Source organism: Bombina bombina, chromosome 1 (genome assembly GCF_027579735.1).
Source record: "Bombina bombina isolate aBomBom1 chromosome 1, aBomBom1.pri, whole genome shotgun sequence".
In the NCBI taxonomy this organism is placed as follows: Eukaryota; Metazoa; Chordata; class Amphibia; order Anura; family Bombinatoridae; genus Bombina; species Bombina bombina.
The window spans coordinates 1,195,492,329-1,195,780,686 of NC_069499.1; the positions used below are offsets into that span (position 1 = coordinate 1,195,492,329).

General features: G+C 38.1%; 2 protein-coding genes across 4 annotated transcripts; both read right to left on the reverse strand.

Annotated features, from left to right (window-relative positions):
- Positions 1 to 38,251: 38,251 nt before the first annotated feature.
- On the reverse strand, positions 38,252 to 81,530 carry LOC128641882 (all-trans-retinol 13,14-reductase). Its single transcript, XM_053694450.1, has 11 exons — positions 81,264 to 81,530; positions 78,486 to 78,668; positions 69,941 to 70,170; positions 64,933 to 65,128; positions 58,495 to 58,689; positions 58,111 to 58,230; positions 57,698 to 57,836; positions 56,657 to 56,766; positions 55,139 to 55,305; positions 48,035 to 48,194; positions 38,252 to 38,400 (listed from the first exon to the last, which is right to left on the reverse strand). Exons 1-11 carry the CDS (start codon positions 81,436 to 81,438, stop codon positions 38,267 to 38,269), a joined length of 1,809 nt encoding a protein of 602 aa, XP_053550425.1. The 5' UTR covers positions 81,439 to 81,530; the 3' UTR covers positions 38,252 to 38,266.
- Positions 81,531 to 90,149: 8,619 nt separating this feature from the next.
- On the reverse strand, positions 90,150 to 167,782 carry MPP2 (MAGUK p55 scaffold protein 2). Of its 3 annotated transcripts, none has more exons than XM_053694463.1 (12): positions 167,746 to 167,782; positions 162,969 to 163,060; positions 160,758 to 160,910; positions 151,438 to 151,587; positions 144,774 to 145,001; positions 143,970 to 144,101; positions 143,018 to 143,123; positions 102,732 to 102,800; positions 102,369 to 102,530; positions 101,783 to 101,985; positions 91,861 to 91,989; positions 90,150 to 90,326 (listed from the first exon to the last, which is right to left on the reverse strand). In XM_053694463.1, exons 1-12 carry the CDS (start codon positions 167,780 to 167,782, stop codon positions 90,150 to 90,152), a joined length of 1,638 nt encoding a protein of 545 aa, XP_053550438.1. The 3 variants fall into 3 exon arrangements, with proteins under 3 accessions (XP_053550438.1, XP_053550457.1, XP_053550446.1); XM_053694482.1 differs by lacking the exon at positions 167,746 to 167,782 and adding an exon at positions 124,840 to 124,857 and having other exon boundaries at positions 143,039 to 143,123; positions 162,951 to 163,058; XM_053694471.1 differs by lacking the exon at positions 167,746 to 167,782 and having other exon boundaries at positions 162,951 to 163,058.
- Positions 167,783 to 288,358: the final 120,576 nt, after the last annotated feature.

Below are 288,358 nucleotides of genomic sequence, written 5' to 3' on the forward strand. Positions count from 1 at the left end.
ACCTCAGAATTCCTGTTACTGGGTTAACCGACCTTCTCTTTCCTCACCTAACTGTAAGTACGGTCCCCTGGCACCCAATGTAATTGCATGGACCCTACAACACACTCTGACACTCATTTGTCCTACTATAGTGGCCTTCCTGCTCCGGGAAAATTGTCCTTTAATAGTGAGACCCCAGAGAACATTAGTCCCAGACGTATTCTTCCCTATAACTTACCTATATTATGGCACAGTGCTGTAGCATAGTTTCTTGGAATGTTGGGGGAATTACATCCCCCGCTAAACGAAGCAAAATTTTACACCATTTAAACACAATCCAGACAGACATTGCGCTCCTTCAAGAGACCCACTTAACAGAAGAGGAACACAATAAACTTAAAATAAGGTGGGTTGGGCAGGTCATAAACACACCAACCACAGGCAGAAAGAAGGGAGTTGCGATACTAATCAGAAAAGGACTAGATGTTAGGTTCACCAATACCTCTATAGATGCGAAAGGCCGGTACATTATAACAAACCTGCATATAGCCTCCAAAACTTACCTATTGTGCAACATCTATGGCCCAAATAACCTCTCCCCTCAATTCTGGCAACAGATGCAAACGAACTTAACTAGAAGAAGCGAATTTCCAATAATTATCGGAAGGGATTTCAACATGACACAACTCTCCCCACTTGACAGATTTGCAGAGACTGCACCTTCCTTAGCTACAGGATCTAGCTCCCAGAGACAGAAAAGTGAGACTAATATAACCTCAGGGTTTAGAGAAGGGTTGGGGCTGGTCAACCTATGGAGATTACGCAACCCAGACCTCAGAGATTACACGTGCATGTCCAAGTCACACCACACACTGTCTAGGATTGACTATTTTCTCACGACTCCAGACCTCACTCCTACCATCTCACTGAGTAAAATACATCCCATTACCATCTCAGACCATGCCCCCATCTCACTCCTGCTTGATTTTTTCCCCCCCAGAAGGCTTACAGAGAACATGGAGATTCCCCACACACCTCTACAACAATGTAGATTTTCGCCAGCAGTTGATCTCTTACTGGATAGAGTATAACACAGATAACATACAACATCACAGCAATATAGATCTCTTTAGGCATGCTTCAAAGGCGGTATTGAGAGGGAGGGTCACAGCTTATACATCGCACCACAAAACTCTGGCCAAGAAAGTGACAAATCAATTGTTGGGAGAACTATCGGAGGCATATAACGCTTACCTACACCACCCTACTGACCAGACTAGACAGCGCTATTACGAATTAAAAAAAGAGAGAGACACCCACATTCAAATGGTGGATAATATCCACACCATTCACCGTCAAGGTAAATTCTATAGATTCGGAAACAAAGCCGGGAAAATTATGGCAAATATGGTCAAAATTGTCACCCCCCCGAGCTAACATCCCAGCAATAGCTACCGCAAACGGTCTATACACAGATACCCCTTCAATTATGCGAGAATTTGTAACATACTACACTAAATTATACTCTAAACAGGACATTTCAGAACACCATAAGAATCAGTTCTGGAAGGAAGTTGACATCCCTGCTCTACAGCAGGAGCAATTATCCACCCTTAATGCCCCAATACAAATACAGGAGGTCATGAATGCCATAAAAAATGCCAAATTAGGAAAAGCATCGGGACCTGATGGTCTTCCCGCAGAATACTATAAAATCTTACAAGCAAATATAGCCCCTGTTTTGGCAAAATTATTCTCAGAATACCTAGAGGGGACCTCAATCCCAGACCCCAGATTTACAGACGCCACCATATGTGTTCTTCCAAAGCCAGATAGGGACCCTACCCTACCGGAGTCATATAGGCCGATTTCCCTACTAAATGGGGACTATAAATTGTTCACCAAAATTTTAGCAAACCGGTTGGCAGACGTACTCCCTTCGCTGGTCCATTCGGACCAGACAGGGTTTGTCAAACACCGCTCCTCAGTGGTCAACTTGCGTAAGACACTTGCAGTTATAACACAATACCATCAAGCCCATGCTAACCCCTCCAAACCACCACTGGTAGACGCATGTTTGCTCTCTGTTGATGCGGAGAAAGCATTTGACAGGGTGGAGTGGGATCATCTCTATACCTCCCTGGCTAGGTTTGGCATAACGGGTCAGTTCCTGGATGTTATCCAGCAACTATATCGAATGCCCTCGGCGTCACTTATCATAAACGGCGGTCTGTCCCCCTCTTTTCACTTAGAAAGAGGTACTGGTACGTGTTATATACGCCAACACTGTGCGGGCCTTCAGGTTCATGGGCAATGCCTACATATTTCCCTGTTCGCAGATGACCTCTTGTTATATATTAGCAACCCGGCTCTAAATGTCCCTAGACTATTAGACATCATGGTAAACTTTGGCACCTTCACAGGGTATAAAATAAATTAAACCAAATCTGAAGTGACCTGGCTAAAAAACGAGGAAGGTGCAACCCTTCAAAATACAAACCTTAAAATCACAACAGGCACATTCAAATATTTAGGCATCCATATCCATGTCGATCCGACCCGCATATACCGTCTTAACATCCCAAAGGTCATACTTAATGTGCAAAATATCATACGGGGATGGAGAGGTCTCCCTCTCTCCCTTCATGGTAGAATTCACCTATTGAAAATGATAATCCTACCAAAAATACTGTACTCCTTGCAAATGCTCCCTCTTCTGCTACACAACAAAGACATACAAACCATCTCCTCCACTTTTGCATCATTTGTATGGAATCAAAAGAAACATAGAATCAGCATATCTAAACTGTCTATGCCATTGGGAGCAGGGGGATTCATGTTCCCGAACATCCAATGGTATAACTGGGCAACATTAGCCAAGTTGGTCTTGGGGTGGCTAACTAGATCTGACTACTTTAGCCCTGCGGTAGAGATGGATAGTGCAGCGCCGATGAACCTAGCTTACCTTCCACACTCCACACTTCAGGCCTTACCACGCCATATTTCGCATAATATACTGTTTAGGGATCCGATCAGGGCCTGGCACAAACTGTGTCGCTTTTGGAAAATAGACCATACTGTGACCAAATATTTGCCAATACAGGGGAACCAGTTAATTAATCCTCTTACACTTGAACTCACCCCCTTTCAGACTTTGAGGGAAAATTATGCTATTCCCCTTGACACAAGGTTTGCCTATTTTCAGTGTAGACACTATATTAGGGCTCTTATAACAGAAAAGCAGCTTACGACTACAAGTAACAGCATAGATAGACTATTTTGCATAGCAAACCAGGGATCTCACTCTATTACTCGCATCTACTCTGAGATTACGCAACAATTGGAACAACCTGTCCTACAAACAATACATAATCGATGGCAAGGGATGAGAGACATTGTCGTTACTTCTCAGGAAATAATAGCTAGCTTTCAGAAAGTTAGGATGGCCACTCTTTCAGCATACTCAAGGGAAGCACATACTAAATTAATCCACCAGGCATATGTCCTCCCAAGCCTAAGACTAAGATGGGTCCCGCAGGCAGTTGACAAATGTAATAAATGTTCTTTCCCGTCCCCAGACCTTATTCACATGCTATGGGACTGTCCTAGACTGAGGGGACTGTGGGGAAGGGCTAAACACTGGCTCCAGAAAGTATTGCGACAAGAGATAACCTTAACCCCTTCTAATATTATCTTTCTTCATGACTTGGAAGTTGCACCACAGTCCCAGAAATTTTTACACTCGACAATTTTACTTACTAGGAGACTAGTCATGCAATATTGGGCTGACAGTAAATCCCCCCCTTTTACAAAATTAATACAAGCAATACATACTCAAGCTCTACTGGAGCAAGCGGATGTGCAGGGAGATCTCGACAAAAGAATAAAAGCTTTCATACATAAATGGGAACCATATTTGCTGTATGTCCCCCCACGTATCAGACAAAAATTACTATACCCCTTTCGGAATTAATCGTTTATGCTAGAGGAAAACTTGAAAGGCAAATGGCTCTCCTCGCCTTCCTAATTATTCTCCCCTTGATCTCACACGCGCTGAGTAGATACATCTCCCATTGTGTGCGATGGGGTGCCAGGGTCCCGCCAATCCCTACCCCCCCCTCCCCTCAGGAGTGGAGACGTCCTACTGTGATGTATGAGGTATTTATGTTATGGTTATTGTTGTATATTTTATATTATGTTTTGTTATGTTTCAAAAATAGAAAAACGGAACCAGATTTACTTCCTGCTGTGGAACTACCTCACTTGAAGGGACCTTCCCTACCCTTTTGGATGGGAAGAATGTTGTCACCTTCATAACTGTATCAAACTAATGTGAAAATGTAACTTCTATCAACTGTAACTTCCATGTAGGAATGGATCTGGAATATAAATAAAGTTTTTAAAAAAAAAAAATAATGATTTATTATACCAAAAATATTATGCACAATGCATTATTAATAAAAGTTGGTACAAATAAAATGACACATTAGCAAACAGTGTTTTAAAATAAAAAAGGAGAAAAATAAGACCTAATACTTCACTAGCTTATGAGTCTGCCCCCAGGGAGATGGGCAAGAAAAAAATTGTCACTCACGCTGTAGCAAGCAGCCTCCCATGTAGAATGACATCTCATAGCTGAAAAAGATTCTTATACCTCTTTTCCATAGATCAGGTTGCCTGACCACACCCGCCTGGGCAGGCTAAGAAACCCCCTGTCTTTATGACCTTCAGTAAACTAAGTTTTTTGCCTGAAATTATAGAACCCATTATAATTTCTGATAGGCCACTCTACAGTCAGATATACTGACTGGTACTCTTTTGGTTTCATTGGCAGAATCAATTTAATACCAGATATGACAGATTTCCCTTCACTTAATGTCATAACAGTTTTAAACACACATATACATAATACCAATGTCCTTTTAGTGACCTTATCAGTTTTCTGTGACTGAGGCCCTGTTTTCTATCATGTATTCTCCTGACAGTCTAAGCCATAAAATGATATCCTGTTTACACTGCCAAGCATTTATAATGCTCATGGCACTTCAAAGAAACACAGACCCAGGACACAACTATTTTTCAAAAACAACTGTTCTTAGATTAACCCTTTCTTAGCTGAATCCTGAGGTATTTGTGACACCTCCCCCAATAAGAGACGCAAAAGGGGGTGGCTACGAGCCACTCCCGATGCGTATCAAAGGGAGCTTCCCCTTGCGGTGATAACGCCATTGTGAGACAAATTGCAAATAGCAGTTTTGCCAGCAGGATGCCCTCCTTTTAACAGTGACACACTAGTTGCTCTACCCAACAGATTTAATATATTGCAGGGCCCCTCCCATGCAGCCTGTAGCTGGTTCTGCCTCATAGGTGTTAGTACCAGAACATTTTGCCCCATCTCATATACTCCCTCTCTGGCAGTAAAATCCTGCAACTGTTTTTGTGGGAATATGGCATCTCTGGGTTTTGCAGGTACCTCCCCCAATAAGGCTTGCATCTTATTCCTGAATAACACATCATTCCCTGTTACCGAGGTGCCTGTGAAACCTAGGGTCTTGCTACCTATGGTGTGCTCTCTGAACATATTGTGTGCTGTCAGTTGCTGCTTAACTACAACAGGCTCTTGCCCTCCCACTGGAGTAGAATTCCTGTACTCCTGTTATGGTTGGTAGGGGGTTGACTAACTGTTCCCCTTCTCTCCACTGTGGGTCCTAGCTGCTGAGCCTGCTGGGGACTCTGATGCTGTACACTTTTCAGTGTATTTGCTGAGTGGCACTGTGAGGCTGTGTAAATACACTTCTCTGTACTCATCCCCCTTGTGCCTGCAGTCTGTGTCAGTCTCTGTCCCCTAGTCTGTGCAGTCTGTTTATAGGTCACAGCTGAGGTTACTGGGGTCTCTGTCACCCACAATCTTTCACACTCACTCTGGGTGTCCCTCAAAAAGTATCCTGTACCCTCCTCCTCCCCCACACACTCTGAAATCTGTGGCTCTGCTGCTTCTGTCATAGAGTGGGCTAGCTTTTCCCCCTGCTCTCTCTCACAGTCAGTCTGCCACTTTGCGTCCTCACACAGAATCTGGTATCCTTCTGATACTGGTGCAGACAAGCACACATCTGCCTTCTGCTATTTATCCCATATATTGTGTCTTTTCACAGGGAACTGAATTGGCCCTGGCACACATCATCCAGCGGCCCAGTCACCCAGTCATTCTCTCCCCTGTCAATCTCACCTCCTTCTATAGAATACACTGATTCAATCACAGACAGACACTCACCACTCATCTGCCTCCTCTCACAGACAGTTTCTCCCTGTACAGCTAAACTCAGTTCAGGCACAGACAGACCCACACAATCTATCTGCCTTTCTCCACCATCAGTCTCACACTGTATAGTTGCACATCTCAGCACAGACACCCCCAGTTCAGGCACAGCACTTTGCACACATGCACTCTGTCCTCTCTCCTGGTCATAATGTCTTTGAGCATTTTCACACACAGCCCTTTTCACATAAGGGTCTACAACAGACAGACACTGAACACTCATCTGCCTCCTCTCACAAACAGTTTCTCCCTGTACAGTTAAACTTGGTTCAGGCACAGACAGACCCACACAGTCTATCTGCCTTTCTCCCCCATCAGTCTCTCCTCGTACAGGTTCACATCCCAGCACAGAGACCCCCAGTTCAAGCACAGCACTTTGCACACATACACTCTGTCCTCTGTCCTGGTCATAATGTCTCTGAGCATTTCCACACACAGACCTTTTCACATAAGGGTCTATAACTAATGTCCCTCGTTCACATATTGCATTGCCAGGCACATAAAGAGATAACAATCTACCCAAATCAGTACCCAGTAAAACATCATTAGGAATATTTTCAGATACCCCCACATTTCTTAAACCTCTCCCCGCTCCCTAATCAAGATATACACGTGCCATAGGCACTGCGAGTTTAATTCCCCCAATCCCTTTAACTGCTAGAGTCTTTCCAGGGATAATGTTCTCAGAGTTCACTAGTTTGGACGCACAATAGTCACTTCTGCACCCATGTCCCAGAGCCCCAAGGTTACCTTATCTCCAACAGTCACAGGTTGCAAGTTCTCATGGTTGTTTTCCTCTGGATGAGTAACAAACAAAACAGATGCTGGTACTTCTGAGGGATTACCCCCTGCAGCTGATTGCTCCAAGGAAATCCTCTCTGGGCAAGTGGAGCTGATGTGGCCCACTTTGTTGCAAGCAAAACATTCCCTCTGCCCAGATGCAGCACTCGCCCCTCCTTTCCCAGAGGGAATAGACACAGGAAACAAATGCACAGCAGGTTTTGTGAAGGGGGGTCGTGCAGCAGCTCCTTTCCAGGTGGATCCCCCCTTAGCAAAGGATTTTCTCCCATTCTCTGGTGACCTGTTGGCTGTGTAAAAATCAGCCAGCTCACCAGCTTCCAATGCTGTTATGGGCTTCCGATCCAAAACCCATGCTTGAACTTCTGCTGGTCACAGCTGCATAAATTGCTCCTTCACGATAAAATCTTCCAGCTCCTCCATAGCGGCAACTCTTAATCCTCTGACCCACTGTTTAAAGGCTGTCATCAGGTTTCCAACAGTTGCAGTATAGCTCTCTGACAAATCTTTCTGCAGAGAACGGAATTTCTTCCTGTACACCAAGATTATACCTCCTCTGCAGTGCAGCTTTAATGGAATCATAGTCCTGATCAAACTCTGGGGGTAGTTCAGCAAACGCCTCCAGTGCAGGACCTTTCAGGCCAGGGGTAAGGTACTTGGCCCACTGCTCCCTTGGCAACTGGAACTGTCTGAAAATTTTCTCAAAGCTATGCAGGAATACATCCACATCTCCATCTTTCTCCAGAGTGGGAAAATTCTCTGCACACACTTGGGGAGCAGGTGGGTCTCTAGGTTCACTAACAACAGGTGAGACCATCCCTCTCTCCAACCGTGCAAGCTGTAGCTGATACTCTCTCTCCACCTGTCATTCAGCAGCCTGTCTTTCAGCTGCCAGAGACTCTCTCTCAGCTGCCAGAGACTCTCTCTCAGCTTCCCTAGCCGCCTGTCTCTCAGCCACAGCAGCCTGTCTCTCATAAAATTTTGTAATCAGTTACATGCGCAAACTTGCATCCACTGAGCCCATATGTTTCAGAACAGTTTGCAAATAACAGTCCAATGGATCCCCAGATCCAGATGAATCACTGCCCCCAGCTGCAGACATCTCTCCTGAGACCTCAACTGGTGTGATTTGGCTGTTATCATTTTCAACAAGAGCTTGTATTAGTCCATCTTTGTTCTTTCCATGTGTTGGAATATCACGCTCCTGGCTAAGAGTGCCAGTGTCTCTTTGGTTTGCTGCTCGTATGATTACATAGCAAAAATAAAATAGAAAAGAAAAACAGAGAATAGGGAAGGGGACTGTTTGCAATGTGTGACTATATAATGCACTGAGTTTTAGCCTTTGGAAATTGTAAGAAACAATTTCTTTTAGTACCGGGATTTTCACACTAGCAAATCCACAGACAGAAAAATCTAATAACAAAAATTATCTACACCGCTGCCCACCAATTTGTGATGCACCAAGGTTATCCAACCCTGCGCCAGTCACTTATTTGGCACAGAAAGGGTTATCAGACCCCTTCTACTCATGCAGTTGGTGCCACAAGTTTGGGCACCTGAGTTTTGCCTGCCCCACCAAGGAGCAACTTCCACCTACAATCGGGAGACCGGCAATGGCTTTGTTGGATACCCGCCCCTGCATTTGGTGCCACCAGTTTGGGCACATGAGTCTTGCCTGCCCCACCAAGGAGCAACTTCAACCTATAGTCTAGGGTGGGGATACAGCCAGGAAACCGGCACTGGCTTTGTTTGTGGGTGGGTCAGCCAATACTCAACAGAGTGTCACAGAGGGAGGCAGTGTGGCCATGGAACTTAAGGACACTGGAACTTGTGGGAGAACAACTGTTTGGGAGCCGGCCTTGCAAACTTGTTTGGGATGTTGCATCGTGTGACTGTCCCTGTGCCTAGGGCGCAGGGGATAGACACCAGCAGGAACCCCCCGGAGGCCCCAAGCCCAGGAGAGATGGGATAACCTCTCCCAGCAACCGAGAAGTGGAGGGCCACCATTGGACAGCCCCAGGCCGACCCGTTAAGGGTCTAGCCGGGTCTGCCAAACTGGAGGGGGGGGGGAGATGTCATGGATACCAGACACCTTAGGCTACCCCCCACCCCGCTACTACATGGCTCACTCCCTGTTACTTTAGATTTGGCCATTTCATGGCTTATGGGATCTCCCAGATGCGTGCTATGGGCCTATCTATCAAGCAGTCAACTTTGTTGCATTCGATGGCACCAATACGCTTGCCTAACATCGCTGCCGCAGACCTGAATACGCTCTCCATATTTTTTGTTACAGATAAAAGAGCTGCTTTCTTTGGGGCAATGCCCTGCAAAAGGCCCTTTTAAGGGCCATTGGTAGTTTATTGTAGGCTAGGTTTTTTTATATTTTGGGGGGGCTTTTTTATTTTCATAGGGCTATTAGATTAGGTGTAATACTTTTTTTTATAATAAATATTTTTATTGAGGTTTTTAAATCAGGCATACAAATAATATTCAAAAGCCGATTACAATACTGCATTGAATAAAATAAAACCATAGAACATTCCGCAGTCAAGTATAGAGAGAGTAGTTAACAATGCTTCTAGTACAATGTAATAAAACAAAAATGTAGTTGACAGTACATTTGACAGCAGTAGTATCAGATGCCTGTCTATGGGTAAACCTTCCAAAGAGAACTCAGGAGGCCACTCTTGGGCCCCCAATGTTGAAACATGAATACACATAGGATAAGATTTAGTGAAAGGAAGAGACTGCTCTTGGGTCTTAGCATGAAAACTTAAGGTTTATATTTTGGTGTTCTTATATCACTGTAGATAGCTGCTCTGTATATCTTAGGGGGGCCAAGGAAGAAAAAGAGGGGAAGGGAGAATGGCACTACAAAAATAGAGATGTCCTAATAAATGTGTGATTACAATATTAATGTATGAACATAATAGGATCAGGTGCTGTACACTTAGAGACAAAAGTAGGTGTGACCCTACAAACAAGTGTGTAACTATTAGCACTCTTCTTCTCTATAATAGCCATATCTTTGTGGTATTGAATGTTGGTTTATACCAAGACAGAAATATTTCCCTATAGGAGAAACTGCGGTTAAAAATACAAACTTTATTACGTTTAGGTTAAAATTGGGACATTTACAAAAATTGGAAGCTGTTACTTTCATATGCAAGTCTGGATGATTACAAAATAAGTGGTAATTGATTGGGCCTTGTGAAAGTGTTGTATACTGTCACCTGTTGATCTCACGGTAATCACTATACAATGAAATTAATTAATAAGTGATATCTTGTAGGTTTACATAAAGAATTGATGTCTTAAATTAAAATTGCCTGTATAGGCCTAGAAAATGTCCAAATTATGCTATAATAGCACTTGGCTCTAATGGTCGACAATTTTAATACAACAGAGGTGGTTAGAATTAATAATCCTAGACAGTCCACTTTGTATTGGTATAATTATTACACAATAAAATTAAAGTGAAGTATATGAGTATATAGCCCAAAAACGGTTTATTATTAAGGTCTGCCCTGGATATTATTGTCCGTTTAATCATAGGTTCCTAGCCAGCTGCAACAAACTAGTATTTTAAAAGATATATTACGAGATAATCGTGACTACATATATCACTAAAGATTGTATCATATAGGGTTGTTGCAATATGACTGTAAAAACGTCAGAGTAAAACCGTTGCTAATACCAAATTTGTCTCACTAAAAAGCTTACTGTTTGTGTTCAAAGGGAAATTCCCTGCATGTGTAGCAATTGCATACAAAAAGACGCTACAAATAAATAAACTTCTCCAAGAAGCTTGTTATTAGTTTACCAATTAGTATTGGCATTACATTATATGTAGGTATAATTGTAGCATAATATTAATATAGTTAAATACATTCAGCTCAAATGCATAGTAATTTAGCTTGGCTCTATATGTTATTGTCCGTATAATAGTTCCTGGACTATTGTAATGACCTGATAGTTAAATAAATACAAACTGGAATAGTCTCAATTATCAAAGCTTCTAGAGACTGCTCATGTATAGTAATTACTATATAGTGATTGGTCTGTCTGTATGAAAAATAAAGGCAAGAGCTGAGCTGTTATGCTATACTGTTATAAAGTTAACCACTTAGAAGAGCTAGCTGTCTATACCTGAGGAAAACTTCCTTGCATGGATATCAGTTATATAATGAGTATCATTAGAGCTCAACAGACATTGTTATAAACAGACCGCTCAATGTAACAAATTGTGATCCAGAGAAAAAAACTCTCCCTGCGTATGGTATCTGTTTTGTAGTGAATAATGTTATAAATTACTTGTTCAACAGATGCTGAGAGAAATCACTCCCAGTGTGAGACATCAACTTATATACAGCTAGATTTGGAGTTTGGCGGTAGATGGGTTGTTAACGCTACGCGGGCTTTTTTCTGGCCGCACCATAAAATTAACTCTGGTATTGAGAGTCCAAAAAAATGCTGCGTTAGGCTCCAAAAAAGGAGCGTAGAGCATTTTTACCGCAAATGCAACTCTCGATACCAGAGTTGCTTACGGACGCGGCCAGCCTCAAAAACGTGCTCGTGCACGATTCCCCCATAGGAAACAATGGGGCTGTTTGAGCTGAAAAAAAACCTAACACCTGCAAAAAAGCCGCGTTCAGCTCCTAACGCAGCCCCATTGTTTCCTATGGGGAAACACTTCCTACGTCTGCACCTAACACCCTAACATGTACCCCGAGTCTAAACACTGTTCCCCCCGCTATCGCTGACCCCTGCATTATATTATTAACCCCTAATCTGCATTATATTATTAACCCCTAATCTGCCGCTCCGTAAACCGCCGCAACTTACATTATCCCTATGTACCCCTAATCTGCTGCCCCTAACACCGCCGACCCCTATATTATATTTATTAACCCCTAATCTGCCCCCCACAACGTCGCCTCCACCTGCCTACACTTATTAACCCCTAATCTGCCGAGCGGACCGCACCGCTACTATAATAAATGGATTAACCCCTAAAGCTAAGTCTAACCCTAACACTAACACCCCCCTAACTTAAATATAATTTAAATCTAACGAAATTAATTAACTCTTATTAAATAAATTATTCCTATTTAAAGCTAAATACTTACCTGTAAAATACATCCTAATATAGCTACAATATAAATTATAATTACATTGTAGCTATTTTAGGATTAATATTTATTTTACAGGCAACTTTGTAATTATTTTAACCAGGTACAATAGCTATTAAATAGTTAAGAACTATTTAATAGTTACCTAGTTAAAATAACAAAATTACCTGTAAAATAAATCCTAACCTAAGTTATAATTAAACCTAACACTACCCTATCAATAAATTAAATAAAATACCTACAATTACCTACAATAAAACCTAACACTACACTATCAATAAATAAATTAAATACAATTCCTACAAATAACTACAATTACATAAACTAACTAAAGTACAAAAAATAAAAAAGAACTAAGTTACAAAAAATAAAAAAATATTTACAAACATAAGAAAAATATTACAACAATTTTAAACTAATTACACCTACTCTAAGCCCCCTAATAAAATAACAAAGACCCCCAAAATAAAAAAATGCCCTACCCTATTCTAAATTAATAAAGTTAAAAGCTCTTTTACCTTACCAGCCCTGAACAGGGCCCTTTGCGGGGCATGCCCCAAGAAAATCAGCTCTTTTGCCTGTAAAAAAAAACATACAATACCCCCCCCAACATTACAACCCACCACCCACATACCCCTAATCTAACCCAAACCCCCCTTAAATAAACCTAACACTAAGCCCCTGAAGATCTTCCTACCTTGTCTTCACCTCAACAGGTATCACCGATCCGTCCTGGCATCCGGTGCTGAAGAGGTCCAGAAGAGGCTCCAAAGTCTTCCTCCTATCCGGCAAGAAGAGGACATCCGGACCGGCAAACATCTTCATCCAAGCGGCATATTCGATCTTCTTCCATCCGGTGCGGAGCGGGTCCATCTTGAAGCAGCCGACACGGATCCATCCTCTTCTTCCGGCGTTTCCCGATGAATGACGGTTCCTTTAAGGGACGTCATCCAAGATGGCGTCCCTCGAATTCCGATTGGCTGATAGGATTCTATCAGCCAATCGGAATTAAGGTAGGAATATTCTGATTGGCTGATGGAATCAGCCAATCAGAATAAAGTTCAATCCGATTGGCTGATCCAATCAGCCAATCAGATTGAGCTCGCATTCTATTGGCTGTTCCGATTAGCCAATAGAATGCAAGCTCAATCTGATTGGCTGATTGGATCAGCCAATCGGATTGAACTTGATTCTGATTGGCTGATTCCATCAGCCAATCAGAATATTCCTACCTTAATTCCGATTGGCTGATAGAATCCTATCAGCCAATCGGAATTCGAGGGACGCCATCTTGGATGACGTCCCTTAAAGGAACCGTCATTCGTCGGGAGACGCCGGAAGAAGGGGATGGATCCGCGTCGGCTGCTTCAAGATGGACCCGCTCCGCACCGGATGGAAGAAGATCGAAGATGCCGCTTGGATGAAGATGTTTGCCGGTCCGGATGTCCTCTTCTTGCCGGATAGGAGGAAGACTTTGGAGCCTCTTCTGGACCTCTTCAGCACCGGATGCCAGGACGGATCGGTGATACCTGTTGAGGTGAAGACAAGGTAGGAAGATCTTCAGGGGCTTAGTGTTAGGTTTATTTAAGGGGGGTTTGGGTTAGATTAGGGGTATGTGGGTGGTGGGTTGTAATGTTGGGGGGGGTATTGTATGTTTTTTTTTACAGGCAAAAGAGCTGATTTTCTTGGGGCATGCCCCGCAAAGGGCCCTGTTCAGGGCTGGTAGGGTAAAAGAGCTTTTAACTTTAGTAATTTAGAATAGGGTAGGGCATTTTTTTATTTTGGGGGTCTTTGTTATTTTATTAGGGGGCTTAGAGTAGGTGTAATTAGTTTAAAATTGTTGTAATATTTTTCTTATGTTTGTAAATATTTTTTTATTTTTTGTAACTTAGTTCTTTTTTATTTTTTGTACTTTAGTTAGTTTATGTAATTGTAGTTATTTGTAGGAATTGTATTTAATTTATTTATTGATAGTGTAGTGTTAGGTTTTATTGTAGGTAATTGTAGGTATTTTATTTAATTAATTTATTGATAGGGTAGTGTTAGGTTTAATTATAACTTAGGTTAGGATTTATTTTACAGGTAATTTTGTTATTTTAACTAGGTAACTATTAAATAGTTCTTAACTATTTAATAGCTATTGTACCTGGTTAAAATAATTACAAAGTTGCCTGTAAAATAAATATTAATCCTAAAATAGCTAAAATATAATTATAATTTATATTGTAGCTATATTAGGATGTATTTTACAGGTAAGTATTTAGCTTTAAATAGGAATAATTTATTTAATAAGAGTTAATTAATTTCGTTAGATTTAAATTATATTTAAGTTAGGGGGGTGTTAGTGTTAGGGTTAGACTTAGCTTTAGGGGTTAATCCATTTATTATAGTAGCGGTGCGGTCCGCTCGGCAGATTAGGGGTTAATAAGTGTAGGCAGGTGTCGGCGACGTTGAGGGGGGCAGATTAGGGGTTAATAAATATAATATAGGGGTCGGCGGTGTTAGGGGCAGCAGATTAGGGGTACATAGCTATAATGTAGGTGGCGATTTGCGGTCGGCAGATTAGGGGTTAATTATTGTAAGTAGCTGGCGGCGACGTTGTGGGGGGCAGGTTAGGGGTTAATAAATATAATACAGGGGTCGGCGGTGTTAGGGGCAGCAGATTAGGGGTACATAAGTATAACGTAGGTGGCGGTCGGCAGATTAGGGGTTAAAAAAATTAATCGAGTTGCGGCGATGTGGGGGGACCTCAGTTTAGGGGTACATAGGTAGTTTATGGGTGTTAGTGTACTTTAGGGTACAGTAGTTAAGAGCTTTATGAACCGGCGTTAGCCCAGAAAGCTCTTAACTACTGACTTTTTTTCTGCGGCTGGAGTTTTGTCGTTAGAGCTCTAACGCTCACTTCAGACACGACTCTAAATACCGGAGTTAGGAAGATCCCATTGAAAAGATAGGATACGCAAATGACGTAAGGGGATCTGCGGTATGGAAAAGTTGCGGCTGAAAAGTGAGCGTTAGACCCTATTTTGAGTGACTCCAAATACCGGCGGTAGCCTAAAACCAGCGTTAGGAGCCTGTAACGCTGGTTTTCACGGCTACCGACAAACTCTAAATCTAGGCCATAGTAAATATTGTTGCTAATTACTCGCTCAACAAACACTGTTGAACAACAGACTGCACTATATGAACCGATTGTGACTCGGAGAGAAATCTCTCCCAGCCAGTGACATAATATTATTGATTCTGTCCCTTTGTTCCCACTAAGGTGTGTAAAGGTAATTATTTAGTTCATATGGAGTAAATATCCACCACTTTTACTTTTAAAACTGAGGATCCCAAAATCCTCCAACAAAGCTCCCTAACATGTTTCGCACATAACTGTGCTTTTTCAAAGGCCAATCTGCTCTGTACACAGGTAGTACTGATCATGGTATGGAAAGATTTGCTAAGGTCAGCAAGCCTTATATAGCCTGGCAACAGACATAGTATGAGGGTACAATAGCCGTTGAATTAACTACTATTTCCATGTTGCAATCTGGAAGTTTTCTGCATATTGCTAAAACAACACATATATATATATAAAAGACAGAAAACGCAATTTAAACTGATTTAACGCTCAAGTTTTTGCTAATGTTCAATACCCTTTATGGAGAGCGTAACAAGTTTCGCCATCTTATACTGGCTGCCAAACTTAGGGGCCAGCTTGGAGAGTCCCATATAAATAGTTGGGAAAATAAAGTTCCTTTAAAACTCAATATAACAACCTTCTTGTAGGGCTAACAGAAACACTTAAGTTGGACCTTTAACTCACCGCGGTTCTTTGAAAACGGATTGACTCCATCGTGGTGCATATAATTGCGGGTTAGTTACTTTAGTAAAATTGGGTCTCTTATTGTAGTCCAACTAGCAGAACAGCAGAAGCTCTAGCCTGCCAGGTCTAGATATATTGCAGAAGCTGGAACAGCTCTTATTATGCTGCTGGAGGCTCCGAAACTTGAGTACTTAATCAGCAGAAATGACCCACCATGGTCCCAGTTCCCTTGTGCCGAGGCAGTAGAAATAATCACATAAGTTTGTGTCTGGCTTCATAGTGGGATTAAGTAAGTATGATACTGCAGCTGCACACAATTGAGACTTACTATGGTAAGTATCAGCATTGATTTTTCCCCAGTGTTTTTATTAGAGGCTCCGGTTGATGTTGTAGGGCTGGGCGGCCACCTGTGTCAGCACAGATCGGTTTACCGGAGGCTTCCTTTTTTTAATCTGGCCAAGCTACAAGGTATGTTGTAGTATTCCGGTCATTAACTCCATCAAGCCACAATGAGGTATTCACTTGGGAATGCTCTAGGTCTTTCAGACGTAAAGATCCTTGTCTTAGCGAAGCAGGCATAGGCTCAAGTAGACGGCTCTTCACTTGGGCGGCTATGTCGCTGGTGGAGCCAACCCCGACAATCAGATCCTCCACTCTCTCATGCCGACCATCATCTGCTGTCAGGTAATTGTCAGCCTGTTGAGCAGTGCTTGCTTTTTTCGAAGTCTCCCGTGTGTTTTGCAAGGATCTTTGAGTAGACTTTTTTCCGTAGGGCAAGTTGTGCAAAGTGATCTTCTAGGATTTGTGAGATTTGACTCCCACCTATCCACAGCTTCCATCCTGTGAGCGTTGAATCTCGGATGCTTGGACAAGATCTGCGTACTCAGGGTGCAGCTAGTTATGGGGAAAGAGTTGAGGCTTCAGTTATAGGGGAAGGCCTCAAAATATATTGCCCGGTACTGAGGGCAATAAAGCCACGAAGCACAGTCTAAAACCCGATATCTCAGACTAGGTCGCCAACATACAAGCCTCTCCACTACTATAGGTAGGTTATTACCAAATCTGGGTTGAATAATTGGTATATTGTGAAGATAACTTGAGGAGCTGAAGCTCAGTGCGACCAGTAAGATGGCCGCCGCCCGGAAGTCATAATACTTTTTTTTATTTTTGATACTGTGGTTTTTTATTTTTTGTAACTTAGTGTTTAGGTTAGGTTTTTTTAATATGTAATATAGTTAATTTAATTGGTAGTTTAATGTAATTGATGTATAATAGTTAGGGTAGGTTAATTAATAGTTTAATATAGTTTAATTTAATTCTACAGGTAAGTTTAAATTAATTATAAGATAGGGATGTTGTCATTTTAATGTAAAGTTAGGTTTAGGGGTTAATAGCTTAATTTAGTTTATGGCGATGTGGGGGGCTGGCGGTTTAGGGGTTAATAGGTTTAGTTAGTGGTGGTGATGTGGGAGGCCAGGGGTTTAGGGGTTAATGCTTTTATTTAGTTGCGGTGGTGTCAGTGAGCGGGTGATAGGGTTTAATACATTTATTTAGTTGCGGCGGCGTCGGGCGGCAGATTAGGGGTGTTTACACTCGGGGTTTATGTTAGGTGTAAACTTTACTAGTTTTCTACCTTAGAAATCAATGGGATATCTGGCAGCATCTAACATAAGCTTTCGCTGCTTTCAGACTCCCATTGATTCCTATGGCATCCGCAGCCTCCAGGGTGGGGATTGAAAACCAGGTACGCTGGGCCGGAATAGCGGCGAGTGTACCGGTTAACTATTTGCTAACTTTGAAAAAGTGTCAAATAGAGCCGAATGTGTATTCAGAACATCTGTATTGATGTAAGCATCGATCTGAGTCGGATTGAGACCGGCGGATCGTATGTTACGTCACAGATTTCAACTTTTGCCGGTCTGTAGGCTTTGATAACTAGGTTGAATCAAGCTTGCTACAATTACGCTGCGAAACTCCAGCGTATTTGCGGTTGATGGCTTGATAAATAGGGGCATATGTGTTGTTTTACTGTGTACACTTAGTCATGGAAGAGCTGATCTATGACAGGGAAAAACCCTCCTAGATGGGCCGGGCTCCTGGAACTCCCGGTCAGCCACCTTACAACGGACACCCGCCTAACCCCTCTCAGGCTGGCTGGGCTCCTGGATCTTCCGGTCATCCACAGAACAGCTGAATGCCCTTTTAACCCTTTGAGTGCTAAGCACTTTCACACCTGGGTGCTAAGATTTTTTTAAGGGTATTTTTATATTTTGAACAAATTTTTTTTAACTTCATTAGCACCAGGGTTGGAAACTCTGTGACGGCTCAGAGTTATCATTAGCACTCAAGGGGTTAAGGACAATGCCCATACAAATGCCCCTTTAGGGGTAATGGGTATCTTAGGATTTTTTAGTGTTAGTTTTTTTTATTTTGGGGGATTTGTTGGGTGGGGGGGTTTTACTGTTAGCGGGGGGACTTAGTATTTATTTTTAAGGAAAAGAGATTTGGTTTAATTTTTTTATTTTTGATAATCTTGTTTATTATGTAATGTTACGTTTTCTGTAATTTTAGCTTAATTTAAACTTAGTTTTTATATTTTTAAAGTAATGTTAGTTTTTTTATTTTAATTATAATTTAGGATTATTTTAATTTATGTAATGGGGTTAATTTAGGGGGTGTTAGGTTTGGGGGCTTAGTGATTAGTTAATTGCGATGTGGGTTATTGGCGGTTTAGGGGTTAATAGATTTATTAGGTTAATATCGATGTGGGTTATTGGCGGATTAGGGGTTAATAGTTTAACTACCTAGATTGCGTTGTGGGGGATGGCGGATTAAGGGGTTAATAGTTTAAATAGATACTTTGTGATGTGAGGCATTGCGAATTAGGGGGTTAATACATTAGTTATTGCAGTGGGGGGGGTTGCGGTTGAGAGGTAGATATTGTGCATGCGCTTGGTGTTTGATTTTAACAGCGAGCGACGGGTAAAATATATACTCCGCCGCCGCACTTGTAAGCCGCGCCGTATATGCGATAGAGTTTAGTGTAAGGTCGGGTTACCATAGTAACCTATTAATGTTTTAGAAATCTGGCAAAGGGTGGAAGTGTTAACACAACGCTAATTTACACCTACACGAAAAGAGCGACCACACGCAAAGCGGTAACCTTTTCAATGGAAACCTGGTACAAAATGGAGCCGTAAATTACTTTTAGCTGTCAGCGACTTCGGTAGCTTACGACTCCATTTTTAACGGCTCAATGGAAGCGAGCTCTTAAGCGGTTACGTCTACAAAACTAACTCTGCAAGCGCATGCATCACTGACTCCAAAACATACGAAACTTAAGACAAAAGATAACAGTAATTGTTATGGAAAGTAATTTATTATAACGTTCTTTTCATTTCTGTAGTTTGTTTGTTTTTTCTTTCAGTTTCATATCCCTGTAACATCAGTCCTAAATATACTGTATATGATTCTGTAATCTAAAATGCTACTAATCTGTATACAAACAAATGAATGGCAGTAAAATAGAACATTATTTTCAGTATTGGTTTGTTAGCATGTGAAACAAATCCCATAATGCTAAATTATGTTTTTGTTAGTTGTTTTCATATGTGTGTTGGTAATACAGTGTTTTCGGGCAGAATATTACTTTGTACAGTAAGTGCCAAAAGCATGTGATATGTTGTTTTACAGGAATATCTAGTTGTGCTTGCTTTAACCACTTATCTACCACCATTTGAATAAACTTTATTGTAAAGTTTATACCTGACTACACTGAACTTAAAGAGAAAGTAAAATCTAAAATTTTCTATTATGCATATTAAAGACCCAGTATTTAAACATATTTTTTTTAAATGTAAAGATGTTTATTCCCGATTGCTCACTGCCTGGTAAGATCTAACACAAATCTCGTGGTAACTTTTAAAGGAAGGATTTTTTTAAACAAAAAGGCTTAATATATAAATGTTTCTATTTTCAAAAAATTAATTTAAAATTATCTTTAATGTGTCTCAAATTTCAATTTTGCTTTTTCCACATGTATACTTAGCTATTCCTTTATTACAAGACAGCTGGTATTATCTTTCAATTAACTTCCTTTCACTATGTAAATTAATTGTATACATAATAAATGCCCTGCCCCCAAAATTTGCTAGTTGTAGCTAATAATAATCACCCACTTTATTCAATATTTTGATACCAATGAACCAGCATTTGAATGATGTACAATTCTATTCTGCTACCAAGTTTTCGGCGAGATTATAAGTGGAGCCCAAAATATTGCATTGCACTCATGAGAGTGTGCTTTCTAAGTCCTAGATTTGGAGTTTGGCGGTAGCCGTGAAAACCAGCGTTAGAGGCTCCTAACGCTGGTTTTAGGCTACCGCCGGTATTTGGAGTCATTCAAAAAAGGGTCTAACGCTCACTTTTCAGCCGCGACTTTTCCATACCGCAGATCCCCTTACGTCAATTGCGTATCCTATCTTTTCAATGGGATCTTTCTAACTCCGGTATTTAGAGTCGTGTCTGAAGTGAGCGTTAGAATTCTAACGACAAAACTCCAGCCGCAGAAAAAAGTCAGTAGTTAAGAGCTTTCTGGGCTAACGCCGGTTTATAAAGCTCTTAACTACTGTGCTCTAAAGTACACTAACACCCATAAACTACCTATGTACCCCTAAACCGAGGCCCCCCCACATCGCCGACACTCGATTAATTTTTTTAACCCCTAATCTGCCGACCGACACCTACGTTATACTTATGTACCCCTAATCTGCTGCCCCTAACACCGCCGACCCCTATATTATATTTATTAACCCCTAACCTGCCCCCCACAACGTCGCCGCCAGCTACCTACACTTATTAACCCCTAATCTGCCGACCGCAAAGAGCCGCCACCTACATTATAGCTATGTACCCCTAATCTGCTGCCCCTAACACCACCGACCCCTTTATTATATTTATTAACCCCTAATCTGCCCCCCTCAACGTCCCCTCCACCTGCTTACACTTATTAACCCCTAATCTGCCGACCGGACCGCACCGCTACTATAATAAAGTTATTAACCCCTAATCCGCCTCACTAACCCTATAATAAATAGTATTAACCCCTAATCTGCCCTCCCTAACATCGCCGACACCTAACTTCAATTATTAACCCCTAATCTGCCGACTGGAGCTCACCGCTATTCTAATAAATGTATTAACCCCTAAAGCTAAGTCTAACCCTAACACTAACACCCCCCTAAATTAAATATAATTTTAATCTAACGAAATAAATGAACTCTTATTAAATAAATTATTCCTATTTAAAGCTAAATACTTACCTGTAAAATAAATCCTAATATAGCTACAATATAAATTATATTTATATTATAGCTATTTTAGGATTAATATTTATTTTACAGGTAACTTTGTATTTATTTTAACCAGGTACAATAGCTATTAAATAGTTAAGAACTATTTAATAGCTAAAATAGTTAAAATAATTACAAATTTACCTGTAAAATAAATCCTAACCTAAGTTACAATTAAACCTAACACTACACTATCAATAAATTAATTAAATAAAATACCTATAATTATCTACAATTAAACCTAACACTACACTATAAATAAATAAATTAAATACAATTCCTACAAATAAATACAATGAAATAAACTAACTAAAGTACAAAAAATAAAAAAGAACTAAGTTACAAAAAATAAAAAAATATTTACAAACATTAGAAATATATTACAACAATTTTAAACTAATTACACCTACTCTAAGCCCCCTAATAAAATAACAAAGCTCCCCAAAATAAAAAAAATGCCCTACCCTATTCTAAATTATCAGCCAATCTGATTGAACTTGATTCTGATTGGCTGATTCCATCAGCCAATCAGAATATTCCTACCTTAATTCCGATTGGCTGATAGAATCCTATCAGCCAATCGGAATTCGAGGGACGCCATCTTGGATGACGTCATTTAAAGAAACCGTCATTCGTCGTTCAGTCGTCGGCCAGGATGGATGTTTCGCGTCGGAGGTCTTCAGGATGCTGCCGCTCCGCTCCGGATGGATGACGATAGAAGATGCCTCTTGGATGAAGACTTCAATCGGATGGAAGACCTCTTCTGCCCCGCTTGGATGAAGACTTCTACCGGATGGAGGATCTCTTCTTGCTCCGCTTGGATGAAGAATTTGGCTCGGCTGGGTGAAGACGACTCAAGGTAGGGAGATCTTCAGGGGCTTAGTGTTAGGTTTATTTAAGGGGGGTTTGGGTTAGATTAGGGGTATGTGGGTGGTGGGTTGTAATGTTGGGGGTGGTATTGTATGTTTTTTTTTACATGCAAAAGAGCTGAACTTCTTGGGGCATGCCCCACAAAGGGCCCTGTTCAGGGCTGGTAAGGTAAAAGAGCTTTGAACTTTAGTAATTTAGAATAGGGTAGGGCATTTTTTTTATTTTGGGGGGCTTTGTTATTTTATTAGGGGGCTTAGAGTAGGTGTAATTAGTTTAAAATTGTTGTAATATATTTCTAATGTTTGTAAATATTTTTTTATTTTTTGTAACTTAGTTCTTTTTTATTTTTTGTACTTTAGTTAGTTTATTTCATTGTATTTATTTGTAGGAATTGTATTTTATTTATTTATTGATAGTGTAGTGTTAGGTTTAATTGTAAATTAGGTTAGGATTTATTTTACAGGTAAATTTGTAATTATTTTAACTAGTTTAGCTATTAAATAGTTCTTAACTATTTAATAGCTATTGTACCTGGTTAAAATAAATACAAAGTTACCTGTAAAATAAATATTAATACTAAAATAGCTATAATATAATTATAATTTATATTGTAGCTATATTATTTAGCTTTAAAAAGGAATAATTTATTTAATAAGAGTTAATTAATTTCGTTAGATTAAAATTATATTTAATTTAGGGGGGTGTTAGTGTTAGGGTTAGACTTAGCTTTAGGGGTTAATACATTTATTAGAATAGCGGTGAGCTCCAGTCGGCAGATTAGGAGTTAATAATTGAAGTTAGGTGTCGGCGATGTTAGGGAGGGCAGATTAGGGGTTAATACTATTTATTATAGGGTTAGTGAGGCAGATTAGGGGTTAATAACTTTATAATAATAGCGGTGCGGTCCGCTCGGCAGATTAGGGGTTAATAAGTGTAGGCAGGTGGAGGCGACGTTGTGGGGGGCAGATTAGGGGTTAATAAATATAATATAGGGGTCGGCGGTGTTAGGGGCAGCAGATTAGGGGTACATAGGGATAATGTAAGTAGCGACGGTTTACGGAGCGGCAGATTAGGGGTTAAAAATAATATGCAGGGGGCGGCAGAATAGGGGTTAATAAGTGTAAGGTTAGGGGTGTTTAAACTCGGGGTACATGTTAGAGTGTTAGGTGCAGACGTAGGAAGTGTTTCCCCATAGGAAACAATGGGGCTGCGTTAGGAGCTGAACGCAGCTTTTTTGCAGGTGTTAGTTTTTTTTTCAGCTCAAACAGCCCCATTGTTTCCTATGGGGAAATCGTGCACGAGCACGTTTTTGAGGCTGGCCGCGTTCGTAAGCAACTCTGGTATCGAGAGTTGAAGTTGCGTTAAATATGCTGTACGCTCCTTTTTTGGAGCCTAACGCAGCCATTCTGTGGACTCTCAATACCATAGTTATTTTAAAGGTGCGGCCAGAAAAAAGCACGCGTAGCTAACGCACCCCTTTGGCCGCAGAACTCTAAATCTAGCCGATAGGCTCCAATCGGAGCGCCGTTCTTATGCCGTCAGACACAGCATGAGAACGTGTGCAGCAAATATAAATTTATATGTATATGCTTATATACATATATATGTGTTATATACAGGGAACACAACGTTCCTATAGAGCACAATGTAAAGGCACTTTTCAGTGCAGTTTTTTTTTTCTTACTCACCACAGCCGCCAACTTTAGCCCCCAAAAACTGCTAAGTGCTGTTTTAAAAAAAAAAAAAGGCTACATTTTTTTTAAAGAAAACTAACACTTAAAGGGACACTGAACCCAAATTTTTTTCTTTTGTGATGCAGATAGAACATGCAATTTTAAGCAACTTTCTAATTTACTCCTATTATCAAAGTTTCTTCATTCTCTTGGTATCTTTATTTGAAAAGCAAGAATGTAAGTTTAGATGCCGGCCCATTTTTGGTGAACAACCTGGGTTGTTCTTGCTGATTGGTGGATAAATTCACTTACCAATAAACAAGTGCTGTCCAGAGTCCTGAATCAAAAAGTGTCTGGCTCCTTAGCTTAGATGCCTTCTTTTTCAAATAAAGATAGCAAGAGAATTAAGAAAAAATGATAATAGAGTAAATTAGAAAGTTGCTTAAAATTGCATGCTCTATCTGAATCACGAAAGAAAACATTTGGGTTCAGTGTCCCTTTAAGTTTAGGGGGACATTTAAAAAAATTAACCATAGGTCTGACCTCTGGTTATTTTCGGAGTGCTAATTGCTACCGCAAGCTTGCAGTAGTAATAACAAGCCACTTGTAATGGCTTGTTATTTATCACGTGCCCGCAAATGGAAAAGGCAATAATTTAGAGCTCCACTTTTAACTTAGCCCATTATGTTCAGGGGAGTTTTAATTTTTTGCCCACCCTTGGAAAAACAATTGCGGACGCCCGTGGTTGCTATGGAAACCTGTGACACATCATTGATTTGTGCTGAGGTAACAGACGGTTGTCTGTTCTTTTTGGACATTTTGCAAATTATGGGGTCTCTTTATATGTAAGTGTCTGTTTTCTTCTCATAGCCAGACATTGCACAAGTATTTGGTGAATTGTGGGATCTTTAGTTTAGTTTACTAGATAGAACTTTTTTGAGGTGTTTGAGTTTCATCTCTGTTTAAAGATGTACATTGCTGGCTAAAAAGAAAGGCTCCCAATGCTATATTGAGGAACCATAACACTGTCTAAATGGGTTAGAATGAGAGAATGAGATATGGAATCAAATATAAACCAATCCTATTTAATCAAAATTCTGTCATAAGTAATCAAATGTTTCCTTAACCTGCAAACCAACGGATAGATTTAGAGTTCTGCGGCCAAAGGGGTGCGTTAGCTACGCGTGTATTTTTCCCCCTGCACCTTTTAAATACCGCTGGTATTTAGAGTTCTCTGAAGGGCTGCGTTAGGCTCCAAAAAGGGAGCGTAGAGCATAATTTACCGCCACTTCAACTCTAAATACCAGCGGTGCTTACGGACGCGGCCAGCTTGAAAAACGCGCTCGTGCACGATTCCCCCATAGGAAACAATGGGGCAGTTTGAGCTGTAACAAAACCTAACACCTGCAAAAAAGAAGCGTTCAGCTCCTAACGCAGCCCCATTGTTTCCTATGGGGAAACACTTCCTAAGTCTGCACCTAACACCCTAACATGTACCCCGAGTCTAAACATCCCTAACCTTACACTTATTAACCCCTAATCTGCCGCCCCCGCTATCGCTGACCCCTGCATACACCGCCGCAACCTACGTTATCCCTATGTACCCCTAATCTGCTGCCCTTAATACCGCCGACCCTATATTATATTTATTAACCCCTAATCTGCCGCCCCCAACCTACAATTATTAACCCCTAAACCGGACCTCACCGCTACTCTAATAAATGTATTAACCCCTAAAGCTAAGTCTAACCCTAACACCCCCCTAAATTAAATATAATTTTAATCTAACAAAATAAATTAAATCTTATTAAATAAATTATTCCTATTTAAAGCTAAATACTTACCTGTAAAATAAACCCTAATATAGCTACAATATAAATAATAATTATATTGTAGCTATTTTAGGATTAATATTTATTTTACAGGCAACTTTGTATTTATTTTAACCAGGTACAATAGCTATTAAATAGTTATTAACTATTTAATAGTTACCTAGTTAAAATAATTACAAAATTACCTGTAAAATAAATCCTAACCTAAGTTACAATTAAACCTAACACTACACTATCAATAAATAAATTAAATAAACTATCTACAATTATCTACAATTATATCAACTAAACTAAATTCCAAAAAATAAAAAAAGATTACAAGAATTTTAAACTAATTACACCTACTCTAGGCCCCCTAAAAAAAATAACAAAGCCCCCCAAAATAAAAAAATGCCCTACCCTATTCTAAAATAAAAATTGTAAAGCTCTTTTAACTTACCAGCCATTAAAAGGGCCTTTTGAACTCCTCAATAGACGCACACCCTCAGATAGAGCCATAGCTCAAATTATACAGATTAAAAATCATATCAACCAGCTAGAACTAAAACGTACCCAAGCTAATTTATTCAAATTGAAACAGATTACTTACCACAAGAGTAACAAAGCAGATACACTACTAGCTAATAAACTTAAAAACAGAGCGAGTACCTCAAGAATTCACCAGATCCAATCTGGGAACCAGACATACCGTAAACCCTCAGACATTGGTACATGTTTTGAGAAATTCTACTCAAATCTATACAATCTAGAAAAAAATGCAAGTGATAAACTAACCCCCGCAGCTTAAATCTCCCCTCATTGTCGCCTGACGACCAAGAAACACTCTCATCCCCCTTTACCCCTAAGGAAATTAAACACGTAATAACACATCTAAAACCTTTCAAAGCCCCGGGCCCGGATGGCTACTCAGCAGATTTCTACAAAACATACACAAACGAGCTAACCCCATTACTTTTAAGATTTTTTAATCACGCTAGAGAACAGGGCAGTTTCAGCCAGGAATTCTTGGAAGCCACGGTGATCACTATTCCTAAACCCCAAAAGGATCCATCTTTATGCTCCAATTACAGGCCAATTTCCCTGATTAATTTAGATGTCAAAATTTATGCCAAATTATTCGCTACACGCATTTCTAAACTACTCCCGAAACTTATAAACTTAGACCAAGTAGGATTCATTCCTCATCGCGAGGGACCTGATAATACTAGGCATCTCTTAAACATCTGCACTGAATCCACCAGACTAAATAGGCCATTCTCGGTAATCTCATTAGATGCAGAGAAGGCTTTTGACCACGTTCGGTGGTCCTACCTATGGGAAGTCCTCAAAATCTTTGGTTTTCCAGATCAAATTATCAAAGCGATACAGGCTCTTTACTCTACTCCCTCAGCAGTAGTTAGAGGACTAGGCTTCGCCTCGCCCCCCTTTTCAATATCCAATGGCACCAGACAAGGGTGTCTGCTCTCACCTCTTCTTTTTGCCCTGGCAATCGAGCCATTAGCAGAACAAATCAGACAAGATAAAAAAAATTGATGGCGTTCGCCTACATGGCACTATTCATAAAATAGCGCTCTTTGCTGACGACATCACAATATTCTCTTCAGACCCTCTATCCTCATTCCCGAGACTGATGGAAATCTTAGACTCCTTTGGAGACATGTCCCTCTACAAATTAAACTTAGATAAAACAGAAATTTTTACTTGGGGCTTTCCCCAGGACACAGCTGATACCCTAACGACCCAATATAGAGTACACTGCGTCAACAACTTCATCTCCCATTTAGGAGTCAAGATATCGAACAATATCCCTCAGATGATCAAAGACAATTATTTGCCCCTTTTAGCCGAACTGCGCACTCTGAAAGACAAATGGGATTACACTTACATTTCATGGATAGGTAGACTAACGGCCCTTAAGATGTCTTTCCTACCCAAAATTACTTATTTATTTAGATGCCTACCTTTCCGTATTCCGGGGTATCTCCTCCACCAATTTCAGAGTGAATTTACAAAATATATATGGCAGCATAAACCCCCTAGAGTGGCACATAAAATTCTTCAAAGCCCCCTTAGTAGAGGAGGTATAGCCTCCCCATCGATAACAAGGTATTATGAAGGAGCCATGCTCACTCACATCTCGCAATGGGGTGTGAAAGACTGCCCTAGTAAATGGAAAACCATAGAACAAGCCTCTCTCCCAAACCACATATTTTTACCTGACTTGATTTGGATTCCTGCCCATCTACGACGGACCACAGACATTAGTAACACCATAATACGAGAATGTCTCGCCATGTGGGATAAGCTAAGACACTATCCACATATCGCCCCACACCCCTCACCTATCACTCCCTTGACGTGTCTCTTACGAGGCTTACCTGACTCTCATCCTCATGGCTGGACACGAATCGGAATACAAACAGTAGCTGACATTTGGGTTACTTCACCAACCCCGCGCTTCATGACACTCTCAGAAATAAAGGTTGGCTTCAATTTACCCAGGTACATGACATTTGAATATACAAAACTAAAGAGCTTTCTTCTCAGTTGGGGATTCCAACCTGAATCACACCGACCCCGTACACTCTGGGAAACGACTTGGCAACAAGGTAACAAACTACACAGACCACTATCAATGCATTACACCTTAATAGGAAACTCAGACCCTGAGAATAAGCTTTCTCACTTACTCAAATGGGAATCGGCTCTGAATCTGACCTTACCCCCACAGGCATGGCAACATGTAATCTCCCTCACCAAAAAAGCACTACACTGTGTTACACTCTTCGAAACTTATTACAAACTCTTAACGCATTGGTACCTTACCCCTGCGAGACTTAACAAAATGTTTGACTCTGCATCTCCCCTATGCTGGCGTAATTGCGGTAAAAAAGGAGATTCTTTACACATATGGTGGGAATGCCCTAAGTTTAGACCCTTATGGAGTACTTGTTTCCGTACACTAGCGAGATTAGGTATAAAACTTCCCACAACTCCTTCCAATGCCCTTTTACACACAGGCATTACTAAACTACCTAAGCACCAAGCATACCTAGCAATTTATGTGCTAACAGCTACCAAAGCGACAATAGCCAAGACATGGAAAACCGAGACGCCCCCAAAATAGTCATGCATCTTAGATTATATGGCATATATCTACAACATGGAGAAACCTATCTTTTACTCTCTAAATAATTCAGACCTATTTGAACTAGTGTGGGCAGACTGGCAATCTTGCCACACCATTGATTGGTCCCCGAACACTAGAGTAAACACACACTAGACAACCCTCGCCATATACCCTCTGCATAAGAACTTAATCTCTATCTTTAACACCATTATAGCCTTTCCTTTCTCCCCAGCCCCTTCCCCACCCCAACTAACCCACCTCCTCTGATTAGAGCTATATTACGCTCACTTTTCATTTTATGAATACATACCGATCTGAAATGCTGATATTGTTTCAATTTTTCTGTTCATATATTCTGTAGGAGCCTGTGTGCTCCAAAAACATTCACTATGTTATCTCTGTAATTGGGAATATCATTCATCAATAAAAAAAATTTGAAAAAAAAAAAAAAAAAAAAAGGGCCTTTTGCGGGGCATGCCCCAAAGAATTCTGCTCTTTTGCCTGTAAAAAAAAACATACAATACCCCCCCAACATTACAACCCACCACCCACATACCCCTAATCTAACCCCCCTTAAATAAACCTAACACTAAGCCCCTTAAGATCTCCCTACCTTGTCTTCACCACGCCAGGTATCACCAATCCGTCCAGAAGAGGGTCCGAAGTATTCATCCTATCCGGCAATAAGAGCTCCTCCAGAGGGTCCAAAGTCTTCATCCTATCCGGGCAGAAGAGGAGATCCGAACCGGCAGACATCTTCATCCAGGCGGCATCTTCTATCTTCTTCCATCCGGCGTGGAGCGGGACCATCTTCAAGCAGCCGACGCAGAGCCATCCTTCTTCACCGACGGACTAACAACGAATGAAGGTTCCTTTAAGGGACGTCATCCAAGATGGCGTCCCTCGAATTCCGATTGGCTGATAGGATTCTATCAGCCAATCGGAATTAAGGTAGGAAAAATCTGATTGGCTGATTGAATCAGCCAATCAGATTCAAGTTCACTCGGATTGGCTGATCCAATCAGCCAATCAGATTGAGCTTGCATTCTATTGGCTGTTAATATCAGCCAATAGAATGCGAGCTCAATCTGATTGGCTGATTGGATCAGCCAATCGGATTGAACTTGAATCTGATTGGCTGATTCAATCAGCCAATCAGATTTTTCCTACCTTAATTCCGATTGGCTGATAGAATCCTATCAGCCAATCGGAATTCGAGGGACGCCATCTTGGATGACGTCCCTTAAAGGAACCTTCATTCGTCGTTAGTCCATCGGTGAAGAATGATGGCTCCGCGTTGGCTGCTTGAAGATGGTCCCGCTCCGCGCCGGATGGAAGAAGATAGAAGATGCCGCCTGGATGAAGATGTCTGCCGGTCCGTATCTCCTCTTCTGCCCTGATAGGATGAAGACTTTGGAGCCTCTGGAGGAGCTCTTCTTGCCGGATAGGATGAAGACTTCGGACCCTCTTCTGGACGGATCGGTGATACCCGGCGTGGTGAAGACAAGGTAGGGAGATCTTCAGGGGCTTAGTGTTAGGTTTATTTAAGGGGGGTTTGGGTTAGATTAGGGGTATGTGGGTGGTGGGTTGTAATGTTGGGTGGGTATTGTATGTTTTTTTTTTCAGGCAAAAGAGCTGAATTCTTTGGGGCATGCCCCGCAAAAAGGCCCTTTTAAGGGCTGGTAAGGTAAAAGAGCTTTACAATTTTTATTTTAGAATAGGGTAGGGCATTTTTTTTATTTTGGGGGGCTTTGTTATTTTTTTAGGGGGCTTAGAGTAGGTGTAATTAGTTTAAAATTCTTGTAATCTTTTTTTATTTTTTGTAATTTAGTGTTTGTTTGTTTTTTGTAATTTAGTGTTTGCTTTTGTAATTTAGTTTAGTTGATATAATTGTAGATAATTGTAGATAGTTTATTTAATTTATTTATTGATAGTGTAGTGTTAGGTTTAATTGTAACTTAGGTTAGGATTTATTTTACAGGTAATTTTGTAATTATTTTAACTAGGTAACTATTAAATAGTTATTAACTATTTAATAGCTATTGTACCTGGTTAAAATAAATACAAAGTTGCCTGTAAAATAAATATTAATCCTAAAATAGCTACAATATAATTATTATTTATATTGTAGCTATATTAGGGTTTATTTTACAGGTAAGTATTTAGCTTTAAATAGGAATAATTTATTTAATAAGATTTATTTTATTTCGTTAGATTAAAATTATATTTAACTTAGGGGGGTGTTAGGGTTAGACTTAGCTTTAGGGGTTAATACATTTATTAGAGTAGAGGTGAGGTCCGGTCGGCAGATTAGGGGTTAATAATTGTAGGTAGGTGGCGGCAACGTTGGGGGCGGCAGATTAGGGGTTAATAAATATTATGTAGGGGTTGGCGATGTTAGGGGCAGCAGATTAGGGGTACATAGGGATAATGTAGGTGGCGGCGGTGTGCGGTCAGCAGATTAGGGGTTAAAAAAATGTAATAGAGTGGCGGCAATGTGGGGGGGCCTCGGTTTAGGGGTACATAGGTAGTTTATGGGTGTTAGTGTACTTTAGAGCACAGTAGTTAAGAGCTTTAGGAACCGGCTTTAGTCCATAAAGCTCTTAACTCCTGGCTTTTCTCTGCGGCTGAAGTTTTGTCATTAGATTTCTAACCCTCACTTCAGCCAAGACTCTAAATACCGGCGTTAATACCCAACGCTGGTTTTGACGGCTAATGCAGAACTCTAAATCTAGGCGTAAGTTTCCCTCTATCTCAATAATAATAATAATTATTATTATTAGTTATTTGACAGATTCCGCAGAGCTATAAACAAATGTGGAGTACAACAAAACAATTATAATGATCAAATGGGTAGAGGGCCCTGCCAAGAGTCGCACTGTTGTAGTCAGCTCTTAAGAAGGTGATCTACAAACAGCTGGACTCTTAGGCTTACATGCTAAGGGGGTTCAGGGGATAGCAATGGAGGAGAGGGACTGGTATAAAGAAAGGTTAGTGTAGGTTGTATGCATCCCTGAACAGTTGAGTCTTTAGGAAGCGCTTGAAGCTTTCAAAACTAGGGGAGAGCCTTGTGGAGCGAGGCAGATGTCTGGAGAAGTGCTGTAAACAGGAATGTGATGAGGTAACGAGAGGAGGAGAGTAGGAGGTCATGAGATTTTGTGTTTAATCCTAGAGGCAAGAGGAAGCCAGTGAAGGGATTGGCAGAGAGGTGCAGCAGATGAAGAGCGACGTGTAAGGAAGATGATCCTGCAGAGGCATTCATTATGGATTGTAAAGGATCTAGGCGGCAGCTGAGAGACCAGAGAGGACAGAGTTGCAGTAATCGAGGCGGAAAAGAATGAGAGAGTGGATTAAAATCTTAGTTGTGTCTTGTGTAAGGAAATGTGTAATTTTAGAGATGTTTTTAAGGTGGAAGCGGCAGGCTTTAGCCAAGGACTGAATGTGAGGAGTGAAGGAAAGATCTGAGTCAAATGTGACCCCAAGACATCTGGCATGCGGAGTAGGGGTAATGATGCAGTTGTCAACAGTTATAGTGAGATTGGGGGTGGAGATTTTGGAAGAAGGTGGGAAAATAAGGAGCTCAGTTTTGGAGAGATTTAGCTTGAGGTAGTGAGAGGACAACCAGGAAGAGATGTGAGAAAGACAGTTAGTGACACAGGTTAGCAAGGAAGGAGATATGTCTTGTGCAGAGAAGTAGATTTGGGTGTCGTCGGCATACAAATGATATTGGAAACCATGGGACTTTATTAGGGAACCTAATGATGACGTGTAGATTAAGAAGAGAAGGGGACAGAGGACAGAGCCTTGCGGTACCCAGACAGAAAGTGGTGACGGTGCAGAGGAGGCTACACTAAAGGTATGGTTTGACAGGTAGGAAGAGAACCATGAGAGGGCTGTGTCACAAATGCCAAAGGAATGGAGGGTTTGGAGCAAAAGAGGGTGGTCAACAGTGTCAAAGGCTGCGGACAGATTAAGGTGAATAAGCAGAGAGAAGTGGCCTTTTGATTTTGCTGTAGGTCATTGGTAACCTTAACGATTACTGTTTCTGTGGAGTGATGGGGACGAAATCCAGATTGCTGTGGGTCACGGAGGGAGTTTAATGTAAGGAAATTGGATAGGCGTGCAAAAAGTAGTTTTTCGAGAAGCGTTGAGGCAAGAGGGAGGAGGGAAATAGGGCGGTAGTTGGATGGGGAGGTTGGATCAGGGGAAGGTTTTTTGAGGATAGGTGTGACCAGTGCATGTTTCAGAGATGAGGGAAATATACCGGTGCTGAGGGAGAGGTTGAAAGTGTGTGTGAGTATAGGGGGTAAGGGTAGAAGAGAGGGAGGGGAGTAGCTGTGAGGGGATAGGGTCAAGGGGACAGGTAGTGCAGTATAAGTGCCGAAACTTCTTCCTCAGTAACAGGGGAGGAAGAGCTAAGTTTATGGCTATGTGGGTTGTGGTTGATTGCGAGCGTTTGAGGGGGTGAGAGAATGGAATTATGTTGAGAGCTGATTTTGTTTCTGATGGAGTTGATTTTGTTATTGAAGTGGCTGGCAAAGTCTTGAGCTGATGGAGAAGTTGTAGTAGGAGGTGGGCGGAGAAGAGTATTGAAAGTGGAGAACAGACGTTTTGGTTTTGAAGAAAGATTAGAGACAAGAGTAGAGAAGTAATGTTGCTTATATAGATTAAGGGCAGAATAGTAGGAGTTCAGCTGGTTTTCTTTATTACAAATTCATCTTGAACTCCGAGATTTCCTCCAGTGCCGCTCAGCAGTACGGGAACATCGGCGTATTTATCGTGTCAGAAGAGTATGCCAGGGCTGAGGATGAGTGTGTGATTTCAGACGGGAACAAAGCAAATTTGATAATAGAAGTACATATGAAACTTTTTTTTTTTTTTTTAAACAAATTTTTTATTGAAGTCGTAAGTCAAAGTTACATACAAGGTCCATCCATAGACCAGAATAATACACAAGTGAAGCATACATTAGAGGAACAAAAGCATTACATGACAAAACATACAGCTGTAATGAAAGGAGATTGAACTAGGTGAACATTAAGGCTGTTTTAATAACTTCGGGGTCTGCATGTATAATTATATCTGTCTGCTAATGGATATTGGAGTCTACCAATAGGGGAATAAATGCAAAAGAAAATAAGGCCCCTGAAAAGGTTCCTCCAAAGTTTGGTAAACTGGACTGGATGGAAGAAAAGGGACTTCATTTTTTTTTTTATGTTAAGTCGAAGACCAGGTGAAAACAAATAGAGACTAATGAAAATGCTCCCCCCATGTCAGAAGGGTCACTCTTGGACCTAAGTAATCTAGTGAGGATAAAATACTGGGTGGAAGCTTATAAATTGGGCCTTCTCAGGTTAAAGTATAGAGAGGGGAAAAAGAGTGCAGCGGGCAAGAGCCGCTTGTATTAGAAAAAAGGGAGAGGGGAGGGGGAGGCGGGCTGTCCGGGGTGAGCTTATTCATGTCGAGGGTAAGATGTGAGAGACATTCTGATATGGGGTCTCAGGATAGATCCAAATGGGGGTATGCATCCCAATGTTATAGATAGTTATTTATAGTGAGATGAAATGGGTTACCTATCTAGCTTGTATAAGGAGTCGAATATAGAATCTTGGGCAGTGCATAGTAGTTATGGGTCATGTAAATGAAGCAGGGATAGCACCAACACATGTTCAGTTCTAACGTACTCTGTGTATCCCTTTAAGGATCAAGTTACAAGCTAAGGTGGATATATATGAGTAGAAGTGCCTATAAAAAACTTAAACATATGAGTCAAATAATCATAAATCTGATAAACCAACAAATTGTAGTTAGAGACCCTTAAACAGCAATATTGATAAAAAAAACAACAAGAAACTCTTGGGCACAGTATGGATCAGGGTATCCTTGTTAAAGATTTGCAGCTAAGTAGAAGGGTATAAACAAGTGCTATGGCAGAAAAAAAAAGATGAAATAGTAACAGGAGCACAACAAGTACAGGGTACATGGTTAAAGATTCAGGTTATCTGGCTATAGCCCACCAGGCAAAGTTAAATATGAATACATAACTAGGATTATCTGTCAGACCTATAATTAAATATTTCCTATTACGCACAGCTTCTAAAGCATATAGCTTTATAAACATAAGAAGGCTAAACCGCTAAATATCTGTGACCTGGCCAGGGCCACTAATATTATGCAAAATCTACCCAGAGGTATAGACATACTGATGTGATCTAGTATAAGAACAGTACTATTCTTTCTTTATGTGTCTCTATAAAGTGTGCTAAAGACCAGTTCTAATATAAGAGTAATTAGCGTTTACAACAGCTAATGAGACTCCTGTGTCCGTTATACATTCTCTGGTTAGCGGTGTATGGAAATATTTAAACGTATGTGAATAAATGCAACAAACAGGCAATCTCTGCTTAGCAAGCCTATATGTCCTGAAATAAAAAAATAATGCCCAGTGTGCTGGTAGTTATACCCTTTGTGGCTGTGCTAGAAACCTAAACTTCTGCCTTATATGTCATGGTGATAAATTATAGAGAGGAATATGGGTCAGAGTTAAAGTTTACATCAGCTAATGTGACTACGTGAAACTCTATGGTTAACCATATGTGATCATTTTTACACTTATTTAAATAAACATAATATGGAAAAAAAAAAAAGAAACAAAATAGGTAATCTCTACATAGTGAATCTAAATATCCTATAATAGATAAATAATGCCCAGTGGGCTAGTAGACATATCTTTTAGTGGCTGGGCTAGAGTCCCAAGTTTCTGCCTTGTGTGTCTGGGAGAGAGCGCATAAAAAACAGTGATGTTGAAACTAACGCATAGTTAATGAACGTAACAGAGTGACAGGCTGTGAAACTTAGAAAATGCAAGCAAAATAACGGGCATATGAATACTTATGGGGAAACTAACAAGTCAAGATAGGGAAAGTCTCCACGCTTGGCAGAGCCGGCTCTCCTGTAAAGATATCTTGTTTATCCAATGTCCCTTTTCAAGGCTGGTTTGCCATACCATGGATCTCGGTCAATTTCTGTGTGTACTTTGCGGATGAAGTAAAACATCTGCGGGAGGGAGTGATGTAGAGCTGTGCGGGGGCAAGACAGGTCAGCAGCCCGGGCTTTTCCTCCCCATTCTGGAGATACTTTAGTTAAGATGTGGGCAATCGTTGCCAATTGCCTGCAATTGTCAGCTGCATCCCCTAGGATTTTGAGCACGGCAAGTGGCAGAGCTGTTTGGGCGCGTAGGTAGTGTGAGGAGATCTGAGGGAGGCGCCCAGTGGTAGTCAGGATGGCTCCTACGTAGTCCGAAAGTACTGCCGTGGTACAGGACGGTGCCCCAGAGTGTGTCAGCATTAAATCGCTAGTAGCTGGCTTTTGCAGGTTGCTGGCTGAGACTCGACCAGGCTGTCCCTCCTGAGTGTGTCGGCGTAGTTGCCGGTCTGGCGAGGTGTCTTCTGTTAGACTATCCGCAAAAGTGTCATAGAAAATCAAGGGAGGGACGCCATCTTGGTTGCGCAATGCAATAAAAGTAGACTTTAAGTCGTGAAAGTGCCTGTCGGCTTTGCTGATTATGTCCTCCAATAAAGATGTAAGAACTGTTGAGAGTGCCTCCATTTTGAAGGAGACACACGAGGACTGATACTCAGCTAGATGTGGGTTTAGGGTGTAGGTTAGTCCATCCAACGGGTATCTGACAGTCCTGATGCCGCACTCCCAACCGCGGTTTCAGCTGGCTGGTTGATTTCTATATTGTCCGTTTGATCTTGAGCCCAAGTATAAAGCCCATATCTTAATGTTATGCCAAGATCAGGCTACATATTATTTAGGTATTTAATACTCCATAATTGTTTAATTTAGTAGTCTGCCTTCAGGAGCTCTGTAGTGGTACGTCTTGTTAGCTCGGTAGTCGGCTCCGCCGATGAAACTTTTTTTTAAATTGTTTGCTGTCTTAGTCACAAAAGAAAATGTTGGGGTTTCATATCCCTGTGGGAGTGTGACTATATTATTGTGTTTGTCAGTATGTCTGAGAATGAATGAGACAAGAAAGATGGAAAACTATTTTTGAATTTAGTTTTTAGCTTAGGTTTTTGTGGAAGTTAGGAAGCAACACCTGTGAAGGACACTGCTATATTTATCACATCAATATCAGGTCTATACTCACTGAACATAGAGCTTGAGTACATTACCTGCAGATATATACATTTGTAAAAGCATTATTAACACTTGCAGTTGTCCTTTGTTGAATCTAGTGTCAGGATACAAATTAAATTCACAATTAGTTTTTACTCAGATACTCTAAAGTAAAATAGCACTAGGTAAAGACTACTGTGGTTTTCTAGACCAAGCAATGCCATGTCTGTATTTTCAGTATGTAGGGTAGCCCAAAAACTACAGTAAGTAAACTGCATGACTATACATTTTCTCATTTCTCTGTGTGTTTCTTCTGATTTCTGTATGTTCCTCTCATCTCTTTTATATACAGGCGGGTTACTAACCTCTCTTCCTGTTAGGTGTGGTTAGTCCTGTCTCTCTATACACGTGTTACTCTGTATGTGTTTATCACTGCTGTTTTGTGTGTGTTTGCGCTATTCTTCACAGTATCTACATATAGATGTTTCTCTTACTGTTGTTTGTGAGCACCTTTGACAGCATTCCATATGTATATGTGTCTTTGTATGTGTGTTTCCCTCTGTATGCATTTAACTGATGTCTTTTTAACTGTATCTCATCCTCTGCTTTGTCTGAATATGTATGTAAACCACTACTGTCTGTGTAAGTGCTTGTCCCTCACACGTAAGAATGTGTCTCTGTCACCTTGATCATGACAACACAATAAGCAGAAGATAATTAAGTATTGCTGAGTTAATAAGAAACCGCATGAAGAAGGGTAGAGTAGACCCCTCTCCCTTTAGTTTTTGATCTTTCTGATAGGATAAATCTGTTTTTCTTGGAGCTCCCCTCCTATTTCTCTGACTACTAAATGGATTTTCTTCAGCTCTGACATTCTGGTCCTTTAGAGCAGTTTTTGCAGTTGTCTGTGTGCTCTCTTGTAGACAAAGTTTAAATTTTGATATTCACCAGAACATAATGCACTCCTTATAATAATTCCCCCTGCATTGGTACTGGCCTAGTGGTAAGATATCAGCTCATCCTCCATGTGCTGTTAAAACGAGAGTTACTGTTAAATCCCGTTCTTCATATTCTGGCTGACAATAAAACCTCCTGTGGTTTGAGGTTTTCTTTTAGTCTGGTTCTCACCCCTTCTCTTCCATCATCCCCTTTACTTAGCTAAGCAATAAAACTAGAGAGATTTATGTCATGTACGTAAAGATAGAGATTTAACAGTAAGCACGGAAGCCTCATTGGGTAAACTTGTTTCATCGTCTTTGCCGTTTCAGTCTCTTCTTGAGGAACAATAATTCCAAATACAGGATACGGTTGAGCACTGCACATGCACAAAGCAGACCGCCATGTAGGGCCCCAGCCACACCACTGGAGAATACGTCCTGTCCTAATGGGGAGAAACACAAATAGGCAGTAATCAGTACAGTCATGTTGTTATCCATACGTGACAGTGCTGCCCGCCACTGTCCAACTGTCAAAGCATGCTGGGCACTGTCAAAAATTCTCTTGCACTAAACATCAGTTGTCAATACAGACATAAAACCGATCTTAACAGCCACGAAATATCAATGTAACGGTAAAGTAGATTTTCACTTTAAGAACACAAATTCCTGAAGGTTTCAATATGGATTTATAACTTTTTTCTTTCAGCAAGAACACGTGACATTGTAGAAGGGAGATAATGTCATTGGATGTAGATGCATTTTACTCAAGAAAAAAAACATCATTGATAGTTACAGTTATTCTATTACACAAATATGTGCGTATATGTAAGACAACATAATTTATGCTTACCTGATAAATTTATTTCTCTTGTAGTGTGTTCAGTCCACGGGTCATCCATTACTTATGGGATATATTCTCCTTCCCAACAGGAAGTTGCAAGAGGATCACCCAAGCAGAGCTGCTATATAGCTCCTCCCCTCACATGTCATATCCAGTCATTCGACCGAAACAAGACGAGAAAGGAGAAACTATAGGGTGCAGTGGTGACTGGAGTTATAATTTAAAATTTAGAACCTGCCTCAAAAAAGACAGGGCGGGCCGTGGACTGAACACACTACAAGAGAAATACATTTATCAGGTAAGCATAAATTATGTTTTCTCTTGTTAAATGTGTTCAGTCCACGGGTCATCCATTACTTATGGGATACCAATACCAAAGCTAAAGTACACGGATGAAGTACGCAGGACTACCTTGTCTGAATGAAAGATCAGATAAGGGGAATCACAATGTAAGGCAGATAACTCAGAGACTCTTCGAGCCGAGGAAATAGCCATCAAAAACAGAACTTTCCAAGATAAAAGTTTAATATCAATGGAATGAAGGGGTTCAAACGGAACACCCTGAAGAACTTTAAGAACCAAGTTTAAGCTCCAAGGAGGAGCAACAGTTTTAAACACAGGCTTAATTCTAGCCAAAGCCTGACAAAAGGCCTGGACGTCTGGATTCTCTGCCAGACGCTTGTGTAAAAGAATAGACAGAGCAGAAATCTGTCACTTTAGTGAACTAGCGGATAAGCCCTTTTCTAAACCCTCTTGTAGAAAGGACAATATCCTAGGAATCCTAACCTTACTCCATGAGTAACTCTTGGATTCACACCAAAATAAATATTTACGCCATATCTTATGGTAAATTTTTCTGGTAACAGGTTTCCGAGCCTGTATCAATGTATCAATAACCGAATCAGAAAACCCACGCTTTGATAGAATCAAGTGTTCAATTTCCAAGCAGTCAGCCTCAGAGAAATTAGGTTTGGATGGTTGAAAGGACCCTGAATTAGAAGGTCCTGCCTCAGGGGTAGAGACCATGGTGGACAGGACGACATGTCCACTAGGTCTGCATACCAGGTCCTGCGTGGCCACGCAGGCGCTATCAGAATCACCGATGCTCTCTCCTGTTTGATCCTGGCAATCAGTCGAGGTAGCAACGGAAAAGGTGGAAACACATAAGCTATGTTGAAAACCCAAGGGGCTGCTAGTGCATCTACCAGCACCGCTCCCGGGTCCCTGGACCTGGATCCGTAACAAGGAAGCTTGGCGTTCTGGCGAGATGCCATGAGATCCAGATCCGGTTTGCCCCAACGACGAATCAGTTGAGCAAATACCTCCGGGTGAAGTTCCCACTCCCCCGGATGAAAAGTCTGGCGACTTAGAAAATCCGCCTCCCAGTTCTCCACGCCTGGGATGTAGATCGCTGACAGGTGGCAAGAGTGAGACTCTGCCCAGCGAATTATCTTCGAGACTTCCAACATCGCTAGGGAACTCCTGGTTCCCCCTTGATGATTGATGTAAGCCACAGTCGTGATGTTGTCCGACTGAAATCTGATGAACCTCAGTGTTGCTAACTGAGGCCAAGCTAGAAGAGCATTGAATATTGCTCTTAATTCTAGAATGTTTATTGGGAGGAGTTTCTCCTCCTGAGTCCACGATCCCTGAGCCTTCAGGGAATTCCAGACTGCTCCCCAGCCTAGTAGGCTGGCATCTGTTGTTACAATCGTCCAATCTGGTCTGCGAAAGGTCATTCCTTTGGACAGATGAACCCGTGACAACCACCAGAGAAGAGAATCTCTGGTCTCCTGGACCAGATTTAGCAAAGGGGACAGATCTGAGTAATCCCCGTTCCATTGACTTAGCTTGCATAGTTGCAGCGGTCTGAGATGCAGGCGCGCAAATGGCACTATGTCCATTAAGCCGATTACTTCCATGCACTGAGCTACTGATGGGCTTGGAATGGAGTGAAGGACACGGCAAGCATTGAGAATCTTTGATAACCTGGACTCCGTCAGGTAAATCTTCATCTCTACAGAATCTATAAGCGTCCCTAGAAAAGGAACCCTTGTGAGTGGTAACAGAGAACTCTTTTCCACGTTCACTTTCCATCCATGCGACCTCAGAAATGCTAGAACTATCTCTGTATGAGACTTTGCATTTTGAAAACTTGACGCTTGTATCAGAATGTCGTCTAGGTACGGAGCCACCGCTATGCCTCGTGGTCTTAGTACCGCCAGAAGTGAGCCCAGAACCTTTGTAAAAATTCTCGGGGCCGTAGCTAACCCGAAGGGAAGAGCTACAAACTGGTAATGCCTGTCTAGAAAGGCAAACCTTAGGTACCGATAATGATGTTTGTGAATCGGTATGTGAAGGTAGGCATCCTTTAAGTCCACTGTGGTCATATATTGACCCTCTTGGATCATGGGTAGGATGGTCCGAATGGTTTCCATCTTGAACGATGGAACCCTTAGGAATTTGTTTAAGATCTTTAAGTCTAAGATTGGTCTGAAGGTTCCCTCTTTTTTGGGAACCACAAACAGATTTGAGTAAAACCCTTGCCCTTGTTCCGTTCGCGGAACTGGGTGGATCACTCCCATCACTAAGAGGTCTTGTACACATTGTAGAAATGCATCTTTCTTTAATAGGTTTGTTGATAACCTTGACAGATGAAACCTCCCTTGTGGAGGAGAAGTTTTGAAATCCAGAAGGTATCCCTGAGATATAATCTCCAACGTCCAGGGATCCTGTACATCTCTCGCCCCAAGCCTGGACGAAGAGAGAAAGTCTGCCCCCCACTAGATCCGTCTCCGGAAAGGGGGCCCTGTCTTCATGCTGTCTTAGGGGCTGAAGTAGGCTTTCTGGCCTGCTTGCCCTTGTTCCATGACTGGTTGCCTTTCCAACCCTGTCTGTAACGAGCAGTAGTTCCTTCCTGTTTTGGAGTGGAGGAAGTTGATGCTGCTCCTGCCTTGAAATTACGAAAGGCACGAAAATTAGACTGTTTGGCCTTTGCTTTGGCCCTGTCCTGAGGAAGGGTGTGGCCCTTACCTCCAGTAATGTCAGCAATAATTTCCTTCAAGCCGGGCCCGAATAAGGTCTGCCCTTTGAAAGGAATGTTCAGTAGTTTAGACTTAGAAGTTACATCTGCTGACCAGGATTTAAGCCATAGCGCTCTGCGCGCCTGTATGGTGAATCCAGAATTCTTAGCCGTAAGTTTGGTTAAATGCACTACGGCATCCGAAACAAACGCATTAGCCAGCTTAAGGGTTCTAAGCTTGCTCAAAGTCTCATCCAATGGTGCTGTGCGAATCGCCTCTTCCAGAGACTCAAACCAGAATGCCGCTGCAGCAGTGACAGGCGCAATGCATGCAAGAGGCTGTAATATAAAACCTTGTTGAACAAACATTTTCTTAAGGTAACCCTCTAATTTTTTATCCATTGGATCTGAGAAAGCACAGCTATCCTCCACCGGGATAGTGGTACGCTTGGCTAAAGTAGAAACTGCTCCCTCCACCTTAGGGACCGTCTGCCATAAGTCTCATGTGGTGGCGTCTATAGGGAACATTTTTCTAAATATCGGAGGAGGGGAAAAAGGCACACCGGGTCTATCCCACTCCTTGCTAATAATCTCTGTAAGCCTTTTTGGTATAGGAAAAACGTCAGTACACACCGGTACCGCATAGTATTTATCCAGCCTACATAATTTCTCTGGGATTGCCACCGTGTCACAATCATTCAGAGCCGCTAACACCTCCCCTAGCAACACGCGGAGGTTCTCAAGCTTAAATTTAAAATTTGAAATTTCCGAATCCGGTCTCCCCGAATCAGAACCGTCACCCACAGAATGAAGCTCTCCGTCCTCATGTTCTGCAAATTGTGACGCAGTATCAGACATGGCTCTCGTGTCATCCGCGCGCTCTGTCCTTAACCCAGAGCTGTCGCGCTTGCCTCTTAACCCGGGCATATTGTATAATACTTCTTTCATAACATTAGCCACATCATGTAAAGTGATTTGTAAGGGCCTTGATGTACTTGGCGCCTCAATCTCACGCACCTCTCGAGCGGGAGACGAAGGTACTGACACGTGAGGAGAGTTAGACGGCATAACTTCCCCCTCGTTGTCTGGTGATAATTTCTTTATCGGTACAGATTGACTTTTATTCAAAGTAATATCAATACAATTGGTACACATATTTCTATTGGGCTCCACATCGGCTTTTGAACATAATGAACAAGCAGATTCCTCTGTATCAGACATGTTTAAACAGACTAGCAATGAAGCTAGCAAGCTTGGAAATTACTTTCAATAAGTTTACAAGCAATATAAAAAACGCTGCAGCACTTTTAAAACACAGTTGAATAACAAAGAACTAATTCAGTTATAGTCAACAATTCTTAACGGTAAATGTATTAATTAGCAGAGGATTGCACCCATTAGCAAAAGGATGATTAACCCCTCAATACCCAAAAACGGATATCAATTAAGATTTAACGCTTTTTATCACAGTCAAATACACTGTCACAGGTCTGCTGTGACTGATTACCTCCCTCAAAAACGAATTTTGAAGACCCCTGAGCTCTCTAGAGACGTCCTGGATCAAGGAGGAAGAAGCAGGAAGACTGTGCTAGAATTTTAACTGCGCAACAAGGCGCTAAAAAAAGGCCCCTCCCACTCATATTACAACAGTGGGAGACCTGATGTAACGGTTTCTATGCAGAAAAATACCTTAGCCATGTGGAAAAAAATCATGCCCAAAAGGATTTATCACCAAAGTACCTCACAAAACAAATAACATGTCAGTAAACGTTTTAAAAACAAACTTCTTTAATGTCATGCAAAGTTATCTTTAAGCCTGCTACCAGTCGCTTCCACTGCAGATAAGGCTTAAGCATTATTTCAGTATTAACAGTATTTTCTCAGTCAAATTCTAGTCCCTAGAAAATAACTCGACTGCGCATACATTTATCAGCCTGATACCAGTCGCTACTACTGCATTTAAGGCTGTACTTACATCATATGGGTAACGGCAGTTATTGTACTGCACATACCTCATTTGCGGGGGACGCCGCATGCTATTCCCATTTTCTGAAGTTACCCCACTCCTCAGAATGTCGAGAACAGCCAGTGGATCTTAGTTACGCCTGCTAAGATCATAGAAAACGCAGGGAGATTCTTCTTCCAAATACTGCCTGAGATAGAAAAAACAGCACACTCCGGTGCCATTTAAAATAACAAACTTTTGATTGAAGAATAATTAAGTAAAAACTCCAACTCCTCTCGCGACCTCCTTCTTTGTTGAGGGTTGCAAGAGAATGACTGGATATGACATGTGAGGGGAGGAGCTATATAGCAGCTCTGCTTGGGTGATCCTCTTGCAACTTCCTGTTGGGAAGGAGAATATATCCCATAAGTAATGGATGACCTGTGGACTGAACACACTTAACAAGAGAAAATATTGTTTTGTAAAAGGACATAGTCAGTACTTGTGTTGCTCACAGTGGCCTAGATTTAAAAAAACCTATAAGTGAAACCAATTTTGCGGAAAAAAAACCTGAGTTCCAAGTTAAAGGGACAGTAAAGTCAAACTTAAAAGGGATATGAAATCCATTTTTTTTAATTTCATGATTTAGATAGAGCATGCAATTTTAAGCAACTTTCTAATTTACTCCCAGTATGCATTTTTCTTCATTCTCTTGGTATCTTTATTTGAAAAAGCAAGAATGTTAGCTAAGGAGCCAGCCCATTTTTTGTTCAGCACTCTGGGTAGTACTTGCTGATTGGTGGCTACATTTAGCTCAGGAGTGTGTATGTGTCTTTAGACATCTGGCATCTGTGTTTGCAACATTGTTTATAGCAGTGTTATACATAGTTGCGAACACTGCTGCGAAAGACTGCTAAGGACACGTGCATGTTCCTGAGCTCCTATCAGCCTTCCTAGCTTTACTCTTCAAAGGAGTGTGCATAGCTTATTTCACAGGCTGTAAGAATGTTTGAGGTCCAAGATGGCAGCCCCCAGTACAAAGAGGCGGAGCTTCACTATCTTGAACCTTTCATGATTCAGATAGAGAATACAATTTAAAAAAAGTTTTCAGTTTACTTCTATTATTAAATTAGCTTAATTCTCACATTATTCTTTGTTGAAGAGATATCTAGATAGGTAGCGTGCACTGCCTGGAGCATTACATGATAGGAAATAGTGCTGCCATCTAGTGCTCTTGCTTATGTATAACATTGCTGCAAAACTGCTGCCATATAGTGCTGCTGGCATGTGCACAATCCTGAACTTACCTTTGTGCTTTTCAACAAACGATAACAAAAAACTAAGAAATTTTGATAATGGAAGTAAATTAGAAAGTTGTTTAAACCTATATCTTCCTATATCTGAATCAAGACAGAACATTTTGAGTTTTATGTCCCTTTAAGCTATTTAAACAGGAGAATGGATTTGAAAAGAACGGCAGGAGCCGGATGAAATGCAATAACATAGAGAGTAGTAACCATTCTAGGGTAGTGGTACCCAGCAGTTTAATGTCCCTTTAAGTTTGACTGAACAGTACCTTTAAGATCCATTAGAAATCAATGGGCTGCATCTATCTTAACAATTTACTCCTTAGCACATAGAACAAGGATACAGACATCATGAAATCCCATCAAAATGTTACAGAACAAACAAAACCTTTCTATAAAACAGTCTGCTCTAACATAAGCAAAAATTAAATCTTGAAAACAGGTGAAGAGAGATTAAAGAAAAATTAAAATATAACAACCTTGTCGGTTTTGAAGAAGATAAGATTAATAAATCTTTATGAATTCCACATGCTGGGCAGACATACAGGTAAAAATCCTGACCATTCCCCTGCAACGCCCATGGCCGGCCCCTAGAGGCACCTTCCTTTCTATCAGGTGTTTCTACTTTACAAGAACAAAGACGTGAAATTCCCATAAATCTTTTACAAGTGATGTGTTTGTAATTATTGTTTTTCCATGTGTGAGATATCATGTATTGGGCTCCGCACACAACTATAGATGTTAAAATGAATGTAAATTTAGATGATAAAGTGCCCGGTTTTTAAAAATCCGATTAAAAACAGGGGTACTTTAATTCATCAAAATTTACATTTCACTCGTGTTGTGAAAATACTTACCTTTTAATTTTGACAGCCGCTGCATCGCTTCCCCCGCACGTCGCAAAGCCTCTTCCCGGGTCTAAAATGAGGAATCCGGCTTCCTCCAGTCACAGCGTTGAATCAGACACTGATTCCCCTGGGGGGGGGGGGGGGAAGCCGTGATTGGAGGATGACCGATCCATAATTTCTGATATAGGAAGAGGCTTTGCGACGACCGGGGGAATCGCTGGAGCGGCTGTCAAAATTAAAAAGGTAAGTATTTTCACAACACGAGTAAAATGTAAATTTTGATGAATTAAAATGCTGCCATTCTGTCCCTGATTACTCTGCTGTAGTTGATTACTATTCCTGCACAGGCTTCCCTTAGCTTAGCAATAACATAGTATTTGCCTCACACTACTCCCTAAAAAGTAGCAGACCTACTCAACAGAGGGTCCTGGTGCCATCTTATTTTTGCCCCCCACAGGTAACTTAGTATTAAGGTATTAATAATATTCCTGCTGCTCAGTAAAATTGTATTGAGAATAGACCTGCAAACAATACTAATAAAAGGTTCCGCTGCCTTAGAATTGTACAGATTCTGCGCATGCCAATGTATAGACTGGTTGCTATGGACACCCTCAGCACCTGGCCCTGGTGCCATCACACCTGCTGCACCAATAGTAGCTCCGCCCCTGTCCTGACAAATTTGTGTAGGCCATTAAGGCAAATTGTCATAGAATGTTAGTTCAGGTTACAAAGACAATTTGTCAGGACGTAGTACTAGGAGTGTAAGCTTTAGCAGCAAACTTACTGTTTAGACTAGTTTGTTGCAGAGGTAACCATGTGCAGGAATAATAATCAGCCAGATCAATGCTATAGGTTACAGGGGGGTGGGGCATCTTTTTTTTGTGTCCCTACAGAAAACTGTTTCCTTCTTTACTGTATGCACAGCTAGTATTATTATAGTCAGTTATGCCTAGCTCCTGGGTAGAAGGCTCTATATATGTATTACAGATGGATAGGGAGCAGAAAATAGTGGGGAAGGAACAATATAGTATTAATACACAGTTCAAAACAGGAAATAAAAACAGGCAATTTCCCTCTTCTTCAAGTCATTCATTTTTTAATATTGTATTTTGTTTTTACTAAAGTGTCCCTTTACGGAAGGAGGAAAAGGTTATATATTTAATAAAAAAATAACGAATGTTTATTGTATTTTGTTTTTACTAAAGTGTCCCTTTACGGAAGGAGGGAAAGGTTATATATTTAATAAAAAAATAACGAATGTTTATGTATTTTTCATAAAACAAACGTAGATTTAGGGAGAATAAGTATACATTGAGTGATGTTCTTTTACGTTCATAAAATCCCTTAACAATAAAGAAGCTGGTGGAAAATAAACAATTGGGCTAATGTGGATTTATGGTACATTTTTGCTCTCTTCTTTTTCCAGCTCCCCTTTTTTCACCCCTGTTCCTTTTTTTGCTTTGTTGTATGCATAAATGTTTAAGGTTGTGCTTTCAATTTATATATGGCACTCAGTTTTACATTGTAAAGATTGATACTTTAAAGGGATATGAAACCCAAAATGTTTCTTTCGTGTAGTGTGTACAAAATAATAAAAAAAAAAACTTTCCAATGTACTTATTTTATCAAATTTAATTTATCTCGGGTAGGGAGGCTCAGGAGCGTGTACATATCTGGAGCATTATATGGCAGCAGTTTTGCAAAACGTCTGCAATATAGGTCTCTGGACAAGTGCATGCTACCTACCTAGGTATTCTCTTCAACAAAGAATACCATGAAAATTAAGTAATTTGATTATACAAGTAAATTGGAAACTTTTTTTTTAAATTGTATTTTCTATAGGAGGCATGAAAAAAGATTGGGCTTCATGTCCCTTTAATATGCAGAGAGGTAGCTGCTTTAATATAGTTAAAGGAAGATCCATAACATAGTTAATCCAATAGGTGGGCAAATGTAGAATATTTAAGAAATGTTCGAGTTAAATGTTCTCTGATCTCTGAATAAAGCACTAACATAGTAACCCTGTGTCATTATAATATTAAGATAGCTCCATGCCTCCTGCCAATAAAGCCCTGATAAGCCCGTCAGTGCCACCTGTACCCTACTTCTCTTACCTGTTAGGTAGAGACCTGGTACAACACTCTGTGCTCTCATCCTGATGATAATCTCACTCTGGTATCGATTGCAGTTCTGTTCTGCTCCATACATAGAGCCCTTAGGTGACCGTAAGTAATATTCATTACTTAGTGGGGTAGCTGCCTCCATATATTCAACCTGTTTGTGGAAAGACACCAAGGTAAACCCAATGTCTATGCAAATATAGCTACATTCTTATTATTGTTATAATGTATTTGTAATGATCTGCTATATTCTGTAGTGCTGGGGGCAGCCAATGAAACACAATGGTAAATACAAATATGTAAGCTTCTCTAAATAGGTGGATTTTTCAAAGACAGCTTAAAGCTATTTAAGGTGGTAGATAATGTCTTGATGGAGCAGGGTTGACATTTTTAGAGAGTAGGACCAGTAGGGGAGAAATCTGCATGACAGGAGAGGGAAGTAGCAATTTATGGGAGCGAAACGTCATTAGCCTCGAGGTTATAAAAAGTGCAATTCAGAAACCATTTGGTGATAAGTGAGGAAGTTTAGTTGGGCAGGAAAGAACTGGCATTTTTTAGCCCAGGGGACAAGTACAATTCAGTGGCTCAGGTAAAGCAACCCACCTCTTTTTAAATGTTATATTTAATATTATATGAAAAATAAACTGATTAACGGACACTGCACTGACAATGATTCTACCGACAGCGACCTGGGGGGCAATTGCCCCCCTGCCCCCCAGCCCAGTCCACAACTGGTGTGAGGTTTATGAGAGGTTTATAGATTGGGATTAATATTTTGGACTGGATTCTAAAGCATAAACTGTAGTTGTTGGTATAATTTGCATGAATGTGGAGTTGAGCGATGATGTATTTGTTAGCAAAAAACATAAAATGGGGTCCTTCAAGGCCCTATTCCCATAATTAGAACCTGGGTGCTGATTAAACTTATTTTAATCAAAAGAGAGGGACCCCCACAAATAATGCATACTTTAAATCTCTCTTAATGATTATGGTCTGTCTGTTTTGATTAAAATAAACACATCCCTTTGTGCATCACAGCAACTTATCCTCTCTTATACTGATATATTGGGAATACAAGCTAGGTAGGCATTGTTCTTAAGAGACCTGAGTTCAGAGAAGACTTATTGTGGGGATCCAGGGGGATTATGTATGATACAAGCTATGTGAGTGCTTGTTTGTGGGCTAAAAAAATGTGACAGGTGACCGTTTCTGTTATGCTTTGCTGATTTCATTTTTATATTAAATTCAATAAACTATAGTGCTATCTAGCAAGAAATCCCTTTTCTAACTTGCATATAGGTGGATGAACATCTCTGTTCGTCTCAGAAGTCAGACTATTCTTTAATGGCAAATAACCCATCCAAAAAGATATATGGAATTTTTATATTAAATATCCATTTTTGTATAATTAACAAGTTGTATTAGCTTGGAATTTTCCCTTGCTATGTCACTATCCTATACAAAACTAACACTAAGTAACTCACTCAGTGGTTGTGAGATGCAGCTTATTTTTCTAATTTTGCATGAATCTTGAGGTTATGTTCTTAATTGTTTCTAAGCAAACTTGCACATAATGGCTACATTATACAACTTACTCCTTAGTGCCTAAAAACAAATATTGTGGATATTTTGTATGCCCTCATAAAACATTTGTCCTGCAAAATTGTTTTTTATATTAATAGGTTACTCAGTGTGGAGATGCAACATGTTGACTTACAAATGACTGCTTAGAGGATGTCCGATGAGAGAGAGTAATTGAGAATTCACTTCAGTAAAACAAATTTACATCCATAATGGAATTTAAGCCATCTGGATGTTTGGATTAAAGCTTGAAGATCCATAGTACTTCTTTGTGATCCAATAACCTCTCCCTGTCAACCCCTCTCCTATGCCTTGGAATATGATCAATACCTTGTATTTGTAAAAGCATGTCATTTGATTGATGTTCATATCTAAAATGTTTGGCTATAGGGGTATTGCTATCAGGGTTACTAATGTTTCTAAGATGTTGAAGAGCTCTGTCTCTCAGGGCACGTTTGGGGCGACCTACATACTGTTTATTACAGCCTTTACATGTCAGATATATAATATGTGTTGCATTACATGTTATATTATGTCTGATATCATATGTTTCCTTGGTTACGGTAGATTCAAATTTTGTTCCAGTTTTGATATATTGGCAAGTTTTACATATATTACCATTACATTTATGACAACCTACTCGAGTGGGAAACCAAGTATTGGATTTCTGTTTAGGTAGCATGGAAGGTGAATGAATAGTTCTAAGTGTTTTAACCCTCCTAGTGGTGAAATAACAACCTTTGGATGAAATCACATTTAGTTTCTTATCACCTTTTAAAATTGGAAGACAACTCTGAATGATATTTCTTATTTTGGTATAATCTCTACTATATGTAGTAATGAAAGTGGGTTTGGAATTAAAATTTGTTTTTGTATTGTAATAAATTCACTCTTGGTATGCAATCTACTTTTTTTCTTACTGTATTGAGTAATTTAGTACTGTAGCCACGGGCTTCTAATCTTTGTTGTGTGGCATCTGCATTGTATTGGTAATTTATTTCTTGTGTGCAATTTCTTTTGGTACGTATGTATTGCCCAACAGGTATTGATTGAAGTGTATGTTGAGGATGGCATGAAGTATAGTGTAATATTGTGTTGCATGCGGTAGCTTTTCTCTAAAGATCAGCTTCTCCAATTTGGAACGTGCCACAAGGGTGACATCTAAAAAATTGATTTGTGTGACATTTCAATGTGAAGGAAAGATTAAAATTACTTGTGTTAATATATTCGTGAAACTGTGAGATGAGATGATCACCCCCATCTCATATTATTAGAAGATCATCAATGTATCTTCCAAAATAAATATTATTCAGCTAGATTATGAGTTTTGAGCGCTATAGGGATTTTAACGACCGCCACAAAAGCGGCGTTATTTCACCTCTCTATAACGCTGCTATTACAAGTTTTAAAAAAGCAGGCTTGTGCAGGCGATATGGTTGCGTTGAGCTCCATACCGCAACAAAATCAAGCGCTGCTTTGACGTGCTCGTGCACAATTTCCCCATAGACATCAATGGGGAGAGCCAGAAAAAAAAAAAGCCTAACACCTGCGATCGCAGAATAAAAAACTCCGTAATGCAGCCCCATTGATGTCTATGGGGAAAGAAAAAGTTACATTTAAACCTAAAACCCTAACATAAACCCCAAGTCTAAACACCCCTAATCTGCCACCCCCTACATACAGTTATTAACCCCTAATCTGCCCCTCCCGATGTCACCGCCACTATAGTAAAGTTATTAACCCCTAAACCTCTGGCCTCCAACATCACTACCACTAAATAAATTCATTAACCCCTAAACCTAACCCTAACATAACCCTAAGCCTAACACCCCCTTAATTTAACATAATTAAAATACAGCTAAACTTAAGTTACAAGTATTAACTAAATAACTATTTTAAACTAAATACAAACTTAACTGTAAAATAAAACCTAAGCTAGCTACAATATAACTAATAGTTACATTGTAGCTAGCTTAGGTTTTATTTTTATTTCACAGGTAAGTTTGTATTTATTTTAACTAGGTAGACTAGTTAGTAAATAGTTATTAACTATTTAATAACTACCTAGTTAAAATAAATACAAACTTACCTGTCAAATAAAACCTAAGCTGCCTTACACTAAAAACTAACATTACAAAAAAATAAACACTAAAATTACTAAAAATAAAAATAACACTAATTAACAAAAAATAAGAAACAAATTATCCCAAATAAAAAAGAATTACACCTAATCTAATAGCCCTATCAAAATAAAAAAGCCCCCCAAAATAAAAATAAAAACTAGCCTACAATAAACTACCAATGGCCCTTAAAAGGGCCTTTTGTGGGGCATTGCCCCAAAGAAATCAGCTCTTTTACCTTTGAAAAAAAAAAAAAAAAATACAAACACCCCCCAACAGTAAAACCCACCACCCAACCAACCCCCCCAAATAAAAAAACCTATCTAAAATAACCTAAGCTCTTCATTGTCCTAAAAAGGGCATTTGTATGGGCATTGCCCTTAGAAGGGCAATTAGCTCTTTTACATGCCCAGACCCTAATCTAATAATAAAACACACCCAAAAAAAACTTAAATAAACCTGACACTAACCCCCAACGATCCACTTACAGTTCTTGAAGTCCCGCTTGAAGGATCCATCCAGCCGGCGAAGTCCTCATCCATGCGGCAAGAAGTCTTTATCCAGACAGCGCAGAGCATTCTCGTCATATGGTCGCTGCCGTAAACTGGAACTTCAATGCAAGTGACGCCATCCAAGATGGCGTCTCTTGCATTCCTATTGGCTAAAAGATTTCAATCAGCCAATAGGATTAGAACTGCTAGAAGATGCCATCTAGATGAAGACTTGCCGCATGGATGAGGACTTCGCCGGCTGGATGAAGATGGAGGAGGCCGCCTGGATGAAGACTTCTTGCCGCATGGATGAGGACTTCGCCGGCTGGATGGATACTTCAAGCGTGACTTCAAGAACTGTAAGTGGATCATCGGGGGTTAGTCTTAGGTTTAATTAAGGTTTTTTTTTGGGTGGGTTTTATTTTTAGATTAGGGTCTGGGCATGTAAAATAGCTAAATGCTCTTTTAAGGGCAATGCCCATACAAATGCCCTTTTCCGGGAAATGGGGATCTTAAGTTATTTTAGATAGGTATTTTATTTGGGGGGTTGGTTGGTTTTACAGGCAAAAGAGCTGATTTCTTTAAAGGGCCATTGGTAGTTTATTGTAGGCCAGTTTTTTTTTTCATTTTGGGGGCTTTTTTTATTTTTATAGGGCTATTAGATTAGGTGTAATTCTTTTTTATTTTTGGTAATTTGTTTCTTATTTTTTGTAATTTAGTGTTTGTTTTTGTAATTTAGCTATTTAATTTTTTTTTTGTAATTAGATACTTTATGTAATTTTTAGAGTAGTGTTAGGATTTTTTAACGTGTAGTTTAGTTTAATTTAATTGGTAGTTAGTTAAATTAAATAAATTAATTTTAAACTAACAATTAGACAGGTAAGATTTAATTTAAGATAGGGAAATTGGAATTTTAGTTAGGGGGGCATTAGGTTTAGGGGTTAATAGTTTATATTAGTATATTTTGTTGTGGGGGCTTTTGGTTTAGGGGTTAATAGTTTATTTAAGTATATTTCGTTGTGGGGGGCTTGCGGTTTAGGGGTTAATAGGTTTATTATAGCGGCGGTGTGGGCGGACCGCAGATTAAGGGTTAATTATATTTAAATAGTGTTTGCGCTGTGGGAGGGCGGCGGTTTAGAGGTTAATACGTTTATTATAGTGGCGACAATGCCGGGGAGCGGCTGAATAGGGGTTAATACATTTTAATAGTGTTGGCGATGTCCGGAGCGGCAGATTAGTGGTTAATAACTATTATAGTGTTTGTGATGCGGGAGGGCCTTGGTTTAGGGGTTAATACATAGTTTATGGGTGTTAGTGTACTTTTTAACACTTTAGTTATGAGTTTTATGTTACAGCTTTGTAATGTAAAACTCAGAACTACTGACTTTAGATGGCGCTACAGATCTTGTGGTTATAGAGTGTACCGCTCACTTTTTCGCCTCCCATGCAAACTCGTAATACCGGCGCTATGGAAGTCCCATTGAATTTTTAAAAGTGCGGTACCGACGTTGTGTGACTGGCTAAAAGGTGTGCGGTACACCTATACCGACAAGACTTGTAATAGCAGCGTTGGGGAAAATGAAGCGTTATGGGCCATAACGATGCTGCTTGACTCATAACGCAAAACTCATAATCTAGCTGATTGTGTCTAAAGGGATTATTATCTCCAAAGATGTGGCACAGCTCCCAGAATCCCATATAGAGATTAGAATAGGACGGCGCAAATTTGGCACCCATGGCTGTGCCACATCTTTGGAGATAATATTGACCCTCAAAAAGAAAAAAAAAATGTGTGCAAATACTCTACAGTCAAACACAAAAATTGTATAGTGTCATCATCATATAAAGAAGAAGTGTACAAAAAAATGTTCCAGACCATTAAGACCCTTAGTATGAGGGATAGATGTGTACAGTGATGATACATCAATAGTGATAAACCTGTATGAGTTCTTACATTCAATATCCTCAATTTGCTCAATCAGTGTTGTTGTATCTTTCAAGTACACAGGAATATTTATAACAATTGGCTGTAAAAAGCTGTCCAATAGGTTGGAAATATTTTCATTAAGAGAACCTATGCCTGCCACAATAGAGCGGCCAGGAGAATTGATGATATTTTTGTGTAATTTTGGCAAATAGTGAAAGATGGGCATCACAGGACATTCAGGTATAAGGCTATCTGCCACCTTAGAGGTAATGATACCATCATTTATTGCCCCCTCCACTATTTGACGTAAAACAAATGCAAAGATATCAGTGGGGTCAGATAATGGCTAAAATAACTTTTGTTCTTGAATTTACTCAAATCTATGTCCTGTACAGTGGGACCACTGCGTGTGGATTGCAGTCCCTATTTTGACATTTGTTGCATGTCATTGATAATGCTAATTTCATCAAAAGAAAGAGTGGAGGGAGTGCAATCAAATTTTCTTTGTACTCTTGATATCGTTATTGGAAAAAGCAGGAATGTAGGCTTAGGAGACAGCTATTTTTGGTTCAGCACCTGGGTAGTGCTTGCTGATTGGTGGCTAAATTCTCTATTTGAATCATGAAAGAAAAAATTTGGGTTCAGTATTCCTTTAACTGTGGCTGTAGTCTTGTGAGACAGGGCACAGTGGAATTAGTTTCAGTTGAGTACATAGGCTTGCCGATGCCCTAGGAACTGATAAATTATCTGCCACCAACCACTGCACTCACCCATTTTAGCTTCTACAAATGTTCCAAGCAGTTCATTATTCACTCTAATCTCTGATGTGCAAAGTAGGGGGAAACTGTAAAGAAGGGAAGAAAGGGAAATCTGTAGACTGCTGACAGATTGACATCCCTCACACAGCAGAAGCTGGGAATAGCTCTAGTGTGCCTGTATCACAAATCTATAAATTCCCCATGTGCTATGTTACTCTCACCTTGTCCCTGAGCTGAGGGAACTCCTCCATGGCTCTTTCCAGCATCCTTTCTGCCAACTGCATCTTAATGCTTTCATAATCCTCTCCTCGGTGCCTTGGCCGCTGCCCTGACCATTTGGAAAACCAATCAAAAGGAGCCATGGAGAGAAGAGTCATACAAGAGCGGCCTTTAGAAGAGAGAAGGTGGATCAGTGGTGGTACATATGACATTATATGTGCTCAAGCACTCAGTAACATAAAACACAGGTTTTCTCAGTAAGGAAATGGCAAATTTTAGCTTGAGAGCTCTTTATCTTACTATGTGGGTTCTGGATGTGAAGAAGAGACACATACATTACAAAACTATACTCAAAACAAGAAACTTGCATGATTTTTTTTTTATAATGAGTTTTGGATCATTAGGTACTAAATGAGAACCATATAGTCTGCCAAGCTTAGGTTTAGTTTGCCTTATGAATACACAAGGTAATAATTATTTAATTGTTCTTACATTTACTCTAAGCTATTTGGGTCCTTGGTTTTATTATAAAAAAAATGTGGGAGCTATGTAAATAAATGATTAATTATTCCAAATAGAGAGGTTGACAAATTTATATATAACCTACCAGAATGGTGAGAAGCCACCCAAATATAGGAGTCAGAAAACCAATTTATACATAGATACATATAAAGTAATCCAAAAAAGAGCTAAAGTAAAATCTTAGGGGATATTTTATGTGGTACCTCTCTCCAACAGAAGTGGAAATGGTTGGATAGTATAGACTTATCATTCTTAGAATGAGATCTAGTGTAGTACTGGTGCTTAACCAAACTCATGGAAAGAGTTAAAGGATGTAGAAGGGGCATAGTATACAAATAAACACATTACAAGTAGAAGAAAATAAGAATAAAAGGTCCACCACCAAAATCAATAAAATCCTTGTTAGCGTCCACATGACCAGCACTCAACCCTTGTGGCTGCCAGTCACCTAAACCTCAAGCAGCTAAACTCCTGATATTTTAAAGAGTTAGAGGAGGAGTCAGACAATAATTGCACCTGCAACTACTGCCACTGTGCCCTGTCTCACAAGACTACAGCCACAGTTAAAGGGATACTGAACCCAAACTTTTTCTTTCATTTATTATCATCATCATCATCATCAGGTATTTGAAGAGCGCCAACAGATTCCGCAGCACTAATTTCATGATTCAGAGAGAGCATTTAGCCACCAATCAGCAAGCTTTATCTAGGTCCTGAACCAAAGATGGGCTGGCTCCTATGCTTACAGTCCTGCTTTTTCATATAAAGATACAAAGAGAACAAAGAAAAAAAACCGATAATAGGAGTAAATTAGAAAGTTGCTTAAAAATTGCATGCTCTATCTGAATCATGAAAGAAAACCTTTGGATTTCATATCCCTTTAAACGTAGTCACTTTCTGGCGCACTTTAGCACACTTTTATATAACTTCTCGCTTTCAGACACACTAAATATTTCATTTCTGTATGACAGTAAATATTTCACTCATGATTTTTTTACCTGGATGTCTCTGATTGTATGTTGGATCTTTACCAGAGGGAAAGGTGATAAACATTAAGGGTAGGTTCTTACATACCTCCTCCCACCCTAAAGAAGAGTATTGCCCCATCCTGCAGAGAGAAAAAATAAAAAAGTGCAGTCACCCCTACCCAAAAATACTTTAAACTACACTTTTACAAAACTCTAGCATATCCTCATCCCCTGTAGTCTCTTAATCATGTGCTAAATATCTAGTGGTGGTTGTAGGAGGTTATAAAGCCCATACATTCTTTTATATTGCACCCCTATTGTGAATCACATAAAAAACACAATAAAAACCACAAGTGTATAAGAGTCATGAGGTAGCTTCATATTTTCTGCAAAACTACAAGTCTCAGCATCCTGTGGTACAGTGAGGATGCTCATGGAAACAGTTAGGACTCACTCGACTCACATAGTAGCTGCTGTATACGGTACATGTGCTTTGGCAGATGGGATTCAGAGCATCAGTCATACTACAATAAAGGTAATGTACCTGGATGTAGGCTCCCCTGTGATTGATTAGAAGTCTTACACCAGTGCAGTGTGACTGGAAACTATAAGTTAAGCTCCTTCCAATCGTTTTGATAGACACACACTTGACATAATATCCACCACAGGTAGTGAAATTAAGCAGACTGTTGATGTATCTTATATGATGGGATATTATTGGAGAGCTTACCAACTTGTTGTAAGGTAAAGAGGGACTTTGTTGTTACCTTTAAGTACTATTCTTCGTAAGTTTTTTGTGAGGATTCTTATGTAATTAATTTACATACCTGCAAGGGACATGTTTGTGCACAACAAATTTGAAGTTAGTGAGCTGAATCATAAGCTACTGAGATACTGCTTCAGAATTGACTACAGGGTCTTATAGTAGCATATTAGATTAAGTGGGTTATTTTGTTTATTGTTACACTACGAAGAGGATCAAATGTAAGGTATAGAATTCCCGGAATAAAAGATAAAATAGAGAACATATAAAGGAAGCTGAGTGATAGTGATAAGGTTAATTGGACTCACAGACTGTTGAGGTCACCCTTTGGATACAGCCAGAGATTAGTGGATTTCAAACCCAACTCCTTCGTTGTTCCTCTCAGACCAACAAAGACAAGAAAACAGCCCATGCCATACTGCAAATTTGAGAAAAGGGAGCGCACATCTGGAAAAGGAAGGGAAATGTATTGGAGGAGAGAAAATACACCTGAGAAGGGAGAGAAATTAAAATTATAAAGTAGAGGTGACAAGAACGGAAGTGAACTGTAGATTTGACCTGTAAGAAAATAAATCATATTTCCCTTGACTCTTCAAATCCATCACTCTAAGCAAAGCAGAGGGTTTTTTATTGTTTGCAAATTTCTGCTCTCAGTCTTTAACACTTCCTAAAGAGATGTGCTGACTTTCCTTTAACCCCCTAGAGTCTCCAAACCCTGTACCTGGGGTTTCCTTGATCTCCTTAGGTAGCAGCTGCTCATACGTATTGAAGATTCCTGCGTCTGATATAATAACTGGGGCAGAAATGTAGATCTCACCTTCTGGTCTTTGCACAGCAACTCCTGAGGGTAAATAAGGAGTAATTCATTTTTATTTTGTCTTCTCCCCTTTATACTACATTCTTCATCAACTTATATTGTAACATTTCTCAATTGCCTGCAGCTAATTCATGCCTTTATCTTACCCAGATCGCTCGGATTTACTTGCTCATATATTTCCCATACAACCACCCATCATCTCATTCTCTCATCTCTACGTATTTCAGATCTCTCCATCAAAATCATTCACTACATCAGCACACTTTTCTTTTTATTTCTCCTTCTCACCTGTGGCTCTGCCATTGTTTACAAGAATGCGTGTAACTGTAGCACGGACCAGCACTTTCCCACCTGCTCGTTGAATCACAGGGATCATGTGAAATGCAATCTCGCTGCTGCCTCCTCTGGGGTACCAGGCCCCTCTCTTGTAGTGGTGAATCAGAAGGGCATTGATAACAAAGCTGGAATCATTTGGGGGGACACCTGTGTGAACAGTGTATATGAAAATTCATGCCAATTTCATTAGGCTTTCTCTTTTTCTCTGCCTGCCTCTCTCCTATTTTATACTTCTCTTTCATCTCTGTCCTCTTTCTTAAAATAATAGGCCATTTTACTATAATGCTAAAAAATATTTTTTTTCACAACAAAATGCTTAGTAAAGATGTTTACATTTAACTTGACACTAATAATGCAGTGCCACTTTGTGTACCGCCTTCTAATGCTCACTGGTTTATAAAGACACCTCTCAAAGACAGGTTGGTGATGACACAAAGACAATTGTTCGTGATCATAGATTTATTTAAAAAAAAAAAAAGAAAAACATAAACATTGTTTTGAATCATCTAACTATTGGTGAAACAAAGAAGAATTGACAAGGAACACAATTCATTAGAGTATTTTATGAATGTTAATTGTGTTTTTTAGGAAGAGAGGGAGAATATTTTATCACTGCATTAAATGGATATTAAACCCAATTTTTTTCTTTAATGATTCAGGTAGAGCATGCAATTTTAAGAGAAATTTCTAATTTACTTCTCTTACTAATTTTTCTTCATTTTCTTGGTATCTATATTTTAAAAAGCAATAATTTAACCTTAGGAGCAGGCCCATTTTTGGTTCAGGTCTCTGGTTAGCACTTGCTGATTGTTGGCTCCACCAATCAGCAAGTGCTAGCCAGGTGTTGACCAAAAATGGGCCGGCTCCTTAGCTTAAATTTCTTCTTTTAAAATAAAGATACCAAGAGAACGAAGAAACATTTATAATAGGAGTGAATTTGAAAGTTGCTTCAAATTGCACGCATTATCTGAATAATGAAAGAAAAAAAATGGGTTTAATATCCCTTTAAAGCTTTGTTTTTTTTGTCAAATGCTTTTTTTTTATTTTTTATATTTTTTTCAGAATTGTTTACAAATAAGAAAAATAAAAGAAAAAAAAATCAAATAGAGCTGGTCTGAATTTAATGCTGAAGTTGAATGTAAGAAAACCTGTTGAAGAGAGGACAATTTGCAAACTTTGCAAAGGAGAGGGATTGGTAAAGATCTGGCTCGGATTGAGCAGTGGGCATACTAGGCATTTGACTGGTGCCAGTTGCAGGCTGGGTGTTTGCCTTAGATCTGTACACCTAATGGTCAGACCTCTTAAGCAGGGGCTGTACAGGGATGGACTGAGTGGCAGTTGCCCTCCAAGCAGGCATCATAGAATAGAGAGAAGTGTTTTGCTCCTCCCCAGAGGTTCTGCTGCCTTAAGATCTATTCCACTGTTGACACTTTGTTCCACCCCTGTTGGTCTGCTCTTGGATGACTCAAGTTTATTGAAGGGAACCTTTCTGGAAAGTTGCTATTAGATACTTGCTACAGTGTCTTGGTTAAAATATGCACGCTGGATATTGTAAATGTCAGATTACTATACACTAGTGTGTGTGTGTGTGTGTTACCTCCATGCTCACCAATAGATAGACACATTATACAAACTATTGTTTATGGTTTTGCTGCTCACTCACCCAGTAGCTACTTGCAGACATGGTAGAATCAGGCTTCAATAATTGAGCACTTGTGGTGTTTAAACTTGAAAGAAAATACTGTTATCAAGTCCCCTGGGGTTTAGAATGATTTTCTGTTTTATATAATTCAATTAAAGGGACATGAAACTATTTTTTTCTTTCATGATTCATGCAGATCATACAATATTAAACTACTTTCCAATTTACTTCTATTATCTAATCTGCTTCATTCTTTTGGTAGCCCTTCTTGAAAAGCATACCTAGGTAGGCTTATGAACAGCTACTGGGAGCTAGCTACTGATAAGTGACTGCACATATGTACCTCTTGTCTTAGGGCCCCATTTACCAAGCTGTGATAGCAGTTGCCGAGCCCCAGTATTTCGGGTTGGCGTGAGTGAGCATGAAGAGCTAGTTAAGTAGCAGCGGTTGTTAAGACTGCTGCTACTTAACCCAACACCTAAAGTGTGTTGGATTTCAATCATCCCAAACAGATTCAATCAGGATGACTGAAAGCCCCCTCTTACATGCAATTGTGCCAAGTTATATGCGGACAGCAAATTGCCGCAAGTCTGTGCAAACAAGGTTCATGACAGCGAACCTTGTCCGTCCGCCTAATAATAAATTAAGCCCAATGTGTTCCACTAGCTCCTAGTAATGCATTGCTGCTCCTTAAACAAACGTTTGGGGTGCTAACAATATATTTATAGTTCTGTTTTAATTTAAATTATTTCTGAACTGACTGTGACCCAAGTATGTGAGTATATATCACCTTGAGGGTCCCTACAAGTGGGTGTATGTGTGATTGTGTGTATATCCGTGTAAGTGGGTGTCATTTAGGGTCTATGGTTAAATAAAATAAAAACATTTTTGGGTGGGCTGCTTTGCCTTAAATGCCCGGCCCTATTTTTGGTCCCAGCCAAGCCTTGGTAAAGATACTAGGTAATTTATTTATAGTCTGTCCCAAACTTACATAAGTGCTAAAAAATCCTTCTCTAATGAGACCCAAAGTTTACAATCTAACTTTTGAAATAGTTTGATTTTTGATAGGTGGATAGCGCAATAATACTCCCAGTCTTCCCTTGTAGACAGGCATACAAATTGTTATTTAGGATTTATTTATCCCTCATATAAATTGGTTAGCAAGTTTCTCTATAGTAAAATGATTAGGTTACAGAATGTGACTTTGAGTCCCCCCTCAGGAGGGATGTAACAAGCAGTCTTTACAGCCAGAGCTAGGTATTTTAAACCAAAAGCAATGGAAATAAATAATTGCAATCCTTTTTCAATGTAATTAATCAATTAAATATATTGATAAGGAATCACATTTTCAAATTAAATTCAAATATTTATATTATCAATCACCAAATTGCAAAATATTTAAAAGTATTAGAAACTTGCAAAACTCTAAACATTGTACTAACAAAGGGACAATTAGTAACAAACCACTTGAAAAACCTGGTGAGTATGTGTATCTCATCATTATGAGTGGAGTGTTATTAAGCGTTTTTGCTAGAGCGCTAATTGCGTTAGAAGTAAACTTTTTGCAAGCTTGGGATTGTGCTCGTATTACGAGTTGAAAGTAAAAAGTAATTGCTCTCGCACTAACCCGACACGAGCAAACAGCTTACTTCCAGCGCAATTAGAATATTGCATGCATGATAACGTATTCCCCATAGAAGTCAATGGATCAAAAAAAGTGGAACAAAACACCCTTCTCGCAAGCAAACCTGATTGCATATTCTCAAGTGCGCACACCTGATTGCATATTCTCAAGTGCGCACACCTGATTGCATATTCTTAAGTGCGCACACCTGATTGCATATTCTCAAGTGCGCACACCTGATTGCATATTCTCAAGTGCAAAAACCTGATTGCATATTCTCAAGTGCACAAACCTGATCGCATATTCTCAAGTGCGCGAAGATGATCACAAATTTTTAAGTGCACAAACCTGATTGCATATTCTCTAGCGCGCTAACCCGACATGAAATATGAATATTTCACATTCCAATGTTCTTCACATGGAAGAATATGTTCTATTTATTCATAAATACATATTTCTACATATATCTGATGGTATTTTTGTAAAATATATATCTATACCTATACATACTGTATAGATGATTATATATAGTTATAGATATATACAGATATATATAGGAATATCTATTTATAAATACTTAGAACATATTCTGCTATGTGCAGAACACTGGAATGCAAAATATTTACAGTAAATACACATTATAACACTTATATATGAATATTGCATACATTTATTTTTTTATGTTTTTATCTACATGACTGCAAAGGGCTCCAATGCACTCGTTATGCTTACTTTGATTTAACATACAGTATTTGTTTTTACCAAAGGAGCATTGAATAATATCCCTTTAATGGTCCTTTAGTTGTATTCATTCAATGTTACCACTCACCCCAATCACCACTTCATTTGTTCTCACCTTTCACCAGTACCATTTATTTCTGGCTATCTACATTCCATCTATGTAACACCGATTATCAACCTTATCTTCCTCCTGCCATGTTAACCCTACATTTGTTATCTAATCCCAGTCTCACCCTCTTTACCTCCATACAGCCACTTCCCTTATCCCTTGTACTTTGGAGTGCAGGTAATTAGCTTCATAATTTGCAATCACCTGACTAATTGGTTTATCTGTGTTGTTTTGTGAACAGCAATAAACTAATTACTATGAGATACTACTGCAGTGGAGTAAAGGGTGGGAGTGAGGGTGCGAAGACAGCAAGGTAGAGAAAGATAATATAGAATTAAATGAGTTGAAGAAATAGAGATGAACTAAATAAATGGGCAGTATGTTTGCTGTTAATCTCCCATTAAGGGCTAGTGTCGTGCTAACAGTTGTTTTTTTAGAGCGTCTGTTTTTTGCTCGTATTACAAGTTAAAATTAAAAGCGATCATTTGAGCGCAATCGTGATTTACTCATATTTATATATTTATATGTGATCGTGTTTGCGCGTGAGTAAGGTGTTAAGTTTTTTTCCAACTTTTTGATTTGCTCCATTGACTTCTATTGGAAAAACTTTATCACGCGTGCAATATTCAAAGTACGTTTCTTTTAATCCATTTTACCTGCTGAAGTGTATTACAGTGTTTACAAATGGCTCCTTTGCCATTATTTTGTCATTAGAAATAGCTATTCTGACTGTTTAAACCACCACCTTTACTGAAAATATGAATACTGCACTAGTGGCTATAGAAAAGCTATGCAAGAAAGCAACAGAAATCAACCTCCCAACGGTAGAAAGTGAAACAAGCCCATATAAATAGGTGTTCTTGCCGCATTTTAAATACAATAAACTTTTATCGGCTGCTTACCTGAGCACATTGTCCCTTTTAATTACAACATGGCAGTGCCCATTATTTTATGGATACTAAAACTTTGCACTTATGTTTTCAATATTTAAACATACATCTGTATATTATTCTGGGGCTAATATTTGTTTTAAATAATTATTTCTAGCCTTTAGATGGAGCTTAACGTCCCTTTAAAGACAACCTGCAAAAAATAATAATAGCAAAAATGTCCTTTTATTTTTATCTGGTGTGAAAAAAATTTTAATATTAAAAAGGGACAGTCCAGTCAAAATTAACCTTTCATTATTCAGATAGGACATGCAATTTTAAACAACTTTCCAATTTACTTTTATTATCAAATTTGCTTTGTTGTCTTGTTATTCTTTGTTGAACGCTAAACCTCATATGCTAATTTCTAAGCTTTTGATGGCAGCCTCTAATCTCAGTGAATTTTGAGAGTTTTTTACAGCTATACAGTGCTAGTTCATGTGTTCCCTATAAATAACATTGTGCTCACTCCTGTGGAGTTATTTATCTGTCAGCATTGATTGACTAAAATGCAAGTCTGTCAAAAGAACTGAAATAAGGGGAAAGTCTGCAGAGGCTTAGATACAAGGTAATCACAGAGGTAAAATGTATATTAATATAAGCGTGTTGATTATGCAAAACTGGGGAATGGGTAATAAAAGGGATTATCTATCTCTTTAAACAATAAAAAAAATCTGCAGTATACTGTCCCTTTAATGTCTCCTAATTATGCTGAAAATGGCTGTTCAAACAAGCCCAACTTTACAACAAAAAATGCTATGGGGTAGACACACCTAAAACCTCCCTCTTGTAAAAAGCTTTTTTACCACTATAACACTGTTGTCCTTCCCATTTTGTGTGCGCCATTTTGTTTACTTGCACTCTCACAGACTACTGTGTGGAACAGACCCTCTCAGTTTGTCCATCTGCATGTCTCTTTTTCCTCTCTGCAGGTGGGTTATACAGAGATCTATTTTTGTCAATATACTCACAGAGGAGGTTTTTTTTTTTTTTTTTTTTTTACAAACTATAACTTCTTCTGAGACAGTTTCACACATGTTGAAAAGGTCTAATAAGACTGAAATAGTTGAGCACCTGTGGTCTGCTTGCTGCACCTTTCAATTCTTACCCAGAATTCTTTGCTCCAGTAGAAAACAGGTTTTATGTGTTATATGTGCAGATGGGCACTTGGTCTACGGAGTCTTTTTCCTCTGTGAATCGCTGCCTGTCTAACCCCAACAAGACTTCCAGTCTGCTTTTTCAATTGTACCATTCATAGCATTCATCTCGCTTATAAAGTGTACACTGTCTTTTCTGTCACAGAAAGTTACCTAAATTTGACCGTGCTAATGCTTTTTGGACTCACCATAGAAGAGATAGCTAAAGATGGTTTGTAGATCTTTGTTACTGGTCAGACCATTTATAACATCTTGGTGACTGGACTCAGCTAGACAGAATACGGAGGACAGTCGGTGCAGCAGTCCAAAGCGTAGGAGGAGCAGGCACAAGCGCTGAGGGAGAATCTTCAGAATTGCCAACAAAGGGACCTCTCTAGCGACTTTCTGTGGGGAGCAAAGTTAGAGATACTTGAGCAACTATACCCAATATCCTCAACATAACCTTCCCTATATATTACCTTTAGCCTAAATTCACCAAAAATTTGGACTATTCTACATTTACACACCTCTTCAATCACTGTTATATTAAAGGGACTGTTTACCCTAAAATTTCTCCCATTTAATTTGTTCCCAATGAACCATTTTACCGGCCAAAGTGTATTCAATTGTTTACTTTATCTTTATATCAGCATTTGAAATAGTTGTTTTTATCCGTGGTATCCCTACATATATTGTAAGTTTCTATACTTACGTATAGGCTATAGAAAAGCTATTTAAACATAGCTAGCAGAAGAAATGTCATTCCCAGTGGGAGGTAGGAGAGATAAAAAATAAAATGTTAATGTTCGATTGTTCTCTATAAGTTGGGCTTTGGTATACAGAAGCATAAAGAAGCATAAAGAAGCATAAAGAAGCATATGTGTACAGAAAGTGAAAAAAAGGAAATCTGATTTCTCTGCAAGCTCAGCCCATTTTAATGGGTTGTAGTTTCGACGAACAAAACCAGTTATTTCATATACAAAAATAAACACAAAGAAGACATTTCTCATACATGTTATACTCTGCAGCTGATATTCCAAGTCATTGGAAACTATTTTATAGTATACTGTCCCTTTAAACAAAATCATCAAAGCATTATAGTATTGTGTTAATGTTATGCTTCAAGGTACAGCTAAGACAAAGAACAGCTATATCTAACTGTAAATGAGTATATTTAGAAGCTAGACAATAGGCTGTATATTAGCAAGGAATTGAATATACAGGCATACCTTGTTTTATTGCGCTTCACAGATATTGCTCTTTTCACAAATTGAAGCTTTGTGGAAACCCTGCATTTTTCGACATATATACACATATAAACACATAAATACACATGAATACGCATAATAACACCTATACATATATATACATATATATATATATATATATATATATATATATATATATACACACACACACATATACATACACATACATACACACACATATATATATATATATATATACACACACACAACACCAGCAAAAACATTATGACTCAGATGATGGTTAGTATTTTTTATTTAAGGTATGTAAATTGTTTTTTAGACACAATGCTATTGCTCACATTATAGACTACAGTATGGTGTAAATATAACTTTTATATGTACTAGGAAATAAAAAAATTAGCGTGACTCACTTTATTGCTATATTCACTTTATTGCAGTGGTCTGGAACTGAACCTGGAATATCTCTGAGGTACCACTGTATATCTCACATGGCAAAGACATATTCAGGTAGATTACAAGTTATGCACGATAGAGGGTATTTAACGAACGCAATAAAAGTTGCGTTATTTCACCCTCCATAGCACTGCCATTACAAGTTTTCAAACAGCCGGCTTGTGCGTGCGATATGGTTGCATTTAAAATACAAGCGCTGTTTTGACGTTCTCGTGCTCATGCATGCTTTCCCCATAGGCATCAATGGGGAGAACGTGTTAGTTTTTTTTCTAACACCTGCGATCGCAGAATGACAAGCTCCGTAATGCAGCCCCATTGATGTCTATGGGGAATAAAAAAGGTATGTTTAAACCGTAACATAAAAACCACGTCTAAACACCCCTAATCTGCCGCCCCTACATCGCCAACACCTACATAACTAAGTTTAAACTAACAATTAAAGGGACAGTCTAGGCCAAAATAAACATTCATGATTCAGATAGAGCATGTAATTTTAAACAATTTTCCAATTTACTTTTATCACCAATTTTGCTTTGTTCTCTTGGTATTCTTAGTTGAAAGCTTAACCTGGGAGGTTCATATGTTAATTTCATAGACCTTGAAGCCCACCTCTTTCAGATTGCATTTTAACAGTTTTTCACCACTAGAGGGTGTTAGTTCACGTATTTCATATAGATAACACTGTGCTCATGCACAAGAAGTTATCTGGGAGCAGGCACTAATTGGCTAGACTGCAAGTCTGTCAAAAGAACTGAAAAAAGGGGCAGTTTGCAGAGGTTTAGATACAAGATAATCACAGAGGTTAAAAGTATATTATTATAACTGTGTTTGTTATGCAAAACTGGGAAATGGGTAATAAAGGCATTATCTATCTTTTAAAACAATAAAAATTCTGGTGTAGACTGTCCCTTTAAACTAACATAACTATTAAACTAAAATTAAAACTAACTACAAATTAAAAAAAAACTAAAATACACATTAAAAAAAATCCTAACACTACTATAAAAATTAATAAATAATAAAAAGTATCTAATTAAAAAAAAAAACTAAATTACAAAAAATAACGAACACTAAATTACGAAAAATAACAAACGAAATGATCAAAAATGAAAAAGAATTACACCTAATCTAATAGCCCTATAAAAATAAAAAAGTATACCCAAAATAAAAAAAAAAAAACCCTAACCTACAATAAACTACCAACAGCCCTTAAAAGGGCCTTTTGTGGGGCATTGTCCCAAAGAAATCAGCTCTTTTACCTGCAAAAAAAACCACAAAGACCACCCAACAGTAAAACCCACCACCCAACCAACCACCCAAAATAAAAAACCTAACATCCTATTGGCTGATTTGATTTTCCAATAGGAATGCAAGGGACACCATTTTGAAAAGGCTCCCTTGCATTGAAGATTCAGTATACAGCGGCGACCGTATGAAGAGGATCCTCCGCGCAGTATGTATTCAGGATGGACCCGCTCCTCGCCGCCGGGATGAAGATAGAAGATGCTGCCGGGATGAAGATAGAAGACGCCGCCTGGATGGATGAAGACCTTTCGCCACCTGGATGTCCGGACTTCAGGAACTGTAAGTGGATCTTCGGGGGTTAGTATTAGGATTTTTTAAACTTTTTGGGGTGTTTTTTTTTTAGTTTAGGGTTTGGGCTTTTCTTATAAGAGCTGAATGCCCTTTTAAGGGCAATGCCCATACAAATGCCCTTTTTAGGGCAATGGGTAGCTTAGGTTTTTGTTAGAGTTAGGTTTATTATTTTGGGGGGTTGTTTGGGTGGTGGGTTTTACTGTTGGGGGATCTTTGTGTTTTTTTACAGGTAAAAGACGATTTCTTTGGGGCAATGCCGCACAAAAGGCCCTTTTAAGGGCTATTGGTAGTTTATTGTAGGCTAGGTTTTTTTTTTATTTTGAGTGGGCTTTTTATTTTTATAGGGCTATTAGATTAGATGTAATTCTTTTTTATTTTTGATAATTTCGTTTTTTTCTGGATTTAGTGTTTGTAATTTTTTGTAATTAAATACTTTGTAATTTTTATAGTAGTATTAGGATTTTTAATTTTCTTTAATTGGTAGTTAGTTTAATTTAAGTTTAATAGTTGTTAAATAGTTATATTAGTTTAATTGTTAGTTTCAACTTCGTTTTTTTAATTTGACAGGTAAGTTTTAATTTAATTTAAGATAGGGAAATTGTAATTTTAACATAATGTTTGGGGGGGGGCGTTAGGTTTAGGGGTTACTAGTTTAAATTAGTTTATTATGATGTGGGGGGCTTTCGGTTTAGGGTTAAATAGTTTAATTTAGTATATTTTTTTGTGGGAGGCTTGCGGTTTAGAGGTTAATAGGTTTATTATAGTGGTGGCGGTGACGGGGAGCGGCGGAATAGGGGTTAATAATTTTAGTATAGTGAGGGGCGATGTGGGCAGACGGCAGATTAGGGGTTAATAATATTTAACTAGTGTTTGCGATGCGGTAGGACCTCGGTTTAGGGGTTAATAGGTAGTTTATGGGTGTTAGTGTATTTTGTAATACATTTATGTAACAGTTTTGTATTGTAAAACTCATAACTACTGCTCTCAGATGGTGGTACGGATCTTGTCGTTATAGTGTGTAACGCAAGCTTTTTATCGTCACCACAAAACTTGTAATGGCAGCGCTATAGACGTCCCATGAAAAAACTACATTTTTACGAGTGAGGGACTGACGTTGCGTTACAGGCTAAAAGACTTGTGGCACAGCTATACCGACAAGACTTGTAATGGCTGCATTGCTGTTTTAACACTGAAATTACCATTTTTTCAGCCTTAAAAGACGAACGCACAACTCGTAATCTGATTGTACCTTGTGAATCTATGTCACTGTTCTTGACTTGCTGCCAATGAAGTTCTCCCAACTTTGATAAGTTGAAAAAAAACCTCTACTCCAATTCACATGGTATTTATTATACTGCAATACATTTATCCATATATCATAAAATTCTGGGCTAGTTTGCGAACGGTGGTGGGTTATTTCTACCGCAAGTGGTGGGTTATTGCTACTGCAAGCTTGTGGTAGCAATTAGCGCTCAGAAAATTAACCAGAGGTCAGACCTCTGGTTAATTTTCAAAATGTTCCCCAATTGCCCCCAAACATAAGTGTTAGTTTTCTTTTTCTTTTTAAAGTAGCATATTTTTCTTGAAGCAATTTTGGGGGGGCTAAAGTTGGCGGCAGTGAGGTGTTAGAAAAAAATGGCACTGAAAAGTGCCTTTACATTGTGGTCTATGGGAACTGTGTGTTCCCTGTAATTATATATGTGCATGCTTATATACATATATATTTATGTGTTAATATCTGTATATACACATATTAACAGATATAGGGGATTTCAAATTGTGAATTGATGAGGGCTACAAATACATTCTGGGGGGGGGGTACAATAGCTGAGCAATCGCTGAATAAGCCATCACTACAGTTCCCTGTAACTATAACAGACTCACTAGATTTCAAGCTACACTGGTTATAGTGACTTCTGCATCACATTATTTATGTTACCTTCATCAAGAACACAAACTTATCAATGGCTTCCTCCTCTCCAGGGAACTGCTTCTTTAGTTTATCTGGGAACTCCGATTTACCAGCAAAAAGGTGGTACTGACTCTGCCCAAGCATGATAGTGTCATATGGATTATCCAGGCGATTCCATTGAAGTTGACCCTCTGTTAACTGGTCCATGATTACCCGTAACATTCCCCCTTCATGCATCTGCCCCAAATAATGCAGTCCTAGAAAAAAAACAGAAAGTTCTTAGCACTACAATAGCTAGGAATCTAGGACCAGAATGTCATCATATGTTATTAGATTGAAAAGCAAAACTTTCTGAGCCTTCCTGAAAACATGCCATTAGAAGGTTCCTCTCTAACCCTGTCCTGATAATTTTCACTCTAGAGACATTCTATATAAAATAGACATACCTCTCTTGAAGTCCATCTCTAGATGAAGTGGAGATGCTAGCAAAGGTGAAAACTGAAAGCTCCAAATGAAGGGCTGATTGGGGTAGTGGGTGGCAGGCAAAATTGTTCTTCTTATTATTGCTTTTTAAAATGTATTTATTTAAATACTTATTTTCCTTTCATTAAGTGTATTTCTAAAGGTAATAAACATAAAATGCTGGATTTAATTAAATTCCATTTATTTCTATGTTGGTGAGAATCCACAAAATCCATTACTCTTGGGAAGTTCTATCTCCTGGTCACCAGTAGGAGGCAAAGACAGACCACACCAGATCTTTAAGTATCTCTCCTACTTCCCTCACCCTCCCAGTAGTTCTTTGCCTTGTTAAGGAGAAGGCAAGGATTGAGGTGTTCAGTATTCATTGAATATTTACAATGATTCTGATCTCAGGTGCTCCCTCAATGGATAGTTCCTGGAAGAGAGGGCCATAGGAGAGTACTGGCTGTGCAGAGTAAATAGAGTATGGTCACAAGCACTACCAGGGTGTTGCTGGGATAAGTTCTTCAGCCTCCTTCTGTAGAATTATAGATATGTACTTCCTTGGTGTCTCTGCTACTGTTAGTAACAGTAAAATAAGAGTGCTTCAGTGCCACCTCATGTTATTCCTTTGTGGGTTTCCCTGCAATCATAGTACATGGGGAGGTTTTTGGACACTTGGGTGAAGGGTTGTGCACATTAGCTCTCTATATGTATTTGTAACGGGTTCTCATGTGGGGACTGTGCTTATAAGGGAGAACCTGGTTCTTGGGGGGGCAACATGATATGTTTTAAAGTTTATTTAAGTTCTTTGGTTTTTTAGGTTGCGGCTCCTTTAAATCATACCGGCACAGCTAGCGCTCCTCTCCCTACTAAGGCATAGTTTAAATTGAGGTGGTAAAGTTTGAAAACTGGTGGAAAAATACAAATTTTATTGGCCCCCACCCTATGCAATTTTGCTCTCCACCCCAACATCCCAAAAAACAACTAAATCAATTTATTTTATAATTGTTTTCAAAATTATTAGCCCAGCAGTGGATCATCCACTGCTGGGCTAATCATTTAAAAAAAATGAAATAAATTGCAATATGTGAAACTGGACCTAAGCAGTATTAATAAGTAAATACATATATAAATTCCTCCACTTTGGATTTATTTAATATTCTTTTGAATGTGATTCTGGTGTGAGGTTAGCTGGTTAAAGAGATTAGGGCAGCCAACAGGAGCAAAGCAAGTTAAAGACTGAGGAGGAAGCATGGAGGTGCAGACAAATATAAGTTTACCGACTGGAACAGCAGAACTGCTATGGGAAACTGTAAAATCTGAGACAGAGAGAAAAGAAAAACTATAAAAATTAACCTTACATTAATGTGTGAAGTATCAGCATGACACTATACATCAGCCACAGCAGCACATGTCACTTCTTTGCTAGGAACAAGTTCCCTCTCACCCTGCACTAGACAATGCTTCATTGGGAGGGGTGTGTGTGCACTCACTTATTCTTCCCACTGACACCTTTCTACAAAGCACTGTTCCCCTAACAAACTTCAGTTAGTTGATCTTAGGGCCACAGCAGAAAGAGCAGGGCTAAGGAGACCAGCAGACTGGATACTGTCTGCCCAAGGCTGCATGGATACAGTGTGAGATGCGTCATACAGCCTCAAGACTGAAGAGAGCAGGGTATGCAGCTGCACAGATGCTCAAATCCTCATGTGCCTGCCGCTCCAGCTTTCTGCTGCATGCGCCTACAGTCAGCCTTACCCAGAAACAATCCCCACTACCAGAGCAGTTACCTGGTAACAGTGGTAACCCCAGTAGGACTTTTCTGATGCAGTGGGAATGGCTGGATGCCGAGTTAGGGCTTTGCATTCAGTGCTGCACAGTGCACATCTAAAACAGCATATGGCAATAGCTTGGCATGTCACATGACACTGGCATGGTTTGGCACAGTTTAAAAAAAAAATATATATATATATATATAAGCAGAGTACTTTTGACTGTGACAGTATTAGGACTGAATGTGTGTGTTCCCCATGTCACATCAGCAGTCTGGTATGAACCATAAAAAAAATATAAATTTTTTTTTTAGGACTCTTGGGCCCCTCAACAGAGACTGGGCACTGGGCAGCTGCCCCTTTTGCCCTGTGTTAAAGACGGCCCTGTTTGGCATGCTAACCGCCCCTTCCTCTTTCATAGTGGCCATAGTCGCATAGGTTACGCGGCTCCCTGTCACTTCAGGTACCAGAGGTGGTATTGGACACTCTTTACCACGAGCAGGGGGATTTATATAGAGGGCTTAGTACACTTTATCTCCCTAATTGGAGGCATATATTGTGTGTTAGTACACTTTTATTGCCCTCATTTTTGGAGCACTTGGGGGATAACAAAAAATGTATTAAAGAGCTATGGGTGGCTTATGTAGTGTTTGGGAACATTCACACTCCTTTCTAGCCTAGGTTATTGCAGATAGTCCTGTTATTTATCTGTGACACTATTTCTGTTTTATTTTAAGTGTTTACTCACACATCTGTTGCCCAGATATAGCTAATTTCTGTCAATCTCTACTGTGCAAGTTCTGGGGGTCTGATGGAGCATGTGTGATATTGAGATTATCAGTTGGTATGAACCATATCAACCTGTTATGTGCACAATGGTAGAGTCAGGAAGTGCCTCTTGCATAGTGTGTGTGTGTGTGTATAGCATTCTTAATAAAGTTTACAGTTATGAAGACCTGTGCTTGATATCCTTATATAAACTAAGATAAAACAGAGCACACTGGCACTAATGCCACTGGGTTTTAACCCACCGGGTCCTATTTCTACAGATTTAGCAATTCCATTAAATCATTTTTTACTTTGCAAATCAGTTACTGTTGCCCTCCTGCAAAACTCTGCAGCTCTTGTTTAAGCTCTGTTCTGCAGTCTCATTCAGTTACTCCTACAACTACAACTTAGACTTCTCCACAGCCTGTTTATCTTACTCAGGGTGGCGATACTGATTTTACACCGGATTTTAAGAATCCTTTGAAATCAGCTATTTCTGAGGCTATGGCTAGTATGCCACCTTCTAGTAAACACAAGCACACTTCTGTGTTATCACCTAACAGTGGTATGCCTACTGGTGCTTCTACTTCTGGTTTGCCCTCTAGGAGTGAAATACCTTCTGGTACTTTGGTTCCTAAGCAGACTTTTGGTGCTGATTCAGAGGAATTGTCTTCTTCAGATGGGGAGTTGTCCTTAGAAGATGGTACCTCAGTTTCAGACAAGGAACCTGAGGATTCTACTTTTCAATTTAAATTGGAACACTTGTGATCACTATTTAGGTAGTTTTAAAGACTCTAGGTATGCAGGAGTCTAGACCTTTGGAGGATAAGCCTGTTCAAAGATTATTTCTAAGGAGTGGGACAAACCTGGAGTTTCGTTTATACCCTCTCCTACTTTTAAACAGCTTTTACCTATAACAGATTTTAATTTGGAACTTTGGGGTTCAGTTCCCAAAAGTGGATTATGCCTTATCTATCTTAGCTAAACGGACTACGATTCCTAGAGGGTAGCACTTCCTTTAAAGGGACAGTCTACTTAAAAAAAAATAAAAAAAATGTATTGCATAAAAAGATAAATAACACCTTTACTACCCATTCCCCAAGATTGCAAACCAACATTGTTATATTAATATACTGTATAACGCTTAAACCTCTAAATTTCTGCCTGTTTGAAAGCCACTACAGACCACTTCTTATCTCATGCATTTGTATTAGCTTTTTCACAGCAAGACACTGCTAATTCCTGTGTGCCATATAGATAACATTGTGCTCACTCCCGTGGAGTTGTCCAGGACCCAGCACTAATTGGCTAAAATGCAAGTCTGTAAATAGCCCTGAGATAAGGGGGCTTAGATACAAGGTATTCACAGAGGTAAAAGTATTTTAATATAACATTGTTGGTTGTGCTAAACTGGGGAATGGGTAATAAAGGGATTGTCTGTCTTTTTAAACAATGAGAATTTTAGACTAGACTGTCAATTTAAGAAGCCTATGGACAGGAAGCATGAGGGTATTCTTCGTAAGGCTTTGATACAAGGAGGCTTGTTGTTTCAGTCAGCAATAGGTATTGCTGCTGTAGCAGGAGCTTCATCTTTCTGGTGTGGTTCTTTAAATTATCTGGTTTCTGATGATTCATCCTTAGAAGATATTAAAGAACGCATTCACTGTTTAAAGTTGGCATCCACCTTTATATGTGATGCAGTTATTTAAATTGTTTGAATTAATGTTAAGAATACGGCTCTCTGGTTGAAGCCATGGTCGGCTGACATGGTATCCAAGTCTAGACTCTTAAATTTAGCATTTAAGGCTAAGGGGCCAATTTATTAAAGTGCGGACTGAAATGATACGATGTAGCGTATCATGTCCGCCGCACATCGATAAATGCAGACAGCATACGCTGTTGGCATTTAATTGCACAAGCAGTTCTTGTGAACTGCTTGTGCAATGCCACCCCTGCAGACTCGCGGCCAATCGTATAGGGTCGAGCAAATTGAAGACCGCAGCCTGAGATGCAGCGGATCAGTTATGGAGTAGCGGTCTTTAGACTGCTGCTTCATAACTTCTGTTTCCGCATGGAAACAGGGGCATCAAGATCCATTGGGAGCTTGATATTTCGGTCCCCAAGTCTTTAATCGACCCTGGTTTGGATTGGATTATTTCCATAGTGACGGGCGACAAAGGAGCTTTTTTGCCCCAGGACAAGAAGAATAGGCCTAAAGGAGAATCAGGTAACCATTTTTGTTCCTTTTACCAGTCTTTCCTCTCAGAAGGCGGTTTCGTTAAAACCCCACTGGAGACCAAATCCAGTTTGGAGCAAGTCTAAGCAGACCAAAAAGTCTGCTCACAGTAATAAGTCTGCATGAAGGAGTGGCCCCTGATCGAGGTTATCCGGTAGGGGGAAGCTTAAGTCATTTTTTGGGAGCAATGGGCTTGATCTGTTCAGGATTCTTTGGTGTTGGATATTGTGTCTCTAATGTTACAGAATAAGTTTCCAGTCATGTCCTCCTCGGTAGGGGTTCATTCTGACTTACATTTCCAGAAGACCCAACAAGTGTGCAACTTTTCTTCAATGTGTGCAGGAACTGGAGGACATTGTATCAGCCTTGGCGGCATATCGGGGGGGGGGGGGGGTTTATTCCAATATGTTTATTATTTCAAAGGAGGAGGGCAGGTTCTTCTTTAAACAGGTTCTTAAAGTGAAGGTAAAGTTTTTCCACTTTGAACACACCAATGCATTTGCTAATATGACCAGAAGCTAATCGCTAACTTATTTAATCTATTACTTTTGAATTTTTCAGAAGATATATAAAAATCCCTACCTTTCCGATACTGACTCCTCCCAACCCCTATTTCCTGGTTTTCTGCCATCTGACGTATAGAGCGGTCCCACACACTCTCTATGTCTCTGAAAAGCACGTTCATGATGCTAAGATTAACTGAGCATGCGATAATCGGCGATCTATAATGGAAATTATACTATATATATATGGCATAAATTTATATTATATTCTTCATCAAATTAATAGAATTTGATTTAATAGAAAAGTATAATATATATATATATATATTATACATAAAAACGACTTTCCATCCCAATAATCTGAATATTGTTTTGTTGGTAGAATAAAATGCTACTTATTAATAAGCATTCACTTTTGAACAGTAATAACATCATTATACGTTGATCGAAATGTTAAAAAATTATGTAATTAAATTATTAGATTGAAAATACTAATTTTTAAAATAAATATTTTGAAGGACAGCGTTACTTCTAGTGAACAATTTTAGGAAGTCAAGTGATGCGCTTGTCTGAATCGGAGCCTTCAGTATTATGCTGATGATGTATTGGAATTCCTAAACAATACCAACACACATGCGCGAAACGGGAGTGAGCGTGGATTCCTAGTTTTCCCAAAAAAATTAATACTGCATGCGCATATGAGAAAAGAGGCGGATGACGTGAAGTGTCGGCCTCCTAATGGCCAGATTTTCAAATGGATCACAGAAAAACATGATCACGGGTTGATTTTCGGGACCTTTAGAAATAGATTAGAAACGGTAATAACCTTCTTTACAAGCAAATTGATAAAAATTCATGAATAAAAGATATATTTATTTTAAAAAATGAATAATATAATATATCGACATGAAGGTAACTTTACCTTCACTTTAAGAGTTCCTTCTTTCAAGATGGAGATCATCAGATCCATCTTGTCACTAGTTCTTCAAGGTCAGTTTATGACAACTATAGACTTGAAGGATGCTTATCTGCACATTCTGATTCACAAGGACTATCATCAGTTCATTCATTTTGAATTTCTAGACAGACACTATCAATTTATAGCTCTTTCTTTTGGTCTGTCCACCGCTCCCAGAATCTTCACAAAGGTCTTGGGGGCTCTTCTCTCAGTGGTCAGGGCTCAATAAAAAGCTGTTTCTCCATACGTGGACAATATATTGGTTTAGGCTGCATCTTTGCCATTAGCAATGGCCAATACTGAGAAACTACTTTGGTTTCTTTGCAGTCATGGTTGGAAGGTCAATGTGGACAAGAGTTATCTCACCCCTCAGGCAAGGGGGTGTTTTTAGGTCAGCAGTCTCCTTTAAGAATTACAGCTCATTCTACGCGTTCTGTTTCTACTTCCTGGGCCTTTAGGAATGAGGCTTCTATAGAACAGATTTTAAAGGCTGCAACCTGGTCTTCATTGCATATTTTCACCAAATGTTATCATTTCAATGTTTTTGCCCCGGCGGAGGAGGCTTTATGCGGTTATACCGGATAAATAGGTGCCTGCCTTTAATTTTTTGGTCCCATCCATTTTTCAGTGGACTCCATAGCTTGGGTATTTGTTCCCAAGAGTAATGGATTTTGTGGACTCTCACCACCATATAAAGAAAACATAATTTATGCTTACCTAATAAATTATTGTTTTTCTTGGGGGTAAGAGTCCACAAACCCAACCAAAGAAAACAAAACAGGTTCTTGGTGGCAGCAGCCCCCGTTTGCACCTCTTTAACCTACTGTTGTTCTTACTTCTTCTTTCCTATCCTTGGCTATATGTACTACTGGGAGGGAAAGGGAAGTAGGAGAGATACTTAAAGTTCTGGTGTTGAGTGTCTTTGCCTCCTGAAGGTGGCCAGGAGATGAACTTCCCAAAAGTTATGGATTTTGAGGACTCTCACAACAAAGAAAGAAATTAATTTATCAGGTAAGCATAAATTATGTTTTTTTTAATTATGTGTAGTCATTGTTGCACATCTAGAACACACCCATTCCGCTCCAGATGCACATATGATCAGTGATTGGGTCATACACCTGTACACTGCTCCTGATTGGCTCACTGTATCCTCTTCTGGATTGACACAGTAGTTTAACTTGACTATGTACGTATTCAATATAAAGACGCTAAACACGTAGTAAAATGGAATTTGTTTAAGAATAAAATGATCTAACCAAGACAGCATTTTATTTTTACACTAATGTGTCCCTTCTACCTCTTTGCTGGGTAGAGCAAAGGGCTTTTAATCAAGGGACAGCATTGGAAATGTACTAATGGTAGCCAATGCCATTTACATTTGGGGTGCAACAATATTAAGTTCCCCCTCCCTTGTACTGCCTCTGACAAAGCTGTGTAACCCTGTTCTAAACAAATGCTGGTCCTCAAGTCAAAATTAAACTTTCATGATTGAGATAGAGCATGTACTTTTAAAACAACTTTCCAGGTTACTTCCAATTAACAAAATGTGTAGTCTTTTTATATTTACACTTTTTGAGTCACCGGCTCCTACTGAGCATGTGGAAGAATTCACAGAATAAACGTATTTGCGCTTGTGGTTGGCTGATGGCCTAAAAATGGACAAAACTTTGAAATTTGTCAGAATAAAATCTACTGCCCATTTAAAGTTTAGGTTAAATGCTATTGCTAGGTCGCATTCGCATTGCACCTAACTTATAATACAAGCGCATATTTGAATGTGCTGGTATTGCTGAGTGGAGCGCAAATATCGTACTTGCGTAAGCGATATTTTGTGCTCCACTAGCAATCTGACCCTTAGCCGGCTACTCACCAACATCAAACTCATAGCCATGCTGTTGGAATGTGTGGCAGCTCCCTCCAGCCTGGTCGTGCTGCTCCAGGACCAAAACCTTCTTTCCAGCTTTTGCCAGCACTGTAGCTACAGACAGACCTCCAATACCACTTCCAATAACCACTGCATCAAGATTATCTGGGATCCTGCTCTTGGAGAAACCTAGATTAGGAGAGAAAGCAATATGTTAGTACTGAACTCTCTACCCTATTTCCATTTTACTCTCAATCAATCCCCTCCTTTTCTTTAACTCATCGGTATGCTACAACTTCACTCACCTTTATATACAGTGCTGACACCTTTGTTGGCCATGGTAATTAAAGGGAAATTAACCCCAATTTTTTTTGTTTCATGATTCAGACAAAGCTTACACTACTAAACAACTTTCCAATGTACTTCTATTATAAAATGTGCTTCATTCTCCTCCAATCCTTTGTTGAAAGAGCAACAATGCACTACTTGGAGATAGCTGAACACATTGGGAGAACCAATTACCAGAGGAATATATTTGCAACCAGCAATCTCAGCAGCTAGCTTCCAATAGTGCAGTGCTGCTCCTGAGCCTACCTAAGTATGCTTTTCAACAAAGGATACCAAGTAAACAAAGCAAATTAGATATCAGAAGTAGATACTAAAGTTGTTTAAAATTACATGCTCTATCTGAATAATGGAATAATAATTTTGTGTTTAATTTCCCTTTAACATGATCAACCAGAAGGGAAACGTCTGAATACTATACTATATTCTATCAACATGTCTTCCCAATTAAAGTATCTATATTTTATATTAAAGGGACAGGAAAGTCCAAAATTGTATTTCATGATTTGGATAGAACATACAATTCCAAACAAGTTTGCAATTTAATTATATTATCAAATTTGCTTAATTTTCTTGTTATCCTTTGCTGAAGGAACAGCATTGCACTACTGGCAGTTAGCTGAACACATCTAGTTAGCCAATCACAAGAGACAAATGTGTGCATGCACCAATCAGCAGCTAGCTCCCACTAGTGTAGGATATGGGTGTATTCTTTTTCAACAAGTTATACCAAGAGAACGAAACATTTGAAAATAGTTGTGAATTTCAAAGTGTCCTAAAATAACATGCTCTATCTGAATCATGCACATTTCTCTCCTTACCCTGCTTGTCAATACTTTCACTACTGTTCTGAAGTGACAATAGTTTATTATTGTAAATTAAATGGACAAATCATACCATGCATGTTAATATTTAAAAATGTTAAAAAAAAATAATTTTGCATTAAAAGATTAAAGGGATACTAAACCCACATTTTTATTTGTATGTTCTATCTGAATCATAAAAGAAAAATGTGGGGGGTTTATGTCCCTTTAAATAGACAAGAGGGTCATGTCAAACTAGAAGTGACTTTGTACGTATATGTAATTAAAACAATGTAAGTTTGTGTATAGTTATTATAATAGCATTAAAATAATGGGTGGACTTACTGGTCTGATTTTGTGATTTATTTGTGCCACTTCACTCCATTATTTATTACAGTGAAATATGTTACAAATGTACCACGCTATGCATTGCTGTTGCTTTATTTCTATATTGTATACAGTATTACACTCATTAATACAATCTGTAGGGCAGGTCAAAGTATTTTGTGAGCATGTCCATGAGGAATGTAGTAACATGAAAATAAAAAAAATGTACACATACACAAGTCTGTTATCTGGTCTAAATAATAATAATCTTGCCATTTAATTATCTACACCTCCTCTCTCCCACACCTCATGGTATCTTTTTCACATACCCCCTTGTAGTGCAATTTCATCTCACATTTTGATTATAGGATCGAACAACTCTTTGGTACACTTTTTCAGAACAACAGACATCCCAACTCTCCCTGAAGTTCAGGGAGTCTCCCTGATTGTAATAGCGGCTCCCTGATGCCAGCAAATGGAGTGCAATCTCCCTGAAACTCCAAGTGCCATGATCCAATGTGGCCCAAATCCGCAAAAGTGTTTCTTTAAGGAATGCCTTTAGTTGCTGGGACGTTATAGATCCCTCAAAGCGTGCATCAGTAGCCAAAAGCCCCCACTGATTCTAATAAAATAAAACACAAATACTACCTTATTTACTGCACGTAATTAAACTTCGTATTCTAAAATATTTAAGCATTCAACAAGCGTACGATCACTGGAAAATAGGTTTGTTGTATGTGGTCGTGCAACAAAGCTACTTTTTTTAATGTGACTTTAGTGGGAAGCTACATTAATGATAAGTCTCTATCTTATTAAGGGTTATAAGGTGTCCAATATATAACTTGGAGGGGGGGGGTAGCTGGAGAAGCCACCTCCCTGAAATGAGTTTTTGTCTGGAATAAATTAGTTTTATGTCTGGAATAATGTTATGTTTGTTCATATTTGTCATTTCTTCTATTACTCTAACATTCAAATAGATTTTACATCAAAGGCCAATTTAGTTTATAATTATGTTCCTAAGCATAATTCTACTTTTTCTGCCAGCAAAGTTTGATGCTTTTTCCCTTCTTTTTTGATCTCCATCTTGGTCATGTATATACATGAATTTTGTGTTAAAATCTTGTATATAGATCACGTTACCTCTTCACAATTTAATTACAGATTGTAAACATATGCTTCCCTTTATAAATGTGCTTAAATTATACATGTATACACCTGTATGATCAACTCTTCTGCTTTAATATCCTTTGTTAATAAAGTTGGTTAAAACAAACAAACAAATAAAGACAACACGCTAACAAACACATACCTAGTTTGAGCACCTTGTGTCTGGCCTTTTGATCTGTAACTAGTGGCTGCGGAATACGAAGGCAGGTTTCCTGAAACAAGCACCCCCATCCACAGACAAACCGCAGGTACAGATATACCCACAGCAGAAGAAGCAGCAGCATGAGCAGTGGGAGCAGCAGTGAGAAAGGCAGCATAGTGCGGTGTGTGCAGATAACAGAGACACAATGTTGTGTTAAGTAATAAGAAGAATATACAGATACACTAACGTAGCTACTGGGGATTAAAGGGGACAGACCACTAATACAGAGTGAACTTAAAAAAAAACCACGTGCAATAACTGCAGGTCAAAGGTTCTATTCCCAGCAAACATCTAACAGTTAACTGTTTGCATTCAGTATACTCCGTTTCAATAACTCATCTTGTTAACCCATCGCCTTAAATATTCTCTTTTTATATAAATAAAATGTATAGAAGCAAATTTCATCCAGCTTTGCAAGCTAATCTTTTTTTTTCTTCTTCTAAACTCATAAACCTCCATTCATAGTGCACCTGGTCTAATAGTGAGATGTATATTTGTATTCACACAACGACAGGCAGCAGACAGAGCTATAGTCCAATAGTTTTGTGCATGGGGAGTTCATATCTTCATATCCGCTGAGATCAGAGTCCAGATTAAATCACTCTAAGCGTCAGCTAAAAACTGCAGGTGTAAGATTATGCAGACATGGTGGCAGCTGGTTTTCCATAACTATGGAAAGCTTCACAAGCTAACCAATCAGCAACTGCAAGTGTCCATCTCTGATAAATGATTGGCTAGGAGAACTGTCAGTGATGAGAGTAAGCTAAACTAAGATTCCACAATGTAAGAGCAGCACCAATATTTTAAAGTGTCCATCTCTGCTAAATGATTGTCTAATCAGTGATGACAGTAAGCTTAAAGGGACATGAAAACCATTTTTTTTCTTTCGTGATTTAGAAAGAGCATACGATTATAAACAACTTTCTAATTTACTTCTATTATCTAATTTGCTTCATTCTCTTGCTATTCTTTGCCGAAAAGCATATATAGATAGGCTTAGTAGCTGCTGATTGGTAGCTGCACATAGATGCCTCCTGTGATTGGTTCACCGTGTGCATTGCTATTTCTTCATTAAAGTATATCTAAAGAATGAAACAAATTAGGTAATAGAAGTAAATTGGATTGTTGTTTAAAATTGTATTCTCTACCTTAATCATGAAAGAAAATGTTTGGGTATAGTGTCCCTTTAAATAGGATTCCACAATGTGAGCGCACCAATATTTTAAACCTGAGAGTGTGTGTTGTGTATTTTAAATACTGGTGCAAAGTGGCTTTTATAACTTTCTTGCAGTGTTTCAGGTGATGCATTGGTACTGGTTAGATATTTTTAATAGTTTATTACAGATATTTGTGTTTAGACAACATCTCTGTATTTATGTTTGTGAGACATGTCACTGTCCACCAATTAAACAGTGGGGATTCTGCTTATCACCCAATAATCTATTAGTCCATATAGTTCAGTTGTACACTTTTAAACAATTTTAAACAACTTTCTAATTTACTTCCATTAACAAAATGTGCACAGTCTTTTTATATTTAAACTTTTTGAGTCACCAGCTCCTACTGAGCATGTGCAAGAATAAGTGTGTATGCATTTGTGAATGGCTGATTGCTGTCACGTGGTACGTGTATGCATTTGCGATTGGCTGATGGCTGTCACATGGTACAGGGGGAGTGGAAAAAGACATAACTTTTAAAATTGTCAGAAAAAAAATCTACTACTCATTTGAAGTTCAGACTAAGTGCTATTGCATTGTCTTGTTATCTTGCATTTGTTGATTATGCAAATCTACAGTGTTGACTGGTCCTTTAATGCCCCTTAAAGGGACATTAAACACTTTGAGATGGTAATATAAAATGATAAATTGTATATATAAAACAACTCTGCAATATACTTTCATTATTTATTTTGTCCTCTTTGCCTGTAATTCCATTCTGAAATTGTGAGCTTTTCAGTTCCTGTTAGAAATGGAAGTGCAGAACACTGTTAAATCCAGCACAACCATTGGCTGCACACTCTTGTGACCTATTTATAACTGTCTCTAATTGGCCACAGCAGAGAAGGTAACACAAGTTACAACATGGCAGCTCCCATTGTTTTATAGACACTAAAACTTTACACTTATTTTGTCACTTTTTAAACAACTAATGAAACTTTAAAAAATACATCTACATGTTAGTCATGGACAAATCTTTTCTTTGAATGCATCATTCTATCTAGCATGTATTTAGTGTTTAATGTCCCTTTAAAATTGAAGATGCAGGTATAATATGAGTGGTTAAAATGATATGATATTCCCTATGGAAAAACAGTAGGAAGAATAAATATTATAAAACTGTATTTTGGTTGCATACTTGTTTTTTATTGTACATAAAAAAACATTCCCTAAACACTTGCTCACAATATCCCTAAATATGTTCTTTTGGCTTGTTTCTGCATTTCAACAACTTAGCAGTTTCTGCAATATTACTTCTGTTGATTTTTTTTCCTACAAATATTCAAGTACAAAGGACACAAATAACCCACATAGCTCTCTTTACAATTTATAGGTATATTTATTTGTATTGGTCAAAAATGTACAGAACACAACACATTAATTACACAGAAATAACAGCTAATTACACACTGGAAAGGTAAATGTATAAGGTTTTAAAATATATTTGGCAGTGTTACGCTATGGAGTTTCCAAGGTAAAGTGTATTGGCAAATCCCATCACTCTTATGTTATTCTCACAAGTCCAAAACACCTTGAGCATAGTTCTATCCCAACCTAATTAACATCATTTTTCAGCATCATTTAAATATTCTCTCAGGCACACATGGATTATATGTATATGTTTATACTTTATATATTATATAGGTATATGCAAAGCTGAGAGAAATGAAATGAGGAAATGTGTTGTAAGGGGGGGGGGGGGGGGAATAAAAGCAATTGGAGGAATGTGTGTGCGCAAACACCCAATGATGATAGAGTAGATTGCTGTGTAGTATTTAAAGATTATGTATATTAAACATTGCTCCTCTTTAGTAAGAAAATATTTTAAATCAATGTAAACTTACTTGTTTTCTTGCTAAACAAGCACTGGTGTTGCAGTACTGAAATTAAAAATTAAGCCAATTTGATAGGAGAGGGAGTGAAAGTTCAATGGACATTAAAAGGACACTCAAGTCAAAATTAAACTTTCATTATTCAGATAGAGCATGCAATTTTAAACAACTTTCCAATTTACTTCAATTAACAAAATGTGCACAGTCTTTTATATTTAAACTTTTTGAGTCACCAGCTCCTACTGAGCATGTGCAGAATAAACGTGTATGCATTTGTGATTGGCTGATGGCTGTCACATGGTACGTGTATGCATTTGTGATTGACTGATGGCTGTCACATGGTACAGGGGGAGTGGAAATAGACATAACTTTTAAAATTGTCAGAAAAAAATCTACTACTTATTTGAAGTTCAGACTAAGTGCTATTGCATTGTCTTGTTATCTTGCATTTGTTGATTATGCAAATCTACTGTGTTGATTGGTCCTTGTGTGTTATATGTGTGTTTTTGTGAGTGTGTTTGCAAGTGTGTTTGTATGTGAGTGAGTGTGTATGTATATGTATATGCAAGTGTGTGTGTGTGTGTATATGAGTGAGTGTGTGAGTTTCTGTGAGTATGTTTATGTGTATGTGTGTTTATATATGTAAGTGTGTGTGTGTATATGTGAATGAGAGTGTGTATATATGAGTGTGTGTGTATGTCAGTGTGTATGTATATGGGAGGGTGTGTGTGTATATATGAGTGTGTGTATGTCAGTGTGTATGTATATGGGAGGGTGTGTATGTATATATGAGTGTATGTGTGTATATGCGTGAGTGTATAGGTGAATGTGTGTGTGTGTGTATATCTGAGTGTGCATATATGAGTGTATGTGTGCATATGCGAGTATGTGTGTGTATATGTGAGTGTGTGTGCGTATAAGTGAAAGTGTGTGTGTGTGTTTGTGTGTATGTAAGTGTGTATATGTGAGTGTGTGTATAGTATATATATATATATATACGTTGATTGCAGTAGCCATGTTAGTCCAGAGATTTAGATATCAAAATAACAAGAGTATTGCATTGAGCAATGATACTTTTTTTATTGGACTAACTATACATTTATAAGTTGACAAGCTTTCGGAAGAGTTCCTTCCTTTATCAAGTCTGAAGCAATACTGACCAATTCAATGGAATTTACAGATTATTTCTTAAAACACAGAATAGCTAAGAAGACAGAAAGTGCAGGGAGAGGAGGAGGTGTCGTAAAAATCATGAGGGGGGCTTAGGTAACAGGCAGACAGTGTCCAGTGTAGGAGAACAGACAGGGGAAATATATAGCTATACATAGAGCATATACTGACATAAAGTTATATATCAACATTGAATCAATATCTATAAAGATGTGAAATTGTATATACAGGGGGAGTACAAAAGTTAAAAAAAAAAAGACAAAAGTGTGGACATAGGCTTACCTGTGTACCTATGTATAAAGAATGTGGAATATACAATGTAATTGACTAAATGAAAGTATATTACAAAAAATTTTGATAATGTGTTAAGAATCCAGAGTCCACATTTAGTCCAGAATTAAACAGGTTGAAGTGCATTATCATTTTCATTTCAAAGGTTTTTCTTTCCATGGTGTTTTTGAAGTTGCCTCTGAGAATTTTGATTTTGAGGTTTTGGATGGAGTGGTCAGGTTGGGTGAAATGGTGACCAACAGGGGTGCAGTATTTTGTTTCACAGTGGTTTTTGATTGAGTGTCTGTGTAAGTTCATTCGAAGGTGCAGTTTTTGGCTTGTTTCTCCAATATAGCATCCCATTTCACATGCAGTGCAATGTATCATGTATACCACATTTGCAGATATACATGAATATGCCCCTTTAATGTTATAAGATTTATTATTGTGCTGTGCTGCTTTCACAAACGTGTTGACACAGTTTGCAGAGTGCTTTATAGCAGCACTTGGTTCCATTCTGAGTGTTCTTTTTCTCAAGGGGTAGCTTCCTATGTACCAATTTCTGTTTTAGGTTAGGTGGTTGTCTGTATGCCAGGATTGGGGGTTTTGGAAAGATTTTTTTGAGTGTGGGATCCTCTAAGAGTAGTGGCCACTAGCTTTATAAAAGACACCACTGATTTTCTTAACAAAATCAGCCAGATAACAGAATTGCCAGAGGATACTATACTTGTGACAATGGATGTGGAATCCCTGTACAGCAATATTCCACATAAAGATGGTATTGATGCCTGCTTAAACTTTCTTTCCTCCAACAGCCCTAACCAGACATATAGTGCTTCTACAGTCAGTAAACTTACAGAATTTATACTTACTCACAATTATTTCATCTTCAACCACTCCATCTACTTACAAACCATGGGAACAGCCATGGGCACCAAAATGGCACCACAGTACGCAAACCTCTTCATGGCTGACTTAGAGCAGAGATTCCTAGCCACTCACCCTCACAAACCCTTCAAATACTTTCGCTACATCGATGATATTTTCATCATATGGACAGAAGGAGAAAAAAACCTTGAACATTTTCATAAATCATTTAATCTATTTCATGCATCAATCAAGCTTAAAATGAACTTTTCTAGAGACTGTGTCAGCTTCCTGGATACAACAATATCCATCACAAATGGCAAACTGCACTCATCTGTATACAGGAAACCAACAGATAGATGCAGCTACCTCCACAGCTCCAGCTCCCACCCCAATCACATTAAAAAATCCATAATCTACAGTCAGGCTACAAGATACCACAGAATTTGCTCAGATACCAAGGACCGTGACAAACACCTCATCACACTGTCCCATTCATTCAGAGAAAAAGGTTACAAAACAAGGATTATAAATAAAAAAATTAACTCTGCCCTCAATACTCCACGTGAACACTTACTACAATACAGGGAGAAGAAAAACATATCACGTATCCCACTAGTAGTCAAATACAACCCTGCTGTGGAAGGGATACGAAAAATCATAAAAGACTTACAGCCACTACTCTTAGAGGATCCCACACTCAAAAAAATCTTTCCAAAACCCCCAATCCTGGCATACAGACAACCACCTAACCTAAAACAGAAATTGGTACATAGGAAGCTACCCCTTGAGAAAAAGAACACTCAGAATGGAACCAAGTGCTGCTATAAAGCACTCTGCAAACTGTGTCAACACGTTTGTGAAAGCAGCACAGCAAACCACAATAATAAATCTTATAACATTAAAGGGGCATATTCATGTATATCTGCAAATGTGGTATACATGATACATTGCACTGCATGTGAAATGGGATGCTATATTGGAGAAACAAGCCAAAAACTGCACCTTCGAATGAACTTACACAGACACTCAATCAAAAACCACTGTGAAACAAAATACTGCACCCCTGTTGGTCACCATTTCACCCAACCTGACCACTCCATCCAAAACCTCAAAATCAAAATTCTCAGAGGCAACTTCAAAAACACCATGGAAAGAAAAACCTTTGAAATGAAAATGATAATGCACTTCAACCTGTTTAATTCTGGACTAAATGTGGACTCTGGATTCTTAACACATTATCAAAATTTTTTGTAATATACTTTCATTTAGTCAATTACATTGTATATTCCACATTCTTTATACATAGGTACACAGGTAAGCCTATGTCCACACTTTTGTCTTTTTTTTTTTAACTTTTGTACTCCCCCTGTATATACAATTTCACATCTTTATAGATATTGATTCAATGTTGATATATAACTTTATGTCAGTATATGCTCTATGTATAGCTATATATTTCCCCTGTCTGTTCTCCTACACTTGACACTGTCTGCCTGTTACCTAAGCCCCCCTCATGATTTTTACGACACCTCCTCCTCTCCCTGCACTTTCTGTCTTCTTAGCTATTCTGTGTTTTAAGAAATAATCTGTAAATTCCATTGAATTGGTCAGTATTGCTTCAGACTTGATAAAGGAAGGAACTCTTCCGAAAGCTTGTCAACTTATAAATGTATAGTTAGTCCAATAAAAAAAATAAAAAAGTATCATTGCTCAATGCAATACTCTTGTTATTTTGATATATATATATATATATATATATATATAAAATCAGCAGTTAGTATTAATGTAAAATATCTGCATACAAAATATGTTTTATAAGAAAGTAAATACATTCCATGTTAGCAAAATTGTCATTATTTTGCAGACCAGTGTCTAGTTCATGCATAATGCATAATCAAAAGATTCAGAGTTACTTTACAGTTTGAGCTAAATGCCCCTTAAAGGGGTTAATAGCAGGAAAAAGTACAGCAGAGCAAGAGTCTCCCTATCAGTTCTTCTAGGAAAGGAGACAAGAGCAAGGCAGTATCAGGGATTTCATCTAAAGAGACAATGTACTGAGGGAAGTGGCTGATAAGAGTTAATTGCATTATTACATTACTTATATGATGTAAGTAGACTTTACGTTCATTGATTCTGTATTTATATGATGTAAGTAGAATCTATGTTTATTTGATTCTGTATTTATATGATGTAAGTAGAGTTTACGTTCATTGATTCTGTATTTATATGATGTAAGTAGAGTCTATGTTTATTTGATTCTGTATTTATATGATGTAAGTAGAGTTTACGTTCATTGATTCTGTATTTATATGATGTAAGTAGAGTTTACGTTCATTGATTCTGTATTTATATGATGTAAGTAGAATCTATGTTTGATTGATTCTGTATTTATATGATGTAAGTAGAGTCTATGTTCATTTGGTTCTGTATTTATATGATGTAAGTAGAATCTATGTTTGTTTGATTCTGTATTTATATGATGTAAGTAGAGTCTATGTTCATTTGGTTCTGTACTATCATTCACACCACTGAACCTCTGATGCAGACATAGGGAGAGTACAACAATATAATCCTTGGATTGTCTGTTACACTTTAGCTTTGTAAGGTGGAGACTTGCACAGTGGTTGAACTACTGTACATTCACAATTTAAATACAAAATACACTTCTCTAACTTTATTATATATATCCAACACAGATAAACACAGATCTTTTTATGGGCATCTTAAATATGACCACTTAACAGAATATTATTGGGTAGTTAAAAAAAATCTCAACCTTTAAAAGACCACTGTTAAACATTAGACTAAATCATTTTAAAAGCACAAAAAATTAAAAAGTTAAAATGTATCAGAGGTCACATTGATGACATTCTTGATGTCACAGGAAATTACAACAATTTAGGAATCTGTTTTGAAATATTTTATCGTAACAATAAGATTGTAACGCCCTGTCCCATCCACGCATGACATCATTGTGACAGAAGTATGCTCCTGATTGTTTAACATGCAATGGATGACTTTAAGGTGTACGGCACAAAGAAACAAGATAAGGAACAGGAAATCAAAGGTCCAATAATTAGTACTAATATCTTAAAATACTGCCAAGTGATCACAATGTATAAGGAAGACTGGCTAAGTACTATTGGCATCCAGAGCTAGGGTTTAATAGATATAATGAGGCCAATAACAGAGTATCATGTCACAGAAGAAAAGAAAGAGTGTAATGAGAGTAGTGTTTCTTAGAACAGAAGTGGAGAAAGTGGCAAATCTTTCAAGTCATAAAGAAGAAAACAATTCAGGAGGGAGTGCAAAAGAAATGGAGAAGAGAAAGAGGTTTAAATGGCAGAAGGAAGACTTAAGAGAAAGAGGAGAAGATTCAGAATTGCAGCAAATTTGTGGCCATATTTTTAAAAACCCACTTCCAGCTGTGAAAGTGTTTCTAAGGGTAGAGTGTGAGGTTGGAGAATCTAATACACCCAGCTGACAGGAACCCACTGAGGTTCAGTGCGAAGTCTCTCCAGGGCCATTTGCAGCTCTTGAAAGCTCTGATCCAGGTCAGCATTAATCAAAGAAAGGTCAAAGTAATGTCCGTAGGCCTGATGCAGTCGCTCACTCTCCTCTACAATGCGCAGGAGCTCAGAATCCTAACAAGAAAGGGAAGGAGAGATTGGATAATAGAGGAATTTGTATGTAAAATGAGAGGTGGGTGATTGACAAACAGAGAATTAATAGTGGGGGCAGAAGAGTTTTAATGAAGGAAAGGAATGTGGAGGAAAGGAGATGCAAAGGAGGAAGAGATTAGAGAGATAGGGAAGCAAAAGACAAGAAAATGTAGAACACAGAAGGAAATTATGTAAATGAAAGAAAAAGTTACATAAAAGAAAAGGTATTTTATATAAAAATATATCTAACTTTCTCTCTATTTAAAAAGTATTTTATCTATATATTTATATATGGTCAATACAAGTGCCTTTAGTTTGAGCTTTCTTAAGTAAAAGTCTGGTCTCTTTGGATCTCTTTCTCACTGTTTCTCTTCTTGATACCCCTGACTTATTTTCGATATGGGTTATGTGTCGGATGCCTCATAGAACAAAAAACAATATAATATGGAAACTATGTAGAAGTCTAGTTACTAATTAGTCATTTAAAATGAACCTAACAAAATAAGAATATATATATATATATATATATATATATATATATGTATATATAAATCCAGAAGATGAAATGACAAATGGCGCCAGCATTGTTTCTTTAAAAGCAGAACATCTTTATTGAGGTGTCATCATAGAAGGACAGCAACGTTTCAGGTCACACTGACCCTTAGTCATGCTATGGAATGCTATGCAACACAACTTTCAATAGGGTAAATACCTTAATTACAAAAACATTAACTCTATGGGTGCTAAACATTATTGTCAAAGCACAAATGCTTCTACTGCCATCTGCAGGCCAGAGTTATATACTACTCCCAAACAAGTTTATGCAATGTATTGTACCCATTATAGAGAGTTTAGCACCCATAGAGTTAATGTTTTTGTAATTAAGGTATTTACCCTATTTAAAGCTGTGTTGCATAGCATTCCATAGCATGACTAAGGGTCAGTGTGACCCGAAACGTTGCTGTCCTTCTATGATGACACCCCAATAAAGATTTTCTGCTTTTAAAGAAATAGTGCTGGCGCCATTTGTCATTTCATCTTCTGGATTTATATGTAAGAGGTGACACAGGACCCTTTGGCGGACATGCACTTTATTACCTGCAATGAACTGTGGTTACTTCTACTAGTGCTGGACCTATTGCCCTTTATAAAAATAAAAAATGTAAACTCCTCTCACATTTTCTCAAATAATACTTTGTTAGCTCACACTGTGCTATATTCTTAGCCAGGTGCTGGGACACCCTGGTTGAGAATGAGATGTTTAGAGTGAGCCGCAGCATCTCACAACAAGACCCATTTACGCTGAGATTTTTGTCTTGTCGACTGTTTCTTGTCAAGAGAACTACTTAGTAATATTTTCATCTAAATTATATCCAACAAAATGACCTAAAATAAGCTGGTGTTTACCATATAAATACACAAAAAAAGGAGTGATATAAAAGCACATAATGGGGTGGACATAGAATATTTAGACCCTAATAGGCCGTAAATACAGTGTTGACACATGTGCACTCACCGAAAGTTGCTTGTTAGTCATCCCAGCCTCTATGGCTGATTGGTTGTTGGCTTTGAGACACTCAATGACAGGAGCCCCAACAAACACAACATATGGAACAAATTCTGCTGTCCTGAGGACTTTTACAGCCTAAATGGAGAAACATGTAGGTTAAACCTTTAGATATATATCTCTATCTATCTTAGATAGACAACAAATCAGTATCTAGCTCTTAAAGGGACAGTCTACTTCAAAAATGTTATTGTTTAAAAAGATAGATAATCCCTTTATTACCCATTCCTGAGTTTTGCACAACCAACATGGTTATATAAATACACTTTTTACCTCTCCTTTACCTGTGATTACCTTGTATCTAAGCCTCTGCAGACTGCCCCTTATCTCAGTTCTATTTTCATACTTGCATTTTAGACATTTAGTGCAGACTCATGAATAACTCCACAGGAGTGATCACATCTATATGGCAAACATGAACGAGCAGTGTCTTGCTGTGAAAAGCCCTAAAAATGCCCTGTGACAAAGGCGGCCTGCAGGGGCTTAGAAACAGGTAGACATGTAGATGTTTAAAGGTTATAAAGTATATAAATATAACAATGTTTCTTGTGCAAAGCTATGGAATTTGTCAGGATATCATTCTCCAAACTGGACTTACTTCTTTTTACCGTTCTGTACCTTTAAAATTCAATTAGGATCATGCTCACTTCCTTTAAATTCCCAGCAGCCCTTTTACCTTTGCTTGGTATTGATGTGCCTACAGAAATATCCAGCCTGTGCCTTGCACTATTATTGAAAATAATCTACCCTTTTGTGGATCAAGTAATCCGTTGTTACAATTCAACTAAACCTAACAGTAGCACTCTCTGTGTTCGTGCTCTTATCCTCCAGGACTGCCTGTGTTTATTTTCCACACGGAACCTCATACTCTGTCTGCCAGACCCTGTATCCATCCGCGGTGACGTCACATGCCAGCTTCACGGATCATCCGACATTGCGAGCTGCTGCTCCGCTCCGTTACTCTCAGGGCTCTGATTCCTTACCCATCTGACTACCGAAGCGCTACCTAAACTTGAATCTAAGGGGTCAAGGTAAATAGATGTATATAAACATAAACTTTAAAACGGCTTATTATATAATTCCTGCCTAAAGGTTCCATTCTGTGAAAAACCTGTTTAGCTAAAGTTTACTAAGTGGCATATTGTTTACTCTTATTTTAGCTGAGCATAATTTGGTTCTTGCTTTAACTAAGCTGCCTGGTTACACTACATTTATGTAGCTACAGTTACTAGCAATTACTTATGAACCTGTATATTAATATTCTGGTAGTATTTGGGTTTCAGATCACCATCTAGGTGATTTATCTGTTACCCTCACATCTCCCAGAAACAAATCCTTAATTTTTCATCTCAGCAGCTGTGTTTAACTTTTAGTAACATTTAATCTCTCCAGTCATTGTAGGTTGCTGACAAGTGTGACAGAGCCTGACAGAATACCAAGCCATAACATAATGAACCCAGCTGAGATGACTGCACATTTACAGGCTCTGAGTCAAAGAGTAGATTCCCTCACTCAGGGTCTTAATACACTTAAAGCAGAAAATGTTGCTTTAAAAGCCTATATTAAAGACACTCTAGAAACAAAGATACATACACCTGAGCCCTCAGTTAGTCTCCCTGAAAAGTTTTATGGTGACAGGGCACAGTACAGAGATTTCAAAAATGCATGCTTATTACTTTTTACACTCAAACCCCAGTCTTACCCCAATGACAGGATTAGAGTACTGACAACTATCTCATTCTTAAGGGGGGAACCACGTAGCTGGGCTAATTCTTTTTTTGAATCTAATGAGAATATACTGAACTCTTTAGATAATTTTTTTGCGGCTATGGGTCAGCTGTACGAAGACCCCTTTAAACAGCAGACAGCTGAAACTGCTCTTAGGGCTTTGAAGCAAAAGAAAAGAGTAGTAGAAGATTATATAACCAACTTTAAACGTTGGGCAAAAGATTCGGAATGGAACAACTTGTCTTTAACCCCTTAATGACCGGACCATTTTTCAATTTTCTTACCCTTAATGACAATGGCTATTTTTACATTTCTGCAGTGTTTGTGTTTAGCTGTAATTTTCCTCTTACTCATTTACTGTACCCACACATATTATATACCGTTTTTCTCGCCATAAAATGGACTTTCTAAAGATACCATTATTTTCATCATATTTTATAATTTACTAAAAAAAAAAAAGATAAAATATGAGGAAAAATGGAAAAAAACACGCTTTTTCTAACTTTGACCCCCAAAATCTGTTACACATCTACAATCACCAAAAAACACCCATGCTAAATAGTTTATAAATTTTGTCCTGAGTTTAGAAATACCCAATGTTTACATGTTCTTTGCTTTTTTTGCAAGTTATGGGGCAATAAATACAAGTAGCACTTTGCTATTTCCAAACCACTTTTTTTCAAAATTAGCGCTAGTTACATTGTAACCCTGATATCTGTCAGGAATCCCTGAATATCCTTTGACATGTATGTATATATATATATAACCCAAAGTATTGATCTAGGCCCATTTTGGTATATTTCATGCCACCATTTCACCGCCAAATGCGATCAAAAAAAAAAAAAAGTTAACTATTTCACAAATTTTGTCACAAACTTTAGGTTTCCCACTGAAATTATTTACAAACAGCTTCTGCAATTATGGCACAAATGGTTGTAAATGCTTCTCTGGGATCCCCTTTTTTCAGAAATAACAGACTTATATGGCTTTGGGGTTGCTTTTTTGGTAATTAGAAGGCAGCTAAATGCCGCTGCGCACCACACGTGTTTTATGCCCAGGAGTGAAGGGGTTAATTAGGGAGCTTGTAGGGTTAATTTTAGCTTTAGTGTAGTGTAGTAGACAACCCCAAGTATTGATCTAGGCCCATTTTGGTATATTTTATGCCACCATTTCACCGCCAAATGCGAGCAAATAAAAAAAAAACTTTAAATTTTTCACAATTTTAGGTTTCTCACTGAAATAATTTACAAACAGAAATTGGCAGAAATTGTTGTAAAAGCTTCTCTGGGATACCCTTTTGTTCAGAAATAGCAGAGTTATATGGCTTTGGCGTTGCTTTTTGGTAATTAGAAGGCCGCTAAATGCTGCTGCGCACCACACGTGAATTATGCCCAGCAGTGAAGGGGTTAAATTAGGTAGCTTTTAGGGAGCTTGCAGGAAAAGTCTGCCAGTACTAAATAAGAGGGTTTTTTTTTAAAATAAAAATAATAAAATCTTTTAGCTGGGATGGACCCTTGCCTTAGCCCCAACCTCCCTGATCCCCCCCTCCAGCTCTCTAACCCTCTCCCCTACCTAATTACCGCCATCTTGGGTACTGGCAGCTGTCTGACAGTACCCACTTTGGCCCCAAAAAACAAAGTATTTTTATTTTATTTTTCAATTAACTCTTTCTGTAGTGTAGCAGCCCCTCCACAATACCCCCACAATAACCCCACCCCCCTCCCCCTCCCAGATCCATTTATATTTTTAAATTTTTTTTTTACCTTTCCCTGGCTTTTTGCTCTCATTGGTGTTAGTGTGGCTAATGCGTGCGCGTGCACGTGCACATGCACGCGCGCCTCGTGCACACGCACACTATGTTCACGTGCACGCGTGCGTGCCTCGTGCACGCGCACGCACGCTCCCTCCCACCCGGACAACGGCACCATCACTACCGGTGCAGAGAGGGCCACAGAGTGGCTCTCTCTGCATCGGAGGCTTGTAAAGGGGTATTGCAGGATGCCTCCATATTGAGGCATCACTGCAATACCCTCAGAGCTGCTGGAAGCGATTGTGATCACTTCCAGCACTCTGTTAGACAACTGACGTACCAGGTACGTCCATTGTCACTAACTGCTTGTTAATGCATGACGTACCTGGTACGTCAGTTGTCATTAAGGGGTTAAGGAACCAGTTTCGTCTGGGGTTATCAGACGCAGTGAAAGATGAGTTGTCCCGTACCGAAATACCCCCTACACTTGAAGGGTTAATTAAATTAAGCATCACTATAGACAGACGGTTACGTGAGAGACAACACGAGAGAACATATCCAGAGGCATACACAAAAAAACAACCTAGCACCTCAACATCACTCCCTAGTTCTAAGTTTCACGCTGAACCTATGGAGATTGGCTTCCTAAAAGGCCCCCTGAGTGCACAGGAAAAGACTAGAAGAAGGGAGAATAACCTCTGCCTATATTGTGCATCTGATGAACACTCAGTAAAAGAATGCCCATCACTTCAGAAAGCTGACAGGGGTGAGTCCAAAAGTCCCTCTTTTTGCTGTAACTCCTATGATAATAAAAGTCCCTATTGTAAACTCTCACTTCTCTTTCAGTGGGATCACCATTGACTCACCGTACCCGCAATAATTGATTCTGGAGCTACTGCTTGTTACATTGATAAACAATATACACTTGTAAATAAAATTCCACTCATGCAAAAAAAATCTGCTGTTTTATTAAGAGGTATTGATGGCAGGTCCAGTAGAGTATCAAACTATCCCATTATTGGTTATCACCCCAGACCATCATAGGGAATACTTAACCTTTGACGTCATATCTTCTCCTGTTTCTCCCGTTATCTTAGGCTTAAACTGGTTGATACTACATAATCCCTCTATTTCTTGGACCACTCTCACTGTTTCCTTTACTTCAACATATTGTACTAATACTTGTTTCCCAGTAAACATACTGCTTACATCTAACACAGAACCAAATATCTCCATACCTGACGAATATAAGGACTTTGCAGACGTATTTAGCAAGACTGAGTCTGAACACTTACCACCCCATAGAAAATACGACTGTCCTATTGAACTGGTTCCTGGTGCAGAAATCCCATACGGTCATATATTTCCATTGTCCAAACCTGAACTCAGTCATTTAAAAACCTACTTAGAAGACAATTTAAAAAAGGGCTTCATTAGGCCTTCCACTTCTCCAGCTGGTGCTGGAATCTTTTTTGTTAAAAATAAGGATGGCAGCCTGCGTCCCATAATTGACTACAGACAACTAAACAAGGTCACAATAAAGAATCGGTATCCCCTACCCCTAATTCCAGAGCTAATAGAGAGATTGGAGGGTGCTAAATATTTTACCAAGCTGGATTTAAGAGGTGCGTATAACCTTATCCGTGTGAGAAGCGGTGATGAGTGGCTGACGACGTTCCGTACTCGCTACGGCTTATATGAGTACACCGTTATGCCCTTTGGGTTATGTAACGCCCCAGCTACTTTCCAGCACCTAATTAATGACCTTTTTAGAGACTTTCTCGATGTTTTTCTTGTTATCTATCTGGATGACATCCTGATTTATTCGAAGACTTTACCTGAACACGTAAAACATTTCAGACAGGTCCTGTCGAGATTAAGAAGTAACTTTTTATATGCTAAACCTGAGAAGTGCATTTTTAATTCCCAAACTATTAGTTTTCTTGGTTATGTAATAAGTTCCACGGGTATTCACATGGAACAGGCAAAGATCTAGGCTATAACTGAGTGGCCTACCCCTAAGACCCGAAAGGAAGTACAGAGCTTCCTCGGTTTTGCAAACTTTTATCGCAAATTCATAAAGAACTTTTCTCATATAACCAAAACTTTAACGACATTAACCAAAACTTCAATACCTTTTCACTGGGATTCTACAGCTCAGAATGTTTTCAACCACCTAAAACACAGATTCACCACAGCACCTACTATATACTGCGGTTCCCAAACCCTGACTTGCCATTTGTGCTTGAAGTAGATGCCTCAGACGTGGCCGTAGGAGCAGTGCTTTCTCAACGCGATGGGTTAAATCAACCCTTACATCCAGTAGCCTTCTACTTTCACAGTCTATCACCTCCAGAACAAAATTACCCCATTGGCGACAAGGAACTGCTGGCTATCAAGATGGCACTTGAACATTGGAGGCATCTCCTTGAGGGTACTCCCATGCCAATTCTAATATATACAGACCATCGTAACCTACAGTATCTTAAAACTACAAAAACTATTTCTGCAAGACAGGTGAGATGGAACCTCTTCTTCTCCAGGTTCAACTTCCAAATCGTATATCGACCTGCTAGTAGAAATCATAAAGCTGATGCTCTATCTAGACTACCGAATTATATTCGCTCTGAAGCTCCACATGACACAGTAATTCCATGAGAGAATTTTATTTCTTTTGTGATTGAATCAAAACCCTTCCTTTTACAGGAACAACAACAGGATGACAGTAAACCTTTATCCCTGACTCGAAGACAAGATGGCCTTTACTACTTCCAGGATAAACTATACATACCGCCTACATTGCGTGAGATGGTACTCCTATCCTGTCATGAGTCACAACTCGCAGGACACCCTGGTATCAAGAAAACTCAGGAACTTGTAGGAAGAACTTATTGGTGGCCTGGAATCTCACATGACATCAAGAAGCATGTTTTGACTTGTGAGGAATGTACCATTTCTAAAAGATCAAAGCATCACCCTTATGGCTTATTAATCCCCCTACCTAGGCCATGGCTGGAAGTTGCTGTTGATTTCATTGTTGATCTGCCTAAATCAATGAACAACACTACTATTCTTGTTGTTGTTGATCTTTTCAGTAAGATGTCCCACTTCATTCCATACCATAAACTCCCTACAGCATCTGAAACTATACAATTACTCCTTCAACATGTCTTCAAGTATCATGGTATTCCTAACAGCATATTGAGTGACCGTGGTAGCCAATTTTCTAGCAAATTATGGTCCGAGTTCTGCAGATGTTTTTCTATTAACAAGAAACTGACCACATCATATCACCCTCAGACGAACGGCCAGACAGAAAGATCTAATCAATGGCTAGAACAGTTCCTCAGAACTTATTGCTCATCACAGCCATTGTGTTGGTCCACACATCTCCCATATGCCGAATTCTGCTTCAACAATACAATCCATTCTACAACACAGAAGACTCCTTTCGGATCTCATTTCATCTAACTTCACATCTGTTAAAGCCGCCATCGAACAAGCCAAGAGAACTCAAAAGTTCTACTACGACAGAAAGAGGGTACCTTCACCTAATTACGCCATAGGTGACTTGGTCTGGTTATCTACCAAGAACCTGAAACTGAACACACCATCCAGGAAGTTTTCACCTTTATATGTTGGACCATATCCTATCTCCAAGATCATCAACACTAATGCTGTCAGACTTACTCTACCGGTCTCCCTATTGAAGTAATACAGGGCTCTCAGGGATTCTCTATCTCTCTCTCGGAACCCCCCTGTGGTCATTGATCCCAATGCTGAATATGAGGTCCATTCCATCCTGGATTCTAGACGTTCCAGGGGTTCGCTTCAATATTTGATCCGTTGGAAGGATTACACGCCGGATGATGACTCTTGGGAGCCGGCTTGCAACATCTCTGCTCCTAAATTGGTCGCATTGTTTCATCGTCGGAACCCGGATCGCCCTAGACCTTGAGCACCGGAGTTGCTCCTTGATGGGGGGGTCCTGTCAGGATATCATTCTCCAAACTGGACTTACTTCTTTTTACCGTTCTGTACCTTTAAAATTCAATTAGGATCATGCTCACTTTCTTTAAATTCCCAGCAGCCCTTTTACCTTTGCTTGGTATTGATGTGCCTACAGAAATATCCAGCCTGTGCCTTGCACTATTATTAAAAATAATCTATCATTTTGTGGATCAAGTAATCCGTTGTTACAATTCAACTAAACCTAACAGTAGCACTCTCTGTGTTCGTGCTCTTATCCTCCAGGACTGCCTGTGTTTATTTTCCACACGGAACCTCATACTCTGTCTGCCGGACCCTGTATCCATCCGCGGTGACGTCACATGCCAGCTTCACGGATCATCCGACATTGCGAGCTGCTGCTCCGCTCCGTTACTCTCAGGGCTCTGATTCCTTACCCATCTGACTACAGAAGCGCTACCTAAACTTGAATCTAAGGGGTCAATGTAAATAGATGTATATAAACATAAACTTTAAAACGGCTTACTATATAATTCCTGCCTAAAGCTTCCATTCTGTGAAAAACCTGTTTAGCTAAAGTTTACTAAGTGGCATATTGTTTACTCTTATTTTAGCTGAGCATAATTTGGTTCTTGCTTTAACTAAGCTGCCTGGTTACACTACATTTATGTAGCTACAGTTACTAGCAATTACTTATGAACCTGTATATTAATATTCTGGTAGTATTTGGGTTTCAGATCACCATCTAGGTGATTTATCTGTTACCCTCACATCTCCCAGAAACAAATCCTTAATTTTTCATCTCAGCAGCTGTGTTCAACTTTTAGTAACATTTAATCTCTCCAGTCATTGTAGGTTGCTGACAAGTGTGACAGAGCCTGACAGAATTAGTAGTAAAGGTGTTATCTATCTTTATAAACAATAACATTTTTGGGGTAGACCGTTGAATGAGAATATTATCTCCTGGCTTGAATCGTCATTACCTTTATGCTGCTTATAATTTAGTAGTATATGGTCCATATTAGCGGGCATATTATGCTATGCCTTAGAAAAATATGCCATTCACATCTTGCTATACTTACCAGTTTACAAGAAATAACTAAGTGTAAAACAAACATGCGCAAAAGGAATTTTTTTATTAGTTTGTTAATAAATTTGTTTAAACACAGGAAGTACTCATGAAGAACCCCCAACCCCCTAAACCCTACCACTATTAACCTGCTAACTACCGGCCCCTCCTGCAAATAACCCTCAAACCACCAGAAACCAATTAGCATAAATAATTAACCCCTAAACTGCTGGACCTGCTGCCACACTTAATACCCTTACATCTGGCCCTCACCGCAAATTAAAAGGACATGAAACCCACATTTTTTCTTTCATGATTCAGATAGAGAATACAATTTTAAACGACTTTCTAATTTACTTCTATTATCTTATTTGTTTAATTTTCTTGGTATCATTTGTTGAAGGAGCAGCAATGCAGTAATGGTTTCTAACTGAACTCATGGGTGAGCCAATCACAATCTATATATATATACCGCTACCAATCAGCAGCTAGAACCTAGGTTCTCTGCTACTCCTGACCTGGCCTAGATAAACCTTTCAGCAAAGGATAACAAGAGAAGGAAGCAAATGAAATAATATAAGTAAATTGGAAAGTTGTTTAAAATTGTATTCTCTATCTGAATCATAAAAAAAACATTTTGGGATTCATGTCCCATTGACCTACCTAATTGTGATGCACCCATTGCTCATTGGTTAGGGGAGTCTGTTAGGGGAGTTCCCTGAGGGTGGTATTGGCTCCTTAACGGATGTCCCTTTGGAGGATTAAGTCCATTGGGGGTATCAGGAGGGGTTTGATGTTGTGGGGGTTTTGCAGTTATGAGGTTAAATGCAGTGCATTGTGTTAGGGTGATTAGGTGTGTTGGAAGTTAGGAGTCTAAGTGAGTGTGTTAAGGGTTTGTTAGTGAGGTTAGAGTTTGTGGTTATGGGGTTAGGTGCAGAGGGAGTTTAACAGTTTTTGGGTTATGTGGAGCTCCAGGCCCTGCAGTTAATGGATTCATTAACTCAGCGTTTAGGAGGTTAAGTGTCATTGTGGTTCCAATGGTTAGGGTGAAGCGGTTAAGTGCATTGGTGGTTAGAGGGTTAATTTAGCTTTTTTTTTTTTAATTGAAAGAATAGTGAACAAACAAATGGATTAACTAATTTTGTTGATAAATCCATTTGTTATTCTTTCAGCTTGTGTAGGGTTTGTTTTTCATTTCTGTAGGAAAACAACATTAATTTTTGTAAGAACTTTTTTTTGTTTTTTTTGCATTGATATGAAAACAAATGCAAATCCCTAGTATAAACACAGCAGATGCACTGACCTATAAAATAACTAGAGCGGCAGAACAGAACATTTCCTCCATCCTTATTTACCTGTGGGTTCACATCTAGCACACACATCTTTCCTGATGCCACCACTTCCTGGATGGAGCTGATTTTAGTGCCATACAGGTTGCCTTCATACTCTCCATGTTCCAGGTACCGACCTGCCTTTATGTCCTGCTCCATTTCTGCTCGGGACACAAAAGAATATGACTGGCCATCCCATTCACCTTCCTTTCTCTTTCGTGAGGTGTCTATAGGAAAATGAGGAGATGAAAGTTACTTAGAGTAAGTGGTCTGAGACCTGAGCATGTCACGGTTCTATAGTGTTTACATCACTAATTGTAATTAGACCAGTTATAACACACATACACATAGTTTCACAATGTTTGGAGGCTCTTATAATCTTTTACACTGAGATGGAACATAAATTATCAAGTGCAAGCCAATTTTACTATTTTGCTTTCTGATGCTGTTTGGTTTACCATTTGTTTTATAAAGTATGACACTCAACAGGGATATTATTAAATTGTCAAAATAATTGTAATTTAGTCGTTTTTGTTTTTGTCTCATGGACGATTTAGCTATTAAGAATAATACAATTAATTACAGGGCCCTTGTTGGTAAAAGAACTCACATGGTGTAGTTGTTCCATATCTTGATGGGTCAGAAGTCAGTAACTTGTTCTTTAGGCTCCGCCTTCCGACACCCTGTGCACCAATCAGGATTAGAGTTTTCCTTCGAAAGGGGGGCATTTTTGCAACCTCCTCATATATTAGCAGCTCATGACGGTCAAATTCTACAAAACAGAGATAATCAAATCCGACTTTTGATATGTGTTTACTTTTCAGATCGTCCTCACCTCATCTTCAAACTAAAAGGTGAATGACAGAATGAGAGCTTTGGGCTGAGGTGGAATGTTTGCAAGGGTTAAAATACACACACGACTGTGCATAAATATTTCCATACAGCATAAATAAATACATTTGTAATTTGTTACCTGCATTTTTAGTTGTCACATACATAATTCTTTTCTTTTTCTTCCCACTAATACTGCCGCAAAGTGCACCTAAGGAGAAAAATATACAGTTTATTCACATACAGAGTTTATACAGGTATACTGAAAACAGGAATCAGTGCAATCTATTTTCATATCTATATATCATTAATAAAAAGTTCATATGTACTTAAAGGGAAATTCTAGTTTTAAAAAGCTGGACTGCCACACAAGTGAAAGATTTATACACAACTGGGGAGACATAAGAGGCCGTATTAGTTGCTATCAGGATGTAGAAATAGAATTTAAAATGAATGTTTATTCTGATATTGAGGGGATCAGAAGACTGTATACATATACTCTAATCAACAACCGTATCCTTATATGGAGATCACATAAGCATGTCATGTATTTGTTAAGTCCTTAGAATGTGTTAAACACCTATGCCTAGACCCAACTGCAGATTTTATTTGCCTAACCACTCAATAAACTAGGGATATGGGGTCGATCAAAAGCTGTTGTCCAATCTTTGTCAGTCTTTTTGAGGTGATCACATTCACTGTTGTTCTAATGTTTTTCTAACCCAAAAATGCGTTATCAGCTTGCCGAAATAAGATTTTTGGCACCATTTTTACTTATCGAATTTGACAGCAAAAGGTACTTGATAAAGTATATTTGCAAGTATTTCAGTACTTTGTTAAATATTTTTTGTTTTAAAACTAATTTGCATTTGGGACCTTTTGACCTAGATCACAAGTGGCGCTTACTGTAGTGCGTGAGCGATATGGAGTATTTTTTTTTTTTGCACACAATGGAAACAGCTGGCATATTACGAGTTTAAGGTAAAGTAAGCGATGAAGCGAACGCTCCCAATCGTCCCTCACTCTATAGTGAGAGTATGACTTAAGGGTAAAATTCGGCAATGTACTTAAAAAAAAGAAAACTGACGGAGGCGGAGCTAGCTCCTGAACTGAGAAGACGTGTCTGAGGAGAGCTCCCGCTCCTTAGCTAATATTTAGTCCAAATTCTACTAAATCTTTACAAAATCTATAGGTCACCTAACCCATACTATTAGTTAGTGTGACCCCAAAGAGAGGACGCTCACTACTGAGCAGAAATACCCCCCAATATATATCCTTGAGCCGCCGCGGCCGACAGAGAGAAGCAGAAAACAGTGGGGAACTACGAAGAAATCTCTCCTCACTGTTTGCTGGTCGGCAGCTTCGCTAATATCACTCCGGAGGGTCGGGGATCCGCTCCGGAGGCTCACAGAGGAAGGGGAGAGGAGGAAGAGCTGCGGTCTTAGCCGGTGAGAAGTGTCGGAAGCTACGGAGCGGTAAGATAGGGCCAGCGAGCAAGCGGCTTTCTTACATTAGAATACCACACCTGGCCGAAGACAATTGTGGCCTCTCACATACTTAGCCAGCCGATTAGATCCCCAGGAGGAAAGGGAGACCCCCCACTCCAGAAACGGACATTGATTCTAGTGGCGCGAAAGTCCGCCATTTTAGCCGCGGCCTTACCCAGCACATTCAGGCCTAGCCTATCATAGACGGAACATTCAAGGAGACATTGGCCTTATAGACGGATAGCGGCAGGCGGGTAAGAGACCTCACCCTTTCACTCCATTAGATATCTGATGAAGAGTGCCCACTTTTACCACCCGCACATCATACTACAGGGCACTGAGACCCGCTGGAACTCTGGTCAGCAAGAGGGGTTATAAATCAGATTATATTTTAAGAGACATATAAAAGGAATCACAGCTGTGGGACAGCTTTCACCATCAGCGTTTCCCAGATTTGGATAATCACACTTGTTAAACCCAGGTATCCCTCTCATTATCTTTATTGTAGGCCCCAATTGTTGACAACGGGCCGCAAGTAGCAAAGGAGCCACGATATAAATACCTAGCTAGGACTAAATTCAGCATCAGACCCCATATGCCCACTCAGATATTGTCAGGGGATTTTGAACATTCTCCCATCGGAACATCTAACTGAGAGAGGATACCCAGTGTGCAAATAAGATATATTAAAGACATTTATTACATAAGGATGCTAACGCTGTCCAACTGCCACACATACGATAAGCAACATCTCCTATCAACCCCTTGAGGAGGCATGTTGTAAAGACACTGTATTGGTGTTTGGCTCCCCTTGCTCCTACTTTCATTAGGGAGGGGTGTTATGACTCCTGCCTCAGCTCCTAGGTGGATTCACGTAGGTCCTGAGATACTAGCAGGTCTCTATAGGCCGAACAGCCATTTTTGATTTCTATATGCAGTAATGGGACTCATGATTGGGGTACAGCCTTGCCACTAAGTATGCCTGTAATCTCATAGGTCCTCACCTTTGGTTTTCATGGTGTTAAGATAGCGACAAAACACAGATGATCTACATAAGTACTTAGACATCCTCTGACAGACAGCCACCTGCCACAACTTTTCTGATGAACAAGAATCAAGTCAAACGGAAGATACTGATACAATGAAGGGCAAGAATCAGTCAGTTAAGGACTGTTTAACCAAGGCACAAGCAAAAAAAAAAGCCATGCTTCAAGAAAGAGAAATTACGCAAGAAGCCGACCTCACAGAGGCTACCTCAGACTCCAGCTTAGAGGAACATACACAGCCCGCTAACAACTCCTTAGTTCAACAGATTAAGGAAGTATTCCAAATTGAATTGAAAGCTGCAATAAAAGATATAAGAAGTGATATTAAGGAGATCAGCCAGAGAACCTCAGATCTAGAAGATAAAGTCGGAGAGATTGTGGAGGAAATCCCACATATCCATCACTCTGTGCAGGCTCATCAAGAAAAGATAGAACAGCTGGAGTCACAACTTAAAGATCTGGAAAATAGATCTCGGAGATCTAATGTAAGACTCAGAAATCTGCCAGAAACTTATGACAAGCTCCAAGAGGTCCTTCAGCAACTCTTGCATCAGTTGCTTCCAGAAGTTGAAGAAAATTTCTTTCTGATTGATCGAATCCACAGGGCACTAAATAAACCAAGGGCTCCCAACACCCCTAGAGATGTTATCCTCAAATTTCACTATTACTCCACCAAGGAACTGCTTTTGCAAACTACTAGAAAGCACCAGCATATAGAATTTGAGGGGCACCAGTTGCAATTTTTTGCTGATCTCTCTCCTATTACTCTACGTAGGAGGAGAGACCTCAAGCCTGTAACGACAGCTCTAATGAAGGCTCAGATTAAATACAGGTGGTCATTCCCATTCAGACTTGTTTTCCTTTACAACAAAACCACTTACTCCTGTACCACTCTGGAAGAAGGTATGGACTTACTTGCTCATCTTCGACTTCAAAGAGAGAACATAGCTGCACCTTTGCCACCCAGACCCCCCAGAAAGCAAGGCCAACATATGGGGAATACAATTCCTAAAGATACCTCACCCTCAGGCAATATTGAGGGTCAACGGGTGGGGGAGTCGGATCCGCGGGGTCAAAATGCAACTGAGGGACGATGAGATCTTTCTCTACTCATTATAGACCCGGTGGATTTGACTTTTTACCTCCACCAAATACTGAAGTACATCCCCCTTCAATGATTCTACCCTGTGGAGGACAAGGGGCAGAAGTGACCTGCCTTTATAATGAGACTCTTTAGACATTGCAAATGAGAGTTCAAGTTCTATGTTCTAAATTTATTTTAGATAGTTTGTTGATTTGGTTGTTCTAACTACTGAACATGTTTGGGTCGGTAAGTTTTTTTTTGTTTCAACATAGCCTATGATGATGAGGATGAGTAAGTTTATTTTTGTTAGATGCAAGAGGAGACGGGGCACTTAAACCTATATGTTATTTAAGAGGATCCAAGACAATTGTAATATATTATTCTCTGACAGACGAGAAGGTAAATCCCTGTTCCCCTGACTCCTCTTGATATAGAGCACCTAAAGGAGAACTCCCAGTAACCCCAATTCTACCTCATAAAGACCCCTTCCTCTATTTAGCCCCAGTAAAAACATAATATATATTGGATGGGATCCATTACCCCTATCCCCTATTTCATGACCCATAAGAAGTACTACATTGACATCATTTATAAATGTGGTCTAAATCTGTAGCTTCTCCCTCTGTGGTAAACACCAAATTAATATTATTCAGTCTGGTACTATGCTTTTATTTAAAAACATTGCAATTATCTGTGCTAATTTAAACATTTATACACCATGTAACCATTTAAATATTGTTCACTGAACAATGAAGTATCTCGCACTGATACTAATCTTAATTGTTTGTATGTTTTCTTATGTTGTTCTTTTCCCTTTTCTAGCTTCTCTTTCTTTCTCTGGGGACACCCGTAGGGTCATCAAAATTAAAGGTGTGGAGGAGAATGGTGGCGATATTAAGTTGTGCAGCTTTTACCACCGATTGTGTCAGGTACTGGTCACTCAGATAATATACGGTAGACGGTACACTATGCTAACTATAATACCTAGGGATGACAGTTAAAATTATTTCACACAACGTGAGGGGATTACACTCCCACGTTAAACGGAAAAAAGCGATTACAGAATATAAACGTATGCAGGCACACATTATCATGCTACAAGAGACCCATTTCACATCTACACATAACCCGAAATACTGGGACTCAGCTTTCCCGATCCAATACCACTCATTCGGCCAAAAGAAAAAAAGAGGAGTATCCATTATTCTACATGCCTCCCTCAACTTCCAAGAAGAGGAGGTAGTTAGAGACTCAGAGGGTAGATTTATAATTTTAAAAGGGAAAATACATGGGACTACAGTAGTCTTGGGAAACATATACGCCCCAAACGAGAACCAGGGTAGTTTTTTAGCTAAAGTTAGTAAATTACTGACCTCATGGAAAAAATATAAAATTATTCTTGGTGGGGATTTCAATCTTACTCTCAACAATAAATTAGATAGATCACCTTCAGTAGACACGTGCCCCAAGAAAATCCTAAGTGACTTCATACTAGACCATAATTTGTTAGATGTCTGGAGAATTCGTAATTTGGGTATTCGCAACTACACATTCTATTCATCGGCCCACAATTCCTATTCTAGGATCGATTATATCTTTGCCAGTCAAATTCTATGCCCCTTGACGACGAATGCTGACATAGTCCAGACTAGTTGGTCAGATCATTCCATAGTGGAAGTTACATTAGGCGGGTTGTTTGACCCTTCCAGGGACAGATCCTGGTCCCTGGACCCATCCCTACTGAGGAATGAAATATTCTGTCAGAACCTTGTTCGTCAGATTAGGCAGTTTTGGTCCATTAACCGGAATTCCACACCAAATCCACTAAATACATGGGGGGCATTTAAGGCGTTCCTTAGAGGAATCCTAATAAAAGAAAAGGCAAATATAAACAAAGATAAAAGGATCCTAATTGAGGGTAAGAAAAAAGAAATTGAAGATCTTAATAGAAAACACATAATAACTAGAAGCTCAAAATTAGCTAAGATAATTCAAACAAAGAAGGCAGATCTAGATAAACTGCTGGATGAAGAATCTCTAGCTTCTTTAAGAATCGTTGATGCACAGTATTTTGTGTATGCTAACAAACCTGATCGTATGTTAGCTAGGAAAATCAGAAACATTACGAGAAATTCTTCTATCCCCCAGCTCCAATTACCCTCAGGTTCGGTTACCAATAATCCTCTGGATATTGCGAACTCTTTTGCCGATGTTTATCATACCCTATATAATTTGCCAAAACCCCTAGACCCAACCAGACTGGGCAAAATACAGAATTTCCTAGATTCTTGCCATCTCCCTAAACTTGATAAACCTAGTTTAGATGCACTAGACTCTCCAATTACAGCTCGGGAAGTCATTATTGCCATAAAGCAACTCAAAAGTAATAAGGCCCCAGGCCCTGATGGCTACTCAGGAAGCTTTTATAAAAGATTTTCTACTGATCTTACCCCTTATTTAGTGGAGTCATTTAACTATATAATGGAAGGGGGGACTATACCATCGGAACTATTAGCAGCCAGGATATGTGTAGTGCCCAAACCGGGCAAAGACAAATTTCACTGTAAAAACTACAGACCAATCTCACTTATTAATACGGATCTCAAACTCCTTACTAAGATATTAGCTAATAGACTGAATCCTCACTTACCTAAATTAATTTCGACTGACCAGGTGGGATTTGTATTGGGAAGGGAAGCGCCTGATAATGTCCGAAGAGTAATTGATCTGATTGACTATGCCAAGGGCGAGGGAATGCCTTCTCTGTTCCTTTCTTTGGATGCAGAGAAGGCATTCGACAGAATTCATTGGGATTACATGTTTGAATCCCTTTCTCACTTCGGGATCTCAGGGTCATTTGCGAAGGCTATCCGAGCTATTTATACTACCCCGTATGCATTTCTTAGAATTGCAGGTTATCAATCCAGGAAAATAATTATTCACAATGGCACCAGACAAGGGTGTCCATTATCGCCCTTGCTATTTGCTATATGTGTCGAACCTCTGGCTGCTAGTACGTATCAGAAATAACAAAGATATTGCTGGTATAAGGGTGGGGCGATCTGTCCACAAGTTGTCCCTATTCGCAGATGACATTATCTTAACAATTAGCAAACCTCTGTTATCGCTACCTATCCTATATGATCTTCTAACACAATTTGGCGCCTTATCTGGCTACAAGATAAATAATGACAAATGCGAAGCAATTGAGGTACATCTCCCAAACCATACTAAAAAGTTATTAGAAATAAATTTTAACTTCAAGTGGGCCCCCCAAGCTATCAAATATCTTGGAGTCTTTATCCCATATAGTCTAAGAGATTTGTACAAACTTAATTACACCCCCCTCTACAAGTCCCTACTAAAAGAAATGAAAACCTGGAGCTCTTATAAGATCTCATTCTATGGAAAAATAGTAGTTAGTAAAATGGTAATCCTCCCAAGACTTCTATATCTGTTTAGATCACTCCCCATCAATGTACACTTAAGAGACATTAAGGTATTGCAGAAACAAGTGTTGGACTTTATATGGTCCAACAAAAAGGCTCGAATAAATAGACACACTCTCCTAAAGCATAAAGAGGAAGGGGGATTGGGAGTGCCTGACCTCCGGGCTTATTATAATGCAGCCAGATTGGCACAAACCACACTATTAATTAACCCTAAAACCAACTTAGCATGGGTCCACCTAGAAAGCGAAATGTTAAACCTTAAGCCAATATGCCAGATGTTCTGGACACTTAAAAAAGACAGACCTAGCTCTTGGATGAAATACGTATCGCTATCACATACCTTAGGCATTTGGGATAACAATCAAACAAAATATCACTTGATCCCTGAAAACTCACCTCTGACACCCTTGGCGATATACTCAAATAAATATAGAAGTCAAACAACTGACATCTGGGCCAATAAAGGCCTATATAGGATAGCAGATGCACTGCGAGGCACAGAAACTCTCTCATTCACACAATATGTCGACATCATGACCACCACACCACAATCTTGGTTTCAATATATCCAACTCAAGTCTAGAGTAGAAGAAGTATGTAGACCTGGAAATATACACCCCTCCACACTATTTGAGAAACTATGTAGTCACGAAACGAGAGTCAAAGGAGCAATTTCTAGCATATATAGACTTTTAAGCACAAATAGATCACCAGTCAAATTGAACTTTATCAAAAAATGGGAGGCTGAAATCAACCTCTCTATAGATACTAAAGAATGGACCCGGGTAATCCATAACGGTTTAGCTTGTTCCATTAGTGCAAACCTGAAAGAAAATTACATTAAGGTATTATACAGATGGTACTTACACCCGAGCAGAGTCAAACACTATGGTACAAGCACAGTTACTAATGATACTAATCTATGCTATCGAGGTTGTCAGGTAGAGGGCACCTATGTCCACATGTGGTGGGGCTGTCCAAAGAGCGCTTTAGTATGGACATCTACCTCTAAGTTACTGAGTGAAATATTCAACAAACAAATTACACTTACTATGGAACAAGCCCTTCTACACTTCCCTATATCAGGGTTGTCAAAACACTCCTTAAAACTTGTAGGTATCATATGCACGGCAGTTAGAACAATTATAGCAAAATTCTGGAAAACTTCTATACCCCATTATAATGTTATACTCAATAAAATTAAATTTTACTATCAGATGGCAAACATTGCATCATCACTGCTAGATAATAGAAATGAGTTTTTGAGGATCTGGGAGGACTGGATTGTGTGGGAAGACGTAGTTAGAATGCGGTCTAGACGGAGCGTTAGAAACCAGGAAAACTAAGATGTGGTTCGAAGATTAAACAGACCCTGTGGGTGCTCCCCAGAACCTTTCCCTCTCTCTTTTCTCTCTTTTTCCCTTTTAACTATGGACTCTCTTGTCCTTTCTCTGTCTTTATTAATATTTTTCTGAGCATTTAAACCTGAAAATTTATGAAGGTAACCTCTGCATCAAAATGTTGAATAATGTCGGTTAATTTCCCATGTTAAGATATGACCTGTTTAATAATTTGGTTATTGATGACATTTTATCTGTACTGTTGTGGTAACCTTTAATAAAAATTATTTAAAAAAAAAAAAAAGAAAACTGACATGTTTTGAAGGTCTTGACTAATACACCTTCATCAGAGGCTACATTTCCGAATAACACTACTCACCACATTTAAAAGACCCGGGCGGGACTCCACCCTGCCCGCTACAACCAAGGCTAAATCTGATTGGCGGATGCTGAAAACGTCGTTCATACAACGTCACTGGGTTTGTGGACTAAAACGCCCATATTGCTGACATGCTCCCTACTTCCTTAAAATACAATATTTATTTGATTACAGTTACAAAACAATTGATTTGTTTTAAAAACACAAAGTTTCCAATTGGAACTATATACTTAAAATATTATGTGCCTAATATCAGTATTTGCCAATTTTCACCCAGTCAAACTACGCTTCGTTACGTTAATTAAACATCATCGCTGTTTACAATGGTATATATTATATACTGTATAAGACATACTTAATATCCGAGTTTCATCTTACACCAAAATGTCTGTATAAATATAGAAAACCCCAGCTTACAAAAGCCAGTGCTTATTAATTGGTTATGAATTGGAGAATAAGTACATACATTCTTAGTAAAAGAGTAAGAGTTAAAAAACAATGACCAAAACGGTATATATGTATATAAACACACACGTGGATCCCTATATATCTCTCATAGGGAATTAAACCAAGTGGTCATGAGACCAACACTCCGATGGAATACCATCAAATTGCATACACTTAAATAAAAAAAGCTGCTAGATCAATGTCCATGTTGAGTTCGAAGGGAACCAAGGTACCCATTTTGTGGATCCAAAATGTTTCCTTTTGTCGCAGATCCAGGGTCCTACTACCCCCCTCCCTTTTTTGTTTCACTACTGCTAGGATAGTAACCTTCAACCCCTGTGGGTCTTTGTTATGAAAATGGATGAAATGAATGGATACATTATGAGTGGTGAGTCCTGCTTTAATATTATTAATATGTTCCAATAGTCTCACCTTAAAGGGGCATGTCGTACGTCCTATGTACTGAAAACCACAATTTTACTGCAGAAGATAAACCGCAAAAGTTGATTTGCAATTGCATAAGGTTTTAATCTCAGAGGTAAAATGATTACTAGTTGATATGACTTGCCTCATCGTTTTTTTTATCATGATGTTCACAGGCCACACAGTTAGCTCTATTGCACTTAAAATATCCCACGGTTTGTGTTTGTAGCCAATTCCTTTGGTTCTTTGGCCTCTCTCTGAGCTGGCTAGGTGCCAATATATTTTTAAAATTTCTATCCTTTCTAAAGATGATCTGGGGACCTGATGAGAGAGCTTCTTTCAATAACTCATCTTTCTCTAATATGTGCCAATGTTTCTTAATCAGTGCTTGTATTTCTCTAGCTCCCTAGTTATAAGTGGTTACGAAGTTCACTCCTTTATGTCTCTTTTTGTTTTTATTAGATTTTACTTCTCAGATACTTTCTCTTTTAATTGATTAAGCCTTCAAATAAGCCACATTAATGTTTTCAACTTTGAGACCCTTATTGAGAAATCTCTTCCTAAAGTTATTTGATTCTAGTTCAAAATCCTCCATCCTACTACAATTTCTGCGTATATGCTGAAATTGTCAGTATGGGATATTTTTGATCCAATTAGGATGGTGGCAGCTACTGGCATGTAGGTAGCCATTTCTGTCAGTTTCTTTTTTGTACAATCTAGTTATTATCTGTTCATTCTCACTAGATAGAACCAGATCTCAGAATTCTATTTCTTTTTTACACGAATTATGGGTGAACCCCAGATTGAACTCGTTCTCATTGGCATACTGAATGAACTCTGTGATTGTTTAATCTCCCCCCTTCCATATCATAATGATATTGTCAATGTAATGACCCCACATCACTATATCTCCTTGAAAAGGGTTGTTAGCCCATATTTTACTTTCCTCCCAGAACCCCATATAGAGGTTGGCATATCTAGGGGTGAATTTAGTGCCAATAGCTGTGCCACTTGTCTGGAGAAAGTATTGATTTCCAAAGAGAAAGAAATTGTGCTCAAGGATAAATTGTATGGCCAATAAAAGGAATACTTGGGTATTGAGAGGCAATGTGGTCCTACACTTGAGCCAAAAATCTATAGCTTTGACTCCCCTATCATATGGAATTCAAGTATACATGCTACTTACGTCCAAAGCGACCCATAGGAAATTTTCCTCCCATTTTATTGTGGAAAGTTTAGTAATAATATCCGTTGTATCCCTCACCTATGATTTCAGAGTGGGTACAATGGGTTGTAAGTATGTATCCACAAATTCAGACAATTTTATAGTGAGGGAGTTCAAACCTGACACAATTGGCCTTCCAGGGGGTGTTACAAGATTTTTATGCACCTTAGGGAGGTGATAGAAAATAGCAGTCACTGGATTATTTATACTCAGGAATTTAAATTCATTCTCATTCAGTATTCCTGAGTGTTTTGCGTCATCCAAAAGGCTCATATACAACTTAGTGAATCTTGGGGTAGGATTTCTATCCAGTTTCATATAAACCCCACGTCACCTAATAATCTATTTGCCTCCAATAGGAGGCAAATAGATTATTTATATAAAAAATAAATAAAAATCTTACCCCAAGATTCACTAAGCTGTATATGAGCCTTTTGGATGACACAAAACACTCAGGAACACTGAATGAGAATTAATTTAAATTCCTGAGTATAAATGATCCAGTGACTGCTATTTTCTAACACCCCCCGGAAGGCCAATTGTTTCAGGTTTGAACTCCCTCACTACAAAATTGTCTGAATTTGTGGGTACATACTTACAAACCATTGTACCCGCTCTAAAATCATATGTGAGGGATACAACGGATATTATTACTAAACTTTCCACGATAAAATGGGAGGAAAATTTCCTATGGGTCACTTTGGATGTAAGTAGCTTGTATACTTGCATTATACATGATAGGGGAGTCAAAGCTATAGATTTTTGGCTCAAGTGTAGGACCACATTGCCTCTCAATACCCAAGTATTCCTTTTATTGGCCATACAATTTATCCTTGAGCACAATTTCTTTCTCTTTGAAAATCAATACTTTCTCCAGACAAGTTGAACAGCTATGGGCACTAAATTCTCCCCTAGCTATGCCAACCTCTATATGGGGTTCTGGGAGGAAAGTAGAATATGGGCTAACAACCCCTTTCAAGTAGATATAGTGATGTGGGGTCGTTACATTGACGATATCGTTATGATATGGAAGAGGGGAGATGAAACCCTTACAGAGTTCATTCAGTATGCCAATGAGAACGAGTTCAATCTGGGGTTCACCCATAAATTCTGTAAAAAAGAAATAGAATTCTTAGATCTGGTTCTATCTAGCGAGAATGAACAGATAATAACTAGTTTGTACAAAAAAGAAACTGACAGAAACGGCTACCTACATGCCAGTAGCTGCCACCATCCTAATTGGATCAAAAATATCCCATACAAGCAATTTCAGCATATACACAGAAATTGTAGTAAGATGGAGGATTTTGAACTAGAATCAAATAACATTAGGAAGAGATTTCTCATTAAGGGTTACAAAGAGGAGAACATTAATGTGGCTTATTTGAAGGCTTAATTAATGAAAAGTCTCCAAGAAGTAAAAATAATAAAAAAGAAAAAGAGACATGAAGGAGTGAACTTTGTAACCACTTATAACGAGGGAGCTAGAAAAATACAAGCAGTGATTAAGAAACACTGGCACATATTAGAGAAAGACGAGTTCTTGAAAGAAGCTCTATCATCAGGTCCCCAGGTCATCTTTAGAAAGAATAGAAATTTAAAAAATATATTGGCACCTACAGTAGTCAGCTCAGAGAGAGGCCAAAGAACATAGTAGATAACATAGTAACATAGTAGATAAGGTTGAAAAAAGACTGAAGTCCATCGAGTTCAACCTATACAAATCTAAAATACTTACAAAAAGCTCCAGTTAAGCTTAAATAACCCCACTAAAAGGTGACCCATTTAATACTAGCAATCATATCCATGAATTTTGTTTATATACAGAAATGTATCCAGACTATTTTTAAATGTATCTAGGGTATTGGCATTCACTACTTCCTTCGGTAATGATTTCCACAATTTTATTGCTCTTACAGTGAAAAATGTTTCCGTTGCAGGAGATAAAATCTCCTTTCCTCCAAACTTAAATTGTGACCTCTTGTCAGAAACAATTTTCTTGGAATAAACAGAGCTTCTGCCATCTCCGTATATGGGCCTTGAATATATTTATATAAAGTAATCATGTCACCTCTCAAGCACCTTTTTTCTAAAGAAAACAGACCCAGTTTGGCTAGCCTCTCCTCATAGGTTAATTTCTCCAATCCCCTTATTAGCTTTGTGGCCCTTCTCTTAACTTTTTCTAGTTCTGCAATATCTTTTTTTGCGATCGGTTCCCAGAACTACACTCCATACTCAAGGTGAGGTCTTTCCAGGGCTTTATATAGTGACAGAATTATGCTTTCCTCCCTTGAATCAATGCCTCTTTTAATACATGCTAGTATCTTATTAGCCTTTGAAGCCTCTGCCCTGCATTGTGCACCCATCTTTAGCTTGTTATCTATTACTACTCCCAAATCCCTTTCCTCCTCTGTTTGGCTAAGTCTTGTTCCATTTAAAAAATACATTGCCTGCTTATTTTTACTTCCAAAATGTAGAACCTTGCATTTTTCCGTATTAAATCTCATTTTCCATTAACTTGCCCATAGTGCTAATTTTTGCAGATCCCTTTGTAATGAAAGTTCATCCTGCTCTGACCTAATGACCTTACTTAACTTAGTATCATCTGCAAAAATAGAGATTTCGCTATTTAATCCTTGCTCCAAGTCATTAATAAAAATATTTAAAAGAACAGGGCCCAGTACTGATCCCTGGGGGACTCCACTGATTACCTTTGTCTAATCTGAGTATGATCCATTTACTACTACTCATTGCTCCCTATCTTTTATCCAGTTATTTATCCATGTGCTAACATTTTCAGCTATTCCCTTTATTTTGTGCATTAATCTCTCATGTGGTACTGTATCAAATGCCTTTGCAAAATCTAAGTATATCACATCAACTGTTTCCCCTTTATCTATATTTTTACTTACTTCCTCGGAGAATCTAATTAGATTAGTTTGACATGATCTATTTCTCCTAAAACCATGCTGATTAGAAGTCATAATCTTGTTTACACGAATAGGCTCATCAATATAATCCGTTATAATCCCTTCAAATATCTTCCCCACTATTGATGTCAGACTAACTGGTCCATAGCTTCCTGGATCATCCCTGCTTTCCTTTTTGAAGAGTGGCACCACATCAGCTTTACGCCAATCCTGGGGTACCATGCCTGAGGATAATGAGTCTTGAAAAATTAAGAGTAGAGGTTTGTCTATAACAGTGCTAATTTCCCTTAACACCCTTGGGTGTATTCCATCTGAGCCTGGAGTTTTATTTACCTTAATGTTATCCAGTTTTTTCCTGATATCCTCTAAACATAACCCAGTTAATGGTATGGACTGGCATGTTCTATTTTGTTCCAAAGTATCATCCAATGGTTCCTCTCTTGTGTATACTGAAGAAAAAAACTGGTTTAGTACCTCAGCCTTCTCCCTGTCATTATTTATCATGCTACCCTCCACACATTTTAATGTACCTATATTATCCTTCTTAGATTTGTTTGCTATTTATGTACTTAAAGAACCTTTTAGGGTTAGACTTAGAATCCTTTGCAATTCATTTTTCATTTTCAATTTTGGCTAATTTGATTGCTTTTTTTGCATGCATTGTTACATTCCTTATAAATATTGTATGTTGAGTCTATACTACTGTATATTCTTTGAATAATTTAAATGCCCTACGTTTTTTTCCTAATTTCTCTTAACACATTTTTATTTAGCCACAATGGCTTTGATATGGTATTTGTTGATATGTATATTTATTTAACAAAGTTTTGAATATTATCAATTTATCCTTTGTATTTTTATTAGAGAATACATTGTCCCAATTTATATTATTTAATGATTTCCTTAAATCGTTGAATTTTGCTTTCTTGAAATTAAAAGTCTTATTTAAACCTTTCAGACACTGCTTATGAAAAGAGATTTCAAATGTGACCATGTTATGATCACTGTTACCCAAATGTTCTTTGACTTCTACGTTTGATATTATATCTGTATTGTTTGATAGTCCTAAATCCAATATAGCTTTACTCCTAGTTGGCTCCTCTGTAAATTGTGACAAGAAGTTATCCCTGAGAACATTTAAAAATCTATCCCCCTTAGCTGAATTACTAGTTTCATTGGCCCAGTTTATATCAGGGTAGTTAAAATCTCCCCTAATTACAGCACTGTTATTAGCAGCCTTACCTATTTGGATAAGTAGTTGAGTTTCCTCCGGGTCACTAATGTTGGGGGGCTTGTAGCATGTTCCTAGTAATATTTTTTTTAGGATTTTTCCCCCCACTCTTTATTTCAACCCACAGGGTCTCTACATTGTTACTTGTATCATAAATATCTTCCCTTATTTTAGGTTTAAGGTTAGGTTTAATATACATGCAGATTCCACCACCCATTTTATTATTCCCGTCCCTCCTAAATAAAGTATTCCCCTCTAAGTTAACTGCCCAGTCATGTGAATCATCCCACCAAGTTTCAGTTATACTGATAACATAATAGTCCTCTTCTGCAACTAAGAGCGTCAGCTCCCCCATTTTACCTGTCATGCTTCTTGCATTTGTTGTCATACATTCATTTTCATGTGCTTTCTGCTGCTACTTGGTGTGCTTTCCTCTATACTATCTAATGTGACATTTCTTAAGTCATCCCTTCCTTGAGATATTAAGGGAGTGACATATTCAAAGACTGATCTCTCTGTTCTATTGTGTTCAAACTGACCCTCCCCCCATTTGCCTAGTTTAAAAGGTTCTCTAAACGTGCTACCATCCTTTCCCCCAACACACCAGCACCAATGTCATTCAGGTGCAATCCATTCTTACTGTACAAATTGTACCCTAGTAAAAAATCATACCAGTGCTCTAAAAAGTCAAACCCCTAATTTTTACACCATGTTTATAACCATGAATTAACAGACCTTAGCTCCTTCTGCCTTACTGAGTTAGCACACGGCACTGGTAATATCTCAGAAAATATTACTTTGGAGGTCCTTGCTTTAAGCTTGCTACCTAACTCCCTGAAGTAATTTTTTAGGACTCTCCATCTCCCGCCGATTCCTTCATTAGTACCAATATGTACCATGACTGCAGGATCAGACCCACATCCCTCTAACAATCTATCAATACGCTCCACAATATGCCCAATATGAGCCCCTGGAAGACAGCAAACTGTTCTATGTCTGGATGACACATTACCCTATCAAACTTCCTAATAATAGTGTCTCCTACCACCAACATCTGCCTTAGGCCCTGACTTGTATGCCCCTCTTCCATGACTGAAGGACTTTTAACTATAGTATGCCCCTCTACCATGTCTGAAGGACTGCCCACCATAGTATGCTGATCTTCCACAACTAAAGGACTGTTAACTATATTAGGCAAAACAGCCCTCTCTGACACTGCCACCCCTGAACTGATATCACCAACATCTTCACCTAATCTGGCAAATCTATTGGGGTGTACCAGCTCAGAACTGGCCTGTCTCTTCTGCTTACCTTTACTTCACCCTCTAACTGTGACCCAGCTACATCCTGGAGTCTCCTCATCTGAATCCTCCCCATTCCCAATGCTAGAACCATTAACAACAAGCTCCTGTGGGAGGAGCGTGAAGAAGGTGGTGTACGCTCAAGCTCACCTGTGTGGAGCAGTAACAGCTCTAAGCTCCCAAGCCACAGAGCCTTTTTTCGGGGTTGAATGTTTTATGCCCTGCCTAAGGAAGAATGTGGCGTATGGTAACTCTCTAATCCCTAAAGGCTGAATGGGAACAGCCATTGCTGGTATACTCAAGCCTCTATTTGCTAGCCTCTAAAAGAACTGTAGCTGAAATACGGCTGTACAAACGCTGGGCTGCCTCTATAACGTTTGGCTGGAGTTCGAGGTCAAGGAGCCTGGAGAGTACAAAGCTTGCTATGAATAGCTGAACGGGAAGGACGCTGCTTAGGAAGAGAGGTATCTCAACCAGAACAGCCCAAGTTCAGCAGCAGACGCACGCTCTCCAGGTGAAGAAAAAAGAACCTGAGAAAAATCGGAGGGAATATGATTGTACCTGAGAAGTGAAAGTGGCCGGTGAGTTTCGGTACAGATATCTGGAGACCGCTTCTGGAGATCGCGTCCCCCCTTCGATAAGCCGGCGAGTGGTTCTGACACTACAGCGCTAGAAGCTGGGCAGGTCGGAAGTGTGTAACGGTGCTGAAAGCGGCAAGAGAAACAGAGATAGCTCTGAGATAGGAGAACACCGGAGATACATTGTATCTACGCCGTGAAGATGAAGGGGGGGTAAGTACAGCAGGTTTCGTACTTCTGGGGAACATAAAAAGCCTAAAAGTTGCAGATAGTACCGGATGAGCTAAAATGGAGATGGGCACTGCGGGTATAACGGCTGACAGATAAACCCCATATTGATGAACTTGTCTCTCTCATTTCTCCTTTACGTACTGTACATTGAGCTCAGTGGTGGCCTGCTGTAATAAAGATAAGCAGACCTTTTTAGGTGTCTCGAAGAGCTGTAAATCACTTGGGAAAGGCTTATAGTTATACGCTGAGTGAAACATATATTTTAACAGCAGGCTGGATAGACTGCTGGGTAATCCTTTTCTTTTTTGCTTCCCCTCCCCCTAAGCTCAAGGAAGTAATATCAAGGGGGTAACTTGGAAGGACGGTTAAAAGGAACGGATCCTGTTATCAGGAGATTCCCGAGTTGAACAGAACTGTCTTAAACAAAGTGGACATAAGTTTTGGCAGCTGGTTCTGGCTGCTTTTGCTGGACTTTTAGGAGACATGAAATCATATGTCTAAGTGTGCAATTTCTTATAATAGTATTCAAAGCCATTTTTGATAGTTTGTAGAAATAAGAGGTATTAGGCAGCATGCTGCAGATTAGTAATTCATGAGAACAAGCTAGGTTAAAACAGGTTAAGATGGAATAAATATATCAGAATAGCCAGGTTCACAGCTATGGGCAACTTTGCATAATAATTTTGACAAATCAAGGTGCTATTTGGTATGTTAAATCTGCAAAAGATATTTGTGAATTGTTTTATTTTTTCACAGGGTGCTAAAAAGAAAAACAAACAAGAAAAAAGGTGTTTGATATGACAAATCCCTATATTCTGGGCTAGCTCTGGTGATCATATCAGAACTCTTAAGTTTTCTCAAAGAGTGTTAAGCGGTGAAAGGCTGCATGAATAATTTAATATGTGGTCCCAGTAGCAAGCTGAAAAAGTGTGTTTGAAAAAGGGTGTATGATCTGCTAAGTCTTCATATCAGGTGTTCTTGATGTAAAATACTTTGGAACCATTAAGTCTTCACATATTGTTTTAAAGTTTGCTAAATCTGTAGAACTAAAGTGCTGTATTGGTAGCAAATTGTAAAGGGTTGCCTGATCGGTTAAATTTCCACATTTTGTGCTATCCCTGTAAAAGGTATTTGAAATATTTAGCTTCTGCATTTGTTTCTCTAAAGGGTGAAACGTTACATATATCACCAAACTCGTATATTTAGTACTAAGTAGACAAGTTTTGTCCCTGTTAATTAAGAGACTGATGGGCCTTTAATTGGGGGCAATATCTGTAAGCTATTAAGAATTATACTGTAAATATTAGATTAGGGTAAGGGCAAGGTCAGAGGTCTTCAGATAGGTCTTAACATAACGGCTGAACCTGATAGAGTAGGCAGCAGATTTGCGCTGCTAAGCGTTCATAGCTGGGGTTAAATTGATAGAATCTACCCGTTTCAGTAAGTCTTTACATTTTGGGGTCATGTATAAAGAGGGCATTTGAATTGCTAAGTCTTCACAGATTGTGTCAGATAAAAGTAGAGGTGTGTGATCTGTTAAGCATCCTTATTCAGGTGCTAAGCCAAAAAATTTTTATACAGCAGCACTGACTAGTAGATTAAATGGAGAAATATATTACAAATCCTAAAAACAAATCTCCAGCTATGCCAGTAAGGAGGGACAGAAAACAAAAATCCTCTCAAGAGAATATACAAGAAGTAAATCTTAGAAGCCCCGATCTGAATATAGAAAAACAATTAACTACGAATCAGTTGGCAGAATTGATCCTGCCCCAATTTGAATTGATAAAAAGTGAGATTTCAGAGCTATCTAATGAAATAAAGCAATTCTCAAATAGACTCATGGAAGTAGAATCTAGAATCTCAAATATAGAAGATAGACATTTTAAACAGGAGGCTGTTCTAGACACGCATTCAGATGAAATCAAGGTATTAAAAGCTAAAATTGAAGATCTGGAGGATAGGTCCAGGCGGAGTAATGTCCGGGTAATAGGACTCCCAGAGTCAAGGGAATATCAGGATTTATTATTATTTAGCGCCCAAACACTACCAAAATTATTAGGCTTACAAGTAGCAGATGGCAGCTTTCAGGTGGAGAGGGCACACAGGGTTGGCACAGTGAGACAGTCAAAAGATGGTAACATGCGACCAAGAATGGTCATGATAAAATACCTAAATTTTCAAGACAAAGTAAAAATAATGCAAAAATATAGACAAGTTCAGACATTTACTATAAACTCTAAGCAGATTTTATTATTTCAAGATTTCTCTATAGAAACATCAACAAAAAGGCGCACAATGGCGCCATTCTGCTCAGGTCTAATCAGGGCAGGTTTGAAAGCAACCATGAAATATCCAGCGAAAATCACAGTCCTGGGTATGGATGGTGACATTGCACTGAATACAATTGAAGATGCAAAAGAGTTCTGTAGAGAAAATAACATTGAGGTATAAAGTAAACTTTCAGAAGTAACTAGCTAGTGTAGGAAAGAGAGGAGGCAATGGAGGCAGGCTCAAAAATTACGAGGAGGGGTGGGGGGGTAGGGAGGTGGAGAGATTTATGTGTTTTCCTTTTTTTTTTTTTTTTTTTTTTGGTTTGTTCTTCTCTCTTCTTATTTTTAAGTCACAAAATGTATAGATTTAGAATAAATGAGTAATTCATTAAAATTAATTTCTTGGAATGTTGGGGGAATAACATCTCCCATTAAGCGCAAAAACGTTCTCAAGTAAGTTAAAAAACACCATCCAGATATCATATTACTACAAGAACTACATCTTAAAAAGGCAGAGATAGGAAAATTGAAAACAAACTGGATAGCTGAAATAATTGCCACACCTTGTGAAAAACGTAAAAAAGGGGTAGCAATTATGCTGAGTAGGGATCTATCATACACTATAATTAAGCAGGAATTAGACCCAGGCGGGAGATACATAGTATTACAACTGAAAATAGATGAGAAAATCTGGACGTTATGTAACTTATACGCCCCGAATAACTGGGACTTTAAGTTCTGGGAGAAGATGACAAAGGTTTTATCTTCATATATTGGGCAGAATTTGATTGTAGCAGGAGATTTTAACAGCACAATGTGTCCCGACCTAGATAGGCATAAAATCCGGTGGAGAGCGGCTAATAACAGAGAAGCTAAGTATCTGCAGAGTTTTTCACGTGTATTGAAATTACATGATGCCTGGCGTATCCAGCACCCAGACAATCGGGAATTTACATGCGAATCAGGCGCCCATAAAAAATTTTCCCGAATTGATATGTTTCTAGTTGACGAATATATTATGAGAAATCACATTGAATCTCAGATCTCGGAGATAATCTTATCTGATCACGCAATTATTGATATAAGGATTGTGTGGAGTACTCCCCCCAAAAAAACTGCAAATACTTTTCGTTTTCCTCAATATATGTATAGAAATGTACAATTTGCAAACTGGTTACAGCAAAAATGGAGAGAATACTCCACACAGAATATGGATTACACAAATAAGGTCGAGGTGTTCTGGGAAGCAGGTAAAGCGGTCATTCGGGGGGAAGTAAAAGCTTACATGATTAAAAGAAATAAGAGAAATAAAGCAAGAGAAACGCAGTTATCAAACCAACTTAGAAATAAATATCTGAAATATATTAGAATTCCCAATAAAGATAATTGGGACATATACAAAGCAGCCAGATTGGAAAGGGAATGCTTCTTGAAAAAGATCGGGGCGTATGAAGAGATGAAAAACAGGGCTACATTTCAGGGCAGTCAGGGTATATCGGCTAAACATCTGGCCAGGCTGGTTAAATTTAGAAAAAAATCAAATCAAATCCTTTCAATCCGGTCTGAAGGGAAACTTTTTAGTAATAAAGATGAAATTGGTAGGATATTTTTTGAATATTATAGTAATCTCTATGCAAGGGAAGAGGTGAACGAAAAGCAAAAAGAGCAATTCTGGTTGGGGTTGGATATCCCCCAAATCTCGCAAGAAGCGTTACAGACAATTAATGCCCCTATTACTGAAACAGAAATATTAGATATCATAAAAAAGTCTAAACTTGGCAAAGCTCCAGGGCCGGTCGGCCTATCGGCAGAGTTTTATAAAATCATGGTGGCAGAGATAGCGGGTAACTTAACCAAATTATTTAATCAATACTATCTCCAGAAAGATATGAAGTCAACTTATTTTTCTGACTCAGTAGTTACTCTAATCCACAAGAAAGCGAAGGATCCAACTAATGTAGCGTCATATCGTCCGATTTCGCTTCTTAATCAAGATTATAAGATTTTAATGTCTCTTATTGCGGAAAGAATGAAAAAATCTATCACAGATATTATTCATCCAGATCAGGCAGGTTTCATTCCAGGGAGAAACGCAGTCAGAAATATGCGCAGGGTCCTTACTACCATGGACTATCTCCATCGGGTCGACCAGGACGCCGGAAATAAAAGTCAGGGGGAAGATATAGCATTACTCACCGTAGATGCTGAGAAGGCGTTTGATTCAATCATCTGGGATCACCTAATAAACTCGTTGAAAAAGTTTGGTTTCTCCGGCGCCCTGGTTGACTTGATTGGGTTAGTATACAATAAGCCCAGGTCCCAACTTCTGATTAATGGCGAGTTATCACAAAATATCACTCTGGGCAAAGGAACACGCCAGGGGTGCCCGCTCTCACCATTACTCTTTGATATTGCATTGGAACCTTTAGCCATATATCTAAGAAAAACTCTTCCACCAATTTCTGTGGGGAACCAGAAGGTATCTGTGGCTCTTTATGCGGATGATCTGTTAATATTTTTACAATGTACAAGGCAGTCCATACCATGCTTTATGAAGATATTAAACACATTCAGTTCATTCTCTGGATATAAAATAAATATTAATAAATCAGAAATTCTTTGGATTATAAAAAATAGAAACAGTTATTCTGATAATTTCAAAGAAGTACAGAATATTAATTATCTAGGTATCAAGATTACCAAGAACCCAGCACACTGGTACCAGCTTAATTTCAAAGAGTTATTTCAGAAATTACAGTTTGATCTAGCAAAATGGAATTTATACTATTTATCTATTTCAGCTCGTATAAATGTCATTAAAACCATTATTTTCCCAAAATTCTTATTTTTGCTCCAGAATCTACCCCTTTTATTACACAAGAGAGACATCGATAGATATAATAAGGCTTGTGCTTTTTTTATTTGGGGGAAAAAGATTTCACTATTGCGTATAACAAGCTGACGCAGGAAAAGCGGTTCGGAGGTTTCTCGTGCCCAAATATAAAATACTATAATATGGTATCCCTGGTCAAATTCGGGGTAGATTGGCTTAGTAAATCAAATTATGTTACTTATTATGAACATGAAACAGAATTAATCAAACCATTTAATCTGCAGGCTGTGCTACACCTTCCGTATAAACAATTACCAAGCAATATAAGAAGGCTAATCACAATTGCCAATATAGTGATCGCATGGCAGAAATACTGTAAAACACTGGGGATAGAATTTCAGACTTCTAGATTATTACCGATCACTGGTAATCCCGCCTTTCCACCAGGATACTGTAATAGCATATTTCATACTTGGGAAAATAAAGGGCTGATTTATGTATCACAATTGAAAGAACTACACACCGGGCAAATTAGATCATTCGAGAATCTGGCATGTGAATATAACTTACCATCTCAGCATATCTATGCATATTTACAGGCCCGTCATTTTATAAATGACTACGATAGCAGGTTCAGCAAGCATTGGGCACAATCAAATATCGAGGCAGGGATAACTTTATATAAAGCAGGTATTAGATCAATCTCAATTTGGTATCAGTATATTATGAGTAAAGAAGGAGAATTGCATGTTAATCACTGTAAACAGAAATATATAATTCATTTTCCCGAGTTGCAAGATAAGGACATAACGGACAGCCTTGAAAGAACAAGAGAGGCAACGGATAGAATTAATTTAAGAGAATCACAGTATAAGGTAATAAACAATTTTTATCTAAATTCCAGCCAGAATTGCTAAGTGGTCTCAATCACAGGCCATATGCCCCAAATGTCACAAAGTAAAGGCGGATCTGCTGCATTACTTTTGGACTTGCCCAAAAATTGTGCAATTTTGGAGTAAAATCCAATATTGGATAAACAGAAGGACAAGAGATACGATAGAGCTAAAGGCAGAACATATATTTTTTTTGTATCCAACGCAAAATACCAAGGAAAGACAATTCATAAATCTAGCGATTTTGATTGCAAGGAATCATTTATGTAAAAGGTGGAAGCATAGAAATTCTTCTTCTATCACTGAATTCATAAATTCCATGAGAAGCCAGATTATGGTAGAGATAATAGGACTGGATAAAGGAGCAGGTAAACAGGTCATTACATTTTTTAAGAAGTGGAAAAAGTATATTTATGGTGAACCTATAACAGTTCAACACTATATTCTCTCGCCTTTCCAAGACTCCATACCTTTCCTAGAATTAATCTTAGACGGATCACTACCTTCAAATTGGGCATATAGTCGATAAGGTGGGAAAATTAATAGAAGTAAAAGTAAACCGGAAATTATTTGTAGTTTCTAAAGTGCAGTTTTTTTTTTTTTTTTTTCTCTCTCTTTTTTTTCTTCCCTCTCCCCCCCCCCCCCCCCCCCCCCCTGGGTAGTAATATTAATTTTAATTTCTTCTGAGTTTTCTGTGAGAAATCTTGAGCGCAGTGAAAAATATATCGGGTTGGATTTGAGTAGTACTCATATAGAATCATGATTGGATTAAGATATGGACAAAGCAGGTGAACTCAAGATTCAGGTTAAGGGACAGATTAAAGCAGGTCAGGGGTTATAGCTGGTAAATAAGTGTTCCTGTAAACTAAATACAAGATTAGATAAATGATATTGGAGGGAGAAGATAAGATATCCTGATAGAGAGAGAGGATTTGCAGTATTTGACTTGATACGGAAAGTTCAAGTAACTCAGAAAAGTATTTTTTTCTTTTTTTAGTCAGCATGTTATTTTTGATTGTATAAGAATCAGATGTTTTATATCTTATTTTGTTGGTATGCAATGTATTTCTTGTTTTCTGTTTATAACTTCTCCTCCAATAAAAAAAATTAAAAAAAAACAAAAAACAACAAACTCAGTCCTATCCATTTCCCTTTCAAGTGTTTGAATTTCATGCAGTGTTGCAATTCATTCCTCCAGATCTCCAATATGAGTATCTAAAGAGACAATATGCTCACACTTGCCACAAACATATAATCCCAGAAGCGGCTGCTCCAGTGATGCAAACATGCAGCAAGCTGTACACTGAATGAGATTCTTACACATACTTAAAAGGATTAACTTAAAAGTATAAAATAATTATATTTCCCATTTTTTACTCCATATCCTTGTTTACCTAACTACCTTGGTTTGCTAACTATTATACTTAAACAGACAATCTTACTTTAACAGAGAATCAATGCAGCAACCCTGAAAGAGCAAGCTCCCAGAGTAAATGTGCTAAATTTATAGACTAGCTAGGCCCAAACAGCTGGAAAAAAAATCCCACCCCTAATTACTCACACAGGAAACAAAAAAACAAAAAAAAAAAGAACCAAGGGAATTGGCTACAAAAACAAACTGTGGGATATTTTAAGTGCAATAGAGCTAACTGTGTGGCCTGTGAACATCATTATGATAAAAAAAACAACAAAGCAAGTCATTAACTAGTAGTCAGTTTACCTGTGAGATCAAAACCTTATGCAATTGCAAATCAACTTTTGCGGTTTATCTTCTGTAGTGCAATTGTATTTTTCTGTACATAGGACGTACCACACACCCATTTAAGGAGAGACTATTGGAATATATTAATAATATTAAAGCAGGACTCACCACTCATAATGTATCCATTCATTTCACCCATTTTCATAACAAAGACCCACAGGGGCTGAAGGGTACTATCCTAGAAGTAGTGAAACAAAAAAGGGGGGGGGGTAGTAGGACCCTGAATCTGCAACAAATGGAAACATTTTGGATCCACAAAATGGTTACCTTGGTTCCCCTCGGACTCAACAAGGACATAGATCTAGCAGCTTTTTTTATTTAAATGTGTGCAATTTGATGGTATTCCATCAGAGTGTTGGTCTCATGCCCACTTGGTTTAATTCCCTATGAGAGATATATAGAGATCCATATGTGTGTGTGTTTATATACATATATACTGTTTTGGTCATTGTTTTTTAACTCTTACTCTTTTGCTATGAATGTATGTACTTATTCTCTAATTCATAAGCACTGGCTTTTGTAAGCTGGGGTTTTCTATATGTATACAGACATTTTGGTATAAGATGAAATTTGGATATTAAGTATGTCTTATATAGTACATAATATATACCATTGTAAACAGCGATGAGGTTTAATTAACGTAACGAAGCATAGTTTGACTGAGTGAAAATCGGCATATACTGATATTAGGCACATGAGCCTTAATATTTTAAGTATATAGTTCCAATTGGAAACTTTGTGTTTTTAAAATGAATCAATTGTTTTGTAACTGTAATTAAATAAATATTGTATTTTAAGGAAGCAGGGTGCTGTCAGCAATATGGGCATTTTAGTCCACAAACTCAGTGATGTTTTCAGTATCCGCCAATCAGATTTAGCCTTGGTTGTAGTGGGTGGGGTGGAATCCCGCCCGGGGTGTTTTAAATGTGGCGGGTAGTGTTATTCGGTAATGTAGCCTCTGATGAAGGTGTATTAGTCAAGACCTTGGAAACACTTCAGGTGTTTTCTTTAAGTACATTGCCAAATTTTACCCTTAAGTATAACTATAGAGTGAGGGACAATTGGGAGCGTTTGCGTCATCGCTTACTTGTGGGCTTATATTTATATTTTTAAGGCATATATGTTACCTCATATTATTGAGGTTTTTTTATGTGTTGCACTATTATTGCATGTTGTTTTTGTCCATATGTTCCCTTGACATACGTTATATCGGAGGGATTAAATAGAGACGTATCCATTCGACACAGAATAGTAGAAGGGACTTCTCAGAACTGGATTGGATCTATATTCAGCACTCCAGACTCTGATTGGACCCACACCCAGCACTTACCTCACAGCGATTGAGGTTGGATCCTGTGAGTACATACCCTTGGGGGATCAGCTGGATGTATTTAGACTTTAGCACTAAATGATCTTATATGATCCATAAGGACTTCTGTTATATTCACCTTGGTTCTATTTGCTTTGTGCTTTAGTCATTTCTCCCATAACGGTTGTTCATCATTACCTGTGATTTTGTATTTGAATGTTTATTATTCTTCTGTAAACATACGTTTGGGTTTAGCCATACATATTGCAATACTTATTCCAGGATTTCTCTCCGTATTGTATTGGATCCACCTATTCTATACTGATGTTGTATACTGATGGTGTATAGTGTATGCCAGTTCTCTTAGTGCCTTACTGTTTCCATGATGAGTGCTTTATACGACTTCCACTCATTTGTTTGTATCTCTAATTGTTAGGCATATCTGGGAAAAGGGTATTCTGTTCTTTGTGGTTTTCCCGTATACAGCTGCTAGTGTAGTCACATCATCTCACAGACGTCTAGATTACGAGTTTTGTGCTGTAGAGGGTGTGAAACGAACGCAACAAAAGTTGCATTATTTCACCCTCCATTTTCACCCTCAAAAACCGCCTTGTGCTTGCGATATGGTGGCGATAAGCACAAAATCCAAGGCTGAGAATATGTGCTTGTGCACGCTTTCCCCATAGACATCAATGGGGAAAGAGTGTTAGAAAAAAAACTAACACCTGAAGCGCGGAATGGCGATCGCCGTTAGGCAACCCCATTGATGTCTATGAAGAAAAAAAGTTATGTTTAAACCTAACACCCTGACATAAACCCCAAGTCTAAACACCCCTAATCTGCTGCCCCCGACATTGCTGAAACCGAAATAAAGTTATTAACCCCTAATCTGCCGCTCCTGACATCGCTGCCACTAATAAAATGTATTAACCCCTAATCCGCCGCTCCCCCACATCGCTGTCACTATAATAAAGTTATTAACCCCTATTCCGCTGCTCCCCGACATCGCTGTCATTATAATAAAGTTATTAATCCCTAAACCTCCGCTTTTACGCTCTCTCAAGCTGAAGCCCTAGCTGATACCTATGCTATGATGCTGTTTTAAATCTGCTTAAATAAAGACTGATGTTTTTAACTTACCTGGAGTTAAGTTCCGAATCTCTTTTTTCTGAAAGTTATTAACCCCTATTCCCCCGCACCCCAACTTCGCCACCACTATAATAAAGCAATTAACCCCTATTCCACCACTCCCCGACATCGCCGCAACTAAATAAACCTATTAACCCCTAAACCGCCAGCCCCCACATTGCAAAGAACTAAATTAAACTATTAACCCTTAAACCTAACAACCCCCTAACTTTAGATTAAAATTACAATATCCCTATCTTCAAATAAATAAAAACTTATCTGTGAAATAAAAAAAACTAAGTTTAAACTAACAATTAACCTAACATAACTATTATACTAAAATTAAAATAACTACCAATTAAAAAAACTAAATTACACATTAAAAAAAACTAACACTACTAAAAAAAATTAAGTCTAAAATTACAAAAAATAAAAAATACTAAATTACAAAAAATACTAAATTACAAAAAATAACAAACATTAAGTTACGAAAAATAACAAACGAAATTATCCAAAATAAAAACAATTATACCTAATATTATAGCCCAATAAAAATAAAAAAGCCCCCCCAAAATAAAAAAACCCTAGCCTACAATAAACTACCAATAGCCCTTAAAAGGGCCTTTGGTAGGGCATTGCCCTAAAGAAATCAGCTCTTTTACCTGTAACAAAATACAAAGACCCCCCAACAGTAAAACCCACCACCAACCAACCCCCCAAAATAAAAAACCTAACTCTAACAAAAACCTAAGTTACCCATTGTCCTGAAAAGGGCATTTGTATGGGCATTGCCCTTAAAAGGGCATTCAGCTCTTTTACATTGCCCTTAAAAGGGCATTCAGCTATTTTAAAAAAAGCTATTTTACAGACATATATACACATATAAACACATAAATACATATGTATACATATGTAGACATAATAAATGCATTGGAGCCTTTTGCAGTAAAGTAATCATATTTATGCAATATTCATATTAAATATAGTGTTTAACTGTGTATTTCTGGAAACATTTCACATTTATTTTTACATTTATATTCATATATTTCAATATTCAATACGTATTTTTAAATAGATATTCCTATATATATCTGTATATATCTATATACCTATATATAAATTATAATAAGAAATATATATATATATATATATATATATATATATATATATATATATATATATATATATATATATATATATATATATATATATATATATATATATATATGTATATATAGTTATAGATATATATTTTACCACAAAAATCACCAGATATATATAGAAATATTTATTTAAGAATAAATAGGACATATTCTTCTATGTGAAGAACATTGGAATATGAAATATTCATATTTTATGTTGGGTTTAGCGCACTTGAATAAATGCAATTGGGTTAGCGTGCAATTGTTGGTGTTTGCGTTTTTTGCAGTTTTCGCACTCCATTAAAGTCTATGGGAGAACTTGTAATATGAGCGCATTTTTCTAGTTAAGTTAATGCGCGAGCAGAAGCGCAAAATAGTGCTCCACTCACAATCTAGCCTTTTATTGGCAGAAGATATTGGGGTTTGTAATCACTCAAAACACACTGACAGTATGATCTGTATTACAAAACTCAACAATGGGAGCCAATATTAGAAACACTATGGCAAGCCATTATAGAAACATAGAATTTGACGGTAGATAAGAACCAAAAACGCACATCAAGTCTACCCATATTACATGTTACTTTTTCCTTAGGATAGCCTTATGCATGTCCCAGGCATTTTTGAATTCCTTTACAGTCTTTGTGTTTACCATCTCAAATGAAAGTTTATTCTATGAATCTACCATGCACTTTCTGACCCAAGATTTTTTAATATTGATACAAAAGAACCAGTGATATAGCACATTATTTCTACTAGCAACTTCTACATTGCAAATAACCGTATGTATTGAAACTCAATCCCTAACCTTTACCAATGAAAGTCCAGTACCCCTATGTTGTTAACTCTAATTGCCTCTGACCCAATCCCTACCGATATTAACCTTAATCATGACTTCCACCCACCTCACATACTTACTTACCCCCACATTTACTATCCTAAATGCCATTAGAAACCCCATCTGTAATCTCCTTCACAACCCTATATCTCAACCCTCCATATAACCCTTTGTAATCCCCCATTGCAAAACCTCCAAAAATGTAAGCACTCTAATTTGTTAATATCATTAAACAATTAGAATTATTGCTGTTGAAATTATAAATTAGAGGAAAACCCGGAGGAAGGCCAAAATGTTGCAAGGGACAAAGGAGACTGGACTTTTTGCTGATAGCCATTAATTGGCCAGAGAAAGAAGAAATAAAGCCCATAGAAGGGCGAAACACGTCGTTGTGTGGCAGTGTGACAGTGTGACATATTGTTTTTATTCCTATATCATCATCTACTGACTTTTAAATATAACCCGGGTTATCCATTATTCCTAATGTTCCCAGCGATTACTTCATAAGAAATCCTATTTGGAGCTGTAGTTGGAAGGGCTATCATATACCCACTACATACTTCACTCCTGCATGCATAGCACTAAGTGCAGGGCTCTATGTTGGCGGATACCACTACAGCAGCTGAAAACAGCTGTTCATTTGGCTTTCCTCTGTAACGGAACATCACAGGTGACGTCAGACGCTGAAAGTTACAGAGTTACCCGCTCGAGGAAAAATACTGAGTAGGAGTAAGCCAGCTTCATCGCAACAAGAAAGGGTAACGTACCTGCTACATGTAAGGAAAATACATCTTTTTGACTCAACGAAAAACAAAGGTATACTCTCTTTTATCCATTATTAAGTAGAAGTGGTATATATTTTTTTGCTGGTCGGAACCTCTCCACGATATAACAGGTACTACTTCCACCATTTGAAAATAAAACACCTAACGTGCATCTGTCATCAGTGGCTCTATATGTGCAGGAAATCCTCTTCTTTAAACAAAACTGTATCAATATTGGGTAATAAGTGATTAACGTAAAGAGACATTGGCCTCTAGTTATCAACGTGTCTACTTACCTGCCATCGCCGGCCCCAATACGCTCGCCTAAGCTCGCCTCACATTGCCGCCGCTGACCTGAATACGCTCGCTAAAGTTATCAAAAAAGCTGTTGGGGGCGATGAGCAGCGGACTGTGATAGTTATCACTCATCCGATCTCGCTGCTATTCAGCTTTTCTACAGCTTTATTGATAAGCTGTCACTAAGCACCCACACTAAACGACACTGTTCTACCCCCTATACCGGCGACCCCGGAGCCCCCCGCAACTAAATAAAGTTATTAACCCCTAAACCGCCGCTCCTAGACCCCGCCACAACTATAATAAATGTATTAACCCCTAAACCGCCGCTCCCTGAACCCACCGCCACTCTAATAAACTGATTAACCCCTATCCTGCCAATCCCGTACCCCGCCGCAACTAAATAAATTGTTTAACCCTTAAACCGCCGCTCCCGGACCCCGCCGCAACCTATATTAAACTTATTAACCCCTAATCTGCCCCCCCTACACCGTCGCCACCTATAATAAATTTATTAACCCCTATCCTGCCCCCCCTATACCGCCGCAACCTATAATAAAATTATTAACCCCTAAACCTAAGTCTAACCCTAACCCTAACACCCCCCTAACTTAAATATTAATTAAATAAATCTAAATAAATATCACTCTTATTAAATTAGTTATTCCTATTTAAAACTAAACACTTACCTATAAAATAAACCCTAATATAGCTACAATATTACTAATAATTATATTGTAGCTATTTTAGGATTTATTTTTATTTTACAGGCAAATTTAAATTTATTTTAACTAGGCACAATAGCTATTAAATAGTTATTAACTATTAACTATTAAGTTATTAACTATTTAATAGCTACCTAGTTAAAATAAAGACACATTTACCTGTAAAATAAAAACTAAGCTAAGTTACAATTACACACTAAACTATCATTAACTAAATTATTCCTATTCCTATAAGATAGCTACAATGTAATTAATAATTACATTGTAGCTATTTTAGGATTTATATTTATTTTACAGGTAACTTTGTATTTATTTTAACTAGGTAGAATAGTTATTAAATAGTTATTAACTATTTAATAACTACCTAGCTAAAAGAAATACAAAATTACCTGTAAAATAAATCCTAACCTAAGATACAATTAAACCTAACACTACACTATCATTAAATAAATTAAATAAATTAACTACAAATACCTACAATTAAATACAATTAAATAAACTAACTAAAGTACAAAAAATAAAAAAAGATTACAAGAATTTTAAACTAATTACACCTAATCTAAGCCCCCTAATAAAATTACAAAGCCCCCAAAATAAAAAAATGCCATACCCTATTCTAAATTACGAAAGTTAACAGCTTTATTACCTTACCAGCCCTTAAAAGGGCCTTTTGCGGGGCATGCCCCAAAGTATTCAGCTCTTTTGCATGTTAAAAAAATACAACCCTCCCAACATTAAAACCCACCACCCACATACCCCTACTCTAACCCACCCAATCCCCCCTTAAAAAAACCTAACACTACCCCCCTGAAGATCATCCTATCTTTAGCCGTCTTCAGCCAGCCGACCACCGATGGAACAGAAGAGGACATCCGCAGCAGCTGAAGTCTTCATCCAAGGGGCGCTGAAGAGGTCTTCCATCCGATAGAAGTCTTCATCCAGGCGGCGTCTTCAATCTTCATCCATCCGGAGCGGAGCCATCTTCAAAGCAGCCGACGCAGAGCAATCTTCATCCACCGACGCCTATAAGCCGAATGAATATTCCTTTAAGTGACATCATCCAAGATGGCGTCCCTCAAATTCCGATTGGCTGATAGGATTCTATCAGCCAATCGGAATTAAGGTAGGAAAAATCTGATTTTAATGTTGGGGGGGTTGTATTTTTTTTAACATGCAAAAGAGCTGAATACTTTGGGGCATGCCCCGCAAAAGGCCCTTTTATGGGCTGGTAAGGTAATAGAGCTGTTAACTTTCGTAAATTTAGAATAGGGTAGGGCATTTTTTTTATTTTGGGGGGCTTTGTTATTTATTAGGGGGCTTAGATTAGGTGTAATTAGCTTAAAATTTTTATTTTTTGTAACTTTGTTTTTTTTATTTTTTGTACTTTAATTAGTTTATTTAATTGTATTTAATTGTAGGTATTTGTATTAATTTAATTTATTTAATGATATTGTACTGTTAGGTTTAATTGTAACTTAGGTTAGGATTTATTTTACAGGTAATTTTGCATTTCTTTTAGCTAGGTAGTTATTAAATAGTTAATAACTATTTAATAACTATTGTACCTAGTTAAAATAAATACAAAGTTACCTGTAAACTAAATATAAATCCTAACGCCTAGATTTAGAGTTCTGCGGCCAAAAGGGTGCGTTAGCTACGCGTGCTTTTTTCTGGCCGCACCTTTTAAATACAGCTGGTATTGAGAGTTCACAGAATGGCTGCGTTAGGCTCCAAAAAAGGAGCGTAGAACATATTTACCGCAACTTCAACTCTCGATACCAGCGGTGCTTACGGACGCGGCCAGCTTCAAAAACGTGCTCGTGCACGATTCCCCCATAGAAAACAATGGGGCTGTTTGAGCTGAAAAAAAACCTAATACCTGCAAAAAAGCTGCGTTCAGCTCCTAACGCAGCCCCATTGTTTGCTATGGGGAAACACTTCCTACGTCTGCACCTAACACTCTAACATGTACCCCGAGTCTAAACACCCCTAACCTTACACTTATTAACCCCTAATCTGCCTCCCCCGCTATCGCTGACCCCTGCATATTATTTTTAACCCCTAATCTGCCGCTCCGTACACCCCCGCCACCTACATTATCTCTATGTACCCCTAATCTGCTGCCCTAACATCGCCGACCCCTATATTATATTTATTAACCCCTAATCTGCCGCCCCCAACGTCGCCTTCACCTAACTACACTTATTAACCCCTAATCTGCCGACCGGACCTGAGCGCTACTATAATAAATGTATTAACCCCTAATCCGCCTCACTCCCGCCTCAATAACCATATAATAAATAGTATTAACAACTAATCTGCCCTCCCTAACATTGCCGACACCTAACTTCAAGTATTAACCCCTAATCTGCCGACAGGAGCTCACCGCTACTCTAATAAATTTATTAACCCCTAAAGCTAAGTCTAACTTTAACCCTAACACCCCCCTAAATTAAATGTAATTTAAATCTAACGAAATAAATTAACTCTTATTAAATAAATTATTCCTATTTAAAGCTAAATACTTACCTGTAAAATAAACCCTAATATAGATAAATTATAATTATATTATAGCTATTTTAGGATTTATATTTATTTTACAGGTAACTTTGTATTTATTTTAACCAGGTACAATAGCTATTAAATAGTTAAGAACTATTTAATAGCTAAAATAGTTAAAATAATTACAAAATTACCTGTAAAATAAATCCTAACCTAAGTTACAATTAAACCTAACACTACACTATCAATAAATAAATTAAATAAAATACCTACAATTACCTACAATTAAACCTAACACTACACTATCAATACATTAATTAAATACAATACCTACAAATAACTACAATTAAATAAACTAACTAAAGTACAAAAAATAAAAAAATATTTACAAACATTAGAAAAATATTACAACAATTTTAAACTAATTACACCTACTCTAAGCCCCCTAATGAAATTACAAAGCTCCCCAAAATAAAAAAATGCCCTACCCTATTCTAAATTAAAAACGTTCAAAGCTCTTTTACCTTACCAGCCCTGAACAGGGCCCTTTGCGGGGCATGCCCCAAGAAATTCAGCTCTTTTGCCTGTAAAAAAACACATACAATACCCCCCCAACATTACAACCCACCACCCACATACCCCTAATCTAACCCAAACCCCCCTTAAATAAACCTAACACTAAGCCCCTGAAGAGCTTCCTACCTTATCTTCACCTCACCGGGTATCACTGATCGGTCCTGGCTCCAAAATCTTCATCCAACCCAAGCGGGGGCTGGCGATCCATAATCCTGCGGCTGAAGAGGTCCAGAAGAGCCAATGTTCCGATCAGCCAATAGAATGCGAGCTCAATCTGATTGGCTGATCGGATCAGCCAATCGGATTGAACTTGATTCTGATTGGCTGATTCCATCAGCCAATCAGAATTTTACTACCTTAATTCCGATTGGCTGATAGAATTCTATCAGCCAATCGGAATTCGAGGGACGCCATCTTGGATGACGTCCCTTAAAGGAACCGTCATTCTTCAGTTGGACATCGTCGGAAGAAGATTGATCCGCGCTGGAGGTCTTCACGATGGAGCCGTTCCTAATCGGATGAAGATAGAAGATGCCGCTTGGATCAAGATGGTTGCCGGTCTGGATCGCCTCTTCTTCCCGGATAGGATGAAGACTTTGGAGCCTCTTCTGGACCTCTTCAGCCGCAGGATTATGGATCGCCAGCCCCCGCTTGGGTTGGATGAAGATTTTGGAGCCAGGACCGATCGGTGATACCCGGTGAGGTGAAGATAAGGTAGGAAGATCTTCAGGGGCTTAGTGTTAGGTTTATTTAAGGGGGTTTGGGTTAGATTAGGGGTATGTGGGTGGTGGGTTGTAATGTTGGGGGGGGGTATTGTATGTGTTTTTTTACAGGCAAAAGAGCTGAATTTCTTGGGGCATGCCCCGCAAAGGGCCCTGTTCAGGGCTGGTAAGGTAAAAGAGCTTTGAACTTTTTTAATTTAGAATAGGGTAGGGCATTTTTTTATTTTGGGGGTCTTTGTAATTTCATTAGGGGGCTTAGAGTAGGTGTAATTAGTTTAAAATTGTTGTAACATTTTTCTAATGTTTGTAAATATTTTTTTATTTTTTGTAACTTAATTCTTTTTTATTTTTTGTACTTTAGTTAGTTTATTTAATTGTAGTTATTTGTAGGTATTGTATTTAATTAATGTATTGATAGTGTAGTGTTAGGTTTAATTGTAGATAATTGTAGGTAGTTTATTTAATTTATTTATTGATAGTGTAGTGTTAGGTTTAATTGTAACTTAGGTTAGGATTTATTTTACAGGTAATTTTGTAATTATTTTAACTATTTTAGCTATTAAATAGTTCTTAACTATTTAATAGCTATTGTACCTGGTTAAAATAAATACAAAGTTACCTGTAAAATAAATATAAATCCTAAAATAGCTATAATATAATTATAATTTATATTGTAGCTATATTAGGGTTTATTTTACAGGTAAGTATTTAGCTTTAAATAGGAATAATTTATTTAATAAGAGTTAATTTATTTCGTTAGATTTAAATTATATTTAATTTAGGGGGGTGTTAGGGTTAGACTTAGCTTTAGGGGTTAATCCATTTATTACAGTAGCGGCGAGATTTGGTCGGCAGATTAGGGGTTAATAATTGAAGTTAGGTGTTGGCGATGTTAGGGAGGGCAGATTAGGGGTTAATACTATTTATTATAGGGTTATTGAGGCGGGAGTGAGGCGGATTAGGGTTTAATAACTTTATTATAGTAGCGGTGCGGTCCGCTCGGCAGATTAGGGGTTAATAAGTGTAGGCAGGTGGAGGCGACGTTGAGGGTGGCAGATTAGGTGTTAATAAATATAATATAGGGGTCGGCGGTGTTAGGGGCAGCAGATTAGGGGTACATAAGGATAACGTAGGTAGCGGCGCTTTGCGGTCGGCAGATTAGGGGTTAATTATTGTAGGTAGCTGGCGGCGACGTTGTGGGGGGCAGGTTAGGGGTTAATAAATATAATATAGGGGTCGGCGGTGTTAGGGGCAGCAGATTAGGGGTACATAAGTATAACGTAGGTGGCGGTCGGCAGATTAGGGGTTAAAAAAATTTAATAGAGTGGCGGCGATGTGGGGGGACCTCGGTTTAGGGGTTTTAGGGGTACATAGGTAGTTTATGTGTGTTAGTGTACTTTAGAGCATAGTAGTTAAGAGCTTTATAAACCGGCGTTAGCCCAGAAAGCTCTTAACTACTGACTTTTTTCTGCGGCTGGAGTTTTGTCATTAGATTTCTAACGCTCACTTCAGCCAAGACTCTAAATACCGGCGTTAGAAAGATCCCATTGAAAAGATAGGATACGCAATTGACGTAAGGGGATCTGCGGTATGGAAAAGTTGCGGCTGAAAAGTGAGCGTTAGACCCTTTAATGACTGACTCCAAATACCAGAGGGCGGTAAAAACCAGCGTTAGGAGCCTCTAACGCTGGTTTTCACGGCTACCGCCCAACTCTAAATCTAGGCCTAAGATAGCTACAATGTAATTATTAATTACATTGTAGCTATCTTAGGGTTTATTTTACAGGTAAGTATTTAGTTTTAAATAGGAATAATTTATTTAATTATAGTGTAGTGTTAGGTGTAATTGTAACTTAGGTTAGTTTTTATTTTACAGGTAAATTTGTCTTTATTTTAACTAGGTAGCTATTAAATAGTTAATAACTATTTAATAGCTATTGTGCCTAGTTAAAATAAATTGAAATTTCCCTGTAAAATAAAAATAAATCCTAAAATAGCTACAATATAATTATTAGTTATATTGTAGCTATATTAGGGTTTATTTTATAGGTAAGTATTTATTTTTAAATAGGATTAATTTAGTTAATAATAGTAATTTTTTTAAAAAAAAATAATTTTTAAATAATATTTAAGTTGGGGGGGTTAGGGTTAGACTTAGGTTTAGGGGTTAATTAGTTTAATATAGATGGCGGCGGTATAAGGGGGGCAGAATAGGGGTTAATACATTTATTATAGGTGGCGACGGTGTAGGGGGGACAGATTAGGGATTAATAAGTTTAATATAGGTGGCGGCGGGGTCCGGGAGCGGTGGTTTAGGGGTTAAAAAATTTATTTTTTTGCGGCGGGGTACGGGATCGGCAGGATAGGGGTTAATAAATGTATTATAGGTGGCGGCGGTATAGGTGGGGCAGGATAGGGGTTAATATATTTATTATACGTGGCGGTGGTATAGGGGGGCAGGATAGGGGTTAATAGGTATTATGTAGGTGGCGGCGGGGTCCGGGAGTGACGGTTTAGGGGTTAATCAGTTTATTAGAGTGGCGGTGGGCTCCAGGAGCAGCGGTTTAGGGGGTAATACATTTATTTAGTTGCGGCGGTGTAGGGGGGGCAGATTAGGGGTGTTTAAACTCGGGGTACATGTTAGGGTGTTAGGTGTAGACAGCTCCCATAGGAATCAAAGGAATGTCGGGCAGCAGCGAACATGAACTTTCGCTATGGTCAGACTCCCATTGATTCCTATGGGATCCGCCGCTTCCAGGGCGTCGGATTGAAAACCAGGTACGCTGGGTCGGAAAAGTGCCGAGCGTACCTGCTAGTCATTTGAAAACTAGCAAAAGTAGTCAGATTGTGCCGAACTTGCGTTCGGAACATCTGGAGTGACGTAAGAATCGATCTGTGTCGGACTGAGTCCGGTGGATCGTAGCTTACTTCACAAAATTCTACTTTTGCCGGGCAGCAGGGCTTGATAACTTAGTCGAATCAGCCTAGCCACAAATATGCTGCGAATTCCAGCGTATTTGAGGTTGACGGCTTGATAACTAGAGGCCATTGTTTCTCCAATTATTTGTCTGCTATCGGAGGTATTCATTTGCAACGTTTATATTGTTCAAGCTATATTTTGCACTGCTATCGACTTGGGTCCATTCCAGGCATATCACATTGTTGTTTAGATATTAACTTTGCTTGTTTTATTTTAACAATTTTTTTGCTATAGGGAGACGTCCCTCATATTAAGATTAAAAATCTTTTTATATATAATTGATCTGTTTTTTTAAATAAATATTTGGTATATAATCCCAGTTGTGATATCTTTGGCTTCTATTCGCCCTCCCTTTAATTAGTTTTCTAACAAATATTTGTAATTAACAATTTAAAAAGATATTTGGCCTTAGAAATACTCAACTTATCACAAAAAATAGGGACGTCTCCCTTAAGATATTGATCAAAGCTTCACCTGTATGAGTATGATTATATGCGCACAAAAAACAATTTAACTTTCTATCAACAACTCTCACCTAGATATTCATATCTAACATATTATATTTGAGCTTGTACATTAAAAACAGCGAAAAAAAAAACATTTAATATTTAATAAACCATTAAAATATCAATATAAAATAAAAATATAAAGGTAAAGTCTTGTTTCTGAACAAATTCAAACGCTAATATGCACCACTCACTTATCTGTATAGCGGTTAAATTCTTTAAAATGCCTTTTGTCCCAGGTTAATAATTCCTGTATACGTAGCAGTTCTATTTGTGGCTAGAAATAGTTTTGTATAAGTATGGTAGATCTTATTTATTCCTAGATTTTTCCGAGGGCCCCAAGGAACATAAGGAGTTAAGGCTTATTTGTTTGTTTAAACAATATAGATGGTATATATACCTGGTGTAGCGTGTCAGCGTTTTGAAGGTGTATAGAAAGCTGTTAATGGCTGTGTTATTGGAACAATCTTACCAGTCTTATCGTTCTCAGCTCCTTTGTACAGACCTTTTTAAATTTGGCTCCACACTGCTAACGAAAGATGGTACATCTGTAATGCTTGGATTCCACTGTCAGACTCTCCCGAGATAAGTCTTGATAAAGCCCATGAAGTGGTGAAACGCGTTGACTTGTAGAACCTTAAACTGAATAACTGAACAGCTGGGAAATCTACCCTAATTTTAGAGGGTGAGAGGATAAGAAAACTTGTCTTGCAACGGTCGTTGATACTTTGTTACTTTGTATCCAGCGTCTTCAAACTCTCAGCAGTCAGGTAACGTCACAGACGTCAGATCAACAGAAGCCGATTGAGCAACATTGTCTGTTACCTAACAGCTGAACACCAACACTCGGGAGAGTCTGATAGTTGAATCCAGGCATTACAGATTTACCATCTTTCGTTTGCAGTGTGGAGCCAAATTTAAAAAGGAGGTCTGTACAAAGGAGCTCAGAAGCATAAGACTGGTAAGATTGTTCTAATAACACAGCTGGTAACAGCTTTCTATACACCTCCAAAACGCTGACATGCTACACCAGGGATATATACCATCTATATTGTTTAAATAAACGAATAAGCCTTAACTCCTTATATTCGTTGGGGCCCTCAGAAAAATCTAGGAATAAATAAGAACTACCATACTTATACAAAACTATTTCTAGCCACAAATAGAAGTGCTACGTATACAGGAATTATTAACCTGGGACAAAAGGCATTTTGAAGAATTTAACCGTTAAGCAGATAAGTGTGTGGTGCATATTAGAGTTTGAATTTGTTCAGAAACAAAACTTTACCTTTATATTTTTATTTTATATTTATATTTTTATGGTTTATTAAATATTAAATGTTTTTTTCGCTGTTTTTAATGTACAAGCTCAAATATAATATGTTAGATATGAATATCCAGGTGAGAGTTGTAGATAGAAAGTTAAATTGGATTTTGTGCGCATATAATCATACTCATACAGGTGAAGCTTTTCCTCAATATCTTAAGGGAGACTTCCCTATTTTTTTGTGATAAGTTGAGTATTTCTAAGGCAATACATCTTTTTAAATTGTTAATTACAAATATTTGTATCATATATGCTCCTCTAGAAGTAACACTTTGGAGTCAATAAACTGTTTTTTATATACATATGGTATCATCCTACTGGTATCTTTGCTTCTTTTAGCGCTTTATCCCTACCCCCATTTTTTATTGTACAATTAAAAGGAGATCACATTTTAAGTAGTAATGCTGGGGGAGTTTCAGCCTTTATGTTTACTTGACTGGTTAGGGTTAGTAGATATGAAGTGATCATGTGAGTAATAATTAAGGTTAGCATTGCTGGGGGATCATGGTTATCAAGTGTTAGGGTTAATATTGATGGAGGAATCAAGTAGCAGTTAGTATTAACATTGCTGGGGTAAACAGTCCGTGATATTCTATATTATAACAACCAATCAGTCTGGTTTCTGGCATCTTAATACCATCCAGTTAAACACACAATTACATGTAACACAAACAATGTATAAAACAAGCACACTGACTTGAGTGTGGTGCCAATTCACCATCTCGTTTCACAAATGCCTTCCTCTTCTCCTCCAGTAACTGACTGGGAATCAGTCCAGCTGTTCCCCCCTTCACAAGACAGGCCTGGAATGCAAGAACTGTGTAAGCAGTCACAATAAAATGGGATGCAGCAAAGCTATGGTAAAGCAGCCAGGTCAGTTATTCAAATGGAAGACATCACACTAGATAGATAGACTGTTTATTAGTGTTAATGAAAATGTATATTCAAGTGTACGGTCTAAAGTATTCAAGTTAATAAATGTAGTCTAGAAATGCGTTACTCTTTTTAAGAACATATTTAATACTGTCAAGTGCTGGTGTATTTTATTTAGGGTTTGTGCTTCCCTAAAACCAGAACCAGAGGCCATGGAAACATGGAGGGGTCATCCCCCCCCCCACACACACACACACTGGACAACAAAATTAATAAATATAATATGTGTATAGTGCGGTAGATGAAAGGCGTCATGCCATAAAGTTATTTCTCAAAACCTACTACCCTAGGCACAGGCATAATTGGCATGGGACAAAATTTGTCCCTTTTGTGAAAATATATATGAAGATAAAGTTTCAGAAATACTTCTGTATAGAGACATTTAAAACATACTGATAAAATTAAACAGTTTTGGGCTTCTGAATATGGTGTTTCTCAGACATAAACTACTGGTAGTTTGTGTGCAGCCATTATTTGTCATATATGCCATTTTTTAACTGAACTTATATAATCTGATTGTTCGAGCCTTATAGTACTTCTGGTTTCAATTACCCTGTTTTCCATTTACTGGACTGAGTCTATGCAATCAGTCTGCAGTACCTTCCACTGCTTGCCACATCCACTACTACAGATATAGTTCGTTTTGTATTCTATGATGACTTTAACCAGTGAGTCCAATACAATAAAGTACATTATTAAAAAGTAATGTCACCTACCTGCCACCAATTTGGGTCCTCTTGATTGACAATCTGCAAGAGGTCTCCAGCTTTGAAGGCCAGACCGGCCTCCTTGCAGGGGATAAGACTATCATTTGAGGGGTCGTAGCTGAAGTGACACTTCACAAAGACCTTCATTAAAGAAAATTAGTTTATAACATTGGCCTACATTACATATGCAGTGTCGCCCGCAAAATCCTCCGCCACCAGATTTTACGCGATTTTGGTATTACATATACGGCGTAGCATACAAGTTACACGCGTATATTTTACCCTTCGGACTTATTTTTTTAAGCCATAGACTAACATAGAACAGCCACGCAATTTGGTATCCAATATCCAGCGTAAGGACTAACGTTACTATTAAATGTAAATAAAACTAACACTACTTAAAAAATAGAAATAAACTAAGTATAAATAGGGGTTTTACGTGTCAGGCTTATTTTTGGGAGGTGTGTTAGACTTTTACGGTAGATTTGTTATTTTCTTTACTTTTCTTAGGCGCCGGCAGTTTCTATAGTGCCGTAAGTCACTGGCGACTCCAAAAATCTGTATTTACGCTCATTTCTGGACATCGCTAGTTTATCAGACTTACGGCACTTAGGAAATGCCGGCACCTTATATGTAATACCCCGATGTGCGAGGTGAAATTACGGGCGGCACGGGTTCCCACGCTATATTTGATTGAGCCCATTATCTGACCCATTGAATCTTCTGATCTACTGGCAGAAATATAACTTTCCTGCAGCCATGTCTTTGTCAGGCTAAAAGAATGTCCCTCTCTCCAGTTATCTATCTGAGTACCTGTCGCAGAGGATGTTGTTCCTGGTAGCTTGGCAGTATTTTTAATACCACACTACCACTGGCTTCACGTAGCATCTCTTGCAAAGCTTGGGGATCACTCCCCACCTCCTTCCCATTTACTTCTCGGATCACATCTCCTACATGTAGAAGTCCTTGTTGGTCAATAACACCGCCATGCAGGATCCGGGCGATCACCAGCTCTCCGCCTTCCACACGGAATGTTACACCCTATTAGTAGAGGAGAAACTATAGTGGATATCAGACATAGATTAAGTACAGTATATGAAGGAATGTTATTGAATAATATTGCTTCACATTAAAGGCATACATACTTCTGCTCTACTGCTACCCACATGACCTTGCACATAATTATTGAAATGCAGTATATCATGTCATAAGCTAAGGCTCAGTATAGAGCCTGTGAGCTCACTTACCTACTTTTTTGAATAACTTTTTTTTATTTTTTGGGGGGCTATATAATATACTGGGGGTACTTGCAAGTGTCCACTTATGTGGCAAAAATCTGGTAACATTTTACATTATTATAGATACATTTTACAATTTATCAGTAAAATCCAGGAGTCCAGGTTTTTTTCTTAAAAGGACATGAAACCCCAAATATTTATTTTATGATTCAGATAGAGCATACAATTTTAAACAACTTTCTAATTGACTTATTTTATCAATTTTGTTTTGTTCACTTGATATCCTTTGTTGGAGCAGGAATGCACTACTGGGAGCTAGCTGAACACATCAAGTAAGCTAATGACATCAGGCATATATGTGAAGCCATCAATCAGCAGCTAGCTCTTAGAAGTGCTTTGTTGCCCTTAAACAAACAAAGGATAGCAAGAGAATTAAGCAAACTAGATAATAGAAGTTAAATGGAAAGTTGTTTAAAATTGCATTCTATGTGAATCATGAAATAAAAATTTGTCTTTCATAGCCCTTTAAATACTGAACTTACCTAGCTACCAGCTGTTTTCAGAGGAAGCTATGCACACCCAATGATCATAGATGTTAGTAGCCATAAATTCACATGGAAGTGTCTTTTTTACATGCTCACAATACAAACTGCTAGATTACGAGTTGTGCGTCAAGCTTAATAAACAGTGTTGGCCGGTCCGAACGCTGCTTTTTAACGCCCCCTGTTATTACGAGTCTTGAAGGTACAAGCTCACCGCTCACTTTTTTGGCCAGACTTGGAAATACAGCAAATCCACTTACGTAAATTGCGTATCCTCTTTTTTCAATGGGACTTGAATAGCGCCGGTATTACGAGTCTGCCAAAAAGTTAGCGGTAGACCCTCTCCTGTCAAGACTGGTACCGCATTTTAAAGTCAGTAGTTAAGAGTTTTACACTACAACGCCGTAGCATAAAACTCTTAACTAAAGTGCTAAAAAGTACACTAACACCCATAAACTACCTATTAACCCCTAAACCAAGCCCCCCCCACATCGCAAACACTAAAATAACATTTTTAACCCCTAATCTGCCGAACCGGACATCGCCACCACTATAATAAATATATTAACCCCTAAACCACTCACTCCCGCAACGCAAACACTAGTTAAATATTATTAACCCCTAATCTGCCATCCCTAACATCGCGACACCTACCTACATTTATTAACCCCTAATCTGCCGCCCCCAACGTCGCCGCCACTATATTAAAGTTAATAACCTCTAAATCTAAGTCTAACTCTAACCCTAACACCCCCTAACTTAAATATAATTTAAATAAATCTAAATAAAAATAACTATCATTAACTAAATTATTCCTATTTAAAAATAAATACTTACCTATAAAATAAACCCTACGCTAGCTACAATATAACTAATAGTTACATTGTAGCTAGCTTAGGGTTTATTTTTATTTTACAGGCAAGTTTGTATTTATTTTAACTAGATAGAATAGGTATTAAATAGTTATTAACTATTTAATAACTACCTAGTTAAAATAAAGACAAATTAACCTGTAAAATAAAACCTAACCTAAATTACACTAACACCTAACACTACACTATAATTAAATTAATTCCCTAAATTAAATACAATTAAATACAATTAAATAAAATTAGCTAAAGTACAAAAACAAACAAACACTAAATTACAGAAAATAATAAACAAATTACAAGATTTTTACAAGATTTTTAAACTAATTACACCTAATCTTCATCCAGACGGCATCTTCTATCTTCATCCATCCGGCGCGGAGCGGGTCCATCTTCAAGACATCCGGCGCAGAGCATCCTCTTCCAATGAAGTCTTCTTACTAAATGACGGTTCCTTTAAGTGACGTCATCCAAGATGGCGTCCCTTCAATTCCGATTGGCTGATAGAATTCTATCAGCCAATCGGAATTAAGGTAGAAAAAATCCTATTGGCTGATGCAATCAGCCACTAGGATTGAGCTGGTATTCTATTTGCTGATTGGAACAGCCAATAGAATGCCAGCTCAATCCTATTGGCTGATTGGCTCAGCCAATAGGATTGAACTTCAATCCTATTGGCTGATTGCATCAGCCAATAGGATTTTTTCTACCTTAATTCCGATTGGCTGATAGAATTCTATCAGCCAATCAGAATCTAAGGGACGTCATCTTAGATGACGTCACTTAAAGGTACCTTCATTCGTCGTTAATCCGTCGGATGAAGAGGATGCTCCGCGTCGGATGTCTTGAAGATGGACCTGCTCTGCGCCGGATGGATGAAGATGAAGACTTCTGCCCGTCTGGAGGACCACTTCGCCCGGCTTGGATGAAGACTTATCCCGGCTTCGTTGAGGACTTCGGCCCGGTTGGATGAAGACTTCTCCCGGTAAGGTGATCTTAAAGGGGTTAGTGTTAGTTTTTTTTAAGGGGGCATTGGGTGGGTTTTAGAGTAGGGTTGGTAGTGTGGGTGGTGGGTTTTAATGTTGGGGGGGATTTGTAATTTTCTTTTACAGGTAAAAGAGCTGATTACTTTGGGGCAATGCCCTGCAAAAGGCCCTTTTAAGGGCTATTTGTAATTTAGTGTAGGGTAGTGCTTTTTTATTTTGGGGGGGCTTTTTATTTTGTTAGAGGGATTAGATTAGGTGTAATTAGTTTAAAAAAATTGTAATTTATTTATTATTTTCTGTAATTTAGTGGGGTTTTTTTTGTACTTTAGAAAATTTTATTTAATTGTATTTAATTGTATTTTATTTAGGGAATTAATTTAATTATAGTGTAGTGTTAGGTGTAATTGTAACTTAGCTTAGGTTTTATTTTACAGGTACTTTTGTATTTATTTTATCTAGGTAGTTATTAAATAGTTAATAACTATTTACTAACTATTCTACCGAGTTAAAATAAATACAAACTGGCCTGTAAAATAAAAATAAACCCTAAGCTAGATACAATGTAACTATTAGTTATATTGTAGCTATCTTAGGGTTTATTTTATAGGTAAGTATTTAGTTTTAAATATGAATTATTTAGTTAATTATAGTAATTTTATTTAGATTTATTTAAATTATATTTAAGTTAGGGGGTGTTAGGGTTAGACTTAGGTTTAGGGGTTAATAAATTTAGAATAGTGGCGGCGACGTTGGGAGCAGCAGATTAGGGGTTAATAAATGTAGGTAGGTGTCGGCGATGTTAGGGAAGGCAGATTAGGGGTTAATAATCTTTAACTAATGTTTGCGATGCGAGAGTGCAGCGGTTTAGGGGTTAATATGTTTATTATAGTGGCGGCGACGTTGGGGGCAGCAGATTAGGGGTTAAGAAGTGTAGGTAGATTGCGGCGACATTGGGGAAGGCAGATTAGGGGTTAATAAATATAATGTAGGTGTTGGCGATGTTGGGGGAAGCAGATTTGGGGTTCATAAGTATAATGTAGGTGGTGGCGATGTCCGGAGCGGCAGATTAGGGGTTAATAATATAATGTAGGTTGCAGCGATGTCGGGGGCGGCAGATTAGGGGTTAATAAGTGTAAGATTAGGGGTGTTTAGACTCAGGGTTAATGTTAGGGTGTTAGGTGTAGAAATACATTTTATTTCCCTATAGGAATCAATGGGGCTGCGTTAAGGAGCTTTACACTGCTTTTTTGCAGGTAGACTTTTTTTCAGCCGGCTCTCCCTGTTGATTCCTATGGGGAAATCGTGCACGAGCACGTTACACCAGCTCACCGCTAACGTAAGCAGCGCTGGTATTGGAGTGCGGTAATGAGCAAAATTTTGCTCAACGTTTACTTCTTGTCTGGTTTGTAAAAACCTGTAATGCCAGCACTGTCTCGCCTAGTTCTGCATTAGCTGTCAAAACCAGCGTTAGGGGCTCCTAACGCTGGTTTTGGGCTACCGCTGGTATTTAGAGTCTTGTAGGTAAAGGTCTAACGCTCACTTTGCAGCCACGACTTTTCCATACCGCAGATCCCCCTACACCATTTGCGTATCCTATCTTTTCAATGGAATCTTTCTAACGCCGGTATTTAGAGTCTTGGCTGAAGTGAGCATTAGAAATCTAACGACAAAACTTCAGCCGCAGAGAAAAGCCAGGAGTTAAGAGCTTTCTGGGCTAACGCCGGTTCATAAAGCTCTAAACTACTGTGCTCTAAAGTACACTAACACCCATAAACTACCTATGTACCCCTAAACCGAGGCCCCCCTACATCGCCGCCACTCTAATAAAAAAGTTTAACGCCTAATCTGCCTACCGCACACCGCCGCCACCTACTTTATCCCTATGTACCCCTAATCTGCTGCCCCTAACACCGCCGACCCCTATATTTATTAACCCCTAATCTGCCGCCCCCAACGTCGCCGCCACCTACCTACAATTATTAACCCCTAATCTGCCGACCGGACCTCACCGCTACTATAATAAAGTTATTAACCCCTAATCCGCCTCACTCCCGCCTCAAAAACCCTATAATAAATAGTATTAACCCCTAATCTGCCCTCCCTAACATCACCGACACCTAACCAAGTATTAACCCTAATCTGCTTAAAATTGTTGTAATATTTTTATAATGTTTGTAAATTATTTTTTTATTTTTTGTACTTTAGTTAGTTTATTTAATTGTATTTATTTGTAGGTATTTGTATGTAATTAATTTATTGATAGTGTAGTGTTAGGTTTAATTGTAGATAATTGTAGGTAGTTTACTAAATGTATTTATTGATAGTGTAGTGTTAGGTTTAATTGTAACTTAGGTAAGGATTTATTTTACAGGTAATTTTGTAATTATTTTAACTAGGTAGCTATTAAATAGTTATTAACTATTTAATAGCTATTTTACCTGGTTAAAATAAATACAAAGTTGCCTGTAAAATAAATATTAATCCTAAAATAGCTACAATATAATTATTATTTATATTGTAGCTATATTAGGGTTTATTTTACAGGTAAGTATTTAGCTTTAAATAGGAATAATTTATTTAATAAGATTTAATTTATTTAGTTAGATTAAAATTATATTTAATTTAGGGGGGTGTTAGGGTTAGGTTTAGACTTAGCTTTAGGGGTTAATACATTTATTAGAGTAGCGGCGAGGTCCGGTCGGCAGATTAGGGGTTAATACTTGAAGTTAGGTGTCGGTGATGTTAGGGAGGGCAGATTAGGGGTTAATACTATTTATTATAGGGTTTTTGAGGCGGGAGTGAGGCGGATTAGGAGTTAATAACTTTATTATAGTAGCGGTGAGGTCCGGTCGGCAGATTAGGGGTTAATAATTGTAGGTAGGTGGTGGCAACGTTGGGGGCGGCATATTAGGGGTTAATAAATATAGGGGTCGGCGGTGTTAGGGGCAGCAGATTAGGGGTACATAGGGATAACGTAGGTTGCGGCGGTGTACGGAGTGGCAGATTAGGGGTTAATAATAATATGCAGGGGTCAGCGATAGCAGGGTCGGCAGATTAGGGGTTAATAAGTGTAAGGCTAGGGGTGTTTAGACTCGGGGTACATGTTAGGGTGTTAGGTGCAGACTTAGGAAGTGTTTCCCTATAGGAAACAATGGGGCTGCGTTAGGAGCTGAACGCTGCTTTTTTGCAGGTGTTAGGTTTTTTTCAGCTCAAATGGCCCCATTGTTTCCTATGGGGAAATCGTGCACGAGCACGTTTTTGAAGCTGGCCGCGTCCGTAAGCACCGCTGGTATTTAGAGTTGTAGTGGCGGTAAATTATGCTATACGCTCCCTTTTTGGAGCCTAACGCAGCCCTTCTGTGAACTCTAAATACCAGCAGTATTTATAAGGTGCGGGGAAAAAAAGCACGCGTAGCTAACGCACCCCTTTGGCCACAGAACTCTAAATCTAGGCGTCTGTAAGTAAGTGGTGAGCATAAACTGCTTGTTAGCACCGCATAGCCTCTAACGCAAAACTCGTAATCTAGGTGAAAGAAAGTTAAATGGATGAATGGGGGTTTTATATAAAGTTAAGAATACGTAATAGAAATTGATGACCTTCCACCAGTATATATATATATAAAATACGGGTAAGTTGACTTAAAAACTGGTTTGCAGAAAATAGTAATACAACCCTTTATCTATTTTAATATGGTTCTAAAAAATTGTTTACAATGGGCACTCAAAATACTTTTCTTTTTTTTTAAACCAGTTTTTAAAACGTTTTCACGCCTGCACAAGGGAGTTCACACAAGCTAGATGAAGATCACTGCCCTAATATGTCATGATATGATCCAAACTTACCAAGTGCTCTCCTGCACTCTTCCTTACTCCCACCATACGGACAGCATCAGGTGGCACAGGTTGGTTACTCAGTGTGGGGTCTAACAAGGGGCTGGGAGGTGGCGTCTCATAATTCTTGGATGCCACGGAATCATGTGTCTGCAAGAGAGACTGTGGTGGCAGGAGAGACACATATGTCAATAGAAATCAGAAAATAAGGAGGAAAGTCATAGGGGGATAAGTTACTAGACAAAATGAACTGGACAGCGATAGAGAACTGGAGAGAGAAAGGTAGTGATAAAGTGTGAGGATAAAAATGAAAGAAATATGTATAGTAAAGTACAGTACCGTACAGACATAGATGTTAGAGATCAGAACAGGGAGAGTATAAGGAGTGTAGAGGTAGAACATAATGCTGAACGGAAATGGAAAACAAGAGGTTCAAGTGAGAAATGAAGAGTGAGAATAGATAGTGAGTGCACTGAATGCCAGGAAAAGAATGGGTGTAGGTACTGAAATGACTAGATGTTTATCTGGATAAAGACTTGTATGAAGGGACAGTTAAACATTACAGTGTCCTCCACAGGAAAGTTTCCCAGCAGGGAAAATGCTATAATACTGCAAAGAATTATAATGCCCACGTAGGGCATTATAATTCTTTGCAGTATTATAGCATTTTCTCATATGTTTAAATGTTATGCTATTCAAAGCACACATTAATTGCATAATTTAACATAAGATACAATGATAATTTGTGGAACCAACATTGATTTAAAAATGTAATATTAGATAAGTTTAGCTTAATAGTCGCTTACATTTTAGCTGGGTGGTCTGTAAAATGAGCTGGATGGTGTAGGTCCATATTACAAATGGTGCACTAATGATTGTATGGGATACAATATCAATATCACTGGATGCACACATAGGGCACAATTGATATTATAAGTCCATGATAAAACAGATTAACCAGAGAAGCTTCAGTGCTGCCGACATCCCTTTATCGTGCCCTAGAGATTGCGACTGGACTAAATATTGCTGATACACAAAGTTGAAACTTATTGTTTGCACTCGAGTGAAAGCCCAAAAAAGTTAAACATAACACATGTAAAACATATTAAAATAAAGTTTTACACTAATATATAAACATTTTTAATAAAAAAATATATTTAAAATTGAAAATATATTTTTTATTTTTTTTAAAAAAAAGATCAAAAGGGACTATGGCCCCTATTTAAAAAAGTTTGGCGGACCTGATCCGACAGTGCGGATCAGGTCCGCCAGACCTCGCTGATTCAGCATTGCACCAGCAGCTCACAAGAGCTGCTGGTGCAACGCCGCCCCCTGCAGACTCGCGGCAAATCGGCCGCCAGCAGGCGGACAGGGTTATGGAGCAGTGGTCTTTGTGACCGCTGCTTCATAACTGCTGTTTCTGGCAAGCCTGCAGGCTCGCCAGAAACACGGGGCATCAAGCTCCATTCGGAGCTTGATAGATAGGCCCCATTGTATCTGATAAGATATTTGACTGGAAAGGGCTCAGAAGTGTATATATATATATATATATATATATATATATATATATATATATATATACACAAAATTTCCAAATGAACTCTGCACTCACTCCACTTCACAACCGCCCAGGGTGCATCCAATGCCACAGCGTGCCTTTACAAATATCCAAAAACGAGAGCACTCACCAGGACTTAACACATTAAAGCAATCACAGCTATACCAATTCACAGTTCTATAGTTATAAATTGCTAGGTAACTTTTGAAATAGGTATTAGCATGCATAGTTAGGATGTTAAGTGCATTAACCATAAAGTAACAATTAAATAACTGTATATTGTAACCATTTGTATTCACATTTTTGTTTTTAGTGTACACCGCGGCCGGTTGCCATGCCGACGCTCTGGACATGCGCAGTTTTGCTCACAGGACGCCGGGTGACTTCCGGTATCGCGGTGATAGTCGGTGGAGGGTTTAAAAGAACTGAGGTATGTACACAAATGTAAAGTCTGAGGACGAGGTTAGAATCCTCGAAAACGTCACTTTGTTAAAATAAAGCTGTGATTGCTTTAATGTGTTAAGTCCTGGTGAGTGCTCTCGTTTTTGGATATTTATATATATATATATATATATATATATATATATATATATATACACACACAGAGAAGCACACTCACAGGCATGAACAACTGGCTCAATACTATTGTTAGCCTGTTCTATGTCGAGTTACCACCTGGGTGCTGCTTCTTTTAGCCCAGTAATGCTTTTCACAGAGAAGAACTCTCCTGTAGTATATCAGTCTGATCCCGCCTATTACGGACAGTCCAGCACCAAAATACCAGGCAATTCCTCTCTGAACAAGGAACACAGCAACCCCAGACGATCGTATCGGCCTTCATTGGGCCTTGTCAGTGAGGTGTAGCAGTTATTCCTCTAAGCACACTGAGCAAGGAGTCCACGTCTGGTTTCCCATTTTTCCTATAGGGAGACTAAATACACACAGAGAGAAGCACACTCACAGGAACGAACAACTGGCTCATTACTATTGTTAGCCTGTTCTATGGCGATTTGGAACCTGGGTGCAACTTTTTTTAGCCCAGTAATGCTTTTCACAGAGAAGAACTTTCCTGTAGTATATCAGTCTGATCCTGCCTATTACGGTCAGTTCTGTGCTGAAATACCAGGCAATTCCTCTCTGAACAAGGAACACAGCAACCCAAGATGATCGTTTCGGCCTTCATTGGGCCTCGTCAGTGAGGTGTAGCAGTATTCCTCTAAGTACACTGAGCAAGGAGTTCATGTCTGCACCCAGGTGGTAAATCACCATAGAACAGGCTAACAATGGTATTGAGCCGGTTGTTCGTTCCTGTGAGTGTGCTCTTCTCGGTGTGTATTTAGTCTCCCTATGGGAAAAAAGGGGAAACCAGACGTGGACTCCTTGCTCAGTGTGCTTAGAGGAATATGGCTACACCTCACTGACGAGGCACAATGAAGGCCGAAACGATCGTCTGGGGTTGCTGTGTTCCTTGTTCAGAGAGGAATTGCCTGGTATTTTGGCGCTGGACTGTCCGTAATAGGTGGGATCAGACTGATATACTACAGGAAAGTTCTACTCTGTGAAAAGCATTACTGGGCTAAAAAGCTGCACCCAGGTGGTAAATCACTGTAGAACAGACTAACAATGATATTGAGCCCGTTGTTCGTTCCTGTGAGTGTGCTTCTCTCTGTGTGTAAGTATATATATATATATATATATATATATAATATTTGTATGTATGTATTTATACATGTGTTTATACAGTATGTGTGTACAGATAAATATAGACATATATATTTAAAATGAAAAAGAACATTTTCTTCTAAGTAAAGAGCATAGGAAATTGATGAATCCTAATGCACCTACGGCATTAGTGCAGTTGGTCTATAAAATGAAAAGGCTTTCTTTATATGCCTCAACAGAAGTCTATGGGGCAAGGGAGTTAGCACGGTCGCAATATCCGAACTTTAGAAGTATTATATGTGCTTGAGTGTCTCACTCTTGCACTAACCTTTTTATTTAAACTGCTAACACCAGCGCTAACATGGGAGGCTAACAATGATATTGAGCCCGTTGTTCGTTCCTGTGAGTGTGCTTCTCTCTGTGTGTAAGTATATATATATATATATATATATATATATATATATATATATATATATATATATATATATATATATATATATATATATATAATATTTGTATGTATGTATTTATACATGTGTTTATACAGTATGTGTGTACAGATAAATATAGACATATATATTTAAAATGAAAAAGAACATTTTCTTCTAAGTAAAGAGCATAGGAAATTGATGAATCCTAATGCACCTACGGCATTAGTGCAGTTGGTCTATAAAATGAAAAGGCTTTCTTTATATGCCTCAACAGAAGTCTATGGGGCAAGGGAGTTAGCACGGTCGCAATATCCGAACTTTAGAAGTATTATATGTGCTTGAGTGTCTCACTCTTGCACTAACCTTTTTATTTAAACTGCTAACACCAGCGCTAACATGGGAGTGCTACTGATTTATCTTGAGCACAGTTAGCACTGAAGAGCAATAAAAATGTAACGCTCGACTTGTAATCTGTGCCTCTAATCTGGGGAGAACACTACATTATGAGGGCCGATCCGATAAAAATCGTCGCCCGCAAAAGCCGGCGACGCCAATATTTACGCTGGTTTGGTATCACAAATAAGGCGTAACCTAGAAGTTACGCGTATATTTCTGCCGTCGCCCGTAGTTTTTTGGGCTATAGGCAGGTATACCAAACCAGCGCAGTTTGGTATCCAATATGCAGCGTAAGGACTTACGTGGCGAAAATGGAGAAAACTTACTCCATTTTCACCTCGCCACAAAAAGCAGCCGTAAGAAGCCTTACGCTGACTATTGGAGCCCCGTAACTCCCTAAACTGGCTGCTAAAATAAACCTAACACCTAACGCATGCGCAATGTCTATCTCCCTGTCAACCGCGATCTTCTAAAATAAACCTAACACCTAACGCATGCGCAATGTCTATCTACCTGTCAACCGCGATCCCCCCCCGAAATCCCTAATAAAGTTATTAACCCCTAAACCGCCGCTCCCGGACCCCGCCGCCATCTACATAAACTAACTCCCTACTGTGAGCCCCTAAAACCGCCGCCATCTACCTTATCTATCCCCTAATTAGAACCCCTTACACCGCTGTCATCTACCTTATCTATCCCCTAATCTGACCCCTTACACCGCCGCCACCTATATAAAAATTATTAACCCCTAATCTAATCCCCCTATACCGCCGCCAGCTATATTAATATTATTAACCCCTAATGTAAGCCCCTTACACCGCCGCCATCTCTATTAAAATGATTAACCCCTAATTTAATCTACCTACCCCGCCGCCAGCTATATTATCTATATTAACCCTAAGTATATTATAGTTAATATAGGTATTACATTATATATTAACTATATTAACCCTAATTATATTAGGGTTAATATAGTTAATATAGTTACTATAGTATTTATATTAACTATATTAACTCTATCTAACCCTAACACCCCTAACTAAATTTATATTAAATTAATCTAATTCATTTATAAACTAAAATATTCCTATTTAAATCTAAATACTTACCTATAAAATAAACCCTAAGATAGCTACAATATAATTAATAATTACATTGTAGCTATGTTAGGGTTAATATTTATTTTACAGGTAAATTGTTAATTATTTTAACTAGGTATAATAGCTATTAAATAGTTATTAACTATTTAATATCTACCTAGTTAAAATAATTACCCAATTACCTGTAAAATAAATCCTAACCTAAGTTACAAATACACCTACACTATCAATAAATTAAATAAACTACAAACATCTATCTAAAAATACAATTAAATTAACTAAACTAAATTACAAAAAAAAAAAAACACTAAATTACAAAAAATAAAAAAAAGATTACAAGATTTTTAAGCTAATTACACCTATTCTAACCCCCCTAATAAAATAATAAACCCCCAAAATAAAAAAAATTCCCTGCCCTATTCTAAATTAAAAAAAGTTCAAAGCTCTTTACCTTACCAGACCTTAAAAGGGCCTTTTGTGGGGCATGCCCCAAAGAATTCAGCTCTTTTGCATTTAAAAACATATACAATACCCCTCCCCATTACAACCCACCACCCACATACCCCTATTCTAAAACCACCCAAACCCCCCTTAAAAAAGCCTAACACTACCCCCCTGAAGATCTCCCTACCTTGTCTTCACCACACCGGGCCGGACTCCTGATCCGATCCGGGTGATGTCTTGCTCCAAGCGGCAAAGAAGAATTCTTCCTCCGGCGATGTCTTCCTCCAAGCGGCAAAGAAGAATTCTTCCTCTGGCGACGTCTTCCTCCAAGCGGCAGCAAAGTCTTCATTCTTCCGGCAGCATCTTCAATCTTCTTTCTTCGCTCCGCCGCCGCGGAGCATCCATCCCGGCCGACGACTGAACGACGAATGAGGTACCTTTAAATGAGGTCATCCAAGATGGCGTCCGCCGAATTCCGATTGGCTGATAGGATTCTATCAGCCAATCGGAATTAAGTTAGAAAAATCTGATTGGCTGATTGAATCAGCCAATCATATTCAAGTTCAATCCGATTGGCTGATCCAATCAGCCAATCAGATTGAGCTCGCATTCTATTGGCTGTTCCGATCAGCCAATAGAATGCGAGCTCAATCTGATCGGATATACTGTTCCGATCAGCCAATAGAATGCGAGCTCAATCTGATTGGCTGATTGGATCAGCCAATCGGATTGAACTTGAATCTGATTGGCTGATTCAATCAGCCAATCAGATTTTTCGAACTTAATTCCGATTGGCTGATAGAATCCTGTCAGCCAATCGGAATTCGGCGGACGCCATCTTGGATGACGTCATTTAAAGGTACCTCATTCGTCGTTCAGTCGTCGGCCGGGATGGATGCTCCGCGGCGGAGGAGCGAAGAAAGAAGATTGAAGATGCCGCCGGAAGAATGAAGACTTTGCTGCCGCTTGGAGGAAGACGTCGCCGGAGGAAGAATTCTTCTTTGCCGCTTGGAGGAAGACATCGCCGGAGGAAGAATTCTTCTTTGCCGCTTGGAGCAAGACATCGCCGGAGGAAGAATTCTTCTTTGCCGCTTGGAGCAAGACATCGCCGGAGGAAGAATTCTTCTTTGCCGCTTGGAGCAAGACATCGCCCGGATCGGATCAGGAGTTCGGCCCGGTGTGGTGAAGACAAGGTAGGGAGATCTTCAGGGGGGTAGTGTTAGGCTTTTTTAAGGGGGGTTTGGGTGGTTTTAGAATAGGGGTATGTGGGTGGTGGGTTGTAATGGGGGGGGGTGTTGTATATGTTTTTAAATGCAAAAGAGCTGAATTCTTTGGGGCATGCCCCACAAAAGGCCCTTTTAAGGGCTGGTAAGGTAAAGAGCTTTGAACTTTTTTTAATTTAGAATAGGGCAGGGAATTTTTTTTATTTTGGGGGTTTATTATTTTATTAGGGGGCTTAGAATAGGTGTAATTAGCTTAAAAATCTTGTAATCTTTTTTTTATTTTTTGTAATTTAGTGTTTTGTTTTTTTTGTAATTTAGTTTAGTTAATTTAATTGTATTTTTAGATAGATGTTTGTAGTTTATTTAATTTATTGATAGTGTAGGTGTATTTGTAACTTAGGTTAGGATTTATTTTACAAGTAATTGGGTAATTATTTTAACTAGGTAGCTATTAAATAGTTAATAACTATTTAATAGCTATTATACCTAGTTAAAATAATTAACAATTTACCTGTAAAATAAATATTAACCCTAACATAGCTACAATGTAATTATTAATTATATTGTAGCTATCTTAGGGTTTATTTTATAGGTAAGTATTTAGATTTAAATAGGAATATTTTAGTTTATAAATGAATTAGATTAATTTAATATAAATTTAGTTAGGGGTGTTAGGGTTAGATAGAGTTAATATAGTTAATATAAATACTATAGTAACTATATTAACTATATTAACCCTAATATAATTAGGGTTAATATAGTTAAAATATATAATGTAATACCTATATTAACTATAATATACTTAGGGTTAATATAGATAATATAGCTGGCGGCGGGGTAGGTAGATTAAATTAGGGGTTAATCATTTTAATAGAGATGGCGGCGGTGTTAGGGGCTTACATTAGGGGTTAATAATTTTAATATAGATGGCGGCGGTGTTAGGGGCTCACTTTAGGGGGTTATAGATATAATATAGCTGGCGGCGGGGTACGGGAGTGACGGTTTAGGGGTTTATAACTTTATTAGGTTGCGGCGGGGTACGGGAGCGGCGGTTTAGGGGTTAATAGCTTTATTAGGTTGCGGCGGGGTACGGGAGCGGCGGTTTAGGGGTTAATAGCTTTTTTATTGTTAGGATAGTGAGGGGGGATAGCGGATAGAGGGTTAGACGTGTCGGGCTATGTTAGGGAGGCGTGTTAGACATGTCGGGCTATGTTTAGGAGGCGTGTTAGACAGTGCGGGTGATTTAGACTTTAGTCAGGTTTTATAGGCGCTGGCAGTTTCTAACGTGGCGCAAGTCACTGGCGACTCCAAAAATCTGTACTTACGCAGATTTCTGGACATCGCTGGTTTGTGAGACTTGCGCCACTTTAGCAAGTGACGGCGCCGCATATTGGATGGCTCGAGTTGCGACTGCAGGCGACGTGGGTTCCCTGGCTTGCGCCGCAAACTGCGATCTATATCGGATCGCGCCCCATATTGTTAAAGAGATTGATTATACTGAATTCTAATCTGCTTTATTTATGCAAAATACCAGCCTCTATGTCTTCTAGTAATAGCTAAATGTATAGCCAAGATATGTGAAAAAAATATTTTTTTCTCTCCTCTCTAGTGTTGTTCTATTTCTTATAAAAAATATATGTACAGATGTACAGATTTAGCTGTGTTAGGATACTGGTATCTAATTTGGTTAGTTTGTATAGAAGTTTTCTAACAAACCTAAGTAATGTAAATGCGTGCTACATGTTTTTAAACTACAACACTACTGGATTATGAGAAAATAGTTTTTCTACATGATCATTTAAAATAAAATGGTATTTTAATTAACTGAGCTGTCAATGTTTTTGTATTAACTTTTTAAATTCACTTTTAAATTTTATAGATTAAAAGTCATATTTTAATTATTTATTTAGGATAAAAAGCTGCACTAAAATAATATACTTTTTTTTTCTTCTTTTTCTGTATCCTGTAGATTGTAAGGTCCTTCATTCATCATTATTCGTTTGCTTTGTTTAGTCAGTATTTTTTTTATATTCCTTTTTTTTTTCTTTTTTCTATAAATCGGTGTCACTAGGAACTCCTTTTCTTGTTTCCTGAGATGTCAAATATTTTGTGACCCTTTACAAATAAATTATAATAATATGATTTCTTCATTATATGCTGGTAGCACCAGTTGGAATTTTCTGGACTCGCTTATCATATGTAGTTAGGTGCAGACGATCAGATTACAGTACAGAGAGTTATGATAAGGAACTCTTATGCAAAAGCAGATGAAGAATGAGAGTTATGGGATATTTAGTGGTGGAAGAAAAAAGAGATAGAGATGAGTTTAACAGAATGGAGAAGGAAACATAAAATAGAGAGAATAGAGAGGAAGAAGAGAGAGATAGAATTGAGAAGAAAAGAGGGAAAGTGAGTAAACTATGACAAGGGGAGAGGTAATGGAAAGGACAAAAATGAATTGAGTGACCGATTTAAGAGTAATGCAGAGGAGGGTGATTGAGAGAACAGAATTCACTACCTGGAAATGAGGTTCTTGCAAGATTCCCTGGAGCTCTGTGGTTGCCCCACTAGGGTTCCTCACCCCAGCCATGTCCTGCAGTATCTCCTGTACTAATTGCAGGTTGTTTTCTCGCACGGCTTCCAGACGTGTCTCCTCCATCCGCTCGTGAGCCTGGAAGCAAAAAAAAGCCATCATTTTATGAACTCAATTCTCAAAAACTCACCGTCATGGAGAGAAGTCATCAGCTTATTTTACTAACTGAACCCCCCTTAATGAGATTCCCCAAGGTAGAAATTGCTTTTAAAACAATCAATTAGGGGCCTTGTAATACTGACAATCCCATACAATCTCACCAGACCAGAGAGCTTTACAGAATCAGGCCCAATGTGAGAAGGCAAATCATGAGCAAGGGACAGTCAGATCGGGGGGGGGATTAACCTACTTTTCCCTTACTCCCCCCATAGACTAAATCTCTTCATGGCTTCTTGTTTTTCTGTTTCTTTCTCCCTTAAACTGATTGCTATTCCCATATTTTATTTCACTGTCTTGGGTTCTTATATTATTTTAAAAGGATGTTATTGTCCTTAATAAACCTATTTCTTTAATTCTGTTGTAGTTGATATTATCAGCCAGCGAGCTGTTGATTCTGGAGAATTAGTTGAGTACTAACTTTTTCATGTTACATCCTATATTTCACGTAAAAATGTCTTTAAAATGGCATCAGAAATATAATGTGTAAGGCATAGCACAACTATTGTGAACTGAAGTACAATTTTAAATATCATATTTTCTTTATGTATAATAATAGCTAGTACTTCTAGTTGTTAGCCTCTTAGCCTGCCTGCGCACAGTCTTTTATTTCCTTTTTCAAAGCTTGACTTATAAACAAAGACATAACTAGAACTTACTGTTATTTTCCCTATGTGTTTTGCACCCAAGCTGATCAGGGGTTAACTGTCTGGAAGCTGCACTGCTGTCTGTGAGTATACAGAGCTGTGGGTTTTACACACACACACACATATACACACAAACACATGCACACATATATACACTCGCAAAGAATTGCACCCATACAAACACACATACACATATATACACACTTATGTACCCATACACGCACATATACACACAAACACACATATATACACATATACACATGCAAGCACACATACATACACATATACACACAAACACACATATATACACATGCAAGCACACATACATTCACATATACATACACATACAAAAACCTGCACACATACAAACACATACATGTACACATAGACACAAACAGATCATGCACATACACACACACATAAATATACATACTGGCTGGATATCAGGGACTCAGCAGGTTGATGGGGGGGTAGTTACCATTTTGTGGGAGGAGTCGTGTTGGGGGGTAGTGGGTGGGATTGTGAGTGTGTCTGATGGTCGGTGGGTGTGTCTGGGCAGTCAGTTGGTGTGCCTGGGCATTTTGTGGTCGTGCCTGGGTGCTCTGTGGGAGGGCTAAAGGAAATTCTGCAAATTCGGACATATGGCTGTCTCAGACAGACAGTGGGACAGAGATCAGATCAGGGACTCTCCCTCCCAAATCATGCAACATTCTGCTCTTATTTATAGGAGCGGTATCTCCTTAAATATCTAACCCACTGTTTTCCTCACTCAGTCTTCTAGAGCCTATATCAAACTCTTATATCAGTGCTATATAGCATAGGTGATTATACGTGACCTATTCTTTGTAATTACCTTGGTAATGATCGCTAAGAAACTCTGCTCACTTCCTTTTTGCTATATGCTCAATTGTCTCTAACTCTTCAATAACCTACACAGTTTCTTACATACCTTTCTGATGCCCTGCTCACATTCTCTCTTGCATACATATAGACCAATCCATCCTCACTATGCAGCCTCTCTTCACTCCTGAATTTAATACAGTTGTCTAACTTTACCCTTACCTATTACACTCTTTCTGCCCCTTTTTAACTCATGATCTCCCTCTTGCCCTTGCACATACACCTACCTTTCATTGTTCACTCTCACCCTGTCCAGTCCTTTTCTAGATGCTGTCTCTGTCGCTACCACTTAATTTATTTAATGTAAACTCCCTCTCTCCTTGCTCTACTTCCCTACTTATATATCATTATTATTACCCTCAAACACTCTCTCTGTCCTTACTTTGTCTTTTGTGTTATTTCCCATTGCACACACTCTGTCCTGTGTTCTTACCATTGGGCTCTCCATGATACCTTTGAGGAATATTAAATCTAGGTCGGAGGATGGAGGAGGATCTGGGAGTGTCTGGAAGACATGCTGCATTGCTGTGAAACATACAGAGGAATAAACAGAGAATGAGTAAGGTCCAGAAAACATAGTAAGATATCCAGAGAATGTTTATTGACAGTCAGAGAGTGCATACACAGCATCAGTTACAGACAGATATCAGACATAATTAGAGAGTGTAGCTGGGCAATAAATAAACAAGCATGTAAACCTCTATGTAACCAGTCACATTTTTGTGGCTCAGCTAAGTCTAAATTACTTGTTCAAAAGTAAATATTTACAAATTGTTTCAGTGTTGGTGTATGAGATGATTGGACACCCTATCTCATGGAGATGTATGGCAGAGTTTTGTCTTGCTGTTTATCCACCCATGAGGGAGCTGTACTAAGTGATCACATGCTTAGCACAGCCTATACATGTTACAGTCAGTTAAAACTTGGTGAATTTAGGAGTGGACCGAATATTTGCAGATTTATGGTCAGAAACAGGCAGGTAGTGAGATATAGTCAGGCAAGGAGAGTCTCAAGCATTAAAAGTATAATAAATATTCACAGAGCAGCAGAAAGTAGATAAGATACAGATAGAGCACAAGTAAGGGAAAGGGATGAGGGAGAAAATGAGCCATATAGACCCAACAAGTTATATTGGCAAGAGTAGAGTAGAGCAGAGGAAGTGTCAGAATTAGACAGTGAATAAGCAATTGGGGCTGTGCCATGCAAATGGGGGCTGAGTACTGTACATGGATAGAGTGGATACATGGATACAGTATGATGTGATGGGGCTATGTGATGCACAATGAGACATTTTGAAGAGGATGATAACTTTGTGTTGTGCATAAGGAGTGTATGTCATGTATAATAGGAGACTGTATATTGGTAAGCTGAGTTATGTATATAGGGATCTACATGTGGTACATCGGACTTTGTGACATCAAGAAGGGCAGTTAGATATTGGGCTCTGAGATATAAACACTGAACTGTGGTGTGGTATATAGATAAGGAGCTATGAGATATACATTAGGAAGCATTAGATATAAACTAAGGGCTGTGGAGTAAAGATGGAGGTTGTGTTCTGTATTGTAGCTTTGTTGTATAGATCAGGGTGCAATGGGACGTATTTGAGAGCAGTAGGATAACGGGAACAGATGAGTTAATTAATGCAAGGCTATTCAGAAAAAGAAATCTTGAAGGCTACTGGATGATATGACAAATGCTGTGTAATGTCAATGGTGGTTCTCCAAATTTCTAGTATCCCAAAGAGGCCAAGCTGTGATTTGCCTACCTAAGCATAAGTAACAAAGCCACTGGCTAGCACATGGGAAGCAATATATTGACAACAGCATACGCTTTTAAGTCCTAGATGTAATTGATACCTTTAAGGTTTCTATATTCACTTTTATGTCCTTTTAATATGCTGATTGTTAGGGGTAATTGAGGTTTATGAGTAAAGTTAAGAAAACACTTTGAGGAAACACTGGTATCTATAAGAGGAAGAAAGGAACTAAGAAAATAAATTAAAATTTCTATGTAATTCAGACTCCCCTGTAGAACCACCTGATACCCTCTCTATGTGTACCCACATGATTCCCCATAATATGATTATTTTGTCTTCATATACCTCTACCTGTCACTCTCTTTATACTTCAGGTATGTTGTAATTTTCTTTCTTATCTCCATGACCTTCTCTCTATCCCCTGATGACTTTTCCTCTCTCCCATTACTGTAAACAACACTTTCTCCTTATAATTTTATACTACAACGTTTAAATTTTATTTCCCCATTACATTTTATGTTTTCTCATTTGGTTTAGATTTTCCATTTTCCTTTAGCTGCACTTTTTTTCTGTTTTACTTTTCTGCTTGTTAATTTTATTTTTCTCTCCCTTGTTCTCTTTCTATCTCTCTATACCATTGTCTTCCCTTGTCATTAAATAGGTCTGTAAGATTTCAACACATGCTTTTGAAAGAGTGCAGCTTATAAGTGACAATTAACCATATTCAGACTTCCCAAGCACAATAAAAATGGGTTAATGTTAATATAGAACATTAACCAATAAGAAAACATAATTTACTGCAAACTGCTCATTGATTGGTCAAGTGCAAATTGTGCCAAGTCTGAGGGGCATGAGGAGGGGGAATAATGGGAGATTCTTCTTTTGCTTTCCATCCACCCTCTTTTTTTATCTCTTTGGCAGTTCCCCTTTAAGGCTCTGCTGCTTTCAGCATCAGTCTCTAGTTTCCATGGTAACACAGGGATTAGTCAGGATGGGTACCAGCCAGGACACTAAGGAATTAACTGCTGCGCTGCCGCTTACAGATATGGCTATGGATATGTACATTCATAAGCACACTCTGACATGCATTAATATCCTCAGATTAGCAAACACACAAATAACCATACAAATACAGATTAATCCACTGGCAGCACAGCTATGAAAAATATCATCCGAATATGTGAAAGACACATAAACAGGAATTTAGACTGCCACACAAATTCATTTAAAATAAAAAATATACTTATTTATATTATATATCATAAACATACAAAAACATTTATTGATACACATACATGCAAACACAACATCTGAAATACAAACCTAGCCAGATACAAAAATACACATACACAATTGTAAAAATAAAAAAATCACACACAAACTTATGTAAATAAATACTTACATACAAAACACACACACACATACACACTGTACATTAATGTCATAGCAAAATACTAATTTGTACTGTGTGTAACCAATGAGATCTTTTCACATTTTCATATGAGTATATATGAATGCCTTCTCATCCCACAAAATGACAAATCGAGGAACATTACATAACAAGGAGGTAAATGAAAGATGTAATATCCTGTTGCGCAGTATGACATATTGGGGTTATGAGAAAGCAATACGATGTGATACAAAGAGCTATGGCACAGGAGAGAAGGGAGATTGTTTTCCCAGAGTCCTTATGGCTACATTTACATGATTATATAACTCTATGAATCACAGTGCTAGTGACCTAGATTCACTAAGGTTTCATCAGCCAGTGAGCTTTAAAATGTAACCTCAAATCTGGCCAGCCAATCAGCAGACAATGTAGACAAGGCCTGACTAAATTTTGTACATTGTTACCCATTGTAAATCCCACATATAATAGATTGGTGGTTGATAAACTCATGTATGCCTTTGCTTGAGTGCTAAACTGAGGGTCACATAGAGTTCTTCACTAAGTTTTAAACTAGTTTTTTAAACCAGTTAAAACTATGCCATATTAGCTAATAAATTGAGCAATAGCATGAGTTAAAGGGAACTTAGTATGGATTAATATGTGGAGTTAGAGAAAGGTTATATTGAACAATATCAAGAAATATTGGGGTTATATGGAGAACATATTGGAATGTTTTTGGGAAGTAATTATAGAAGATTTAGGGCCAGGTTAAAATGGAGTGTTATTTAACGCTCCCGCTTGAGTCTGAACTGTGCCAAGCTTTTTTTTGGGGAAAGTATATGTACTTATTTATAGGATTTACAGTATAGATAGAACATTATAGTGAGTATAAATAAAGCTACAAGACAGGGCAAGTTATTATCAGTTGCCTTACAGGAGTTTTATTTTTAGGATTCAGGAAGCAATACAAAGTAGGAGGGATTACACAAGTTTATACAGGGCCTAAGATTAGTTATAGGAAAATATTAATTTGCGTATCATGGCAGCAGGTTCAATAGGAGAAAAGAATGAGCTAATTGTAAATGTAATATAGAACAGCAGAATGTATAAGACATGATATATGGTGCAGTAAGAGACATCACTTTTTTTTTTTATGAAGGCATAAAGAGTGATTTTATTTTTAATACACATATATTGATTTTTTTTTCCCCACTCCAAATAATTTCTTACTTAAAGTAAAATAACACATATATATGCGCTGGTATTACTGAGTGGAACGCAAATATCGCGCTCGTGAAAGCGCAATTTTGCACTCCACTCGTAATCTAGGCCTTAGAGAAGTTGTTTGTATAGGTTGTCAGAATCTGAGAGAAGCATTTGTCTGAAGAAAAGCTTGTGCAAACAGACATTTGTAAAAGCACAGCTGCTCATTCTTGGTGGGGTTTTTGAGGGTCCAGCTCTTACTGAGCAATGCATGAACATACATATAGGAGTTTGTGATTGGCTGATGGATTTCACGTAATAAACAGGAAACAGGCAAATTAATAAATGGAAACAAATTATTCATTAAACTATTCTACTACTTTCTTAAAATTCAGTGTAAGTGTTATTGCATTGTATTTTTATTTTGCATGTGTTGATTATGCAACTCTGCTTTATTTAATGGTACTTTAAGTGTATTGATTTGTAATCTGACGGCTTGACAGTCCAGTTTTGAATACATTTGTGTGATTGCATCTTACTAGCGTCAAGAAACGTAGCTTCAAAATCTATTTATACCTTTTCTTTTTGTTTGCTTACATAGTGGTTTTGGACACAATTGATAGGGCCTTCTAAACTTTAATCAAGCCACCTTTTTTGTATAATAGAGGTTATAAGGATGTGTCATTTTAATTAAGAAGAATTAAATGTGGGGTTGTACGCAGCAATAAGAACATTTATAACAATTATTTTGTGGAACAATTTAAAGCATGTTAAATGATTTTATGGAATACAGAGAACAATGCCCTTAAATTAATATTTTAATGTAGAATTTTGTAAGAAAATGTTTCTGTCACTCACCTAAGTCAGTGTTCTGGGACTGGACTGCGACAGGCATTTGTGTCCCAGTGGATATTCAGGGCAAGATGGTGTGGGCAGAGGAGGATTTTGGATATCAGGGAGCTTAGGATGAGAAGTTTCTTAATGGATGTCTTCTGTAACCTGAATCAATAAAGGAGATATTGTATGATGACAAAAAAAATCATTAAATCTGTAGAGTACCTACTATACAGTAAGACTACCAGCTACAACCTAACGAGAAAGGTTTACTTTCCAACACGGAAAACCACCTTATTATTATTATTTTTTTAATAATATAGATTTTCATTATGAGTGCAATCGCTTAACTACAAGTTTGTCATCAAACTAATATGATTGTCTGCCAATAACATATACTGCTTTAAATTGCTTTAAATTAGTAAACAAATTGCTTTAAATTAGTAAACTGTGACCTTTTCCAATTCTCTAAAGTCTCTGTTATTTCTATAAAAGCTATATGGAAAGAGAATTTTTATAGGCAAATTGGGATGAAATTGATGCTTCAAGACAAGTATATTTTGTCTGGTAACAGAGGCAACTATGAACTTGAAGCCCTTATTGCAATGGTTACGGCTAGATTTAAAGCTAATAACGGGGCTAACACTAGGGATTAGGATAAGGCTAAGGTTATGATAAACGTATTAGTGTTGCAGGTCTATCTGGCAGCCAAGGGGTTAAATGAACTTCAACCTATATATATATATATATATATATATATATATATATATATATATATATATATATATATATATATATATATATATATATATATAACTCTGGAAAAGACCACTGCAAAATTATCAGTTTCTCTGGTTTTACTATTTATAGTTGTGTTTGAGTAAATTGAACATTTTTGTTTTATTCTATAAACTATTGACATTTCTTCCAAATTTTAAATAAAAATATTGTCATTTAGAGCATTTATTTGCAGAAAATGACAACTAATCAAAATAACAAAAAAGATGCAGTGTTTTCAGAGCTCGAATAATTCTAAGAAAACAAGCACATAAAACTAATGTTTTAATTTAGCAAAAGTTCAGCAATCAATATTTGGTGTAGTAATCCAGATTTCAATCACAGTTTTCATGCACCTTGGCATGCTCTTTACCAGTTTTTCACATTGCTGTTGGGTGACTTTATGCCACTCCTGGCACAAAAATTCAAAGAGCTCGACTTTGTTTGATGGCTTGTGACCATCCATTTTCCTCTTGATTACATTCCAGACATTTTCAATGGGGTCAGGTCTGGAGATTGGGCTGGCCATGACAGGGTCTTTATCTGGTGGTCCTCCATCTACACCTTGATTGGCCTGGCTGTGTGGCACGGAGCATAGTCCTGCGGTAAAAAACAATCCACAGAGTTGGGGAACATTGTCAGAGCATAAGAAAGCAAGTTTTCTTCCAGGATAACCTTGTACCTGGCTTGATTCATGCGTCTTTCACAAAGATAAATCTGCCTGATTCCAGCCTTGCTGAAGCACTCCCAGATCATCACTGATTCTCCTATTAAATTGCACAGTAGGTGCAAGACATTGTGGCATGTAGGCCTCTGTCTAAATGAAAATTGGACTCATAAGAGAAGATAACCTGGAATTGGGTAAATATACTTTGTGACGGATGCATAAATCAAGACAGTCGCAAGTTATCCTGGAAGAAAACTTGATTCTCTCTGCTCTGAAAATGTTCCCCAACTTCGAGAATTGGTTTCCAGCAGGACAATGCTGCATGCCACAAAGCCACGTCAATCAAGGTGTGGATGGAGGACCACCAGATAAAGACCCTGTTATGACCAGACGGATCTCCAGACCTGAAGCCCATTGGAAACCTCTGATCAAGAGGAAGATGGATGGTCAAAAGCCATCACACAAAGCCCAGCTGCTTGAATTTTTGTGCCAGGAGTGGCATAAAGTCACCCAACAGCAATGGGAAAGACTGATGGAGAGCATGCCAAGACCCATGAAAGCTGTGATTGAAAATCAGATTTATTCCACCAAATATTGATTTCTGAACTCTTTCAAAGTTAAAACATTAGTATTGTGTTGTTTTAAACATGTATATGAACTTGATTTCTTTGCATTATTCGAGGTCTGAAGTCACTCCATCTTTTTTTGTTTTTTAAAAAATTGTCATTTTCTGAAAATAAATGCTCTAAATGACAATATTTTTATTTGGGAGAAATGTCAGCAGTTTATAAAATATAACAAAAATGTTCATTTTACTCAAACACATACCTATAAATAAAAAAAACAGAGAAACTGATCATTTTGCAGTATTTTTTTCCAGAGCTGTGTGTTGTGTATCTCCTTTTTTTTATGTGACCAACAGGTACAAATGAGGCGCTGTACATATTTACAAATCTGTCAATTCCACAAAAAGCACTATAACTAGGGGAGTGGAAAAAACTACAGTTTTCAGTGTTAAATTACAGAAGTGAGTTTAAAAGTTGATTTACTATTCTGTTTATGAGGAATAACATTTTCAGTGTAATGTCCCTTTAATGTTCAAATCCAGATGGGAATACAGCTTTCTTATATATTTTTCTTTGCTTGAATAGGCTTTCTTCTTGATAATATAAGGTAAAATAACTCAATATATCTCCCTGCCCCCTTGCTCAGTTCACATTTTAACAAACATAATATTATTTGTTTAATTAGACTATTGAATTAATGGCGGGGGGAATAAAACAACAAGGAAATGTTCCTAATTTAGTTATTAAATTTAGAATTTGTAATAATGATTGCTAATAGGTATTCACAATACAAATTTGAATGATAAAAATGGTTGGAAAGGGTTAATTACAAATGCCATAAATTGAGCTTATTAGCCGACTGTAACAAACTGCAACCAAACAATACCCCATCAGCAATAACTAATCAATTTTGCATGAACACATTCTGCTTTTTAATTAGCTGATTATTTATTTTCTTCTGTGTAAAGTCCATAAATATATTTGTTACATGCTTATCCATTCTGAACATAGGAAATTCACATTTTCTTGATTTATGGCAAATGTAACTCAGCTGAGTTAAGTAATGGAAGAGCTGCATTTTATATTCCATTCTGGAATACTATTGGTTATAAAGCCCAAAAAATAGCAAAATAGAGATAATGATGATTTCACATCCTTTTCTTACCAGGATCAGACCCCCCAAAATATAAGGAAAAACAAATAGCCCCCTTTCTCCCCATACAACTTGTCATAAAATTGAAAGCACTATACTTTGGAATGCCGCTTTAAAATTAAAGGCGTAAACCTTTTGTCAGAATGACCACAGAGAACAAATATGCCTAAAGGGACTATTTTAATATTGTTCAGTACACCAACATCCAAAAACACACTTAATGTCCCATATTTAAAATGCGAGAGTCTGAAAGAAGCCTGTATGGCACGGTTGGATTTGCTGTTAGACAAAGTTGACAGCTACCCAGGGACAGCTTTAAATAGGAATGAATGGCTTTTCACTTTGTATAACTTTGTAATCCACTCATTATTATCTTAAACGTGGGGTGCCCAAATTCTATCTGCCCATAAAATCAAGTAGTCTGGATCATAAGTAGTAGGGGTCTGCATTCAAATGCTTCAGTAGCATCCAAATGTGGAAGAAGGCAGCCGCTCGCCGCATTCAGCTCTTTTCAGAGCAGCATTTATTCTTGTGAAAGTGCAACCTGTGCAAATCCAGATCTTAATGTGTTGTACTTTCACAAGAATAAATGTGGCTCAGAAAAGAGCAGAATATGGCGAGCAGCCACCTTCTTCGGGATTTGGATGCTACTGAAGCATTCAAATGCAGACCCCTAATAAGCAGGAATATGTGGCTGGGTTTGGTGGAATAAATCAATAGATTACAAGTGGAGTGAAAAAATATTAATGCTCTTGTGCGTTAACTTCGCTCGAGAACAATTAATAAAGCTTCTGTTTTAGCATTCATATTACAAGTTCAAAGTTATTTTTTATCACTTGAGTGATAGTCTAGGGTGCAGTAATATATTCTGCATGTCGGTTAGTGCAAATGTGCAAGTAGCAGAGTTCTTCATGCAGTTCTGTGTTATACTATTGATAATAATATTAATATTACAGGTCTTAAAAAGCTCTACATTTTACAACAGTATTTTGGATTGTGTTCGAGCACAACACAACTCACTACTTGTAAAACAAGCACAGTGATCAAGCTAATTGTGCTCCTTGCGCTATGCCTTAAAAGTATAGGAAGCACATTTTTATGATGTTTTCCAGGACTAGGAAGCCTAGGCTGATTGAGGGATACTTAAGGGTGGTTATGTGGCTGAAGCCATGTCTGTTGAGGGAAGCTGTATGTATTCTGTATGAGGAAATGGGTAGAAAATAGGTGGAGTCAGGGTAAGACAATCTTGCAATATGCCGGATGTTTGGAAGCTCTGCATGTTAAACCTAAGATCACACTGCTTGGTAGCCTCTATCCATCCATATGGCCACATGGGACCTTACATTAAACCCTACTTTCTGAAGCCATTGCCAGTAACATTTGTAATAAAAAATATTCAACCCCCATTGCAAAACCCCGGTTGAAAATGCAACTTTTAATAAATTATTTAACCACCTGAATTAAATCCCTCACAACTGCACAAAAACGCGAAACAGGTGTTGTCTCAAGCACACCTGATACAATTAATTAAAAGCTTTATTAGTTGCATCAGGTGTGCTAGAGCTAGAACACATGAAATACCTGAACTGGCTAGGGGTTTGTTGAGTGTCACATTTGACTGCATGTTAGATATATGGTCAAAAGAATGGTATAAAAAGTTAAGAGATGAGATCATCGCCCTTCACAAACAAGGAACTTTTCACCCCGATGGATCAGCAGTATGTCTGGAGGAAGAAGAATGAAGCATACGCTGAAAAGAACACTCTGTCTACAGTTAAGCATGGTGGTGGCACGGTGATGGAACCTGAAGCTTGGGCGTCATTGGACCTTCCAACAGGACAATGATCCCAAGCATACCTTAAATTCCACCAAGGCTTGGTTGCAGGACATAGCAGGAAAAAGGTGCTCTACTAAGTACTAAAGATGCTTTCCATGAAGGGGTTGAATACTTTTGAGACTGCAGAATTCATTAAAAGTTGCATTTTCAGTTGAATTTGGGGAAACCCCTTGAAGCATTCATTGTTTGATTTGTTAATTGCAAACAGCTGAAAGTATGTAAATTTTGACAATAAACCTGATTTGCAATGAGGGTTAAATAATTTCTTCAACTGTATATGCCCATATTGAACCCCAGATCAATTTAGTGTCCAGTTTTTGCACTATTATCACTGAACTTGCAGTTAAAATATTGGGTTGTCTGGTTAAATACTGGACACAAGGGACCAGATTACAGTTACTTGCAAGCGATAAGGGGTTTATCATGGGGGTTTGCACGCGTTGGGTTTTCCGCTTGCATTAAAAGTTGATTGCAATTGAAGTTAATGTGCGTCGGGTTAGTTTGACCTCAGAGCTCTGGTTAACTGTTTTGCGAAACAAAAAAGTGTCACAAAACACATCAAAAATACATTACAAAGTACAGATACACTCATAATAACACCACCTAATAAAAATTATTAAAAAAATATTGCACAACAAAGTAATATAGAAAACAAAAAGCAGACAAAGGGCCTTAGCATAGAGACACACATATATATATATGTCTAAAAATTGATATGTATATCTATATATATATATATATATATATACTGTGTATATATATATATATATATATATATATATATATATATATATATTTATATATATATATATATTTATATGTATGTATATATGTGTGTATGTATATTTTTATGCATTTATATGTGTATATATGTATTTACAGACATATATATATATATATATATATATATATATATATATATATATATATATTTACACATATAAACACATAAATACATATACACACACACACATATATGTATATAAGTTCATTGGAGCCCTTTGTAGTTAAAGTGATAGTAAATCTTAGCGTTTTTGAAACACTAGGATTTACCAGTGCAACAAATAAAAGGGACTTTCAGTCACGAAGTATACATTTCTTCATGCTGAAAGTACCTTTATTTGTATGCAACTTTCACTGCGCTGGGGGCCTCAGGCAGCCCACAGCATAACACTATTTTGCAGTGAGGTGATATTAGCCAATAGCGTGCTAGCTATACTGCATAATGCCAGCTATTGGCTAAGAGGTGGAAATGTCACCTCACTGAAAAATAACATTCTGCTGCGGGCGGCCTTAAAGGGACATAATATTCATATGCTAAACCACTTGAAACCGATGCAGTATAACTGTAAAAAGCTGATAGGAAAATATCACCTGAACATCTCTATGTAAAAAGGAAGATATTTTACCTCACAATCTCCTCAGCTCAGCAGAGTAAGTTCTGTGTAAAAAGTTATACTAAGTTACTGCCCAGCTGCAGGTAAAAAAAATAAAAATGAAGAAATGAACAGCAGCCAATCAGCATCAACAGTGTTGAGGTCATGAACTCTTTTATTGTGATCTCATGAGATTTCACTTAACTCTCATGAGATTTCATGGTAAACTTCCTTAAACTGAATAGGGAAATAAGATGAGTGTTCACGAAGCTCGCTCCTTTGCCTGTCCTGGGATAGACATTCTGATTTGCTGCTTAGAAGTCCTTTACAATCGGATGTGGCTACTGAGGAACTTTTGAGGTAAAATATCTTTTTTTTACATAGAGAAGTTCAGGTGATATTTTCTAGTCAGCTTTTTACAGCTATGCTGTATCACTTTCAAGTGTTTCAACATTTGGGTATCATGGCCCTTTAAGTGCTCAGCGTGGCGAAAGGTTCAGAAAAATAAAGGAACTTTCGGCATGAAGTATTTTATACTTCATGACTGAAAGACCCCTTTATTTGTTCCACTGGTAAATTCTAGTGTTTCACAAACGCTAGGATTTACTATCACTTTCAGTAGATGAAATCATGTAAAAACATATTTATGCCATATTTATATTAAATAAAGTGTTATACTGTGTATTTATTGTAAATATTTCACATTCCAATGTTCTATTAAGTATTTATTAATAGATATTCCTATGTATCTTTATATCTATACCTGTAAGTAATCATGTATATAGGAATCCTATATTATAAAAGGCCAAGTGTTTGTCTGAAGCCGTCATGCGCAGTAGAGACAAACACTTGGCCTTGAGATAGGGAGCGCGAGGTACAGCATACAAGCAGCTGTGAGATAGGGAGCGTGAGGTACACAAACAGCTGTGAGGTCTGGGGAGCACGAGGTAAGCTGATTGAAACAGCCTGTGGCAAGAGATATGGAGCGCGCTCCCCAGATCTCACAGCTGTTTGTGGCCGACGGGAGCGTTGCGATGGGGGCGTGGCTGGGCGTCGCGAGGGGCGTGGCCGGGCGTCACGAGGGGCGTGGCCGGACGGGTGTTGCCGCGATGGGGCGTGGCCGGGCGGGGTCCCGCGATGTGAAGACAGAGCCAGAGAGGGAGCAGGAGAGGGGGGGAGAAGGGCCAAAGAGGGGGGGAGAGAGCCAAAGGGGGGGGGGAGAGCCAAAGAGAAGGGGGGGGAGAGAGCCAAAGAGAAGGGGGGGAGAGAGCCAAAGAGAAGGGGGGGGAGAGCCAAAGAGAAGGGGGGGGGAGAACCAAAGAGGGGGGAGAGAGAGAGCCAAAGAGGAAAAAGAGCCAAAAAGAAGAGAGAGACAAAGAGGGGGGGGGGGAGAGAGCCAAAGGGGGGGGGGAGAGAGCCAAAGAGAAGGGGGGGAGCCAAAGAGAAGGGGGGGGAGCCAAAGAGAAGGGGGGGGAGAGCCAAAGAGAAGGGGGAGGGAGAGCCAAAGAGGGGGGAGAGAGAGAGCCAAAGAGGAAAAAGAGCCAAAGAGGGGGGGAGAGAGAGCCAAAGAGGGGGGAGAGAGAGCCAAAGAGGGGGGGGGAGAGCCAAAGAGGGGGGGGGGCGAGAGCCAAAGAGGGGGGGAGAGAGCCAAAGGGGGGGGGGGAGAGCTAAAGGGGGGAGAGAGAGCCAAAGAGGGGGGGCAGAGCCAAAGAGAGGGGGCAGAGCCAAAGAGGGGGGGGAGCCAAAGAGGGGGGGAGAGCGCCAAAGAGGGGGGAGAGAGCCAAAGAGGGGAGAGAGAGAGCAAAAGAGGGGGGGGGGGGGGGAGAGCCAAAGAGGGGGGGAGCCAAAGGGGAGGGGAGAGCCAAAGAGGGGGGAGAGAGAGAGCCAAAGAAGAAAGAGAGCCAAAGAGGAGAGAGAGCAAAAGAGGGGAGAGAGCCAAAGAGGGGGAGAGAGAGCCAAAGGGGGGGGGAGAGAGCCAAAGGGGGGGGAGAGAGCCAAAGGGGGGGAGAGAGAGAGCCAAAGAGGAGAGAGAGCAAAAGAGGGGAGGAGCCAAAGTGGAGGGGGGAGGAGAGCCAAAGAGGGGGGGGGGAGCCAAAGAGGGGGGAGAGAACAAAAGAGGGGGTAGAGAGAGCAAAAGAAAGGAGGGAGAGAGCCAAAGAGGGGAGAGAGAGAGCAAAAGAGGGGAGAGAGAGAGCAAAAGAGGGGAGACAGAGAACAAAGGAGAGGGGGGAGAGAAAGCAAAAGAGAGGGGGGAGAGAAAGCAAAAGAGAGGGGGGAAGAGAGAGCAAAAGAGAGGGGGAGAGAGCAAGGGGTGGGACCGCTGTACTGCAAAAAATGGCCCGTGTACACGGGCTTTAGTACTAGTAGATATATATTGTGCCAAAAAATGTAAAGAACATTGAAATGTGGAATGTTCATATTTTCATGTCAGGTCAGCGCACTTGAGAATATGTGATCGTGTTTGACCGTGAGTGGTTTTATCCCCCTCTTTTTTACTCCCTTGACTTCTATAGGGGAATAGGTTATCGCGTGCGGCTTTTTACCTGTGCGTCTGGTTAGCACGCAAGTAAAAACTGTTTACTTTCAACTTGTAATACAAGCACAACCCGATGCAAGCAAAAAGTGTACTTCTAGTGCAGTTAAATAGCACTACACTTGTAATCTGGCCCAATGTTTTTGTATACAATGGATTTTTCTCCACATATAATTTTTTTTAACCCAAGACAAGCACAAAAGGTCATAGATTCTGTGTCACACAGCCATATTATTTGCAGCACAGGGCAGAACCAAGTGATCATGAACAGGAGTTTTTTGGATATGAAGTGTAATATATGAGGTCCAGGGCTGGCCAGTATAAATGGATGATCATTCCTAGTTTGCTAGTTTTAGTCATTCTTAGGGATTTTGGTTGTTCTCGATAATAATATAGTCTGATATTAACATTATTATTATTACTATTATTATTATTTTATCACTGAAGTATGTAAAGGTACTCTTTATCTAACCAGCACTGCATGCTAAAAACATTCAATTAAAGGGACAGTCAACACCAGAATTGTTATTGTTTATAGAGATAGATAATCCCTTTATTACCCATTCCCCAGTTTTGCATAACCAACAAGGTTATAATAATACACTTTTTACCTCTGTGATGATCTTGTATCTAAGCTTCTGCAAACTGCCCCCTTATTTCAGTTCTTTTGACAGACTTGCATTTTAGCCAATAAGTGCTAACTCCTAGGTAACTTCACGTGCATGAGCCCAATATTATCTATATGACACACATGAACTAACGCCCTCTAGTGGTCAAAATGCATTCAGATTAGAGGCGGCCTTCAAGGTCTAAGAAATTAGCATATCAGCCTACCTAAGTTTAGCTTTCAACTAAGAATACCAAGAGAACAAAGCAAAAATGGGGTTAAAAGTAAATAGGAAAGTTGTTTAAAATTACATACTTGTTAATTATTAAGTTGGTGCAGCCTAAAATAAAATTGTAATTAAAAATAATAATAATATTGAGATAAGGACTAAATCATAATACTATTTTTATCATTTCTGTGGGTACCAATCTATCTGTAGCTACTACAAATTGCATATGCACAAATATGCACACAGAGACACACACACAAATATACACACATATTCAATGTACTTTGCACACATACAAAAATAAACACTCACTGGGGGGCGGGTCCGAACACCGACCAAGATGGCTGCTTTTAACTTTGGCTGAACTCGGGTGCTGATAGATCTGCTGCCTATCGCTTCTCAAACATATAATTCAAGCCTGAAATTACAACTGTCCTGCAGATTACTACTTGTAGAACGGATCTATGTGTGTTTTTTCACTTTGAAACCCAGCCAAGCAGACCGGAATAAGTGAGGAACGTAGCAGAGGCCTAGTAACAGACCTGGCTCCTCATTTACCCTCCCTGAGTCCTGATAAGTCAGGAATAACAGCCGTATGCGCTGTCCCGATCTATTGTATGATATCCTGAACTAGGAGAAACTCCTAAATACAAGGAACCATCTACTACAATACTAAACCTAGCGATACCTCCCGCAGTGAAGCACTAATATTTTCTATTTGCAATGGAAGGACTTAACAGATGGGAGAGGCGATTACCATGCTCTTGGACGACCATTTTAAAAATCTGGAAGTGGAACTTCGCAGGTTAGTTGCAACCCCGCAGAATGATTCCGACACTCATTTAGCAACAACGGGCCGCACAGTAACTGATCCTCATGGTGGTCTTTTCCTCCCCTCGGCAGACCTACCTCATGAAGAAGCCCCCACTTTATGCCCCCAGATGGACTGCTTGAGGACAATCTCTGATAGTCACATTGATGTCCCGGCACCCCAGGCTGAGAGAACTGTACCTGCAGTAGCCCTACTTAACTCTCCTGCTCTGCCGCTGACCGTTCAAACACCACTGCTGTCTGCAGGGGAAATGGAGATTCTCCCTGGCTCAATGCAGGATCACCCCTCCCGCTTCAACATCTCTGGAACAGTTAGCATGAATTTTGAGGGGAGGACAACCTTTACACCCCCAACACCGAAGCTCCCTTACATTATTAGTGGGGCCGATCTTGCTCGTTCCCTTCTGGCCTCCGATGAGAGAGGAGGCAAACATAGAGGAGACTCATGTTCTAAGGTGCCAGAGATTACATTTCTTCACCGTGAGACTGTCACCCGATGTGGATCGGCAACTTTAGTTCTCCCTAGGGGTAATCTGGGAGCAGAACTAGGTTGTTTCCCTGAGAGACAAATCATATCGCTCACATTGAGCCTATGGGGCTGGTAAATCTCTTTTGCAGGACACCACACTATCGATGCATTCTCTGACACCCGGGATGATCGACACGGAGTGGGTTAAGCAGGAGACAGAGACTATTCCATACCACAAGACTGGGATTGCAAAATTGTAATACCGTTATGGTGAACTTTTACCTTCACTAAGAAGCATCCCTACTAGAGTCTAAGTTTGTTATGTTTTAAAGTTGTGGTATGATATAACTCATCAAGATAAATTTCCAATTAAAAGACACTGCTGGCCAATTAGATAAATTAGATTATTGCTCATACTGTATGTGACTTGATATATTAACTTGCACCCACATCAATGTTTCCCAGTTCAGTTCTCTTGGTCATGCAATTAAATACTACCAATAGGATGTTCTTAATGTCTGCAACGTGCTTGATAAGGCTAATTTACACTTTAGTCTCAAATTCCAACTAAGATAGTCATATCAACTAAGCTCCCCTTAGTGTAAATTGTATAAGTTGTGTGCGGTAGAGTTTTCCCTGCTATCTCCACGGATCATTAAATTCTTCATAATATTTATTAATGCTTGTGATAGTTTATTATCTCACCATAAGGTTCACAGTTTTACACCCTCACACTCGATATATTAACCTCCTATACATAGAGCTACTTGGGATGTATTTCTTTGTTTATGCCACTAAATACTATTGCTACGATGTGCTATACATATGTTTTTTAGACTAAGGTACCCTTTAGTTCTCAGCCCCAAAACTATACCACCTAGGTTATCCTGAGTGTAAATTGCAGATGACCCCTGTCTTATAGCCCTTTATGCTCTGCCTCTAGAGCATTTGAAACCCCAGTATATCCTATATTGTTGGCGGTGGTTAAATGGGGGAACATTTCGCCATGAGGTTAACAGTACTAATATATAAGTTTAATCCTAAGCTATTATCTAATTAATGCCTGTCAAGATGTGAGAATATATATTGGGGCTTAGTTCCCTTTTAGGTACACTTGTAGTGTGTATATAAACTTTAAAGTTAGTTGGCAATCGTTGCTGGATATATATCTGGTATGGTATTCTGTTCCCCCTTAGTTTATATATAATTAACTCCATTGCCGGTTACTCTTAACTTCACAGTTCATAATTAACGTTATATATACTAATGTTATAATAGGCATTGTGTTATACTGTATGTCTTTAATGATGGTTCCTATATAAAAGCATTTTCTATATTTCATATCCCTTGTACCCCCCATGTTACATATACTGAATGGTCTACAGTCCAAAAGTGGCTGTTTTGCTCCAAAAGGGGGAAAGTATTGCTTGTTATTTGGACCTTTTTGTATAAAGGGATTAATGTATTGTAAAAAATGAGGTCTTTTATTTATACTCATACCTGTTATTATATGCATGAATAATGTGTACTCTCAAGTTTAATACTGTATGTTGTACTCTATTACTGTGCTGCTGATTATAGCATTGTACAACGTTTTTGATATATATGTATCTGAAAGCTAAACCTCAATAAAAAATTATTTAAAAAAATAAACACTCACTGATAGATACCCTCCCACAAACATACAGACCTAGGCACAAAGAGACATATACACAAGCACACATTTTGAAAGACACATTCATAACTGCAGATTTGATTTGAAAGTCAGTACAGAGTTAGAATCAGAGTAATTATTTTCAGTGACATATCAGCTCCGAGTTTTTAATGTAAAATTCCAGTTGGGAAGTTTTTATTAATTGTTACAACTTTGCCTAAAACATAATAATAATTAGTAATATTATTGGTGAATTAATACAGTAAGTTATATTATAAATAATGTAATTAATAAAAGTTTAAATTATATTTTTAAATTTAGCACTGTCATCTGTCAATCTATCTATCTATCTATCATCTATCTATAATCTATCTATCTATCTATCTATCTATCTATCTATCTATCTATATATCATCTATCTATCTCTCTATCTCTCTATCTATCTATCTATCTATCTATCTATAATCTATCTATCTAGCTATCTATGTATCATCTCTCTCTCTCTCTCTCTCTCTCTCTCTCTATCTATCTATCATCTATCTATAATCAATCTACTATATATCATCTATCTATCTATCTCTCTATCTATCAATCATCTATCTATCTATCTATCTATCTATCTATCTATCTATCTATCTATCTATCTATCTATCTATCTATCTATCATCTGTCTGTCTGTCTATCTTTCTTTCTTTCTTTCTATCTATCTATCTATCTATCTATCTATCTATCTATCTATCTATCTATCTATCTATCTAATTCTATATCATATTTACATGCATACATGTATATGACATTTCTACTAATCAATTAGTCTAAGGCTACTGAGAAATTGCAGCAGGTAAGTAGGAAATTATTTTTCTTCTTACATTTAACATTACTGGTAACTTTTTTGCCCCTGACTGGAAATCTACAGTTTTCACTGACAGTCTGTCTGTTTATCTATCTCTATACAGAGACATTTGTGTCAAATACAGCCATACACAAATGCATATACCCAGAGAAGCAAAGCTAAGTGTGCAAAAGAAGGCATATATATATATGTGTGTGTATATGTGTGTGCGTGTGTTTAGAGACAAGGAATTCTATTTGATCTTTCAAGCTCAGATACATACATATAAACAAACATGCACAGCCAATCTTGTACATATAAACATGAAGATACAGAAACACATGCACAGATATGTACAGTATGTGCACACAGACACATTATTAGATAGAGATACACAGAGTACACACCTGCTAAGAAACCGGATGTCAGGGAACAGGGAGCTGTGTGTCTATATTGTGATATATCTCTTATCACCCAGCTGTGCCTAAGCTTAGATGCTGCTGTCTCTTAAAAGGGCAACACCAGAAAATAGGCCTGCCAGGATATAAAGGGGGAGCATTAGGGGGTAGAGTGAAGGACAACAACATTGGAAGCTTGGATGCCTGTTTATTATGAAGAGGTGTGTGATACAAAGCTTATTTTCATTTGGAAGTGATCACAATGCTTGAAGGAGTAATGTGTCCTGATGTGAGCTTCCTGGTATCTCTGAAATAGGAGGAGGTTAGAAGAGGTGAACAATATCTGCTCAGATCAGTATTTGGAGAGCATGGGAGATATGTTTCCTAATGTCTCTGTATTAAGAAAAGGATCAAAAGCACCTATTGTGCATTAGCAGTATTTGGAAGGAAGATTGTGTATTAGAGGCAAGTGTCCTAATGTCTGTGTAGTAGGAACATGTAGGATTCACCTGGCCTGACATCTGAGTATTATTATTAGTAGAGAGGTACAAATCAGAATAGAATACACCTTATAAGAAAGATGTGTCCTCTCTGTGTATTGTAAGGAGGGCAGGACACAATTCCTGACGCTTGTGTAATAGGAGATTATGGGTATGTGTCACGGTCACAATACCTGTACATTAGCAGTGATACTTGTCCTTATATGTGGGTATTAGGGAGAGTAAATAGTTTCATGTCCTGGGTTACCTATAGAAAAATAAGGTGAGAAGTTCATGTTCTAATGACCTTATCAGCAGAGTTTATGTCCTAATATAAAAGCCTACTTCCTTCTAATATCCCAGTCAAGTGTGCATTGGAACAAACTGAGCCCCCAGTAGCTACCTAGCAGTAATGCATCTATAGTGGAAGAAACAGGAGCTCAGTGGAGGAGACTGGTGCAGAATCAGTAGGATTTATATTTCATCTTGATAAAAAAAAAAAACAGTGCAATGAAGAACACCTGGGGCGTTGAAGCAGACTTTGTGCTGACTTAAAGGGACAGTATACTCTCATTTTCATATAACTGCATGTAATAGACACTACTATAAAGAATAAGATGCACAGATACCGATATAAAAATCCAGTATAAAATGGTTTAAAAACTTACTTAGAAGCTTTCAGTTTAGCTCTGTTGAAAAGGCAGTTGGAAAGCCCACTGCAAGTGGGAAATAAGACACTCCCCCCTCCCCCTTCTTTTGCATATGAAAAGACCCTTTACACAAACAGGAGCAAGCTGGAGATGGTAGCTGACGGTATTCAAATAAAACTTTGGGGCTTGGTTAGGAGTCTGAAAATCAGAGCAATGTTATTTAAAAATAAGCAAAATTATACATTTTTAAAAAAAACAAACTTTATGGGCTTTATAAATAGATCATCTACAAAACATTTATGCAAAGAAAAAATGAGTGTATAATGGCCCTTTAAATATATGCAAACTTGTCTAAGCAACAGTATAAATCAGGAAGGGCTAAAGAGCAGTCCAAACGTCTAAAGGCATTTAGTGGCTGACATAGTGCTGGCTTTTACAAAGCTTTTGTCACACTTTGTTTCGCAGTTCACTAAAGCTCTCCACTCAGCCAAAATGACTGAGGCAAAGGGCAAGTGTTAGTTGGGTTAGATTTTGTGTAAATGCAGTTAAACCTTCACATTCTTCCCTACTTTACATATACTGCCCTCCATGCTCCATGGCATAATTATAAAATGAAATGAAGAGGGACATGACCAGTCCTAACTACAAAAACATTCTCTGATTTGTAAGTGGCTAAAACATAATTGTATTGAGTGTAATAAATAGCATCTTTACAATGAATTATACAAATCCAGAACGTTTGTTGAACTTCATGCTATGGTCTGTGTTATGCCTATCCCCTGGGGTGTTTGAGTGTTAAGGCCAAAGTGCATTTAGATCCCCCATACCCTCTTGATATAACAATCTACTGTTGCCCTAACTTCTGATTATATTGCCCATTATTAATAAAGTTTTAATTTTCAATTGGTATCTTTCAACCATTGCATATAATATTTTCATTGGAAACTTATTCTAGCACTCTCAAACCTTAAAGAATACACAGATTTGCATTGTATGTTAACTAGATTCAATGCAAACAAACACAGTTTGACCAAGGCTATTAACTATATAATCTATATGGTAATCTGTGGTGGCTTCTTTCTAGCACAAACATAAGAACAGTATTATAGAGACAAACAAATACAGCCTACTGTTAGTATGTTTTTACTCTTACACACTACAAACCTGAGTAGTACATATACTTACTTGTATTGCACTTTATACATTTTAGACACCGAATAAGGAGGTTATATATATATATATATATATATATATATATATATATATATATATATATATATATATATATATATATACTGTGTATATATATATATATATATATATATATACTGTATATATAGAAATCGTTAGAGGGGCACTACTTGATTAAATGTTCATGGTTTAGTTAGAGCATGCAATTTTAAACAACTTTTCAATGTACTTCTATTATCTAATTAGCTTTTTACTTTTGGTATAATTTGTTGAAAACCATACCTAGGTAGGCTCAGGAGGAGCAGCAATGAATGCACTACTGAGAGCTAGCTGCTGATTGATGGCTGCACATATTTGCCTTTTTTCATTGGCTCATCCGATTTGTTCAGCTAGCTCCCAGTAGTGCATTGCTGTTCTTTCAACAAAGGATACCAAGGGAATTAAGCAAATTTGATAATGCAAGTAAAGAGAAAAGTTGCTTAATATTGTATGTTCTATTTGAATTATGAAATACAATTTTTGGATTTCATGTCCATCTAAGTTGCATTATTATTTATTTACTATTTTAAGTGTCATCATCTGAAGGGCTACATTTTTAAATTAAACCATTTAAGAAAGGTCTTGCGGACCTTATCCGACAGTGTGGATCAGGTCCGCAAGACCTTGCTGAATGCGGAGATCAATACGCTCTCCGTATTCAGCATTGCACCAGCAGCTCACAAGAGCTGCTGGTGCAACGCCGCCCTCTGCAGACTCGCGACCAATCGCCCTCTGCAGACTCGCGACCAATCGTACTCGATCGGGTTGATTTCTGGTGATTCCTGTCCGCCTGCTCAGAGCAGGCCGACAGGGTTATGGAGCAGTGGTCTTTGTGACCACTGCTTCATAACTACTGTTTCTGGCGAGTCTGAAGACTCGCCAGAAACACGGGCCGTCAATCTCCTTTTGGAGCTTCATAGATAGGCCCCTTGATGTTATTGAAACAGTTAAACCTATGAATGGGTAGGGGGACTGGTATTAGGTTTTTTCTTAAATGTATTAGTAAGGACAACAATCACCTTCATTATAAATGAATCCTTAAAGTAAAGTATCCACAACCTCTATGCCGCACCGGAAAATACATCTTAAAATATGTTGAGTTTAATTCATCACTTTTTTAAAAGCTCTATTTTTATCACATTTATTTACCTTTCAAGCCGCAACACTATATCGCTGTTCCTCAACCCGCCTCCAAAAGAAAATTGTCTTTTGTGATGACGAATACCACTATACCTAATTTTATTGGTCCCCCAGTGGCATCTGAAAATCTTCAATTTACGCCCCTACCCATTGCGCATGCGTCTTTCCTGGTTTGCGTCATATCTCTCAAACTGCTAATTTTCAGTTTCCTTTAATAGCATATCTTCTGTTCCTTTCCCTCTCTCAGTTGGAGTACCACAAGGCTCTGTCTTGGATACCTTGTTTTTCTCTCTATATATATATCCTCCCTTGGAAAACTTATATCCTCCTTTGGGTTCCAGTACCACTTATATGTTGATGATATGCAAATATATGTTTCCTCTCCTGGTGTCTCTCCTGCTTTACTTAACCAGATTACCAACTGTTGAGCTCGCATTCTATTGGCTGATTGGAACAGCCAATAGAATGATTGCATCAGCCTATAGGATTGAAGCTCAATCCTATTGGCTGATTGTATCAGCCAATAGGATTTTTTCACCTTTAATTCCGATTGGCTGATAGAATTCTATCAGCCAATCGGAATTCAAGGGACGCCATCTTGGATGATGTCCCTTAAAGGAACCTTCATTCTTCGTTAGCCGTCGGAAGAAGAGGATGCTCCACGCCGGATGTCTTGAAGATGGAGCCGCTCCGTGCCGGATGGATGAAGATAGAAGATGCTGTCTGGATGAAGACTTCTGCCGGCTTGGATGAAGACTTCGGCCCGCTTGGATGAAGATTTCTGCCGGCTTGGATGAGGACTTCTGCCGCTTGGATAAGGACTTCTGCCGCTTCATTGAGGATGGATGTCCGGTCTTCAAAAACTGTAAGTGGGGGGGGGGCGTGTCCAACCACCGACTAAGATGGCTGCTGTTAGCTAGTGCTCCACTTTGCAGTCAGTAAAAAAGGCTGTTTATTCTTCCTTAGACCCTCAGATCTGACTCCTGTTAGGGGATCTGAGATACCTACAACTTGAGGATTAGAGTAATCTGAATGTTCAGATCAGCGAGAACAAGCAGACCTGATTAGGGAAGGTACGCCATTGAGGCCTTGGAGCGGCCTATACCTTCTCCTGCCCTCCCATAATAAGCTGACCTGTCAGCCCAGCCAGCCATTTGTGCTGAAGCAAATCTTCCTAACGCTTCCTAACGATAACGCTTTACGATACATTCGGTCTTAGTGTGGAAGACACCAACAACAACATTGCAATATGTTAATGAAGGACATATTGAGTGTTTTGGGGCAAGCCCTAACTGACTTTGAAAATAATCTTTGTGCCACGATACAGGGGACAACTATGCCTCAGCAACCCAGCAGTTGTGTAGCGGAGCCTAGATCAGAAACCTACACTTCCGATAGCAACCTCCAGCAAAGCCCGACTGAGGCAGGATAAGGTGTGGAGCCATCACCTCTCCTAGATGGAGGTTTCTGCGCCATATATCATGCAGTAGACGGTTTTCAGCAACGGGCACACACGCAACAGGTGAGAGTTGAACACCAGCCGAGCGCGCCCTGGGTAGATGCGGAGCTTCGACCTCAGGCTCAGCAGAACCCAGTTGCAGTGCAGGGGCCTCAAAAGATGGAAACCGTGCAGTGGGTAGTACAGTGTTTTACTGGTAGCACCAGTGTTTTACCAACTTCCCAAGATACATAAATCGGTGGTCAACCCTCCAGGAAGACCGATTATTTCAGGAATTGGGTCGATATCAAGCAACATGTCAGAATATGTAGACAAGATCCTTCAAAAACAGGTTACCAATCTTCCATCCTATCTGAGGGACTCCACACAGATTCTGACAATACTGGATAATCTGAAATGGGAAGAATCGTTTATTATGGCAACCTGCGATGTAGTTTCGCTATACACGAGTATACCACATGAAGGAGGCATCGAAGCTGTAAAGTTCTTTCTCTCTAAAGATTCATGTATTCCTGAAGCACAATGCACTTTTGTTTTAGACAGTATTTATTACATTTTAACCCACAACTATTTTAATGATGACAAGAAGTTTTATCATCAACAATGTGGCACAGTGATGGGGACCAGGTTCGCGCCAAGCTATGCTAATCTCTACATGGGCCAGTGGGAGCAAATTTTCTGGGAATCCTGCACCGCTAGCGCGGACCTGGTCCTCTACGTAAGATACATTGATGACATTTTTCTCATTTGGAAGGGTTCTATGGAGGATCTGCATTACACCATAGAAGTTATGAATATGAATACAAAAAATCTGAAATTCACATATGAATGCAATAGAAAGTCTATACACTTCCTGGATCTCAAGATAGATATAGAGAATGGTCAATTTGTTACTTCGACCTTCTTCAAGGAGGTCGACTGTAACAATTACATTCATAACGAAAGCTGCCATCACAAAGCTTGGAAGGAAAACATCCCCAAGGGGCAACTCTTGAGGCTTAAAAAGAACTGCTCGGATCCGATAAAGTGGGAAGAACAAACCCAGGTACTAAAACAAAGATTTATCGATAGAGGATATAAAGAGACATTACTGGAAGAAAAAATCGAAGAAGTCAAAGCCATTGATAGGAAAACCCTCCTAAAATATAAAACCAGAGAGAGGACAGTGACATCAGAAGACAGTATAGATGTCCCGCTCATCACAGAATACTGTGAAAACAAACACATCATAGAGAAGATCTACAGAAAGCACTGGCCACTTTTAAAAGACGATGATATCTTGGGAGAATTACTAATGCCACACCCGAAATTTATCTACAGGAAAACGAACAATTTAAAGAACAGACTGGCACCGAGTGTTCCTAAACAAAAAATGGGTGCAGTGGTAGGTCAATACAACAAGAAGATAAAAGGTTTTTTCCCGTGCCCGAATTGTAAAGCGTGCAGAAATGGCTGGAAAACAACCTCATTCTCATCTGTACATACGAAAGAAAAATTTATGATTAACAACTTAATAAAATGTGGGGATCATAATGTCATATATCTTATTGAATGTCCATGCAAATTACAATATGTAGGACAAACTTCCAGACAACTGAAAGACAGAATGAGGGAGCACATACTATGTATAGAGAGAAAAAGAATAGATACAGCACTATACAAACACTTTACAATTAAACATGGAGGAAACATCAGAGATATGAAATTCTGCGGAATAGAGATAGTGAGAAAAAATTGGAGAGGGGGGAACCACGAACATAAATTACTCTTACACGAGTCCAAATGGATTTTTTCACTGAACAGCCTGTACCCAAAGGGTCTGAACAATAGAGAAGACCTCTCGCACTTATTCAGCCTCACAACATAAAGTTCAACCATTGATTAATAGAGGCACCTATCCCCCTATCCTCCATCAAATCACACCTCTCTCCTATCCATCTTACCCAGAAGCATAGATCCTATCAGTTCTTTCCCATCTAACAAGTGTAGGTATACTGATAGCATGGATTCCCTTCTGTAAGACTGGTTTACTTACCTATGTGCATAATAGAAAAGAGGCCTCTACTGTCTTCTCAGTCCTCACCCAATATTGGAGCATCCCACACAGTGGCCCCATCTAGTATCTACATTATATGGTCCTATCTGGTTTTATAATCATTGTTATATTTATAGTTTTAATTTTAATTTTTTTAAAAAACAAAGAGGATTTTAATAATTCCAAAATTCTGAAAAAATTTTAAAAATTTTTTATAAATTTTTTTTAAAAAATTCTAAAAGATTTTAGAAGAGCTTGGGGTATTTTAAGATGTTTGAACATATTTTTTATTGGAAACCACATTGCCTGGTCATGATCTGGCACTATGTTTAAACATGAGCTTGAGCAGTTACTTGTACTATTGTCACTCTGATTCTAGGAGGTATTCATTGTGTATCAGCCAGTATTGTATGGCAAGATGGCACTTTATTAGTATCAGTTTTATCCTGATTTTATTTTATTTCATGTTATCCTATTGTATTTTTAGTAAACTGTATTTTTGGCGGACGGTATTTTAAATTATTTTAAATTGTTTTACTAATTTATATAAGTCTGAGTATGGTGACACAAGCCATATCAGTAGTTGATACACCCTGCCCCCAAACAATAGCTTTATATGTATTTTCCACATGTATTACATCGAATACAGCAAGATATGTACATGAATTTGGTGAACATCACAATATTCACTAGTGTACTTAACATATATCGCCATACATCCAGCATTCACCTAAAGGCAGCTTAGATTAATTCTTACACTAGTCTCTGTGTGGTAGTGTAAACATGTAACCAACGAAACCGGAAGTATTAGACAACCACGATACCGGAAACAACAGAAACCGGAAGTGCTATGACATAGCGAAACCGGAAGTGCTAATATGCGCTAACCGGAAGTATAAATATGTGCTTAACAGAAGTAACATAGAGAAAGAATGAAAGTAAAGACCGGAAGCTTTAGCTAAATGACAACAGTAGCCGCCATATGACATACAAAGGGAGTTAGGTCAACAAATAAATAGAGAGCTATCGAAGTATGACAGCATCATTTACTCACAGGATATGAGCCAATATTAGTAAACAAAAAGAAAAACCGGAAGTAAACACAATAAACACTAGCAAAACCGGAAGTGTAGGTGGAATACAAATCTATCATCCTAAGTATGTCAACTAAGGGCACACAGGCAAAGGAAATAGTCCAAATAGGAATGGCCCTAAGAACACAATAATAGCTAAGAATCATAAATTAACATTTTAATTTTTTAACAGCACAACTTAAAACGAAACTCTTGCCCATACCCACAATGCACCTAACAGGAAGGGGGCGTGGCCTACTAGCTTTTTGGCGCCCAAACATTAGCAACAGCTCCTATAAATTCTCTCAGCTTACTCACAATGCTAGTCTTGATAAAGGTCAGGAGTACATGGCCGAAACGCGTCAACTGATTTGAGTAAGCATAATACTGATATACCCACTTAACAGTTTGTATATATTATAGTATTGTTTGTTTTCTTTACAAGTTTTTGCACAGTGTTACTTGTTTTTTATTGCATCAAACTGAGCGACAACTTCATTGCACAGAAATCACTATATCACATTGGACACTTTTTTAACCACCTTTGAAAGACTTACTTTTTGCTACATTTACTTGAGGATTCTCACATTTTTTGCAAGGTCACTTATTATTATTATTTTTTCACTATTTTTTTTTCTCCAATTTTTCTAATTTTTTTCTCCATTTTTTTCACACCAAGTGATCACATTATTTTTCACATTTTTAGTATTTTTATTTTTCACTTTTTCAGTCACAGGACACACACTGCTTTGGAATTTTTTCAGAATTGGTCACTGACAAAGACATTAATTTTTTGCCATATTGTGATATAATTGGATAAACATAACCATAAGAACATTCATCACCATCTGGACTGTTCCAAAACGTACTACTCTAATTAGGACACTTGGCCTAATTAGGACACTTGGTCTATCAGATCATTCTTTGTTAAAAGGTTTTATTGTGCATTCCCATTTTTTTGAATTTATCCTATTGTAACATGGATCCATGATTTTATATGACTGTTATTTTTACTTTTACTTTTATGATTGTGTATGTTTTTAAGAAGATCACAGATATTTTAACAATTTGTGTGGATTAAACATTGATATACATTTTAAACTTTACATAACCAATTTATAGTTATTATACTATTTGTACATCAACTCCACCATCGTCATCAAGAGAACCCACATTGTGGGCACCTCTCTATCAGCCTAACAGGTGTCCCCATCCCCTACCTCAGCCTTTTTTGGCGCTCACCTCCACCCCCTTCTAGTGGGTAGTACAGAGGAAGGTGCAGCTCAATCCTATAGAGAATACTGCGATGCGGCACATTTCGGCTCTGATTTGGAGACGCAACAATACAGGGACTTTGCTCTGTGATATGAGTGACATTTCCATTGCTACACCTTGTCCACTTTGCCTCTTCTGGTTCACCGATCTGAACTTTTTTGCTAGATCAGGATGTTGGTTCCTGGCTGCCAGAACTGGAGTGGGGTAATTTTATACTTAACGGACTGTGGACTGGTTTATGGCTACTAGATGTCTTGAGCTGATATGATTTTGGAACTCTGAATGTTTGATATCTTTTGTGCAACTCACCCACCCACCACTTGGACTCCAGTACACTATTTTCATTTATTGTCTGCAAGGGGTTTACAACCTACGCCACTCCTAAGTTCCTTTGGGCTAGCTAAGATGTGTCTATGCTATTTATATTATACGCAAAGGAGAGAAGTTACCATCTATCTATAGTAATTTAACCCATATATTTGCCTATAGTTAAGTGACTTGCTGAAAACAAGGAGAGTATGTGTTTATCGAGGGAGGAGGTAATGTAGATTTGTTCCAGTCAGCCTGCTATTTAATGCTATTTGCTCATTGTTCTATATATTTATATTATCCCTAGGCTGTCTCAGTAATCCCACATTTTATAAGGCAGGATTAGGAGTGTTGTCCTAGTTTATTTTAAATACTCAGATTTGACCCAGGGTCCTATCCTTTTAAATAGTCCTGAAGGCTAGAGGCCACCCTAGACAGCATCTTAAGTATGCAACTACACTTTGTTGTCCAATATTTCTGTCATTAGAAGGGAGAGATAGATTAGTGGAAGTCAATATAACACAGCAGACTTAATTTAGATATGCATGTCTGTACACTATATGTATCAAGCCTCTGATTTTTCTCTAGGTTTCCTTGTTATTTTATATATGTGGTTGCAGTGTGTTGTGTTTAGCTGGTATGGTATGCTAAATTGCTCATATGTACCTAGATGATTAGAGTAATTTATTGTTTATCGACCTTATTGTATTTCATTAAGTTTTGCCCTGGGTATCTGTGACCCCTTACTACCCCCCCCCTAAAAGGTTTGTTTATTTTATAAACAGTGAACCGCAGATTTCATAAATGCCATAGCCCAACCTGGTTTTAATTAAACTGATTATTCTGGATGTGGATATAAATAACTCCGCCCCCCGCACATATAGCCTACTGGTTAGGCCTAGGGGCACAGACCCCACACGTAATCCTTACTTCAATCTCAATGTGTTCTCTACTAATACGTAATTTATATACCCCCCTTTACCCTTTAAAATGAGGTGTTGTTTCCATAGGCTCTATTATCTAATTTCTTTTACAACTAGTTTGAAAATGTGCTTGCCTTTTTCTTATTTTTTCTTATATTTGGCTGTTGATAAATGATACAAGGACGAGAAATATGTCTATTTAATTGAGCATAAACTGTTCTATTTATGTTTTGTAACATATTTTATGTCCATTTTTCTAAATGTCATAGCTTGTTTGTTTTATGCCTTATCTTCAAACCTCAATAAAAATTAAAAAAAAACAAAAAAAAAACTGTAAGTGGATCTTCGGAGGTTAGTGTTAAGGGTTTATTGGGTGGGTTTTATTTTTAGCTTAGGGTTTGGGCTGAAAAAGAGCTAAATGCCCTTTTAAGGGCAATTCCTGTCCAAATGCCCTTTTCAGGGCAATGGGGAGATTAGGTTTTTTTATTTAGGATTTTATTTGGGGGGTTGGTTGTGTGGGTGGTTGGTTTTACTGTTGGGGGGTTGTTTGTATTTTTTTTACAGGTAAAAGAGCTGATTTCATTGGGTCAATGCCCCGCAAAAGGCCCTTTTAAGGGCTATTGGCAGTTTAGTTTAGGCTAAGGTTTTTTTTATTTTGGGGGGATTTTTTTATTTTGATAGGGCTATTAGATTCGGTGGAATTAGTTTAAATATTTGATCATTTCTTTTTTATTTTGTGTAATTTAGTGTTTTTTTGTTTTTTTTTTGTAATTTAATTAATTGTATTTAATTAATGTAATTTATTTCATTGTAGTTTAATGTTAGGTGTTATTGTAGGTTTTATTTTACAGGTAACTTTGTATTTATTTTAGCTAGGTAGTTAGTAAATAGTTAATAAATATTTACTAACTATTCTACCTAGTTAAAATAAATACAAACTTAGCTGTGAAATAAAAATAAAACCTAAGCTAGATACAATGTAACTATTAGTTATATTGTAGCTATCTTAGGGTTTATTTTATAGGTAAGTATTTAGTTTTAAATAGGAATAATTTAGTTATAGTTAATGATAGTAATTTTTATTTAGATTTATTTTAATTATATTAAAGTTAGTGGGTGTTAGGGTTAGGGTTAGACTTAGGGTTAGGTTTAAGGGTTAATAACTTTAGTATTGTGGCGTCGACGTTGGGGGCAGCAGATTAAGGGTTAATAACAGTAATGTAGGTTGCGGCGATGTTAGGGACAGCAGATTAGGGGTTAATAATATTTAACTAGTGTTTACGATGCGGGAGTGCGGCGGTTTAGGGGTTAATATGTTTATTATAGTGGCGGCGATGTCAGTAACGGCAGATTAGGGGTTAATCATTTTATTGTAGTGTTTGCGATGCGGGAGGGCCTCGGTTTAAGGGTTAATAGGTAGTTTATGGGTGTTAGTGTACTTTGTAACACTTTAGTTATGAGTTTTATGTTACGGCTTTGTGGCGTAAAACTCATAACTACTGACTTTCAGTTTACGGTATGGATCTTGACGGTATTGGCTGTACCGCTCACTTTTTGGCCTCCAAGGCAAACTCGTAATACCGGCGCGATGGAAGTCCCATTGAAAAAGGACTTTTTGAAAGCTGCAGTAGTTACGTTGCGTTACGGCCAAAAAAATGTGCGGTGCAGCGAAGCCTGCATGACTCGTAATACCAGCGGTAGTGAAAAAGAGCCATAACGCTGCTTTTTCATTCATAACGCAAAACTCGTAATCTAGCCGTTAATTAATTAAATACACTTACACACCATTATTAGCTCATAGTTTTGTTATCCTGACAAGGAACACTATACCGTCTTAATATATATGTACATCATATATTCATGTTGGTGTGATCCTTTTTCTATATTGTTTTGTACTTCAAATTCAAGGTATCATTTCTCTGATTTTCACAATATCTCACTTATGTAAGATTCAATCTACGCTTAACATATTATTAAACATATATAGCTATCTCAATTTCTTCTATAGAGATTGGGTAATTAATTTTTTGAAGAGCCTCACTAGTAATTTTAGGTAATTTAATTTTCTGCCAAAATCTATCGTTCTCGTTCTTATTAACTTTTGATTCTGAGTAAATTTCTTTATAGTAGTATATGTCTTATATTCTCGACTTTAATTGTCACTATCATATTATTGTTTTTTTCTTATCTTTATATGTCTATCTAGATGTTTAGCCGATATCCCTTGATGGCCCTGGAAGAAAGCTCTACTCTTTAAATCGTCTAGTGACCATTTTTCTTTGATATAGTATATTTACCTTTCGGTTTTAGCCTGGCAATGCATATTCCAATTTATTTTATTGGAGGGTATTTATATATGCTCTGTATTTATTTTTAACTTCATTTGACAACTGTGTTTCTTTCATTTTGCTTTTCTTTTTAATTTTGATCGTATAGGCTTTAATTTCTCTTCTGAGAACTGCCTTTCCAGCTTCCCAAAAAGTTTAAATTTTGTGTAAGTAGCTGCTCTTGTTCTTATAGTATTCTCACCATCTACTGGACAGCCAATTTGCAAAGCGACTGTTATTTGCCATTTATCTTGGAAAGTAAAAAGTATTTAATTTTTTATCTAAATGTGTATGCAACTTAAATCTGACACTTATTATTGCACGATCTGAGAGCAGAAAATCTGATATATTAGAATCTGCATCTAAAGAGAATAATTTATCTTTTAATAAGAATAGATCAATCTAGGAGAAATTTGTGTGGCTTTTATATTCACAGGAATAATTACGCTTATCTGGATGTTGATAACGCCAGATATCTTTTAACTTTAAAGTTTTACAAAATTTCCTAAAAAATTTGGCTTCTCTAGAGTTGACCCCATAATTAGGCACTCTTGTCCTTTACCCCATTCCCCCAATAAAGGCTAAGACACAGTCACTTGGGGTTGAAAAGGCCGCAGCCAATTTATTTTAAAACATGTAAACAAATAAATAACTTTTAAACCACTTGAAAAGGTATTGGTTACAAAGTAACCAACATTAGTGCTTGCCCCATAGGAGCTCAATAACTCTTCAAACTTTATCAAGTAAACATATTGCTAACCTCTCTTGAACCCACAGGAGGTACCCAAATTACTTCCAAAACTTCTAGACATCAAGCACACCGCCGGAAACACCTCCCCTGCTGTACAACCAAACAGGGAAGGGAGGGCGGGTGTCAGGAAGCAGGGGTGTTGGTATGGACCACAACTGCAGACAGGCAGTAGTTAAACTTTGTCAGTCCCAAGTGGGGTCTCCTGTTAACTTGTTACAGGAGAGGGCTAGGCATTGAAATGCCAAAAGGTAGGAGGAAGTTAATTGAGCAAAAGTCCAGAGGTTAGTTTATTTTATAAGTCCCCCAAATCTGTGATCAGAGTTCATGTAGCACAAGCGTTAGCTATCTGCTGTTGGTAAGTAGTAACCGGATTTATTATGTCCTGAGGATATGTGTTACACTTGTATTGTAGCAGCTGCGGCTGCAGCAGATGTTGAGTCTGAGATGGGTGTGTTCCGAGCTACCAATCAGCTGAGAGGAAATGCTGACAGGCTGGTCTCGGTTCAGTGTGCACACAGAGCGGCTACTGAACTGCGGGGAGAGCCGCGGTCGGTCTCAACAGTTGGATTGGAGTAGGCAAGTAGACAGAGGTACCTGATGTTGCTCCGGTTGTTGTTTGAGGTCAGATTAGTTGGGCGGATAGTAGTGTGGCTGGTTCCGGGCAGTTAGGGAGTAAAAGGAATCAGTGGAAATCTTCAGGTTGTGCCGTAGCTGTAAACCGCACAGAAAGTAAAGCTGGTAATCCACAGTAATAGGTGAATAGATTAGATACTTGGGATTACTTCCAAAGGTAGGTTGAGCCAGGAGCTTAGAAATAGCTGCTTCACTGTAGTGTGCAGGCTATACACTAAACATTAATTGGCAGGTGGAAGGGGGAGGAGTAAGTTTAAGTAAGGTGTGCTTAAAGGTGTATGCCTGAGGACTGGAACTTGACAGATCCCCCCCTCAAAGGTGCTGCACCGCAGCAGGAGGACCAGGCTTATCCGGATGACTCAGATGGAAATGGGCAACCAGACGGGTGGCATTGAGGTTGGAAGAAGGCCCCCAAGAATCCTCCTTGGAAGAGAAACCCTTCAATCTGATTAAGTACTGCAACTCCCCACGATGGAGTCTGGAGTTCAAAACAGAAGATATTTCATAGATGTCTTCTTCTACTATAACAGGAGGGTTGGACTGGGCCGAGGTCTGTTGTCTGGTCGGGACGTAAGGCTTCAAGAGAGATACATGGAATGTTGGGTGAACAGGAATCTCAGGTGGTAGAGCCAAGGTCACAGCATTGTCGTTGACTATTCTTGTTATCTTGTAGGGTCTGATAAATAGATGGGAGAATTTCCGAGATGGTGTCCACAATTTCAGGTGTTTAGTCGAGAGCCATTCCAAGTCCCCAGTGCGGTAAAGAGGAGGTTTACGTCTCTTGGAATTGTAATATTGTTTCTGTTTCTGTTGGGCTAGTCGTATGTTGTCTTTGAAGAAAGTGAAGATATCTGATAAAGAGTTGGAAGTATCATCTACGTGAGGGGAAGTGGTGTTGAGATGTGGATAGAGGTGGAAGGTTGGGTGGAACCCATAATTCACGTAGAACGGAGAACACTTAATGGAACTGTTTAGTGTGTTGTTGTAGGCATATTCAGCCATGGGTATATTGCTTTCCCATTGATCCTGTTGAAAGGAACAATAACATTGTATGTACTGTTCTATCCACTGGTTTACTCGCTCCGTTTGTCCATTGGTTTGTGGATGATAGGCTGTGCTGTAGCGATGGTCGATTTTCAGTACTGAACAGAGTTGTCTCCAAAACCTTGAGGTAAATTGCGAGCCTCTGTTGGATACGATGATGGAAGGTAGTCCGTGAAGACGTACAATGTGTGTCAGAAACAAGACTGCAGTTTCCGAGGCCGTGGGTAGTTTCTTGTAAGGGATGAAATGGGCCATCTTTGTGAGTAGGTCTACTACAACCATGATGGTATTTGAGTGGTTTGATTCAGGTAATTCCAAAATGAAGTCCATACCGACTGTGTGCCATGGTCTTTCCGGAATGGGAAGAGGTTTTAGGTTGCCGAAAGGCTTGTTTTTTTCGGATTTAGAGACATCACATATATGACATGACAATATTTCTGTTGACAAATTGCTGGAGGTTGGGCCACCAATAGTTCCTCCTGATGAGTTTGCTGGTTCTGTGGATCCCTGGGTGGCCTCATCTGAAAGAGCAGGTAACAGGCATTCCTGAACTGCCTGAAAGATTTCCTGTCGCCTGAGAACCTCTCAGGTAAACAGACCTGTGGTTCTGGGGTATTGTCTCTTAGGGCTGCCCTTAGGCTATCATTCTGTAGTTGTAACTCTCTCATTCCCTGAGATAATTGGTCAACCCTTTGGGAGAGGTTGTACACTACACTGGGCAAGTCTGCTGGATCCATGTCTGGCCAATTAATATGTCAGGAAGCAGGGGTGTTGGTATGGACCACAACTGCAGACAGGCAGTAGTAAAACTTTGTCAGTCCCAAGTGGGGTCTCCTGTTAACTTGTTACAGGAGAGGGCTAGGCATTGAAATGCCAAAAGGTAGGAGGAAGTTAATTGAGCAAAAGTCCAGAGGTTAGTTTATTTTATAAGTCCCCCAAATCTGTGATCAGAGTTCATGTAGCACAAGTGTTGACTATCTGCTGTTGGTAAGTAGTAACCAGAGTTATTATGTCCTTATTATGTCCTACACGCTACTCCTCCCCCTTCCACCTGCCAATTAATGTTTAGTGTAGAGCCTGAGGATATGTGTTACACTTGTATTGTAGCAGCGTGTGCTCTCAGCTAACAGTGAATCTGTATCAGAGGGAGAAGTACTGCGGCTGCAGCAGATGCCAAGTCTGAGATGGGTGTGTTCCGAGCGACCAATCAGCTGAGAGGAAATGCTGACAGGCTGGTCTCGGCTCAGTGTGCACACAGAGCGGCTATGGAACTGCGGGGAGAGCCGCGGTCGGTCTCAACAGTTGGATTGGAGTAGGCAAGAAGACAGAGGTACCTGATGTTGCTCCGGTTGTTGTTTGAGGTCAGATTAGTTGGGTGGACAGTAGTGTGGCTGGTTCCGGGCAGTTAGGGAGTAAAAGGAATCAGTGGAAATCTTCAGGTTGTGCCGTAGCTGTAAACCGCACAGAAAGTAAAGCTGGTAATCCACAGTAATAGGTGAATAGATTAGATCCTTGGGATTACTTCCAAAGGTAGGTTGAGCCAGGAGCTTAGAAATAGCTGCTTCACTGTAGCGTGTAGGCTCTACACTAAACATTAATTGGCAGGTGGAAGGGGGAGGAGTAAGTTTAAGTAAGGTGTGCTTAAAGGTGTATGCCTGAGGACTGGAACCTGACAGCGGGAGCTGTTCTTCTCCACAACCCCAGAAGATCTTCTTACGGTTTCTGAAGTCCGGACATCCATCTCCATCCAGGTGGTGAGGTCTTCATGCATCCCGTGGGCGTCTTCTATCTTCACCCCGGCGGCGCGGAGCATCCTCTTCATATGGTCGCCGCCATACACTGAAGTTGAATGCAAGGAAGCCGTTTTAAAATGACGTCCCTTGCATTCCTATTGGCTGATTTGATTCTTCAAATTCAAATCAGCCAATAGGATGGGAGCTACTGAAATCCTATTGACTGTTCAAAACAGCCAATGGGATGAGAGCAACTGAAATCGTATTGGCTGATTTGAACAGCCAATAGGATTTCAGAAGCTTTCATCCTATTGGCTGATTTATTTAGTGGCAGCGATGTTGGGGAGCAGCGGAATAGGGGTTAATAACTTTATTATAGTGGCGACGATGTGGGGAAGCGGGTGTTTAGGGGTTAATATTTAGTATTTAAATAGTGTTGGCAATGTGGGTGAGCTGCAGATTAGTGGTTAATAGGTTTATTTAATACTGATGATGTGGGTGGGCGGCAGATTAGGGGTTTATAGGTTTAATATAGTGTTTGTGATGCAGGAGGGTGGCGGTTTAAGGGTTAATAGGTAGTTTATGGGTGTTAGTTTACTTTGTAGCAGTTTAGTTATGGGTTTTGTGAAACATTTTTGTTACACAAAATCCATAACTACTGCTCTCAGATGCCGGTATGGATCGTGTCGGTATAGGCTGTAACGCAAGCTTTTTAGCCTCACCGCACAACCTGTAATACCGGCGCTATGGAAATCCAGCGCAAAAACGTCATTTTTTTTAGTGCGGGATTGATGTTGCGTTACCGGCTGAAATGCTTGCAGTATAGCTATACCGACACAACTCGTAATATGCGTTCCTGACCATTACAAAAAACTCGTAATCTAGGTGTTTGTTTTCAGTCAAGAAATGTTTAGCCTCTGTAATTGTATTAAGGACATTAGTTCCCTCGTTATTATCTACTAATATTTGTGCCGGGTATCTTAAACTTGCCTTATATCCTGCTTTAATGCGTGCCATCCCCCTCCTCTTAGACGCAGTCTCTGCTGAAATATCTTGAAAGAGGTGTATTCTATTGGGGCCTATCATTAAATTATTAGTTTCCTGTACTGTCTCATAATGTTGACTTTATCTTGGAAGTTCAAGCTTGAGAACTGTCTCACTTCCAAGGTGAGGGCTATTATTTCATTCTTAACTGAGTCAAACTGTGGGAGTAATAGCTCCACTAGCTGATTATTGGTCACCTGAACTATAAGTCAACATAGTTTGTGTGTCTAATGAGCCATCTGTACTAGTATCTATTCCCATCTTATTCTTTTTATCTCTTTTAGCTGGCATAGCTGGAGATCTGTTTTTAGCATTAGTGACACATATTTCCATTAGGTGCTGTCATGAGATGCAGGACACAGTATAGAAGGTAAAATGCTATTTTATTGCAGAGCATGGAAGTATACATCTGGTACAATACATCTCACTTAGTAACTGCGACATAGACAATAACGGACCTAAAACACGCCCCCATCCGGTGACGTCACTTCCCACTCTCATCACATCTTCCCCCTTTTCAAAGGACAAAGCATACATTTTTTTTCCATTGAATACAACAAATAACAAGGTATACAAGAAGCATACAACAGTTTTGTATAGTATATAACAAATAACAAGTTAAAGAAAATATCTGTATAAACAACATGAATTACATCCTGTCTTGAACATTGGGGTAGACTACCCTAGTCCACAGTGACCATGGGATTATTCTGCCCATACTTCCGGTCACTGCTCTAACTAGTGCTAATCCCGATATTGGGCCGGAAGTTTCACCACTCTTCCACTTGATGTAATTCTACATGAATTGTCCTCTGATACAGAAGAAGGTGATTGAGAGTCTGTTGGAGGCAAAGATATATCCCCGCTGTGATCTTGCTGAGGGGAAGGCACCCCTCTTAGAACAGGGGATCCCACAGGCGGCGGTACTGAGGCATCCAGTTCCAAACTCTCAGGTACAGGCTGAAGATGTTTTCGATTTCGACGTGTGACCGTCCCTCCATCAGTAAGGACTACATAAGACTTTGGTTCTGGAAAACGTCCAATTACCGTAGCAGGCGTCTTCCATTTCTTCTCATCATCCAGTTTAATTCTGGCACTTTGCCCCGCATTCAGCTCCTGCAAGGGTCTCACAGAGTGTCTCCTGTCGTAGAAGAATCAATAGCCCCTTTTTGCTTCTTCATCCCTCCTAAGGACCTCGTCCCGAGGAATAGAGCTAGAGCTGAAAGACACCCACAAAGGGTAAGGTGGTGCGAATCTGGCATCCTAGCATCAGCTGTGCCGGGCTAAACCCCGTGGCTTGAATGGGAGTCGCCCTATAGGACAAGAGGGTCAGGTATGGCTTAGATTGCTTCAAAATGAACTTTGTTGTTTGAACTGCCCTTTCAGCCATTCCATTGCCCTGCCGGTAATGTGGACTTGACGTGGAATGTACAAAATCATATTCTCTGCTGAAAGAACTGAACTCTGTGGAAGCAAACTACATTCCGTTATCACTCACCAACTCCATTGGTGTGCCCCACCGGGCAAACAAGCTCTTGAGACGAGTGATAAGGGCTTGACTTGTGATTTCATTCAAGGGTGCAATCTCCAAATACCTGAAATAGTAGTCAATCACGACTAGGTACTTTTTCCCATGTAGTTCGCACAAGTCAGCAGCTATTTTCTGCCACGGGCCTGCAGGCAGCAGAGTAGAACTCAAGTTTCCCTTCTCTGAGTAGGCCGGCGTTCCCGGTAAAAGGCACATTTACATACATGACTTGCAATGTCAGAACTGATCCCAGACCACCATACTGCCGTAACTGCTCTTTCTCTGCACTTTGTAATGCCTAAGTGGCCATCATGAATACTATTTAACATCTACTGCCACATGCTAACAAGAATAACAATGTGGTCCTGGAACAGCACCAACCCATCCAGCTCCGTGAGCTGCGATCTTTCTGACTGGTAAGAACTTAAAGACATCTAGGCTGCCTGACTCTCGGGCCAACCTTCTTTTATGTACTTTATAACTTCTTGAAGGTCTGTATCTAAATATGTCTCTTTTCTTATTTGTTCTAGCTTCCCTGAAGAAATGGATCTGGAGGCCAGAACTGAATCTACATACACCTTCACATCTGATTCCGTTGAAGATTCTTCAGCAGCAGTCAGCGGGAGCCTGGAAAGTGTATCTGCTAAAACCAGTTGTTTCCCCGGCACATGCACTTCCTGAACATTGAACCTGAGCAGCCTCATTAGAAGTCTCTGGCATCTTAGGGGTGTTTTGTCAATATCATCGGAGTTGATTAGAGGGACTAGCGGTTTATGGTCAGTCTCCAGACCCACTAGGTAAAGCTGAAAGCGCTCACAGGCCCAAACTGCAGTCAGACACTCTTTCTCAATTTGGGCGTATTTCGACTCAGCAGCCGTCAGTGTATGGGAACAGTAGGCGATGGGCTGTAGTTTGTTCTCATTCAACTGCAGGAGGGCGGCCCCTAACCCATAACTGCTCGCATCAGCACTAACCATAGTCTTTTTGGAAGGGTCATAGAACCCCAACACTGGGGCAGACCCCAGCAGGGACTCGACCTGCAAAAAAAAAAGATTCTTCCCGTGAATGTCCCCAGACCCAGGCAACATCTTTCTTTAGCAACTCTGTGATATGGTGTAGTATTGTGGATAAATCTGGAAGGAACCTGCCCACATAATTTACAAGGCCTAATATTTGTCTCAGCTCATGTACATCAGAAGGACTTTTCATCTGTTCAATAGCATACATTTTCTCGGGGTCTGGCTTGATGCCATCCCCATTGATGATATGCCCAAAGTAACATAACTCAGCTTTCCTAAAATTACATTTCTCTTTATTTAACTTCAGCCCGGACTCTCTAATAGTCTGCAGCACACAGCTCAATTGCTGATCATGTTCCTCCAATGTAGACCCATACACCAAGATGTCGTCCATGACAACTGCCGTGCCCACGTGGTCTCTTAGGAGAGAACTCATTTCTCTTTGAAAGATTTCAGGAGCAGAGGATATCCCGAAGGGGAGTTTGCAGAAGCAAAACCAACCTACCCGTGTAATGAAGGTAGTCAGTTTGCGGCACTTTGGATCTAGAGGTATCTGCCAGAAGCCTTTAGAAGCATCCAATGTAGAGAAGAACTTCGCCGCAGCCAATTTCGGAACTATGTCTTCAAGTGTCGGCAGCACATATCTCTCTCTCTTCACCGCCTCATTCAGCCTTTTCAAGTCTACGCATATGCGTACCTTCCCGTTTTTCTTTGCAACAGGCACAATGGGGGCACACCAGTCAGTTGCTTCAACAACCTCTTCAATAACCCCCATATTCTTCATACGCAGAAGCTCCTTCTCCACTTGAGGCATGAGTGGGAACGGAATTCTATGGGGAGTGGTAATGGGACTGCATCACCTTTAAGTGATATATGGACTGGGTTGCAATTCAGTAGGCCCAATTCACCAAACATATCTTCTGATATCTCATTCACTCTGGCTACTAGGCCCAAACCACAGGCTGTTTTTCTGTTCAATAAGTTGTTAACACACTGACGTCTATTCACATGCACCCACATGGTGAATTTACTTTGCTTGTACTCGCAGGTGGCAAGAAATTTCCCTGCACAATCAATGCGGCCACCAGGACTATAAACTTTTATTGTAACTTTTGCCAGCTGAGGCTGTCGATACAGTTTTAGGAATGCTGCAATGGACATTACGGTGATGTCTGCTCCTGTATCAATCTTAAAGGCAACTTTGGCTCCCATTACAGTAAGAGTAACCCTCCAATCTTCTTCTGAACCCGGCCGTTCAACAACAGACCCTACAAAGGACATTTCTTGACCCTCCTGGTCGCTATCCACCTTCATCTCCTTAATATATTCAGTTTTACACACCACTTTAAAATGGCCCATTCTGTTACATTTTCTACATCTTTTGTTTTTAGCAGGGCATACGACACTCTGATCATGAGCATGGTTGCACCGTGTGCAACGGGCATGCTGTGCCCATCTGCTTCTGGGCCTATCTGTTGCCCTTGGTCTACCGCTCACACTGTGCCTTTCACTATCATCTCTCCTGAACTGCTGCACTTCATCCACAATACTCTCAGACCTTAGATCAGCACTTTGCTTTTTCACCAGTTCACTCTGGCGGGCCATCCTTATAGCCCCATCCAATGTTAAATCAGACTCTAACTGTAGCTTCAGTGAGACTTCAGCATCTGCAATTCCTATGACTATTCTGTCTCTGATTTTCTCCTCTTTAGCAACACCAAACTCACGGAATTCAGCTAGTTCATACAGGCTGCGCACAAATGACTCCACAGATTCTCCCACACGCTGGGCACGTTTGTGAAAACAAACTCTCTCATGAATCCCATTTCTTTTGGGCACAAAGTGGGCACTGAGTTTGTTCATAACTATGTCAAAGTCAAATTCTTCCCCTTCTTGGAAAGCAAAGGCATTGAACACTGGCTCCATATCTTTCCCCATAGAGTATAAAAGAGAATTAACTTGTACTTCACCACTCTCCTTGTCCAGCTTGGAAGCAATCCTGAAGCCTTGAAACCGCTGACGCCATGTGGGGCAAGCTGCAGGCTGAGAGAAATCAAAAGGCTCAGGTGGGGTAAACTTCAACATTGTCATCAATCAGGAAACAGAAGCGCAGGCAAGAACTTCTGACACCATGTCATGAGATGCAGGACACAGTATAGAAGGTACAATGCTATTTTATTGCAGAGCATGGAAGTATACATCTGGTTGAATACATCTCACTTAGTAACTGCGTCATAGACAATATCGGACCTAAAACACACCCCCATCCGGTGACATCACTTCCCATCTCTCATCACAAGTGCGACACTACACAAATCAAAACACAAAAATACCAATATATAATATATATATATTTTTAAAAAAAAGCAAAAACAAAAAAGAAAGAATTTTTTTTAACAGTGTATATAAAACCCCCTTTTTAAAAAAATTATAGAATTATATGCTTTTTTATGTGCGCCCTTGCTTATGATACTCTACAAAAAGTGTAATTACATCTTAAGTATACAAAAAGTGTTAACTGTGATATTAAGCCTGGCGACTAGCCAGGAATACAATAATTCTATTACCAGATTAAGTATATAACAGTATGGGGTCTATTTATCAAAGCGTCAAATGAAAATGTGCTTGAATTCCATGTCGTATTTGTCGCGAAATTGATTTGCTGTAATTATCAAAGCGTCAAGATTGGCAAATGTTGAACTTTGTGACGTAAAATACGGTCCTGCGATCTCAATCTGACAAAGATCGATGCTTGCATCATTAAAGATGTTCTGAATTCAGATTCGACTCTATTTGAGCCTTTTCCCAATTTATCAAACATTTAACAGGTACACTCGCGTGTATTCCGACGCAGCGTACCTAGTTTTCAAACCGCCACCCTTGAGGTCGCGGATGCCATTGAACTCAATGGGAGTCTGAAAACACAGAAAGCTTATGTTCGATGCTGCAAGAAAATGAAACATATTACATAATAAAAGTAAATTAGAAAGTCTATTTAAATTGTATACCCTTTCTAAATCAAACAATATAATTGCTCCACATTTGGTGCACTAGTAGATATAGGAATACAAATGAAAAATACATTACTACTTAATGGATTGTTACAAATTTGTCTCTCATTGCAAAGCAAAGGGACAATATTTCTAAAAATGTCATGTGTTGAAAAGTTTTGCCCCAAACTTGTTGCACTAATAGATATAGAGATACAAATGAAATACAGAACTTAATATAGTTAACTTCCTTTTAATTTTTTTGTTAAAAAATCTATGTGCACCATGTTTAAGCCAGGTAATAGAAGTCCCACTCTGAAGTCAAACTCCTAAACAACCCACATATTAGTGAATTTTTCAACCACTTTCGATTGGAATATGCATAATCACATGATTTATGACATTAGCCAATCGAATTCAAATATACATTTTAAACTATCAATAACGAATCAAAATGCTTGATACTTGTGTCACTGATCACTCATCAGAACTTGTAAGTGCTATTTGTTACATTGTGTATTATACTTTGAAAGTATATATATGTGAATTTAGAATTAAAGATAAACATTGATGCTGACATTAGGAGATACAGTGTAACATTTTAGACAATGATTTTAAAATTTGAATGGATGTTTGATTCAATATAATCTTAAGCTGATAGCTCAAAGGGATAGCCCACCTAACATTAAACTGTCATGATTCATATATAGCAGAAATGAAAATCACCTCTTTACTGTCATGCTATTTTCAATGTATTTCTTCCTTCTTTCGAATTTCTTTTTCAGTAAGAAATGTCATTTTATATGCCAGCCCATTTTATAACACCTGTGAAGGGGTGGTTTTTAAAACTAGATTGCAATCAGGAGGGGTTATGCAGGTACATAGAGAAAACTGTCCCAGCTCTTAAAATATCCATTGATTGCAGAATAATAATACATTTACACTATATACATATAGTGGTATAAATAAACACAGAGATATGAAAGACAACATTGTTTAGAACAAAAAAAGGAATTTAGGGACATGTAAATATGTTTGCAAAAGATTTCTGACATAACGCACACACACACACCCACACACACATATATGTATATATATATATATATATACACACACAAGTATGAGCAAAGATATATGTACAAATTCTAGCATTAATAATAATTTATAAAAAATAAAATATGAGATAAAAGCATATGATGACTTCTTGAAATACAAATACACATTAATGTATGTGAAAGCATCATATAACATATTTTTTTGTATAACAAATCAATATAACAATACCTTTCTATGAGATATTGTTTGTTGAGGTATAAATCTATCTTTTTCTTGGAAATTAACATTGGAAAAATAAAAGATTAGCTTTAGAGAAATGTGCTTGTTCATAGACAGTAATAAAATGGTATAAATAAAGTTGGGAAAAACCCGAATAACCACGTCATCGATAACTGTTAGTTAACAACAGTCCGATGCTCTTTTCACCATACTTGACGTGCGTGTTTTTGACGGCTTTTTTGATAAATAAGGGGATCGTATTCAGATCCATGGCAGCGATGTCTGGCGAGCGTATTGACGCCGGTGAATGCACTGAGATTGACGTTTTGATAAATTGACCCCTTTATCTCTGCTTTGTACACACACAATGGGAATTGATACTTTATTTAAGTGTATAGCTATGCTTTCAATAAACTATACAGATAGTGCTTCTTATACAGGGGGTATGGATATTCTATAGCAGGTGCTATTTCCTAGAGCAAGCAATTATAAATGACATTGGACAGATAACGTCCAGAGAGTTGTTCTCAAACAGGGAAAATAAGATATACAGCCTCCAACTATCCTTTTACAAATCAGGCTTACTCCTTTATCTTTACTGCTAAAGTCTCAGTATCTCCAGTGATCATCTTCCATCTTTGTGGAGCACAAAACACCACCAGAGCTTTTGGGGCATATGTATCAAGCTCCGAATGGAGCTTTATACCCCGTGTTTCTGACGAGCCTGCAGGCTCGCCAGAAACAGCAGTTATGAAGCAGCGGTCACAAAGACCGCTGCTCCATAACCTGTCCGCCTGCTCTGAGCAGGCGGACCGACATCGCCTGAAATCAACCCGATCGAGTACGATCGGGTTGATTGACACCCCCTGCTGGCGGCCTATTGGCCGCGAGTCTGCAGGGGGCGGCATTGCACCAGCAGCTCTTGTGAGCTGCTGGTGCAATGCTGAATACGGCGAGCGTATTGCTTGCCGTATTCAGCGAGGTCTGTCGGACCTGATCAGGTCCGACAGACCTTGATAACTAGAGGCCTTTATATTGAACCCTTGCACTCTCACATAGCTCTGTTCTTTTATAGGCAGTGTACATTCCATCAATTATAAGAATAGCAGTGCCTGTTACCTGTTGAAGAATAAATGCACTCTTTTCATGACCCTTATACAAGGTAAAGTCTAGTCCAGTCCAGCTACTTGTGGGTTAAACTTCTGTATGAAAGTTCACCTTAAAGGTAAAGGCCTTCTTTCTTATTGACCCATCCACTATGATTGTAATACTTGCAGTTCTGTTGTGACCAAAACAGGTCTTTGTGAAGATTTACAGGCTCTCCTGCTCCTCTCTCTACTTCCTCTGGATGCTGATCCGGTCATGACACCTCTCGATCGTCACTGCATCCGTTCCACCGGAGGATAATCCTGGAGTTGAGCCTTCAATTATAGCCTGTATGCAACCTGCTCTGTTACGCCACAGCCAGTCGTCTGCTGTCATATAAGTACTGTCACCTGTTATACACTGTTACCGATGGTCTCACCCCCTTGAGATGATGCCTCTTCATTGTGGTTGTAGCCTGAGCGACTCGAGCAATGACGCCCTCAATGTGTCTCCGGATACACCTAGCGGCAGTGTTCTTTCCGGGCTGGGTAGACTTCTGGCCAATGAGAGTTCGGTGTATGGGAATTCGATCTTTCATCTAGCTCTCACACTCGAGCTTGGAGCGCACACTGCCACCTAACGCTCCTCCCACTAGAAGCCTACATCTCTTCACTCTTATTTTCTCTACGTCTCATTCCCGCCTCCAAGACTTTTCACATGCTGCTCCTGTCCTCTGGAACTTTCTACCTCCATAAGACTGTCTTCAAACTTCAGCTTCAGAAGCTCCTTGAAAATGAAGCTATTCAGAGATGCTTACCATCTCTCCTCTGTTTTTCATTCTAACCGAAAATGATTATTGAAATGCCTGACTCACTGCTGCAATTACAATCCATGTGACAAGCTACCCCAAACCATTAGACTGTTTTGTATTTTATCACAAATCCTAGTCATTGTATACCCCTATCTCTGTACTCAGCGCTATAAATGATAATAATAATAATAATAATAATAATGTGTTATCTGACTCATAAAAAATATGATAAACTAAGTATGAGTTAATCTCTCAGTATCAAATATGCAAAAACACTTACAGCATGGGTCGCCATACAGAGGCATATGTGTTTGGGCCTGAAGCTAACTGGAACCCACTGCAAGGATATTTTCCCTTATGAATAGCAAATGGTTTAGTGACAAAACTCAACTTGGTGTGGACACTGAAGGCAATCTTAGTGACTAAGGTTAAGGTAAACTTGTTTTGATTTATTCTTAGGAATATTCACAGCTCTGAAAAATAAAACGGCTCTTCTAAGGATAAAAAAGTTCTATCTTAGCCATAGTTTTTACTATTGGCTTTAATTTCTTTCATAAGATGATGAGAGTCCATAGGTGTCCTTAACATGTGGGATATATTTCCTGCCACTAGGAGGAGGTCAAGAACCTTGTGGATGCGATTAGGGTGGGGCACAGAAAGAAAATCAAAAGAGGGGCATTTATTCACTTTTGCTATTTGTGTTTTAACTCACAGGCTTTGGCCTGCATATCTTTCTGGAGTTAAGCTCTGCCCCCCCCTTTGGCACCTTTTCTTTTAATATTATATCCCAGAGTTATCGCATAGGCTTTTTCACCAGACCTCCCTGGGAACGGTTTGATCTGTCTCACATTCCCACGGATCCTGTAAAGGCGGCTGCCTTTGTTCAATGTGTTCAAGACTTAGAGGATATTGAAGTGATCCAACCTTTTCCAATCCCTCAACAGGGACAGGGGTTCTATTCCAAGCTCTTCTTTGTCCCAAAGAAAGATACCTACTGTCATATGCTGGACCTAAATACTCTGAACATATTTGTTTGTGTACCTTTTTTCAAAATGGAAACGATCCATACTATTTTGCCTCTAGTTCAGGAAAGTCAATTTATGACAACCATAGACTTAAAGGATGCATATCTGCAGATCCCAATTCACAAGGATCATTTCCAGTTGCTAAGATTTACTTTTCTCAACAAACATTACCAATTTGTGGCCCTCCCCTCGCATTTTTACATTTTTATCAGAGCTCAGGAAATCTCCATTGCCCCTTATTTGGACAATATTTTGGTCCAAGCTCCATCTCTTTCTCAGGCTACTGCTCATACCAACATGTTTCCTTCTGGAACATGGATGGGAAATCAATGTCCCCAAAAGTTCTTTATCACCAGCTACAAGGTTGTTTTTTCTGGGATTGATAATAGACACTGTTCAAATGCGCTTGATTCTCGCAGAACCAAACTTCAAACTGCCTTTCACTCCCTACAGATGGCTCATTCTCCATCTAGAACAATGGCTTTAAGTAATGGGTCTTATGGTAGCAGCGTCAGACACAGTATAATTTTTTTAAGTAAACTATTTCTACATGCCTTTATACATTAAACATTAGGAGGTGTCCCAAATCTGGGAAATCTGATCATGTTTGGTTTGGACTGGACATGTTTATATTACAGTCTATCTCAGATGATCAAGTGGAATTTGTTTGTTCTCTAACGATGTGGGAGTTTGTATCTAGTAAAGTGATGTGATGGTTGATGCAAAGGATTCTAACAGGTACATTTTAGCAAATGTAGAGGAGGAAAAAAGTCACAGACACTTTTCTCTTCTGTCAGAACATAGATGATATGCTATGACCTACATGTGTGACAGGTATAGTAATAAATATGTAATTTATAGATCGTTGTTTCATCAGGCTTGAATGTTTTTTTATTTTTGAGCAAAAGCAAAGCTCCAAACCATGGTATCACTCTAGCTGGGAGACAAACAAAGCCAAGCCTGTTCTGGATGCTCCATATTTGTGAGTCTATTCCTTTATTTGGTGATATGGTTTTTTTTCTTCAGGCTGTATTGCATTACACATGCCCTTTGTTTATTTGTATCTCTTATTGTTTGCCTGAACTGTTGAAGGAGCAGCCCTGGTGATGAGAAAGTCAAGACTAATCTGTGAATTACCCAGGACTGTAAGGAAATCTTACATTTTGTTCTACTCTCTTAAAGAAATAGTACATTGGCTTTATATTTTGTGGGGCTCTAATATATTACTCTGATGAGTATGCCATTTAGGGATTGATAAATATTTCTTATTGTATGCAGTTTGATTATGTGATACATGAAATAAAGAGGCTCTGCATTCAGTATTCTTTCTTTAATTGGTACAGTAGTTGAGGGTGTTGGTGCACCAGTTCTTAGAACTTAATTGCATGTGTCTTAGTGCACCTCCCATGTATCCAGAATTATATTGCTTAAGCTCTTTCTTGGTTTTAGCTTGGGTGCTAATTGGGGGCTCATAAACATTTGTACTAAATCCTCAACAGAGCAGTGAGTAAATGGAGAACTTTGTGAGATGTATATGGCACAGTTGACTGTAGTTTTATTTGTTTCATAGTTTGTTTAAGGTACGTTTTGTTGTAATTAGTCATAAGGTGCTATTTAAAGTGACATGAAAGGAAAAATTAAACTTTCGTGTTGCAAATAAAGCATACAATTTAAGAGAATTTTCAATTGTCTTTCAATATCATTTGTTAAAAAGCATAGCTAGGTAGTTTCAGGAGCAGTAATGCACTAATGAGAACTAAAAAACATACACTCAGAACGTGAAACAGAAAGAGCGCTCTGTAGGATAAAGGGTGTTAATATTACAATCTATAATCACACAAACGATGCATATGCATGAATGGGTATAAACACACAATGGAGATGAGGCAATTCAAATGAACAACATGCATACAATGCAAATGATATACAATACAGATGAATAAACACACAATACAGATGAATATCCAAACACTGCAAAAGGATATGTTTGATTCAGGAATTCTTTACATCAGACCACAGTGTATGAAGCAGGTGATGCAGCTTCCCAAAAATCACAGCACTGGAGGCTGGATGTCACTAATACAAATACAAAAGAAAAGAAGGGCGGCGCAAAACACCTCTAAATACAGACTGTAAGATCACAATAATTTTATTAAAGCATATGACGATTAAAAACTCTCACTCTCAAACCTCAAACATATGAGGTATGTTCAGTCACTGAAATAAAAAAGCACTCAGATGTTCAATCCTCCGTGATAAAGTTCCAGCACACGAACAGTCCTCAGCACGCTGTTGTGCGATTACCACAAAGATTTGACCAAAGTTTACAATATGTGAAAGTTCGTAATAAATTGATATGTCACAATTACAAACGCCAAAAGCCCATACTGCACCAGACTACCAGGTTGAAAAAGCCGGCTACCCTGCAGCTGGTGTATGCGGCGTGACGTCAAGACGGTGGGCGGGGTCTAACGCGTTTCGTAGGACGTCTTCCTACTTCATCAGAGGCTGCCCACACTCTATCTCCGCCGTCTCTTAAACTACTCCTCCAAACCGGAATTGATTCTCATTGGTTATCTGCATACCATAGTTAAGGTGATAACATGCTGCAAATATTCATATACACTTCACCTCGCTTATGCTAGTAAAACAAACATTTACCGTTCTGTTATTACATTCAAAATCAATGACCATTTTAAATGATATATGCATCTCATCCCACCATTAAATAATACCAAAAGGACAAATTAATTTATTTTATAATATATAATATATACACATTGGACTATTTGATATTTAAGGAATGAATAGTATTAAACCCCCATAATTCTAATAATGGGTTCAATGTGTATTTACTACTAATAATTAAAAATAATAATGTAAAAGGGAGCGTTTAAATTTTATATTCATTTTATCAGAAACATTATCCAATATTATTATATGATTTGAAAGTGCGATACAATAGATAGATAAGAGGCTATTCTGATCAATTTAAAATGGGATGACATGACAGTATATCTAATATACACATTTTATCACAGAACACAATAAAAAACCATTAATATAAAGTTGAGATAAAACTTTCTCAATTCAATACAGATTGAAAGTATTATATATAAAAAACCTCCACATCTGTATCGATATTACACAGTTATAAAATATTAAATTAAAACCAGTTCCATTAAATAAATATAACTTAAAAATCCATAATCCTCACAAAGAATTTTCTCACTATACTTCTATCACATACTCAATATTAGTGTACATCTACTATATGTGCATTGAATCTTTTGCTAAAAGATAAAATTGATTCAATAAATACATAGATAAATAACCTGTTACGCTAATCATCCACTAAAAAAGCTGCAAGATCAATCTCTCTATTCATACCCTGAGGTTCCATTGACCCCAGGGTATGAATCCAAAACGTTTCCCTCCGTCTCAGTGTAATTAATCTATTTCCCCCCTCTTGTCCAGTGGTACCCTTTCAATAGCCTTAACTTTTAGGCTACTGGGATCACCATTATGGACAAGAGTGAAGTGGGCTGAGACCCCATGATTGAGAACACCTTTATCAATATTTGTTAGGTGTTCCCTAAAACAGGTTTTTAGGCTGTTTGTTCTGCCTATGTAAATTTTCTCACACGAGCAACTAAGTTGGTAAACAACATGTGTACTCTTGCAGTTGATGGTTTCTTCAATCTCATATTTTTTCTTTTTACCTCTCGAAGATTGAAAATGGGTATTACAGGATTCATAATGTGCACAGCTCACACATCCCCTTCTGCCACATTTAAAAAACCCTTTAGATCTACGTTGTAACCAATTAATTTGTTTGCCTGTTTCTCTTAACATACTCGGAGCTAAAATACTTTTAAAATTCTTATTTTTCCTAAACACTACATTAGGTCTCTCTGTCAATACTTCTTTCAAAACAGGATCTTGCAAGAGAATTGGCCAATGTTTCGCTATGCTTCTTTCTATCTGTCTAGATGCTCTATTGTATTTAGTCACAAATAGAGGTTGATCTTTAGTGGCTTTCTTGCATTGTTTTTTCTTTAGAAGATTATGTAAGCATTTTCTACTAGAGTGGCCTCATACCCTTTACTTAAAAATCTATTTATTAAAATTTCTGATTCTTTTATAAAAGTGTCCTCATCCGTGCAGTTCCTCTTAACCCTTTGGAATTGTCCGTATGGGATATTTCGGATCCACTTGTGATGATGGGCACTCTTCGCATGTAAATATGCATTTGTGTCTGCTTCTTTTCTGAACAGACTAGTGATAATTCTGCCATCCCTATGTGATAGGTTTAAGTCTAAAAACGTGATACTTTCTTTGCTGTGAGATTCTGTAAACCTTAAATTCATCAAATTATAGTTCACATAAGTCACTAAATCTCCAATGCTACTTTCAGGTCCCTGCCAGATGATAAGTATATCGTCTATGAAATGACACCATTTTACTATATGGGGGGTGAGGGTATTTTCTTGAAAAATGTACCTCTCCTCCCACCACCCCATATATAAATTCGCAAAATTGGGTGCGAATTTAGTACCCATGGCGGTACCAGTTAGTTGTAAAAAGAATTCATTCTCGAAAAGAAAATAATTATTTTCCAGAATGAATCTTATACTGTCTTTGATGAATTCTCTTTGTGACTGATTGATATAATTAGTTTTTCTAAAATAATACTCAATTGCCTGTAAACCCAACCCATGTGGAATGGAGGTATATAATGAAGCAACATCTAGAGTGATCCACCTATATCCCTCCTTCCACTCTATTTGGGACAACTGTGTGATCACATCAGTACTATCCCTTGTGTAGGATTGAAGGCATGGGACCATAGGTCTCAAGATAGTGTCCACATATTGAGACTACTTGGTAGTGAGGGACCCTATCCCGGACACTATTGGCCTTCCAGGGGGATCATTTAGTTGTTTATGAATCTTCGGCAGGTGGTAGAAAATCGCAATGCGAGGTTCCACCACCTGCAAAAATTCAAACTCTGATTTATCCAAAACTTGAGAATCCTTAGCCTTATTAATCAGTAAATTATACTCCCCCAAAAAGGCTTTTGTAGGATTATGACTCAATTTGACATATGTTTCTTTGTCTTTTAGCAGACGGTAGGCTTCTTTTAAATAATCCGCCCTATCCTGAAGGACAATCCCTCCTCCCTTGTCTGCATTTCGTATCACTAGAGTGTCATCTCTTCTCAGGCTTTCTAAAGTCTCTTTTTCTCTCAAGCTCAAGTTATTCTCATTTTTATTAAAATTCTTTATACAAATTTTTTCCATTTCTCGATAAACCAGGTTATTAAACACTGGAATGAAATTTCCTTGAGCTTGTCTGGGAAAAAAAGTAGATTTAGGTTTTAAACCTGTGTTCCAGTGTCTGGGGAATCACTCACATCAGTATCCTCCTCTTCCCCTAGTCTTATCAGGGTATCAAGGGTACCAGATTCATCAAGAACATTATTCTCCTCCCCATGGAGCTCCAACTCACTATTAATTCCCTTTTGATTTTCAAAAAATCTCCTCAAAGTTAACTTTCTAGTAAATTTTTGTAGGTCAATGAATAGCTCAAAGTCTCTTGGAGTATCTGTAGGAGCAAAGGAGAGTCCCTTTTTAAGGACATATGGGCTTTTGGCGTTTGTAATTGTGACATATCAATTTATTACGAACTTTCACATATTGTGAACTTTGGTCAAATCTTTGTGGTAATCGCACAACAGCGTGCTGAGGACTGTTCGTGTGCTGGAACTTTATCACGGAGGATTGAGCATCTGAGTGCTTTTTTATTTCAGTGACTGAACATACCTCATATGTTTGAGGTTTGAGAGTGTGAGTTTTTAATGGTCATATGTTTTAATAAAATTGTTGTGATCTTACAGTCTGCATTTAGAGGTGTTTTGCGCCGCCCTTCTTTTCTTTTGTATTTGTACTAATGAGAACTAGCTGGTGATTGGTGGCTATACACATATGCCTCTTGCGCCTAGTAGTGCATTGCTGCTCTGGAGTTGCCTTTGCAGGGGTTAAACACATAGTTATACATTCTGTTACTTCACTATTTCTTGTATATATCAAATTAGAGCATTTTCTGTTTGTCCACTTTTATGTCCCTTTGAGGTATATGTTTTCTTGAAGTTTTTGGACTTTCATGATATCTAAATGTTACTACATAGCAGATAGGAGTGAGGTATGGATTTGTCCCGTTATTAGGTTTTACGTGTGTTTGATAGCTGATTATGGTTAGTAGAACTGTTGACTAAAAGTAGCAGCATGTAGATGCATAGCTAATGGTGGATAAGCACGTGGAAGCATGTGCTGCTTTTATTGAATGAGGTTTGTGGAGCATCAAATTATGTGGGAGAATAGCGTGGTTCAGTAGCTGGGGAATATTATGGGGCTGGTGTAGGCTGATTTGGACATGCTTGTCTGTTGTAATGTTCCCATCAGCTGAAGTGATTTAAGGATTCAGCCTATTCTGATGTTGGTGTACTGGCAGGAGAAAACATATCTGATTTAAAGGAGGAGATGAGTGGTGCATGTGCTGATACATGTGTATTAAGAGAAAGTTATAGGTGCATGTGCAGATATATCTGTATTAAGAGAACGTTATAGGTGCATGTGCTGATATATCTGTATTAAGAGAACGTTATAGGTGCATGTGCTGATATATCTGTATTAAGAGAAAGTTATAGGTGCATGTGCTGATATATGTATATTAAGAGAATGTTATAGGTGCATGTGATGATATATCTGTATTAAGAGAAAGTTATAGGTGCATGTGCTGATATATGTGTATTAAGAGAACGTTATAGGTGCATGTGCTGATATATGTGTATTAAGAGAACGTTATAGGTGCATGTGCTGATATATGTGTATTAAGAGAACGTTATAGGTGCATGTGCTGATATATCTGTATTAAGAGAACGTTATAGGTGCATGTGCTGATATATCTGTATTAAGAGAACGTTATAGGTGCATGTGCTGATATATGTGTATTAAGAGAACGTTATAGGTGCATGTGCTGATATATCTGTATTAAGAGAAAGTTATAGGTGCATGTGCTTATATATCTGTATTAAGAGAACGTTATAGGTGCATGTGCTGATATATGTGTATTAAGAGAACGTTATAGGTGCATGTGCGGATATATCTGTATTAAGAGAACGTTATAGGTGCATGTGCTGATATATGTGTATTAAGAGAACGTTATAGGTGCATGTGCTGATATATGTGTATTAAGAGAACGTTATAGGTGCATGTGCTGATATATGTGTATTAAGAGAATGTTATAGGTGCATGTGCTGATATATGTGTATTAAGAGAACGTTATAGGTGCATGTGCTGATATATGTGTATTAAGAGAAAGTTATAGGTGCATGTGCTGAGATATGTGTATTAAGAGAAAGTTATAGGTGCATGTGCTGATACATGTGTATTAAGAGAACGTTATAGGTGCATGTGCTTATATATGTGTATTAAGAGAACGTTATAGGTGCATGTGCTGATATATGTGTATTAAGAGAACGTTATAGGTGCATGTGCTGATATATCTGTATTAAGAGAACGTTATAGGTGCATGTGCTGATATATGTGTATTAAGAGAAAGTTATAGGTGCATGTGCTGATATATGTGTATTAAGAGAACGTTATAGGTGCATGTGCTGATATATGTGTATTAAGAGAACGTTATAGGTGCATGTGCTGATATATCTGTATTAAGAGAAAGTTATAGGTGCATGTGCTGATATGTCTGTATTAAGATAAAGTTATAGGTGCATGTGCTGATATGTCTGTATTAAGATAAAGTTATAGGTGCATGTGCTGATATATGTGTATTAAAAGAACGTTATAAGTGCATGTGCTGATATATCTGTATTAAGATAAAGTTATAGGTGCATGTGCTGATATATCTGTATTAAGAGAACGTTATAGGTGCATGTGCTGATATATGTGTATTAAGAGAACGTTATAAGTGCATGTGCTGATATATCTGTATTAAGATAAAGTAATAGGTGCATGTGCTGATATATGTGTATTAAGAGAACGTTATAGGTGCATGTGCTGATATATGTGTATTAAGAGAAAGTTATAGGTGCATGTGCTGATATATGTGTATTAAGAGAACGTTATAGGTGCATGTACTGATATATGTGTATTAAGAGAAAGTTATAGGTGCATGTGCTGATATATGTGTATTAAGAGAATGTTAAAGGTGCATGTGCTGATATATCTGTATTAAGAGAACGTTATAGGTGCACGTGCTGATATATGTGTATTAAGAGAACGTTATAGGTGCATGTGCTGATATATGTGTATTAAAAGAACGTTAAAGGTGCATGTGCTGATATATCTGTATTAAGAGAACATTATAGGTGCATGTGCTGATATATGTGTATTAAGAGAACGTTATAGGTGCATGTGCTGATATATGTGTATTAAGAGAATGTTATAGGTGCATGTGCTGATATATCTGTATTAAGAGAACGTTATAGGTGCATGTACTGATATATGTGTATTAAGATAAAGTTATAGGTGCATTTGCTGATATATCTGTATTAAGAGAACGTTATAGGTGCATGTGCTGATATATGTGTATTAAGAGAACGTTATAGGTGCATGTGCTGATATATCTGTATTAAGAGAACGTTATAGGTGCATGTGCTGATATATGTGTATTAAGAGAACGTTATAGGTGCATGTGCTGAGATATGTGTATTAAGAGAACGTTATAGGTGCATGTGCTTATATATGTGTATTAAGAGAATGTTATAGGTGCATGTGCTGATATATGTGTATTAAGAGAACGTTATAGGTGCATGTGCTGATATATGTGTATTAAGAGAAAGTTATAGGTGCATGTGCTGAGATATGTGTATTAAGAGAAAGTTATAGGTGCATGTGCTGATACATGTGTATTAAGAGAACATTATAGGTGCATGTGCTTATATATGTGTATTAAGAGAACGTTATAGGTGCATGTGCTGATATATGTGTATTAAGAGAACGTTATAGGTGCATGTGCTGATATATCTGTATTAAGAGAACATTATAGGTGCATGTGCTGATATATGTGTATTAAGAGAAAGTTATAGGTGCATGTGCTGATATATGTGTATTAAGAGAACGTTATAGGTGCATGTGCTGATATATGTGTATTAAGAGAACGTTATAGGTGCATGTGCTGATATATCTGTATTAAGAGAAAGTTATAGGTGCATGTGCTGATATGTCTGTATTAAGATAAAGTTATAGGTGCATGTGCTGATATATCTGTATTAAGAGAACGTTATAGGTGCATGTGCTGATATATGTGTATTAAGAGAACGTTATAAGTGCATGTGCTGATATATCTGTATTAAGATAAAGTAATAGGTGCATGTGCTGATATATGTGTATTAAGAGAACGTTATAGGTGCATGTGCTGATATATGTGTATTAAGAGAAAGTTATAGGTGCATGTGCTGATATATGTGTATTAAGAGAACGTTATAGGTGCATGTACTGATATATGTGTATTAAGAGAAAGTTATAGGTGCATGTGCTGATATATGTGTATTAAGAGAACGTTAAAGGTGCATGTGCTGATATATCTGTATTAAGAGAACGTTATAGGTGCATGTGCTGATATATGTGTATTAAGAGAACGTTATAGGTGCATGTGCTGATATATGTGTATTTAAAGAACGTTAAAGGTGCATGTGCTGATATATCTGTATTAAGAGAACGTTATAGGTGCATGTGCTGATATATGTGTATTAAGAGAACGTTATAGGTGCATGTGCTGATATATGTGTATTAAGAGAATGTTATAGGTGCATGTGCTGATATAAGTGTATTAAGAGAATGTTATAGGTGCATGTGCTGATATATCTGTATTAAGAGAACGTTATAGGTGCATGTACTGATATATGTGTATTAAGATAAAGTTATAGGTGCATTTGCTGATATATCTGTATTAAGAGAACGTTATAGGTGCATGTACTGATATATGTGTATTAAGATAACGTTATAGGTGCATGTGCTGATATATGTGTATTAAGACAACGTTATAGGTGCATATGCTGATATATGTGTATTAAGAGAATGTTATAGGTGCATGTGCTGATATATCTGTATTAAGAGAACGTTATAGGTGCATGTACTGATATATCTGTATTAAGAGAACGTTATAGGTGCATGTGCTGATATATGTGTATTAAGAGAATATTATAGGTGCATGTGCTGATATATCTGTATTAACGGAACGTTATAGGTGCATGTGCTGATATATCTGTATTAAGAGAAAGTTATAGGTGCATGTGCTGATATATGTGTATTAAGAGAATATTATAGGTGCATGTGCTGATATATCTGTATTAACGGAACGTTATAGGTGCATGTGCTGATATATCTGTATTAAGAGAAAGTTATAGGTGCATGTGCTGATATATGTGTATTAAGAGAATGTTATAGGTGCATGTGCTGATATATCTGTATTAAGAGAACGTTATAGGTGCATGTGCTGATATATCTGTATTAAGAGAAAGTTATAGGTGCATGTGCTGATATATGTGTATTAAGAGAATGTTATAGGTGCATGTGCTGATATATGTGTATTAAGAGAAAGTTATAGGTGCATGTGCTGATATATGTGTATTAAGAGAAAGTTATAGGTGCATGTACTGATATATCTGTATTAAGACAACGTTATAGGTGCATGTGCTGATATATCTGTATTAAGAGAACGTTAAAGGTGCATGTGCTGATATATCTGTATTAAGACAACGTTATAGGTGCATGTGCTGATATATCTGTATTAAGAGAACGTTATAGGTGCATGTGCTGATATATCTGTATTAAGAGAAAGTTATAGGTGCATGTGCTGATATATCTGTATTAAGATAAAGTTATAGGTGCATGTGCTGATATATCTGTATTAAGATAAAGTTATAGGTGCATGTGCTGATATATCTGTATTAAGATAAAGTTATAGGTGCATGTGCTGATATATGTGTATTAAGAGAACGTTATAGGTGCATGTGCTGATATATGTGTATTAAGATAAAGTTATAGGTGCATGTGCTGATATATCTGTATTAAGATAAAGTTATAGGTGCATGTGCTGATATATGTGTATTAAGATAAAGTTATAGGTGCATGTGCTGATATATGTGTATTAAGAGAACGTTATAGGTGCATGTGCTGATATATGTGTATTAAGATAAAGTTATAGGTGCATGTGCTGATATATGTGTATTAAGAGAACGTTATAGGTGCATGTGCTGATATTTCTTTCATGTAATTAGCAAGAGTCCATGAGCTAGTGACGTATGGGATATACATTCCTACCAGGAGGGGCAAAGTTTCCCAAACCTTAAAATGCCTATAAATACACCCCTCACCACACCCACAATTCAGTTTTACAAACTTTGCCTCCGATGGAGGTGGTGAAGTAAGTTTGTGCTAGATTCTACGTTGATATGCGCTCCGCAGCAAGTTGGAGCCCGGTTTTCCTCTCAGCGTGCAGTGAATGTCAGAGGGATGTGAGGAGAGTATTGCCTATTTGAATGCAGTGATCTCCTTCTACGGGGTCTATTTCATAGGTTCTCTGTTATCGGTCGTAGAGATTCATCTCTTACCTCCCTTTTCAGATCGACGATATACTCTTATATATACCATTACCTCTGCTGATTCTCGTTTCAGTACTGGTTTGGCTTTCTACAAACATGTAGATGAGTGTCCTGGGGTAAGTAAATCTTATTTTCTGTGACACTCTAAGCTATGGTTGGGCACTTTGTTTATAAAGTTCTAAATATATGTATTCAAACATTTATTTGCCTTGACTCAGAATGTTCAACTTTCCTTATTTTTCAGACAGTCAGTTTCATATTTGGGATAATGCATTTGAATTAATCATTTTTTCTTACCTTCAAAAATTTGACTCTTTTTTTCCTGTGGGCTGTTAGGCTCGCGGGGGCTGAAAATGCTTCATTTTATTGCGTCATTCTTGGCGCTGACTTTTTTGGCGCAAAAATTCTTTTCCATTTCCGGCGTCATGCGTGTCGCCGGAAGTTGCGTCATTTTTTGACGTTATTTTGCGCCAAAAATGTCGGCGTTCCGGATGTGGCGTCAGTTTTTGGCGCCAAAAGCATTTAGGCGCCAAATAATGTGGGCGTCTTATTTGACGCTAAAAAATAAGGGCGTCGCTTTTGTCTCCACATTATTTAAGTCTTATTTTTTCATTGCTTCTGGTTGCTAGAAGCTTGTTCTTTGGCATTTTTTTCCCATTCCTGAAACTGTCATTTAAGGAATTTGATCAATTTTTCTTTATATGTTGTTTTTTCTCTTACATATTGCAAGATGTCTCACGTTGCATCTGAGTCAGAAGATACTACAGGAAAATCGCTGTCTAGTGCTGGAGCTATCAAGCTAAGTGTATCTGCTATAATTTTTTGTATCTGTTCTCCAGCTGTTGTTTGTATTGCATGTCATGACAAACTTATTAATGCAGATAAAATTTCCTTTAGTACTGTTACATTACCTGTTGCTGTTCCGTCAACATCTAATTTTCAGAGTGTTCCTGATAAACATAAGAGATTTTATTTTTTAAATCCATTAAGAAGGCTATGTCTGTTATTTCTCCTTCTAGTTTACATAAAAGTCTTTTAAAACTTCGCTTTTTTCAGATGAATTTTTAAATGAACATCATCATTCTGATACTGATAATGGTTCTTCTGGTTCAGAGGTTTCTGTCTCAGAGGTTGATGCTGATAAATCTTTGTATTTGTTCAAGATGGAATTTATTCGTTCTTTATTTAAAGAAGTATTAATTGCATTAGAAATAGAGGATTCTGGTCCTCTTGATACTAAATCTAAACGTTTAATTAAGGTTTTTAAATCTCCTGTAGTTATTCCAGAAGTGTTTAATCTCCCTGATGCTATTTCTGAAGTAATTTCCAGGGAATGGAATAATTTGGGTAATTCTTTTACTCCTTCTAAACGTTTAAGCAATTATATCCTATGCCATCTGACAGATTAGAGTTTTTTTTGGGACAAAATCCCTAAGGTTATGGGGCTGTCTCTACTCCTGCTAAATGTGCTACTATTCCTACGGTAGATAGTAATTCATTTTTAGGATCCTTTAGATAGGAAAATTGAATCTTTTCTAAGAAAAGCTTACTTATGTTCAGGTAATCTTCTTAGACCTGCTATATTTTTAGCGGATGTTGCTGCAGCTTCAACTTTTTGGTTAGAAGTTTTAGCGCAACAAGTAACAGATCATAATTTTATAGCATTATTATTATTCTATAACATGCTAATAATTTTATTGGTGATACCATCTTTTGATATCATTAGAGTTGATGTCAGGTATATGTCTCTAGCTATTTTAGCTAGAAAAAGCTTTATGGATTAAACTTGGAATGCTGATATGTCTTCTAAGTCAACTTTGCTTTCCTTTTCTTTCCAGGGTAATAAATTATTATTTCAACTGTTTCTGGAAGGAAGGGAACTTTTTTACCAAAGGATAAAAAATCTAAGGTAAATTTAGGTCTAATAATCATTTTTCGTTCCTTTCCTCACAATAAGGAACAAAAGCCTGATCCTTCATCCTCAGGAGCGGTATCAGTTTGGAAACTATTTCCAGTTTGGAATATATCCAAGCCTTATAGAAAACCTATAGCCAGCTCCTAAGTACCCATGAAGGTGCGGACCTTATTCCAGCTCAGCTGGTATGGGGCAGATTACGTTTTCTTCAAAGAAATTTTGATCAATTCCGTTCTCAATTTCTGGTTTTAGAACATTGTTTCAGAAAGGTACAGCATTGGCTTCAGTTAAGGCCTCCTGCTAAGAGATTTTTTTCTTTCCCGTGTCCCAGTTAACACAGCAAAGGCTCAGCATTTCTGAAATGTGTTTCAGATCTAGAGTTGGCTGGAGTAATTATGCCAGTTCCAGTTCTGGAACAGGGGCTGGGGTTTTATTTTATCTCTTCATTGTACCAAAGAAGGTAAATTCCTTCAGACCAGTTCCGGATCTATCAATATTGAATCGTTATGTAAGGATACCAACATTCAGTTTCTGTAGGACTGTCCTGCCTTTTGTTTAGCAAGGGCATTATATGTCTACAATAGATTTACAGGATGTGTATCTGCATATTCCGATTCATCCAGATCACTTTTAGTGTCTGAGATTCTCTTTTTAGACAAGCATTACCAGTTTTGTGGCTCTACCGTTTGGCCTAGCCTCAGTTCCAAGAATTTTTTTCAAAGATTCTCGGTGCCCTTCTTTCTGTAATCAGAGAACAGGGTTTTGGTATTTCCTTATTGGACGATATCTGGGTACTTGCTCAGTCTTCTCATTTTCGAAGAATCTCATATGAATCGACTTGTGTTGTTTCTTCAAGTTCATGGTTGGAGGATCAATTTACCAATCAGTTCATTGATTCCTCAGACAAGGGTAACCTTTTTAGGTTTCTAGAATAGATTCAGTGTCTATGACTCTGTCCTTGTCAGACAAGAGAAGTTTAACATTGATTTCAGCTTGTCAAAACCTTCAGTCACAATCATTCCCTTTGGTAGCCTTATGCATGGAAATTTTAGGTCTTAGGACTGCCGCATCAGATGCAATCTCCTTTGCTCGTTTTCACATGCGACCTCTTCAGCTCTGTATGCTGAACCAATGGTGCAGGGATTACTCAAAGATATCTCACTTAATATCTTTAAACCGATTATACGACACTCTCTGACATGGTGGACAGTTCACCATCGTTTAGTTCAGGGGGCTTCTTTGTTCTTCCGACCTGGACTATAATCTCAACAGATGCAAGTCTTACAGGTTGGGGAGCTGTGTGGGGGTATCTGATGGCACAAGGGGTTTGGGAATCTCAGGAGGTGAGATTTCCGATCAATATTTTGGAACTCCGTGCAATTTCAGAGCTCTTCAGTCTTGGCCTCTTCTGAAGAGAGAGTTGTTCATTTGTTTTCAGATAGACAATGTCACAACTGTGGCATACATCAATCATCAAGGAGGGACTCACAGTCCTCTGGCTATGAAAGAAGTATCTCGAATTTTGGTTTGGGCGGAATCCAGCTCCTGTCTAATCTCTGCGGTTCATATCCCAGGTATGGACAATTGGAAAGTGGATTATCTCAGTCGCCAAACGTTGCACCTGGGCGAATGGTCTTCACCCAGAGGTATTTCCTCAGATTGTTCAAATGTGGGAACTCCCAGAAATAGATCTGATGGCTTCTCATCTAAACAAGAAACTTCCCTGGTATCTGTCCGGATCCAGGGATCCTCGGGCGGCGGCAGTGGATGCATTATCTCTTCCTTAAAAGTGTCATCCTGCCTATATCTTTCCGCCTCTAGTTCTTCTTCCAAGAGTATTCTCCAATATTCTAAGGAATGCTCGTTTGTCCTGCTGGTAGCTCCAGCATGGCCTCACAGGTTTTGGTATGCGGATCTTGTCCGGATGGCCTCTTGCCAGCTGTGGACTCTTCCGTTAAGACCAGTCTTTCTGTCTCAAGGTTCTTTTTTCCATCAGGATCTCAAAACCTTAATTTTAAGGTGTGGAGTTTGAATGCTTGATTCTTGGTCAAAGAGGTTTCTCTGACTCTGTGATTGATACTATGTGACAGGCTCGTAAATCTGTATCTTGAGAGATATATTATAGAGTCTGGAAGATTTATATTTCTTCAGGATGGTTTAGATAAAGGTTTGTCTGCAAGTTTCTTGAAAGACAAATCTCTGCTCTTTCTGTTCTTTTTCACAGAAGGATTGCTAATCTTCCTGATATTCATTGTTTTGTACAAGCTTTGGTTCGTATAAAACCTGTCTTTAAGTCAATTTCTCCTCCTTGGAGTTTAAATTTGGTTCTGGGGGCTCTTCAAGCTCCTCCTTTTGAACCCATGCATTCTTTGGTCATTATATTACTTTCTTGGAAAGTTTTGTTTCTTTTGGCCATCTCTTCTGCCAGAAGAGTCTCTGAATTATCTACTCTTTTTTGTGAGTCTCCTTTTCTGATTTTGCATCAGGATAAGGCGGTGCTGCGAACTTCTTTTGAATTTTTTACCTAAGGTTGTGAATTCTAACAACATTAGTAGAGAAATTGTGGTTCCTTCATTATGTCCTAATCCTATGAATTCTAAGGAGAAATCATTGCATTCTTTGGATGCTGTTAGAGCTTTGTAATATTATGTTGAAGCTATTAAGTCTTTCCGAAAGACTTCTAGTCTATTTGTCATCTTTTCCGGTTCTAGAAAAGATCAGAAAGCTTCTGCCATTTCTTTGGCATCTTGGTTGAAATCTTTATTTCATCATGCCTATGTTGAGTCGGGTAACACTCCGCCTCAAAGGATTACAGCTCATTCTACTAGGTTAGTTTCTACTTCCTGGGCGTTTAAGAATGAAGCTTCGATTGATCAGATTTGCAAACCAGCAACTTGGTCCTCTTTGCATACTTTTACTAAATTCTACCATTTTGATGTGTTTTCTTCTTCTGAAGCAGTTTTTGGTAGAAACGTACTTCAGGCAGTGGTTTCAGTTTGAATCTTCTGCTTATGTTTTTTCATTAAAAATTTTATTCTGGGTGTGGATTATTTTCAGCAGGAATTGGCTGTCTTTATTTTATCCCTCCCTCTCTAGTGACTCTTGTGTGGAAAGATCCACATCTTGGGTAATCATTATCCCATACGTCACTAGCTCATGGACTCTTGCTAATTACATGAAAGAAAACATAATTTATGTAAGAACTTACCTGATAAATTCATTTCTTTCATATTAGCAAGAGTCCATGAGGCCCGCCCTTTTTTGTGGTGGTTTTGATTTTTTTGTATAAAGCACAATTATTCCAATTCCTTATTTTATATGCTTTCGCACTTTTTTCTTATCACCCCACTTCTTGGCTATTCGTTAAACTGAATTGTGGGTGTGGTGAGGGGTGTATTTATAGGCATTTTAAGGTTTGGGAAACTTTGCCCCTCCTGGTAGGAATGTATATCCCATACGTCACTAGCTCATGGACTCTTGCTAATATGAAAGAAATTAATTTATCAGGTAAGTTCTTACATAAATTATGTTATCTGTATTAAGATAAAGTTATAGGTGCATGTCCTGATATATCTGTATTAAGATAAAGTTATAGGTGCATGTGCTGATATATGTGTATTAAGATAAAGTTATAGGTGCATGTGCTGATATATGTGTATTAAGAGAACGTTATAGGTGCATGTGCTGATATATGTGTATTAAAGGGACAGTCTACACCAGAATTGTTATTGTTTTAAAAGATAGATAATCCCTTTATTACCCATTTCCCAGTTTTGCATAACCAACACAGTTATAATAATATACTTTTAACCTGTGATTATCTTGTATCTAAGCCTCTGCAAACTGCCCCTTTTTTCAGTTCATTTGACAGACTTGCAGTCTAGCCAATCAGTGCCTGCTCCCAGATAACTTCTCGTGCACAAGCACAGTGTTATCTATATGAAATACGTGAACTAACACCCTCTAGTGGTGAAAAACTGTTAAAATGCAATCTGAAAGAGTTGGGCTTCAAGGTCTAAGAAATTAGCATATGAACCTCCTAGGTTAAGCTTTCAACTAAGAATACCAAGAGAACAAAGCAAAATTGGTGATAAAAGTAAATTGGAAAATTGTTTAAAATGACATGCTCTATCTGAATCATGAAAGTTTATTTTGGCCTAGACTGTCCCTTTAAGAGAAAGTTATAGGTGCATGTGCTGATATATGTGTATTAAGAGAAAGTTATAGGTGCATGTACTGATATATCTGTATTAAGACAACGTTATAGGTGCATGTGCTGATATATCTGTATTAAGAGAACGTTAAAGGTGCATGTGCTGATATATCTGTATTAAGACAACGTTATAGGTGCATGTGCTGATATATCTGTATTAAGAGAACGTTATAGGTGCATGTGCTGATATATCTGTATTAAGAGAAAGTTATAGGTGCATGTGCTGATATATCTGTATTAAGATAAAGTTATAGGTGCATGTGCTGATATATCTGTATTAAGATAAAGTTATAGGTGCATGTGCTGATATATCTGTATTAAGATAAAGTTATAGGTGCATGTGCTGATATATCTGTATTAAGAGAACGTTATAGGTGCATGTGCTGATATATGTGTATTAAGATAAAGTTATAGGTGCATGTGCTGATATATCTGTATTAAGATAAAGTTATAGGTGCATGTGCTGATATATGTGTATTAAGATAAAGTTATAGGTGCATGTGCTGATATATGTGTATTAAGAGAACGTTATAGGTGCATGTGCTGATATATGTGTATTAAGATAAAGTTATAGGTGCATGTGCTGATATATGTGTATTAAGAGAACGTTATAGGTGCATGTGCTGATATATCTGTATTAAGATAAAGTTATAGGTGCATGTCCTGATATATCTGTATTAAGATAAAGTTATAGGTGCATGTGCTGATATATGTGTATTAAGAGAACGTTATAGGTGCATGTGCTGATATATGTGTATTAAGATAAAGTTATAGGTGCATGTGCTGATATATGTGTATTAAGATAAAGTTATAGGTGCATGTGCTGATATATGTGTATTAAGAGAATGTTATAGGTGCATGTGCTGATATATGTGTATTAAGAGAACGTTATAGGTGCATGTGCTGATATATGTGTATTAAGAGAACGTTATAGGTGCATGTGCTGATATATGTGTATTAAGAGAACGTTATAGGTGCATGTGCTGATATATGTGTATTAAGAGAATGTTATAGGTGCATGTGCTGATATATGTGTATTAAGATAAAGTTATAGGTGCATGTGCTGATATATGTGTATTAAGAGAATGTTATAGGTGCATGTGCTGAGATATGTGTATTAAGAGAACGTTATAGGTGCATGTGCTGATATATCTGTATTAAGATAAAGTTATAGGTGCATGTGCTGATATATCTGTATTAAGATAAAGTTATAGGTGCATGTGCTGATATATCTGTATTAAGATAAAGTTATAGGTGCATGTGCTGATATATCTGTATTAAGAGAACGTTATAGGTGCATGTGCTGATATATGTGTATTAAGATAAAGTTATAGGTGCATGTGCTGATATATCTGTATTAAGATAAAGTTATAGGTGCATGTGCTGATATATGTGTATTAAGATAAAGTTATAGGTGCATGTGCTGATATATGTGTATTAAGAGAACGTTATAGGTGCATGTGCTGATATATGTGTATTAAGATAAAGTTATAGGTGCATGTGCTGATATATGTGTATTAAGAGAACGTTATAGGTGCATGTGCTGATATATCTGTAGTAAGATAAAGTTATAGGTGCATGTCCTGATATATCTGTATTAAGATAAAGTTATAGGTGCATGTGCTGATATATGTGTATTAAGAGAACGTTATAGGTGCATGTGCTGATATATGTGTATTAAGATAAAGTTATAGGTGCATGTGCTGATATATGTGTATTAAGATAAAGTTATAGGTGCATGTGCTGATATATGTGTATTAAGAGAATGTTATAGGTGCATGTGCTGATATATGTGTATTAAGATAAAGTTATAGGTGCATGTGCTGATATATGTGTATTAAGAGAATGTTATAGGTGCATGTGCTGAGATATGTGTATTAAGAGAACGTTATAGGTGCATGTGCTGATATATGTGTATTAAGATAAAGTTATAGGTGCATGTGCTGATATATGTGTATTAAGATAAAGTTATAGGTGCATGTGCTGATATATGTGTATTAAGAGAATGTTATAGGTGCATGTGCTGATATATGTGTATTAAGAGAACGTTATAGGTGCATGTGCTGATATATGTGTATTAAGAGAACGTTATAGGTGCATGTGCTGATATATGTGTATTAAGAGAACGTTATAGGTGCATGTGCTGATATATGTGTATTAAGAGAATGTTATAGGTGCATGTGCTGATATATGTGTATTAAGATAAAGTTATAGGTGCATGTGCTGATATATGTGTATTAAGAGAATGTTATAGGTGCATGTGCTGATATATGTGTATTAAGATAAAGTTATAGGTGCATGTGCTGATATATGTGTATTAAGATAAAGTTATAGGTGCATGTGCTGATATATGTGTATTAAGAGAACGTTATAGGTGCATGTGCTGATATATGTGTATTAAGAGAACGTTATAGGTGCATGTGCTGATATATGTGTATTAAGAGAACGTTATAGGTGCATGTGCTGATATATGTGTATTAAGAGAACGTTATAGGTGCATGTGCTGATATATGTGTATTAAGAGAATGTTATAGGTGCATGTGCTGATATACCTGTATATTGCAAATATGTTTCTACTCAAAGATGTAAGTAATCAATGTGCTTTTAAATTTTGACTGGAATGTCCCTTTAATTGTTATGTCACAAATATTTTACTTTTAAGGGTCCATGCAGGGAAAGCGGTTTTGATTGGAACTATCATATCATTTTAATGTTATTTACCAAATCCAGGTTAACCTGATATTTGTATTGTCATTTGGATCAAGGTTTTAAAACACTTCCATGGATGTTACTAGAAGTTGCTCACATATTATGAGGCCCATTTATCAAGCTCCGTACGGAGCTTGTGGGCCCGTGTTTCTGGCGAGTCTTCAGACTCGGCAGAAACACAAGTTATGAAGTAGTGGTCTAAAGAGAGCTCTGAGCAGGCGGACAGGAATCGCCGGAAATCAACCCGATCGAATACGATTGGGTTGATTGACAGCTCCCTGCTGGCGGCCCATTGGCCGCAAGTCAGCAGGGGGCAGCGTTGCACCAGCAGCTCTTGTGAGCTGCTTGTGCAATGTTAAATGCGGAGAACTTATTGCTCTCCGCATTCAGCAAGGTCTTGCGGACCTCATCCGCACTGTCTGATCAGGTCCGCAAGACCTTTAATAAATAGGCCCCTCTGTATCTTATCAATCATTTGTACTTTAGCCAAGGAATTTATACTCAATAGTACTTTGGGAAGCTTGTCAGCAAAGCAATGAAGATAATATGTTTGGGTTTAGTGCCAGGAAGGTGAGAAATAGAATATATATTTATGTGTACACTTTATAAGCACCTTTCTCCTCTTTACATCTATGTGTAATAACCACACACTTTACAGTTACTGGATGTTTTTTATTAGTGAGCTTCTCCTAATTACATCAGATAGCAGACAGGTTCATTTTCTCACTATTTCTCATGACACGAAAACAGCCATTGTCATTTCCTAAAAAAAGAGAAAAAAAAACCATTAGTCTACAGCAAATTATGATATTAAAGGGAAAAGAAACCCAAATGTTTTCTTTAATGATTCAGAAAGAGCATGTGATTTTTTACAACTTACTTCTATTATTTAATTTGCTTCCTTCTCTTGTTATCCTTTGCTGAAAGGTTTATCTAGGAAAGCTCAGGAGCAACAAAGAACCTAGGTTCTATTTGCTGATTGGTGGCTTCATATATATATATACTGATTGTCATTGGCTCACCCATGTGTTCAATTAGAAACCAGTAGTGCATTGAAGCTCCTTCAATTAATTATACCAAGAGAATGAAGCAAATTTGATACTAGAAGTAAACTGGAAAGTTGCTTAAAATTGTATGTTCTACGTAAATCATGAAAGAACATTTTTGGGTTTCTTGTCCCTTTAACACTTTCCTGCTAGATCCCTCAGAGTTTCATGGCCACTGCCAGAAACCTTCAAATGATTGCCTATTAACCCTTTCCTGTCTAGACCTGCAGAGTATTGCGCTATTAAACCTTTCTTCCCAGACCCACAATATAGTGAAACACTTTCCTCTACTTACTTCTGCTCTCAGAGGAAAATTTAAATGTTAAGAATTAGGAGGAATGTGGGTAGTTAATGTGCAATTGACATATAGAGGAGTTGCTTAAAGGGACAGTCTAGTCAAAATTAAACTTTCATGATTCAGATAGCGCATGCACTATTAAACAACTTTCCAATTAACTTGGTATTCTTTGTTGAAAGTTAAACCTAGGTAAACTCATATGCTAATTTCTAAGCCCTTGAAGGCCACCTCTTATCTCAGTGCATTTTGACAGTTTTTCACAGCTAGACATTGCTAGTTAACGTGTGCCATATAGATAACATTGTGTTTACTCCCATGGAGTTATTTATGAGTCATCACTGATTGACTAAAATGCAAGTCTGTCAAAAGTACTGAAATAAGGCTGCAGTCTGCAGAGGCTTAGATACAAGGTAGCTCCAGAGGTAAAAAGTATATTAATATAACAGTGTTGGTTATGCAAAACTGGGGAATGGGTAATAAAGGGATTATCTATCTTTAAACAAATTCTGGAGTAGACTGTCCCTTTCAGTAACAGTAATGTGAGACAAAACCCTCACTGCAGATTATACTGATAAAGAAAGTTCAGCAGTAAACTAAAGATGCTTTGAGACCTACAACAATATAACATACAAGCAGGTAACATTGTAACAAGTATGGGACATAGCTCCAAAAGCTATTTTGGTTAAAGCATGGAACATGGTAGCAAGACGCTGAGTAACACTGTGAAGGATGTGGTGCGGTTACAGAAAGGAGAACATAGTAACAGACAGAGACACAAGGGCATGGAGACCTAGTGAAAGGGTTTAGAGACAAAATAGATGAAATGGTGACAATTAGGGACACATCAATAGACAGGGAAACAGAAGGACATATTTACATACACAGGGTAGTGCTAAAAAGACAGTGGTACCCAATAATGCATAGGAAGATATGGTGTCCGACATACCTACATTTACTTACACTTTGTTTTCAGGAGCTGAATTTCTCTGCCACAACTTCTTCCCATCTCTTTCCAAATCTGTTTTGGAGGACAGAATATATTATCATAATGATAAATGTCTCACCAGACAAAACTAAATGCTAAGCTAAAACAAAAGCTAAAGAGTTAAAGCCCTTAATATTTAGGAATTTTGTGAAATATCCTTAATATCATAATAACTGTGCTGATGCAAAACAATGGATAGGTTTACAGAATATATAGACCACATATAAATATAAAGCTATTGTAGCTACTGTATATAGTGTAGCTACTGTATATGAGTCATTTGCTAACAAACAATGTCATTTTTCATTTCTATCAGCAGAAAACATATTAGGTACTAATGTCAATGCTTATTTTATTAATAGCATATTGTAAGTCATATCATTGCGCCAGCACATAGGACTCGTCATGAAGGCCAGGGTGTGCTTGAAATCATTAGATTTGCAGCCATTTTGCTGTTTTGTCAGATGTTGTTGGGATGACACAGAGTTTCTCTGGCCTGTTAAGTAATTCTGTTTCACTGTAAGCTGCTGAATATTCACAGCTCTCAGTAAAATAAATGAATTGTAATCTTGTGGTGTCTATTCATTCATCCCCCTTCTACTTGCATATTTGACCCCCTAAGTGGACATGGAAGGATAGTATTTGGTGTGCCCAGTTAAATGAAATGAAAGAGATTTGTGTGCCTCGTAGGGAAGGCTGAGATATGGTGCCTCACCTGGGGCGACTGATGAGGGTGATATACTCCAACAAATCTGAGTAGTATTTGCCAAGCTGCTCAGGGGAGGCCTGGTCTCCTGGGTGATGTGGTTCACTCGGAGCCCCTGAGGTCAGGCAGCAGCTCAACACCAGGAAGAGAAAGAGAAGGACATAGAAATGGCTTAGAGTGGAGGACATCTGCAAATAAGCAAGAAAAGGTTAAAGTTCACACATACCCAATAACTGAAACAATGTGTTATCTCAATCTGACAGTTGTATTATTTTATAAAAGCATGGAATTGTATTATCCCTAGTCATTTAAAGTCTGTTAAAGTAATACTATGATTGCTGATTAAAGAGACATTAAACTTAAGTTGCATAATACGTTGAAATAATAAATGATATACTAAATAAGCAAAGTAATATGTTATATATTATACCTAGGTAATTGTAAGATATTTAAAGTTTGTTAAATTAATAAAATATTACTTGATTAAAAAATTGACATTAAACTCAATATATTTATATCATGCTTATAAAAAAGAACACTATTTATACATGTTAATCCCCCTGCCCCTTTAAAAGGTTATGTTAAAGGTGTAACAAGTTATATTGACAGTAACAGGAAGTTGTTGTTTGTGCATAATACATCCTGTGTCACACACATCCCGGTTCCTGAACAATGGCGGAAACAGAAGTTAGGAAGCAGCGGTCTACTCTAAAGACAGCTTCTCCATAACCTGTCCACCTGCTCTGAGGCCGCGGACAGAAATTGCCAGAAATCAATCTGATCGAATAAGATTGGGTTAATTGATACCCACTGCTAGCGGCCAATAGGGGGCGCTGCAGGGGGCGGCATTGCACTAGCAGTACACAAGAACTGCTGGTGCAATGATAAATGCAGAGAGAGTATACTGTCGGCATTTATCGATGTGCAGCGGATCATGTCCGCTCGCACAATCAAAACTATGCCCCTACGGCTCTATTAGCGGTTAGTGACACAGCCCCACCAGCATAAAAACACAGGTATTGTTTTTTAGCTCAAAACAAGTGCTATACATTTTAAATATCCCTCTTTTCAATGTGACAAAGCAAATATTGATTATATGATTATAATATTTAGTATATTATGAATAGGAATATAAAGAAGTCTTCAGTGGGAAAAAATATCTTCCTATATTATCCTAAGGTGCCAATTCACTAATATTTAGAGAGGTCTTTCATGTTTTAGTCCTCTCCATAGGATAGCACAAGAAAAAGATAGATTATTTGTGACTCAATCTAACTGTCACTGAAATTGTTAGAATGTTAAGCATCCTCTGAAAACACAGTGATCTGGATTTATTTTAGCTTAATGATAACAGCTTACAGACCTGGGGTCCCACTGAAAATGGGGTGAAGCTTTGCCAAATAGGACCTTGAGGGAGGCCGTAGTGTTAACCTGGGGGCAGCTGAAAAAACTTGCACCTCTAATAGCATTACCCTGACAACCACCACTCATTCACTAAATAACACTGCAACCCATTAAAAAAATAATGTAAAAAGTAATTAATACAAATACTATAAGGAAATACTTTGTTCTATATTTAAAGGGACTAATTTACTTTAATTATCAAATTTGCTTTGTTCTCTTAGTATTCTTTTTGAATGCTAAACCTAGGTAAGGCTCAAACTGATTTCTAAGCCCTTGAAGGCCACCTCTTATCTCAGTGCATTTTAACAGTTTTTCACAGTTAGACAGTGCTAGTTCATGTGTGTCATATAGACAACATTGTGCTCACTCCTGTGGAGTCAGCACTGATTGGCTAAAATGCAAGTCTGTAAAATGAACTGAGATAAGGGAGCAGTCTGCAGAGGCTTAGATACAAGGTAATCACAGAGGTAAAAAGTGTATTAATATAACAGTGTTGGTTATGCAAAACTTGGGGAATGGGTAATAAAGGGATTATCTATCTTTTTAAACAATACATTTTTTAAGTATACTGTCCTTTAACTAGTTTACCTTGTGGTGAAGGTGGTCATAGGCAGCAAACTACTTTTCATAATGTCCGATATGACAGAATTATATATATATATATATATATATATATATATATATATATATATATATATATATATATATATTGAAGAAAGAGCAATCAGTAATAGTAAAAAGGCTCTCTGCTATAGTGTATTTTCCTGGTATATATAAAACTATTTGTCCTATTGGAGAGAGTGCAGTTTTTTTATGGTAAATGGACACAGTTTATTTAGGTTTCTTGTTGTGGATGTTGTATTCAATAAAGATGTAAAAGTAAGAATTCCTGCATACCAGATATAACCTCAATCTTTATGAGGTAAGCTGACTGCTCTGTGTGGGTAAAGGTGGTTTTATCCTTGTCCTCCAGAGCCCTATTTTCTGAATGCTTTGTCCACGTGATTGGCAATGTTCCCCAGGTTCGCGTTTCGAAGTTATCGCCAACTTCTTCATCAGAGGAGAGTGGAATGATTCCACTCTGGGGCTCCACCTTGGAGCGGAGTTGTAATACACTCTCTATACTTCTGAGGTGGTTAAGATTCTCACCATTGCATGAAAGATCTACAGAGAGTCCAGCGATACCATTGAGTACAAAGATCTTCTCCTCACATCTGAATAAGATGTGGACAAAGCATTCAGAAAATAGGACTCCGGAGGACAAGGATAAAACCGCCTTTACCCACACAGAGCAGACAGCTTACCTCATAAAGATTGAGGTTATATCTGGTAAGCAGGAATTCTTACTTTTACATCTTCATTGAATACGACATCCACAAAAAGAAACCTACATAAACTGTGTCCATTTACCATTAAAGAACTGCTCCCTCTCCAATAGGACAAATAGTTTTATATATACCAGGAAAATACACTAGAGCAGAGCGCCTTCTTACTATTATTGATTGCTCTTTTTTCACCATTTCTAACAGTGACATGGGTACACTGTGCCAATATTAAGGCAGCACGCTATTTTAGATTTTGTTGTATGATATGTGATGCACTTACATATACTTTTTTCATAACTAATTTAACTATCTCTACATAAAAAAACAGTGATATCCTTCATTACCAATATTTAAGTAGGATATTGCAAAGGCTAAACACCACATAAATAAATATACTGAAACAACAAATCATTATATTGTAAGGTTTTAGCGCAGATGATATTTCTTGATCAACATATATATATATACATCCACAACATGCACTCACTCAATTTTCACAAATAGAATGAGATACACAGGAGGGCACTCACGGGTCTTTTCATCAATAAAATATTCTTTATTCACATGAAACAAATCATAAAGAAGTCGACGTTTCGGCTGGTTCAGTCAGCCCTTTTCAAGACAATCTTAATGTATTTTGGTTATAGCTTCTCAGGCCGTCATTTAGAATCAGCCGAAACATCGACTTCTTTATGATTTGTTTCATGTGAATAAAGAAAATGTTATTGATGGAAAGACCCGTGAGTGGCCTCCTGTGTATCTTATTATTATTATTATATATACAGTATATATATATATATATATATATATATATATATATATATATATATATATATATTTATATGTTTATTGTCAGTGTTACAAAACTGTGATAATCTAATAATGTATAAATTTAATTAATCTGACTTTATTCCCAAAAATGTGAATAAAATGAATATGTGGATTCCAACAATTTTAAATCTATCAATCTATGAGTCTTCCACAATTTTCTCAAAAAATAAAAAATAAAATCAGCATTGAAGTACAGTAAAACTTTTATCAATTGAATCTCTCAGCTATTTGCCAAATGGTTACGTTCATTGGTGCTATAAAATTTTATATTTCCCAGTGACACGTATGTAATGTTCTTTCCAACAATTATTTCACCGCCTACTCAGTACTTTTTTCAAGCATTCTTGGAATGGGCTGGGTATACGGACGGCAGAGAAGGCTTTGGGACTTAGCAGTTTGTTACAAGTCAATCCACTGCCATCCTCAGTTATGACTGTAGCTATTGCGCTGGACTTGCTGTACCATAAAATCCCTGAGTGACTATTATACACATTCATTATTTTTAGATATTTTAAAGGGACATAAAATTGAAAAAATAAAATGCTCAAATATGTTTTTAGAACATATTATCATTGCACTGTTGCTAGCACATAACTGTGCTTAACCAATTTGTTAGAATCAGCTCCAGAACAGCTAAACACTGCAGGTGAGCCACTGGCAAGAAACAAATGTGTGTTGTCATCAGAAGAGCATTGCGGTTGCAGAGGATAGCTACATATGCTTTAAATTAAAGGATATTTAGAGAAAACATTGTTAATGAAATAAAAAGTGTCTTAAAATGACATGCTCTGTCTGAATCACACAGATTCTGCTTTAGTTCCCTTATTTCCTTTGTGAAACTGGCATATATATATATATATATATATATATATATATATATATATATATTATTTTTTCACATATAATGGAATATAGTTTTTTATATATAGTTTTTTTATTATGCTTTTTGTTATCAATGTACTAGCACTTCTATTACTATTTATATATCAAATATAGGTGAATTTTCTTATTACATTTTTATATTTCTTTAAAGGGACATTAATGTCAAAATTAAAACTTTCTAGATGTGAAAGATCATGCTTACTTCTGTTATCATATATACTTTGTTCTCTTCTTTTATATATATGTATATATATATATATATATATATATATATATATATATATATATATATATATATATATACAGTGTATATATATATATATATATATATATATATATACACACACAGGTAGCCCTCAGTTTACGCTGGGGTTAGGTTCCAGAAGGAATGGTTGTAAATCGAAACCGTCGTAAATTGAAACCCAGTTTATAATGTAAGTCAATGGGAAGTGAGGGAGATAGGTTCCAGGCCCCTCTCAAAACTGTCATAAGTAACACCTAATACATTATTTTTAAAGCTTTGAAATGAAGACTTTAAATGCTAAACAGCATTATAAACCTAATAAAATACTCACACAACACAGAAGATATAATTAAACTAAGTTAAATGAACAAAAACATTTGCTAAACAGCAATATAAACCTAATAAAATAATCACAAAACACAGACGTCACTTGCATTTTTCTGCAAACAGTTCTTTCTATGCATTCCAATCTGGACTGAATTATAGACAGGAATATCTTATTCCTTTGAAATCTGCTTGATAGCTCAGGTCTGGTTAAACTGATTAATTTCAGCTTGCTTGGCTTTGCTGCAACACAAGCGGACAGCTCCACCTACTGGCTATTTTAATAAATGCACTGCTTCTCAATGCTTTTCAATAGCAGTCACATGACTGGAAAAAAAGGTTGTTATTCTGAAACGGTGTAAATTGAACCGTTGTAAAACGAGGGTCACCTGTATATATGTATATTGGTAAGCTCAGGAGCAGCAATGCATTACTGGCAGCCTATTGGTGACACATATACGTTTTGTCATTAGCTCATCAGATGTGTTCAGCTAGCTCACAGTAGTGCATCTCTGCTCTGAAGCTTACTTTAACTATGTGTTTAAACCATCTTCATGGGTTAACCCTATAGTTATATGAGAACAACTTATAAATTGGAGGAACTCAATGTATAATTCTGTGAATTTTCTAGTGAATTAAGATCTAGAAAAATCTACACTATTCTATTGAGTTCAGACGCAAAGATTCAGAGAGTTCTCTTATTTTTAATAAAATTACCCAGCAACATTAGGAATGAAAAGACTTATCTTAATGTTGAGCTGACTGAGTTCCCGTTGTAGGGAGCGCAGTGTCACTGATTAACCAGAGCAGTGATTTTTAACAAACGCTTCAGAATAAACGTTTTTTTTTTATTGTCACAGCTCTCAACTCACAAAGTTCTGGGAGTTATGGATAATGTGCTTGGATTTTTCCAAGTTTTAAAAAAAAAAAAAATGTTTTTATAAGACTGCAGGAACGCAAATAGGAATTATGCAAATGAGAAGCAAAAACAGGCTGACAAGAAAAAAAAATAGCAATGACAAACACAGTGACAGAAATCAAGTAATATACAACAGACATGAGTAATAAAATTCAGGGGTGAAAAGAAAAAATATGTAGCACAGACATGACCCTATACAGGAAAGCACGTGACACAGGTATGTAAATATTAGTTGGCACAGACAAAAATGTAAAACAAGCTAATTGGTATAAAGCTAACAAACTAACAATATGAAAAGGCAGCAGACAGTATGGAGACGAGACAAGCAAATATGGGTAACAAACCGGGATAACAGAGAAAAGAACAAAGGTTGGCAAAGATATAAGGGATTTATCTTGTCAAAAATGGGTAACAAATAGGGAGGGTGCAGATATAAAGGAGTGACACAGAAAATGTGTGTAATACCAACGTGACAGTGACACAAAGGATTACAGAGAAACAATATACAGTATATATATATATTAGGGAAGGGCAAATGTACTAAAAGTATTTGTTTGGTAGAACGAATGGACATTCGTTTAGTACAATCTAATGTTGATAAGAATAAAAACCCTATTTCTGGTTTTTGAAGTTTACTTTTGTTTTCGAATGTTCATAATTAATTCAAATGTAACATTCAATTTAACAAATGCTATTCAGAAGTTCAATAGTTCATCTGGTAGGGAATTTAGTAAATTGATACATAATAGATACTGTACATATATATATATAGATCAATTCAAATGTTTCTATTTCGAATATTGCATAATTCGAATATTACATTTAAAGAAATTAGAAATACTATTACATTAAAGTGCAGGTCGATTTTGACGAATTAGTGCCCGGTTTTTAATAATCCTATTAAAAACAAGGGCACATTAATTAATCAAATTTGACATTTCAATCGTTTTCTTCAAAAACTTACCTTTTAATCCTAATAGCCGCTGCAGCGCTTCCTCCGCCCATCGCATGCCCTCTTCGCGGGTCCATAATGAGAATCCGGCTTCATCCAATCACGGCGTTCCCTCAGGCCATGAACCCCCGGGGGGAATGCCGTGATTGGAGGAAGTTGGATTCGTCATTTCTGACGTAAGCAGAGGCTTCCGACGGCCGGGGGAATCGATGAAGCAGCTTTCAGGATTAAAAGGTACATTTTTGAAGAAAACACTTGAAATGTCAATTTTGATTAATTAAAGTGCCCTTGTTTTTAATAGGATTACTAAAAACCGGGCACTAATTAATCAAAATTGACCTTCACTTTAAACGAATGTTAGAATGTTGTACAAACTTTCAAAAATCAAAATGAACAAACTAATGTGTTAAAATTAGTTTCATTTTATGAATGTTCATTCGCCCATCCCTAGTAAAAATAAACATATATATAAATAAAACAGGAGTTATTGTAGACAAACAAACGGACAACAAGTGATAGGGTGACAGACAAACAGAGATACCTGGCCAAATAAACAGAAGTGACGCAATCAAAAAACAAAAAGTGAGGTAAAAAAGAGAAGTTACAGAGATAAACAGATGGGAAACAGACAAGCAGGAATAACACAGATTAATAAACGAGTAGTGCTGCAGAATCTGCTGGTGAAAATATTACACAGATAAACTAGGGTAACAGACAAACAAACAACAAGGATAGCATAAAGTAGCAAAAAAAAAAGTCGTCAAAAATACAGAGCCAAATAGATAATTGCGACACCCACAAAGCAACAAGCAAAGTTATAGGGATAACAGAGAAAATAGTCACAAATACACAAACAAATACACAAATATCCCATATTTAAAAATGAAAAATAGAAGGAATTGTAATGAAAAACAGCTGTGTTAGATTGTGAAACCAGCACTGGGTTTCCTTATAACTTGAGTTAATCTTAAAAGGTTTTTGAAGTTCAAAACATTTTGTTATTTTTGACAACAGACTCGGAATAAAACAACACTTATCATCTAACTATGAATAAACTAAATAGATAGAGATATATATACATATAGTACCAGGTGGTTTTGTTATTTCAGAAATGTCCTATCAGCCCAACACTTGTCAACTGGACAGATAAATGCCCTTTTAAATACTTTCCCAAGGCCCTAACTGCCAGGCCACAGACAATGACCCTCTGTGTGGCTCTTACCTTGGCAGGTGCTGGTCTGGTAATCTTTGGGTGACCCTGAAATTGATGCTTATTTTATCCTACCTTTAGACTCCTCCCAGTATTTCAACACCACAGCGTAGTCAATTACTTACGTCATTGTCACAATTTTCCAATTGCGCATTGTGCACCCGTCAATGTGTCACTTTCCAGTTGAGCAATTACCATTACCTGAACCACTTTCACCCTGGCTGGGGATTCACGGTTGACGTGATCCAGAATTAATAGGGCCAAAATGTTTCTTTGTTTGTTTTGGGTAAATTGAGAAATTACCTGTTTTAAAAGCTGAATTTTAAAGGAGTTATACAATAAATAAATGATTACTTTTATCCTTTAATTGCTTTATATAACTATTTAATATTTGTTCAATATGATTTATCCATGAACCTCATGCCTTTGCCCCAAATAATGTTTAGCAAAATCACATCAGTCTTAAAGGGTCAGTAAAGTCAATGTTAAACATGATTCAGATATAGATTTTAAACAATCTAATTTACTTCTATTTTCTAATTTGCTTCATTCTCCTGATATTCTTTGTTGAAAATCATACCTAGGTAGGCTCAGTAGCAGCAGTGCACTACTGGGATGAAGCTGCTGATTGGTGCCTTAACATATATGCTTCTTCTCTTTGTCTCACCTGATGTGATCAGCTAGCTCCCAGTAATACATTGCTGCTAATTTTATGAAGGTTACCAATAGAATGAAGCAGATTTGATAACAGAAGTCAAAAGTGTCTTTAATTTTCAAGAACATTTTGTTTGCTTGTGCCACAATAAGAACATTGGAGATCTCCTCTTTTCTGTCCCTGTGGGCGGAGAGCAGATACCACGCAACTGATTCATTTTCAGCAAAGTCTATATAAGGACCTTGATTTTAATCTTGCCAATGTAATTATTGACATATTTTGTTCAATTATCACAACTAGGCAATTAACCACTATAGAAAATCTTATTGAGTGGCATTTCCTTCATAGTAAAACTCATGATTAAAGAGACATGAAGCACTTTGAGAGTGTAATATAAAATGTTTACTTATGCATAGTAAAAACTTTCTGCTTGCCCTACTCATATTTCCTTCAAAATGCTGCAAATCCCTTTAAACCGGCTACATACTGGACAAAGATTGCTTAGAGTTATGGACAAACTAATTTAAAGTTAGGCTCAATTTAGGGAATAAAAAACATACTAATCAGGTTTTTAAGTAGTTTTTCTGATTATTAACAAAGTCACAGTTTTAATTTATTCTAAAAAAAAAATTTTGCAATTCTGTATTTTTTGTGTGTGTGTTTCTGTGTCTAAGGACAGGGAGGAAACCCTGAAACATTACAAACAAAACTGCAATATTTTTAAAAATCCCAGAGAGTGCCTAATCTGTTATGAAGATTTCATGAGTACTAGCCAGAAGGAGATATATATATATATATATACACTGTGTGTATATATATATATATATATATATATATATATATATTTACGGTATATATATATATATATATATATATATATATATATATATTTATTTATATATATATGATCCAATTACACATTTTAAAAAGTTATTTTTTTGGTTATCAAATTACTTTCTTTTTGTACCACACAATTTACAAAAAACTTTGTGTGCCTGAGCCAATCAAAATACTAATATAAAGCTGTTGAGGTAATGTTCCATTTTATTTTATTCTAATTTATTCACTTGTACTATTCCAATTTCCCCATCTTCTAAGTTAAAATGTATTGTTTATGAGTGAAAGCTTTTAAAAGTTCAAATTTAGTCAGTGTGCTTTCTCCTGTGTCAAACAATATTTAAGTATGCAAGCTTGACTTTCATTTTTCACCAGTCCTGACCCATTAAAACAACAATCATATTTTTTGATAACAAACAAATTCCAAATGACCTACTGTCCCTTTAAGGCAGAGCTTTCCAAACTTTTCATGTTGGTGACACACTTTTTAGACCTACATCATTTCGCAACACAGTAATTCAGTTGTACTGGCAAACAGGAGGTTAAACTAACTTGTTTTAAGAGATACAGACACATACATAAATTATATAATAACGAAATGTATTTACAAGTAACAGTAAGTATGTGCAAGAATTAAAAAAAGTTTAATAACACCAATAGATACTTACTATTTTAATGGGATTTATGAGGTTGATGGGATTAACACAACTTCTGAATATTTGGTGTAATATTAGATAAAGACACTCACTCAGTCATCAAGCATTTTTAAGTTTCCACTTCCTATCCATATATCAAGAGCAGGAGCAGCAATGCACTACTGGTAGCTAGCTTAAAACCCCCACCCACTAACTTCTGACTTCAGCTCAGCATTTAATCTGCTGCCCTCAGAGCTCGGTGAGTCCGATTAACTACTGCCCACACTGCAAACACACTGCTGTCAAACTCACTGACTACACATGCAGTCACAAACCGATTAAGGAGACTACACGTGCAGTCAGGAGCCAATGTGCCGCCAAAGCCCCCAATGGGAATAGTTTCAGTTCCCGCTGAGCTGCACCAATTGGTTAAGATGATCTGTGACTCACAAGGTATCAATCACGTGTCAGGTAGGCGGAAAGTCAGAAAACAAAAAAAAAAATTTAAAAAAAATTGTGCTGAAGCAGGGAGTCGGGACACACCTACACACTGCTGCCGACACACTAGTGCGTCCCGACACAGTTTGGAAAGCACTGCTTTAAGGAATATCAGGCAAAAATGAAACCATTTTATTCATGACACACAATTTGTACAAAAAAAAAATGTAACAAAGTGTAGTATGACCAATACTCAGATGGCAGGCATAGCATAGAGGCCTAGTGCACAGGCAGATGTATATATACAAATAAAGGTTATCTTGTGAGACATGAGAGATTATTTGTGGTACACTATGGTGCATATGACAGATGGATATTACACTATTATCTATGACCACATGAATTATCTCTGAGGATACTATAATATACATGATCTGCTTATTTATTTATTTCTTATTGTAACATTATGTTATGTTTCCTATGTGAGTTTTTTAGCGTGTATGTCCAAACACATGTTCAACTAGAAGGTAATACCAAGAGAATGTCGTAAATTATACCGCTGAGTATAACATTCATCCTCTGATTGAGAAACAGTCTTGATAAAGGTTCCTGCGAGGACCGAAACGTTGACTGACTGAATTAATGAACAATTAATAAACTTTTGTGTTAGTTAAGTCCTGTGAGTGCCTCTTCTTTTCACAAAAGTTTCTACCTATCTACCATAGAGTGCACGAAAGCAAAACAACTTACAGTGAGTGCTTGGATCCCTAAACTAGAGTATATATATATATATGAAACAGACTTACAGCAATCGCTGGATTTAGCAAACAAAAAACTGTTGTTTATTTCATATACTGTATATATATATATATATATATACACACACAAAATTACTACTGATGTTTAAGCCAACACAGGGTCCTTTTGAAGGTGTTTATGCTCCCACAAACACTGTTTAAATAGCCTAACATTTCAAATGAGTTTCATGTGTGAAGTTACTCCTAAGTAAACTACTACTCTGCTGCCATCTTGTGAACACATTTCTAATCACAATTTTTCAAGTAGATTGGAGCAGCCATGTTAGTCCAGTAGTCAAAAATAAAATAACCAGAGTATTGCACCATGCAGTAATAACATTTTATTGGACTAACATTATATAGTAAAAGACAAGCTTTCGAGAGCTTCCTGCTTCAGACCCAAGGAAGAAAGGAAACACTGAAAAGTTGTTTTTTACTATATAATGATAATCCAATAAAAAAAGATATTAATGCATACTGCAATACTCTTCATTTGTTCAAAATAGATTTACTGGAAAGGAAAGAAAATTGATACAAAATTGTAACCCCTGGTTCAGCAACAAAGGAAATCAATTCCAAGCACTTGCAATGCTCTCCACTCCAATTATCCATAACTGTTTTATAAAAAACCCATTTATCCCTTGTGCTATGTGTGACTGGGGTATTGGGAGTGGTGGGACAAAGCTCTTAATCTGCGACAATCTTTACCTTGCATAGCTCCATGCATCTCATTCCCTGTTCACAATGTATGACTTTGGCCTGGCTAAAAACATTCTCCCAAAACCCTAATGCTGTACAGTGAGAACACCCTCAAGGCCTCTGAAAATGATCACTTAAACTACTCTAGCCGGCCCATCCACGTGCTACCCATATCCTATGGGTGTGGATCAGTCTACATCAGTCCCTGATTTCACTTCTGGACTGATACTTAGCAACAGCCTTGTGACAGATGTAATATAAGTTTATCAATCATCTTTGCAAGGTGCACACTTAAAGCCGCTTTAAAAAGTGACCCCATGGATAATAATTGCAATGGAGATATTTAACATTCATGCAAACACATTTCCAGGAACTCCTCCTTGAGCAAGTGGTGTACAATAATGTAAAAATCATATTTGCATAACCATATTACCTGTATAGAAAAGGATAACCCCTGTATTTGATTTTATGCTAATCAGTTGATTGCATTTTAGGACGTGTGTAGCTGATTTTTTTTTAAATACAAACTGCAACATAAAGGAAAGCAAACCAGCAATCATATGTCCTCACATACACAACCTCAAGATCAGTTCTGTTCTCTGCAGTGCCAAGCTTTTTACAAAATGCAAAATGGCACCATTATGTAAAATAGCACCAATATTACAGTCTTGCTTATATGTTGTCATATCTTCTAGTATACCTTCTATTCCATGTTCCAGCTCTTTGTGACAACTCGAGGGAAGCATGGACATAAATTTTAGATCATTTGGAGTTTAAGGGTGTAGCGATGGGAGGACAAAAGTAGGCAGTTGCCCCAGTAGCGATCTAATTTTACACCTCTGTAAAACATTTTGAGATTGTAATATAAATTGTTTCATCTACCTTTTTATCATTGGATCAGCCAATCGGATTGAACTTGAATCTGATTGGCTGATTCCATCAGCCAATCAGATTTTTCCTACCTTAATTCCGATTGGCTGATAGAATCCTATCAGCCAATCGGAATTCGAGGGATGCCATCTTGGATGACGTCATTTAAAGGAACCTTCATTCGGACTTAGGACGTCGGAAGAAGAGGATGGATCTGCGCTGGAGGTCTTCAAGATGGAGCCGCTCGTCATCGGATGAAGATAGAAGATGCCGCTTGGATGAAGATGGTTGCCGGTCCGGATCTCCTCTTCTGCCCGGATAGGATGAAGACTTTGGAGCCTCTTCTGGACTTCTTCTTGCCGCTTGATAGAAGACTTCAGCCGGATGATGGATCTCCAGCCCCCGCTTGGGCTTGGATGAAGACTTCGGAGCCTGGAACGATCGGTGATACCTGGCATGGTGAAGACAAGGTAGGAAGTTCTTCAGGGGCTTAGTGTTAGGTTTATTTAAGGGGGGTTTGTGTTAGATTAGGGGTATGTGAGTGGTGGGTTGTAATGTTGGGGGGGTATTGTATGTTTTTTTTTACAGGCAAAAGAGCTGAATTCTTTGGGGCATGCCCCGCAAAAGGCCCTCTTAAGGGCTGGTAAGGTAAAAGAGCTTTTCTATTTTAATTTTAGAATAGGGTAGGGCATTTTTTTATTTTGGGGGGCTTTGTTATTTTATTAGGGGGCTTAGAGTAGGTGTAATTAGCTTAAAATTGTTGTAATATTTTTATTATGTTTGTAATTAATTTTTTTATTTTTTGTAACTTAGCTTTTTTTATTTTTTGTACTTTAGTTAGTTTATTTAATTGTATTTATTTGTAGGTATTTCATGTAATTAATTTATTGATAGTGTAGTGTTAGATTTAATTGTAGGTATTTTATTTAATTAATTTATTGATAGTGTAGTGTTAGGTTTAATTGTAACTTAGGTTAGGATTTATTTTACAGGTAATTTTGTAATTATTTTAACTAGGTAGCTATTAAATAGTTATTAACTATTTAATAGCTATTGTACCTGGTTAAAATAAATACAAAGTTGCCTGTAAAATAAATATAAATCCTAAAATAGCTACAATATAATTATAATTTATATTGTAGCTATATTAGGGTTTATTTTACAGGTAAGTATTTAGCTTTAAATAGGAATAAATTATTTAATAAGATTAGCGGTGAGGTCCGGTCGGCAGATTAGGGGTTAATACTTGAAGTTAGGTGTCAGCGATGTTAGGGAGGGCAGATTAGGGGTTAATACTATTTATTATAGGGTTAGTGAGGCGGATTAGGGGTTAATACATTTATTATAGTAGCAGTGAGGTCCGGTCGGCAGATTAGGGGTTAATTATTGAAGGTAGCTGGCGGCGACGTTGTGGGGGGCAGATTAGGGGTTAATAAATATAATATAGGGGTTGGCAGTGTTAGGGGCAGCAGATTAGGGGTACATAGGTATAATGTAGGTTGCGGCGGTGTACGGAGCGGCAGATTAGGGGTTAAGTAAAATATGCAGGGGTCAGCGATAGCGGGGGCAGCAGATTAGCAGATTAGGGGGATAAGTGTAAGGTTAGGGGTGTTTAGACTCGGGGTACATGTTAGGGTGTTAGGTGCAGACTTAGAAACTGTTTCCCCATAGCAAACAATGGGGCTGCGTTAAGAGCTGAACGCTGCTTTTTTGCAGGTGTTAGTTTTTTTTTCAGCTCAAACTGCCCCATTGTTTCCTATGGGGATATCGTGCACGAGCACATTTTTTAAGCTGGCTGCGTCCGTAAGCATCGCTGGTATTGAGAGTTGCAATGGCGGTAAATATGCTCTATGCTCCCTTTTTGGAGCCTAACGCAGCCCTTCTGTGAACTCTAAATACCAGCGGTATTTAAAAGGTGTGGGAGAAAAAAAGCCAGCGTTAGCTACGCGGGTCGTTACCGACAAAACTCTAAATCTAGCCGTTAGAGTTTAGCGTTAGCCGTCAAAACCAGCGTTAGAGGCTCCTAACGCTGGTTTTGGGCTACCGCTGGTTTTTAGAGTCTTGTAGGTAAGGGTCTAACGCTCACTTTCCAGCCGCGACTTTTCCATACCGCAGATCCCCCTACGACAAATGACAAAACTCCAGCCGCAGAAAAAAGTCAGGAGTTAAGAGCTTTCTGGGCTAACGCCGGTTCATAAACCCCTAATCTGCCCTCCCTAACATCGCCGACACCTAACTTCAAGTATTAACCCCTAATATGCCGACCGGACCTCACCGCTACTCTAATAAATTTATTAACCCCTAAAGCTAAGTCTAACCTTAACACTAACACCCCCCTAAGTTAAATATAATTTAAATCTAACTAAATAAATTAACTCTTATTAAATAAATTATTCCTATTTAAAGCTAAATACTTACCTGTAAAATAAACCCTAATATAGCTACAATATAAATAATAATTATATTGTAGCTATCTTAGGATTTATTTTTATTTTACAGGCAACTTTCAATTTATTTTAACTAGGTACAATAGCTATTAAATAGTTATTAACTATTTAAAAGCTACCTAGCTAAAATAAAGAGAAATTTACCTGTAAAATAAAAACTAACCTAAGTTACAATTACACCTAACACTACACTATCATTAACTAAATTAACTATTTAAAACTAAATACTTACCTGTAAAACAAACCCTAATATAGCTACAATGTAATTAATAATTACATTGTAGGTATTTTAGGATTTATATTTATTTTACAGGTAACTTTGTATTTATTTTAGCTAGTTAGAATAGTTATTAAATTGTTATTAACTATTTAATAACTACCTAGCTAAAAGAAATACAAAACTACCTGTAAAATAAATCCTAACCTAAGTTACAATTAAACCTAACACTACACTATCATTAAATTAATTAAATAAATTAACTACAAATACCTACAATTAAATAAAATTACATAAACTAACTAAAGTACAAAAAATAAAAAAAATAAGTTACAAACATTTTAAAAGATGGCGTCCCTCGAATTTCGATTGGCTGATAGGATTCAGCCAATAGAATGCGAGCTCAATCTGATTGGCTGATTCCATCAGCCAGTCAGAATTTTCCTACCTTAATTCCGATTGGCTGATAGAATCCTATCAGCCAATCGGAATTCGAGGGACGCCATCTTGGATGACGTCCCTTAAAGGAGCCTTCATTCGTCGGTAGTCCCTCGGGGAAGAAGGATGTTCCACGTCGGCAGAATGAAGATGGATCCTGAAGAAGAAGATTGAAGACCCCACTTGGAAGATGACATCGCCCGGATGGAAGACTTCTTCTGCGCCGCCTGGAGGATCACTTCATAGGATGGAAGAATTCTTCAGCGCCCCTTGGAGGATCACTTCTGCCGCTCCGGATCTCCTCTTTGGTTCCATCGGTGGCTCGGCTGAGTGAAGACAACTCAAGGTAGGATGATCTTCAGGGGGGTAGTGTTAGGTTTTTTTAAGGGGGGTTTGGGTTAGATTAGGGGTATGTGGGTGGTGGGTTTTAATGTTGGGGGGGGTTGTATTTTTCTTTTACAGGCAAAAGAGCAGTTTTCTTTGGGGTATGCCCCACAAAAGGCCCTTTTAAGGGCTGGTAAGGTAAAAGAGCTTTGAACTTTTTTAATTTAGAATAGGGTAGGGCATTTTTTATTTTGGGGGGCTTTGTTATTTTATTAGGGGGCTTAGATTAGGTGTAATTAGCTTAAAATTGTTGTAATATTTTTTAAATGTTTGTAACTTATTTTTTTTATTTTTTGTAACTTAGCTTTTTTTATTTTTTGTACTTTAGTTAGTTTATGTAATTGTATTTAATTGTAGTTATTTGTAGTTAATTTATTTAATTAATTTAATGATAGTGTAGTGTAAGGTTTAATTGTAACTTAGGTTAGGATTTATTTTACAGGTAATTTTGTATTTCTTTTAGCTAGGTAGTTATTAAATAGTTAATAACTATTTAATAACTATTCTAACTAGCTAAAATAAATACAAAGTTACCTGTAAAATAAATATAAATCCTAAAATAGCTACAATGTAATTATTAATTACATTGTAGCAATCTTAGGGTTTATTTTATAGGTAAGTATTTAGTTTTAAATAGGAATAATTTAGTTAAGTATAGTGTAGTGTTAGGTGTAATTGTAACTTAGGTTAGTTTTTATTTTACAGGTAAATTTCTCTTTATTTTAGCAAGGTAGCTATTAAATAGTTGATAACTATTTAATAGCTATTGTACCTAATTAAAATAAATTGAAAGTTGCCTGTAAAATAAAAATAAATCCTAAAATAGCTACAATATAATTATTATTTATATTGTAGCTATATTAGGGTTTATTTTACAGGTAAGTATTTAGCTTTAAATAGGAATAATTTATTTAATAATAGTTAATTTATTTCATTAGATTTATATTATATTTAATTTAGGGGGGTGTTAGGGTTAGGGTTAGACTTAGCTTTAGGGGTTAATAACTTTATTATAGTAGCGGCGAGGTCCGGTCGGCAGATTATGGGTTAATACTTGAAGTTAGGTGTCGGTGATGTTAGGGAGGGCAGATTAGGGGTTAAAACTATTTATTATAGGGTTATTGAGGCGGGAGTGAGGCGGATTAGGGGTTAATAACTTTATTATAGTAGCGGTGAGGTCCGGTCGGCAGATTAGGGGTTAATAAGTGTAGGTAGGTAGCGGCTGTGATGAGAGCAGGATGTGATGTCACTAGTTTGTGGGCGGGGCTTAGGTCCGGTGTCTGTGTCGCAGTAGTTTAGTACAATCAACCTGACTAGATGTGTATTGTTATGCTCTGCAATAAAATAGAGTTGTACCATCATTGCTGTGTCCTGCATATATCCTGCATCTCATGACATGGTGTCAGAAGTTCTGGACTGCCCTGCTGTTCCTGATCGATTGAAATGTCAAAGTTTACCCCACCTGAGCCTTTTGACTTCTCTCAGCCTGCAGCTTGGCCCACATGGCGTCAGCGGTTTCAGCGCTTCAGGATTGCTTCCAAACTGAACAAGGAGAGTGGTGAAGTACAAGTCTATTCTCTTTTATACTCTATGGGGAAATATGTGGAGCCAGTGTTCAATGCTTTTATTTTCCAAGAAGGGGAAGAATTTAATTTTGATATAGTTATGGATAAACTCAGTGCCCACTTTGTGCCCAAAAGAAATGTGATTCATGAGAGAGCTTGTTTTCACAAACGTAATCAGCGTGTGGGAGAATCTGTGGAGTCATTTGTGCGCAGCCTGTATGAATTAGCTGAATTCTGTGAGTTTGGTTTTGCTAAAGAAGAGCAAATCAGAGACAGAATAGTTATTGGAATTGCAGATGCTGAAGTCTCACTGAAGCTGCAGTTAGAGCCTGATTTAACGTTAGACGGGGCTATTAGGATGGCCCTCCAGAGTGAACTGGTGAAAAAGCAAAGTGCTGATCTGAGGTCTGAGAATATTGTGGATGAAGTGCAACAGTCTAGGAAAACTGCTAGTGAAAGGCACAGTGTGAGCGGTAGATCTAAAGTACTGTAAAGGCCTAGAAGTGGATGGGCGCAACATGGGCGATGCACAGGTGCTACCGGGCTCATGATCAGAGTGCTATATGCCCGGCCAGAGATAGAAGGTGCAGAAAATGCAACAGAATAGGCCATTTTGAAGTGGTGTGTAAAACTGAATACATTAAAGGGATACTAAACCCAATTTTTTTATTTCATGATTCAGATAGAGCATGAGATTTTAAGCACCTTTCTAATTTACTCCTATTATCAATTTTTCTTTGTTCTCATGCTATCTTAATTTGAAAAAGCAGTACTGTAAGCTTTAGAGCCAGACTATTTTTTTTTTCAGCACATGGGTAGCACTTGCCGATTTGTGGCTAAATGTAGCAAACCAATCAGCAGCTCTACCAAGGTGCTGAACTAAAAAATGGGCCGGCTCCTAACCTTTAATTACTGCTTTTTCAAATCAAGATAACATGAGAACAAAAAAAAATTGATAATAGGAGTAAATTAGAAAGTTGCTTAAAATTGCATGCTCTATCTGAATCATGAAAGAAAAAATGAGGGGTTAGTATCCCTTTAAGGAGATGCAGGTGGACAGTGACCAGGAGGGTCAGGAAGTGTCTTTTGTGGGGTCTGTTGTGGAACGGACAAGCTCAGAGGAAGATTGGAGAGTTACTTTTACTGTAATGGGAGCCAAAGTTGATTTTAAGATTGACACAGGAGCAGATATCACTGTAATGTCTTTTGCTGAATTTATGAAACTGCCTCGACAGCCCCAGCTGGCGAAGGTTACTACAAATGTCCATAGTCCTGGTGGCCGCATTGATTGTGTGGGGAAATTTCTTGCCAGCTGTGAGTACAAGCAAAGGAAGTTTACCATGTGGGTGCATGTGATCCGATGTCAGTGTGTTAACAGTTTATTGAGCAGAAAAGCAGCCTGTGACTTGGGCCTCGTGGCCAGAGTGAATGAGATTTCCGAAGATATGTTTGGCGAGTTGGGCCTACTGAACTGCAAACCTGTCCGTATAGCACTTAAAAGTGACGCAGTCCCATACAGTATTTCTACCCCTCGTAGAATCCCGTTCCCGCTCATGCCTCAAATGGAGAAAGAGCTTATGCGCATGAAGTCTATGGGGGTTATTGAAGAGGTTGTTGAAGCGACTGATTGGTGTGCCCCCATTGTTCCAGTTGCAAAGAAAAACGGAAAGGTGCGCATCTGTGTGGACCTGAAAAGGTTGAATGAAGCAGTGAAGAGAGAGAGATTTGTGCTGCCGACATTAGAAGATATAGCTCCAAAGTTGGCTGGGGCGAAGTTCTTTTCCACATTAGACGCTTCTAGCGGTTTTTGGCAGATTCCCCTGGATCCAAAGTGCCGCAAACTGACTACCTTTATCACACCGGTAGGTCGGTTCTGCTTCTGCAGACTCCCCTTTGGGATATCCTCCGCTCCTGAAATCTTTCAAAGGGAAATGAGTTCTCTCCTGAGTGACCACGTGGGCACAGCGGTCGTCATGGACGACATTCTAGTGTATGGGTCTACAGTGGAGGAGCATGATCAGCGTTTGAGTTGTGTGCTACAGGCTATCAAAGAGTCTGGGCTGAAGCTGAATAAAGAAAAATGTCATTTTAGGAAAACTGAATTGTGCTACTTTGGGCATATCATCAACGGGGATGGCATCAAGCCAGACCCCGAGAAAATTTGTGCTATTGAACAGATGAAAAGCCCTTCGGATGTGCATGAGCTGAGACAGATATTGGGCCTTGTAAACTACGTGGGCAAGTTTCTTCCAGATTTATCAACAGTTTTACACCCTGTCACAGAGTTGCTTAAGAAAGATGTTGCCTGGGTCTGGGGACCTTCACAAGAAAAAGCATTTCTGCATGCCAAGTCCCTGCTGGGGTCTGCCCCAGTGCTGGGGTTCTACGACCCTTCAAAAAAGACTGTGGTTAGTGCCGATGCAAGCAGTTATGGGTTGGGGGCTGCACTCCTGCAGCTGAATGACAACAAACTACAGCCTATCGCTTACTGTTCCCGCACACTGACGGCTGCGGAGTCAAAATACGCCCAAATTGAGAAAGAGTGCCTGGCTGCAGTTTGGGCCTGTGAGCGCTTTCAGCGTTATCTATTGGGTTTGGAGAAATTTAGTCTGGAAACTGACCACAAACCGCTAGTCCCTCTAATCAATTCTTTTGACATTGACAAAACACCTTTGAGATGCCAGAGACTTTTAATGAGACTGCTCAGGTTCAATGTTCAGGCAGTGCATGTGCCGGGGAAACAACTGGTTGTGGCAGATACACTATCCAGGCTCCCGCTGGCTGCTGCTGAAGAATCCTCCATGGAATCGGATGTGAAAGTGTATGTTGATTCAGTTCTGGCCTCTAAGTCCATTTCTTCAAGGAAACTGGAAGAGATAAAGAAAGAGACATATTTGGACACAGATCTGCAAGAAGTTATAAGGTACATAAAAGAATGCTGGCCCGAGAGCCGGGCAGCCTGGATTTCTTTAAATGCTTACCAGCCAGAGAGGTCGCAGCTCACGGAGCTGGAGGGGTTGGTGCTGTTCCAAGACCGCATTGTAATTCCTGTCAGTATGAGGAAGGAGATGTTAAACAGGATTCACGATGGCCACTTAGGCATTAAAAAGTGCAGAGAAAGGGCAGCTACAGCCGTGTGGTGGCCTGGGATCAGCTCCGACATTGCAAATCACATGTCTAAATGTGCCTTTTGCCGGGAACGCCGGCCTACTCAGAGAAGGGAGCCCTTGATGTCTACTCCGCTGCCTGCGGGGCCGTGGCAGAAAATAGCTGCTGATTTGTGTGAACTGCACGGGAAAAAGTTTCTTGTTGTGATCGACTACTATTCCAGGTATTTGGAAATTGCACCCCTGAATGATATCACGTCAGGCCGTTATCATTCGCCTGAAGAACTTGTTCGCCCGCTGGGGCATTCCAATGGAGCTGGTGAGTGATAATGGTATGCAGTTCGCTTCTACAGAGTTCAGTGCTTTCAGCAGGGAATATGATTTTGTACATTCCACGTCAAGTCCACATTATCCGCAGGCCAACGGAATGGCTGAAAGGGCAGTTCAAACAACAAAATTCATTCTAAAGCAATCTGAGCCGTACCTAGCCCTCTTGTCATACAGGGCGACGCCCATTCAAGCCACCGGGTTTAGCCCGGCACAGCTGATGCTAGGACGCCAGATTCGCACCACTTTACCCTCAGTGGGTGTCTTCAAGCCCCCTGGCCCTGTTCCTCGGGATGAAGTCCTTAGGAGGGATGAAGAGGCCAAAAAGGGTTATCGTTTCTTCTACGACAGGAGACATTCTGTCAGGCCTTTACAGGAACTGAAAGTGGGCCAAAGTGTCAGAATTAAACTGGATGATGAGAAGAAATGGAAGACGCCTGCTACGGTAGTGGGCCGCTCTCCAGAACCAAGGTCTTACACAATCCTTACAGAGGGAGGGACGGTTACACGCCGTAACCGAAGACATCTTCAGCCTGTACCTGAGAGTCTGGAATCGGATACCTCAGTATCTCAGCCGGTGGGATCCCCTGTTCTAAGAGAGGTGCCTTCCCCTCAGCAAGATCACAGCGGGGATATATCTTTGCCTCCAGCAGACTCTCGTTCACCATCTTCTGTATCAGAGGACAGTTCATGCAAAGTTACATCAAGCGGAAGAGTGGTGAAACTTCCGGCCCGATACAGGGACTGACTTTAGCTAGAACAGTGACCGGAAGTATGGGCAGAATAATCCCATGGTCACTGTGGACTAGGGTAGTCTACCCCGATGTCCGAGTCAGGATGTAATTTATTTGTTCATGTTTTCTAATCTATCTGTTTTTATAATGTTCAAAAACAAAAATGTTGTTGTATACCCTGTTGGTGTACCTTGTTATTTATTATATGCAAATGTATGCTTTGCCTTTGAAAAAGGGGAAGATGTGATGAGAGCAGGATGTGATGTCACTAGTTTGTGGGCGGGGCTTAGGTCCGGTGTCTGTGTCGCAGTAATTTAGTACAATCAACCTGACTAGATGTGTATTGTTATGCTCTGCAATAAAATAGAGTTGTACCATCATTGCTGTGTCCTGCATATATCCTGCATCTCATGACATGGTGTCAGAAGTTCTGGACTGCGCTTCTGTTCCTGATCGATTGCAATGTCAAAGTTTACCCCACCTGAGCCTTTTGACTTCTCTCAGCCTGCAGCTTGGCCCACATGGCGAGTTGTACCATCATTGCTGTGTCCTGCATATATCCTGCATCTCATGACAGCGGCGACGTTGGGGGGGGCAGATTAGGGGTTAATAAATATAATATAGGGGTCGGCGGTGTTAGGGGCAGCAGATTAGGGGTACATAGGGATAACGTAGGTTGCGGCGGTGTACGGAGCGGCAGATTAGGGGTTAAAAAAAATATGCAGGGGTCAGCGATAGCGGGGGCGGCAGATTAGGGGTTAACAAGTGTAAGGTTAGGGGTGTTTAGACTCGGGGTACATGTTAGAGTGTTAGGTGCAGACTTAGGAAGTGTTTCCCCATAGGAAACAATGGGGCTGCGTTAGGAGCTGAACGCTGCTTTTTTGCAGGTGTTAGGTTTTTTTTCAGCTCAAAAAGCCCCATTGTTTTCTATGGGGAATCGTGCACGAGCACGTTTTTTAAGCTGGCCGCGTCCGTGAGCACCGCTATAGAGTTGCAGTGGCGGTAAATATGCCTATACACTCCCTTTTTGGAGCCTAACGCAGCCCTTCTGTGAACTCTAAATACCAGCGGTATTTAAAAGGTGCGGGGAAAAAAAAGTCAGCGTTAGCTACGTGGGTCATTACCGACAAAACTCTAAATCTAGCCGAATGTTTACTAATCATGATTATTTCACCTGTGCTCTAATTCAGATGTCCTCAAAATGTGGCCTGTTAGGGAGGCCTGAGTACAGGTTTGAAAGCCATATATATATATATATATATATATATATATATACACACACACACACACACACACACACACAATTGTCAGGGTATCTGTGAATGTCAGCAGACAATACATATATATATATATATATATATATATAAGATAAAATAAATATTACATTTGAGCATGTATCACTGAATACATTCTGTGTATTGCAAATCTGAGGTCAGACATGAGATGCCTTTTTCCTGTTTACAGAACATCAGAGAACAAAGGGATTGACATCTGTAAAATCTCAGGATGACACAGACCCCCCTTTGCTGTGATTAGGTACACATTACAGGCCAGTATATCTCAAATTATCCATTTCAAAGGAAACCTGTATACAGAGTTTTTCCCTATCTGAAGAAGCAGTCGCTAATTCTGAACTGATATCTGAATATACAAACTATACAAATTGTCCCTGCTGAGTTGCAATACACATTCTCATCTGGAACGGATGCTAGCTCAGATAAACAGCACATGGGAAACTAGATCTCAGATAAAGGAATTGTGCCTAATCTTTATAATAATTTAAAATACACAGATCATATTTAAAACATCGGTATATATATGTGTGTGTATGTATATATATATATATATATATATATATATATGTATGTATATGGAGAGAGAGAGAGATCTGAAAATTATACTATATTGAAAAAAATATATCCTGTATTGAATGAAACTCTCAGAATAAAAACCCTGTTTCTTTTATTGTAGGCATCAGATTAAACAGAGAATTCCCAATGTGAAGAGATATACATACAATAAGTTGCTAAATGTATAGGAATTACTTTGTGATATGATACTAGAGATATGCTTATGTTTGGTATCTATGAATACATGCTAGATTATATTAGATGGAACAGATATATGACCAGACAGGTTTATTAATATTAAGAAATAGTGTATTTGATAAACATTTTTTTTAGATATTTAAATTGCTGCAATATTTGATGGTAAAAAAGAATTTCTGGTTATCTGCTGCCACCAATCATTCAGAAACGGTATGACAGTCAAATTAATTGACTATTAGAACATATGCAAATCCAAATAAGCCAATCAGGGAGGCATCTACCAAATAACCAATCAGGGACAAGCTCTGTTAAGGGCCTATCAAAAAGACAGCACCATAGTGTGTATCCAAAAAGGTTCACCAATGATTAGAATAAAAAGGGGGTGGGTGTATCACGTGATATAACCTCATGCAAGGAGAAAGAAGGGGTCTTTGGCTTGCTAAAATTTTGACTGATAACTTTGCTGTCTTTTGGGACACCGTCACTATAAGCAGAATTGGGCTACATTTTCATCCATATTGCAAAATACCTCTCTTCATTTATGATGTTAACTTCAATTTTATCTGGTAACGTATAAAAGGTTATTTCATACTTTTATATTTAAATCAAAGATATTCTAAAGCTTTAGTTAGATTGTAGTAAGTATACTGGTATTAAATATTAATGTTTAGAAAGAATTTTGTATTTTAATATCATAAATTAATTACAGTTATTGCTATATATATATTTTAGAATTTGCCTTATTGTAGCTAAATAAGAGGTTATTTCAGCTCAGATAAATTGGCATATACATTGGCTGTTTGCATTAATAATATATACAATTTCTGATGTTTTTAATTGAAGTTATATAGAATCATTTGTGGGCTAAATAACTTAATTATACTTGTCTGAAAGTTATCTTAAATCTATTGAGACCCAGTAAGATTTGTGTGAAGTATCTTGGTATATTGTTTATCTAAACACTGTGAAGTTAGCAGTCCATATTCTGGTATTTTATTGTGGTATTTTAAAGCGATGCATTGTGAGTAAGGTTAATTTTAAAGATATATTTTTTTATGATCTGTTGTATAGAATATTATAACGAAATAAGCGTGCATAGTTGATTCAAAGCTAGTCTCTACTTAATATATTTCAATGTGTTTATAAATTTAACTAATCTCAAGAATTTAGGAATAAATATTAATTTCAATTGTTTTGTATATACATTTTAATTGGTGGTTGTTTTAAGAATAGCAAATAAATTGTATTTATAACCTTTATAACGCCAACAGCTACGAGAACTCCTGATGGAATACAAGGATATTTTTGCTAGGGATTCTTATGACTGTGGTACTACAGACTTGCACATTGCAAGAATCCAAACAGATCCCAATGCACCACCTGTCTTTGTTAAACAATACAGACTTCCTTTGGCTTCATATGATTCTCTTGCAGAAATCATAAGGAACCTGGAAGAAAGGGGTATTATCCGACAGGTGCATAGCTCTTATAACAATTCTATTCTAGGTGTCCTTAAGCCCAATGGACAATGGCATTTGTGTGCTGACTTAAGACAGCTAAACAAATGAGTGTACAAGTCTGGCTGGCCTGTGCCATTTATTGACCAGTGCCTAGCACAGATGCAGGGATCCAAAATATTCACTGCCATTGATTGTGCACAGGGATATTGGACCATAAAGGTACATTAGGAGGACCAGTATAAGCTTGCATTCTCATTCCAAAAGGTCCAGTATGCATTCCAAAGGCTCCCGTTTGGATACATATATTCAGGACATGAATTTGCAGTATTCATGCATAAGGCTATGCCTGATGCACTGGGAAGGGGGACCTTATCTTATGTTGATGATGTTTTAATCAAAAGCACAGACTTTGAAAAACACATCACAGAACTTAAACACGTCCTCAGCCAACTTAAAAGGGCAGGTGTCAAATTATCTCTACAAAAAGCTCAATGGTGGCGCACTCGTGTAAACTTCTTGGGACATGACGTTACTTCTGAAGGGTTAAATCCTCAGAAGAAAAAGGTGGAAGCTATAACAAATTCTAAAAACCCAACTAACTTAAAGGAATTGAGATCATTCTTGGGTATGATGAATTATTCTCGCAAATTTATTGATAATTATGCAGAATTAGCTAAACCACTGCTACTTCTTCTAAAGAAAGATGGGAAATGGCACTGGAGTGAGACTCAAGAGACATCCATCAAAGAGCTGAAGAGAAAACTCAGCTTAGCGTACCCTGAAGATGGTAAACCTTTCTACTTAGAAACTGGTTACACAGATATAAGCATGAGTGCTGTTTTGTACCAAAAGCATGATAATTTAAGTAAAGTCATTGCTTATGCGAATAAAACTTTATCCCCAGTAGAAATAAAATTTAGGGATTGCGAAAAGCCCTCTTATCTACTGTATGGGCTCTACAAAATTCCGCAGCTATATACAGGGCGAGAAAATTATTGTAGAAACGGCCCACCAGCCTTTGCTATATCTGCAAAGTGAGAGAATAAGAGATGGGAACCTCTCCAACAGCCGCATAACAGCTTGGACTCTTTCCTTACAAGGCTGGCCTTTAGAAATTCACTATAAGCAAAACAAAAAGAATCCAGTCACACAGGGGCTTGCTGAGCTCCACGACTGTACTGCTAAGGATCATGGGGAAGAGTTATTAGAAGATAATTTCCTGGAGGAACAATTGCTTTCCCCTATAAAATATACAATGAGGACCAATGTAAAAAAATTACCTTAGGTATATGTTGATGGTTGTTCTTACCGTGCCACTATTGATAATGAGTGCAGATTAGTCGCTGGCATTGGTATAACTTGGATAAATGGATTCCCAAATAGTTCTGTAGGTTTAAACATTGGACCAAGATCCAGTCAAGTTGCAGCACTAACTGCTGTTCTAAAACCATTGAGATGGCTATTAAACACGGTATTCATGAATTTGTGATCATTACTGACTCAAATTATGTGCATGACAGTTTTGTTGAATACCTGCCAAATTGGAAAAGAAATGTCATGCAGAAAACTAACAACAAACCAGTCAAACATGGCAAGTTGTTCTGCGAGATTGATAATCTAGTGGTGTCCAATGGTTTAACCATACACTGTGAAAAGACCAAGGTTCATTACAGGATTATAGGTCCTGATAAGGAAGGCAATGATCTTGTGGATTCATTATCCAAACAAGGAGCCATAACTGGAGAACTCCTTAATATCGGCCACTTAATGGGTGCAGTCCAGGTAGAAGCCATTACCAGAAACCAGGCTAAATAACAAAGTGAGGCTAACCTGGTACAATGGAGTCAGGATTTTCCTAGTGAGGACCTGATCACTAGTCAAAAGGAAGACCCCATTGTAGGCATCTTCTATAAATACATGGAAGATCCTGAAAGCAACCCCATCTCAAAAGAGGATGATATTGGCAAGAAAGATCTTAGAATCTTAATGAAATCCAAATCACAATTATATACAAATTGATTTTATTGGTTCAGTGACTAGGTCATCTAGAGTTAACAAATACATGTTAACAGTGACATGCCTGTTCACTAAATGGGTAGAGTGCACCAGTACACCAAACAATAGTGCTGAAACATGTGCAACTTTGCTCATCAACCACTTGTTTTCCAGATTTGGTTTACTCCAGTGAATCAAATCAGATTGGGGGACCCACTTCACTAGCGAAGTGATGACAAAAATGTGGAAAATACTAGGGGTCAAAAGAAAGCTCCATATTGCATATAGAGCTGCCTCAAGTGGTGGTGTAGAGCATTACAACCAGTTAATTGTGAAAATCCTCAAAAAGTTTGTGAGGGAAACAGGTAAAGACTGGGATTTGAAATTACCTCCTAATGGCATTAAGAGAAACTCCAAGTAGTGCTATTAAGATGTCACCTTTTGAATTGAGGACTGGTAGAAGAATGGTTCTACCTCAACATCCATTTTACCGTAGATCAGACCAGAACTTGATAAATGCTGCCAATACACATCAATATGTGGAGAACTTAAGGAAGCACCTGCAATATGCCTTTGCATTTGCTCAATGGTACTTAGAGAAGGCTGCAACTGCCACTTAAACCTATTATAATCTCAAAACATCCAAAAAGGAATATGAAATTAATGATAAAGTTTATCTTTACAATTTTGGAAGAGATCAGGTTAAGGAGAAGAAATTTCTTCCATCATGGAAGGGTTCTTTTGTCATTACTGACAAAATATCTCCAGTTGCCTAAAAAATAAGGATACCTAAAAATTATACTTTTATGGATAAATGGGTCCATATAAATCAATTGTGAGCTTGCCATCCCAGATCCCAGCTACAAGTCATAGAGGGAGAATGAACGGTCATATCCCCATATGCACTAAATAAATATTGTAGTTTATAGATGCCTAGCTAGCGAGCATGAGGGCTCAAAAATAATGGACTCTCTTCATAGAAGACTGTCTATGATGCATACTGTCAATACACTCACCAAGTACCCCTGACTTTAAGCTAATTCAATTCTATCAAATATTAAATTTGAGCATGCTCGTTTTTATCGCTGAATACATTCTGTGTATTGCAAATCTGAGGTCAGACATGAGATGCCATTTTCTTAATTACAGAACATCAGAGAACAAAGGGACTGACATCTGTAAAATCTCAGGATGACACAGACCCCCCTTTGCTGTGACTAGGTACACATTACATGCCAGGATATCTCAAATTATCCATTTCAAAGGAAACCTGTATACAGAGTTTTTCCCTATTTGAAGACGCAGTTGCTTAGTCTGAACTGATATCTGAATATACAAACATACTCAGAGGATATAGCTGCTCTCATCTACGTGTTAAATTGTCCCTGCTGAGTTACAATACACATTCTCATCTGGAACGGATGCTAGCTCAGATAAACAGCACATGGGAAACTAGATCTCAGATAAAGAAATTGTGCCTAATCTCCATAATAATTTAAAATACACAGATCATATTTAAAACATCTGTATATATATATATATATATATATATATATATATATATATATATGTGTGTGTGTGTGTGTATGTATATATATATATATATATATATTTATATATATATATGGAGAGAGATCTGAAAATTATACTATATTGAAAAAAATATATGCTTTATTGAATGATTGGCTACATTAACATTTTTTAAAATGTGCTCCAAAAATCTCAGAATAAAAATCCTGTTTCTTTTATTGCAGGCATCGGATTAAACAGAGAATTCCCAATATGAAGAGATATACATACAATAAGTTGCTAAATGTATAGGAATTACTTTGTGATATGATACTAGAGATATGCTCATGTTTGGTATCTATGAATACATGCTAGATTATATTAGATGGGACAGATATATGACCAGACAGGTTTATTAATATCAAGAAATAGTGTATTTGATAAACTTTTTTTTTTTTTTAGATATTTAAACCGCAGCAATATTTGATGGCAAAACTGCATTTCTGGTTATCTGCTGCACCAATAGTTCAGAAACGATATGACAGCAAAACGAATCGACTATTAGAACATATGCAAATCCAAATAGGCCAATCAGGGAGGCATCAGTGACAAGCTCCGTTAAGGGCCTATCAAAAAGACAACACCGCGTATCCAAAAAGGTTCACCAATGATTAGAATTAAAAGGGGTGGGGTATATCACGTGATATAACCTCATGCAAGGAGAAAGAAGGGGTCTTTGGCTTGCTAAAATTTTGACTGATAACTTTGCTGCCTTTTGGGACACAGTCACTATAAGCAGAACTGGGCTACCTTTACATCCATATTGCAAAATACCTCTCTTAATTTATGAGGTTAACTTCAATTTTATCTGGTAACGTATAAAAGGTTATTTCATACTTTTATATTTAAATCAAAGATATTCTAAAGCTTTAGTTAGATTGTAGTAAGTATACTGGTATTAAATATTAATGTTTAGAAATAATTTTGTATTTTAATATCATAAATTAATTACAGTTATTGCTATATATATATTTTAGAATTTTCCTTATTGTAGCTAAATAAGAGGTTATTTCAGCTCAGATAAATTGGCATATACATTGGCTGTTTGCATTAATAATAGATACAATTTCTGATGTTTTTAATTGAAGTTATATAGAATCATTTGTGGGCTAAATAACTTAATTATACTTGTCTGAAAGTTATCTTAAATCTATTGAGACCCAGTAAGATTTGTGTGAAGTATCTTGGTATATTGTTTATCTAAACACTGTGAAGTTAGCAGTCCATATTCTGGTATTTTATTGTGGTATCTTAATGCAATTCATTGGGAGTAAGGTTAATTTTAAAGGTATATGTTTTTATGATCTGTTGTATAGAATATTGTAACAGAATAAGCGTGCATAGTTGATTTAAAGCTAGTCTCTACTTAATATATTTCAATGTGTATAGGTATAGGTATAGATATACACAGATATATACAGAATATATATATATATATATATATATATGCATTTTTAACCTTTAAAAAAGAGAGATAAATGAAAGAGGTATGATTAAACCTCTTTCCTAAAGTAAGGGAAATCAGCACTCTTTTAGCATTAAACCATATGTTCTTTTATTGTTCATAAACATGAATCTCCCAGACACAAGTGAATTCCCTTATGAAATTAATTGATTTCCCTTACTTGAGAAAAGAGGTTTAATCATACTGCTTTCATTTATCTCTCTTTTTTAAAGGTTAAACATTATTTTGAGGGTCTGCACCAATAATCCTTTGAATAAGGTAAATCATTTTAACCATTTGTGTATACATTATAACAAAGGACTACACCCTCTCCCTGCCCTACAATTAAATTCAATATATATATATATATATATATATATATATATATATATATATATATATATATATAAATAAATATCTATAATTATATATAATATATATATATGTATAATATTATAATATATATATATATATATACAGTGTATATATATATATATATATATATATATATATATATTATAATATTATAATATATATATATATATATTATATTATAAATATATCACTTATAAAAAACTTCTCCACTATTGTAAAACCATTAACCGATCTAACCAAACTGAACACAAGTTTTGCCTGGTCAATAGCAGCAGATAATGCTTTCTTGTTTCTAAAGAAATCCTTTTCTACAGCTCCAATTTTATCCTTTCCAAATCCGAAACTCCAATACATCCTTGAAGTTGATGCTTCGGACTATGAAATAGAAGCAATTCTTTCCCAAAGGAGTTCATTAAAAGAACCCCTTCACCCAATTGCTTATTACTCCAGAGTAATGACCCGATCTGAACTGAACTACCATGTGGGTGAGAAGGAGTTGCTTGCTATGAAATGTGTATTAGAACATTGGAGACACTTACTCGAAGGAACCTCTTTTACCATAATGATTTATACAGATCACAGAAATCTCCAGTATCTAAAAACTAGTCATACTCTAACATCCAGACAAGTGAGATGGAGTAATTTTTTTCCAGATTTGATTCCTTAATAACATATAGACCAGCTTCATAGAACGCTAAGGTAGACATCTTATCTAGAATGTTACCAAAGCATAAAACAGTTCCTTCTGAAGGTTCAGTGATACCGATTCAACAGTTTATTGGTTTTACCTCCACTATATCACATATCATTAAAGATGAACAGAATTTAAATACATCAAAATCCTCTTACAACCTGAACTGCCTATCAGATGGTATACATTACTATAATAACAAACTTTATATATCTCCTTCATTAAGGGACTCTGTCCTAAATTCTGTTCATGAATTACATTTAGCTGGACATCCTGGAATCCACAGAACAATCAAACTTCTAAAACGATCTTATTGGTGGCCTAACATGTTCAAGGATGTAGAAAATCACATTCAAACCTGTGAAATCTGCACTACTTGTAAAATAGATAGGAAACATCCCACCAGATACCTATTATCACCAGAAAGACCATGGAAAGAAATAACCATTGATTTCATCATTGATCTTCCACCCTCTAATAAGAATAAAACCATCATGGTCATAGTAGATTTATTCACAAAAATGGCTCATTTCGTTCCTTACCACAAACTTCCCACTTCATTGGAGACTGTTATCCTGCTCTTCAACAATGTCATAAAACTTCATGGTCTCCCATCCTCCATCACTACAGATAGAGGAACTCAATTTACCTCTAAATTATGGTGTCAGTTATGTCAAACTCTTAAAATCGAACAAAAATTGAGTACAGCCTTTCAACCTTAAATGAATGGTCAGACCGAACACACTAACCAGCGGCTCGAGCAGTACATTCGATGTTATACCACACAGCAACAAGATAACTGGACGACATTCTACCATTAGTGGAATTCGCTTATAACAACTCCTACCACTCATCTCTCAAGACAACTCCTTTTTACTCCAATTATGGATTCCACCCCACTTTTCACTTATACCCAGAAAGTGATTGTCCTGTAGTAAATTACTTAACTAACTCTTTGGGGCATATTTATCAATGTACGAGCGGACATGATACGAAGTAGCGTATCATGTCTGCCGAACATCGATAAATGTCGACAGCACGTTCTGTTGGCATTTATCATTGCACCAGCAGTTCATGTGTGTCAATCAACCTTATCGTATTTGATCGGGTTGATTTTTGTCCGTGGCCTCAGAGCAGTCGGACAAGTTATGAATCATCCAGTAGAATGACAGCTGCTTAAATCCTATTGGCTGATTTGAACAGCCAATAGGATTTTAGCAGCTCTAATTCCTATTGGCTGATTTAAAATTTTTCAGCCAATAGGAATGCAAGAGACGCCATCTTGAATCGCATACCTTGAATTGAAGATTCAGCGTACAGCGGCAACCGAATGAAAAGGATGATCCGCGCCGGATGTCTTCAGGATGGACCCGCTCCACGCCGCCAGGATCAAGATAGAAGATGCCATCTGGATAAAGATTTAAGAGGCCATCTGGATTAAGACTTCTCGCCCCTTGGATGAGGACTTCGCCGCCGGGATGAAGATTGAAGAGGTCATCAAGCAGGACTTCAAAAACTGTAAGTGGATTGTAGGGAGTTAGTGTTAGGCTTTTGGGGGGCTTGTGGTTTAGGGGTTAATAGGTTTATTATAGTGGCAGTGGTGTAGGGCTTCATAACTTATGCATAGTGGGGGCGGATGGCAGATTAGGGGTTAATAATATTTAAATAGTGTTTGCGATGTGGGAGGGGTAATAACTTTATGACAGTCGTGACGATGTTTGGGAGCGGAGGAATAGGGGTTAATAATTATGTTTAGTGGTGGCGATTTCAGGAGCGGCAGATTAGGGGTTAATAAATTTAATATAGTGTTTGCGATCCTGGAGGTAATAGGTAGTTTATGGGGGTTAGTGTACTTTGTAGCAGTTTAGTTATGAGTTTTATGCTGCAGATTTGTAGCGTAAAACTCATAACTACTGCTTTTAGATGGCGTTACGGATCTTGACGTTTTAGGCTGTAACAATGTTTTTTTAGCCAGAAAAAATCCCATTAAAAACCAAAATATTTAAGAGTGCGGTACTGACATTGCGTTACAGGTTAAAAGGCTTGCGGTACACCTATACCGACAAGACTTGTAATGGCTGCGGTGCTGTTTTAATGCTGAAAATACCATATTTTCAGTGTTAAAAGATGAACGCACAGACTAGTAATCTAGCTGTATGTTTCTATGTTTAGGAACAAAACCTAGTAGCTCTGCAGTTGCGGTGTAAATTTTTTTTTTTTAAACATTTATTTTTTATTAAGGTTGAAAAAAAATAAGAACAGTACAGAAATGCCGTTGATACAGCCATTGTAAAACATACAATATCAATAAACCATTTCAGAGCTATCCATAACTTTGCAGGATGTATGATTAGAGGGTATGAAATAAAATACAGTATTGGCATTTAGTCCTACTGAGGTACTGTATATGTAATGGAAAAATACACGTTCTACCTCAGTTTTTCTGTGTATGATGCAACTAGAACAAATTAAACAAGATTGTCATAAAACAATATTTAACACAAAGTACAAATATGAACTTACAGGTCTAAATAAGCAAATACATGGCAAATTCCGATCTCAATGAAAAGACTACATCCCCTTATAATGGAAAACTGATCAGAGTGTAATTCCCCCATAATGGAAAATGTCGGCCACTCTTGGACCGCCTGTCTCAGAGAAGGATTGGATAGGGGTGTGTGAGGGGGAGGGAATAGTGGGGTCATTTTTGAACCTATTATATGTTGCTAGGATATATAACTATAAGGGAACCATCATTGCCTGTAGTGTGAGCTAAGCAGGATAATTAAGCTATAAGTACTAATACCTCAATGGGTATCAAGGAGAGATAAGAAGGGGGGGGGGGCTAAGATTACTTTATTTCAGCCATATCTCTAGAGCCTATACACAATTATTAATACAATTATACAAAAATATCCAGCATCTCTAATCTGCAGGTATATAGATATACAGTGATTTCAGGTATCAGCTTTGACTGCTTTGTACTCCCTCACATTATAGAAATAAAGCAAATACTATGTCATATGGTGCAGTAGGCTACTAAGTCAGATTAGGGAATAAAAGTTAAAGAATACTGTATACCATATCATTATTTTAAGGGATAATTCATAAAGGCATGAATCAAAGCCTCAAAGGCTTATGATTAGAAGAAATTGCAGCATATAGTCACTGCCAAGTAGATGCTAACATCAGGGTACCTAAATATGAATGATCCTGCTTATAGTACATATAGGTACAAACTAGTTTGTAGGGGCTTAGAGAGCAGATATTACTGTGAATATATGTTAACAATCTTAAACACATACATTATGACTAAAGATTCTAAATTGAACAGGGAGCCTTAGGAGTGCCTAGGTAAAGACAGATCACTGATTTCAGCATATATACCAATACAGAGTACAATAATAGCAACAACAAAAAAACAGAAAAAAAAACAAAAAACATAGAAATTATCCGCGTTCCCCAGACAGTTCATGTACAGGAACCAACGTGTGAATGACAAAATGTACTTAAGTCTGCCGGGGCTAGAAGGTATAGATACTGCATGGGGACAAAATGTCCAGGTGTGTATCTGGAGTTATCTACGTCTGCTATCAAAGTCTCAGACAAAGATTCAACATGTACATATTAGTGTGGCCTCTCATACCAAATTCTATGCTAACTAATAACATGAGCGCAAGCTACCTTTACTCAATCTGAGCCTGTCCGGTTATACACTTTAAAGGCCAAAAGTCGCTTCTCTGCCATTGCACTCTTTGTCAGTCTCAAAAGTATGGGATCTAATCCCCCAGTGTAAATTGGAAACAAGTGGTTCTCATCATACCTAGAGGAGCCGTCCCTATCAATAAAGGACAGCTGGTGCTATCCTACTCTGAGTCTGGGATGCAGGCCGGCATCAACTGGACAATGCTGCTCTTTGTAATTGAATGCGTAATGCAAGAGCTCCAAGCATTGGCCTAGACCTCCAGGGTCATTCACATATCGGGCGACTTTCAAGGGCTTCTCTATCCCCGGAGGAGATCGCAGTTTCCACGCGGCTAGAGTCTTAGTAATGCTAGGTGGCCTGAGCAAGCGACCTGCCAGAGATGCTGTTAATAGTTGAAGAGGGACCAACTCCGCGTCTTCAGTATGGTCCCCTGTACAGATCTTGAGTGTGGTCTCTGGGGTATAGGTGTTATCAGAGGCGGTAGTATTTTTCTTTGTTACCAAGTCAGGAATAGCCTCCTCCGCTATTTTGCTTGGCTCTTGACCCGCATGAGTCTTCCGAGTATCCCCCAGGGCCTCTGTAGTCACTGTGTTTTTCCGTCCGCGATCTCTCCTCAGCGGTATAAGACCATCTCCATATTCATTCACTGGCCAGCATGCCGCTCCGGGTAAGGCCTTTTTCCTGAGTCCTGCAGGCATGAGGAGGTTGTAGAGCTCTAACTTTAAGCCCCGACAGTGGAGTTCCATAAGTTGCAACATGTTGCGCTCCCATGTGTTTATGGCATCCATATTTAGCAATAGCTTTCGGCTTGGAGACTAGTAGTTCTTTGTTGTGGAAATGAATGGTTCCCTTCCCAACTCAAGAAAGGTGTTGTTCTTTTAGTAGAACAAGAAGTGTGGTCAATCTTCAGCACAACCGGCTGGTATATATCTGATATTTATCAGAGCTATGGAGGGGTGGGTGAGGTTCCAAGCCGTCCTTAGGCCTCTGCTGCGCACCTCACAGATTCGGGTCTGCTGGGCTGAAATTAACAGCAAATAATGTTTCAAACTTTTCCAGATAGATTATATGTCTTCACATAACTGAAGTATGACTTAGTAAGAGGAATTTAGGAGTGGTAAACAGCAGTTTTAACATCTCCTCTGTAGAGCCCAAATTAAAAAGCAGCCATCTCAGTCGATAGTTGGACACGCCCCCCCGTTGCGGTGTAAATTTAATTAACGACTGATGTACCGTTGCTTTAAATTGTGACATCCTCACTTAAGCATGATATTTCTGTGAGGCAATTTTGAACATGTTGCTTAGAGAATAATTAAGTTTATTCATTATACCTTTCTACCTAAGCTATGTGTGCTTATTGTAAAACAACTGAAGTAGCTGCTTCAGCTCATTTATGTGGCTCATGCTTAGATTTCTTATTGCATACCAATTAATCTAATGATGTTTCTATGTGTACTAATGCACCTACTGTCTCCTCTTTACAGATGGATGCAGATGGTGTACCTCCAGCAATGAAAAAGTTTATTGCTACTGCCATTATGAAGGCCCTAGCTCCACTATTGCCTTCAAATAAATGAAAAAGGTCAGTTAAATTGTACCTTCTACTAGTACTATTAGTACTGACCTACAAAAAGTATCTTCAAATGACGAGGATTCCTCTAACAGTGATGCTCCCTCATCGACGTTGAACTTGATAATTCCTCCTTTTTATTTAAAATTGAACATATTCATTCTCTTTTGAAGGAAGTTTTAGTCACTTTAGGGATTGAAGAAGCTAAATCTTCTAATGATAAACCCTGTAATCATTTGAATTCAGTATATACTACTGTTGTCAATCTCCCTGAGATTTTCCCTATACCTGATGCTGTCTCTGATATGATTGCCAAAGAATGGTCTAAACCAGGTGTATTTTTTAACCCTTCTTCAAGGTTTTAAAAACTATATCCTATACCTGCTACTAACTTAGTTATGGGAAATGGTTCCTCAAGAAGACAGTACTTCTTTTAAAGAACTTGAAACTTATCTAAGAAGGGCATTTTTACATACTTGCTATATTGTTAGACCAGCATATATATATTGCTGATGTTGCTGCTGCTTCTACTTTCTGGTTATCTAGTCTAGCTCAGCAGTTGTCCTCTGACCCTGAATGTTCTAATCTCTTGAATTTACTTCAATATGCAAATAATTTTATTTGGGATGCCGTATTTGATATCATGAAAATTAAAATAAAAAATATGTCTTTATCTATGATTACCAGAGGAGCTTTATGGATTAAATCATGCAATGCTAGATTCTATTATTTCTACTATAACTGGAGGTAAGGGAGTTTTCCTTCCCTAGGACAAAAAGTCAAAAGGGAAATTTAAAGCTCCTAATCGTTTTTATTCCTCTTGTCAGAACAGAGAACAGAAACTGACTCCTCCCCTAAACCCTCTGTCTCAGTCTGGAGACCCTCTTCAAATTGGAATTAATAAAAGCAAAATAAGAAACCTAAGCCAGCCTCTAAGACCTCATGAAGGTACGGCCCCCAACCCAGTATTACTAGTAGGGGGCAGATTAAACCTTTTTCAGAAATCTTGGTTACAATCTGTCCAAAATCCCTGGATTTAAAACAATATTTCTCAGGGATATTTCATTGGATTCAGAATACGACCTCCTTCAGGAAGGTTTTTTCTCCTCCATATTCCAAAACATCAGTTGAAAGTTCATGCTTTTTTCAAATCTTTCTCAGATCTGGAAAATATGATTGTTCCAGTTCCTTTACAGGCACATGAGATGGGATTTTATTCAAATCTCTTCATTGTACCAATAAAGTACGACTCTTTAAGATCAATTCTGGATCTGAAAACTAAAAAAAATTGTAAAAATTCCAACTTTCAAAATGGAAACTATAAGGACTATTCTGCCTTTTGTTCAACAAGGTCACTTTATGTTCACAATAGATTTACAGGATGCTTACCTTCACATCCCTATTCATCCAGAACATTACCAGTTTCTTAGGTTTTCTTTTCTTGAAAAGCAGCATCAGCTTGTTGCTCTTCTTTTTGGTATAGCTACAGCTCCAAGAATATTTGCCAAGTTTCTCAGTGCCCTTTTATCTATAATCATGGTTCAGGATATTATGGTGTTTCCTTACCTGGACGATATCTTTGTACTAGCTCAATCTTTTATTTAACAGAATCTCACACAAAACAACTATTGTTGTTTCTTCAAAGACATGTTGGAGGATCAATTTACCAAAGAGTTCCTTGATTCCTCAGACAAAGGTCACCTTTTTAGGTTTCCAGATAGATTCAGTGTCCATGCATCTTTCCCTGACAGAGAAGAGACAAATAAAATTGATTTCAGCTTATCTGAACCTTCAATCTCTCTAATTCCCTTCAGTGGCTATGTGTATGTAAGTAATAGGCCTCATGATTGCAGCTTCGGACACAATTCCATTTGATCGATTTCATATGAGACCTCCTCAGCTTTGTATGCTGCGCCAATGATGCAAGGATTATACTCAGATATCCCAACAGATATTCATATATCCCAACACGCACTTATCTCTGACTTCTTGATTAAATCACCAATCTATTCTTCAGGAGAATTCTTTTGCTCATCCTAACTGGTCTGTGATCACAGATGCAAGTCTTTTAGGTTGGGGAGCTGTCTGCAGATCTCTGACAGCACAAGGGGTTTGGGATCCTTGAGAGGATAGATTTTGGAACTCCGTGCTCTCTTCAGGTCCCTTCAGGCTTGGCCTCTATTGAAAAGGGAGCATTATCTCTGTTTTCGGACAGACAATATTATGGCAGTAGCTTATGGCAATCATCAAGGGGGAACTCAAAATTCCCTAGCCATGATTGAGGTATCTCAAATGCTTTCTTGGGCAGAAATGAATTCCTGCTTCATCCCTCGATTCACATCCTAGGTGTAACCAACTGGGAGGCAGATTACCTCAGTTGTCAGTCACTACATCTGATTGTACATCTATGGGGCCTACCAGAAATAGATCTGATAACCCCACGTTTGAACAACAAACTTCCCAGGTACCTTGTGAGGTCCAGGAATCCTCAGGCAGAGGTGTTGGAAGCTCTAGCAGTTCTTACTAGTCTCCTTATATATCCCCTCCCCCCTATGGTCCTGCTTCCCAGATTGATTTCCAAAATAAAGATGGAACAATCATTTGTAATTCTGATAGCCCCAGCGTGGCCTCACAGGACTTGGTATGCAGAATTGGTCAGAATGTCCAGTTGCCCACCATGGCCTATTCCACTAAGACCAGACCTTCTGTCTCAAGGTCCCCTTTTCTATCCAGATCTAAAATCTCTAAACTTAATGGCATGGAAATTGAATGCTTAGTTCTCAGTCATAGAGGATTCTGTGACTCTATGATTAACAGTATGAGTCAGGCCCGCAAGCCTGTTTCTAGAAAGATCTATTACAAAGTTTGGAAAACTTACATTTCGTGTCATGATTATTCCTGGCATTCTTTTAGAATTCCTGTTATTCTTCAATTTCTTCAGAATGGTTTAGATAAAGGTTTATCTGCCAGTTCTCTGAAATCTTCACCCTTTCTGTATTGTTTCATAGGAAAATGTGGGTACAGTATGGAAAATGCAAAAAACAAACAAAAAGTCATTTAAAAATTCAATTCACCCTGTGCTATATTGAAAACACTTTATTAACACATTATTTGATGTTTTATTTTGTGAATATAATGTATTTTTGAAAATATACACTCATTTCAAATCTGATGACTGCAACATGCTCCAAAAAAGTTGGGACAGTTGACTGCATACCTCTGTGTAACATCACCTTTTCTTTTAATAACACTTATTAAGCATTTAGGCACTGAAGACACCAGTTTGTTTAGCAAGCAGAATTTTCACCCATTCATCTATTATGCATGTCTTCAGCTGCGCAACTGTATGGGGTCTTTGTTGCCTTATTTTGTGCTTCATAATGCGCCACACTTTCTCGGAGACAGGCCATGTTAGCATCCATACTCTCTGCTTACTCAACTATGCTCTTGTAATCCAGGCAGAATGTGAAGGGACGTCCCTGGAAAAAACAGCGTCTGGGTGGAAGCATATGTTGCTCCAAAATGTATACATATCTTTTTGCATTAATGGTGCCCTCACAGATGTGCAAGATATCCATACCATGGGCACTGACACCCCCACAATACAATGACAGACACTGGCTTTTGGACCTGATGCTGATAACAGCTTGGATAGTCCTTTTCCTCTTTGGCCCAGAGAACATGACGGCTGTTTTTTCAAAAACTATTTGAAATGTTGACTTGTCGGACCACAAAACATGATTCCACTCTGTTACTGACCAGCCCAGAGAAGTCGGAGCCGCTTCTTGAAAGTGTTGATGTATGGCTTATGCTTTGTATAGTAAATCCTTAACTTGCATCTGTGGATGCAGCGGCGAATGGTGTTGACTGACAAAGGTTTACCAAAGTATTCCCGAGCTCATGTCAGGACATCCATTACTGACTCATGACGGTTTTTGAGACAGTGACGTCTGAGGGATCTGAGATTACGCGCATTCAGAAGTGGTTTTCGGCCTTGTCCTTTATGCACAAAGATTTGACTGGATTCGTTAAATCTTTTAATTTTATTGTGCACTGTTGGGGAATGTTGTTCTCAAAGTGTTGGATTATTCACTGAACTGATGCATCTGTTGGCAGATTGTCGAGCCTCGACCCATCCTTGCTCTTGAAGTACAAGGCCTTTTTTTGGAGGCTCCTTATATAATATGATTACACTATTGCCCACCTGTTTCACATCACCTTTTTATTTCAACTTGTCACATCGCTATTAGTCCTATATCGCTCCGTCCCAACTTTTTAAGTACGTGTTGCAGTCATCAAATTTGAAATGAGTGTATATTTTCAAAAATACAGTCAATTTACAAAGTTAAACATCAAATTAATTGTTAATAATGTGTTTTTCATATAGCACAGAGGGAATTGAATATAAAATAACTTTTAGTTTTTTGCATTTTCCATACTGTCACAACTTTTTCGCAATTGGGGTTGTAAATACTTATGAACAATGATAGATAGATAGATATGTGTATGTATGTATCTCTATGTTAAAGCCGTTTGCAGCCTTTTATCTTTGAGCAATTATAACCTTTTTAATACAAATGATTAAAATATGTTTTATTAGACATTGTTGTTATGAGTGTAACAGTGCTTTAAATGTATTTTTTATGTGTTTTGTGCATCTTTTTTGTTTTGCCTTACAATGCATTTACTTTCTATTCATAATAGGCACGCTATTTCAGTTGCGCACAAAGATCTGTCAAAATCCCCATACTGCTTGCACGCTTCAGTTAGTGTGCCACTCGTAACCTAGCCCTATATACTGCACAGTAATTTGTTATTTAATTTGCCTGGCACCAGAAGCAGGAGATATTATAATTAAGGTACTTGGGGTAAAAGTCACACTACTTTTGTGCAGGAAAAAATAGAAGTTTAAAATATGCATAAATAGATGGCATCTTCCAAATAAGATCATCAAAAATGTTGTATTCATTTTAAATGCTTGTTTTTAATATGGATTACACTGAGTTTAGACCTCACTACGTTTAAAGGCCATCTATCTGAATTTGTTAGAAAAAAAATCCAGAACATTTTGATTATCTATAACTGGCGTGATAACCAACATGCAACACTTATACAACAGCAAAAATGTAACAACCAATGGGAAAGGAGAACTTCATTCAAAGCTCAAGTCATTATACTCCTCAAAGGGACAGTTTAGCCTATGTTTTATCCCCTTTAATTTGTTCCCAATTATCCATTTTAGCTGTTGGAGTGTCTTAATTTTTTTTTTACAATACTCCTTTAAATTTATATTGGCATTTAAAATATTTTACCTGTGGTAACCCCACCTATACTGAATGCTTATATACCTAAGTATAGGCTATAGAAAATAAGTTGTGTAAACATAGCCTGCAGAAGAAATTACACTCCCAGTGGGAAGTAGGAGAGATAACGTAATAAAATGTTAGTTTCTAATTGTTTTATTTAAGTATTGGGACTTGGTATACAAACAGAGATAAGGAAAGCATTTGTGTGTACAGATTAATAAAATAAGGAGATCTGACTCCCCCCCCCCCCCCCCCCTTTGCAGGCTCAACCCATTTTTATGGGTTGTGGTGTCAAAGAAAAACAAAATAAGTCATTTTCATATATTAAAATAAAGCTAAATGAGCAATTTATCATATTTTTTATGCTCTGGTATAACAGGTCATTGGAAACACAAGGGATAGACGATTTTACAGCATACTGTCATTTAAGTCTCCTCATACGCTCAATTCATGACTGCTATTAACCCTATTTTAATTTTATCTTATTTTATTACATAAAGTCAAAATTAAAGCTTCATTATTCAGTAAGAGCGTGTAAAAAAAATAATCTAATTCTTACAAAAAGAATTCAGGCTGAAGTAGTGATGTGTTAAAAACTGTCCAATAGATGGGGCTGTTGGCCCATTAAAATCATTCAGGTATCACTTTCAAACAAAGGCCAAACAAGGTATTTAAAACACTTTAGTTTTTTTCTTACAATCTGTGCAATTATGTGTTCATTCTTTTATATCATTATGCTTAAAGTTATACTATTTCTTATTAAGGGCTAGATTAAGAGTGGCGCGCTGTTTTTCCCGAGTGATAACGGGTTGCAAGTTTAAAGTAAACGCTTTCGCTTAAGCACAGCTGAAGTTAACGCGTGTTAGGATAGCGTGACTTCAGAGCTCTGGTTGTACAAAACACAAAAAAAAATACATTTAAAAGTACAGTTACACTAATAATAACACTGTATAATAATTGAATTTTTTTTTAAATTTGCATTAAAAAATTATAAGGGCACAAAGATATGATGTCTCAGGTGTTAAAAAAGGGCTGTAAAGGGCTTTTAACATAGAGATACATACATATACATGTCTAAAATATGTATATGTATGTATATATATATATATATATGTATATATATATGTGTGTGTGTGTTTATATGTTTGTACATATGTATTTACGTATTTATATGTGTACAAATGTATTTACGTATTTATATGTGTACATATGTATTTACGTATTTATATGTGTATATATGTATTTACGTATTTATATGTGTACATATGTATTTACGTATTTATATGTGTATATATGTATTTACGTATTTATATGTGTACATATGTATTTACGTATTTATATGTGTATATATGTATTTACGTATTTATATGTGTACATATGTATTTACGTATTTATATGTGTATATATGTATTTACAGACTTTTGTACAGTCAAGTAGCTGAAAACATAAAAAATCATATTTATGCAATATTCATATTTAATAATAATATTTGAATATATCTATACCTATAATCATCTATATATATGTATGTTGGTATAGATATATATTTTAGCAAAACAAATTATATATATATATATATATATATATATATATATATATATATATATATATATATATATATATATATATATATATATATAAATAATTATTTAAGAATAAATAGAACATATATGAAGAATATTTTTGAAATATTAATATTTCATGTCGGGTTAGCACACTTGAGTAAACACGCTCGGGTTTGCGTGCGGGTATGGGTGTTAGTTTTTTTCCACTTTGCAGGCTCCATTAAAGTCTATAGGGGAATATACGTTAACTCATTTGTGGTATTCTAAGTTAGTTTTTTTTGTGTGCGTTGGGCTTGCGCTCGTGTGAAAACATTTTAATGTCCACTTGTAATATACTTGCTACCCGACGTGCGCAAAAAGCTTACTTTTAGCAAAGTTAACACGCAAGCGAGAACACTATATAGCGCTCCAGTCATAATCTAGTCATAAAATGGGGACACTTCTGAAAAATGCATGTTGCAGAGCTTGATGCCTCTACAATTTATATTTTTCAGAAGTGTCACCATTTGAAGGGTAAACCCTAAAACAGAATCCAAGGCTTAACTGCTTTATACAACATGACATTATATGCAAAATGTATAAAAACTCTACTACAGATTGTAAATGTTCTTACTGTCCCTTTATTTTCCCAAATCAGTTTACTTACCCTATTATCAATTTGACTCAGTTCTCATGGTATTATTTCAGAGATTTTATAAAAAATGGGAGAGAGATAAGGATAGAGGCATTGTGTGGTACACTTGAAGTCAGAGTCTAGAAAGCATATGTTACTGTGCTAGAGGACGAAATAAACATAAAATTTAACTTTTATTGGTATTACAAGATTAAAATGTGAGATCACAATATTAAGATTTATTGGGGGCAAACACACAAAGTTACCCTAAATGAATAACTCGTAGATGTGAGAACAAACACTGGGTGTATACGAGAGAGGCTCGCTAACATGCGCAAAAGAACCCACTTATTGCATAAAAAAACAGGTGATATCACCAAATAACAATCTATATACCCTAATCAACTTATATGTTAAATTGTTTGCGCAATTGCTATAAGTATATAACCGCAAAACAGCACACATCATCATCAAATATTGGATATCCTGTGAGTAAAAAAAGTGGATCTATTATACCCCCTCGGCTGTCGTTATATGACCAACAAATAATATATGACTGTATTAAATAGGGCATGTGTGAATACCTGTGATTATAGAGGATGGGAAAGAATCATCCAACCATAAAGAAAACAAAGGTGTTAAAACCGTGTATTCAAGAAACACACTAAAGTAACGTAGAGTAGCAACTAACTTCTCCTGCAACCAGTGGGAACAAAAGCCCATCTATCTATTCAATTAAGCGTGGATATAGAAAAAATATATGTATTTATCTCCTTTGAGCGTAGGGTCCCAATACCGGAGTGAAGATACGGGAGTGAAAAACATCCCAAGGTAGAGGCGGTCTATAATAAGTATTAAAGCTATGCTGGTAAATATAGAAAACCGCAGACTACATAATGCCACCCCATATTGACTATTTATTGTAGACCAAATAGATATTTATGTATTGTTCTTATATTAATTCTATATTGCCTTTTAAGGCTAGCAATTATTTAAAAATGTTTACGGAGAAGCAGTGCAAACGCCTGACGCGCGTTTCACCTACTGCTTTGTCAAAGGCGCCGATCTCCCTCGTTGAAGCTCATTTGTAGAGCTTCCAGCTAATTCGGGAAGAGGTGTATCCAGACCATGTGACCGACGCCACCAATCAAATTGCAGCTAGGTTGTCTGGACTTCCCCAATGTCATCTTCCCCAATGTCATTACGTCACAACTTTTTAATCAAAAGGAGGTGTGGTGGCATCAGCCAATCACCTATTAAGAATTTCTATTGAAAGTGGGATACGTATTATGGTCTCAGTTAAGTCAGAAAACTTTGACAGATAGATGTGGATATATCCTATTGATACATAGGTTATTATATTTATTATAAGAATTACATGAGAGGCCTTTGGTACATTGTAATATCTGTATATATGAACATATAACCAAATGAAACATTCCCTGAGGATACTGGTTTTGTTCTTTTTCTGAGTTTATATTTGGGTGTCACATCTTCATAGCATATTATGAGGAACTATACGCAGGGTTAAGGTGTTCTATGTTATTACGTATCGGAAAAGCACATTTCTTAAATCATCAAGCTCATATTGTGTCCTAATACTGACACTAACGTTTATAGGTACTCTTTGTACTTGATTACAGGAAGAGAAATATACAGATTATCCATAAAAATAGCATATCAATGTATACAATAGTGGTGGTATTGTATGTAATATACCATACTTCCCTCACAAGTACAGTGGTGTATGTATATATTTAAACTTTACAAATATGGACCAAACATTAGTTGTTCATTGAGTCCTTTGGGGGCCATGGTTTGCAACCAGAATATCCATTTTTTTTCTTCTCTGAGGAGTGCTACTTCTATATTGCCACCTCTTATACCAAGTTTAACCCTTTGTAGGATCCAGCATTTTAAATCAGGTATCCCCCCATGTTTGTCCAAAAAATGTTTTGCCACTGATGTGATTTTCCTCTCTTTCTCAAGATCATTTTTTGCATTACGGATGTTTCCCAGGTGTTCTCCTAACCGGGTTCTGAAATCTCTTGTGGACATACCCACGTACTTTTTGCCACATGTACATTCTAGGCAATATATGATGTTCTTAGTGTGGCTATTGTATATCTCATTCATATATCTGGTTCCTTTCGGGATTTTTTTTATCTCTTTAACTGTGAATATATAAGGACAGAATTTGCATGTACCACATGGGTATGTACCCTTGAGATTATCCTTTCTTTTATTTATATGCTTCACAAAATGGCTTTTCACAATTCTGTCTCTAATATATCTTCTCCAACTAATTGCTACTCTGTCTCCCACCTGTTTCGCCAGATCTTCATCAGTATGTAATATCTGAAGATGTTGGTTCAAAATGTCGGTAATCTCTTTGTCAGCTTCATTGTAAGTGCCAATGAATCTCACCTTTCTATCATTGCTATCTCTTACTTTAGGCACCAGGAGTTCTGCTCTAGCGATATGTAATGATCTATGATAAGCTCTTTTAAGAACAGAGTTAGGGTAACCCCTCTATTTTAATCTTAGTTTTAGATCTTTAGCTTGTTTTTTAAAATTCTCTATTTCTGAGCAATTACATCGCAGGCATAAGTATTCTCCAAAAGGGATAGCTTTCTTAGTTGGTCCATAATGGGCACTTAGGATAGAATTGGTGGCAGTATCCTTTCTGTGTAAATTGGTTTTGATTTTACCGAACATGTCTCTAGAGATACTGAGATCCAGGAATGTTACCTTTTCATGATTTATTTCGTAGGTTAATTTTAAGTTCAGATCATTCAGATTTGGTTCACTTATGAACCTTTTAAAGGTATTTACATCTCCCCTCCACAGGATGAAAATGTCATCGATGTACCTCAGCCACAACAAAATGTTCTCCCATGGCGGTACCTCATATCTGGAGATAAAACTTATCGTTGAAAACAAACTAGTTGTGGCTGAGGACAAACCTGCATAGTAGTACTCTGAACATATTCTTATCTGTACATTCTGATGCTTCCATTTTTAGATTCAACTGCAAAACAGCCCCATTTGTGGTCAATTGATGTTTACAGGGACTCTACATTGCATGTAGCGAGAAGAATACTGTCATCCAAAACTATCCCCTCAATTTTTCATAATACATCCATAGTGTCTCTGACATAGGAGGGTAGTGTCAAGACAATATCCCTTAGTCTGAAGTCTATGTAGCTAGATGCTTGTTCACATAGACTACCTATGCCAGACACAATTGGTCTTCCTGGAGGTGTCGTTCTATTTTTATGGATCTTTGGAAGGAGGTATAGTGTTGCTGTTTTAGATTTATCTACAGTCAGGTACTTATATTCTTTATTTGTGATTGTTTCCACTGATTTAGCTCTTTCTATTATATTTTAATATTTGAGTAGAAAGTCTGTAGTGGGGTCCCCAAAGAATGGTTTATACCATTTCTAATCACCCAGTTGCCTTAGTGCCTCTATGATATACATTTCCTTCAGCCAGAGTACAATATTCCCAACCTTGTCTGATGGTTTAACTACGATGTCCTGCCAGGTTTGTATCTATTTAAGTGCCCATTTCTCTTGTTTATTCAAGTTAGAGGTGTTTTTTTATTGTTTATCTTAAGAATATCTCTGCTTACTACTTTTAAGTAGATTTCCACCTGGGGGAATTGAGAAAATTGAAGCATGAACATGGATTTTGTTCTTAGTTTCGTTAGCCAATCGTTAGATGTGGTAGGATCTTCTTCATTTTCTTCAAGAACAGATAATAAATTCAACAATGCTTGTTCGTCTAAATTACTATCGTCATGTTTGGTATACATTTTACTCAACACCAGTTTCCTAATAAATAGGTACAGGTCTTTAATAATGAAAAATGATTCAAATTGTGTGTTGGAGAAAAAGATAGACCTCTATTTAAGACACTTATATGGTGAGTGGTAAGAGTTTTATGAGAAAGGTTTATGATTTGGAGGTTCTCTGTGTCTACCAACGTGGTCTCCTCCCCTAATCCTCCCAATTCCCATAGTTGTTTTTGTACCCCCACCTTGTCCTGTTTCTCAGGTTTCAATCTTGTCTGCCCTCCCTTTCTTTTTCTTTTGTTTTTGGCTTTTTTGACTCCTCGTTTTTTGACAAGATAGCTTGTCTTTCACTTGCACTTTGCACCAAAAGAGTTATTTTAGTGGCACCCTCTTCATTATCCTCTACTGCTGAGGATTCACATTCTGAGGATGTCACTTCATCTTTATTTGCATTAGAGGGGAGATAATTCCTCCTGCGTCTAGGATTTTTCTCATCCCATGTGAATACACAACCTTTTTCAAAGTCTTTGATATCTCTAACTGTTAATAAGTGAACTGAATCTGAATGATCTGAACTTAAAATTAACCTACGAAATAAATCATGAAAAGGTAACATTCCTGGATCTCAGTATCTCTAGAGACATGTTTGGTAAAATGAAAACCGATTTACATAGAAAGGATACTGCCACCAATTCTATCCTAAGATTTGAAAGTGCCCGTCATGAACCCACTAACAAAGCTATCTCTTTTGGAGAATTCTTAAGTCTGCTGTGTAATTGCTCAGAAATAGAGAATTTTAAAAAACAAGCTAAAGATCTAAAACTAAGATTAAAAGAGAGGGGTTACCCTAACTCTGTTCTTAAAAGAGCTTATCATAGATCATTACATATCTTTAGAGCAGAACTCCTGGTACCTAAAGTAAGAGATAGTAATTATAGAAAGGTGAGATTCATTGGCACTTACAATGAAGCTGACAAAGAGATTACCGACATTTTGAACCAACATCATCAGATATTGCATACTGATGAAGATCTGGCGAAACAGGTGGGAGACAGAGTAGCAATTAGTTGGAGAAGAGCACCGACTATAAGAGATAGAATTGTAAAAAGCCATTTTGTGAAGCATATAAATAAGAGAAAGGATAATCTCAAGGGTACATACCCATGTGGTACATGCAAATTCTGTCCTTATATATGCACAGTGAAAGAGATAAAAAAAATTCCCGAAAGGAACCAGATATATGAATGAGATATACAATAGCCACACTAAGAACATCATATATTACCTAGAATGTACATGTGGCAAAAAGTATGTGGGTATATCCCCAAGAGAACTCAGAGAACACCTGGGAAACATCCGTAATGCGAAAAATGATCTTGAGAAAGAGAGGAAAATCACATCAGTGGCAAAACATTTTTTGGACAAACATGGGGGGAAACCTGATTTAAAATGCTGGATCCTACAAAGGGTTAAACTTGGTATAAGAGGTGGCAATATAGAAGTAGCACTCCTCAGAGAAGAAACCAAATAGATATTCTGGTTGCAAACCATAACCCCCAAAGGACTCAATGAACAACTAATGTTTGGTCCATTTTTGTAAAGTTTAAATATATACATACACCACTGTACTTGTGAGGGAAGACATACAATACCACCAGTATAGTATACATTGATATGCTATTTTTATGGATAATAATCTGTATATTTCTCCTCCTGTAATCAAGTACAAAGAATACCTATGAACGTTAGTGTCAGTATTCGGACACAATATGAGCTTGATGATTTAAGAAATGTGCTTTTCCGATACATAATAACATAGAACACCTTAACCCTGTGTATAGGTCCTCATAATATGCTATGAAGATGTGACACACAAATATAAATTCAGAAAAAGAACAAAACCAGTGTCCTCAGGGAATGTTTCATTTGGTTATATGTTCATATATACAGATATTACAATGTCTCAAAGGCCTCTTATGTAATTCTTATAATAAATATAATAACCTATGTATCGATAGGATATATCCCCATCTATCTGTCAAAGTTTTCTGACTTAACTGAAGCCGTAATACGTATCCCACTTTCATTAGAAATTCTTAATAGGTGATTGGCTGATGCCACCACATCTCCTTCTGATTAAAGATTCCTGATGTAATGACATTGGGGAAGTCCAGATGACCTAGCCGCAATTTGATTGGTGGCATCGGTCACATGGTCTGGACACAACTCTTCTCGGATTGGCTGGCAGCTCTACAAATGAGCTTCGACGAGGGTGATCGGCACCTTTGACAAATTAGTAGTCAAAAACCACATCAGGCGTTCGCACTGCTTCTCCATATAAACCTTTAAATAATTGTTGGCCTTAAAGGGCAATATAGAATTAATATAAGAGCAATACATAAATATCTCTTTGGTCTACAATAGATAGTCAATATGGGGGGGCATTAGGTAGTCTGCGGTTTTCTATATTTACCAGCATAGCTTTAATACTTATTATAGACCGCCTCTACCTTGAGACGTTTTCACTCCCGTATCTTCACTCCGGTATTGAGACCCTACGCTCAACGGAGATAAATACATATATTTTTTCTATATTCACACTTAATTGAATAGATAGATGTTCCCACTGGTTGCAGGAGAAGTTAGTTGCTACTATATGTTACTTTAGTGTGTTTCTTAAATACACAGTTTTAACGCCTTTGTTTTCTTTATGGTTGGATGATTTGCGGTTCTATTAGAGATAAAATAAGATTCCTTTTATTGTCATTGCACAAGTTGAAAAAAACAAGGCAACAAAATATTAAAAACATCTAGTCCAGACATTGCAAATAAATAGTATAAGGTGCAAAGTACAATAATAGTTATAAATGATAATAAAATGGAATAACTTAGATGTTAAATACACACATTATAACATATGCAGTGTTCCACTCCACGGAGATAAATACATATATTTTTTCTATATCCACACTTAATTGAATAGATAGATGGGCTTTTGTTCTCACTGATTGCAGGAGAAGTTAGTTGCTACTATACGTTACTTAAAGGGACACTCAATCAAAATTAAACTTTCATTATTCAGATAGAGCATGTCATTTAGAACAACTTTCCAATTTACTTCCATTAACAAAATGTGCACAGACTTTTTATATTTAAACTTTTTGAGTCACCAGCTCCTACTGAGCATGTGCAAGAATAAGTGTGTATGCATTTGTGAATGGCTGATGGCTGTCACATGGTACGTGTATGCTTTTGTGACTGGCTGATAGCTGTCACATGGTACAGGGGGAGTGGAAAAAGACATAACTTTTAATATTGTCAGAAAAAAAATCTACTACTTATTTGAAGTTCAGACTAAGTGTTATTACATTGTCTTGTTAACTTGCATTTGTTGATTATGCAAATGTACTGTGTTGACTGGTCCTTTAACACCTTTGTTTTCTTTATGGTTGGATGATTCTTTCCCATCCTCTATAATCACAGGTATTCACACATGCCCTATTTAATACAGTCATATATTATTTGTTGGTCGTATAACGTATCACTCACAGGATATTTCTGATATTTAATGATGCTATATGCTGTTTTGCGGTTCTATTAGAGATAAGATAAGATTCCTTTTATTGTCATTGCACATGTTGAAAAAACAAGGCAACAAAATATATTAAAAACATCTAGCCCAGACATTGCATATAAATAGTATAAGGTGCAAAGTACAATGATAGTTATAAATGATAATAAAATGGAATAACCTAGATGTTAAATACACACATTATAACATATGCAGTGTTCCATGAGTACATAGTAAAAAGTGCATGGTGCAAGTCAGTATCAAACAGCAATTCAGTTGTATAAAAAGAATGTATAAGACGCAGAAAAAAAAAAGAAATGTAACAGTGTAATACAAATTATCAATGTGATATAGAAAAGTGCATGGTGCAAATCAGTATCAGACAGCAAGTCAGGTGTAAAAAAAAAATATATGCCCTGAATGTAATAGTGTAATACAATTTATCAATGTGATATGGATATGTGCATATCCGTGTAATAAGCACAGGTAATAAGATAGATTAATAAATGAGAGTAATAAGCAACAATTAAAGTCCGAGATAGCCTTCAATTAAAAGATATAATAATCTAAAAATAGAATATGATAAAAAATTTAAAAAGTCCGCATTAGGTATTTGTGTTCAGCATAACATGCTTATAGCAATTGCGCAAACAATTTAGCGTATAAGTTGATTAGGTTATATAGATAGTTATTTGGTGATGTGATACCTGTTTTTGATGCAGTAAGTGGGTTCTTTTGCGCATGTTAGCAAGCCTCTCTCGTATACACCCAGTATTTGTTCTGACATCTACGAGTTATACATTTAGGGTAACTTTGTGTGTTTGCCACCAATAAATCTTAATATTGTGATCTCACATTTTAATCTTGTAGTACCAATAAAAGTTATAATTTATGTTTATTTCGTCCTCTAGCTCAGTAGAATATGCTTTCTAGACTCTGACTTCAAGTGTGCCACACAATGCCTCTATCCCTATCTCTCTCCCATTTTTTATAAAATTGTGTTTTGGTATTAGGCACTGCCCCCTTGAGTTAGCCTAGGAGGACCCTAGCCTGGAGTTCTAGTCCCTTTCCTACCCCCTTTCTTTAGGGGTCTACTATTATTATTTCAGAGATATCTAGGTGGGTAACTTGCACATTTCTGGAACAGTACATCAAAGAAAATAATGCTGCCACGTACTCCCCTTTTGAAATGTATAACATAGTTATAAAACTGTTGCCATGTGTTGTGCCAGGCACGTGCACGCTTCTACACCTCCCCACTTGCTTTTCAACAAAGGTAACCTTTTTTGAAGAAGCTGCAATGAGCTACTGGTGAGCCAAACATGGGTGAGCCAATGACAAGTGGCAAATATACTGTATATATATATATATTTGCAGTCACCAATAAGCAGCTATCTCCCAGTAATGCATTGCTGATCCAAAGCCTATTCAGGTATGTTTTTCAACAAAAGAATATCAAGAGAACAGAGCAAGTTAGATAACAGAAGTAAATTGGTAACACAATTAAGATTTCATGCTATTTCTGAAGCATGAAATTGAATTTTGCCTTTACTGTTTCTTTAAGATTCACTAAAGCTCCCTCATGCTTCATCCTTTGTGAGTTGGCTGCATATAATAATGGGATATTGTGAAACTGGATAGGCTCTACATCAGTTATTCTACAAATCCTGACAGCCCTTGTGAGAGGAGGAACTGTTTGGGGCACGTACGTACGCTGGCGTGCACCGCTTGTTTGCTACCCGTCTCTTTAGTGGATGCCGCGGGAGTTGGCCCGATCTTTGTGAACGGTAGAGCTGTGTGGAAGTACTCTTGCCTCTTAGCTGCTGGCATTTGTGGCGGCTAATCTCGCTCTGGCTAGCAGTCTTAAGGGGAGAGCTCACACCGACTCATGTATATCGGAGCTTGCGGTATATAGGTGAGGTGAGCTTATAGCCTTTTTGGGGGTGATCTGATACAGTCTCAGATACCCCTAGCACATTGCCGTTTGTGCGCTTTTGGGACTTTGATGTCCTTTATTACCTACTAGTCTGGACACTGTAGGATCTCTTGTCAGGGTCGGCTCCAGAACGAATGAAATGGGGGGGCTTTTTTTTTCACGATGGGGCACGCATTTACAAAGCATGTATGAGAGTCAAAATAAGAGCAGACCTACATATTCTGCAGGAAAGTGTAGCTTATAGCTGGCTTATCCCCACTATTAACATTTGGAGAATATGTGCTAAATCACTAGGTAAAAGAATGAAGTCTAAATAATATACACTGACAACTCTAGGACTGTGGATACACATACACTGACACCTCTAGGACTGAGGATACACACATACACTGACAACTCTAGGACTGTGGATACACATACACTGACACCTCTAGGACTGAGGATACACACATACACGGACACCTCTAGGACTGAGGATACACACATACACTGACACCTCTAGGACTGAGGAGGATACACACATACACTGACACCTCTAGGACTGAGGATACACACATACACCGACACCTCTAGGACTGAGGATACACACACTGACACCTCTAGGAATGAGGATACAGATACACTGACACCTCTAGGACTGAGGATACACACACTGACACCTCTAGGAATGAGGATACAGATACACTGACAACTCTAGGACTGTGGATACACATACACTGACACCTCTAGGACTGAAGATACACACATACACTGACAACTCTAGGACTGTGGATACACACATACACTGACACCTCAAGGACTGAGGATACACACATACACTGACACCTCTAGGACTGAGGATACACACATTTACTGACACCTCTAGGACTGAGGATACCCACATACACTGACACCTCTAGGACTAAGGATACACACATACACTGAAACCTCTAGGACTGAGGATACACACACTGACACCTCTAGGACTGAGGATACACACATACACTGACACCTCTAGGACTGAGGAGGATACACACATACACTGACACCTCTAGGACTGAGGATACACACATACACTGACACCTCTAGGACTGAGGATACACACACTGACACCTCTAGGAATGAGGATACAGATACACTGACACCTCTAGGACTGAGGATACACACATACACTGACACCTCTAGGACTGAGGATACACACATACACTGACACCTCTAGGACTGAGGATACACATATACACTAACACCTCTAGGACTGAGGATACACACATACACTGACACCTCTAGGACTGAGGATACACACATACACTGACACCTCTAGGACTGAGGATACACACATACACTGACACCTCAAGGACTGAGGATACACACATACACTGACACCTCTAGGACTGAGGATACACACATTTACTGACACCTCTAGGACTGAGGATACCCACATACACTGACACCTCTAGGACTAAGGATACACACATACACTGAAACCTCTAGGACTGAGGATAC

What these genes read in the sequence shown, in the direction of transcription:
- LOC128641882 (XM_053694450.1), bottom strand. Translation starts at nt 81,438, where the DNA reads ATGCTGCCTTTCTCACTGCTGCTCCCACTGCTCATGCTGCTGCTTCTT. An exon ending in ACACAAGGTGCTCAAACTAG is followed by an intron (nt 78,669 to 81,263) that starts GTATGTGTTTGT and finishes CTCCTAATCTAG; the next exon opens with GTTTCTCCAAGAGCAGGATC. An exon ending in ACCAGGTCTCTACCTAACAG is followed by an intron (nt 38,401 to 48,034) that starts GTAAGAGAAGTA and finishes TCTCCCCATTAG; the next exon opens with GACAGGACGTATTCTCCAGT.
- MPP2 (XM_053694463.1), bottom strand. Translation starts at nt 167,782, where the DNA reads ATGCCTGTCGCAGTCCAGTCCCAGAACACTGACTTAG. An exon ending in AACAACATCCTCTGCGACAG is followed by an intron (nt 144,102 to 144,773) that starts GTACTCAGATAG and finishes TCTTTAATGAAG; the next exon opens with GTCTTTGTGAAGTGTCACTT. An exon ending in TGCTAGATGTGAACCCACAG is followed by an intron (nt 91,990 to 101,782) that starts GTAAATAAGGAT and finishes TTCTCCATTTAG; the next exon opens with GCTGTAAAAGTCCTCAGGAC.